General features: G+C 46.0%; 2 protein-coding genes, 5 long non-coding RNA genes and 1 pseudogene across 14 annotated transcripts, besides 16 other annotated features; 3 read left to right on the top strand and 5 right to left on the bottom strand.

Moving 5' to 3' along the window:
* Positions 1 to 381: 381 nt before the first annotated feature.
* On the bottom strand, positions 382 to 48,538 carry LOC105375220 (uncharacterized). Its single transcript, XR_001745154.2, has 3 exons — positions 48,050 to 48,538; positions 4,413 to 4,525; positions 382 to 997 (listed from the first exon to the last, which is right to left on the bottom strand). It is a non-coding gene; the product is annotated as an uncharacterized LOC105375220 (long non-coding RNA).
* Positions 18,408 to 18,909: an enhancer, noted in NCBI's record as "H3K4me1 hESC enhancer chr7:30766987-30767488 (GRCh37/hg19 assembly coordinates)". NCBI's record gives its function as "activates a minimal SCP1, AML or CMV promoter by ChIP-STARR-seq in naive H9 embryonic stem cells {active_cell/tissue: H9 hESC(naive)}" and the evidence as "EXISTENCE:reporter gene assay evidence [ECO:0000049][PMID:30033119]".
* Positions 18,993 to 31,112, top strand: LOC105375219 (uncharacterized). Its single transcript, XR_927156.3, has 4 exons — positions 18,993 to 19,100; positions 25,412 to 25,613; positions 26,356 to 26,446; positions 28,164 to 31,112. It is a non-coding gene; the product is annotated as an uncharacterized LOC105375219 (long non-coding RNA).
* Positions 38,341 to 38,841: an enhancer, noted in NCBI's record as "H3K4me1 hESC enhancer chr7:30747055-30747555 (GRCh37/hg19 assembly coordinates)". NCBI's record gives its function as "activates a minimal SCP1, AML or CMV promoter by ChIP-STARR-seq in primed H9 embryonic stem cells {active_cell/tissue: H9 hESC(primed)}" and the evidence as "EXISTENCE:reporter gene assay evidence [ECO:0000049][PMID:30033119]".
* CRHR2 (corticotropin releasing hormone receptor 2) lies at positions 46,177 to 94,338 on the top strand. 7 transcript variants are annotated; one of them, NM_001202481.1, is made up of 14 exons: positions 46,177 to 46,336; positions 56,996 to 57,089; positions 59,665 to 59,891; positions 64,240 to 64,365; positions 78,967 to 79,052; positions 80,641 to 80,750; positions 81,093 to 81,210; positions 83,433 to 83,586; positions 84,064 to 84,124; positions 85,635 to 85,707; positions 90,268 to 90,353; positions 90,565 to 90,700; positions 91,200 to 91,241; positions 92,680 to 94,337. In NM_001202481.1, exons 3-14 carry the CDS (start codon positions 59,831 to 59,833, stop codon positions 92,818 to 92,820), a joined length of 1,194 nt encoding a protein of 397 aa, NP_001189410.1. In that variant the 5' UTR covers positions 46,177 to 46,336; positions 56,996 to 57,089; positions 59,665 to 59,830; the 3' UTR covers positions 92,821 to 94,337. The 7 variants fall into 7 exon arrangements, with proteins under 7 accessions (NP_001189410.1, NP_001189404.1, NP_001189412.1 ...); NM_001202475.1 differs by lacking the exon at positions 59,665 to 59,891; NM_001202483.2 differs by lacking the exons at positions 46,177 to 46,336; positions 56,996 to 57,089; positions 59,665 to 59,891 and adding exons at positions 63,824 to 64,102; positions 91,472 to 91,582 and having other exon boundaries at positions 92,680 to 94,338.
* Positions 57,434 to 57,944: an enhancer, noted in NCBI's record as "H3K4me1 hESC enhancer chr7:30727952-30728462 (GRCh37/hg19 assembly coordinates)". NCBI's record gives its function as "activates a minimal SCP1, AML or CMV promoter by ChIP-STARR-seq in naive H9 embryonic stem cells {active_cell/tissue: H9 hESC(naive)}" and the evidence as "EXISTENCE:reporter gene assay evidence [ECO:0000049][PMID:30033119]".
* LOC124901608 (uncharacterized) lies at positions 59,509 to 63,661 on the bottom strand. The gene is made up of 2 exons (XR_007060275.1): positions 63,207 to 63,661; positions 59,509 to 60,563 (listed from the first exon to the last, which is right to left on the bottom strand). It is a non-coding gene; the product is annotated as an uncharacterized LOC124901608 (long non-coding RNA).
* Positions 63,753 to 63,802: a silencer, noted in NCBI's record as "silent region_18070". NCBI's record gives its function as "represses an Ori minimal core promoter by ATAC-STARR-seq in GM12878 lymphoblastoid cells {active_cell/tissue: GM12878}" and the evidence as "EXISTENCE:reporter gene assay evidence [ECO:0000049][PMID:35858748]".
* Positions 74,140 to 74,340: a silencer, noted in NCBI's record as "peak6463 fragment used in MPRA reporter construct". NCBI's record gives its function as "represses an SCP1 promoter by STARR-seq MPRAs in K562 erythroleukemia cells {active_cell/tissue: K562}" and the evidence as "EXISTENCE:reporter gene assay evidence [ECO:0000049][PMID:32103011]".
* Positions 83,600 to 84,142: an enhancer, noted in NCBI's record as "H3K4me1 hESC enhancer chr7:30701754-30702296 (GRCh37/hg19 assembly coordinates)". NCBI's record gives its function as "activates a minimal SCP1, AML or CMV promoter by ChIP-STARR-seq in naive H9 embryonic stem cells {active_cell/tissue: H9 hESC(naive)}" and the evidence as "EXISTENCE:reporter gene assay evidence [ECO:0000049][PMID:30033119]".
* On the bottom strand, positions 86,239 to 103,964 carry LOC124901609 (uncharacterized). Its single transcript, XR_007060276.1, has 2 exons — positions 103,444 to 103,964; positions 86,239 to 91,962 (listed from the first exon to the last, which is right to left on the bottom strand). It is a non-coding gene; the product is annotated as an uncharacterized LOC124901609 (long non-coding RNA).
* Positions 90,352 to 91,551: an enhancer, noted in NCBI's record as "MED14-independent group 3 enhancer chr7:30694345-30695544 (GRCh37/hg19 assembly coordinates)". NCBI's record gives its function as "activates an origin of replication core promoter dependent on BRD2, BRD4, P300/CBP and CDK7 cofactors, and independent of MED14, by STARR-seq in HCT116 cells {active_cell/tissue: HCT116}" and the evidence as "EXISTENCE:reporter gene assay evidence [ECO:0000049][PMID:35650434]".
* Positions 92,400 to 93,389: an enhancer, noted in NCBI's record as "H3K27ac-H3K4me1 hESC enhancer chr7:30692507-30693496 (GRCh37/hg19 assembly coordinates)". NCBI's record gives its function as "activates a minimal SCP1, AML or CMV promoter by ChIP-STARR-seq in naive H9 embryonic stem cells {active_cell/tissue: H9 hESC(naive)}" and the evidence as "EXISTENCE:reporter gene assay evidence [ECO:0000049][PMID:30033119]".
* Positions 103,778 to 104,473: an enhancer, noted in NCBI's record as "NANOG-H3K27ac-H3K4me1 hESC enhancer chr7:30681423-30682118 (GRCh37/hg19 assembly coordinates)". NCBI's record gives its function as "activates a minimal SCP1, AML or CMV promoter by ChIP-STARR-seq in primed H9 embryonic stem cells {active_cell/tissue: H9 hESC(primed)}" and the evidence as "EXISTENCE:reporter gene assay evidence [ECO:0000049][PMID:30033119]".
* Positions 112,247 to 151,545, bottom strand: GARS1 (glycyl-tRNA synthetase 1). 2 transcript variants are annotated; one of them, NM_001316772.1, is made up of 17 exons: positions 151,137 to 151,545; positions 147,383 to 147,484; positions 146,231 to 146,333; positions 145,080 to 145,221; positions 143,158 to 143,246; positions 142,708 to 142,784; positions 136,550 to 136,695; positions 134,035 to 134,184; positions 130,222 to 130,384; positions 129,002 to 129,166; positions 124,780 to 124,887; positions 123,818 to 123,963; positions 119,961 to 120,046; positions 117,611 to 117,720; positions 114,739 to 114,832; positions 113,843 to 114,033; positions 112,247 to 112,545 (listed from the first exon to the last, which is right to left on the bottom strand). In NM_001316772.1, the coding sequence occupies exons 1-17, from the start codon at positions 151,194 to 151,196 to the stop codon at positions 112,420 to 112,422; spliced, it is 2,058 nt and encodes a 685-aa protein (NP_001303701.1). In that variant the 5' UTR covers positions 151,197 to 151,545; the 3' UTR covers positions 112,247 to 112,419. The 2 variants fall into 2 exon arrangements, with proteins under 2 accessions (NP_001303701.1, NP_002038.2); NM_002047.4 differs by having other exon boundaries at positions 151,137 to 151,402.
* Positions 150,106 to 150,719: an enhancer, noted in NCBI's record as "NANOG-H3K27ac-H3K4me1 hESC enhancer chr7:30635177-30635790 (GRCh37/hg19 assembly coordinates)". NCBI's record gives its function as "activates a minimal SCP1, AML or CMV promoter by ChIP-STARR-seq in primed H9 embryonic stem cells {active_cell/tissue: H9 hESC(primed)}" and the evidence as "EXISTENCE:reporter gene assay evidence [ECO:0000049][PMID:30033119]".
* Positions 150,111 to 150,210: a silencer, noted in NCBI's record as "silent region_18069". NCBI's record gives its function as "represses an Ori minimal core promoter by ATAC-STARR-seq in GM12878 lymphoblastoid cells {active_cell/tissue: GM12878}" and the evidence as "EXISTENCE:reporter gene assay evidence [ECO:0000049][PMID:35858748]".
* Positions 150,720 to 151,333: an enhancer, noted in NCBI's record as "NANOG-H3K27ac-H3K4me1 hESC enhancer chr7:30634563-30635176 (GRCh37/hg19 assembly coordinates)". NCBI's record gives its function as "activates a minimal SCP1, AML or CMV promoter by ChIP-STARR-seq in primed H9 embryonic stem cells {active_cell/tissue: H9 hESC(primed)}" and the evidence as "EXISTENCE:reporter gene assay evidence [ECO:0000049][PMID:30033119]".
* Positions 151,334 to 151,947: an enhancer, noted in NCBI's record as "NANOG-H3K27ac-H3K4me1 hESC enhancer chr7:30633949-30634562 (GRCh37/hg19 assembly coordinates)". NCBI's record gives its function as "activates a minimal SCP1, AML or CMV promoter by ChIP-STARR-seq in naive and primed H9 embryonic stem cells {active_cell/tissue: H9 hESC(naive and primed)}" and the evidence as "EXISTENCE:reporter gene assay evidence [ECO:0000049][PMID:30033119]".
* Positions 151,354 to 151,703: an enhancer, noted in NCBI's record as "active region_25816". NCBI's record gives its function as "activates an Ori minimal core promoter by ATAC-STARR-seq in GM12878 lymphoblastoid cells {active_cell/tissue: GM12878}" and the evidence as "EXISTENCE:reporter gene assay evidence [ECO:0000049][PMID:35858748]".
* GARS1-DT (GARS1 divergent transcript) lies at positions 168,501 to 197,923 on the top strand. The gene is made up of 7 exons (NR_038889.1): positions 168,501 to 168,631; positions 169,570 to 169,716; positions 177,291 to 177,447; positions 182,282 to 182,549; positions 184,152 to 184,814; positions 194,101 to 194,180; positions 195,499 to 197,923. It is a non-coding gene; the product is annotated as a GARS1 divergent transcript (long non-coding RNA).
* Positions 181,652 to 181,701: an enhancer, noted in NCBI's record as "active region_25815". NCBI's record gives its function as "activates an Ori minimal core promoter by ATAC-STARR-seq in GM12878 lymphoblastoid cells {active_cell/tissue: GM12878}" and the evidence as "EXISTENCE:reporter gene assay evidence [ECO:0000049][PMID:35858748]".
* Positions 197,090 to 197,591: an enhancer, noted in NCBI's record as "OCT4-NANOG-H3K27ac hESC enhancer chr7:30588305-30588806 (GRCh37/hg19 assembly coordinates)". NCBI's record gives its function as "activates a minimal SCP1, AML or CMV promoter by ChIP-STARR-seq in naive H9 embryonic stem cells {active_cell/tissue: H9 hESC(naive)}" and the evidence as "EXISTENCE:reporter gene assay evidence [ECO:0000049][PMID:30033119]".
* TRPC6P10 (TRPC6 pseudogene 10) lies at positions 201,849 to 202,227 on the bottom strand (annotated as a pseudogene).

Below are 207,513 nucleotides of genomic sequence, written 5' to 3'. Positions count from 1 at the left end.
TACTTGTACTCATTTGTGTGTCTGTGGGCATGCATGTGTGCACATGCACGCGTGTGGGTGGGTGGGTTTGTGTGTGGTGTGTAGTAAATTCTTTGCAATTTTATCACATGTTCTGTTCATGAATGGCAACACTTTATAAATGGTTTGTCCAAACATATGGACCCTGGCTAAGTTTACTTCTGCACTAGTCAAAAAAAGAGATTAATTAAGCAAGTAAATAAAGTAAACAGAATTAAAGGCAGCAGAGAATAGTGAATCAAGTTAAGGACAAGCTGCTTATTTATTTATTTATTTATTCTTTTTTAGAGAGACGTGTGGTCTTGCTGTGTTGCCCAGGCTGGTCTCCTGGTCTCAAACTCCTGGGCTCAAGCAGTTCTCCCACCTCAGCCTCCAAAAGTGCTGGGATTGCAGGCATGAGCCACCATGCCCAGCCAGGACAAGCCTGTTTTCAAGAGCAAGCTCACTGACCTTCATCAGTGAAATCTTAGCCATCTTTAGATCCTGTTTCCTCCCCCAAGGGGCCTTTCCACTCTGATTCTTGTTTTCCCACCAAACTCCAAGAGTGAAACATCCTTGAAATATTGCAGACCCTTGATCTCTCTTTGCCTCTGTCTTTGTCTCCGTTTGTCTCTTTGCCTGTCTGTCTCTCTCATTCTGTGTCTGTGTCCCTCTGTGTAAGTCTCTCCCTCCCTGCCTCCAGCAGCCCCTACACTCAAAACACCATGTCGAAGCAGGAACCCGTGAGACCTGGCCCTGGTGATCCTGTTGCGTTCTTATGATTTTGGTAATGTATCAAGCAGATAAACTCCAGCCAGAAAAGCTCACACTGTGTCTCTGGCTTCATCTGTGAGGAATCTGAGCACCTCCCTGAGAGGCAGGCGCTGGTTCCAGGAGGCTGTGAAACTCCTGGTGGGAAAGGCTGGAAGGGCAGGGGTGTACCTACCATGACTGAAGAGTGGGAAGGCACCGAGGGGTCCTCAGCCAGTTGGAGGGCAACCTGTATACAGGAGGAAAAGACTGTGAGAAAGAGCTCCACCCCCGGGACTACTTACTGACCTACTACGCCTTCGACTCAGCACTGTGACCAAAAATGAAATCCTGAAATCTAACCTGGAAACCCTCTTTCAAAGCTTCTCTTCAGGTGAATGGCTGGTCTCCACTTTGGGGGCAGTACAGGGTTACAGCTGACAGCAAGACCTGCAGGTTGGAGGCAAGCGGCCCCATCCTCTGGCCACTGCTCACCAAAGATGCTGCAAAGTCAGCCCAGTCAAGCTCTATGAACCCATGAGGGCCTCTGCCAGGTGGCAGCTCAATGGGGTCTGAGCACGGGCCGTGGAGGCCAAGGAGCTGGGCATGAGTCTCTGCCAGTGGGCCTCAGTTTCTTCACCTATAAAATGGGAGAAGCTTGGGGCTCACAGGCTCATGCTGAGGGAAAATTAGAGAACAGACATAATGAACACACTGCCGGCTGTCTCTCTGTCTCTGCCAGCCTCCCCTGCAGACAGTCCATAAAGCCAGGCTTTGTAGCCTTTCTGGGCTCTTGAATCCCTCTGAAAATCTGATGAAAGTTCTGATACACACACACACACAAACACACACAAATTTTCTACACAAAACTGACAGAGTTCATGGATATCCAAAGGCAAACCACATAGCTTAGTTTACAAATCCCTGCCCTCGGGTATCAGAATGGGGTGAGCCAGTAGAGACTATCACCAAGTCCTTCAGTGCACACAAGGGGAGACTGAGGCTCAGGTAAGAGAGCAGGGAGAGAGGAGGCCAGCCCAGGTAAGGTCAAACAGCCAGTCAGTAGTAATAGCAAGAACTACAGCTCAGATGATTTAGGGCCGCCATGCACAGTTGGGCAGGGTGTGCACTGCAAACTGTAGGAGTTGCCAGAGCGAGGTGGGGCACTGTGGGTGGTGGGATGGTGGGAAAGGGCCTCTCCGAGGAGCACTCCAAGTGGTGTCCCAGCGAAGGAAGGGAGAAAAGGCATAAAGACCCGAGGAAAGGGAGTGTCAGGCAGCATGAGCAGCAAGGGCAAAGGCCCAGTGGTGGCGGGGAGCCGCCCGTGTGTCGAGGACAGTGAAAAGGGTGCTGTGCGAGGGGTGGAGTGAGGAGGAGAGTTAGGTGTCAGGGAGGCGGAGACCACATCCTGTGGGGCCTTGAGGGCCACGGTAAGGAGGGAGGATGGTGCCGTGGATCTCCCAGGCACTGGAGAAGAGAATGGCATGATAGCCTCTACATTTCTTAAAGAACTGTTCATCATGCTAGGCCTTGGGAGGCGAGGGCAGCATTGGGCAGAGCAGCAGCAGGTGCTGGCATCCTCCAGGGAAGAGCCAACAGCAGGAGGCCTGCAGGGGCTGGAGGTGGCTGGAGTTTGGAATCACTCTGCAGGCGGAGCCAACAGGATTTGCTGATGGTTTGGATGTAAGAGAGAGAGAAGAGTCAAGGGCAACTCCAAGGTTTTTGGCCACAGCCACAAGAAGGATGGAGTTGCCAGTATTAGGAGGGAAATGACAAGGAAGGAGCAGGTATGGCAGCAGATGTTGACTTCTCAGCCTGGGCAATGTGTTGGAGTCACCTGCCTGACACTGAAGTGGAGATACCCACGGAGGAGCCCCTGGTTGTGCATGTCTGGGCCTCCCAGAGACTCCAGGGCTGGAGCCTGACCTGGGAGTCATCCGTGGACGGCTGAGGCCATCAAGTGGCTAAGTGTGGATGGGGAGGAGATGCTGTGTTCTAAGGCTAGGGAGTGGAGGAGGGTGTTCAGGGAGACAGAAAAAGGGAGAACCACGAGGGTGAAGTGCCTCAAGAAGCCAAGTAAAGAGTGTGTTTCAAGAAGCAGGGAGTTCCGGCATGGCTGAACCTAAAGATGTTACGCTAAGTGAAATGAACCAAACAGGGAAGGACAAATACTGTAGGCTCCCCATACATGAAACGTCTAGAATAGGCAAATCCAGAAACAGAAAGTAGATTGGAGGTTACCAGGGGCTGCCAGGAGGGAGAATGGGGAATGGGGAGTTACTGTTTAATGAGTACAGGGTTTACATATGGAATGATGCAAAAATGTTGGAAAGACAGTTGGTGACGGGCGCACAACTGTGTGAGCGCAATTAATGTCACGGAACCATACACTTTGATCAAAATGGCCAATTTTGTAATATAGTTTACTACTTAATGAAATTAATAATGTAATATACCAAAAACTATTCAATTGTTTAAAAGAAAGAGGCGCAGGAGGAGGGGAAGGGGAGTTATCGAATCCACTGTCACCTACAGCTGTGTAGACGTGAGCAAGTCTATGCCTCAGTTTCTTCATCTGTATAATGAGGAAAATAATAATCTCGCTCAAAGAGTTGCTGAACAGGATAAGTCACAGGCTTTGCCCAGAGGGTGGTGGTGAGGGCTGAGGGGCTGCTATCACAATCATTATGTCATCTCTGTGACCCTCCTCCATAGAAGCAGGTGGCATGAGAAGGAGAACCAGCTTTGCTGGACAGTCACGTGGTTGCTGAAGTGCGATATGACCAAGCTGCATCCACTGGGGTCAATCCAGGTGTCCCCTGAAGAGTGCCTGTCCTGATGTGGACATGTACTGGGCAGCCCTGCAGAGGCTGGCCAGCCTGCTGAAAGCAGATGGGAACCTGGTCACCATGGCTGCCCTGCACTCCCACTATATGGTAGGCTCCAAGAAGTTCTTTGGGCTCCACCCAGAGAAGGAGACGGTGGAGAAGGCCATGCAGGAGGCTGGCTGCCAGGTGCAGAGGTGTGCCCCATCAGCTGCTCTGAGACATGCTCCATCAACGACGGCATCTGCTTTGTGGCTGCCTGCAAGGGCCCCAGTGTCTGAGGCCAGCCTGGCAGAAGAGGGCCTGACCGAGAGGGGAAGTCATGACCAGAGCATCTACAGTCTTGCCCCACAGCTCCCCCTAAAAGCAGGTCAGGTCTCAGCCCTACCTCTTCATTCCTGTTACCTGGTCCCAAGGTCACAAGTGAAAAGCAAGGGTTCCCCCAGCACCCCGCCTAGGGGTCTGTCCCTTACACTACCCCATACCAAAGATCATGAACAAAAAGTGACTTAGCTGGATACTATCTTTGTTTGGATTCCCATAGAAGCAGACTCTAAGACAAGGATTTCAGTGCTGATAGTTGATTTGGAGGGAGATCCCAGGAAACATCAATTAGGACGTGGGAAGGAAAGCAGAGCAGGCAGCCAAACAGGGTGTCATCAAACCCTTACCGCTGTGGGCAATTGGAACGCCGTTGTGCTGGGGGCTCTGGGGCCAGCGTAGAGCACATGGCTCGGAGTTATCCCACCCCGGGAGCTGCAACACTTGCCCACCGACTCCTGTCATCATGACAGAGGGCTGCTCCTGAGGGGCGTTAATTCCCCAGCATGTCCAACTCACCTGTATTTGGACAGTGCAGCCCAAGAGAGAAGCCTCGAGTGAAGACTCACAGGTGCTGGCTGTGGGAAGTTCAGCCAGCATGCTGAGGGAATGGGAAGAGGCAGCAAGAGCATCTGCAACAGACATGAAATGTCCTGTTGGCTGGGGTGTGGGACAGGTCCTGGGGAGGCTGGTTTTTCCACCAGAGGAACAGGATCTCAGGTTCTTAAAGTGGAAAGGCACCTGTGAGAGCTAGAAGACCTCTAGGCCAAGCTCCTGTTCCTGCAGGTGGGGAAGCCGAGGTCTGGGAGGGGAGGGGACTGGCCCCACCCAGAGTGCTAAGTGGTCAGTGGCAGGGGCAGCATTGGAGCCTGGGCTCTGTCCAGGTTACGACGGATCTGGTGGTGATGGAGCCTCAGGAAATGGTCGGCTGAGGCTGACCAGCAGGGCAGAGCCGGGACTCAGGCTGTCCATCCATATGGTCGAGAACCTGGGGCCTCTGACCTCTGGGAAGGCCTGGGGCCACGTCCCTAGAAGGACCTTCACAAGGTCGTACATCTCTTCTTACTCAAACAGCCAGCTCAGTTCCAGCCAGCTCTTAGCACTGGGTTTCCTCATTTTCCCTGGGATGTAGGAAGGGCATCAGCATTTCTCCAACCAGGCCAGGCCTACATGAAGCCCCCAACTACTTTCCAAAATGTGGCATGACCCCTCACAGGTCTTTCAACTCCCAGTGTCCCCAACCCCAGTCCGTTCTCCCCAGAGAAACCTTCCAAAGCCGGTGCAGGCCAGGCTGTATCCTGCTTTACACCATGCCCCGCGGGGATAAGGGCCCAGCCCAGCAACAGTGCATGAGGCCCTGCACACCCTGGCTGCTGCCTCAGGGCCGGTACACACCAAGAGGGCTCCCGGAACCAGTCCAGCAACCTCCTACCTGCAAGTCCTTGCAACACAGAACTCCTCCCCTCCTCTCTAGCCCATGCCCCACCTCTGAACAGACTCCAGCAAGTGGTACAGGAAAGAGCTGTGATGGGGAGAAGGGTTGAGCCAGCACCCCAGGCACATTTGCCATCCTGCTGCTGAAGCTCAGTGCTTTTCAAACTGCCTCCATCATGTTTTTGGGGTCCCTGAGCCTTATATCAGAGGACAATGACGAGTCTTCGTCCATCCACCATAAGCAACAGACTTTCATCCCTGGGTCCTGGATCTGCTGGAGACGGGGGCAATGCCAGGTGGCAATGGCTTCCATGGCCACCAGAGGGCAGTGCAGGGCAGGAAGCAGCAGGCGGAGGCTGGAAAGGAGATTCTGTGTGGATCCTCCTTGGGAGAGAAAGGTCCATTTCCTGCCACCTTTTGATTCATGGAGGTTCTGCCAGGCCTAACCAGGCAGAGGAACCATGAGCCGGCCCACCGGGAGGAACCTGGAACCCTTTCGACAGGCAGGGCCGCTAAGAAGCTTGGACCCACCTGGCTCGTGGTCCTGGACACTGTATTTCAGCTGGGGACCAGGAGGCAAGGTTTTCCAAACTAATGTGCCTGTGCATCACCTGGAGATCTTGCTAAACTTTGAATTCTGATCCGGTACATCTGAGCCAGTAGGGCTGAGATTCTGTATTCCCAACAAGCTCCCAAGTGACGCTGACATTGCTGGTCCAGGGACCACGCTTTGAGTAGCAAGGAATAATAGAAAGGAATGCATCTTAAAATCTGAATTTTCCCTGAAATAATGAGGTTCCTGGGCACATCCTAGAGTTGGCACCTAATTTCTCCAGCTTTTCTCTCCAGGTGAGAGAGGGAGGAAGACCTACCTGGGCACTCTACCCAGAAAATATCCCCACTCCTTCTCTTACCCTGGCGTGGTGGGCTTTCTTCCCTTTGGTCTTTGAAGGTCTTCCCTGCCAGCTAGAACTTCCCAGGGCAAGGACTAAGGATGCCCTCTCAGATTCTTCACCTTGGCAGTTCCCTGTCTTGGCCTGGCAGGCAGTAGGGGCCTGGTGGGGGGGCTTGCAGCTGCTTGTGTGAAGAACCAGCTGGCTCTTTACGGCTGAGTTTTCTAGGACTGCCCAGAACCCTCCCACATTGCCTGCCCTCCTCCAGGCTCCCACCAGGCACATGGGAATGGGGATGGGGGTAGTTAGAGGGGTTGCAGGTTTCCAACTTGAGGCCCAAAGATGCAAAGTTACTTCTACAATGTCATTCACCTTCAATATCGCCAGCTGTAGTCAGTCAAAGGTTGGGTGGTGCCAGGGCAGGGGTTTTCACCCTGGATATGCATTAGACTTACCTAGGCAGCTGTAAAAGTCCTGAATCCTTGGCCTTACCCCAGACCAATTAGATCAGAAATTCTTGGAGATGCCACCCAGGCATCAGCACCTTGTAAAGCTCCCCTGGTGATTCAAATGTATGGAAGATTGAGAACTGCTGGCCTGGGCTGGTGCTTCTCAAACTGTACTGAGCTCACGAATTACTTGGGAGTCTGTCAAAATGCAGATTCTGAATCTGCAGATCTGAGGGGGGCAAATAATTTGCATTTCTGAAATGTCCCTAGGGATGCTGATGTTGCTGATCCAAGACCCATTCTGGGTACCAAGGGAACAGAGCACAAAGTACTTCCTTTCCACCTACCCCCAGCCCAGGCTTCACACTGTTAGTAAAGCAGGACTGTATGATAAGGTGTCTGAGTGTAGACCGATGATCCCTGATGTCCTAGATCCTTCAGGGCCTAGGCTCCTGAATGATTCGAAAAGGTCTTCTGAACCATGACGGAGCCATCTGTGCTGCCTCTATTGATATGTCATTGGGAGCATCCAAGAATCACTCACTCCTTCTAGAAGTTCATCTATAGAGCAGCTCTGTATTTCAGACCTACTTGCTGTCCTCTCCCCACCACTACAGTATCCAGCTGCCTCTACTGGCCTAGCCCGAGGACCCTCAAACTGAGCAGGTCCAAAGGCACACTGCCCATCTCCTGGTCCCCCAGCCTTGCTTCTCCTCCCCTCTCCCCAGCCCAGCAAGGACACTCCTGTGCAACCCTTATCCATGCCAGACACATGACTGCCACCCTAGCCTCTTCCTCTGTCACCGTTGGTCTGCACCACCAGCTTCCCCAGGCCTTGACATTACCTCCTAAACAGCTCTCAAATCCACCTAGTGGCCCTCATCGCCCCGCCACTGCCCTGATTCTGGTTCTATTATCTCGCCTCAGCACCTACCCCACCTCCAGGTTCTTGCTGTGTAAAGGGTGGTCCAAGGAGCAGCAGCAGCAGCATCACCAGGGAACTTATTAGAAATGCAGCATCTCGGGTCCCAGCCCAGACCTGCTGAATCTGATCTGCATTTTAACAAGCTCTCCAGGTGATTCATACATACATTAAAGTCTGAGAAGCACTGATCTAGAAATAGAGAGATGATGACAGGAAACAAGAAGGGAAAGAGAAAGCAGAAGAGAAGGGAGGTCCTTTTTAGCAGCCTCCATTCCTGGCTCCCTCCTCATATTCCACATCTCAGCTCAAAAGGTACCTATCCCTACTCTTACCACATAGAGTAGATGTTTCCCCCTCTCTTTCTCCATTCACTATCACATCACCCATTTATTTCCTTCATCTCACATGTTATTCTATTTTCTGTCTCTCAGTGACATAGAAATTCTGAGGCAGGAAACTGCTCTCCCTTGTTTGTGGTTGTGTCTAGTGCCTAGCACATGGTACATGTTGAATAAATAAATTGAATATGTGAAACTTATTATAGACTTCTGCTGCTGCAAACTTCACCTTTTGAACTAAGCAGTTTCTGAAGCCATCTAGTCCAATAGCTTTGTTTTATTCTTTATATCGCAAATGGGCCATGATGTAACAACTTGATGCTTTAAGCAGAACATCAAGACTTCAAAAAGCAAGCATGTACCAGAATGGGATCGATTGCAAAAACGACCACAGATTCTTCCCTTTCCAGTGGGCACAAGTCTTTGCAATATGACTTTGCCTCTTCTTCCATTAGGAGGTAGAGCTATTTCTCTCCACCATCTCCCTGTTCCTAATCTGGACTTGACCACATGACTTGTTTTGGCCATTAGCAAAAGTGATGCAAGCAGAGGTTTGAAAAGTGCTTACACACTGGAGCTTGTCCCCTCTCTTCCTTCTTGGTATTTACCCAAAGAAGTTGAAAACTCATGTCCACACAAAAATTCATGCACAAATGTCTATAGCATCTGTATTTATGAATTGATACAACCTGGAAGCAACCAGGATATCTGGGACTGCCCAGATAAATGCATAACTATAGTGCATCCAGACAATGGGTTATTTTTCAGGACTTAAAAAAACGATGAGCTATCAAGCCATGAAAAGACACAGAGGAAACAAACTTTCTTAATTGAAAGAAGTTGATCTGAAAAGGCTGCTTACTCTATGATTCCAACTATATGACATTCTGGAAAAGGTAGAACTATGGAGACAGTAAAAGATTAGTAGTTACCAGGGGTTTGGGGGAAGGAGGAATGATCAGGTGGAGCACAGAGGATTTTTATTTTTAGGTTAGTGAAACTATCCTATATGACACCACAATGGTGGATATGTGACATTATACATTTGTCCAAACCCATAGAATGAACAACACCAAGAGTGGACCCTAGTGTAGACAATGGAGTTTGGGTCATAATGATGTGTCAACATAGGTTAATTGATTATAACAAATGTACCACTCTGGTGGGGGATGTGAATAGTTGGGGGTGGGGACAGGGAACATATGAGGAATCTCTGAACTTTCCACTCAGTGTTGCTGTGAACCTAAAACTGCTCTAAAAAACAAAGTCTATTAAAAAATAAGCGCTTTCACAGTGGGACTTGTTCCCTTCCTTGCGGCTCTTAGGAACCCTGTGGCCCTCAGCGTATTAGTCCATTCTCACGCTGCTAATAAAGACATACCTGAGAATGGGTAATTTATAAAGAAAAGAAGTTTAATTGACTCACAGTTCAGTATGGCTAGGGAGGCCTCAGGAAACTTACAATCATGGCAGGAGGGGAAGTAAACACGTCCTTCTTCACATGATGGCAGCAAGGCGAAGTGCTGAGCAAAAGGGGGAAAAGCCCCTTATAAAACCATCAGATCTTGTGAGAACTCAGTATCACAAGAACAGCATGAGGGTAGCTGCTCCCATGATTCAAATACCTCCCACCAGTCCCTCCCACGACCTGTGGGGATTATGAAAACCACAATTCAAGACGAGATTTGGGTGGGGACACAGCCAAACCATATCACCCAGCATGTGGGAAAGCCCAGACTGGCCTGCTGGACACTGAGGGCTGTGCCATGCCATTGCCCCAGCCAACATCAAGTCACTGCCAGACATGTGAATGAGGGCATTGCAGACCCCCAGCCCCAGCCAAGATGCCAGCTGAGTGCAGAGAGTAGCCCAACCAGCCCTGACCGCTGTGCTGTCCTGACCGCAGCATGGCCCAGCCAACCCACAGCATCCTGAGAAATCATAAATGTACTAAGCCTCTATTTTGAGGTGAGTTGTCACTACACAAAAATAACTGAAATACAGATAGCTTTTTCAGATAAGGACAGCAGATTGAGCACATTTGAGCCTCGTCCTTCCTAAAACCCCACTAAATGGACAATAAGTAGAGTATTTAAAAGCAATAAACTGGTAATGACAAGTGGGAGAGGAGACAACAGCAACACAATGTTGGAAGCTGGGGAGCAGGTTGATGAGCAGGTACCTTAACTTACCAGGCCAGGGCAAGCTGCATCGTAAGCTTGCCATGGTGGAAGTTGGTAAGCAACTTGACTTCCTCTAGGAAGGTTGCGAGAATGGACTGGCTACTTCTGGAAAGGGTGAGGGTGGGCTGAAGGTGGGCTCCCAGCAGGTGGACTGTTGAATGCTTTGTAGGAAGAAGTTCTCATGCCCTGCCTGTCAGCCCATAGCAGCTGGTGCTCCTTGCCCCACCACACCCAGGACCAAAATCCTGTTCCTTAGGGAAGGCAAAACAAAGGGTGTCTTCGCCAAGGGCCACCAGACACAGTTGACGCTGGAAGCACTGTTCTTGACATAAGAGGATTAGCTGAAGATTTATATGCTGGATATCAACATCATCCGGTGCCCCAGCCTTCTTCCCTCTCACTCTACTCTCTGGTGGACTCTAGGTGTCCTATCCTTACACAGGAGACCAGAAAAGTCTTTTCTAGATAATATAACCAGCACTAGGCCAGGTGCAGTGGTTCATGCCTGTAATCCCAGCACTTTGGGAGGCTGAAGCACTGGGATTACAGGCATGAACCACTGCACGTGGCCCAGGCTGTTCTCAAACTCGTTTTCTCTGCTATTGGACTTTCATCACGTGTATGGCGATCCTCAGCTGCCTGCTCATATTTGCAGTGGGGCACTACGGAGATTAGAAGCTCAGTACTCACTGGGGGTCCAGTCTGGCCCTAGAGCCCTGATGTCGATTTCTCAGATCATTTCTCCTGGGCTGATCAAATTCTTTGGGTTTTGTTTGTTTGCTTGTTTTTGGTTTTGTTTTTGTTTTTTTAAGAGAGACAGTGTCTCGCTCTGTCACCCAGGCTGAAGTGCAGTGGCACCATCATAGCTTACTGTAACCTTGAACTCCTGGGCTCAAACAATCCTCCTGCCTCAGCCTCCTGAGTAGCTGAGACCACAGACACGCACCACCACACCCAGATAATTTTCTTTTTCTTTCTTTTTCCTTTTTTTTTTTTTTGGTAGAGTTGGGGGTCTCACAATGTTGCCCAGGCTGGCCTCAAACTCCTGGCCTGAAACAAGACAAAGGCAACCTGGAAGAAACAGATTGTGCAGGGAGGAGAAAACTTTCTGTAAAGGATCATCAGTGTGCTCTGGGAGATAGAAGATGTTTAATGCATGAAACAAGAACAGGATACACAAACCTGGCTGCTGGTGCTAGCTCTTCCTCCCTGCCTGTCTCGCTCTCCCTGCTCCCTCATTCCTGCTTCCTTGCCTCCTGGGGGCAACCCCCAAACCATCATCTCTCCCCAAGCTCTGGTCTCAGGTTCTGCTCTCAGGGAAGCTGCAGCAGGAGAGCTTGCATTCTGCCGGCATCCCCCTGGGCCAGAGGGCCGTGAGCGTTAAGGTCTTGATAGGCCCAGGAGTTGAGGCAGCAGAGGGAGCTAGGAGAGGGAGGAGCAGGCCCTGCTTGTGTCACTGGGGGTGTTTACACAAAATGCTGCACCAGTGAGCGTCTCTCTCAGCCATTGTCCAGCAAATGCTCACTGACCTCAGTGCTCCTGCTCCAGAAAGGGCCCCTGGAGACCCCGCCACCTGTCCTTCCCATCGCTAGAGCACAGGGGACAGTGGAGACGCAATGTCAAAGACATCCCTGCCTGGGTTTCAACCCTGACCCTGATGCTCAGCTCTGATCCTGGGCAAGTTACCTAACCTCTCTTAGCCTCTATTTAGTCACATGCAAAACAAGGGTAATGGGGGAGATGAAATGAGTTCATATGAAGCATGCAGCACCAGGCCTGGCCCAAGGTAAGCGCTATGCAGTGTTAGCTGTCGGTGTGAGGCTTTTCCCCTAAATCCGGCACACATTCAGTGAGCTCAGAGGAGGAGCCCCCACCCTGGGGGGGGAATCTTGTGATCACACTGGCTCCATCAGAGCGGGGCTGGAAGGTGGGCTAGAGGAAGCCCCGAGGAGGTCAGGGGGACTGGGGAGCCCCCAAGAGGTCAGCGGATCCCTGAGGGATCCCTGAGAAGGTCAGTGGGGTGTGGGGAGCCCATCTGGAGGCAAGGGGAGGGCACAGAGCTTGACCCTGAAGAAGGAAGGCAAGGTGAGCATTGGAGGTTTCCAGAAAAGCATGACCACAAGGAAGGAGGGCAAGTGCCTGGGGTATGAGGGTGAGGAGACCAGCTGGGGCACAGGCTTCATGGGGCATAACAGGAGCGGAATCAGGGACATGAGAGGTGGCAGAGCCAGCCAGTGGAGTGGACTGGATGGGCCGGCGGGCGAGCCGTCCTCTGATGGGCATGGATGGGCCAGCGGGTGGCGGGCATGGATAGGCTGGCAGGTGAACTGTCCTGTGGTGGGCAGCATCGTGCAGGCGGTGTGGGATCCTGCTTCATGACTGCCCTCGTCACAGCAGCCACTGACTTCCCTGGGGATGCACACAGCATGTGCGAGATGGAGCCTGGCACCTGCTCCCCAGCCCACTTGCCAAAAACCGGAGAAGAGTGTATGCTCTGGGAATGACTGAATTTGGAATCCAGACTGGGAGGGTCAAATACTGCATGAATATTTCCAGAGTCCAAGAATCCAACATGCATGTTCACTGAAGCTGAGTGTTCTAAAGACCTCCAGAAGACAGAGGTGTTCAAAGCCAAACAGATTCTCCCAGATCTGGCCAGGCTGCGAGGCCACTGGGCCCCTGGATGGTGCTAGGTGGGTCCTGCACCCCGGCTCAGTGGGCACAGTCAACAGGGGCAGTCAGGGAGGCCCCAGGCTCCCTATGGCCCAGACCACATGCACTGTTGGAGGGTCTGAGCGAAGGACAGGGGTGGTGAAGATGCGCCCAGAACCCCTGCCTAGTGCAGCCGGGAAGGCCATGACCTCCTGCCCAGCTTGCTCTCCCAGCAGATGGGAACCACCTCCCAACAGAAACCAAAGTTGGGATATCTGAGGGGTCGGGAGGTCTCTCAAGGCAGGGTGATGAGGGCTGAGCACAAGGAAGGACAACAGAGTTGCCCCACGTGGCAGGGCTGCCTGGGGAGCCAGCAGAGCATGTAAAGGGAGTGAGTTCCCCACTACTATGGGGTGTGCAAGCAGAGGCTGAGTGGGCTCCTGCTGGGATGGTGAAGCAGGGCTCCCACAGCCCAGCACCCAGTGAGACGCTGGTCTACAGGAGATCACTTCTGGTCCTCCTTTTAGGCCTGAGGAGCTCGACACCTGTGCAGAGGGTGGCAACGTGGCCTGGGTGTGGCTGGTTGCCTCTGGCAGGAGGCACAGCCAGGAGAAGCACCAGGAGAGACCGGAGGAGCACAGCCACTCGGAGCGTCCTTGAGGGCTCCTGTAGAGGCCCGTGTGGGCTGGGGACGGGCTTCCACAGGCAGAGCGGTGACAGCCAAGGAGCTGGGGGCTGGAAAAGGCGGCAGTGGGGAGGAACTGATGTCCTGGCATAGGCACTTCTGTGATCAAAGGTGGCGGGACGTGGGCAGGAGTGGCGTGCACAGCTTTAGGAAGGCAGGGCAGCTGGTGAGATGAGCTACAGTGACAAGAGCTGGAGAAGTACATGGGCCACCCAGCACTGTGGGAGGCCGAGGTGAGTGGATCACCTGAGGACAGGAGTTCAAGATCAGCCTGGGCAACATGGCGAAACCCCGTCTCTACTCAAAATAAAAATAAAATAAAATAAATAAAAAAAAATAGCCAGGTGTGGCACATGCCTATAGTCCCACCTACTCAGGAGGCTGAGGCAGGAGAATCACTCGAACCCTGGAGGCGGAGGTTGCAGTGAGCCGTGAGCTGAGATTGTGCCACCGCACTCCAGCCTGGATGACAGAGCAAGACTCTCTATCTGTCTCAAAAGAAAGAAAAGGAAAGAAGGAAAGAGGAAGGAAGGAAGGAAGGAAGGAAGGAAAGAGAGAGAGAGAAAGAAAGAAAGAAAGAAAGAAAGAAAGAAAGAAAGAAAGAAAGAAAGAAAGAAAGAAAGAAAGAAAGAAAAAGAAAAAAAAGAAGTGCATGGGGTCAGAGTTAGCAGAGCCTCCCCTGCCAGGGCTCCTGGTGTTCCTTCACTGGGAAAGAGGCGGAGATGACTTTCTGTGTTTTTGGAGAAGGGTGGAGCATGTTCTTGGGAAGGTGGATGATTTTTTTTAAATAAATATATATCGATTTTTTTTAACCACTGCAATTGGGGTCTTGCAGTGGGGGACATAGTGTGCACTGAACTCCTCGATGGAAGACTTTCTCATGGAGGTGGCAGCAGTAGGCCTGAGCTTGAGTGGGCAGGCAAGATGTGAGCAGCATCAGGAAGGCAGGACGGGAGCGTGCCTGGGTGGAGAGGACACCCCCTCAAAATACCTAGGGTGGCAGATGCTGACCATCTGCTGAAGAGTTCAGCATGGCTGTGACCGACGGGCCACGTGGCTGTAGACAGAGCGAGCACACATCCTGTAATTAAGCAAGCCATCCATTTCCCGCTGTTAGACTGCAAACTGACTACCCGACGCATTGAGAAGAAAGCAATGTGTTTTTTTCTTTGTAATGATAACTTCCAGATCCCAAGAACAGTGTCAGCTGTCCATTCTGCTAGCCAGCAAAATACCTGCTCCGCCTCTCCCCTGGGGTCCTATGCCCATTTTAGACCGCAAAAGGCATAACTGCTTGCTTTTCCTTCAGTACTGCAAAGGAAGTCATCTTTTCTACCGCGGCAGCAAAGGCAGAAAGCTTCTGAAAACCCAGTCAGAGAGGCCAGCCATTCGGCTTTCAGACAGCCAGATAAGCCCCTCGCTCCTGCCTTGCCGTGGGGGAATGACAGTAGAAAGGTGTGCTGGGAACCCCAAAGTCGTGGGGAGGGAGGGCACCCAGAGTGGAGCCTGCCCACTGCCTCAACTTCCCAACAGCTGGCAAAAAGGGGGAGGGGTCCCCATGCAGACAGAAACTTGAGGACCAGGGAGTCAGCTGCCCAATTCATGGATGGGAAGACTGAGGCTCAGAGAGGGAGGGAGCAGCCCGCGGGTTTGAAGCTTGGTGGTTACCATGTGCAGCAGAGTCTTGGCCTGCAGTTGGGACACCTGGATTCTAGACCCAGCCACATCTCTCATCAGCTGTGTGGCCTTGGGTGAGCTCACATGCCCTCCATGGGTTAAGTGGTTGCAGGAAGATGTTGCCCAGGATCTCCTCCAAGGATTGCAGACCTCTCAGCCCTGCTTCTCCTCTCCATCTCAGCCCCTCTTGCACAAGAAAGGCTTTCATCTCAAGGCTTTGGGCAGGAGAGGTGGACGAGCATCAGCAGTGTGGTGCCACCATGGCTGTGCAAATGTTGGCAGGAGGGCCAGGTACCGAGGGCTGCAGCTATGTTGTCAGCAAGTCCCGACTACTTTCCTCGCCTCAATTTCCCCAGTCACACCAAAGAAGCAAAAGAGGCAGGAAGCTAGAAAAAGCCCAGGCTTAGTCAGAAACAAAGTGCCAAGTTGGAGGCAGGATTTTAGCCATTTTCAGCTCGGCTGTCCCCAGCAGTTCCTCCTGGCCCTACTATTCGCTTCTTCTGGGTCCTGCTCCTTCCTTTGCTTGCTTCTCAGCTCCACTCTATTTCCAGGGGCAGGTTTGCAGAGGAGAAGTCACCTCACCCGCACTGAGGTCCCTCTGCTGAGATAGACATACACCTTTCCTAAGCCATGCGATCCATAAAACAAGGCTGTGAGGTGCTGTATTTTATGCTCTTGTTTGGCATTTAATTATTTGGAAGAGTTTGTCTAGTTTGTCTAATAAGTACACAAGGGCAGAGACTGTCTATGTTTGATGCTGTATCCCCAATGCCTAGCACAGTGCCTGCTGAGTGATTACAACTATCCCTATTTTACAGATGTGAAAGCTGAGGCTCAGAAAGGTTAAGGAATCTGCCTAGGGCCACACAGTAAGCAAGGCGCAGGCTGAGTTTCCATCCTAGCTGTGCCCAGCTGCAAAGCAGGGTGGGTGGATGGGTGAGTGCAGTTGGTTCATGTGCTCAGTAACCAGGTGGGCTCTGTGCACCAGGGTGAAGGAACCAGAGAGGTGCTCCCAGAGTTTGCGTAACCCCATGGACAGACAGACAGACAGACAGACAGAACTGGGCTTGAATCCTGGCTCTGGTGTGCAGGCATCATGGCTGAGCTTTCAGTTTCTGCATGTATAAACTGGGTGATCCTAAGAGCACCCCCTTAGGTTGGGTAAGGATTAGATGAGGGGCTATGGGGAAAAGTGTGTTCTGGGCCCTAGCCTGCAGGGATCTCAGCAAGAACTGCCTCTCATTCCTAGGATTGTCCTTGGTCTGAGGAAAGACCTCGGGGGCAGACATGGTGCTGGCAGACATGGTGCTGGCATGGTGCTAGGAAAATTTCCTCCCACTTCTAGGAACTCCCCTCTGCTGCTGCCATGATTAGGAGAGGTGACCTTTCAGAAAGGCATCCTGTGGTTTTATTTTTTAATTTTTGAGACAAGGTCTCTCTCTGTTGCCCAGGCTGGAGGGCAGTGATATGATCTCGGCTCACTGCAGCCTCAGCCTCCTGAGTGGCTGGGACTACAGGTGCATGCCACCACACCTGGCTAATTTTTGCATTTTTAAAGTAGAATCGGGGTTTCGCCATGTTAGCCAGGCTGGTCTCAAACTCCTGACTTCAAGTGATCCGCCTGTCTCTGCCTCTCAAAGTGCTGGGATTAGAGACTTGTGCCACTGGGCCCGGCCTGTGCTTTTAGCATAAGGGACTTTGCTGCAGGACAGAGCCTAAAGGTCTAGCACACCCTTGCAGCTCTTCCATCGCCTGCCCTCCATGGCGTCCCCCTGAACCCCGAATGCCCTGCTTGCAGTCCCACTCTTCTGCCCTCCCCAGACTTCCCTCCTCTTCCTCCTCCTGTAGCTGGTCCCCACCAGTACTTCAATACCAGTCCCCATCCTGTCCATCCCAGGAGTACTCCCTGAGCCCAGCCCTTAGGTACCCACTGCACTCACAGCTATAGCAATACTTAATCCATGCATACATTCATGCAATAACTATTTATTGAGCAGCTACTGTTTGCAGACTGTGAACAAAGGCAACAAAACAGACAAAATTCCTGCCTTCTAACTAAGGCTTTACCTGCTACACAGGGCAAAAGAAGAAAACCAAGAAATAACTGAAGGTATGTATTAGAAGATGATAAGTTAGGAAAAATAAAGCAGGGAGTGAAGGGGATGCAGTTGAGAGATACGGTTTGCAATTTTAAATAATGCGAGTCTTGCATCCAGTTCCCTAGAAGCAGAGCCTGAGATGAGGATCTGGGCACGTGATGTATGGAGGGAAGTGAGGAAGCGAGGAAGCAGGGCAGAACAGGGGGCAGCAGAGCAGGGACTGGAGTCAGTTTCATTCTGGTCCCACGGGGAGCCCCAGGACATGGATTGCATGCACTCAGTCCCCACTTGAAGCCTGTGCAACCCTGAGTCTGTGAGCCCGTGGTTGTGAGCTGCCCAGAGGTGGAAGTGTTACAGGAAAGGGGTCCCAATCCAGACCCTGATCCAGATCCAAAAGAGGGTTCTTGGATCTGATGCAAGCAAGAATTCAGGGCAAGTCCATAAAGTAAAGTAAAAGCAAGTTTTTTAAGAAAGGAAAAAAATAAAAGAATGACTATTCCATAGACAGAGAAGAACTGAGGGCTGCTGGTTGCTCATTTTTATGGTTATTTCTTGATGATATGCTAAACAAGGGGTGGATCATTCATGCCTCCCATTTTTAGACCATATAGGGTAACTTCCTGACATTGTCATAACATTCATAAACTGTCATGGCGCTGGTGGGAGTGTAGCAATGAGGACGACCAGGGGTCACTCTCTTGGCCATCTTGGTTTTAGAGGGTTTTAGCCGGCTTCTTTACTGCAACCTGTTTTATCAGCAAGATCTTTATGACCTGTATCTTGAGCCAACCTCCTGTCTCATCCTATGACTTAGAATGCCTTAACCATCTGGGAATGCAGCCCAGTAGGTTTCAGCCTCATTTTACCGAGCTCCTATTCAAGATGGAGTTGCTCTGGTTCACACACCTCTGACAGAAGGGGGAAGGTAGAGGAATCTCTTAGGCAAGACAGCTTTCATTCTGCAAGGGCAATGCTATGGTGCCTTCTGGGCGGAGGGAGCAGCTGGGGCACAGGCCCTGAGATGGGAGAGCACCCGGCAAGTTCCAGGAACAGCAAGGAGGTTGGTGCCATGGAAGGAGAGTGAAAGAGGGAGAGGGTGGCAGGAGTTCATGGGTGTGGAGAGCCTTGTGGGCCACTGTAAGGCCCATGGTTCTTGCTGTGAGTGAGGTGGGAGCCATTGAAGGCACTTGAGCAGAGGAGTGACCTGATCTGACTTATCCTTCAAGGCTGGCTAAAGGCGGCAAGTGTGGAAGCTGCTCCCCCAGGGGATCCTGCTCCTCTGCATGGCATCTGCCTGCTGACCCCTGGCCCCCCACTGACCTACACCTAGGACTGTGTGCAGCAGTACTTCCTAATGCTTTATTGCTTGAGGCAAGAGGCAGGGGTTGCAAAGAGAAGGGGGGGGATGAGGCAGCAGTCAGGGGTGGGAGGAAGTGGTTAGGATCAGCCTGGGTCCTGGACGATTTACAGGGCATGTTATTGTGAATAGCAGTCAGAACAGGACTCACTGGAGAATCAAAATCACCCTTAGTCCCAGGCCTCAGCTCAGAGGGCTTTGAAAATAATGCCCCGAATAACTAAAAAGAGACAGTGCTCTCCTCCCTCCTCCTGCCTCCAGAGGGATATTCATCTGCAAATAAATGGAAACCAAATCTAGCAATTTGCATGACTCAAGCTATCAGTGTAAGCTGCCAGGATCTTTGCAGAAGATGCCTGTGGACTGTCGTGTGGTTATACAAATGTGCTGCTCTGAGGTGCCGCCCTGTGTGGCATCTTCTATCTTCTGGCTGCAGAGGCTCTCCCTGCTGTGTGCTCAACAACCTTTGAACCCTAAGTGCTGTCCATGCAGATGAGGCAAAGGGAATTTCCCAGGTAACAAGGTCCCCATCCTTCACTAAGAGGCACACCTCTGTTGGTGGTCGGGGGCTGTCTATACGGGTCACTCAGTAGTTCTCAAGCTCCTCTGACTTGCTGAGTGGTGACGGGAAAGCCCTTTACCTCGTGGAGCCTCAGTTTACCATTTAGGGGAACAGAAAGAGGTTTTCGCTGATCTACACAGCAGGAAGAGGTGCTGGCATTGAATGGATTGATGTGACAGGGCTTCAGCAGGAAAAAAAAATGGCTATGCAAATTTAAGGTGGAATTGCATCATGCAACCTAAAATATCAACAGACACCAGGCTGTTGCTTCTGGGTAGCTGGCAAACCATCTGAAGTCCCACATTTCTTGCCACTCAGCAGCCATTTTTTCTCCGGGAGATGGGGCCATTTTGGTGGGACCAGGAGTCCTGGCCCCAGAAGAGCCTTGAAGAAGCTATGGGGTCCAGGCCCCCACCTTCAAACAGGACCCTGTGGCCTCTGCCCCCACCTGCTGGTGACAGTGGCACTGGCCCAATCACCGCCTACACCATGGCTAGGACACCTTTTACATGAAAGAGGCCAGGGAAACTCTTGGGGCCTAGAAGGCCAAGGGGGAGGTTTCCAAGTTCTCAACCCCTACAGGCTCTCCAGGGGATGGTGGCAGAATAACTACTCTGGGGCCTGCAGCCTCACTTGCTGAACATCACTGCACCCCGGCAGGGCACGGTGGCTCACACTTGTAATCTCAGCACTTTGGGAAGCCAAGGCAGGGAGATCATCTGAGGTCAGGAGTTTGAGACCAACCTGGCCAACATGGAGAAACCCCATCTCTACTAAAACACAAAATTAGCTAGGTGTGGTGTCGCGCACCTGTAATCCCAGCTACTCGGGAGGCTGAGGCAGGAGAATCACTTGAACCCGGGAGGCAGAGGTTGCAGTGAACCGAGATCATGCCACTGCACTCCAGCCTGGGTGACAGAGTGGGACTCAGTCTCAAAAAAAAAATCACTGCACCCCATGTTGTCCTGAAAGAGGCTCAGAGAGGAGTCATAATTCTCAATCTCTCTCTCTCTCTCCCTCAGACACACACACACACACACACACACACACACACACGCACACACACACACACACACACACGGAAGAAGTCCCATTCTTCCCTCACAGCTCTGGGCTCCAGCCACCTTGCCCCGTGTGTCTTCACACATAGAGCTCTCCATCCCGGAGAGGCTGTGACCTCCCCAGTCCCGCAGCCAAAACCAATTACCGGCTCCCAATTAATCAACCCTTTAGGAGACAATGGACTCTGGCAGACCCCGGCCTGCCTGGAAGCATAAAAGCATGCTGGTTTAGATGTTCTGAGCCAGGAGGCTGCAGAGGCCGATTTATCCCCTTTGTGTCTGCTTAAAGGAACAGAACTCTCTAGAATTCCGTACCACCTGCCGGCTCCTAGGGAGCTGGAATCTGATCAGACGAAGTTGCTCTGCAGCTACCTGTCCAGAAGAGCATTGCCTGGGCAAACCTTTCTTTTAGGTTCTTGTTGGAGGTATTGGCAGGCTACAGTAGTAACTGCTGTCAATTATAAAGCACCTCCTATGTTCTAGGTACTTGCTTTTCATTATCCATTAATCCCCACTTGAGTCAGGTGCCATTATCCTGATTTTTAACGAAGGCAATGAAAAGTTGGTGAAGTAAAGAAATTTGCTGAAGCTCATTGCTGGGGTGTAGCCTGCCCCTACACCACCCACTAGAATGCAGCCTGCAGGTATTGGTTTCCTGGTACTGCTGTAACAAAGCACCACAGACCAGGGTGCTTAAACAGCAGAGATTTATTCTCTCACAGTCGCGGAGGCCAGAAGTCCAAAATCAAGGTGCCGACAGAGCCATGCTCCCTCCAAAAGCTCCAGAGGAGGATCCAGGTTCTGGCAGCTCCTGGCATCCCATGGCTTGTGACAGCCTAATTCCAACCTCTGCCTGCGTCTCCATGCATCCTTCCCCGCTGTGTGTCTGTGTCTTCTGTCTCTCATAAGGACACTCATTATTGGAAGGAGGACCCATCCTAGTAATCCAGGTTGGTCTCAAGATCTGTTCCTTAATTACATCTACAAAGACGCTGTATCCAAACAGGGTCCCACTGTGAGGCTGCAGGGAAGGGGCATCACTTTTCAACCCATGACACTCTACAGGGTGAAGTTTTTGTTTTTGTTCACTCATATATTCTAGGACACCAGAGCAGTGCCAGATTCATCAAACATGTTCAATAGATCGTTCCTGAATGGGTGAATGAATCATGACAAAACTGAGCTTCAAAACCTGGCTTGCCAGCCTCCAAAACCTCTTACGTGAGGCTTCCTCCATTTCTTAGGCTCCTAGGCTTCAACAACTCCTCATCGTTACTTTTAAACACCACTTGTTTTCTGAAGCTAATCATGAGGAAACATCAGACAATTCTGAATGGAGGGACACCCTACCAAATAACAAGAGTGGCAAGGTCATGAGAGACAAGGGAAGGCTGAGGAACCACCCCCAATTAAAGGAGAACAAAGAAATAGGACCCGTAAACACAACACCTGATCCTGGAGGGGATCCTGGACAGGGAAAACACAACTGGAAAGGACTTTATTGGGACCACTGGCAAAACCTGAATATGGACCATGTGGCTTAGCTAATAGTACTATGTCAGGGTTCTAGTTCCTGACTGTGATCACCGTACTGTGGTTATGTAAAAGAATGTCCTTGTTTTTAGGAAATGCACATAGAAGTAGGAAGTATTTAAGGCATAATGTACATATATGTGTATGCATGGCTGTGAATATTGTTGTGTATATATTTATACATATACACAGGGCAATGATGATAACACAAAGATGGCAAAATGGCAACAATTGATGAATCTGAGTGAAGGGTAGATGGGAGTTCCTTGTACATTTCTTGCAACTCTTCTGACATTTGAAATTACTTTTTTTTTAAATAATATAAAACTTAAGTCACACACGAACATGCAACAAAATTTACAAGGCAGAAAGGATCCCTAGGCACCCGAAGGCAACCACCACTGTTGCCAGCCTTTCAGGTGTCCTTGGGTGTCCTTGCACTCTTTCCTCTCCTATCGGCTGGAACTTGCCTTCTGACACCCAGTATTAAGCCCTCAGTAGAAGCAGCAGGGGAGGGAGGGGAGCAGCGGAGGGAGGGGAGCAGGGGGTGGAGGGAGCAGCTCTTGAAGGGAAGAGGGAAAGTCCTGTGCTCAACCCTGCCCCAAGGGAGCTGATGAGGCTGCTGCTTTTGTTCTGGGACTCAGGGGCACTGGGTAGGCAGGAGGTAGCCCCTTCCCTGGTTCCCAGGCCCCGGTTCTGGGTCCTGCCCACCCCTCCAGCCCCTGCCCTCATTGCCTCTCCATGCATCCAGCCACTGCCCAGGGTACCAGTGAGGTTCCCCATCAGTGGTCCTCAACTTGGGAGGGCATAGCCCTCTCCAGGGAGGTATTTTCCATTATCAAAATGCCAATGGAGTGCTACTGGCGTTTAGGGGTCAGGACAAGAAATGTGGAAAGTTCCAAATTACTTGTGAGCATTTGAGCCTGCCACCATCCCTAAAGGATGGATCTGACCCAAGTTGATGGAAAAGAAGCTGAGCCCCATCTCCTCCCCCCACCATAAAGCCTTCCATGGCTCCCCATTGCTTTTATAATTCCAAACTTCTCAATGCAGCGGGTCAAGCACCGCAGCCCAGTGGTCTCTGGATTCACCATGCTTGTCCTCATTGTTGGATCTTTGTATGCACTCTTCCCTCAGCTTAGGACTCCTGGCTGCCCCCAAGCCTACAGGTGGGAAATATGGAATGTATCTGGGGAGAGTTCAGTTGAGAACAGATTGAAAATGAGGCAGGATGAAAAGATGGGTTCAGATGAAGGCAATGGGTCTAGCTAGAGGGGCTTAAATGATGTTCTGAAACAGAAAGAAGAGGATCGGGGCCATGGTTGATGGTCTTGGCTTCTAGGAGGGGTGAGGTTCTTCCTGTTCAAAGCCACACAGGCCTCGACCCTTCTTAGAGTCTCAGTCCTCCCTGCCCTGTCTGGTCCTAGGACTAAAGCCAGACTGTTTATTTCCACCTGCACCCATTTTCTCCTTCCCCTCTGCTTCCCTTGTCCTTCCCAGGAGGCTGAAGTGGGCAGATGAGCTCATTCACTACCTCAGAGGTGAGTGACTGATAGGTCTGGGCCCCCAAAGCTGAGCAGGTCACAAGCAGAGAATGCTGGCCTCTGATACCATCATGGCCTTGAGACAGGACCCCCTGCCCTCAGCTCCAAAGGAGTGCAGGCAACCACCTCAATTCCAGACTGGGGCTTCCCCTAGGGTGGTAAGCACCAGGGAAGGCAATATAGGCAGTCAAGCTATAGATAGCATAAGCCCCATTCCACAGAGGACCCTGGCTCAGGGCTCCCCAGCAGCAAGTAAGTGGCAGAGCAGAAACTAGAGGAAGGGGAAGTAGTGAGGAAATGTGATATCTTGGTTTGGATTCCCCAAAAGCAGATCCTGAAACAAGGATCCAAGGTTATATTTTGGATATCCCCACAATAAATAGTGTTGTCCCTCTGAGTAAGTAGAGCTTCCTCCTGCCAGGGAATGCTGAGGGCCAGTGTAGGACACGTGCCTTCCAGTTATCTCACCTGAGGGGCGAGGGAGTGGAGGTAGTTATACATCATTGCCTGCCAGTCATAGATTGAAGGCTGCTCCAGAAACCTTTAAATCTCCAGCCCTTGGCCTGACATGCTTGTGGGGTGGAGACTCTGGCTGTCAGGATAAGTCTTTAGGCAAAGAGTTGCAAATGTTTACAGCACAACAAGGGAAGGGCCCAGGGAGATGTAGGTGGCTACTTCAGCCTCTGCTGCAGGGAGGTAGATGGCAACAGAAGGGAAAACTGTCCAGAGCATTTTCCAGTCTTCTGGTGGATTTCTGATGATGGTATTAAGCCCTCAAGTTTTCCCACTTTTCAGATGATAGCACCATCCAGGCTCACATCCAGCAGACAGTCTTCCAGCCTCAAGAAAGTTTGTTTGAGGCAGGAGAGAAACAGCCCTGGTGGCCTCTGACCCTGGAGTGGTGTTTCCCCAAGAATGAGGCTGTTTTGAGACAGGGTGGTCCTACACTTGAGACTGGAGAGGCAGACCCCAGGCTGACCTGTCACTCTGGTGGCTCCCGGTTCCGTTCCTCCAACATACTAGTGGAACTCATGCCTAGTTTATAGAAAACCCCAAGACCCAGGATGTTGAAGCTGAAGGGCCCTTAACCCAGCCCCAACTGCAGAGATGGAGGGATGAGGACAAGAGAGCAAAGGGGGCATTTCCAGGGTCCCACAGTCAGTCAGAGCCATTGTGTATGGTTTTGCAAGTCGTCAACTAACAGGACAATAATGTCTCTGCAGCCAGTCACAGGAAACTGTAACACAAGTCAGAGTGTCAAGTGAGAGAAAGACCAGCTAAATGGATGAATGTATTCATTTCTGATTGCTGTTGTAACAAATCACCATGAACTTAATGGCTTAAACCCACAAATGTATTCTCTCACCACTCTAACAATCAGATGTCCAAAATGGGTTTGATGGAGCTAAAATCAAGGTGTCAGCAGGGCTGCAATCCTTCTGGAGGTTCTAGGGGACAAACTGCTTCCTTGGCTTTTCCAGCCTGTAGAATCTGCTTGCATTCCTTGCCTCATGGCCCCTTCCTGCATCAAAGCCAGCAACACTGCCCCAAGTCTTTCCCACACTGCCGTCTCTCTGCTTCTCATTCTCCTGCCCCCTCTTCTACTTGTAAGTATTCTTGTGATTACAATGGGTCCATCTGGATAATCCAGGATAATCACCCCATCTCAAGTCAGCTGATTAGTAACTGCTGTGGTTTAAATGTGTCTTCTCCAAAAATTCATGTGTTAAAGCTTAATCCCCATGGTGGTGATATTGGGAGAGGGAGATGGGGCCTTTTGGACAGTGATTCAGTCATAGATTCGTGCCTTGTAAAAGGGCTGGAGGAAACTAGCTTAAGCCCTTTGCTTCTCTGCCATGGGAGCACTCAGGGTATGTCTCCTCCAGAGGACACAGCAACAAGGCACCATCTTAGAAGCAGAGACTGGGCTTCTGGCAGAGACAGTGAACCAGCCTGTGCCTTGATCTTAGACTTCCAACCTCCAGAACTGTACGAAATAAATGTCTGTCCTTTACAAGTTATCCAGTCTCAGGTATTTTGTTACAGCAGTACACACAGACTAAGACTGAAATCTTAATTGCATGTGAACCTTAATTTCCCTTTGCCATGTGACCTAATGTTCACAGGTTCTGGGATTAGGATGTGGACCTCTTCAGGAACCATTCTTCTGCCTATCACAATGGATGCCCAGAGGCCTAAGAGATTGTTTTCGAGCAGAGGAGAGATGACAGAACCCAGACCAGCCCAGAGAAGAAGGACAAGCAGAAGGGATGGGCAAGGAAAGACAAACAACATGGCCTGATTCAGAGACACTGGCTGAGCGAGCAGGTATGCCCTGCCCGAGGAAGTGTGGGTGTGTTTGCTTGTGTGTGTCCCATCTGTCTGTATATCTCTGTATGTGTGCACACACGCATACATGCCCGTGTGTGTGCATGCATGCATAATCCTTCCTTACCCTTCCAACTGTCTCATATCAGACTTCTCCAAGGAGGTAAAATGTGAGCAGGACTTTAAAGGCAGGGCAGGGCAGTGAGCTGGGCTCTATCATCCTGTCCCCAGTAAGCAGGCCTCAACTTTGGCTGGAGGCCATCCCTACTCCCTCCCAGGTCTCACCTCTGCCTAGGTGAGCAGCTCCATAGCCACACAGGCTCTGGGCAGGGCTGAGCTATCCAGGCAGGGATGGAGGTAGAGGGTGGAAATGAAATTTCTTACCACACCAGGCCTGGTTCCTACAGCACTGAGCTCACACAAAAGGAAGGGCAAGCTCATGGTGTCCCACACTAAGGGCAGACCTCCCACCTGGTCTCCAGAAGGAGGCTGAGGCACGTATGCAGCCAGGGTTCTCCTGAGACCCCACATCCAGGTAGCAGGAACAGCACGCAGGCAGGGCTCCCCTGCCGCGAATAAGCAGTCCCCATAGCCAGGAAACATCAGAGTGGACTGAAAACTACAAGACGAAGCCCTCCTGAAGACAGAGAGGCTGAGGCCCAGAGAGGTCACAGGGCTAGGTAGGATAGAGCTGGGGTGGAATCTGAAGTTCCTCTTCAGTTTCTTCTTCCCTCCTTTACAGGATAAGAAAATAACAACAGGGAACAGATGAGGACCCCTGGTCCAGCATGGTCTGAGTACATAGGAAACCTCAATGAATGCTAAATAGTTGGGTGAGTTGATGCATGAATAGATACAGAGAGGGAGGGAGGGAGGGAGAAATGGAGGAAAGGAAGAGTAAATGGATGGATGGATGGATGGATGGATGGATGGATGGATGAATGGATGGATGGATGAATGATGGATGGATGGATGGATGGATGGATGGATGGATGGATGAATGGATGCATGAATGATGGATGGATGGATGATGGATGAACGGATGGATGGATGGATGGATGGATGATGGATGGATGGTGTAGGGAAGAGAAAGAGAGATCAGACTGTTACCGTGTCTATGAAGAAAGGGAAGACATAAGAAGCTCCATTTTGACCTGTACCTTGAACAATTGCTTTGCCCTGAGATGCTGTTAATCTGTAACTTTGCCCCAACCTCTTTGCCCCAACCTTGAGCTCACAAAAACATATGTTGCGTGGAATCAAGGTTTAAGGGATCTACAGCTGTGCAGGATGTGACTTGTTAACAAAATGTTTACAAAGAGTATGCTTCATAAAAGTCATCGCCATTCTCAAGTCTTGATAAATCAGGGGCACAGTGCACTGCAGAAAGCCACAGGGAACTCTGCCCTGGAAAGCCGGGTATTGTCCAAGGTTTCTCCCCATGTGATAGTCTGAAATATGGCCTCGTGGGATGAGAAAGACCTGACCGTCCCCCAGCCCGACACCTGTAAAGGGTCTGTGCTGAGGTGGATTAGTAAAAGAGGAAAGCCTCTTGCAGTTGAGATAGAGGAAGGCCACTGTCTCCTGCCTGCCCCTGGGAACTGAATGTCTTGGTATAAAACCCCATTATACATTTGTTCAATTCTGAGATAGGAGAAAAACCACCCTATGGAGGGAGGTGAGACATGTTGGCAGCAATGCTGCTTTGTTATTCTTTACTCCACTGAGATGTTTGGGTGGAGAGAAACATAAATCTGGCCTACGTGCACATCCAGGCATAGTACCTCCCCTTGAACTTAATTATGACACAGATTCTTTTGCTCACATGTTTTCTTGCTGACCTTCTCCCTATTATCGCCCTGCTTTCCTACTGCATTCCTCTTGCTGAGATAGTGAAAATAATAATCAATAAAAACTGAGGGAACTCAGAGACTCGTGCAGGTCCTTGGTATGCTGAGTGCCAGTCTCCTGGACCCGCTGTTGTTTCTCTATACTTTGTCTCTGTGTCTCATTTCTTTTCTCAGTCTCTCATCCCACCTGACGAGATATACCCACAGGTGTGGAGGGGCAGGCCACCCCTTCATCTGCCGCCCAACATGGGTGCCTTTCTCTAGGGTGAAGGTACGCTAAGAACGTGAGCATTGAGGACAGCCAAGGAGAGATTCCCGAGTATGTCTATGGTCAGCCTTGTGGTAAGCTTGTGTGCTTGGAGGTACCCAGGGTAACAATGGGGCAAACTGAAAGTAAATATGCCTCTTATCTCAGCTTCATTAAAATTCTCTCAGGAAGAGGGGGAGTTAAAACTTCTACAGAAAATCTAATTATGCTATTTCAAACAATAGAACAATTCTGCCCATGGTTTCCAGAACAGGGAACTTCAGATCTAAAAGATTGGGAAAAAATTGGCAAAGAGGTTGGGGCAAAGTTACAGATTAACAGCATCTCAGGGCAAAGCAATTGTTCAGGGTACAAGTCAAAATGGAGTTTCTTATGTCTTCCCTTTCTACATAGACACAGTAACAATCTGATCTCTCTTTCTTTTCCCTACAGATGGATGAATAGATGGGCACTCATCTACAGGATTCTGATACAGTCATGGCATGCACCACATTGTCTCATCTTGGGACTAAACATCCCAGTATGACAGCTAGGAAGGATTCAATTAATCCCTATTCATTAATTCAAGGCAGCATAAGAGATGATCCAGGGTGTGGCTTCAGGAGTCAGGCTGCCTGAATTCAAATTCCTATTCCAAGATTTCCTAGCTGTTCTACCTTGGGAAAGTTGCTATATCTCCCTGAGTCTCAATTTCTCCATTTGCAAAGCAGAAATAATGAGAGTACCAACACATAGCGTGGTTGTGAGAATTAGATTATTTATATTAAGTGCTTAACACAGTGCTTGGTGGATAGAGAAAACTAAAAATAATATTAATTATTATTATAAATTACTATTAATTTCATGGTTGCTTACCGTGTCCTTTTCTTTATTATTAATAATAAGATAACAGAGATACTGCCCAGTAACCCAATTTCCTTCAGTGTTAGAGTCAATGGCCTTACAATGGCCCACAGGGCCCTGCATGACCTTGCTTCATGTCTTGTCTGGCCCTGCCTTCCATCTCCCTCCCTCTTTTCCTCTCTGCTCTTGCCACACTGTGCTTCAAACATGCCAGGCATGCTCCTGCTCAGGCTCTTGGCAGCCGCTCCCTACCAGGCTCATCCTCCAGAGGGCCTCATGACCCACTCCCTCACCTCCTTCAAGTCTTTGTTCTGATATCCCCTTCTCAGTGAGGTCTTCCCCCGCCCCTTTTAAATTGCCCATTCTGCCCTATCCCTGGCACTCTAATCTCCCTTCCTGCCTTAACTTTATCCCCATGGCACCTACCAAGATGTGACTCACCATGCACTTAACTTAGTCATCTTGTTTATTGTCAACTTCCCATAGCAGAATCTCAGATCTATGAGGGCAGTGAGTTATAGCTCTTCTGTTTCCCAGTGCTACAGCAGTGCCTGCGCAGAGTAGGCATTCAATAAATAGTTGTTGAATGAATAAATGATATATTGTGAGGATATTCCAGGCCTTGCTGCCTATGTCCAAAATCCCTAATCAAAGTTGAAAGGAGGCAGACATCCAAATGGAAGTGGAAACAGTTCTCAGAAACCTAGAGAGGCATCATGAAGGAGGTGGCCTTTTCCTTGAGTCTTAGAGGGTGTCCTTAGGTAGAGCTGGGGGTGGGGGACATTCCAGGCTATGGCTGACATCCGCCAAGGCCCTGCAAAGAGGAAGCGTCAGATGATGTGCAGCACAGGGGTCCCTTAAAACAGGCCAACCCTTGTTTCAGGGAGAAAGCTTAGAAAGTGGTACAGGTGACTGTAGTGCCATGAGCTAGGTTTTTGCACAGACTGTAGGGGAGAGTGCCAGGTCAGAGGCAGCCCTGGAAAATCTCATCCCAGCCAGGCAGGCAGACCCAGAGAGGTGCAGCTAGCCTTTCCATCAGCGTGGCAGCAAGAAGGATGGCCTACACTGAGCAGATGCAGAAGTGAGCTTTCCTGCCTGCCCCTTTCTGCACTGAGCCTCAGAACCTCCAGCCCACACTGGAGCTAGAGTGAAGGCACTCAGTTGGGGTGAGTGAAGCCCTTCCTCTAGAAGAGTTACACTCAAAATGGACCCACCTCTTCCACATGGCAGGATGCTGCCCCCTCCAAGCAGGGCACAAAGGAGGCTGCCAAGAAGGCAGAGGCCTGGCCTGGCAGACCCAGCTCTGCTCAGCCCCCACAGATCTGAGCTTGACAAGGGCTGCAGGAAGAAGAAGGGCAGGGCCCTGTGAGTGCTCAGCCTGCACTGAGCCTTCACTCTGGGGTGAGATGGAGGACCCACATTCAGAACCTAGCTTTGCCGCTTAGCTGTGCTGGGCAATACCTTTGAAGTCTCTCAGCCTCACTTTCCTCATCTAGAACAACTGGACCAGGCTGGGTCAATCTGGGGTTTGGAAGTGGGATTCAGAAAAACATTCAGAAACTTGAAAACTGGGGGGCTCAGGGTGCTGTTCTGGGGAAACCTATGGAGTCCATGGACATGAAAAAGCACAGAAAGCTGGTTCACAGGGAGAGGAGGAGGACGCCTGAGGGAGACCAGGGTGCCCTCAGGGAGGCGAGGGAGGTGCAGCCTGGGTTACTGATGGCTCTTCCCAATCCACGGCTGCATTTCCAGCCCGGGGTTACCTGAGACACCCCATGTCCTTATAATGCATTCTCCTTTTTTTCTCAATTTGCTTAGAAAAGATTTCAAGTGTGTTTCCATGTGGGGTAGGGCCCACGTGCTCTTTTACAAAGGGCCCTTGCTACTCCTCTGCTAAAGAGGTGGAAACTATTTCCCCTCCACCCGTCCTGTTGCTGGTTTGCAATGAATGAAGCATCAATGACATTCTGGGCATTCCTGGTCCAGGTATCAAGAAGACCTGGCAGCTTCCACTTTTGCACTCTTGGAGGAGCCAGCTGCCATGTAAAAAGTGTCACTTCCCTGAAACCACTATGCTGTGAGGAAGCCTGAGCTAACCCACTTGGAGAGACCACATAGAGAGAGTTGTCCCTGGCTAGTCCAGCCATCCCAGCCCAGTTTCCAGACAGTAAATGAAGAACCCTTCTTGAATGTTCCAACCCCAGCAGACAACTCATGGAACTGTCCATTTGAAACTGGCCCAATTTTCCCATAGAACTGAAGCTTGAGAAACTTACATTTGTCTTATGAGTTCCTTTCTCAGGAAATCGACCATCAGGCCTCCCAGACAGGATCAAGAAACTGATACATTCCAGATCACCTTATCCAGACAATGAGAGGCCAGACCTCTCGTCTGACCATCTGTTGCCTGTTCACTAGCTCCTCTTCCTTCCCTGCTCTACAAACTCCTAACTTTGGTCAGCGAGAAAGTCAGATTTGAGACTTGTCTCCCATCTTCTGGTGGATGTCACCCATAATAAAGCCTTTCTTTCCTGGCAATACTTGGTGTCTCAGTGATTGGCTTTCTGCGCAGCAAGCAACCTAGGCTGAACCCCTGACATTCGGTAACACGTTGACAGCTGAGCTGCCCCCATTGAGCCCTCCTCAAATTGCAGAAACATGAGCAAATATCTTATTTTTTTTTTACCACTACATCTTGGGGTAGTTTGTTATGCGGCAATAAATAATTGAAGCAAGTTGTAGTCAAAAACACTATAATCCTCACTATGCACATCTATTGGGCTCCTGAGTTCAGACAGTGACAGTTCTGATAGTGAGGGACATCCAGTTAGGAGGTGAGGTGAGGGCCCCAGCCTGGTCTCTGGCTGTGCCACTCTGTCATTCTATGTGTCAGAAATGTCTTCCTCACCTGCACCCCAGCCTGCTCCCATGAACATCCCTCCTGGACTAGGTCAGTGATCTGGAACCTCACAGACAACCTGCCCAGAGCCACACCACTCTTCTCCTCCCTTACCAGTGTCTTTACTAAGCACCTAATTTATTCCACAAGCAGTTCCTCTACCAACGGCCAATATGAAAATATGCTCTACCTCATGAGTAAGCAGAGACATGCCAATTAAAGCAAGAATGAGATTCACCTTCCTGCTTATCAGATTGGCAAAATGAAGATTGAGGGTTGTTATAGACTGGGGTGGGACATATTGGGGGCCTCAGGTGCTGGGAGGCAAGCAATTTGAAGGGTGGTTTAGCAGCATTATTGAAATACAAAGTGTGCATAGCCTCCAATTCAGCAATTCCACTTCTGAGTTTACAACTTGGAGAAATATTTACATATGTTACACAAGGGGGCACATGAAAAATGTTCTCTGCAGCAGAGTTCATCACTGTGAAACTGAAAATGTACCACACCTCCACTAATAAGGGCATGTATCCTTGCTCTGGTACAAAAGGCAGCTGTTAACATAAATGGTATTTTATGCCATATTTATGCCATAACATAGGTAACATATAGATGACACACATGTGATATACAGCACAAAACTACTGGCTTGGAAAGTTCTCTAAGACACATTGCGGAGTGAAAAGAGCATCCATAAAGTATATTTGTGTAAACACCCTCACAAAAAATGGAAATACAAAAATTCAAATGTAAATGCAAAATTTTAAGTGTGGAAAGAAACTCAGGAAACTGATAAGAAGTCTTCTCAGGGGAGGCAGATGGTATTGGGAGGGCCAAGGGGGACATTTGTCTTATTTCTATTTTTTAATAATGATAATGTATTTATGTATTTCTTATGTTATTAAAAATAATTCTTGAAGTAAGTATTTATGAGTGTCCATGGAGCTTCCAAGATAGTGGGGGCAGCTGAGAAGAGTCCAGGCTGGGGAGAGAGCAAGGGCTGGAGAGCAAGACTTCGGGGGCTATAGGAGCACAGGGCTGGGAGATTACCGAGGGCTGGCGCAGTTAGGGAAGGCAGCCTGGAGGAGAACCATCCCCCCAACAAAATGCTGGTGGGAGCTGAGTAGCTGATGAGGAGGACCTGTACAAGCCTAAGCAGGGTGCTTTGCTGCTGGGGAGCTGCATAGGGAGCCTCTGGCTCAGACAGGAAATGGGATTGGGCAACCTTGGAGAGTTTGCCCTGCCCCTAGCCGCCCCCATGCTCTGATTGCTTGGGTTGCTCTGCCTGTGAAGCTAGGTAGCCAGGACCAGGACAGCAGGGATGCAGGACTTGATGGGTCACCATTGCTCACGGCTCAGGAGCGCACAAACACACACACAAACACACACACACACACACATGACTTATTCTGCCCCCAGAAAGACTTTATGCTCGTCCTCATAACATCCAACCATTTTGGCACCCATCCATCCATTGACTCCTCCAATGATGATTGAGAACTTGCTATGTGCCTACTTGCTATGGGCCTAGTGCTGTGCCTCAGCCACTAGCCCTCCTTTGGAGGCCCAGGTCACTACAGATGGAAGGACCCTAAGGATTCATCTAGTCCAAACTTCACCCATTTTATAGATAAGAACACGGCCGTGACTTACTCATAGGAAGCAGGGCCAGAACCAGGACTAGTCAGGTGTCAGGTAAATCCCCTTACTCCCTGCACCTATCCTTTCTACCTACATCTTTCCTTCAACTCTGTATCCCAGACCCACATCACACCTGCATGCAGAGAGAACTCAAAAATATTTGGTTCAACAAATGATTCAGTAAATGAATGAGTGAGTTATGAATAAGTAAAAAATAGGTAATGCTGGATTTCTCATCAGAGAGAAGAAAGAAGAAAGAGATCGTCTTCAGGGATATGAAGAGATTTCCGCCCTGCTCTTCAGGCTGAATCTTGGGTGGCACACTTGTATAGGGAGGAGAAAGGTTCTGGGCAGCTGGAGGGCATGTTTGTGCTTCAGTTCTAGATGTTCACTGGATCAGTATGTGCACATCTCTGCCTGTCAGGCCAGACCCACAGCAATGCTGGGAGACAGGAACTTAGTCCAGGGCAATAGTTCTCAAATGCCAGCTTGCATTAGAATAAACTTGAGGACTTTTAAAACACAGATTGCTGCTCCCCCACCCCCAGAACTTCTGATTCAGTGACTCTGAGGTAGGCCCTAGAGTTTGCATTTCTAGCATGTTCCCGGGTGATGCCGCTGCTGCTGATCTGGGATGGCAGAATTTCTCAATCCTGGCTGCACAGTGGAATCACCTGGATAGCCCTGACCCCAGCAGGTGCTCAGCCTGCATCCTTGACCGACTGCCTCAGAATCTCTGGAGAAGAGACCTAGACGGCAGAGCTTCTCAAACCTCACCTAAGGTGAAGGGCCAGAATTTTCTTTCATTACTGTCAATCAATGGTGGATGAATATTTCTGAGAAATACAACAAAAACAGATCTTCAGAAAAAAATGAAACAAACCATAAAGATCTACAAAATGTATGTTCACATTGTACTTATTAGATTCAGCAAACACAAAACTACTCTATCACTTGCCATAAAAGTTTCTAAACACTTACTCTCAATTTCTGTACTTCTTGAAGGCTAGTGGCCAAAATTTCACAAGTTGGCAGCATCTAGGATCATCCTCTTTTGAGTAGTCCTAGGTTAGAACTTCTGTAATCTCAGAGCCGGTCACAAGTCAAAGATGACCAACAGCTTAACCTAGCTTTCTCTGGGGGAGTAATCTCTTGCCTCTCTATCTATATCTACAGCCTCAAATCTACATGGGCATCAAATCCTCTTCCCTGTATCTATGGGGTTTGTCTTTATAAGGGCCAGAGTTGGGGGATTTTCTGAAATATTTTACAAAACACTGGCCAGGTACAGTAGCTCAAACCTGTAATCCCAACACTTTGGGAGGCCGAGGTAGGTGGATCACTTGAGGCCAGGAGTTCAAGACCAGCCTGGCCAACATGGTAAAACCCCATCTCCACTAAAAATATAAAAATTAGTCAGGCATGGTGGTTCATGCCTCTAGTCCCAGATATTTGGGTGCCTGAAGCATGAGAATCACTTGAACCTGTGAGGCGGAGGTTGCAGTGAGCCAAGATCGCATCACTGCACTCCAGCCTGAGTGACGAGCAAGATTCTGTCTCAAAAAATAAAAAGTAAAAACACTGCAATGCAGAAAATCACTGGCAGAAGGCTTGCTTAGAGAGGTACTCTTTTGTTGTAGTTAGATTCCTAGTTGGGAAGTTAGCAGTTCTGGGTTCTGGTTTTAAATCTACCACTAACTAGCTAAGATACAAATCATATTTCTCAGGGTGTCATGCATCCTCCCTGAGAACTGGGTAGAAAAGCATCTCTGGTTCCTGCAATGTCATCACCATGGTTCTAATGATTAGAAACACATATTACCCATGGGATCAGTCATCAATGACCAGGAAGAAAATCATGGTGAGAACTTCTCAGAAAGAATCCCCTGGTTGGCTGGGTGTGGTGGCTCACGCCTGTAATCCCAGCACTTTGGGAGGCCGAGGTGGACGCATCACCAGAGGTCGGGAGTTCGAGACCAGCCTGACTAACATGGAGAAACCCTGTCTCTACTAAAAATACAAAATTAGCCAGGCATGGTGGCGCATGCCTGTAGTCCCACTCAGGAGGTTGAGGCAGGAAAATCATTTGAACCTGGGAGGCAGAGGTTGCAGTGAGCCAAGATTGCGCCATTGCACTCCAGCCTGGGCAATGAGAATGAAATTCCATCTCAAAAAATAATAATTAAAAAAAAAAAAGAATTCCCTGGTTAACTAGTCACATGGCTTAGAGGTTATTAAACTGATGGCTGCTGTCCCTCCCTAGCAGTGTATGCTGGTGACTCAGCGCCAAACGTGCCAACTTGAGCTGTGATTTCTTTTCCCAAAGGCAGTATGTTGATTCTCTGACCTTTGAATCTTTTATTTGGTCACAGCCATGGATAAAGAAATGAACCTGGAGAAGCAGCGTAGCCTCTTCCCTAGAGGGACTTAAGTCCCAGCTCTGACAGGGACCAACTGTAGAAGCCTGAGCAAGCCCTTCCCCTCTCTGGGCCTCACTTTGCACATCTAAAATGAGGGGAATTAAGCTAGATGTTCTCTAAAGTTACTTGCAAAATTCTCTATTTTTGTATACAGTATTAATTTGCCAACTCTTGCTAGATTTTCATCAACAGTGCAAATATCTGTAAAAGATCAAAGTCACTTCTGGTGCCAATCATCAGGAGCAGGGTGGCCAGGGTGACCTCTTCCATCCAAGCCATATTTTGCTTTCACTCTTCCACTTGAAGCCTGTCACAGTAGCAGCTAGTCTTTGACTGAGGGTGTACGATGGGCCAGGCGCTGATTTAACCACTGGGCCTAGATTCATACATGTAGTTCCCCATGATCCAAAGAGGTAGGTACCATGAAAGGTACTATTGTCAGCTCCACTTTACAAAGGGAATTGTGAGCCAGAGAACGGAAGTCACTCACCCAAGGTCACACAGCTAGAGCACAGCAGACAGAATTCTCACCAGGCAATCTGGCTTTAGTCAATTCCTATTGAGCTCCTATTATGTGCATATAATAAAAGACACTGCAAAGAATCAATATTTGGGGACAACTGTGATGGTATTTATGCCATGTTCAAAACTAATTTCCCCTTCTTCCTGAGAAGCTGGGGGAAATTCAGGACAACTTGAATTTCCTTTGTCAATATTCTATATACCTGCCAACGAGAACATTAGCAGATTGTGCAAGGAGGCATGGTTCTCCACACAAATACTTTCTATTATTGCTGAATCAATAGCTCTGGTGCTCAGTTTGAGAGAACTATATTTCTGAAATAAAGAGAAAGAAAATTTTACTCAGAAATTCCAATTCTGCCTTCACAAACAGCCTCCCGGTAAGAGCAGTGGAGGCGCGGGTAGTTGATGGCTAGATGGGCTCTGAAATTCAGCAGGAGGACCAGGGGCGGGGGATGGGTGAGTGATACTCTCATAGCAAGCCCTGGGAAAACAAGAGAGGTATTTCTAAGGACCTGCAGGCGCTGCGTGGCCCTTCCCACAGAAGGGCACCATAGCACAGTAGTTAAGAGCATGGACTCCTGACCCAGACTGCTGGGTCAACTCCTAGATCCACTGCTTATTATTAGAGCTGTGACCTTGGGCCCATGACCTCAGCTCTCTGTGCTTCAGTTTCTTCATCCCTAAAACACAGGTAACAATATGGTTTTATATAGGGATTATATACATTTATAGGGTATATCTGAAAGGATTAGAATTATGCCTACCAGGGACCAAGGCTATGTATGCATTAGCTGTTATTAATACAGTTTCAGGTAACTCACCAAGCCCTGTATTTGGAAATGCAGAAGTCAAGGGTTTAGATGGGTGTGGGATTTAACTTTCCCATTAAATATGCTTCCTTCTAAGAATAGCATTGTGATGGCCTTCCCAGAGCGTGAAGCAATGGGAATGAGTTTCTTTCCCTTTTTTCTACCACCCAATCGTTTCCATCCTTTGATTCCCCTGGGATCCTTTGCCACAGGTTCCAGCCCCTGTGACCTCCCATCCCTCTTGCACAATCTCGCAGCCTCCAGCTCACACCCAGCCTAGGCTGTTCCCTGACTGTGGGTAAGTCAGCCTCCCAAGAATGAGGCTGGATTTTTCCTCTGCTTCTCTTCCTCCCCCCATCTCATCTTCATGGATGGGCCTGGGTCTCCTCTTCCCATATTTCCTGATCAGAGCTGGCACACAGCTGGGCCCACAGAAGAAATCAGAGTCCAGGAGTTCGAGACCAGCCTGGGCAACATAGAGAGACCCCTTATCTACCAAAAAAAAAAAAAAAAAAACCTGGGCACAGTTGGTCCCAGCTACTTGGGAGGCTGAGGTGGGAGAATTGCTTGATCCTGGGAAGTGGAGGCTGCAGTGATCTATGATTATGCCACTGCACTTCAGCCTGGGAACAAGAGCAAGACCCTGTCTCAAAAAAAAATAAAAAAAAAAAAAGAAGAAGCTGGGACTCTGACTGGAGGGGGCCATGAGAACATGAGCTCCCTGGAACACATACATGCCCATGGAGGTCACTGAACCCCCTCAGGGAGGCAGGATAGCGTGCTCACAGCAACTTGAGTTAAATCTCAAAGGACAGCTGTCACCACATGGTAAGAGATATGGATGAGGGAGGCCAAGGAGAATGCAGCCCTCACACAGTAGGAACACGGCTTTCCTCCTTTCCCCAGACGGAAGGCAGGGCAAACAGTGGCTTCGGTGTTGTTCTGTTTCACTCCTTTCTTTGGGCTTCAATTAGTTAAACATCTCCCCTTGCTTCTGGCTTATTTCTAGCCTTCAGCATTATTGATAACTTCGGTGTATCTTGGGAAGGTGGGAGGGGTGAGCCAGGAGGTGCTAGTTGCAGCTATCATACTTCCACGTCCCCTACTTCGCATTTTTTCAGGGCTTTGTCTAATTCCAGGAATAACTGAGGGCTGTGGAGAAGAGATCAGAGTGGAAGAAAGTGGATCCCACCCTTCTCTACTGACAGCCTAGCTCAGACTACTCACCGGCAGGCTATGATGATGATCAGAGTGTCTGCCTGAGAGGCCATCAGCCCCAGCCCAGGGAGTAGCCGAGCAGAGACCAGGGAACCCCTGGCAGGGAGGCTGGATCCGTAAGAACGTAAACATGACCCAGGGGCAATGTAAGGCAGCTCAGCCATGGAGACGATTCCATTTCACAGATGAGAAACTTGAGGTCCAGACGATGAATCCCTTTTCTCCAAGGGCTCACAGCCAGTAAGTCTTACAGCCAGACCGGAATCCTCCCTCCCAGTTCAGGCTCCAGGCCAAGTGAACTAGGCAGAGGACAAACCTTGCAGGCCGCTGGCTTCACTCTCACACTACCCCACCCAGCCCCACCAGCCACCAGGAGAGCACTCTGAAGTCAATGTGGCATTCGGCTCTGGTTTCCTCTGGCTCTCTCCTTTGTCCTCCCATGGCCCAAGGGGAGGACAGCTGTTCTGGACACAGGTGACTCCATTACAAAAGGCCACCTCCTCACCTTGCCAGTCTGATGCCACTGGCCGGTGGTCTTGTCCCTGCATTCAGGTGGAAATGCCCCCAAGCTGCCCAGCCACTGGGCCTGACATTTGCCCAGTGAAGGGCTGAGTCCAGGATCTGCCAATCCCGTCGACCACTCACCTTTTATTGACCTGCTGTCTCAGGCTCTTGCCCTCTGGGGAGCCCCAAGCTCAAGGCCCCACAACATCACCCTGCCGTAGAGGCAGCGTGGCCCAGAACAAGAGGAAGAGACATGTGTCATTGATTTGTCTCACTGAGCAGGCAGAAAAAGGTTGGGGAGAGGGCCAGCTAAGTGGCTGGGGAAGAAGCCTTCCTGGGGGTGGCCTTCCTGAAAATGCCAGGTCCCAGGCCTCATGGGGCCTTGGTTTCTCCACCTGTGAGATGGAAGCATGAATCGAGTGACTGTCAAGGTCCCTTCTGGCTGCAGTGTTCTCTGGATAGCAGCATCTGGACCAGGACTCAGGCCACCATCACGTCCCTGCAGAGTCTGCTGCCTGATCTCCCTGCCCCTGGGCGTGTCCCAGCCAAGCCATCCTCCACCCTATTCTTCCCACGTTCCAGCCCTTGTCACTCCCATGGTGGAAACCTCCAAAGTCTGCCTTACCCAGCCCACATGCCCCAGGCCTGCGCTCTGCCCACGGCCCTGCCTCACCCTAGTAGTCCCCCTTTTATGGACTGAATGTTTGTGTACCACTCCCCCACCCCAAAGCCAAATGATGAAATCCTAAGCCCCATTGTGATGGTCTTAGGAAATGTGACCTCTGAGAGGTGACTAGTCAGGAGGGCAGACCCTTCATGATGGGATTCTTGTCCTCATATAAAGGGACAGGAGAGCTTGCTCTGTCTCCATCCTGTAAGGCTATGAGGAGAAGATGGCCATCTGGAGGCCAGGAAGTAGTTCCACACCAGACACCACCTGCCAGCACCTTGATCTTGCACTTCCCAGCCTCCAGAACTGTGAGAAATAAAGTCCTATTTTTTATAAGCCGCTGAGTCTATGGTATTGTTCCGCAGCCCAAACTGGCTAAGACATCCCCTCAGGCACCCATCTATGACAGATGCCACCCATACAAACCACATGCTGGTCCGTGGGCCTGCCTTGTTCTCGCTCATTTGCTGTTGACACCTCCAGCCTCACCCAGCTGAGGTCCCCTCATTCCTTAAGCTGCCTTCCCTGGCCCCACTGGCGGGGTGCACGGGTTGGTGATGCTTACTCCTCCCCCCATAGGCCTTGCCTGTTTACTTATTATCTCCCCCACCAAGCTGGGGCAACCACTGTGTCTTCTCTCCCTGCCTCCTGCACTTAATAGTTGCTCAATAAATAAAATTGTGTGAAGTTCAAATCAAACACTGTCTTCTGCCTTCCGGCCCAGTGTTCTTGTAGGGGTCCAGGAAAGTCAGGCATAGGTAATGGCATCCAGAACCTGCCCACTGTGTGACCCTGCCATTGACCACTCCACGCCCCTTGCCCTGAGGCTCCCAGGGTCCTCCCTGTCCATTTGTTCACTTGACATCTAATAACCTACTTTGTTCTAAGCACCCATGGTCAGGCATCGCACAGGGTCTTGCACATAGTAGGCCTTCAGTGTTTGTTGACTTTGAAACAAAATAACAATAACGGCAACCTCTCACATTTCTAGGCAGAGTTTGTCCACACAGGTCCTCACTTGGTCCTCACAATGGCCACCCACGACAGGTATTATTTTGTTTTACAGGCAGGAGAACCGAGGGGGAAAGAGTGGAGAGAGCAAGTTAGGCATCTCGTGAGCCACAAAAGACGCTGGAGCAGGGGCAGGGACAGGCCCCGCGGGGTTGGAGCCCAGACCCTGGCACAGGCCAAGCCCTCCAGGGCAGCCTCAGCCTCCCTGCGCCAGCTGGGATCCCCTCCATGGGTTTCTGCCCAGGACAGCCCATGGCGCCTGCTCCTGGAAGGAGCCTGCACATGGGACAGGGCACAGCTGTGAAACCACAGACAGGACAGAGCCAGGCCTGATGCCACTGGGCACCGGAGCCTGCACTATTCCGGAAAACACGGGCTCCACAGCTCTTCTCGGGCACAAAGTTCAGGGCTCGTTCATGAGCAGGTAGAAGCTCCACCAGAGCTGACTTAATCTCTATTAATCAAACGTGACCTGTTTTTCTTTAGAGACCAGTGACAACAGAACTGCATCGTCACTCCTGCTCTGCCCTGGCCTTCCTGAACCAGGATTTGGGAGGCAAAAAAGAGAGTGGAATCAAAGTAACATCCCATGGAACCCATGGGGTAAAAATGAAAATTAAAACTGACCCAAATCAATGTCTGTTCTTTCAACAATGCTGTAAAATTGTGTTCTGAAATTGCATGGCAAGAGCAGAGTCTGCAGCCTGAGGCTAAATTGGTGTGACCGCAGCTAAATTAAGGAGACAGCATTAGAAACCTGGGGAATGTCACCTGGCCACAAGGTTGGGGTGGAGCCGGGAGCTCCCTCTGCGGGACCCAAGGCACCTCGTCTCCTATGGCACTGGGTCTGAGCAGTCTTAGTCACAGGCAGAGATGTGGTCTGTGTGGTGGCCCCAAATGCAGGGCAGAGGTCCGTTTCTCGACAGGTGCCGGCTTTCCTTAGACTCCTCCTTGGACTGAGAGGACCAGCTCATCCCTTCCTGCCTGGGCTGCTGCATTCGCCCACACTGACTTCTTCACTCCAGACTTGCCACCTCCAACCCAAGACTACCCTGCTGCCTGAGCAAACCTTCTAAAATGCAGACCCTCCCCTACCCCTCCCCTGCTTGGGGACACATGTGTCCCTAAGTCCTCCAGCCCTTCAAAGTCACCGTTTCCTTTCACAACTACATACAATGACCGAGCCACCCCATCCTATCAGATTTACAGAAGGTCTAGGCTCCCTGCAACAGTGCTGGCTCCCAGGCAGGTGGGTGGGGTGTCTTACATTTTCCTGGTCACTTTTTACTCTAAAGTCTACTCCTGTTCAATTCCTGAACACTTCTGTGTTGGTCAGAATTCCAGGGGTAGTGAGCAACAGAAACAAACTTTAAACATAAAGGAAGGTTTATTAGAAAGCTCCCTTACTGGAGGCAGGGGCAAGGCTAGCCTCAGGTCCAACTGGAGTTGAGGCCTTAAAGGCTACCAGGCCCTTCTTTCCTCCTCTCTTCTCTGCCCATGCTCTTGGCTTGGCTCTCAATGAAGCCGCTACACTTGGCATCTCTGGTTCTTCATGAGAAAGGAATAGGCTCTCTCTTTGGAACAAAGTTTAAAAATTCCAGCTGAGCAAGATGGCTCATACCTGTAATCCCAGCACTTTGGGAGGCCAAGATGGGAGGATCGCTTGAGCCCAGGAGTTCGAGACCAGCCTAGGTAACATAATGAGACTCTGTGTCTACAAAAACCATTTTAAAAATTAGCTGGGCATGGTGGCCCATGCCTGTAGTTCCAGCTACTCAGGAGGCTGAGGTGTGAAGATCACTTGATCCTGGAAGGTAGAGGCTATAGTGAGCCATGATCATGCCACTGTACTCCAGCCTAGGTGACAGCATAAGACCCGGTCTCAAAAAATAAAAATAAAAATCCCAGAGGAGGGCTATGATTGGGTAATTTCAGATCAGCTGTCCATTCCTGTACCAACCAACCATGGTCAGCGGGGTGAGACACTCTCATTGTCCAGCTTGGTGAATAGCATTTGGCCAATCCACAGTGGCTGGCTGCTAGCCTGATCACGTGGCTGGAAAAGAGCATGCCTGTTCTTTGCTCCCAAGGGAACAAAATCCGTTCTTAGGAGGCAGAACCATCTGATATGAGAATGGTCTGTGGCCCTCCAAAGAGGCAAGTACATGACACATATACAGTATGTCTGTGGTATTAAAATTTCATGGTAGGAGGGAAGGCAATTAGGAAAATAAATATCTAAAAAGCCTCCTTGTAAATAATAATGGGAAAAAAAAGGCTGAGCAGCGTTGGAGTAGAGGATGGAGCATTTCTCAGAAGGACAGTACCATCTTGGGACAAAACAAAGAAATGTCCAGTTCAGCTCCCGCTTCCTGCAACCTCTCACCTCTCCTAACCCTGTATCCAACATGCCCCAGCACCTCCTCCTTCACTGCTGGCACAGGCTGTTGTGTATTGTAGACTTTTCTGAAGATGAGGCATAACATTCATTGACAATTCACCACCATAGGGAAGCTCCTGGTTCATCCATGCTTGGACCTGGCCTGTGCCAGTCCGTGTCTCCTCTTCTTTTTCCTCCTCCTTTCTAGAGCCCAGCTCCTAGCCCTTCTACACTGTCTCCATCTTGGAATGCCATGCTCAATCTAGTCATTTCAATAGCTTTGCTTTACAAAGCTAGTTAGGTCTCTTTCCACACACTTCTCTTTTAGATCATGCTGAGTTTGTCTTTCATCACCAAAAAGGCCCATGAAGGCATTTTCAAAAACATAAAGCCTCCTTTCCACACTGAATCTACCCTTAGTAACACAAAGCTTATAAACGAGCAGGTTGTTATTAACCTGCTCAGATCACGTTGCTAGGCAAGGTTTATTCTACCACCAGCAGCCTCAGAAAGTGAAAGGCTGTCTAGAGGAAACCCTGCAGGCTCAAGTTTTTTGTTTTTTTATTGTCGTTGTTTGTTGTTAACACCTTCCATTTAGAGGGATCAAGTCCAGACAGACTTCTTTGACCATTTAGGCTCCCTTAGATGGGGTTCCCCAAAGGTGAGGATTCCTGTGCAGGGATGTGTAAAGAAAATGTTCCCAGGAGCGACTGGTAAGAGACGAGGCAAGGCAGGACGGAGAATGGAAAAGATCCCAGGCAGAGTCCCGGCCTCTGCCTGGTTCCACAAGGAGTTCTAGAATGTCCATTACACTTCAGAGTTCCTTCCACCTCCAGGCAAAGGAACACCAATCACTCAATGCTAAGGATGCCCTTAGGGGGTTGGGAGGATATAAATTCCTGGGTACTTTGTGCAAAAAGTGGTTCTCATTGCCCCAGGAGAGTTCTAAGAAAGTTCTAGGTTGTGAAAAGGGACCTATTTAGAAGCACAAGGAAAGCCAGGGGAATGGCACTGACATGGATTGAATCTGTGTGCCCCCACCCCCCAGATTCCCAAGTTGAAGCTTTAACCCTTGATGTGATGCTATTTGGGAGGTAATTAGGGTTTAGGGTTAGGTGAGGTCATGAGGGCAGAATCCCCATGATGGAATTAGTGCCTTTAGAAGAAGAGGAAGAGACAAGAGTCCAACATCTCTGCCATGTGAGGAAACAGCAAGAAGGTGCCACCTACAGACCCAAGAGAGGGCCCTCATCAGAACCTGACCATGCTGGCACCCTGATCTTGGATATCACCGCCTCCAGAATAGAGAGAAATCAATGTCTGTTGTTAAGGCCACCCAGGGTATGGTACTCTGCTACAGCAGCCCAAGCTAAGACAGGCACCCAGAACACCCCCCCAAGAGAGGAACCTGGGCTAAGCACCACAGTGCCTACTGCTACCCGGACCCTCCTAAAGCTGCAGAGAATCTGGCTTCCCTCCAGCTTGCCCCACCCAGCCAGGCTCCCAGCTGCATGAGACCTTGCTCCCTGCTTCTGCTCAGGAGACTTCCCCATTTGCAGTAAGGGTCTCCCATTCCTCCATCTGCTTAAACCCTTCAAGGTGCTCCTGCAGTACCTTCCCAGGAAGTGCCCTCTCACTCCCCTGAGCTGGCCCAGCACCTGTGCCATGTCCCACCTCCCATCAGTTATGGATGCCAGGTCTCATGGGTTCCCCATGCCTCTCCTTCCCATGTCCCTGCACACTCTGAGGCTGGCCTCTGCTCTTGGTGCCTGCTATTAGGCTGGCCCCTGGAGACCTACAGCTGAAGGCTGCTGAAGGGAACTGTCCCAGCCATCTTTCAGAGTCTGCCCAGCTCTCAAAGTCCTTCCCAGCTTATGATGTTTTGTAGGAGGTATCCACCTTCTACAAGGAGCCCTCTCTGACCAAGCCCATCTGGCTGGGTCCGGGAAAGCCAAATCCTGCCCCAGGACTTGGGATAGGGTTTTCACCCTGCCACCTTCAAATAAATGAGGAATCCGATCAATTCTTCCTCCATTTTTCCTATAAAGATTTCCCTGTACCACTGAGACTAAGCTCTGTACAAAATAGGAGGGAAGGGAGAAGAAAAAACAAGGAGAGGAAGGTTGGGGCACATCCACATTCATCCTTATCCTCCCAGAGCTTGGAGAACAGTCCACACCAGCGAGGCAGAGCTTCAGACTCAGACCTGTGAGATTTCACAGGAGAGGGAGGTGGGACCTGGAACAGCCAGGAAGGCTGCCTGGAGGAAGGGGCTGAGGGTGGGGAGGAAGCACTCAAGGACAGAAAAGTGTCCCATGTCTTAGATAGGGAGACCGGAAGGAGCACAGAGTGTCTGAGTTACTTAAATCGGGACTGAGTTTTCCAAGGTCTCTCTCCACCATGCCTGCATCTCCAGGAGAAAGTTTGGTGCCCCACTAATCACATTCCTCACATGCTTTCCCCTCAGATCCTAACAACAAGCAAGGTGCAACTGTGGCTTAAGCTTTTAAACCCCCTGCACCAGGCCCACCTGTCAGGAACAGCTCCTAAGGAGGCTTCTGAGGCTCTGGAAGAACAGACCTCACCTCATGAGCCCTGACCCAGCCCCAGGTTGAACCTGTCCCCGCCAAGAACAGCACTGCTCAGCCACCTGATATCAGGATCCCTAACCATTTCCTGAAATGGAACCTGGGCCCCATACAGACAGACACCTGGGCCCCATCCCAAGCTACTTCATTGGAATCTCTGGGTGAGCCCTGCCATGGCTGTATTTGCTGTCGGTTGGGTTTTTTTTTTTTTTTTTTGAAAGCATTTTATTTTGATAGAATTTCAAACGTACAGAAAAGTTGGAAGAATGATCCAAAGCATATCCATATACCCCTTTTCCAGATTTACCAACAATTTACATTTTGCCCCATCTGCTCTCTTGTTCTATCTATGTATCTATCTGAGTTTATTTCTGAACCATTTGAAAGTATGTTGGAAACATGGTGCCCCTTTAATCCTAAATGTGTATTTTCCAAGAATGAGAACATTCTCTTACCTACCCACAGTACAGTATCAGAATCAGCAGATGTAGCATTGATACAGTACTATCTAACCCAGCATCCACACTCCCATCTCAGTCATCCCAGTAGGCATTAGCACCTGTTAAAAGCTCCTCAGATAGGTGTTAGGCAGTGCTGGTTCAGCTGAGACCCAGGGCAGCCCAACCCTGTGCTGAAGCAGGGACCACAGCCTAGGCCCCTCCTGCCTGTCTCAATTCCTCTCTCCCACCTGGGGAGCTACAGCCCCGGGCAATGCTGGCAGCCGATAGAAGGCATTAACCCCTTCTCTGCAGGCTGGATGGAGAGCATAGCCCCTTGGCTGGCTGGGTAGCAGCAGCTGTCTGGGACCAGCTATAAATAACCTGGAGGCTGTGGGCTGTGGGGCGGGGTCACCACTGCCCTGTGGAAGAAGTGGGTGGAGAATACCTCCTCATGCCCAAGGCCTTACCTTGGCCTCCCCTCCAGGGCCGGGTGGGGTGGGGCTGGCCAGGGTGTGACCACCGTGCTGGGCAGCAGGCTCCAGTCCCTAACCCCCAGCCACTACTGGCATGAGGGGTCCCTCAGGGCCCCCAGGCCTCCTCTACGTCCCACACCTCCTCCTCTGCCTGCTCTGCCTCCTCCCACCGCCGCTCCAATACGTAAGTGCAGGGAGTGGGAGTCCACGAGGTGGGGCGCCAGGAGCACGGAGCTCCCAGCTCTCATGACTAGGGGCGGGGGTCTCAGGGCCTGGTGGCTGGGCTGGATCGGGGATCCTTGTGTCTGATGATGAATTGGAGATCCCGTGCCTGGGTGAGGGGGTCTCAGGGCCTGGTGGCTGGGCTGGATCGGGGATCCTTGTGTCTGATGATGAATTGGAGATCCCGTGCCTGGGTGAGGGGGCAGGGGAAGGGAAGATGAAACTGTGAGGCTGGCCAGGATGAGACTGGGAGACCCCTGTGGATAAGCAGAGGGTTCTGGGGTGACATCCTAGCATCCAGAACTTGACTACCTCAGGGTCCAAGATTCCCTGTCTCCTATCCATTCTCTCCCCACCCCCATGACCCCCCTCCATCTCTCCTGCAAGATCCTTGACTTCTTTCCCCAGCCCACCCCTAGTTCTGACCCTTACCCCCAGGGACCCGCAGAGAGCCACCTCCTGCCCCTGCTGCCTTGTCTCCATCCTTCCTCTCAGTGCCTGGAATCAGGCAGCCCCCAGTACCAGATGAGCGATGGGGACAGAGTGGGCTCTGGGAGAACCAGCCTCTCCAAGGGTTTCTCAAGACTCAGAGCTTCATCCAGCCACACCCCGTGCCTTTGTCCAGAGTCAGGGGCCACCGATGGAAGGTGGGGAGAAGGGACACAGAGCGACCATCAAAAGAGAGCTGAAGAAGTAGGGGAGAGGCTGGTGGGAGTGGTCCACCTCCAGCCTTCTCCCCATTTTACAGATGGGGAAACTGAGGCTCAGAGTGGTAGGGTGACCTGTCCTAGGCCTCACAATCTGGAAAGTAGTGCCTGTGGAAGCTAAGAGGCTTGTCGCTGTCCTGACTCTGCCACAGACCAGCTTTGGGGACCATTCTCTGGGGCTTAGTGTCCCTATACGTATAAGGAGGATAATACATTCAACAGTAATTCAACAGATAATTGCCTACAAAACCAATCCAGATCCCTGCTTTGCTGCTTAATGTGTGACCTTGGACAGGTTACTCAAATCCTCAGTTTCCTCATCAGTAAAATGAGGATCACAACGGTGCTTACTGAACAAGCTTGTTGTGAGGAACATTGAGGTAATACAAGTAAAGCAAGCAGCATCATGCTTGGTGTGGTGTGAGCACGCAGTGAATGCCAGCTATGCTTTTGTGCCAGCCGCCACAGATACAGCATGAGGACATGAGGGTCCCTGCCTTCCTGGGGGCCTGGCCAGGTGGAGGAGAGAGGTGGGAGGCAGGTAGTATGCTGAGCTGTGGTCAGTGTCCGATAGGCAGATGGCCCCCAGACCTGCTGAGTCCTTTGAGTGACTTTGCAGACTGCAATTGGGATGGGTGAAGGTTGTACAGGGGGCTCACCATCCACCCCTCTGCCCCCAAGACATCTTGGGCTTTGAGCTCTCTTGCCCTCTCCCACTTGTTTTCCAGATAGGTGCCTTCCAGGAGATCCAAGTGTTGGGGCAAGGGTTGCCCCTCAGCCCGTCCCTCTGGGGTCCATGCTGCCAGCCGCCCAAGCTGGTTAGACGGAGGAAGCTTCTGCTGGCTGCTCCAGAGGTGCCCTAGGATTCTCAGGGCAACACTGTGGTCTCAGCGTCCCTTGAGGTCATCCCAGGCCCTGCGCCTAGCTCTCCTGCGGATCCCGGAGTGGGATAGAGACCAGTTACTTACCCACAGCCACTCAGCATGTAAGCAGCTGGAGAGCACTTAAACCTCGGCCTTTCTGACGCCAAAGCCCAGCCTTCCTCTCACGGGGCCTTCATGGCAATGGGACTTTTTCCCGGGTCCTGAGACGATGAGACCTGGAGCAGGCAGTCGGGAGGGAAGGCAGCCCAGGAGAGCCCAGCCTTGGAGGCTTCTCAGTTATTCATCCAGTGTTTAAGGAGGACTGCCCATGGGGAGGATCCAGGGTCTGAACGCTCATCTGGTTCCTGTTCTTGTGGTGTTTATAGCCCAGAAGCGGGTGTGGCAGGAAAGAAAGGAGTCTGTGTTTACAAGTTCCAGTAAATGGGCTCAGAAGAAGCATGTGTAGGTGTGAGGGCCCTTGACAGGATGGGGGAGCCTGGTGGGAGGTGGGCAGCATAGCAGAGTTGGAGATGGGTAGTCCAAGGGAAGGGATAGGGGAGCAGGTTGGGGGTAAGGCCCCAGGGCCCCAACCCTGAAAAGACATTATGTGGGAGACTGCAGAGCTGTATGGGTCCTGGTGGGATCTGAGGACATGGGGAGCTCTCTGAGCAGGGGAGGTGCCTGGTCTGATCTGCAATTGTAAGGGTTCCAGCTGGTGCTTTTGAGTGAAGAGGATGCCCTGGCCCAGGGCACACTGAGAGCCTGGAGGAACCCACCCAGCCTTGACCCTGGTGCTCCCTATTCCCCGTGGAGGCCTTCGGGAAGCTGGTCCGGAGGCAGGTGGTAATCTAGCAGCTGTTAAGTGGTGTTAGGCGCCTTACTCAAACACCGGGAAGGTGGGACCACTTATTTACAGACAGGAAACAAGTTTAAAGAGGCTCAGCAATGCCACTTGCCTCCCACTCTGTGAAGATCACAGGAGCCTCTCAGCCCCTGCTGACTAAGTCCAGCTCCTTGGAGCTTTGGACAGCGAGACACCCCCCAGGGTCTCAGGATGGTGCCTCTGTGACCTCTTGCCCCAGGTCCTGGCTTCTGGTGGGCCCATCTGCCCCAAGAAGGCTCAACAAAGAGAACAGAACACAGAGAAGTCCCTGGCAGTCCCTGGACCCTCCCTGACCTGTCCGGCTCACACCAAAGACCGAGTCCACAGTGTCCCCTAACATACACACACTGAGGGTCTGCAGAGCCGGGGCTCCAGGGCCATTTGCCAGCAGCTAATGCATTGAATGACTTTTCCCAAAAATTCAACTCCCTTCTGAGCGTTTTCTAGCCTCACTAGCTAATTTAGTCTCTAGTTTTGCCATTTTGTTGGTGTTTCAGTATTTTTTTTTTAAATCTGTCTGAGGGCAATGGCTACTTAATTCTGTATTCCTCCTAAATCTCAAATTTGCAGCACTTTAAGAATTATGGGACTACTCTTTATCTTCTTAGCTGTCATATTCTACTTCATTTAATTTAAACCATTTTATCTACAGCTAGTTTATCTACAGTCACTTCTTCCAAAATTCTAACTTTTTAAATTTTAATTTTAATTATTTTATTTTATTTTTTTGAGATGGAGTCTCACTCTGTTGCCCAGGCTGGAGTGCAGTGGCACAATCTCGGCTCACTGCAACCTCTGCCTCCTGGGTTCAAGCGATTCTCCTGCCTCAGCCTCCTGAGTAGCCAGGACTATAGGCGCCTGCCAACATACCCAGCTAATTTTTTTTTGTACTTTTAGTAGAGATTGGGTTTCACCATGTTGGCCAGGATGGTCTCGATCTCCTGACCTCATGATCCACCCACCTCGGCCTCCCAAAGTGCTGGGATTACAGGTGTGAACCACCGCGCCTGGCCTTAATTTTTATTTTTAATTTTTGTGGGTACATAGTAGGTATATATATTTGTGGGATACATGAGATATTTTGATACAGGCATGCAATGTGTAGAAAATCACATCATGTAAAATGGGGTATCCATCCCCTCAAGAATTTATCCTTTGTGTTACAGACAATCTAATTATACTTTTAGTTATTTTTAAATGTACAATTAAATTATTGACTACAGTCACCCTGTTGTACTATGAAATACTACGTCGTATTCATTCTATTTTTTTTTGGTACCTGTTAGCCCATCCCCTACTACCCTTCCCAGCCTCCGGTAACCATTCTTCCACTCTCTATCTCCATGCGATTGTTTTGAATTTTAAATCCCACAAGTAAGTGATAACATGCGATGTTTGTCTTTCTCAACATTCTAATTTTTAGTCATTGCAAACCCATGGGGGACAGATTATTCAATAAGCTTATTTTATTTTACTTAGCAGCCCTACAGGGCCTATCATGGGCACTGATGCACCTCACCTATTTTTACCTTCATACCAACGCCCTGAGTTAAAACCATCCTCTCCCCATTTTGCAGATGAGGAAGTGAGGTGAGCTCACGTGCCCAGGGCCGCTCAGCTGGTATGTGGCAGGACCAGGATTCCGGCCCACAGCCTGACTCCAGATTCCTTTCCTTTAACAAAATTTTAATTTTAATGTTATTTAATTTTAATGTCAAGTTATTTTTAGGACATTCGGACAGACTCCAAAACAAATCAGAAGAGATGTGACTTTTATGCAAACTGGACATTAGATGTGTTGATAATTAAGGAGATAGCTTTAGGCCAAGTGGCCTGCTACGGGACCTCCTGCTGGCCAGTTCCTGCCCCTATGTTGGGCCAAGTCACCTCTCCCTCCCCTCCCCTTCCCCCTCCTACTCCAGTCAGTGTTCAGGGCCCAGGGCTCGGCACAGGTGAGACAAGCAGGACTGAGGGGAGAGGGATTCATGGGCGTTCAGAGAGAAGAGAGAACAGCAGAATGAGGAGAGGCCTAAAGCCTCCCGGGGGAGCTGGAGGGGAACTGGGAAGGAAGAGTGGGGCATCCTAGGAAGACGAACTTGGCCGAGCACAGACTCAGGAACAAGAAAGCCGCTGGGAGCTGCCCAGGAGGCCAAGGGGATTCTCACTCAACATCCAACACCCTACAAGTTAGAACTGAGTATCTAAAGTCTCCTCTTCCAAGGAGCCTGCCTGAACACACCAGAAAACAATGACCCACTTCCCTCATCTGACACCCCACCCCTCGCCCGCCCCTCGGCCAGTCTCAGCTCCCATTTCTGCCCCCTATGTCTGTGCAGGGCCTGACTGCCTCGTCCTCCCCCTCCTTCCTCATGTCCACCTTCCTCCCCTCTTCCCCCTCCTCCCCGTTCCTGTATCCTTCCTTCCTCCCCCACCTCCTCCCCTTTCTCTTCCCAGTCTCCTCCACCTCCTTCCCCCATACTCCTCTTCCTCCCCTTCCTTCCTTCTCTCCTCCCCATTCTCCCCCTCTCCCTTTTCTGACCCCTTCTTCTCTCCTCATCATCCCCTCTCCTCCCTGCTCCTCCTTCCTCCTTTCTTCCCTTCCCTTTTCCTACTCCTCTGCACTCCTCCTCCCCTCTTTTCCAGTCTTCTCCTCCAAGCCTTCTCCTTCTCTTCCCTCTCCTCTTGCTCCTTCCTCTAACTCTGTGCTCCCTAAGGGGCAGGGCCTGAGCTCAGGCTCAATGAAATCCACTGAATGAAAGCAAACATGGGGTGGAATGCTGCCCCTCCCAGCTGAGTCCTTCTCTGACCTTGGGAAGCAGAGGGAGAAAGCAGGGAGGGAGCTCACCCCATTCCCCTCCGGTCCCTGGCAGCCTGGGCCCAGGACACATGGTCCTGTAAATCTCCCCAGCTTATACCATGGGCTAAATTTAGACAGAAGCTTTGTCGCCAGGCCCTGGAGGGAACACTAGACTGGGCCAGACCCCCAGGTTCCAGGGAGGCGATACCTTTGAGGCCTGTCGGGGCCCCGGGCACAGGTTCTGTTTGGATAGGACCCAAGGTGGAAGAAGAGCAGCTGGAGTCTTGGCTCTCATTCCTGCATCCTTCCCCAGCCAGGGCCTCTCCTTTGCCTCTTCTAAGGTGAGGGCCTCCCATGCCAGGCACTGAGAGGCGGGAACCAGGACCTGGGCCCTCACACAGGCTAGGCTCAGAGCAAAGTTCAGAGAGAAGGAAATATAACAAGCAGGAAAAGCCCACAACCTGGTCTCCCGGGATTAGGGGTGGGGATGTAGCTCTACCTGGCTGAGGGGGCCATGGTTTCATTAATCCATCCAAGCAGTCAGTCAGTTGACAAACATTTATTGAGCACCTGCTGTGTGCCAGGCTCTGAACTGGGGACTGGGGACACAGATGTGGACCCTGTGCTCCCACAGCCTACAGTCAGTCTCATGGGCTGGGGTGTGCATGGTGGAGAGCTCTCTGCCCTAGAACAGCCAAGAGCTAATCAGCACAGGTGTCCAAGACGTTCCCCTCAGAAGAAAGAAAAATGGAAACAGGAAAACATTCCATTTCTTCTCTACACTCTTACACACCTCTGACACCAAAAGTGTGGATTTTCTGCCCCAAGCAATTCTCCACTTCTCTGGGGACCCCAACTGGGTGTCCTCCAATTCAATTCAATTCTGATGCTATCTTCCTGGAGTTGGCATCAGCCTCCACAGGTAAAGCCTCAGTCCCACAAGACTGCCCCCAATTCAGATGCCAGTCGCAAGACAGGGCTTCTCATTCTCCCAACCGACAGGCTATATAAATCAAGAGTTCCCATGACCCTCTCTTTGGGTTCAATAGTGTGCTATAACATTTTGCAAAACTCAAGGAAACATTTCTATTTACAGGTTTATTTTAAAGTCTATCACAAAGGATATAGCTGAACAGCCAGATGGAGAGGCACACAGGCCAAGCTGTGGGGAGGGCGCAGAGCACCGTGCCCTCACTGGATGCCACCCTCCCCGCACCACCAGGTGGTCACCAACCAGAAGCCCCCAATCCCACCTTTGAGGGGTTTCACGGAGGCTCCATTACAGAGGCATATTAACCCAATCTCCAGCCCGTCTCCCTTCCCCAAGGTGTAGGAAGGTGCTGAAAGCTCCAACCTTCTAACCATGGCTTGGTCTCTCTGGTAACCAGCTGCATTTGGCAGCCCACCAAGAGTCACCTCATTAGAACTAACGACACTCCTGTCACCCAGGAAATTCCAAAGGTTTTAGGGATTCTGTGTCAGGAACTGGGGGCTAAGACCTAATATTTATAATTCCTCATCTCTCTTGTGCAAGGTCCTGCCCACTGGCTGGGTCTGCCTCCCGTGACCCAGGTGTCTGCCTCCAAGGCCCCTGTTCCTCTGTGGCAAGAGAGGGGCTTCTCACCTGAGCGGCCTCCTGAGCCCCACAGCCACCCAGTCTGGGGCTGGGGCCCTCTCAGCATCCGTGACCCACAGGTCTTCACTTCCTCACCCAGGATCAGCTCTTCCCATGGGAACCTGACCAAGCCATAACCTACCAACTGACTGGGCTTGAATCTTGCCTCTGCCCCTTACCTGAAGTGGGACCTTTGGTGGGTGACTTCGCTTCCCTGGGCCTCAGCAGCCTCATCTGTGAAATGGGGTTATTTGCAGCTACCTCAGAGACTGCCGTGAGGATTCAATCCGCTGTCTTCTGTAGGGCATTTAGAGGCAGGTCTAGCACTAGAGTAAGTGCTGACTTCACGTGAAAGAAGCCTCCCCTTCCTGCCTGTCTCCCCTCTTCTTCTCTTGGCACCTCCATACCAGATGGTGCAGTTTCCTGTGTGGGCCCTGGGCTCGCCTGCCTCTGAGGGTTTGCTTTCTCAGCTTCTACCTGGGTCACTTTCTCCTCTTCTTACTGCTGTTCCTATGGCCCAAGTCCTTCCATCCTTTTAGATTCCGCTCCAATGTCCAGTTCGCCGAACGGCCTTCGGTTTCCTCAATGAGCATTCACTGAGCACCGCTGAGGGGCGAGCTCAGTGAGGGAGATGGAGGCTGCACCTTCAGGGGCCCATTGTCCGAGGGAAAGCTGCTGAGGGCAAACGGAGTCCCACACTGACTGGAGAGCTGGGGAAGGGGGGCACAGGGTTTCCAGGAAGCTTTTCTGGGCAGGAAGAGCTTGAGCTGGGCCTTGGGAGTCCCGATGAGGGGACTCGACCTCCCATCACTGAGCTCTCTAACTAGCCCCCTCCTAAAGTCCTTGCCAAGAGTCACCATTCAGCGTGCGCATTCTACGTGCCAGGCTCTTGACCTACAGTAATTTGTTGAATGCACACAAAATCCTGTGGGATTTGTATTATCCCCATTTTAAAGATGAGGAGATCAAGGCTCAGAGAACTTAAGTGGCTTGCCAAGGCCACACAGCTAAGCCCAGCATCCCCAGAACTCTGCACACTGGGATGTGTGCACTCTACCCACTCTGACAGCTCTTCTCAAGTCCTTGGAATGGGATTATCCAAGATATGTCTGTCCCTGACTTTCCTGGACCATGTGTTTTCTGAGGACAGCAGCCTCTCTTTCCTCCTCCTCCCTGCCCACCCATCACCACCACCACTAGGGGCTCTGCCCAAAATTGACACCTGCATGGTAGATTACGACTTCGGACTGAGTCAAATCCACCCAAACAAGCCCCTTGAAGAGAATGAGTATCTTTGGCTGTGTCAGCTTTTGGGGCCAGCAGAGAAGTTATAGGAGATGAAGCCAGGATCTGGGATTACTCCAAAAATTACTTCTGATATGCCTGTACCAAATTTTGCCCAGACCCAAAGAGCAAGCATCAGTTGCAGAGTATGGTAACCCTGTGCCCACTCCCCACAAAGTGCTTGCTCAGCCAGAAGATGGCCACAGCCTGAGACCACAGAATCCAAGGCAAGGACCATCCCACATTGCCTGAGTCCTGGGGGAGGATGCCCTGACCCCATCATGGGTTCAAAGCATGTGTCAGAAACCCCGGTAAAGTCAAACAGGAGATCACCTCAGTGATGGGGCTACAAATGTCACAGCTCAGGGGCTTTGAGAGAAGGCACTAACATCTGAGATGGAATGGCTGCATCTGCCTAAGGGCGCACCGTGGACACTGCATGCCTCTGGGTTGCCCGTACCCTGACCTCCAGAGGCTGGGATTCACTGGGAACCCTCCCACAGAGGGCATTACTAGCTGCTTCTCAAACAAGGGCGATGGGCGCCATAAAGAGGGTGATGGGTCAGACCTAGAGCCCTCACTGTCCCCAGACCCAGCCAAAAGTATGGCCTGAGAATTCTTCCTGGAAGGTCTCAGTGTCTGGAGTGTTCCCTCCCCTCCCCAGCCCCCCAACCCCTGGCAGTGGCTCACGGGGTCAGCAAGGTCTTCCTGATGCCCGAGAAGCTGGAGCTGAGGAACTCTCAGCAGCTCCCTTGATATGTGGACAGCAAGACCATGGCCCCCAGTGTTTGTCCTGCAGGCCAAGAGGCCAGAACTCCTGGCTGACAGCTCAGGAGGCCCCCACAGTGCCGAGACACACACACAACACACACACCTGCTCCCCTGCATTTCCCTCTCTACCTCACTTCGTGGGGTGGGAGTTTGGCAGAACACAGGTGCAGTGAGTGCCTCCAAGTGGTGTCTGCCTCACCCTAGGCTTCCGGGAGGGGTGCAGGGGGCAGCACTCTCCTGTCTGAGCAGGTGGGGTCATTCATTAGAAGCTCCAGGCTGACGTGGTGAGGGCTGAGCATGCAGCTTCCAGTCCCAGCACAGGAAATGGACTGAGCCCAATGTGGAGAACGTGATGTTTGAGGGCTTTTGGGCTCTGGCCCCTGGGGACATCCTGGGGCAAACATTGACCCAGCTGCCAGGAAGAGTACATCTGACAGGCAGCAGGAAGAGAAGGGGCTGCACACTGATGGAGCAGTGTCTTCTGGAATCCCAGAATCAGGAATCTCAGGGTTGGGAGGGGCACAAAAGTCACACACGTGTGTGCATGTACTCACACACACACACGCTGACCATAGAGCAAGAAAAGGAGTGGTCTTGGGAGGAATGGGGCCAAGCGTTAGAATTTAGAGTGAATTGCTCTCGTTCAGTCATACACCATGCATTTTCCAGCCTCTCTGCCTTTGCACATGCTGTGCTCTCTAACTAGAATGCCCTTCCTGGCCTGATCAGCTTGGCAAGCTCCTACTCACCCTTCAAAACCCACATTAGCATGACCTCTTCTGTGATGCTACCCCTGCCCTCCTCAGTAAATCGTACATGCCGTAAAACTGTACATCCTATCCATCTTTCCCACCAGAAGATGGTCCCTTCACGGGTGCACATGCCCACATCTACTTTATCCGTGCACATCCAGCACCCACTCTGATGATTTTTTAGGAGACGGGATCCTGGGTGCTTTTCTATCTTTTGGATGGAATTGCCATTATTGCAACAATCACATATCTTCCCTAGTGAGTGCCTAAGCTGGCCCTATGGTCCCTTCTTTTGTCCCTACTCATCTTTCTGGGTGCCCCAAAATGCTACCTCTCCCAATAAGCCTTCCCTGTCTTCCTGAATCCAGGTTAGGCACTTCTCTCACGTATTAACCTAATGCTCTTCGTTGCAAGTGCCTGCTTACCTGTGTGACAGGGAAACAAAGTTAAATCATGCATTTGCCTCCTCTTCCTTCTGCACTTTCTAAGTCTAGAGGATCCCTACCTGGCCTGGGACTACCTGAAGGACACCCATCAGTTCCCCCAGCCAGGGCCTGACACACAGTAGGTGTTCTGCAAATATTTGTTGGTTGAATGAACAACTAATGGAACCCACCCCCCACCCAGCTTTGCTGACAGAAGGACACAAGCCCCATGACAGTGACACATCCCAGCCTGAGGAGGAGACAGCCTTGGGGGCTGAGGGATGGACAGAGCAGACCCCTGCCTAGGAGGCAACACTGCATTGGGCCACTTCTGAGGCCTTTCTTCGGTCCAGCCCAGGCCAGACTGCTGCTGCTCCATGTGGCCATGGGCATCTCCCTCCTTGTTCTCCCTCTCTGTACTAAGAGGAGTAAGGGATGAGTGATAGGATAGGATGGGGGCAGACAGGCACTGTCAATGGCTAGCCTGGGCCTGATCTTTGACCCTCATCCTTGCTGTCCCCTAGGCAGCCGGGCAGAGCCAGATGCCCAAAGACCAGCCCCTGTGGGCACTTCTGGAGCAGTACTGCCACACCATCATGACCCTCACCAACCTCTCAGGTAGGTACCCTCTGCCACCACCCTGCAGCAGCCCCTGGAGATGTGGGTGGGCCCTGCGGGAGGAAGAGGCTTTCCTGGGGCCAGCCCAGGCTCAGCAGGGTGGTGGGTGGGGTGCTGGTTTCCAGTCCTGGTTTGATTTCTGCCTTGCTGAGGGCCCTTACGCAGGCCCTTCCCCATTCTAGGCTCAGGCTTGCCACTGATAATGAAGGGCTTGGCTGGGAGGCCACTCCCCATTCCCAGCTCCCACGATGGAAGTCAGCTGGGCTGGCATTCAGGAGTCCAAGAAGGGGATGACCCCTCAGCTTTCCAACTCCAGGGAAACTGGCAGAAGGTGGTAAACATTCTCTGGTTGCCGTGGCTACAGGTGTGACTTCCTGGTAAGGACTTGCAAAGCAGCAGCCCGGCCCTGAGTTCTGGCCCCTCAGAGGTTTCCAGTGGCTGATTCACAGGGTCAGGGCCAGCCACTGCAGAGCTGCACAGAGCCCTGGATTCTGCTGGGTTCCAGAGAGATGTCTCCAGTGTCCCACCCTGTATCCTGGCCTTCCCAGGTCTGCATCCACAGGATGGGAGTGGGGGTGACCCTTGCTCGGGCCTGGGGCCACTGCCAGGGCACAAGGAGACAAGGGTGCTGGCCAGCACCCAGACCCAGCCTACAGGCACTGCCCAAGCCAGGCGTCAAAGAGAAAGTCTTGCTGCCTGTTCTCCTTCCACTGGGGCAGTCAATAGCTCCGGTGTTGGGATCAGGTAGATCCAAGTCTGGATCCTAGCTCTTCCACCCAGCGGCCTCGCCCAGCCCCTGGAAACTCACCTAACCCATCTGTATTAGTGTCCTGGGGCCACTGGAACAAAGCACCACAGACTGGGGGCTTGAGCAGAAGCTGATTTCATCACCATTCTGGAGGCTGGTAGGCCAAGATCAAGCTGTGGGCAGGGTTGGTTCCTCCTGAGGCCTCCCTACTTGGCTTGCAGATGGCCATCTTTCTCCCTATGTCTTCATATGGTCTCTCCTCTGCATGTCTGTGTCCCAATCTCTTCTTCTTCTAAGAACACCAGTCCTATTGGATTAAAGCCCGCTTACCTTACTTTACTTTAATCACCTCATCGAAGACCCTAAATCCAAACAAGGCCACATTCTGAGGTACTGGGAGTTAGGACTTCAACATACAAATTTTGGAGCAACACAGTTCAGCCTGTGACACCATCTGAAGCTAGTTTCCTCATCTGTTTAGCAATGGATCTAAGTCCACCTCGGAGGCTCACAGTGAAGGCTGAATGAGAGCCCACGGGGACACCTAGCACAGGCCATGCCAGCATCAGACAGGAAATGGAGGCCCCTCCCTTCAGGAAAGCCCAACCTTCCCTCACCCTCAGAGGCAGCGTGGGTTTGTCAGCAGACCCATAGCCTTCTCCCTGCCTTCCTCTGCCCTCCCTCCAGCAGGTGGCACAGACCCTTCCCTGTCTCCCTTGGCGGATGGTCCCCGCTCTGAGTGCAGCGGATAGGGTCCCAGCTTCTCCAAACATACAGCCTTGCCTGTTCAGCTTCTAACAGCATTCATCCATTTGCAAAAGGGATCCACATGATTTCTATAAAATTGGGCACAAAAAAATTTAACTCAAAGGAGAAGATGATAAGTACTCATTCTCCCACAACCCAGGAATTTTTATAATGCCTCATATCCCTCAAGAATTTATGCATTCATAGAGCCTCATGTTCAATTGTTTTTTTATTTTCTTTTTCTTTTCTTTTTTTTTTAATGGGATAATAGTGTGTCCATAGTTTCGTCGCCTGCTTTTTCCTCTTATAACTCAGAGTGAACATTTCCCCATGTCATTAAATATTCAACCACCGCATCGCTTGTGACGCTGCCTAGCAGCCACTCTGGGGATGCATCACCCCACATGAACCATGACCGGATGGTGGATGTAGAGGCTGCTAGGGAGCCCCTCGAGCTTCAGGAATCATTTCTCAAGTCCCCAAATTGATAATGACCTTCTTTTCAGTGTCCACTGCTTGGGGAAATGCATCATGTCTAACGCAGAGTTCAAAACCAAGTAAAACCAAACACTATATCTTTTAGATGTACATACCTGTGAGAAAACTGAAAAAAAATATGAGCCAGAGAATGACAAATGCAATAGTCAAGGGAATGTTCCCTCTGGGGAAGGAGAATAGAAATAAATAGATAAGTGACTGGTAATGATGTAGTTTCCAATTGGGTGGTAGGCTTATTATATTGTCTACTACATACAATAAAAAGACTAAATAAAATAAAGACTAAAAAATAAAGTTAAGCCATGCATGGGCTAATGCACAGACTAATAATGACAAAGGGTCACGAATCTATGATCAATTCAATTGTATGCCCCTGAAAAAGGCAACGCATGCAAAATCACAGAGCAATTATGACTTCAGGCAGGGTTTAAATAGATTATTTCTATTTTATTCATCACAGAGGCAGCTACATATATTTGAAAAATATTAGGGCATATATTATGAGGCATATTATTTATCCTATCCATAGATGATATAAAAATCCAAATGGACTATTTATTTATTTTTTATTATTTTTTGTAGGCTGGTCTTGAATTCCTGTGCTCAAGCAATCTGCCTACCTTGGCTTCCCCAAGTGCTGAGATTATGGGTGTGAGCCACTGCACCTGGCCAAGAATCCGAATGGATTCAAAGATACCTTGAAATAATTCCTCAATGCAACACACACACATATGCCAGGGTTGGTCAAATGGGAAGAGAGCCTTGGCCTGAAGACAGGGACCTGGGCTTTCCTCAGCTCTTCTGCCAAGGTATCTGTCCTTTCTTAGTGACTCACTGGGCTGAAGTCTAGAGCATTCCAATGGGTGCTGGGGATGGGTTAGTGAACCAGGACCAGCCCTGCCCTTGGGGAGGCATGGGCTGGTAGATGAGACAATGAATAAAAAGCAACCTGGATGTGACATAGGCCAGCACCCAGCAGATGGGGTCACCAAGGAGCTGCATGTCTGAAGGATGAGTGTGGAGCTGTAAGGCCATTTCCAGTGCAGAAATACAAACAAGGAACAGAGATAGCGAATGGTTTCTGGTAGTGACACATTGTTCTGGAGGGCCTTTCAAATGAAGCAGGAGGGTGAGGATGGGGGACGATGATCATGAAGAACCTTCTTTGCAATACCAAAGATGGTTCCCAGGAATGACATGTTGTTCTGGAGGGCCTTTCAAATGGAGCAGAAGGGTGAGGATGAGGGATAGATGATTACGAAGGACCTTCTTTGCAATACCAAAGAGGTGGTCTCCATCTCAAGGGCAATGGGTTGGCGGCACTCCTATGAGGAAGAGTGACAGGATCGTAATTATAAAACATCGTTTTATCTGCCATGAGGAGACAGGGAGCCCATTTGGGCTGCTGCAGAGATGAGGATGGCCTGGGAGAAGTAAGGGAGGGAAACCTCTTTTGCTTGTCTGGGAATCCTATTGTCCATCTGTAAAACAAGAATGTGGGATTGGATGTCACTGAGAGTCCTTTCTGTCCCCACAGCTTAGTCCCATGGTTTGACATGAAGACACCAGGCCAATTCCTCTGTCCTGCAGTGGAGTAGGATAGGGTGAGGAGGGGGTGCCTGGCCTGGGACCCCTGTCTCCAGTGCTACAGGGCAAAAGTGCAGCACCTTCAGGCCCCTCTGGAACCTCTGTGCCCTCAGCAACCCCGTCGTAATTCCCAGGAAACACCACGACTATTCCAGCTGTGCCTGAATAGACTCCCTCTCTATGTAGTCTAACCAAGGACAGTCCCTTAGAGAAGCAAAGATGCATCCTGTCCCTTTAAATCCTGTTTTCCAGCTGACATTTGAGTGGTAGGGGATGAATTAGAGAGAGAATGTGTGTGCATGGTGAAGATGCATAACTGTGGCTCTGTGTGTGATTCTGTTGTGCCTACATGCCTGTTTGATGCCATGTATTAGGCTTTGCAAGTGTGTCTGAGCTGGCCTGGAACTGTCCACTGCTGCTGCAGCTGACATCAGAGGTGGGCCATGGGATGGGATGCAGGGCACCAGAGGCACCTGCCTTACTCTGCTGCTCATGGTACACAGGGGTCTTCCAAAGTACCTGTCACACTTCCCTGAACCTATTTGCCAACCTGTCCCCAACAGCTTGGGGACACACAAACTGTTCCAAATACTTATCCCCTAATTCCTGGCCTCCAGCTGGGATGGGGCTGGCCTGCAGCGCTGGGAACCCATCACTATCCCAAAGCCTCTAATCTACCTCTGCTTCTTTAGTTAGCAAAAATGCCCCTGTCTTTGTTTGTTTGTACTTGGATTTAGTAAAATTGAGGGAATTTTGGGGCTCTTCCCAATTTCTTCCTCATTTGCCTGTTTGCAGACACTAAAGTGAGCTGTAAAATCAATTTGTTCCCAAACTGCTACCTTTTCTAGTTTTCCCTCTGTCACATCTCGAATGACAACTGTGCCTATAATAATAAGATCCATGAAGAAATGGCCCCACATCCAGGGGACCTCGGGTCTGTGGGTCTGTGGGTATGTGCTCAGACCCCAACTGCTCATTCAGGATGCAGAACAGCCTTTGACTCTGCCACTGAAATGGTCACTTCCCAGAAGAATCTTTGGTATGTGAGCTCTCCCAGTTAAGAGCAATCCAGTTCACCCAGGCCAACCCTCTGTTCTGCAGAAATCTGCATGAGATGAGAAGTCCCTGGCCTCTGGTCATTGGGAGCACACCACCTCTTGACATAGCTGCATCTATAGGTGCTTTAGGCACCACCTAGGTGGTGGCTGCAGTAATGAACAAGGATAATAACTTAAGCTTGGCTTAGGATTTCTCCCTTCCTCTGTGCTGCACCGTGCTGTGTGAAGGGCTATCCCTTGTATATGAGGGACACTATTGCCCTGTGAATACATGGGCTGACCTGGCCAGCCACCCTCTGGCCTGTGTGGGACCCTGGGTAACAGGGCTCAGTCTAGGAGCGGAGGGTAGGACTCTGCCTAGGTCCTCCCCTGCTCCTGGCACTGGATAATATGAAGACCAAGGAACCTCTACCTCTGCAGCTGCCCAGAGCTGAGCCTGGGCTCTCACTGTCCATTCAGGAGGCAGAGGGTAGACCTGGCTGGCTGCTCAGCATCTTGTTCCTGCCAGTCAGCAGGCCCTGGAGAGATTCCAGGGCTCAGCCCTGGTCTTAGTGTGGTCTCACTCGCTCTGCCTGGGCAGTGACAGCACCATTAATATGGAGGCTGGTGAGAGCGGAGCACACAAAAGCAGCCTGCCTGCTGCTTTGCCTCTCTCTGCCCAGGGCATGGTGCTAGTTCATGGTGGTTTCAGCCTTTCCTAGCAGCTTAGGTTTATGTGGAGGATGGCAGGGGAACAGGACTGGTTTCTGAGACTAGGTTCCAGCTCTCCTTGCCCTCTAAAGATAGAAACAAACAACACACAACACACATGTATGTCTTCCCCAGACTCTCCGTCTCATAACTCAGAACCAGAGAGTCTCAGAGCTGAGAGGGGCCTCGGGGAAGATTTCACTGATGGAGAAAGCTCCAGAAGAGAGGGCAAGCATCCTGCCTGGGGTACCATGGCAGGGAGAGCAGAGTCAGAGGCTGGACCAAAATGCAGCCTGAGTGGAAGCATGCCTTACCCCAGGCCCTGCTTCCCGAGCCCAATGCCCCACTCAGCTGGCAGACACAGCAGGCCCGCCCTGGGCACTCTGAGGGTGCAGCCACAGCAGATCACCAAGGAGGCATTCTGGGCCAGGGTGGGGTGGGGGGCCTGGGCAAGTTCTCTGGGGAGGTTTCCAGCTCCTCCACACCTGCTGTGGGGCCTGATTCTCCCCGCCCCTGCCCCGCTACTGGTGTGGAAACCAGGGTCAGGTGAAGCCCTGCCCAAGCCTTGAGGAAGAGAGACACATTCTCACTTCTTCCTTTATTCTTTCTGGTGCCCAAGGCACTAACAACTGGGTGTATAAAGCCTTCCAGATAATTTCAGCCAATTTCTCCCCTAGACTTACTCCATCTGATTAAATGGCCACCCAGTCACTCAAGCAGGAGACCTGATGTTATCCCTGCCTCTGGGCTCCTACTTAAAACCAGCCACCCACTCCAGTTCCTCCTCACCAGGTCTGGCTGCCCCTCCGAAATCTCTCTCCATTCCAGCTTCCACGGTCTGATCCAAGGACTTCAACCCACTCAGGCCACTTGATCTCATTAGACTCATGGGTGTCTCCCTGCTTCCCTCCAGGCCTCCTCGATACATTTCCTTCCCAGAGGCTATGGAGGCTTTTGGAGGATGCAGATCTGCCCATGGGCTCTCCGTCTCTGCCTCCCTCCAGTGTCCTCGCTCAGGGAGGGGAAGCTCAGGCGGAAAGCTGCCGAACTTTGGGTTGCGGCTGTCCCTCGATTAGCAGAGCTGCGGTGTTCTCCTCGGGCAGGCGGGCAGGTGGGCGCGCTTTGCTGCCCCCTGCAGCTCGGGGGCCTGCGATCCCCGCACAGAGCATTCCGTCACCCCAGGCCCACGCTCTCCAGCCCACCGCCCTCCTCTGGACGCCGCGAGTGGAAGAGAGCTGCGAACTGAGAAGCCGTACTTTGGGCAGGGTGGAGGGCCCGGGGGCTGGAGACTGAGCCCCTCCGAGAGGAGCCGCCCGGCCCCGCCCCCCGGCGCAGCCATTGGCCGCGGCGGAGCGGCTGTACCCGCAGCTCCGTGCACTCGGCGGCTCCTCTCCGGGAAGGTCCCCACTTGACAGCTCTGGGCGACCGGAGGTGGCGCCCAAAGGCTGCCCGGGAGATCGGGGCTGGGCTGGCGGGGGCCAGGACCCCGCGCCCTCTCGGCCGCTCACTCTCGCGTCCACTCCCTCGCAGTCACGCCGGGCGCGCACTCCCACTCCCTCTCCGCACGCGGCTGCGGGACGCGATGGACGCGGCACTGCTCCACAGCCTGCTGGAGGCCAACTGCAGCCTGGCGCTGGCTGAAGAGCTGCTCTTGGACGGCTGGGGGCCACCCCTGGACCCCGAGGGTAGGCGGGAGGCGAGCGGTCGGAGGCTGCGCGGGCTCCTTCTCTCGCGCGCTGGGTGCGCCCCTGACCCCGCGCTCCGAGAGCCCCGCGTCCCTGCGGGCCCCTCTGAGCCCTACTGCGCTCTCTCCCGCCGCCAGGTCCCTACTCCTACTGCAACACGACCTTGGACCAGATCGGAACGTGCTGGCCCCGCAGCGCTGCCGGAGCCCTCGTGGAGAGGCCGTGCCCCGAGTACTTCAACGGCGTCAAGTACAACACGACCCGTGAGTGCCCCCGGCCCTCGCTGCCTGCTCTACACCGGCCTCCTGAGAAGGCGGTTTAGGGAGTAAAGAGGATTCCGGACCCAGCGGTACAAAGCTGCTGACGGCCGCGGTACCGCGGACCGCGGGCGTTAAGGACCCCTTACAGTGTTGGGGGCGCGCCTTCTGCTTCTACCCCCAATACAGCGTCTAATCTCAGTAAGCCAGTGATTTGCCCACAATTCCCGTGCTCCATGCGGTGACAGCCCAAAAAGGGGAGAAGGAAATACTTCCTCCTCTTGGAGTGTAAACCTCCTTCCCTCATTGTAGGTTCCCGTTGCCTGAAGTTCCCCATTAGGGCTTCATTGTTTAGACAATGCTTCCCCTGCCCAGGAGGGGGACCTATCCCAGGAGGGCGGATATGCTAAGTCCCAAATCCCCCAGAGTGAGTGCAGTGACCAGACCCTACTACCAGAGGGGAGGAGGAGGGTAGGAGGCAGGAGGGCTGGGGCGAGCGCATGTTTCGTGGGGAGGACATGCAGGCGTAGGTTCTGCTAAGCCAGAGGGTGCGGGGTGTTGCATCTTCCCTAATCCGAGGTCCCAGGACTGACCTGCTGGGCTGAGTCAGGGGCTGTGGGCAGCATTATTCCTGCGCCCCCATAATGAGTGGTGTCTGAATCAGCACCCCAACACCATCTCTCAAGGAGAACAACCTGTGCCTGCCTTCCTCCTGGCAAATCATGGACTGGCTTGAGGCTCTGGGGAAAAGGGCAGTAGAGGTTGCTGGAGTTACACAGCCTCCAGGTGGGGTCGTTCAGTGTGGGTTCTGGGTGTGTGCGTGTGGGTAGGTGCCTGTCTGTGCCCTGTGGAACATGGGATGGGAGCCAGGTGTGTGGTCTGCGGGAGGCTGTGGGGGCAGCAATCACTGCCCCACCTAGAACCCCCCTGATATCTCCAGCCGGACCCCAGTTGTCAAGCACGCTGAGACCCTATCTGGATTGTTTGTCTGAAGCCTCTCATCCTGGAAACATCCTCAGAGTGTCTGTGTCTGATTGGTAGCCCAGCTCCACCTCCACCACACATACACACACACACACACACACACACACACACACACACAAGCTTTCAGAAGCTGAGGCTGAGGGCTTTGCCATGAGAGATGGTTAGAAGGCAAGAGAGATGTACCTGCACCTGATGCCAAGCCGCACTCTCCTGGCTGCACCAGCTGAGGGCTCTGGTGGGCCCAGGGAGCACATGCTTCCCATCCATGATTAAAACAGATCTCCCTAGAAGGAAGTAAGATCCCCAAGCTAGGAGGTGTGCAAGCAGAAGGAATGATTTCCCTGTGCCTTCCTAGTCCTGACCTTATAAAACTGTATTTTTAGGATTCCGTGAGCTGTGTGGGGTGGGGCAATGGAGATCAGCATGCCTGATTCAGACTGGGCCCGGAGATTAAGGGCCATCCAGGGTAAAGTGGGGTGATGGAGCATCTCAGCCCACAGCCTGTGAACCTCAGGGAGCTCTGCTTTCGTTCTTACCCCAGCCTGGGCTATGCCTTGTTCTCCCCGACCAGCCTGGGGGCCCCCCCTTCCCAGGGCCTGGGTCTCTTCTTCATAGCCAAGCTGAGTACAGTAATACTCAGTCAATTTGTGGAATACCCACTATGTGCCAGCCACTGCACAGGCACTGTATTGAGGCTCTCACTCACAATTGCAACAGACAAAAAGAACAGAATGATGAATGCCCTAATTAGGGGGGAAGCACAAGGTCTATGGGATTGGGGTGTGGGGGCGGGGTGACAAGGAAGACTTCCCAAAGGTGCTGCAGACAGCACATATCAGGCCATTCATATCAATTAAGTCTAATGAGAAGCTGATAAAAGGTTGGGGCACCACCCAGGCTGGTAAAAGTAGGGCCAATTAGCCCCTGGTATCTAATGAACAATTTTCTTCATTTAGACCAAAGTGCTGCCTGCACTGCAACTGCTGGAGAATGAGAGGAGCTTGTGGAGGGTGGGGAGCACTTACCACTAACCAGCACCTGGGGTGTGAGGTCAGCCTAGGTGGGAAGAGCAGAGGCTGCTAATGGCTGTGGAAATGCATGATTGATTTCCCTCCTCCCCTTTCTTCACATCAGTGCTGCTTCCTGCTTCTCTGTTTGCCTTTTCCTTGGGATCCTTCCTTTAAAAAGAATGACAGAGGGAGAAACCTCCACGAGAAGCCTAGGGGAAGAACAGGAGCGTTCAGGCTCCACTTCCTGCCCCAATTTTGTTATGCTATAGCCAAACCCGCATTGAAGCCTCATTCCTTAGAGAGCAGGAATCGCCCGGGTGGGGATAGCAGTTTAGATATTAGTCTCTGCGATTTTTCAACTCAGCTGAGCACAGAGAATCTGCCACAAAGCTAAGTGTTGATCATTTTCCAGGTGCCAGCTACCACTGAGAGAGCTTTGTATCCATATCTCAGGCATCCATAATCCCACTCGCCCACACTCCCTCTGAGATACATACTGCTTTTATGCCCATATTGCAGGCAAGAACACTGAGTCTCAGACACATGAAGTAACTTATTGAAAGTCCTAATCAGCTCCTATGCACCAGTGCAGGCAGGTGAATCCACAGCCCTCGCTATTAACCATGGGGCAGTACTCCCTCCACAAGAGGCATTCGGTTTGCGAGGAGAGCTTAGAGGTTTGGAAAGAAGACTCATACCTCCGGCCTGGAGGATCAGGGAGGACTTAGCCCTCTGAGCTGGACTTCTGGGGACAGGTTGGATTTTAGCAGGTGAGTGTAATAGGCACAGGAGAGGCCCTCTAGGCTGAGGGGACTGAGCAAAGGCAAGGAGACAGGCTGGGCTTTGTGCCTTGGGAGGAGTGTGTTGTATGGAGAACAGGGAGTAGGAGAAAGAAACAATGAGGCTGGGGAGGGGCATGGAGGTCAGGTGATGCAGGGCATTCTACAGGGCTTCACCATCTGGAGAGGGAGCCTGGGTGAGCTTGTGAGCAGAGAAGCTCAATTTTGGGAGCACACTGTCCTCTGGAGGGAAAGGAGAAGTAAGGGGATTTCTGCACAGACCCAGGTAGACCGCAGGCTGTAAGAGCAAATGAGGTTGAAGACGCCAGCAACCTTGGGCATTTGAAATTGACAAGATATGGTGAGAGATGGCAAGGTAAAGGTTGGGCACACAGGAAACAGCTGAGCACAGTTGGGGATGTGTTGACTTTGAGGAGCTGGAGGGACAGCTGAGTGGAGATGTTCAGGAAGCAGCTGGTTGGGTGGGGGAAAAGCTCAAGAGAGCACCAAGAGTGGAGATAAGGCGTTTAGAAGTCCTCAGGATGTGGGGTTAGCAAATAGCTACAGTGTGTGAGTTTGGGAGGCTGGGTCAGAGCCTTGAGCCATCTTACCCAGAGTTATTTCCAGATGCAGCAGGGCCAAGGGAAGGGAAGGGACTAGCGCATGGCCACACATGTTAGTCAGTGGCAGAGCCAAGTTAAGCACACGAGTCTCCTTGGGTGTTCTCTACACAACCTGTGCTGGCGCTTCAGTGGCTGAGCTTCCACATGTTTGTACTGTGGTTTAACTCATTTAATCCTTGCACCATCGAGTGACAGAGACATGGCATTATCCTCATTTTACACATGGGGAAACTGAGGTGTGGAGCAATGAAGTCACTTGTAACAGAACAAGGATTCAAACCCAGGTTCTGCTGCCTTTCAAAAAGCAACTCTGCTAGGTTAAGCAGAGAAGAAATTTTTTAAAAAGATATTGGGGAGCTTATGGAATCACTGAGTGGGCTAGAGAACCAGATTTGGGGCCCCAAGCCAAGAACACAGGGCAGAGCTGGCCCTGTGAGGGGACCTCCCTCTCCCTGAAAGGCCCTGCCAACACCACCAGCCCTGGCCACCACTAGTGGCATGATCAAAGATCACTGCAATCTCAAACTCCTGTGCCCAAGCAATCCTCCTGCCTCAGCCTCCCGAGTAGCTGAGACTGCAGGCACATGCCACCACACCTGGCTAATTTTTAAATTTTTTGTAGAGTTGGGATCTTGCCATTTTGCCAGAGCTGGTCTTGAACTCCCAGACTCAAGCGATCCTCCTGTCTCTGGCTCCCAAAGTGCTGGGAGTATAGGCGTGAGCCACTGCACCTGGCCAACCTGGAGTCTTAAGCTTCCTGCAGTTATCTCTGGAGAGGCTTTCTCCCTGTCTCCATCTGGGGGCCTCCAGTTCACTAATTCCCTCGGGTAGGTGCATCTGATGGGTGGGGGAATATGTGGAGCCCCAAATCCCATGCCAAAGCTCTGGCTACAAGGGATCCTGGGAAGTAAGGATCTGGCATTTTAGCTCTAGGCGGGGAGGTAGCCTCGGTCTTACCCCAGGATTCTCCGAACCCAGGTTCAAATCCTGGGTGGCTAGAAACAATCCTAAATGTCCATATACAATTTAATTGGGGCAAGTCTCATCCCTTTTGTGGGCCTGTCTCCCTGTCTGTAGGCCGAAAGGAAGTGGATTAGCATGGAAGTGGTTTGGCCAGAAGTGGGGCACTTATATTCCATTTTCCTCCCACCTCTCCCCATTCCACACGGACTCCTCTGAGCCCATCTCTGTGTGTACATCTCTGTCTCTGTGTCTCTCTCATTGTCTCCCTGTCTGTTTCTGATTTTCTCTATGTGTGGTTCTGTTTCTGGGTGTATGTTTCTGTCTTTCTCAGATTCTCTCATTTTCTACCTCTCTCTCTCTTTCTCCATCTCTCCCTACTGCCTTCTTCATCCCCCGACTCCATCTCCAAACCCACTGTCTCCCCACTCCCATCCCTCCTTCTATCTGCCCTCCTCCTGCACCTCATCTTGCCTGTCCCTACGGTCCTTTTGGCTGCAAAGGAGGGTCTTGCCACCTCCCTCCTGGCCATGGTCCATTTTCCTTCTGTGGAACCACTAAGTGCAGCTTGGCTGAGCCTCAGCCTCCTTGACCTCAAGCTCCGCAATGTCCTACTGGGAATGGCTGGGGTCATCTGTACTGAGGCATCTGCCAGGACAGGGGAAGAAGGGGCATCCCATCTAACCTAGCCACATGGGGAGGTTAGGGGTCCCCACTTCCCAGAACCCCATTCTAGAGACATGCTTAAGCACTGATTGTGTTACAATGGAAACACATAAGCTGAGTGGTCTCCAGCCAGAGGGGTCTCTCCCATTGGGTCTGCCTGCTTATGCAGGAATCCCTTCTTCAGCCCTAAGAGTCAGAGGTGATAAGAAAGGCTGAGACCTGCCCTCAGGAAGCCCCAGGCTGCTTATCAAGGAGGCTTGTGCAAATCAACAGTCAGAGATCGGGAAGAGGGGCTTGGTGGACACTGGGACATTCCTGGGAGGCTTTCTGGAGGGAGTGGGGGTAAACTTTAAAGGTCTTGGAGCAGTTGGGATGCCACATTTGTTAAGGACAGGCGCAGTGCAGGGGTGCAAGCCTCAGGAGGACCCCAGATAGACCCTGCCCTCTGGGTTGAAGAAGTAGAAGCTGTAAATCCGGAAACTCAGGTCTGCATTCTCAGACTCCAGCGAGACCTGATCCCCCCTGACTCTATTCCATTCTCCAAGGGCCACAAGTTACTCCATGTGTGAGAACAACTTCCCTGCTGGGAGAGAGGGAAGGTGGGACAGGCATGGCCATCACAGAGGTTTAGCTAAGAAAAGAAGGAAGGAAGAGAAATAGAGCAGAAGTGGATGCCCTTGTGGCCATCCAGACACCCCAGAGCTGCCCGGCTGCAGAGCGCTCTATGTTCCGAGTCCAGCCTTCCCCTCCCCACTTAAGGGTAGGAAATGACTGGCCAGGAGAGGGAAACACAGCTGCTCAGAGTTCTACAGCAAGTCTGGGCCCTGATAGGCCTCTGCTGGCTCTGGGAACTCCTGGCTTCTGCTCTAGCTTCTACCCACCTCTGCATGCATCTTGATCTTTCCTGTCTCCTGCTCTCCCCAGGAATCCTCCAGCCACCTGATCGTCTTGCTCAGGCTCACCCCTTATTGGGGTTCTGAGTATTTTACCCTTTCCCCCAGAAAGAATTGAGGAGCCTAGAGACAAGCTTTTCAAAGATGCATAAGACCTGAGCCTGCCTTCCAGGGGCTCCTGTTCTAGGAAGAGTGACAGACAGGCAGACTCTCAAAGAGAACTTTTTGATATAGGCTCCCAAGTAAAATAGCACAGTGAAGACAGTCAGAGCACATGGAAGGGAGTTATTCCAAGAGTAAGGGAAAGTAAATTTGGAAGACTTCATGGAGGAAGTGTTGTTGAACAGTGCCTTGAAAAATTGAGCTAATGATGTGTCAGATGGAAGGGAGGGTGGGAGCGGAAGTGGAAGAGGAGGGAGGGAAGAATAAGCCAGATCATGGAGGCCTCAAATGTTGGACCAGGGCATGGGCCTCGATTCTGCTGGCTTTAGAGACAGCGGCTGCTTGTCCGTAGCCCTATGGCACAGGACCAGAATACTCTGGAAGGATACTGCTTTTCAAAATGTGCCATCTAAATCTCAATCAAGGGCTGGCTGGGGACCTGGGCCTTGGCCCTTTCCTCTCCTCCCACCTGCTCCTTAAGTCAGAGGTCCCAGCATCCTTCCCTGTGCACTCCTTACCACCAGTGCCACAGCAGAGCCTGGAGCCCTGAAGACGGGCTGAAGGAGGAGCCCCATCTCAGTGATCCTCAGGGAGCTCCCCACAGGGCTTCTTGGCTGGGCCCCAGGTACAGGCATTTGGGCCCCTCTGACTGCCCACCCTCACCAGGTGCTTCAGAGTCAGGCAGGCGGTCCCTTTCACACACAGCACCTGCCAGGAGAGCAGCTGGGGCAAGGGAGAGTGGGAGGAACCTGGGCTCAGATTTAGCAGGGCTGGATCTAAGTCCTGGGTTTGCCATGACTCACTGAGGGACTGGCAGGCCCTCCTTGTCCAAGTCCCAGTTTTCTTATCTGTGTGAAGGGGACAGAGAACATGCTGACCTCGTGGGGCCATGGCACACAGGGGAGATGATGCTGCTTGGGGCTCCCTGTAGACAGCTAAGGCATTGTCAGCAAGGGGAGGGGAGTTGAAGGTGGCCTGGGGCCTGGAAGGAGGGGCCATCATGTCCTTGGGTAGGGGAAATCCTGCTCACACCAAGAATGGCTATCCTCATTCTGGGGTGGTGGTCTCCTGCTATCTCTGAGAGCCCCCAGAACTCTGTGGCTTCTGGGGATGTCCTGGGAGGGAGGATTCTGTCTATCTAGATTGAGAAGGTCTGGTACCTAAAAGCCTGTAGAGAAAGGCAGCCCCTTGCCCCCCTGGAGGGATGCTGCTGGCATCCTGCCAGCCAGCTGTCTTCTCCCTGCATTACTTCATAGGAACTAGGAACTGAGAGCCAGATCTAATCCCGGCCATCCTACTGACTGCTTTTCTCCCTTTGGGCAGGTGGTCTCCCCTCTTCAGACCTCAGTTCATCTGCACCAGGTGGGTGGAGGGCTTGATGAGTTCTAGTGATGTTTCTCAGTTCCAAGGCAGCTTCTGCCACAGGGGTCCTGTGTTGGTCCCCTCCCCACTTTCCTCCACAGGCTGGCGTCATGGCGACGAGCCCACTGAGTGTTGCTAGGATGGCTGGAAGGAGGGAGCCCTGTACAGTAGAGGCGGGAGCATGAGGTAGGGGCCTCCTCCCACTGCCCCTCTCTGGGGAGGGCAGAGCTTACACAGTGAGCTGGGTTCCACTCCCCCTTCCCTTTTTCATAGACCCAGTATGGTCTCCATTAAACTGCTCAGTGCCTCTATGACTCAGTTTCCCCACTGTCTCCTGTAAGTGTGCTTACAGGTCCTGCTTAAGGATGGCAGGGCACCATGAGTGAAAAGTCCTGTGGAAATAGGGAGTTGAGGGTCTCTGAAGGTCCAGAACAGGCAGTCGAGGCTCAGAGAGCTGTGTCCATATAACACTAAGAAATGGAATCCAAGTTCCCTGGCCTGAATCCCAGACAGCACCAGCAAAGGGCCCTGGGGATGCCTTTCCCACCCAGTGGCTGGGGTTGGCAATATTAGACTCCCAAACTCAATCTAGCACTTCTACGTCAGTCTGGGTCTGAGCTTGGGTGAACATCACCAGCTGCCTGTTCCCCTCTGACCACCAATTTGCTGTGATCGGATCAAGACAGAAATATGCCAGGTGGGCCTCAAAGTTGGTCAGTCCTCCTTAACCTGCAGTGGCCTCCAAGCAATGCAGGATGCTGACTCAAGGAGATGCACCTCGTTTGGGAAGCTCAGGAAAACCATGCTGTTAGTACTAGGACTGTACGTCTGACCACCCCAGCTCTGTCCACCTTCCCCAAAAGTCTCTTAACTGGGGATGAAAAGCAATCCACTCCAGGAAGTGGAGGCCAAGCTGGGAGGAGACATTGATTGAGAGGTTTTTCCCACAGAAAGCAAGAAAGATGGCCAGGCATGGTGGCTCATGCCTGCAATCCCAACATTTTGGGAGGCTGAGGCAGGAGGATCACTTGAGGCCAGGAGTTTGAGACCAGCCAAAACCACATAGTGAGACCCCGTTTCTACAAAACAAACAAAAAAATAACAAATGATCATGGCATGGTGGCACATGCCTGTAGTCCCATTACTCAGGAGGCTGAGGCAGGAGGATCACTTGAGTATAGGAGTTCAAGGCTGCAGTGAGCTAAGATCACACCACTGCCCCCCAACCTGGGTGACAGAGTGAGACCCCATCTCAAAAAAAAAAAAAGTAGGTAAGAAAGGTGACTCAAAGTCATGGTCAAAGATTTCTCAACTAGGCCCCAGGCCAGACAAGAAGATGGCTGGATCTGGAGTGGCCCAACTACAGGCAGTAAAGGGAACTGAGGGTGGGATATCTGGCCCCTAAGGTATTCTCTTCTGAGGATCTGGACACCAAGTGGTAATGACACTGAAGAGGTGGCATAACTGGCTGCATCTGCTGAAACACAGGGTCACAGGGAGAGTCTGTCTCTCCTAGGTACACCAACTCCAGGGTCTCCCGTGAGGAAGCGTGTCCCAAGGGAGAGAGATCTTCTGCCTCTTCATGGTTGAGTGACCCCAGATGTGTCAGTTTCTCTCTTCTGGTCCCACCAGACCAAATGCAGAAGTTGTCTTCCTTCCTAATTCCCAAGGAGATGCCTGATAACTCAGTTTCCAACTTGCTTCCCTTGGAACAGTCAAAGCTTTCATGCCAGGAACCTGGAGAATGCTGCCCACAGGTTTGCTGTTTGAGACTGACACCCCTCCCCCATGTGGGGTTGGACTGCAATGTCTGCAGTTTTGGCAGCTGGGTCAGCCTACCCATGGTGTCTTTGTGTGAGACCTTGCTTCCTCCTGCATGTATGTGTGACTGTTTTGTATTTGCCATGCATCTTGGTGAAGCATGGGCATACAAGGTGGCAGACTGTCCTCCTGGCCCACTCTGAGCCTCCTACCTTCAATGAGTTCCCAAGTAACCTAGGAAACAGCATCAGCTTTGGTCCATCCTGAGATCCTGTGTGCTCAGCTCTGTGCAGTGCTTAAGAAAAGGCCAGAGATGACAGCAACCCAGGACATGCCTTTAGAGGCTCTCAGCCTTGTACAAAATAAGGTAAACTTCTGCTCCAGAGAACCTGGGCTGGTTAGGAAAGTACAACACCTTTATAGGGGTCAGTGAAAGATCAATCCCAGCCTAGCATGAGCCAGGCAGTCACAAGCAGCTGGACCCTTGGGGAGCTGGAACAGTCATGGAAACTACCTGGAGGAGCTGGGGCTGGAGCTGGGCCTTGAAAAGGGGCATGAATTAGCTTGACCTCAATGGGCTGGGCCCATGGCCAAGGTCGGAATATCGGGTGGGAAGGCTGGTTCTTAGGAGCTCTCCGAGGTCCCCAACCTTAGAGATAGGCAGGGATGAAGAATGGAGTTGTGCTGTCCGCGGTGCTGAAAGTTCCGATCCCATGTAGTGACTTCATTCCTTCTGTAAATATTGCTTCTGGCCCTCCCCACCTCAATGTCATCACCTTCTCTCCCTCACCACCACTACTACTACTAGTACTACCTCTTCTTCTTCTCCTCCTCCTCCTCCTCTTCATCCTCCTTCTTCTTCTATCATCATCATCATTATCATCATCATCATCATCATCATCATCATCATCATCATCACAGGGTCTCACTCTGTCACCCAGGCTGGAGTGCAGTGGCACAATCTCAGCTCACCACAACCTCTGCCTCCCAGGCTCAAGCAATTCTCTCACTTCAGCCTTCTGAGTAGCTGAGACTACAGGCGCACACCACCACGCCTGGCTATTTTTTTTTTTTTTTTTTTTTTTGAGAGATGGGGTTTCATCATGTTGCTCAGGCTAGTTTCAAACTCTTGGGCTCAAGCAATTCACCTGCCTTGGTCTCCCAAAATGTTGGGATTACAGGCATGAGCCACCATATCCAGCCTCTCCCTCACTTCCTGTCCTTTTCTTTGCAAATAGCCAATGACCCCATTGTTGTGCCTTACCACAGTCCCATTAACTCTTTTCCCCATGCCTACCCCTGTCCCTTGTACTCCTTCCCCCAAAACTACCACCAAAAGTAGTCCCTCATGGTCCCTGTCTCCTATGGTCCATGTCTTTCCAGAAGGTATCAGAGATAGAAGTGCCAACCATTTGATGGTGATGTCAGGATGCTTGGAGTTGTCACAATAGCTTGAGGGTGCTAACTGGCATTTAGTAGACTGGGGAGTCTCACATAACATATAATTGATCCACCTGAGATGCCAATAACATCATAGAGAATCAATTTACTGTAATATTTCTAAGAGGCAAAACTGAGACCAAGAGGGAAGGGGCTTAGTCATGGTCACCTAGCTATCTAGAGACAAAACTACAGCTAGAATATAGGGTCTCATGTCCCAGCCAGGCTTCAGGACCACCCCAGGTAACTGCCTGAACCAGGAACTCTTTGCAAAGTGTCAGCATCTGAAACGGGGAGAGCCCATTGTAATGGGGGTTTTTGGCAGGCCTGGGCCACTCTGGGCATGGAAACCAGGCCTCCCAGACTACAGAGTCCTGCAAGAGAAGACCCTGCCTGCATCATTCAGACCCTAATGCCCCTGGAAGCCCACACTCCACATCATCAGCACTGATCCTCAGCAGGGGCACCTGTGTTGCTATGGTAATGGGCACCCACCTCTCTGCATCCAGCCCCACAATTCTAGCCTTGCCATCAGCCCTCAGAGTGTGTGCCCATCCGTCTACGTTTCCCACGGGGTGGATGAGATTCTTTCTGTCTTACTCCCTCCTGTCCGAGGCTGTGCCTGAGGGCCCAGTGCCCTCATTGGCCACAGCAGACAGCTCCCCTGAAGAGTGGGGCACATCTATCCTCCAGTCCTTTGATACCCAGTGTCTGTAACCAGAAGCTCATCTGCAGGCAGGGCTGGGCTGCCAGAGAGGGAAGTCCCCTCCCGCTTCTGCATCCCACCTGCTTTCCCAGGGGTCAGCAGGTCTGAGTCAATTCTGTTCAGCCGACATTTCCTCAATGGCTCTGTCCTGAGGGAGATATGGTGGCTCCAATATGGCTTCTACTTACTTGTCTATCCCCAAGGAGCTCAAGTCCAGTAGCAAAGAAAAGAAGGATTAGGTCCAAAGAGATGAAGTTCATAGTGAATTATGGCAAATGCACTAAAACAGAATTTGTATTTTTCAAACTATGGATTGTGACACAAGAGTGGACTGTGGAGTCAATTTAGTGGGTCATGATCAGTGTGTGTGAAATGAATAGAAGACATTAGAATAGGCTGGAAAGGAAAATAGTACAGCTGGATTCTGTGTTTGTGTGTGTGTGTGTGTACTGGATTATAACATAAAATGTATGTGTTATTGTGGTTCAAGGGCAATAAAGTGGAAAAACTACGTTACAAGAGAAGGGAAGGGATAGAGGAGGAAACAAAGAAAGGACTGCTTCAGACCTAAGGGTGTCGGGGATGGCTCCATGCAGGAGGCGGCATTTGAGTGTGGGGTTAAAGATGGGTAGGAGTTCATCCGTGAGCAGTGGGTAAGAAGGAGGAGGTGCTTTAAGTGGTGGATCCACACAAAGAGGGTATGTGCCAAACCTATGTGTGCCAATGCCAGTGGCCATGTAGAATGCTGGAGATGGGTCAGGACAGTTAGGCTGGGACCTGGGTGTCAAGGGCCTTGACTATCATGCTAAGAAATTGGACTTTATTCTTGAGCACAATAAAGAGCCACTGATGGCTTTAAGCAGAAATCAACATGGTCAAGGTGGCAAGAAAAGAAGCAGGGAGGCAAGAGGAGAGGAGGCTGTTGTAGCAGCCCAGGCAAGAAGACTAGAGAGCAGATGGAGGGATGGGCAGGAGGGGAGTTGACTCTGGAAAAAGAAAAGGAGGAGACAGAATCCATGGAACTTGGGACCCCATGGGCATTGGTGTGAGGGAGAGGAAAGGTCTCTGATTTGCAGCATTTCTATCCTGACCCCCTCCCACCTGCAAGCCCACCCCATGATCAGTGCCACCATGAGATATCATATTCGGGAAACAAGTATTCCAAGGCCCTGTCCTCAGGGAGCCCCCACATTGATCAGAGTGACCAGACTCACTCACCTAGACAGCTCCAGGCTGGTCATGGGGCAAGGGCTGGAGTGTGGGGCTCAGGCGGTCAGGACTGGAGGTGCTCAGGAGAGAGAGAGCTATAGAGTAGAAGCAATCAAGGAGGTCTTCCTGAAGGAAGGGGCCTAGCACTGAGCTTCAGGAAAGCTGGATAATATCTATGAACATATAGAAGATAAATTTTTCTGCCCTTTGAAGCACAGGCAGGATCCTGGTCTGCCTCACCTCACATAGACTGTTCAGAGGCACCGTAAACCCCCATCAGGGAGGGACTGTTCATTTCACAAAAGAACTTACCCTCCTTACATACTTTTGCTTTTTTAGTTCAGTGACATCACTATCACTGACCCTCACGAGTTGAGGTAACCTTTCTCTTTCATGAGCACGAATGTTGGTAAGGAAAGATAGTGCTAGGTATCAAATTAGATCCCACCTGGGGAGTTGGGCGCCATGGCTAGGGGTGGGGAGCAGGCTTCCTCTTCCTGAGAGTCAGAATCAGCATCAGACCAGGGCATTCCCTGACTCACTTGGCAGGGGGATGGCAGGGCCCTGCCAGGGATGGGCCTTGGCCCAGGAGGAAGGAATAGGCCAGTCACGTCCCTGGGTTTGAAGAATGGATGAGCTCCAGGCACCAAACTAAAAAACAATTAAGCTAATAGAATCTTCCCCATTGATTTTGCTCTTCGGCAAGTGCTCCTTCCCAATTCCATTGCTTCCAACTCATCGGGCTCAACGGAAGTGGGTTTTTAAGTAACTTAATTATTTCAGAACACACTGCTTCCAAAAACAACCTAAGGTTCCCCCTCCAGCTCTGCAACTCTGTGCTCTGCAAGCTATTTATTTTAATTAGCTTTACATTGTACATCTAACATATGCTAGAAAGAAAAATTCACAGACAACTGCCCATTAGTCAGAGAGCTGAACCCTGGTACAAATCACCCCCAAACAATGGAACGTTCAGCATTTGTAACCCACCCGGTAGGTCAGAAACACACTAGTGATGAAGGCCAAGCAGAGGCAGGCTTCGAGAGCTCCGGGCCTTCTCAGGTGGGAGGGCTTCCTCCTGATTGGAGCTGGTGTATGGAGGGGGTGGCTTAGGAGCCAGACCTTGACAGTTGGAGCTGAGATAGAGAGAAAGGCAAATGTGAGCATTTTTTAACTTTCCTACCTTCCCCCTTGACAAAACCTGCACTTTTGTGCACAGGACATTGCTGCTTGAAATGTCTTTTCACACTTAAATCATGTTCCAACTTAAATACAGAGGCTGGTTCTTGAACATTTAGAAACATCTCGTGGTAGCCTCCCAGGCAGCAGCAGCCCGAGGGCGGTGGCCCAGCCCTGAGTCCCCAGCATTCACTCATTCCTGTTTGCCACTACTTGATATGGCCTAAAGGTTAAGAACAGAAGACCCGAAGCCACAACTTCTGAGTTTGAATCCTCTTGTCATCTTTGTATCCTTGGCCAGTAGCTTAATCTCTTTATGCCTCAGTTTCCTCCTCTTTGAAATGGGTTCATATTAATGCCTCCTTCATGGGATGGTTGTGGAGATTGAATTGACATGTATATCCATAGCAGTTAGAAGAGGAAGTGGTACATGGGAAACATATGCTATATAAATGGTAGCTATTATAAAAATGGAAGTGCTGATATTGGTGAAGTATGGACCTCATAAATATAAAACAATTGAGACAAGGATGTAAATTATGTGGCATGCTGAAAGCAGTGAATCTTCAGGCACAACCCACTCCTCACAGTTGGATTCAGTTTTGAAGCAAATGAACAAAATGAAAGTGTACAAAATGCTAGTCAAAGATTGTGTCTAAAATGGGTTTTAGCATGCCTTTAGCTATTTTGTAAGATGAGCCTTTTGTGCTATTTTCACATAAGTGACTTACATGTAAACTTTCAGATGCACATTGTATTTGCTGCCCTAGGAGAGCTGAGGTGCGTACACCTTATCCTGTGGGCACCAGGGAGCCAGGGAGGGTTCTTGAGGAGGGGAGTGACCTGACTCTTGGCAGTTGGCATTTTTTGTAGGGAATGCCTATCGAGAATGCTTGGAGAATGGGACGTGGGCCTCAAAGATCAACTACTCACAGTGTGAGCCCATTTTGGATGACAAGGTGAGTGGCCCTCACCTGCTGTGACCCCAGGCCTCACACAGGTATTTGGACTCAGGTTGAGCAGAGAAGATCCCAAGGGGGGCAGACCAGTCCTTTTGTCACCCAGTCACTCCCTTCTGTACCTCCTGCCCCTGCCCCCAGTGTCCTGCCCTGTGCTTAGTGACACTGTAGGGGAGTAGAGAAGGGGGACATGGAGTCCTACCTTCAAGAGAGCTTGGGCTGCTAGAGGACAAAGCCAAGGTGGCATGTGACACAAAAAGGGAATAACCGTGTAATCAATGCTCCTAACATCTTAGGGGTTGTGTGACTGCACACCTTCCTCTCCCTCTGGGCCTCAGTTTCCCCATCTGGCATTCTGATTCTGTGACTCCACATGGAAACAAATGCAGCCCCCCAAGGGCTGTCCCCATGAGAAGCTGGGTCCTGCTCTGCCTCTCTGGAGCCCTGCTCCAGCTCTCGCTCTGGAATTCAATTCAGTGCTGCTGAGGCACCGAACTCCTCTCCTTGAGGCTACGCCTCATTCCTGACCTGAAAGGATACATCTCAGCTCCATCCCCTCCTCATTACCCAGCATAGTCCTCAGTGGGGCTGGGACTTTGCCCCAGATGAAGTCCAAATTGAGAGGGAAAAACATTCACCCGCCCTGAGAAAGTGATTCTGCAAAATGTGAGCCACAGGGGTTCTGCAGGGAGGCCACTCAATGGGCAGGGGGGCCTCCAGCCCTTGGTCCTCACCTCCACTCTCTCTGCCCCTCCAGCAGTGGAGAATCAACACAGGGGTTGGGTAGGGTGGAGGGGTGGCTCTCCCTGGCAGGAAGGAGTATTTCATCACTAACTTTGTTTCAAATTGCCAACACTTGGTGATAATTAAAAGTCAACTGACTTTTATTCAGTTTGAATAGAATTTCTAAATTCTCTATAGACAGTGCACCCCCTCGTGTGGTCTCCAGGGCAGACTAATCTCAATGCACCCCACCCCAGGCCTCCCATAGGCCATTGCTTCTTAGGTAGGATGGCAGGTTGGCCCCATTGTATAGACATCAAAACTGAGGTCCAGAAATAAAAATCGACTCACCCTCAGTCACTCAGCCAGCTGGGATCCGGGCTGAGACTAAACTCAGGAGAAGCATTCTAGAGCCTAGAATTTTAAAAAAGAATCTGTACCCATACCTCTCAAAATGTGCCCCCAAAAATGCATGTTGGTGCCAGGCACAGTGGCACTTGTCTGTAGTCCCAGCTACTTCAGAGGCTGAGGTGGGAGGATTGCTTCAGGCCTGCAGATCAAGGCTGCGGTGCACTGTGATCACACCTGTGAATAGCCACTGGACCCCAGCTTGGGCAACAGAGTGATACCCCATCTCTAAAAAAATAAAAATAAATGCATGTTGGAAGGCCTGACCACAGCCATTTATAACAACAAGAGCCACCCAGGGCCAACAGGAACGAACCCTAAGAGCCAGGCACGGCAATGACACCTGGAGCACTTCTGCCCCCAAGGTCAGGACACAGAGGTGGCCACGGCTGGAATACCCAGCCCCACCCCCACGTGCCCATGCCTCCATCTGCCCTGCCCATGTCTGTCTGTCCAGCAGAGGAAGTATGACCTGCACTACCGCATCGCCCTTGTCGTCAACTACCTGGGCCACTGCGTATCTGTGGCAGCCCTGGTGGCCGCCTTCCTGCTTTTCCTGGCCCTGCGGTGAGTCTGCCCTTCCGCCTTGCTTTCTCCTCATCCCTCCCCCTACAGCACCCCCTTCACCTCTCCCAGACATTCTCACCTCCATTCTGGGGCCCAGCAGATAAAAGGGCCCGTGGAGAAAGTGGGGTTTGGGTGGGGTGCCAGGGCATGAATCACCAGCAGGCATGTGGGGTGCAGAGTGGGAGCTGGACTCAGAGGCCCAACTGTGGCCACCATGGGTGGGAAGTGGCTCCTAGTGCAGCCCTGCCCTCATCCCAGGCTGAGTCTCTACCTGGCCTCAGGGGGAACCCAGTCCCAGTTGACCCCTGAACCTGGCTGACCCCTGACCTGCACCTCCCACAGGAGCATTCGCTGTCTGCGGAATGTGATTCACTGGAACCTCATCACCACCTTTATCCTGCGAAATGTCATGTGGTTCCTGCTGCAGCTCGTTGACCATGAAGTGCACGAGAGCAATGAGGTCATTGCTCGGGGAGACTCGGGGCTATACCTGGGGGGCTCTGGGCTCCGGGGGCACCCATCTGTCTGTCTGGTCTCTGCTTGGACCCCTCCTTTGTCAGGAAGCTCACTACCTGCTAAAGCAGCCCTCTTCTTCTTGAGCAGCTTTTACTCTTACAAGCTCTTCCTAATGTTGAACTTCTGCAACTCCACCCCATTCTTGCCCCCACTCTGAGAACAGATCCCCTCTGCTCTCTCCAGGCTCTGAGACAGACCCCTTGGAGATTTGCACACAGAGACTGATGTTCACCAGTCCCTGCTACTCTCAGCTGGTGACAACTGACTTTCTGGCTGCTCCTTGGCTGACCCATGGCCAGAATGCTGTCATCTGGGCTGTGGCTCAGGTGCAAAACCAGACCTGAGCTCACCTCCACCCTAGCCATTGTCCCAACAGAGCTGGGCTGGGAGGAGCAGGAAGCTGCCAGGCTGGGAGCTTCACAAAGCTGACTCTAGACACATTTATCCTAGTCCACTCCTCATCTTGTGGATTCAGGTGCCCTCAAAGACCCCTTTGAGAAAAGGAAGCTAGAACTAACCTCTGTTGAGCTTTCTCTCACTTAATCCTAATGAGACCAGCAGGGATCATTTTCCCCATTACATAGACATGGAAACTGAGACTCACAGAGGTTAAGTGACTCGCCAAGGTCACATGCAGTGATGATACCTCTACATAAGGGGCTATCCCACATGCTAACTGTCCACTCTGGATTTCTGTCCATTGCTGTGTACTGTGTCCAAGCTATTGTAAAACTGTAGACTAGTCTTGGGCCATCACAGAGCCCTGTGGCACACCGACAGAGACTTCTCAGTACATTTCCTTTGGGTGGCCTGTGCCTGAGCAGACACCAGCCTGGTGTGATCCTTAACATGGTCCCACATAGAACACTGCCTCAGAATCAAACAGGTTCACTCGAGTTGAGGGTGCCTTCTAGCTCCAACGTGGGCTTGTGCTAATAGAACATCATCAACCCTGGATGAAAAGTAGGGTTGGGAGGAGGGGCTTGGTAGCTTCCCACCTCAGCAGGACTTTCTCAGAAAAAAGGAGACAGCCAGCCACAGGGACTGTGCAGGGAAGCCCAGAAGCAGCCAACAGCTCAGCACAGGAGGGTTATCTGAGAACTGGGGCTGTCAGAGCCAGACAGAGAGGATGGGCTGTGTGCAGAAGCAGAGCCCCTGACGCACAGCTCCCCGGACCTTGAGCTGGCTCCATCATTCCCCATGTCCCAGCCTTGGCTCTCAGGGTGCCCTGGGGATGAGCCTGTGGGGAAGATGACCAGGTGGGGTCTGTTGAGAGGAGCTCTGGCCTGGAAGCCCAATGTCTAGACCCTGGCCCTGCCATGGCCCACTGCGTGGCTCTAAAGGGGCAGGGTCTTCCCCTCCCTGCCTCCTTTGGGAAGGTAGCCTTGGTGCCTGGGGAAGGGTGGCCTTGCTCAGAGGGACAGGGACACATTCCCCTCTGCTGGGAAGGCACGGAACCACAGCAGGCACAACCACAGCCACAACACAGCTACCCTCATGCCTGTCTTTGCCATCCTCTATCTCCTTCAACCACCCTGGAAGGCAGGGTTACTTTTTGAGGTTCAGAGAGGTGCAGTGACTTGCCGGGGGCCGTGTACTTTGCAAGTCTCCCTCCAGAGCTAGTAATAATTGTGCCAAGTCCAGAAGTTCCCAAACCCAGAGTCTTTGGAGAATCCCCTCCCTGGCCGCAGCCCCACTTCATACACCCTTGACTCACTTTACTCACTTTTATTTTTTCATTTTTTTCTAAATGAAATTCCATATCCCATCCCCAAAAGGAAGCAGGTCTGACTTGCTATGGATTGAAAATGACTCAAAAAAACTAAAATGAAAACACAACAAGATGGTTGAATTCCAGCCTCTGCCTACAGAAAGCTCAGAGCCAGACTCTTGCTCTCTTTACTAGAATGAAAAATTAGAAAGAGTTAGAGAGAAGTTAAAAAAAACACGTTGGCCCCAGTGGAGAATGGCACCTTAACTTAATCTGAAAGTGTGAAAGAGCACTGGAGAAGGATGAAGCTTTTCAGAGTGAGGTTCGCTGGTATTTGATGGCATGTCCACGAACCCCCTTTGGGGAGCCCTGTGTCTTGTTGCCCTGCCTGGGGATGGGTATGTCCTACCTGGGCCCCAAGCTGCCTCCTGACAGCCTCTCTGCCCTGCACACAGGTCTGGTGCCGCTGCATCACCACCATCTTCAACTACTTCGTGGTGACCAACTTCTTCTGGATGTTTGTGGAAGGCTGCTACCTGCACACGGCCATTGTCATGACCTACTCCACTGAGCGCCTGCGCAAGTGCCTCTTCCTCTTCATCGGATGGTGTGAGGGTCCCAGGGGCAGCAGGGCCTAGTTGGGGGGAGGACTTCTCACCAGGCCATTTCCCTTCGTCTTGGGTCCAAGGACCAGAGCCTGGCCCTGCCCTCCACCCCCAGCGCAGTCCGGTGGATGCAGCTACTTCCCTCCATGCTGGTGAGGAACAAGCAAAGGATCTCTCCAAAGGATATTCCTCAAATAGCTCTTCTCCCCCTGCCAGGAAGGACCTGTCCAAAGGCCTTTGTCTCTGGCTCAGAAACTGGCTGGCTCTACTTCTCTATCACAAAATCACGCAGCCCTGCTTGGAGAGAGGGGCAGGGGCATGGGCCAGGTGTTGAGGGACAGGGCACCCCTGGGGTTGTGGGTGGCCTGCTGTTGGAAGAGTAAAAACATGATCCTAGCCCTGTTGTGGTACCCCACGGTATGTCCTACAAGAAAGTCCCTGTCCATCTGTCCCCTGCAGCCCAAGTCTTTCCTTCTTTCAGGCATCCCCTTCCCCATCATCGTCGCCTGGGCCATCGGCAAGCTCTACTATGAGAATGAACAGTAAGTGGATGGGCCAGCCATGGGGGGTCATGGGGAAGGGAATGGGGGTGTTAGGACAGGTCAGCCTTGGGCTCTGGCCAAGCCGTGGAGCAGGAATTGTAGCCACACCTAGACAGATCCACGTTCCTGTTGTCCTTAAATTGAAAAAAATAGTCCTGCACTCAGAGGTACTCACATGGTAGGGCTCAAGGAACTTTGCTGAATTAAGTTAGGAATTGTGGTTCCTTGAAGTGCCCCCCGACCCAACGCATGACCCCTTTGGTCTTTGTAAGGCCTCCTCAGACTTGGATGTGGCAGCTCTGGCCCGGGGTATGTGGAAGGGGCCAAGGCCGCACATGACATCCAGAGCTGTCCATGAGCATTTAAAGAGTCCATGAGCATTTAACAGAGCTTGTTTTTTTTTCTGAAGTCTCAGTCTCTGCCTGGGTGCAGTGTCCCATCCTGAGGTTCTCCCTATGCCAGAGGCTGTAATATGCTGAGCCACAGCCCAAATGACAGCAACTCTGGCCATGGGTCAGCCAAGGAGCAGCCAGAAAGTCAGGTGTCACCAGCTGAGAGCAGCGGGGACCAGGGAACATTAGCCTGTATGCAAATCTCCAAGGGGTCTGTCTCAGAGCCTGGAGAGAGCAGAGGGGATCTGTTCTCAGAGTGGGGGCAAGAATGGAGTAGAGTTCCAGGAGCTCAACATTAGGAAGAGCTTGTAAGAGTAAAAGCTGCCCAAGAAGAGGGCTGCCTTGGTAGGTGGTGAGCTTCCTGTCAAAGGAGGGCTCCAAGCAGAGGCCAGAAACCCTGGGAGACAGGGAGAATCCTATCTGAGGCAGGTCTGCACTGGATGACCTCCAAGATTTCAGAGGAATGAGTTCCCCAAAGTTGATGGCCCCTCCCTGTGGTCCAGTAGTTGCTGGCCGACCCAGACCCTAAAGCATTTCCCCTGACCAGCATCCCCGGAGAATGAATTATGCCTCTGGCAGCCAGTGAGGCCAGCCAGGCAGCAGCTCCCCTCACTGGGTGCACAAGCATTGGCTCAAAGACGCAAAATCCCAGGCTGGAGGTAGGAAGGCTCCACTTCCACATCTGCTGCTTTGTGTGGCCGAGTGAGTGCCTGGCACACGGAACAGCGGGTTTCAAGCAATATGGGAACAGGTGGCCTAAGGCAATTGGCCCTGGGCCAGCAAGGGGGAGCCCAGCTCTCCCTTTATTCCTGTGCCTCCTGCATGCCCAGTCCTATGCCTAGCAGTCTGCAATGGGGCAGGTAAAAGAGGAGGAGAAAGAGACCCATGGCCTGTCCTCAGTCGGGCTGGGGAGATCAGACCCACCATGTAGAGCAAAAGACAGCCTGGTGGGTAAGGGTGGTCAGTGGAGCTGGTATTTCCACCAAGGCTTTCTGGGAAGGGGCAGTCCTGGAGATTGGGTCTCAGGAAGGGTAAAGCTGGAGGACCCTGGGCCCAAGTCTGTGGGGGTCCCCCAGTTCCAGCTCAGGAGGCCCCCTACAGCCACCCCATCTTCACAGGTGCTGGTTTGGCAAGGAGCCTGGCGACCTGGTGGACTACATCTACCAAGGCCCCATCATTCTCGTGCTCCTGGTAAGCCCTCAGCGGTGGCTGGGATGGGGCTGGGTGCCAAGAGGACAGAAGAGGGCCCACCCAGGCAGAGACGCTGGGAAAGATGTGGCATGGGCAGCCCTGCGCACACACTCTATATGCCACCCCCGTACCCTGTCCATGCCACCCTGTGCCCCAGCACCACCCGGCCTTCCCTTCCTCATGCTCGATGCCCTGGCGCAGCCCTGCACCACTCTGCTGACCTCAGGGCTCTTTCTCTGGGAGGAGAAAGGATCTGATGGGTAGACTTCCTGTGCCCTCCCGGTCTGACACTGTACAATGCTGAGAAAGCCAGGTGAGCAGGCAGCTGGTGACAAGAGAAGAGTGTGCGGGCTTCTGTTCATTCCAGACCTACGTTCCCCTCAGCCCCCAGTGACCCTCTCCAGGTCCAGCCCACCACCCCCAGCCTGAAGCGGTGAATACCGGGATGCAGCATAATGAGGAATTGTTCCTTGTCCAGCTCCCTGCCCTTTGCCAAATGTATTTGCATCTAAGGTATAATTGCCACACATCTTTAATCCACAATGAGCTTTAATTAAGAGAGAGTTCAAGTAGAGGCTGCATTCTGCAAAAGGAACCCATTATATATCATACCTTTAAAAAAAAGAGAGAGAGATAAAGAAAGAAAGACATACAAAAAAGCCCCGTAAGAAATTGGCATTTACGTAAGACTTATTTCAGGCTCAGTAATTTCAGGCTCCTGTATGTACCAGCTTCCTTAAAGGGCCACAGTTCCTTCTGGGAGACTCAGCGAGAGTGCCATCTCCTCCTGCACACAGAAGGTGCCTGGTGGGGCTTTCTTTTGTCTACCTTGGAGACAATTATTATTTATCTCTTTTATTTTCTTACTCTCCTTTTTCTGTGACTTCGGGTTTCATTTGACCTCCATCTTTGGAGTGTCCTTGATATATGTGAACTGATGAAGACTAGGAAGGTTTTTCACCCACTGCTGGAAATTCCACCGTCAGGGCTTGGTTCGCTTCAGAGGCAGAAGCCAGGTTTTGTCAGCAGCTAGTAGGATTGTCCTTGGACTCCCAGCTGCAGTGAGTCACTCACCCCTCAGTGTGTATGGAAACCCCATGAGATCCTTTCCCTCCCAACCAGCTGCCAAGGGCCATCCTGGAGGAATAAGGCTTTTGATGAGCCTGGAACTGAGCCAAGGAAGGCTGGCCTGGATGGGGGACCAATGGTGGCAAAGAGTAAGCCCCAACTGTAAAGATGTTGGAAGGGTGGTGAGGAAATGCCAAGAGAAAGGGAGGCGAGGAACGCAAGAGCTCAGTGTCAAGACCCAGCTCCATGCTTCCTCTTCCAGACCCATTCTCTGGCTCCACCCCTGCGTCTGTGCTCACGAGCCCTTTCCTTCTTTCCTTTGGGCCCAGCTCTTTGCACCAACAGGGGCTTCCACATTCCAAGCTGAGCCCTTCCAGAAGCTCTATCTACATTATTTCCAACCCTTGCATGCTCAAGTCCTAAAAGAAGTAGGGTTATGCTCTCCATTTTACAGAGGAAGAAGCTGAGAGAGATGAAGTGGCTTGCCCAAGGTCACCACTAATAGCTAGCAGAGCAGAGGCTCAAAGGCAGGTCTCCTGCTTTGTCCCCACCATCTGCCTGTTGTCCTCGAGGTTGGACACGTGTTTGGTGTTCCTGCCATCCCTACACTCCCCAGCAGCTCACAGCTGCATTTCTGCTGCTAAGAGACACTCACTTATTTCTGGTTCTGAGAAGTGAATCAGGTGGTTGAATTTGCAGGAAGCCTGACTTCTTGCTGGTGTTGTCATTGTTGGTGTCATGGGAAAGGATTGGCAGTCACTAGGCCAGACACAGGTCTTAGTGGTCTCTGTGACTATTTCAGCCCATGCTGATCTTCTAAGGCAAGCTCTGTGGTTAGGCCCCTCGGGGGCAGACAAGGAAGCAGGAGCTCATGAGGTTAAGCAACTTACCCAAGGCCACACAACTGCAAATTGGAACAGTCAAAATTTGAGCCATGAGACTAGGACTTGGTGCTTCAGTTCATTTGGGAGGGGGGCCTCATCTTCAGTTCTTAGCCCATCTGCCATTTCTCCAGGTCTTTTTGACACCTTAGGAAAGATGTCATCTCCCCCACCCCCAACCCCTCCAGGCCCCCAGCTAGGCCACAAGCCCTCTGCAAGCAGGGGCTGTGACTGCCTGTCCACTTCGCCATCGCTGATGCCTGGCTCAGAGCCTGACACATGGTCCATTGATTCATTGAATGAATGAACAATTAAATAAAACCAGAAACAGGCTGAACGAGGGCAGGGTACAATAGACAGTTCTTACTAAAGAACTGGAGTGTGTTTTTAGCAGGGAGGTAGAGTCCAAGAATGGAAAGCCGGAGAGCTCAGTGTGGGCAGGGTGACCAGAAGGCTCCCTGGAGAGAGAGGAAGGTACCTGTGGTGGTGTGAAGGGGGAGGCTGGGAAACAGGCTCAAAGGAAAGAAGGATTTTCAGGTTACATAGACCCAAGCTGAGATGAGTGGGGCCACATAACTAAATGTCTGCCAAGTGTAAGGATGGAGACAAGGCCTTGGTTGCTAGGTAGATGAATGGATAGACGGATGGGCCAGTGGATGGGCAGATAAAAGAGTAGGTGGATAACTGAATGGATTGGTTATTGGGTAGGTAGATGGATGGGTAGATGGATGGGTACGTGGATGGATAGATAAAACAGTAGGTGGATAATTGAATGAATTGGTTGTTGGGTAGATGGATGGATGGATGGAAGGAAGGAAGGATGAATGGATGAATGGCTGGATGGATGGATGGATGGACGGATGGATAAAAGTAGGTGGGTAAATGAATGAACTGGTTGGTAGGTAAGTGGATAGATGGATAGATGAATAAAGTGGGTGGATAATTGAATTGATTAGTGGGTTGATGGATGTTGGAAGATTAATATTGAATTCAAGAAAATGTGGCAGAAATGAGAATATATTTTGATTCCAACAGTTTCTACTCTCAGGGAAGTCCGGAAGAATCAGAAAAGGTCAAATACTTTGTATTACTTGTATGAGAAAATTAGGATTCACTTATATGTTAAGGTGACTTGTGTCCCATGATCCAGGGGAATATGCCAGAGACCCAGGAGCTGGAAATTAGGTGAGCCCTAGGAGAAAGCTGGGGGTATCAGGTCATGGCAGCCCCGCTGAAGGCTTTCCATCCCCAGCCCTCCCTGGGACCCCCAGGCCATACCACTATGTGGTAAGAGAGCAGTAGACAGTGGCTGAGGTGGGGTGTGAGCTCTCCCTGCCCCTAGGGCTACCCGAAAGCTTGTGGGGAGCATCCAGAGGCTACAGGTTGACAGTCTCAGGATATCTGTCTGTATCCTGTGTCCCTCCTCTCCCAGCCAGGATTCAGAACTTGGGAGGGTTAGAAGGGCCCAGCCCAAGCTTAAGAAGCAATGGATTTTCTTGACAGAGTGTCAGAGGTGTGTGTGTGTGTGTGTGTGTGTGTGAGTGGGTGTGTGCACACGAGCCAGCAGACACCCCTGGGCTAACATGTGTCTCCCTCTGGCCCACGAGCACTTTGTCAGGAAACAGCCCCACTGTGTCAGGCCGACACACACTCCCTTGCCTGCCTGCCTGCCTATGCTCGGAGGCAGGTGAAGAGAAACGCAGATGTGCCCGGGCCCCAGATCCATGCTCACACATGCACACGCTCTGTGAGGCAAACACACTTGCACAAGTGCTTAAAGGATAGACCCACAGACCCACACTGCAGCTCCCAGGGGACAACACAGTCATAGTCACAGCCAATACAGATGAACAGACACTCGCAGGCCCATGGGGACCCACACCCAGCAGGGAGCAGCTGGGGAGCCACACAGGCCAGTTCCAGGGCCAGGTGCTGGGTGGGGAGGCTCTGGTGCTGAGGGAAAACTCAGAATGAAGATAAATGAGGCCCTTCCTGGGGCCTCAGAGCCAGCCCCACAGCCCATCCATCTTCCCTGTCTAGGGTGCCTACGAAGGCTCTGGAGTTCCTGGGCACAGGGGTGGGATGCTGGCAGATTAATCACTCATTCGGCAACTGAGTTCTTAATCCCTCCATCTGGCCTTGTCCGCCCCACCATGGCAGTGCTGTCCTCAGTCAGAAGGACCTCAGGCCGACCTAGAGCCAGTGACAGTGCAAGGGACTCAGAGAGCCCCGCAGTCAACAAGTAGGGACCCCGTGGCAGTGAGGGGAAGGGGGCTCCCATAGGGTCCCTATACTGGGGAGAGGGTTGGGGGCTTTCTCAGCCTCAGAGGGCATGCCCCGTGCTCTCGGTCACGACCCACAGAGGCTGCCACCTTTCCTCCTCAGTCCTGGGCTGGAGACACAGGCCCTGGAAAATGGGGCTGTCTCCCCATCCTGGCGAGGGAGGAGCACAGGCCTTGGGATGCTGGCAGGTGCTAGGGGGACAGGTAGGATAGGTGTGTGCGTGGGACATCGGTTTCCAGGGGTCTGCGGGGAAGGGGGCTGCCTCTCGGCTCATCTCAAACACGTGCTCCTTCCTTTTCCCTCTTTCCCATGCCCGCCCTCCCTCCAGATCAATTTCGTATTTCTGTTCAACATCGTCAGGATCCTAATGACAAAGTTACGCGCGTCCACCACATCCGAGACAATCCAGTACAGGTATGTGAGGGGGTCCCTTGACCCCACAATGGGGACAGGAGGAGGTCATCGGGCCGTCCCCCTGCTTCCTGGCAGAGCCCTCTGCCCCAGGCCTCACCCAGGGAGCTCGCTCAAGCTCCCGGAAGAAACACCACCACTGTCTCCCGCCGCCCACTGGGTGAGGCCCTGCCTGCCGCATGGGCTCAGACCTGTGTCCACCTCTCGCCCCCAGGAAGGCAGTGAAGGCCACCCTGGTGCTCCTGCCCCTCCTGGGCATCACCTACATGCTCTTCTTCGTCAATCCCGGGGAGGACGACCTGTCACAGATCATGTTCATCTATTTCAACTCCTTCCTGCAGTCGTTCCAGGTGGGGCCTGTGACCAGATGGGGGCCCCACAGTGAGCTTTCCTGAGGCTGCTCTGGCAGCCATGCCCTCACTAAGGGGGTCCCGTGGGACTGGCACACCCATGGCTCAGTTACATCCACAGAGTTAGAAGCCCGTACATGCTCAGCCTGAGCCTGGCCAGTTATCCCCATCCCAGCCTGGGTCTTCATCCTACCAGCCCGCACCTACTGTCCCAGCACCTGTTCTGAGGATGCAGGCAGCCCAACCAAATGCCCTGGGACAGGTCACACAATATTGAGGAGACCGGAGTCTGCCTGGCTCCAGGCCTGTGACCACTGCTCACTCAGAGTGGACCGTGGAATATCTGCACCCTGAGGCTAGGACCCCACCCAGCTCTGACTCCAGGGGTTCCTGGGTCAAATTGTCCCCCCCCCACCATCTTGTCCCCAGTGCCACCCCACCAGGCAGAACAGCTCCGCAGGTAGGTCACTGACCACTCCCTCCTTTCCCTCCTTTCCAGGGTTTCTTCGTGTCTGTCTTCTACTGCTTCTTCAATGGAGAGGTATGAAGCTGGGCCCTCGGGGTGGCCTGGGATATCCAGGTCCTCAGACCCCACTCCAGGGCAGCTCCATTGGTGCTGCCCGGCCTTGCTGGAGTGCCAGGGAGAGGAAGCCTTGAGATACCACCCGGCCTTAGGGGAACAGGAATCCTTCTCACAGGGGCTGGAGCCAGTTTAGAAGGTCAACTATGCAGCCCCGAAATAACATGCCAGCACCCCACATGTGCACTCAGAGCTGGGTGAGCAAGGAAGCCCAGGCCGCAGGGCCTCATGGAAGAGAGAAGCCAGAGCAGAGGTGGTGACAGAAGGAAGCTTCCAGAAAGAGATGTGTGCCAAGCAATCAGGTCTGTATGGACTCAGGGAGCAGAAGAGAGACCAGCACATTCCCCCGCTACCTGCCACAGAAAAGCCCACACACCAAGAGCAGGCTCTGGGGAGTCAGGCGGCCGTGAAGCTTGGCATGTGCAAGCCAATCATGAGGCCCAAAGCCCCAGTGCAGCTGACGCAGGGAAGAAGCGCACTCGTACCTGGGCTGGGGTGGATGAGGACATGGAGCAAAGAGCAGACACAGCCCCTAGGGCCTGGGAGCTTCCGAACACTCCAGAGGAATACACTTGCCTGTCTCTGCACAGGGCACTGGCGAGGTGTCTATGCAGGCCTGTGTCTCTGTGGATGATAGCACATTCCACTTGCAAAGTCCATCAGCAGAGACGGGTCCTGTGGGCTGGATGAGAAGAAGAGAGGGGGCCAGTAAGGCAAACAAACAAGGGATGTTTATGGAGCATTTATTCTGTTCGAACCATGTGCAAGCTAGGATGTGAGAGACACCATCCAATTTCCAAAAAAATTCAATTACCAAACAAATGAAGCTTAAATGGCACCGGGTAGAGCCAACTTTAGAAATGACCAAGACAGAGAGCTTTCCCTTTCAGGCAGTAAATGCCATGGTTAGTCAGGCAGGGGAGTCTAGCAGGAGGTAGAGAAGGTGGAGGGGTGCAGAGGGGACGGTCTTCAGGAGGGAGGAGGAGGCGCACCAGGTGTGTGAGCTGGGCGCACACCACCAACGCCCTGCAAGGAGCAGGGGCCCAAGAAGGCTGAGGGGGCCAAGTCTCCAAGCTGCGCTCTCTGGTCCCAAGATGCTAATTTTGAGGTGGCAGAGTGAGTCAGGGAAGGGAAGGCAGTGTGTCCAGAGGAAACTGGATGATCTGGGAGGACAGTGTGGAGTAAAGGAGGTGTGGAGTCAAGCTTCTCCAGGAAAAGGATAAGGAAGAGGCCCCTGGAGAGAGGCAACAGCATCAGGGAAGGACCTGTTTTGGAAGCAGACAGTTCCTTGTCATGAGGGTGGCAGTCGACCCATGAGAGCAGAAAGCAGAGGAGGGGATGGTCCCAGAAGCCCAGGGTTGGTCCCTGGGAGCCAGCTGAGCCTCTGCCTTCCCCACAGGTGCGCTCAGCCGTGAGGAAGAGGTGGCACCGCTGGCAGGACCATCACTCCCTTCGAGTCCCCATGGCCCGGGCCATGTCCATCCCTACATCACCCACACGGATCAGCTTCCACAGCATCAAGCAGACGGCCGCTGTGTGACCCCTCGGTCGCCCACCTGCACAGCTCCCCTGTCCTCCTCCACCTTCTTCCTCTGGGTTCTCTGTGCTGGGCAGGCTCTCGTGGGGCAGGAGATGGGAGGGGAGAGACCAGCTCTCCAGCCTGGCAGGAAAGAGGGGGTGCGGCAGCCAAGGGGGACTGCAAGGGACAGGGATGAGTGGGGGCCACCAGGCTCAGCGCAAGAGGAAGCAGAGGGAATTCACAGGACCCCCTGAGAAGAGCCAGTCAGATGTCTGCAGGCATTTGCCCATCCCAGCCTCTCTGGCCAGGGCCTTACTGGGCCCAGAGCAGAGAAGGACCTGTCCAACACACACAGCTATTTATAGTAGCAGACACAGGGCTCCCCTGCCCTACTCATGGAGCCAGCAGCCAGGCAATGGTGTGGCCCTGCACTGGCCCTTGGCCTCCACACTCAGTGGTGCCCCTGCAGTTGGGTGGGGTACGCCAGCAAAGGATCAGTTTGGCTGCCTTATCCCAGGGGCTGTCACCTAGAGAGGCTCACTTGTACCCCACCCTTGTTCCTGTGTCCCCTCCCCAGCCATCCTCCCGCCTTGGGGGCTCCATGAAGGATGCAGGCTTCCAGGCCTGGCTTCCTCTCTTGGGAGACCCCTTCTCTGCCTAGTCCACAGATTAGGCAATCAAGGAAGACGCCATCAGGGAAGCCACATCCTTAGTCAACCAGTTGCATCGTGCGGGGCAAAATGAGGAGCAGAGGCATGGAGGAGGGAGGCGTGGGATGGGAATAGCAGAAACCAACCATGTCTTCAGTGATTGAAACTCATACCCCATTGCCCTTTGCCCTCCAGTCTCCCCTTCAGAAACATCTCTGCTCTCTGTGAAATAAACCATGCCTCTTGGAAGTGGCCTCCCCTCAGGTCAAGTCACCCAGGCACCCGAAGAGTGGTGTGGGCCAAGGATCGTGGCTGGGTCTGAGGGGGCCACATCCATCTTCCTTAGTGGGCTCGGGCCCTGGCCTCGGGCCAGTTCTCTCTCTCTCTGACCTCTGGTAGGTTTGGAGTCTTTATGGTCAAAGCACCTGCAGGCGGGTCTGTCCCTTATCACTCCAACCAGGCTAATACCTGGCCCCAGCCCCCAACCAAGGGCAGCTTGATTCAGCCTGGAGGAGGTGTGCAGCTCATCCAGCAAGCCAGGGCCTGTCCCAAAGGCCAAGGCTCTGGAATCTGGTGGGCAGGGTAGACATGGCCCCTCAGTTGACCACCAGGGCAGCTTCCAGGCTTGGCTTCCGTCCCTGTGTCCCTGCAGCGGAGCCGCAGGAGTCAGGGAGAGAGAAGCATCAGGCCATTTCTTCCAAAAGAAACCAATGCTCTAGGTACCCCCTACAAAAATAAGTTTTGAAAAATCATGTATCCCGTCTTGCACATTTTTAAGTTGACATGTAGTATTTTTTACTTAAGTTTTAAATCCTTCAAAGGTGTGATTTCTGCCATTTTGTAAATATTTACATTTTTAAATAAAACTGCTGCAACAATTTAAAATACATCAAATGAATTCTGATCACCATGGTGATTTAACACCCACCCTCATCTATTTTAAAAACACCTGACCCAGCTCTCCTTCTTCTTCTTTTTTTTTTTTTTTTTTTTGAGACAGGGTCTCACTCTGTCATCCAGGCTAGGGTGCAGTGGCAAGATCTCAGTTCACTGCAACCTCCACTTCCCAGGCTCAGGTGATCTTCCCAACCCAGCCTCCCGAATAGCTGGGACTACAGGCACGCACCACCATGCTGGGCTAATTTTTGTATTTTTTTGTAGAGACAGGGTCTGGTCATGTTGCTCAGGCTGGCCAGCTCCGCTTTAATTGTGGGAAATGTTACATTGTTTCTTTCCTCTTTAATGTGTAGCTTCATTCCATTGCCCTATAGAATTTTATACTAATGCATTACTTTTATGGCTGAAAGTGTTTTATTGCTCACTTTGTCATACTTCTCTGCCACACAATATATGTATGAATGAAAATTAAAATATTTCATTTTCTATGACCAAAGTTTCAAGGGATTTTAAAATAATCTTCTGGGTTGAATTATTACAATTATTTTTTGATACAAAATACAGTAAGCCACTGATTAAAACAACATAGATACCTAAAGTTTTTATAAGTAACTAGTTAAACCTAAAAAGGAAAATGTATTGAAAACACAGCTTAATGAAATGGATAGGAAGTTAATGGCTCATGAATCTACAGGTGAATATTTATTGCTAGAATAAATCAGGACTCAGCATCAATTCTTTTCTTTTTTAATGTTTTATTGTTTATAGTGGGGTGTGCTGAGAAGCCTTTTCAATTCAGTAGATGATCTGGCACTCCAGATAGTCAATTCTCTATACTCTTGCTGAGATGTACAGTCAAAACTGCATAGTGATCTGTCACCAAAAATGACCTATCAGCTGGCTGTTTAATTAAGTGTCCTTTCAATTTGGCTGAAAAAGATGAACTGAACGTTATCTGACTTGCAGTAGGCTTTGGGCGCCCATGTCATCAGCTCATTCCATTTTTCACCACCAGCTGTGTGGGAATGCACTGCAGGTTAAGTGTGAGCCCTGCTTCTCTTGTCAAGAGGGCAGGGAGGTTGGGGCACCCTGATTTTATTTTCTCAAGTGACAGAACTCAGAACTCAGGGTATCTTAGAAAGTCTTACTGCATACCCAGTGGCAGCATGATGGCCGCATCCATTAGCATCATCAGGGCTCTTGTAGAACAAGGAGCCGCAAATGGTTTGGCCCCCAAGAGGCCACTTGGAGATTTCTGTGGCCAGATGAGGCTGTGAACAAGTGCTTATCGGAGCAGACGCTGCAGAGCCTGGCACCAAGTCCCAGGCATTCATCACTGCTTCTTAATGCAGCCCCCGGCTCATTACGCCAACTGTCCTTTGCTCCCTGGAGGGACCAAGGGCCTGTGATCCCTGCTGGGAGGCCAGGCCTGCCAAGGCCAACACCAGGAAGAGCATCAAAGTTGCTAACCTTTGTTCAGCAGGCACTTCGATATGCTCTCTCTCCAGTTCAGAGGAGGCTCCTCCTTGATCCAACCCCAGCCCTGAATCCCTCATTACTCCGTCTCCTGGTTGTGGCTCCCACTGAGCTCTATCCTTAAAATGCCACCAGAGCCATTAGGCCATCTCTCTGGGTCCCTACTTGTTAAGCTCGTTAGGCACCTGTTCCTTAAGCCAAGCCAGTCCTCATTAGCATCTGCTTCGGCGCTGGCAGCACCTCGTGGAGCTGGCCTTCCTGGAAAGTGGCCTCATTAGCAGACTCTCCTTCTCCGTAGCAGGCAAGTTCCAGCACCCAGATCCTGGAGGCCCTTAGGGTCCCTGTTTAACCCTTTCACCCACCCTGATTTACACAACTGGGGAAGACCTGAACCAGCCACAGGTCCTCACACCAGCCTCTTGGCCCCACTCCAAGAGAGAGTAACAGGCAGAGCCCTGACCCCAGCACAGCTCCAAGTCCCTGGGTCATCATCAAAGTGCGGCTAGAAAGTACCTGCTGGGGTACAAGCTGGTAAATGACACACGGCGGCAGGAGTGGCGAGTGGTGGAACATCTGTGGGGCAGGAGGTGAATGGCAGGGACGGCATTTCTCTCCCAGTCCCCTGCTGGGAGTGCCCATGGTGGAGGTGCTACCTGAGGGCCTGAAGCCTCAAGACCTGTGAGGGATGGCACTCGCAGAAAGTCCCTTCAGCATATAGACTTCCCTAGAGATGGAGGCCGACATTCCCGCGGCCACAGAGAGGGAGGCCCAGATGGAAATGACACAAGGGCAGGGACACAGAAAGACTTGTAGGAACACACGCACAGACCCAGAGAGGGAGGCGCACGCACCTTCCTCCATCATTTCCCATTCACAGAACACCAGGGTGTGCCAGATATGGAAGTAACAGAAAGACAAGTTTCCTGTTTCAAGAAACTCATAATCTGGTTGAGAACAGCACAAGGAAAAGGCAGGCAAAAGACACATCGGCTCCTGCAGCCTGCGCCTGCCCCCAGCCCCCTGCCCTGTCCATCTCCTAGTCCATGCCCACAGTGGCCCCAAGCCAGCTGGCTTCTAGGCACAAGGACCTCAGCTGCCCTCCCCACTTCTTTCCCCTTCACCCCCATGCAGGCCCGGATCTCCAGATGCCCCAAAAACAGAATAGGGAAAGAGGCCCAACTGTGCCGCTTGTGCTTTCCCCAGCATCTTCAGAAGCCCTGGGCAGGTGGGGGACGTGTGCTGATGCAGCTGGACGGGAAGGGAGCTGTCCTATGAGGGACAGGTGAAGGGACTAGAAAATGGCACGCTCAGGAGAACAAAGTATCCCCTGCACACGTCATGGGTCATGGAGGCAGGCCTAGGGCTGGGAGGCCCAATGGGAGTTCTTCCCTAGAGTGACATTTCAGCCAGGGTCGGGGAGGGTTTGGTGGTAAACAGCTGTGCCTCAGGTGGAACAAGTGGCTGGGGTGGCCGAGAGCATAGGAGGGGCTTGAAGCAGGGGGACCCCTTCAGCCAGGGAGCCCGGCCCCCTGTTCTGAGAGCACACCTGGAAGCAACCGGGTGGCATGTTGCACAGCAGGCTTCAGAAGTCATACTTGGTGGGGTCTAGGAATCCACACGCTTCACAGGCCCCCGGGTGATTCTGACAGCTGGGGTGTGGGCCAGCAAAAAAAGACACATCCCTTGTCTCTTCTTTCCAACACACACACGTGCTGTAGAAAGCAACAGCGACGCCAGGAGTGGTGGCTCATGCCTGTAATCCCAGCACTTTGGGAGGCCATGGTGGGCAGATCACCTGAGGTCAGGAGTTCGAGACCAGCCTGGTCAACATGGTGAAACCACCCCATATCTACTAAAAATACAAAAATTAGCCAGGTATGGTGGCACGTGTCTATAATCTCAGGTATTTGGGAGGCTAAGGCAAGAGAATCGCTTGAACCCGGGAAGCAGAGGTTGCAGTGAGCTGAGATCACACCACTGCACTCCAGCCTAGGTGACAGGGTGAGGTTCAGTCTCAAAAAAAAAAAAAGAAAGAAAACATGTGAATCTACTCATCAATATGCCCAGGATGGCTTCCAGGCTCTGCCTCGAAGGTGCCGTTAATTTTCCTGAGGGGGCTGTGCCACTTAGACATGTTAATTAGCAGGAGGAATGGGCAGAGGGCATCACTGCCCTGTGTTGACTGAGTTTCTGCCAGATTTTCCTCTTAGGTATTTGTTTGTTTAGGCCTCGGGGCCCTCCCATACAGCGCTGCAGCAGGCCTCCCTCGTCACAGAACCATCACCCGGCAAAACCTATGCATTAGTCAGAAATGTCCCCTCTAGGGGCTCCTTCAGCAGTCTCCACAGACTCCACTGCTGGGCTGGTCATTCCAGGGGGCATGTGCTGTTTCTTAGGCCCACAGCAAGAGTTCTGCACTCAGGAGAAACCCTAGAAACATTCATTAAATAAACCAGCCTTTCCTATTTGTCCCACCCAGAGCTGGTTAACCCACAAGAATGACCAAAGGCACAAAGAAGTCCCAGAGATCTATTGGCTTTGCACAGCGGGAGAAATCTGTCTGTGGCTCCATACCCTACCCTTACCAGAGCCCAGAGGCCAGTCCCAGACAGAGGGCATCACCTCTTCTCTACTTCACATGAGTGACAGCAGATGGGAGCCGGAGGGCCTCTATCACACCCTGCAGACTCTCCTGCAGCTGTCTCCAGATTAACCTCACCCCAAGGGGCCCCAGGCCTCAATGGCTCTCGACTTCCCACTGGCATTGGACGCAGGCTGCTCTTCAGCAGTTCTCTAAGCTGGGATGAGACATGGTTTGCCCCCGTTAGTCCAGGATGATTCCTGTGACCTCATGTAATTAATAGCATACCTTTCACTCTCACGAATCCTGGTCTGAACAATGAATTATATGATCACCCTACTTAAACCCCATATTTGTCTGCATACACAGCAGGGGCCACAGACGCTACTTGGATAAATGAATGATGAAAGCCAGATCCATAGGAAATTCTGAACGTTAGCTACCGCACTTTGGAAGGAGAACCTGAGTAGAAAGGATTTTCTGAGGTGATGTCCTGAGTTCCATCTCAGTGTCTGCTTGGTGGACAAGTGATTGAGCAGGGGCAAGTAGTTTATGATTCCGGTTCCAGAAAAAAACTGTCCTCAGCTTCTGCTGTGAATATGATGAAGTAATTAATTGTGCTTCTTAATTAGCTCTGTAGAGTGCCAAGTAAGGCCCCCTCTAGCTCTCTAAGGCCCAACCATGATAAACAATCCAGCATCACGAATCCCCACAGAGGCCCTTCCACCCAGGAAGGTGGAGAAATTCTAAGACTCGTCATTTCTTCCTTCAACCCCAGTTCCAGTCTGGTGTTCTCTGGGGAAGGCCAGTGGGGGGCCCATGAGCGATCATGCAGCCACCTGTTTTCCCTGTGCTTCCTGCTCGGCCCAAATGCTGTACCTGCAATTACAAGGGAATCCGTACTCCCTCTGGCCATTCAGGGACTTTCCACGTGTGCTCTATGGAGGCCCCCAATTCCTAAGCAAATTAACACCTCAGCCTGGTGTCTCCAGATCCATCTCATCCTTCAGCTTGAAAGATTCTGGGCCACCCCCCTCCCCCTTCATTGCAGACTTGAATGTGAAGATCTTTGCATCTGAAGAAATGAGGTGCCAATGCTGGTGGGGTTCCCCATAAAGGAGCTCAATCTGGAAAGAGGCCCCCATGACCTGCAATCAGACCTGGACTTCATTTGGGCAGCTGACCCCTTGGAGATGGGATAGATCCATTCCCCTAGAAAAACACAGTTGGGTATAAATAGAGCAATGACACCTCCACAGAAATCCTTGAAGGAACTACAGACCCAAGTTTATAAACCCCTAACATCAAGATAAAACTAAAACACTCTAATTTAGCTAGCAAGAATTCCCTAAGTTGGTGGTGCTTAGGCCTGGCTGTGTTTTAGATGCCCCACCCCAGGCCCTGAAACACATCTTGGGAGGCACGGACCCACATGTGAACAGGCTGCAGGAGTGCTCACGAGGCCCTGCGCTCGCCGTGTGTCCCACAGGACCCACCTCACCACTGCACGGGGCGACGTCACCTTTCTAGGCCCAGGGCCAAGCCTCCTCCATGGCCACCCTCACTGTATGTGAGGTTAGGCCTCACCGTCAGGTCGTAAAGGGCTCGAAGGCAGGGCCACATCTGGTCCAACCCCGAAATGCCAATACCAGTTACCCAGTGATACTGTTCCTTTCAGGGTGCCTTGACCAGCCCAGGAACTCTTGTCCCTAAAAGACCTTGAAGTCTTATAGTTTCTCTGCATGGAACCTCTTCTCAGAGTCCACCAGTGTTATAAAGATTTTTAAATTTACTTTTATTTTAGTGATAATCTTTAAAAATGCTTACCAGTTACCTCTTTTTTTGGTGTCAAATGGAAGATGGTCTTAGGGTAAATATACAACATTAGCTAAAGTTTCTCAACATGAGGACTCCGAGTGTACTACAGAGGCTTTTGATGTCTTGTTTCCTTCAAAAAGGGCACCACTCTATTAAGTTTGGAAACCTGCCTTCGTGCCCAACCATTCAGTGGCTGCAGGCCTTTTGCAGAGTACAGACGTGGGGCTTGAGCCAAGGGGTGAGTTGTGTGTGAGTAGCCATTTCTAACTAAGCCAATTTTTATACCAAAATACAGAATGTAGAGCTGCCCTGCAGGGAAAGATTCATTTGTTCATTAAGTCATTCATATATTTACTGAGGACTTACTAAGTGCTAGGCACTTCCCTAGGCAATGAGGATACAGCCAAGAACAAAACAGACCCAAATCCTTGTCCTCATGGAACTTACATTCTAATGTGGAGACCAAAAATTAAACAAAATAAAAAAGTAAAATACGTTTAAAGTGTTTAGTACTCAAGAGGAAAAAGAAAACAAGGAAGGCGATATGAAAGGGATGTGTCTGAATGTGGGGGTTGTGGCGCACATTGAAACTTCAGATGAAGCAGCTGAGGAAGGCCTCACTGAGGCAACTGCTGAATGACATCCCGAGATGAGGGAGTGGTTGTGGGAACCCTATCTTTGGAGGAAGCACTGCAGGCAGACAGAATATAACTGAGTACCAAGGTCCTGTCCTGGGCATGCTGGGCCACTGGAAAAGGGCCAGCATGGGGGTGGTTGGCACGGGGGTGGCGTAGATCTACGCTATTCTTGCAGGACAAGAAAAGCTGGACCAGCGAGGTGGCTCATACCTGTAATCACAGCACTTTGAGAGGCCGAGGTGGTGGATCACCTGAGGTCAGGAGTTCAAGACCAGCCTGGCCAACATGGTGAAACCCCGTCTCTACTAAAAACACAAAAATTAGCCAGGCACAGTGGCAGGCACCTGTAATCCCAGCTACTCGGGAGGTTGAGGCAGGAGAATCGCTTGAACCTGGGAGACGGAGGTTGCAGTGAGCTGAGATGGCGCCATTGCACTCCAGCCTGGGCGATAGAGCAAGACTCCATCTGAAAGAAAGAAAAAGAAAGAAAGAGAAGGAAAGGAAAGGGGAAAGGAAAAAGGAAAGGAAAGGTAAGGAAGGCCACTGAGTTTTGAGGACCAATGCAGTCTGGTGCCAGGTGGAAAACTGCTGATGAAGGGGCAAGGGCACGAACAGGGAGTTCAGGCAAGTCTTTTGCAGTAAACCAGATGGGTGATGATGGCAGCTTGCCCCAAGCTGGTGGCCACGAAGGTGGTGACAAGTAGGCCCAATTCTGATATAGAGTGCAGGTGGAGTTGACAGGCTGGACAAAAAAATGGAAAATCTGGGCTCAAGTTTTTTTTAAAAAACAAAAGACTTTCTAAAGCTTGCCAGTGGGTTTTTTCTTTCCCACAATTTCACTGTACTTAATCTCTCTATCAATTAGTTCACACTTAGATGCAGAACAGTGAGTTTTGATGAGCCCAAAAAGCTTTCAATTTGCCTAAATTGTTTTCGTTAGCATAACTGCTTTTGTGCTAATTATTGGTGATTGAGTTTTAAGACCCAGCAAACGCAGGCATAGGCTGGCAAATTCTATGCAGGCTCACTTGTGCACTAAGTCTTGCACATTAAAAAAAGGAGTGCAGAGAGCTTTGGCTCCCAAAGAGAGAAGGGCTCTCTCTTCCTAGCCTCAAGTTCCTGAAACTATCATTAAGTTCAGACACTAGAAGAGTCAGGACAAGAAGCCAGCTTACTTTATTTCTGGCCCAGAGCTCACAGCACCCCTCTGCTCTTTGGCACCACTACCCTCATCCAGCAAGAATAAGGTTCCCTAAAATTCCCCGGGAAAACAGAAATCCTACTGCTCACTTCCCCACTCTCACATCTACTTCTCTAACTGTCTCACTGGATACAATGTCCTACACATTCATATTCTCAGAGGAAACCCCTTTTGAGAGAGCAATGGGTCCAGCCTTTCACACAGCTAGAAAGTTCACAAGGTGCAACAGTGGTAGTGGTGCTTCTCCTAAGAGACTTAATATACTGATGCCCAGGCTCCACCCTCAACTCATTAAATTGGTTTAAGGAGGAGCCCAGACATGAGTTTTTTTTTAAAGCTCAAGTTACTTTAATGTGCAGCCAGGGTTGAGAACCACTGCCCCAACATCTTTTACTGAGGCAACAAATTTTCAAAGGTGTGTCCTTCAACACGAAAGGAAGATAGCCCATCCAGCAAGAGGGGGGCATGTTGCCAGCAAAAGTGAAGGGGCTCTTAGCCAAGAGGGCGAAGCTGCAGGCTGCGCCTCTCAGGCAACCCCTGGTGATACTCCCAAATCACATCCCAATTTCTAGAGGAGACAGTCCTCCAGATATCCACACAGCCTTAACTAAATTACTGCTTAGAGGCAGCTCAATAACCAAGAATTATTGAACAGGCAACAACAGGCGAACATTGAGGCACAGCAAAATTAGTCATCCACTTACTTACTGAATCTTCAACTAAATTTCACTTTGGTGTTGGCCAAATGCCACAAACACCTGCCTTAAACATTGTCAGACTATCAGCAAAGATGCCGGTGCAAGCAATGCTCTCAAAGCCTCTCCATCCTAGCCCAGCCCAAGAGATACAGATAATAGTTTTCCTTTGGGAAAGAAGGTTCATTTCAGGGCAACTATAACCAGAGATAATTTGGATTTATCTCTAGGGCATCCAGCCCTCTCAAGGAATAGACTCCACTGACTAAGACAGTTGCTGCCATTACCCTGCAATTACACTGGTTAAGGGAGTAGTAAATAAAGGTCTAGAATGAATCTACTTCATGTGACTTCTAATGAAAAAAACGATTTTGCAAGTTCTTATCACAAAGAACTTGAGACGTCTGACATCTTTAGTACCAGCTCATGAAAACAGTAAGATTATTTCCATGTTCTTTAGACTTGGTGATGAATTCCTTTTCTGGAACACCATCTATATCCACCATTTTGCTATTATGAGCTGTTGGGCAATATTAAGGTGGTGGACTCCTGCAGAAGCCAGGCAGATAGCCTCTCTGAAGTAACTCCACATTGCATTTGACTGAATGCCTGAATTCCAACCTAAGTATTAAAAATCTAATTCCTGTGTTCTTACATAACAGTCCATGGAAATTAGTTAGAATCTGACCTTCCTGGAGGAGCCAAGATGGCCGAATAGGAACAGCTCCGGTCTACAGCTCCCAGCGTGAGCGACGCAGAAGACGGTGATTTCTGCATTTCCATCTGAGGTACCGGGTTCATCTCACTAGGGAGCGCCAGACAGTGGGCGCAGGTCAGTGGGTGCACGCACCGTGCGCGAGCCGAAGCAGGGCGAGGCATTGCCTCACTTGGGAAGCGCAAGGGGTCAGGGAGTTCCCTTTCCGAGTCAAAGAAAGGGGTGACGGACGGCACCTGGAAAATCGGGTCACTCCCACCCGAATACTGCGCTTTTCCGACGGGCTTAAAAAACGGCGCACCAGGAGACTATATCCCGCACCTGGCTCGGAGGGTCCTACGCCCACGGAATCTCGCTGATTGCTAGCACAGCAGTCTGAGATCAAACTGCAAGGCGGCAGCGAGGCTGGGGGAGGGGCGCCCGCCATTGCCCAGGCTTGATTAGGTAAACAAAGCAGCTGGGAAGCTCGAACTGGGTGGAGCCCACCACAGGTCAAGGAGGCCTGCCTGCCTCTGTAGGCTCCACCTCTGGGGGCAGGGCACAAACAAAAAGACAGCAGTAACCTCTGCAGACTTAAATGTCCCTGTCTGACAGCTTTGAAGAGAGCAGTGGTTCTCCCAGCACGCAGCTGGAGATCTGAGAACGGGCAGACTGCCTCCTCAAGTGGGTCCCTGACCCCTGACCCCCGAGCAGTCTAACTGGGAGGCACCCCCCAGCAGGGGCACACTGACACCTCACACGGCAGGGTATTCCAACAGACCTGCAGCTGAGGGTCCTGTCTGTTAGAAGGAAAACTAATAAACAGAAAGGACATCCACACCAAAAACCCATCTGTACATCACCATCATCAAAGACCAAAAGTAGATAAAACCACAAAGATGGGGAAAAAACAGAACAGAAAAACTGGAAACCCTAAAATGCAGAGTGCCTCTCCTCCTCCAAAGGAACGCAGTTCCTCACCAGCAACTGAACAAAGCTGGATGGAGAATGACTTTGACGAGCTGAGAGAAGAAGGCTTCAGATGATCAAATTACTCTGAGCTACGGGAGGACATTCAAACCAAAGGCAAAGAAGTTGAAAACTTTGAAAACAATTTAGAAGAATGTATAACTAGAATAACCAATACAGAGAAGTGCTTAAAGGAGCTGATGGAGCTGAAAACCAAGGCTCGAGAACTACGTGAAGAATGCAGAAGCCTCAGGAGCCAATGCGATCAACTGGAAGAAAGGGTATCAGCGATGGAAGATGAAATGAATGAAATGAAGCGAGAAGGGAAGTTTAGAGAAAAAAGAATAAAAAGAAACGAGCAAAGCCTCCAAGAAATATGGGACTATGTGAAAAGACCAAATCTATGTCTGATTGGTGTACCTGAAAGTGATGGGGAGAATGGAACCAAGTTGGAAAACACTCTGCAGGATATTATCCAGGAGAACTTCCCCAATCTAGCAAGGCAGGCCAACGTTCAGATTCAGGAAATACAGAGAACGCCACAAAGATACTCCTCGAGAAGAGCAACTCCAAGACGCATAATTGTCAGATTCACCAAAGTTGAAATGAAGGAAAAAATGTTAAGGGCAGCCAGAGAGAAAGGTTGGGTTACCCTCAAAGGGAAGCCCATCAGACTAACAGCAGATCTCTCGGCAGAAACCCTACAAGCCAGAAGAGAGTGGGGGCCAATATTCAACATTCTTAAAGAAAAGAATTTTCAACCCAGAATTTCATATCCAGCCAAACTAAGCTTCATAAGCGAAGGAGAAATAAAATACTTTACAGACAAGCAAATGCTGAGAGATTTTGTCACCACCAGGCCTGCCCTAAAAGAGCTCCTGAAGGAAGCGCTAAACATGGAAAGGAACAACCGGTACCAGCCGCTGCAAAATCATGCCAAAATGTAAAGACCATCGAGACTAGGAAGAAACTGCATCAACTAATGAGCAAAATCACCAGCTAACATCATAATGACAGGATCAAATTCACACATAACAATATTAACTTTAAATGTAAATGGACTAAATGCTCCAATTAAAAGACACAGACTGGCAAATTGGATAAAGACTCAAGACCCATCAGTGTGCTGTATTCAGGAAACCCATCTCACGTGCAGAGACACACATAGGCTCAAAATAAAAGGATGGAGGAAGATCTACCAAGCAAATGGAAAACAAAAAAAGGCAGGGGTTGCAATCCTAGTCTCTGATAAAACAGACTTTAAACCAACAAAGATCAAAAGAGACAAAGAAGGCCATTACATAATGGTAAAGGGATCAATTCAACAAGAAGAGCTAACTATCGTAAATATATATGCACCCAATACAGGAGCACCCAGATTCATAAAGCAAGTCCTGAGTGACCTACAAAGAGACTTAGACTCCCACACATTAATAATGGGAGACTTTAACACCCCACTGTCAACATTAGACAGATCAATGAGACAGAAAGTCAACAAGGATACCCAGGAATTGAACTCAGCTCTGCACCAAGCAGACCTAATAGACATCTACAGAACTCTCCACCCCAAATCAACAGAATATACATTTTTTTCAGCACCACACCACACCTATTCCAAAATTGACCACATACTTGGAAGTAAAGCTCTCCTCAGCAAATGTAAAAGAACAGAAATTATAACAAACTATCTCTCAGACCACAGTGCAATCAAACTAGAACTCAGGATTAAGAATCTCACTCAAAACCGCTCAACTGCATGGAAACTGAACAACCTGTTCCTGAATGACTACTGGGTACATAACGAAATGAAGGCAGAAATAAAGATGTTCTTTGAAACCAATGAGAACAAAGACACAACATACCAGAATCTCTGGGACGCATTCAAAGCAGTGTGTAGAGGGAAATTTATAGCACTAAATGTCCACAAGAGAAAGCAGGAAAGATCCAAAATTGACACCCTAACATCACAATTAAAAGAACTAGAAAAGCAAGAGCAAACACATTCAAAAGCTAGCAGAAGGCAAGAAATAACTAAGATCAGAGCAGAACTGAAGGAAATAGAGACACAAAAAACCCTTCAAAAAATTAATGAATCCAGGAGCTGGTTTTTTGAAAGGATCAACAAAACTGATAGACCGCTAGCAAGACTAATAAAGAAAAAAAGAGAAGAATCTAATAGACGCAATAAAAAATGATAAAGGGGATATCACCACCGATCCCACAGAAATACAAACTACGATCAGAGAATAGTACAAACACCTCTACGCAAATAAACTAGAAAATCTAGAAGAAATGGATAAATTCCTCGACACATACACTCTCCCACGACTAAACCAGGAAGAAGTTGAATCTCTGAATAGACCAATAACAGGATCTGAAATTGTGGCAATAATCAATAGCTTACCAACCAAAAAGAGTCCAGGACCAGATGGATTCACAGCTGAATTCTACCAGAGGTACAAGGAGGAACTGGTACCATTCCTTCTGAAACTATTCCAATCAATAGAAAAAGAGGGAATCGTCCCTAACTCATTTTATGAGGCCAACATCATTCTGATACCAAAGCCAGGCAGAGACACAACAAAAAAAGAGGATTTTAGACCAATATCCTTGATGAACATTGATGCAAAAATCCTCAATAAAATACTGGCAGACCGAATCCAGCAGCACATCAAAAAGCTTATCCACCATGATCAAGTGGGCTTCATCCCTGGGATGCAAGGCTGGTTCAATATACGCAAATCAATAAATGTAATCCAGCATATAAACAGAGCCAAAGACAAAAACCACATGATTATCTCAATAGATGCAGAAAAAGCCTTTGACAAAATTCAACAACCCTTCATGCTAAAAACTCTCAATAAATTAGGTATTGATAGGACGTATTTCAAAATAATAAGAGCTATCTATGACAAACCCACAGCCAATATCATACTGAATGGGCAAAAACTGGAAGCATTCCCTTTGAAAACTGGCACAAGACAGGGATGCCCTCTCTCACCACTCCTATTCAACATAGTGTTGGAAGTTCTGGCCAGGGCAATTAGGCAGGAGAAGGAAATACAGGGTATTCAATTAGGAAAAGAGGAAGTCAAATTGTCCCTGTTTGCAGACGACATGATTGTATATCTAGAAAACCCCGTTGTCTCAGCCCAAAATCTCCTTAAGCTGATAAGCAACTTCAGCAAAGTCTCAGGATACAAAATCAATGTATAAAAATCACAAGCATTCTTATACACCAAACAACAGACAAACAGAGAGCCAAATCATGAGTGAACTCCCATTCACAATTGCTTCAAAGAGAATAAAATACCTAGGAATCCAACTTACAAGGGATGTGAAGGACCTCTTCAAGGAGAACTACAAACCACTGCTCAAGGAAATAAAAGAGGATACAAACAAATGGAAGAACATTCCATGCTCATGGGTAGGAAGAATCAATATCGTGAAAATGGCCATACTGCCCAAGGTAATTTACAGATTCAATGCCATCCCCATCAAGCTACCAATGACTTTCTTCACAGAATTGGAAAAAACTACTTTAAAGTTCATATGGAACCAAAAAAGAGCCCGCATCGCCAAGGCAATCCTAAGCCAAAAGAACAAAGCTGGAGGCATCACGCTACCTGACTTCAAACTATACTACAAGGCTACAGTAACCAAAACAGCATGGTACTGGTACCAAAACAGAGATATAGATCAATGGAACAGAACAGAGCCCTCAGAAATAACGCCGCATATCTACAACTATCTGATCTTTGACAAACCTGAGAAAAACAAGCAATGGGGAAAGGATTCCCTATTTAATAAATGGTGCTGGGAAAACTGGCTAGCCATATGTAGAAAGCTGAAACTGGATCCCTTCCTTACACCTTATACAAAAATCAATTCAAGATGGATTAAAGACTTAAACGTTAGACCTAAAACCATAAAAACCCTAGAAGAAAACCTAGGCATTACCATTCAGGACATAGGCATGGGCAAGGACTTCATGTCTAAAACACCAAAAGCAATGGCAACAAAAGACAAAATTGACAAATGGGATCTAATTAAATTAAAGAGCTTCTGCATAGCAAAAGAAACTACCATCAGAGTGAACAGGCAACCTACAACATGGGAGAAAATTTTCGCAACCTACTCATCTGACAAAGGGCTAATATCCAGAATCTACAATGAACTCAAACAAATTTACAAGAAAAAAACAAACAACCCCATCAAAAAGTGGGCGAAGGACATGAACAGACACTTCTCAAAAGAAGACATTTATGCAGCCAAAAAACACATGAAAAAATGCTCATCATCACTGGCCATCAGAGAAATGCAAATCAAAACCACAATGAGATACCATCTCACACCAGTTAGAATGGCAATCATGAAAAAGTCAGGAAACAACAGGTGCTGGAGAGGATGTGGAGAAATAGGAACACTTTTACACTGTTGGTGGGACTGTAAACTAGTTCAACCATTGTGGAAGTCAGTGTGGCGATTCCTCAGGGATCTAGAACTGGAAATACCATTTGACCCAGCCATCCCATTACTGGGTATATACCCAAAGGACTATAAATCATGCTGCTATAAAGACACATGCACATGTATGTTTATTGCGGCATTATTCACAATAGCAAAGACTTGGAACCAACCCAAATGTCCAACAATGATAGACTGGATTAAGAAAATGTGGCACATATACACCATGGAATACTATGCAGCCATAAAAAATGATGAGTTCATGTCCTTTGTAGGGACATGGATGAAATTGGAAAACATCATTCTCAGTAAACTATTGCAAGAACAAAAAACCAAACACCGCATATTCTCACTCATAGGTGGGAATTGAACAATGAGAACAGATGGACACAGGAAGGGGAATATCACACTGGAGACTGTTGTGGGGTGGGGGGAGGGGGGAGGTATAGCATTGGGAGATATACCTAATGCTAGATGACGAGTTAGTGGGTGCAGTGCACCAGCATGGCACACGTATACGTATGTAACTAACCTGCACAATGTGCACATGTACCCTAAAACTTAAAGTATAATTAAAAAAAAAAAAGAAAATTTTCAGGAAAAAAGCATGAGAGTTATTATAAAGGTGTTAATTTCCTCATATACATAATAAATGAATACCGTGATTCTATATATTTTCCCTGATGGCTAATCTAAAAAGATTAAATTCTTAAATAATAGTTAAAAGCAGAAAAATAGAAAATATCTAATTGTATGTTTTTGTATTAGATGCTGATCATACTTTAATTCTATAATTCAAAATAGTATCAACCCATTTCTAAAATGACACTCTGTAAAATAATTTAAAGTGTTAATTATATGAGAAAATTACACATACATGTCTTCTTTAAACTTTTTTAAGTGGCTTTGTTTTCATTAGACTGTATTATTTGTAATCAGTATAGTTTAGTAAAGTTATTTTGAAAATAAAGATAATTTTTGTTATCCTTTGTTTTTCTCACGTTTAATGTCAGTCTTCCAAAGAAAAATAAAATTTGGCACTAAGCACAAGAAAAAAAAAAAAAAGAATCTGACCTTCCCCCATCATTTTTGGGAGAAGTAATAAACAGGAGTAACTTCTCCAAGATACAATGCTATTTATCTCACTCTTGTTAAGCCCACAGTCCGGTACGTACAGGTATATAAATAATTTAAAAGGCCTCAAAGAGCATTAAGCCAGAAAGACCCATGCTTTAAATACACATTGGGCTTGAACAGAAGAGGTGTGTGCGTATGCATACGCAAACTCGTGGGTAAAGAGTCTCTTCATTTAGAAAACAGCACTTCAACTGCTTGTTCTTAAAATCAAGCAAACATGGTACAGACAGAACCAGAGAGCTCTGCTGCCGGCCCGTCTCCCTCACTCAGGTATCACTTTAGAGACCTGCTTTAGAGCAGGTGATCCAGGAGAAATCACGCATTGCTACCCAGGGGAAGGAACAAAAGAGGGCTTGCAGATTCAATATCCAGCCTCTACCTCATGACAAATGTATTTGCCAATGAAAAGGGAAGTGAGGCTTGGTTCCAATCCCTTTCTGATCCAAAGTATTAGGCTGGTGCAAAAGTAATTATGGTTTTTGTCATTACTTTATTTATTTATTTTTTTGAGATGGAGTCTCGCTCTGTGCCCAGACTGGAGTGCAGTGGCACAATCTCAGCTAACTGAAACCTCCGCCTCCCGGGTTCAAGTGATTCTCCTGCCTCAGCCTCCCATGTAGCTGGGAGTACAGGAACGTGCCACCACACCCGGCCGATTTTTGTATTTTTAGTAGACGGGGTTTCACTGTGTTGGCCAGGCTGGTCTCGAACTCCTGACCTCAAATGATCCGCCCGCCTTGGCCTCCCAAAGTGCTGGGATTACAGGCATGAGCCACCGCGCCCAGCCTGTCATTACTTTTAATGGCAAAAACCGCAACTACTTTGGCACCAACCTGATGATAGGTAACTCTCACTATGTATTTAATGTATCTTTCCCTATTAATGAGCTTAAACCAATGTCTGAGGCTGTGGTGACTGTTTGACTATGGAGGTACCTGCTGTAAAAGCAGCAAATAAATGCAGTTAGGGCAGCCCCCTGCCAATGTAAAGCTGCTAGAACATATGCCCAGTTAAAAGCTATATTATATGGAATTCGAAGTGAGAGAAATCCCTAGAAAATGAAAACTCAGTTTATTTAAAATCTGGCTCCTTCTAATTTAATAATGAATGCTCATAAAAGCAGAGACGGAAGAGAAATATGCTTCAGTATAAGGCTTTCCTCCCAAAGAGGTTTGTTCAAAAAAGAAGTCTGTTCAAAAATTCGAGACTCATCCAAAGACTATTTATGGAAGACCTACTATGTACAGCACTGCGGTAGGCACCACTGGAGATGAGATACAAATGAGGGAAATCCCTGGGAGATTCCTACTTTACATCTAAGAAATCACAACTTCAATTGTTCTTCATACTAGAAACAAAAGGGCACACTGGAGATCACCACTCCTCTATCCAATACTGCAGGGGAGGAAGTGGGCACACTAGATAAGGTCATAGCTCTGCAAATAAACAGCTGCTCAAATTCACACAACCTGGAATTTTTCCCTTACAAATAAGCACAGCGTTCTGAGTTTTCTATACAAAAACATAAAAGAAGTAAAGTACCTTAAAACCTGAGCCAAAAACTGCTAGGCTAGAATCAAGACACTGCGATGGTCAGGAATTGCTAAATCAGACGAGAGAGATGGGTTCCCCTAGCATCAAGAGCTTAATGATTTCCAGGCTACCAGTGGAGCTGAGTGCAAGCATGCCTTAAGATAGAAGGCAAATATGGCAAGGCCCTCCCCTCCTGGAGAATCTGCAAACAGTGGGGTTAGCAGCCCTAAAGCACCACTCCTGCCACCCCATCCTCACCTCAGGCTTTTCCAGAAGTCATTTCACCTGCTTGGAGACTGCTGTCACAGTACCTGCACACTGCGTCATTTTCTCAGAATAAGATAAAGAATAGAAAAGGTAAATCAATAGACAGAAAGTAGAGGAGTGGTTGCCTGGGCTGAGGTTAGAATGGGAGTGAGGTAAATGAGCATGAGACTTATTTTGGAGTGATGAAAATGTTCTAAAATTGGTTTGTGGTGGTGGTTGCACAACTCTGTAAATATACTAAACATCATTGAACTGTACACTTAAGACAGGCTATTTTTATGGTATGTAAATTATACCCCAATAAAGCTGTTAATTTTTTAAAAAGTGTTAACTGTGTTTAACATTAAGCCATGAGCATGTCTACCCAAACGTGGGAGAAACAGCCTTGCTGAAAATGTAAAAACACAAGCAAATAGATCACAAGTTTGTTCAGGATTCCTTCAACTTTAATTGTGGGGGTAAAATCAGGCAGCCACTGAAGATAAAATACGGTCCCTGGGAGTAATCACAATGCTGTTTTCTTTTGTAAAGTGGACATAAGAGTAGTTTTTTTTTTTTTTTATTAGCGCAAGTGGTCAAAAGTTGTCAAAATTGTCCTCATTCCTCGATTGTCTCTTTTTTACCAGTCTCTTGCCCTTCAAACAGAGGATACCTGGCCTCCACATCAGCCCATGTGATGTTGCCATTGGCTAGGTCTTGGACTATGCTGGGCAGCTCAGAGATCTAGAGACAAGGAAAGAGAAGCCAAGTATCAACCAACTTGTTCAGATTTTTAAGAAGAAGATTCATCCTGAACTCAGGAAACCTTACACAGAGCCAAACAATGTCATGCCAGGCATGGGTTCATGCTCTTCTAGCCCAAAACGCCCACCAGTTCCCCCAGACAACTCAATTCTGCCACAAAGCCTTTCCTAACTTTTCTAAATCTCCATGTCCCTTGAAGTTACTTCATGTGTATTAAATTTAACTATTAGAACAAACAGGACTCAGTCAAGTAACTCGTGTGAGGGAATTACATAAGACTGGCAAACTGGAGAGCTCTGACCAAGGCTACTGTTCCTCAGCCAAAACCAAACACTGGCTGCCACACAGCAATGGTTCTCAAACTTGAGTGCACGTCAGAATCATCTGGAGGTCTTGCTAAAACTAAGAAAGTTCTGCCTGCCCCCTCTGCCTCTCCACCCCCAGTTTATGATGCAGTAGGTCTGGGGTGGAGGTTTTGCTTATCTCATACATTTCCAGGGGATACTGATGCTGCTGGTCTAGGGACCACACTTTTGAGAACCACACCCAGATGGGGACACAGCTCCAGAGTAGCCAGATGGTCTCTAAAAAGTCAAGCTAGAAATTCACGACTTCTGGATTAGACTATAAACTCCTTCAGAAAAAAAAGCAGTCTTTTGCTTCTGTTTTCCCTATTACTTCTGTATCAAGCTAAGCACAGAACAGGCACTTGATGTATGTGCTCAAAGGTGATAAATTAGGCAGGCAGATGTCAATTAAAGCAGCTACTCTTTCCTTTCCCTTACCACTCATCCTTCTCCTTCTGTGCTTCTACCATCTCCATTACTGCCTTCCTATTGACCAAAACTACTGAAACATGATTCACTGTTTTGAATATATGAACACGGAAAAGCTTATACATACACATGTATACGCGTCTGTAAAAATAAAACATTAAAATGTCTAACCCTCCAAAGCCTACCAATAAAACTATGGCAACAAATTCTTAGGATCATATTTCTCTTGCCCAATAAACAAACAAGTATAAAAGCAAACTGCTGGAGAATAAGCCTGGAGCAACACAAATGTTTATAAAATATTAGAGAAGTGCTAATGGATATTTTCATAATTAAACCGGGGGACTTGAGAATCTGGGCTCTGTCTGATACAAGCCGTTCATTAAAATTAAAAAGAAAAAAAAAGGAAAGGGAGCATAAACACATCAAAATCCAACACAAATCAGTAAGAAGCAGTACACATTTCTAAGGCTAAAAATGCCAAAGAGAAGGCCAGATACCTCTGCTCTTATCTGCCGCATTGAGTCACGGTCCCTCAGAGTTGCAGTGTGGGGGGTCTTGTTCACTGTGTCAAAGTCAATGGTGACACCAAAAGCCACGCCAATCTCATCAGTCCTGGCATAGCGCCTTCCGATTGACCCAGAGGAATCGTCTACTTTGTGAGATACTCCATGCCTGGTCAGGGCTTCCGCTATCCAAAATAAACAAAGTAAATTAAAAATAAAACAATGGAGTTAAGCCCAGTGTTATCTAACTACTGTCTTACAAGCTCAGGAGACTTATAAATGGGACCAAGACAAGAAAGCAACAAGTTGAGTTGCAAGAGAAAGAAATATCCCTAAAGTTTAATAAATCCCTTGCGGGAATCCAAATCTTCACTCATACCTCCATCTGATACAGCTATAGGGGGAACAAATATGGGACCAAGAGCCAAGGCCAGAAGGTGAGTCCTGACTCCACCACCTCTATTTTTATGGCTCTAAGCAGGTCAATGGACTCTCCCCATTTCCCAGCTCTGAAATAAGTGGATGTGCCAGATGACCACCAGGATTCCTTTCAGGGCTGTGGATTCTGTGGCTGTAGATCCATTATGGTTGCTACACTCCACTCAGGTTCCCTCGATGAACTTGGCACCAAGGTCAGTATGAGAAGTAAATAATTTTTAAATCTGACTCTTGGGTCCTACCTTGCCTCACTCAAATGCCAGAATAAAACATCTGAGCAAGCATATCCTCTCGCTTAGAAATAAGAGTACAGGCTAAAATCATGTACTCTTTATAAAATCATTTATATTCTTTATTCAGTCTATATTTTTATTGAAATAAATGATACATTTCCTAAAATTCAGTCTCCTTGATGGTGTTCCCATGGAGTTTACCCAATTGAATTTGCTTACATAATTCCTTGACAAATGGCATGAACTCCTGGTTTTGGCTCAGTGGGAGGACGGAACATTTGAATGGAGCAACTACAGCAGGGAAACTGAAGAACTGGATGATTTAAAAAGAAAAAAATCCAAATATGTTAATTTGTAAATATCTAAATGCTAATATCCCAAACCAAAAGAGGTTAATATTCAGCAAGTGTTCAAGCATAACGTCATTACCAAAATGCCAGAAAACATGACATGAAAAGCAGTATGGCAAAAGAGAAGCAGAACCAGCATCAGAAACACCTGGTTTCAGCTCCGAATTTAGGCCAAGTCATGAACTCTTTCTGAACCTTAGTTTCTCCACCTAAAAAGCAGGTCTCTACCACCTGCTCTGCTTGCTTCACAAGCCCGTTACTAAAAAAGTCAAATGATGTGAAAGCATTCTGAAAGCTACTGTATATAAAAGACGGTAATTTTTTGGTTCCACATAAAAGACTTTCTGTGGAGACTACCTAAATATTCAAACAAGTGGCAGTGACCCAAACCAAAGCCCATTCTGTCTTTTAAGAGAAAAACCTATGAACCTCAGTGACCAAGTGAAACAGAAAAGTTTAATTAGCTCACAAACATATGTCCAAAAGAAATAGTACAAAACAAAAAAAGATGTTCCATATACCTACACTAAAAAGTACAGCCTTCTTAAACTGCCCTGAAATAGTTTCTGAGTAACTCAGAAATCAAAGAAAGCAAAAATAAGGCTGGACACAGTGGCTCATGCCTGTAATCCCAGCACTTTGGGAGGCTGAGGCAGAAGAATTGCTTGACCCCAGGAATTCAAGACCAGCCAGGGCAACATGGCAAGACCCCATCTCTACAAAAACTAAAAAATTAGCTGGGCATTGTGAGGCGCACCTGTGGTCCCAGCTACTTGGGAGGCTGAAGCAGGAGGATTGCTTGAGCCCAGAAGTTTGAGGCTGTAGTCAGCTGAGATTGTGCCACTGCACTCCAGCTGAGCAACAAAGCGAGACCAAAAAAAAAAAAAAAAAAAGGCGAAAATAAAAATATTCTGTGGAAGGCAAACCAATCAACCACTTTAGGTTGGAAATGGGAACTGAAGGCAGTTCTTAATACTTGTACAAAAGGTTCACTTGAAGGCAAAAACACAGAATAAATTTGTCCCATAAAAATAATGAATGACACAGGTTCCAGTTTAGCCTCTCACCCAAAGTTCAATTAACCTTTATTGCCAAGCAATGAATATCCCACTCTAAGTAAGGCCTGTATTCCACCAATATGGCTGCTCACATCACAGAAGGTTCAGAATTCTATTCCCTTCCTCCATCTTGTGATATTTCTATTTAATATAAGAGAGTAACAGGGACCTGCCTTTATAGAAAAATAATTTTTAAAATTTCACTAGCAATGTTTTTATACCAAATTTATAGGCAAATGGATTGAGGAACTAGGTGCTAATAATTTAGAAACATTTTTGGCTTCCCACAGCCTAATCAAATTTCTCTTCATGATGGGAATTCATGCAATTCATAAAACACTGTGACTAATTTATTCTTGTTTAGCCCTTACGAAATTTCTATTAAAGCTCTAGTTATATTAATATTGTTAGATTCAAAGGAACAGCTAAAAGATTTTCTAAAACCTTTTTATTAGAAAAATAAGCAGACAAAGCTTGAAGCAGACTTGACATCTAAAAAGAACACATGCAGTTATGTTTGTCATCATTTCTCAAAAAGAACCAAGCCTTATGTTTGCGCACCTGGGGCCTAGCCCAGGTTCTTACAATCTGTTGAATGAATAGGGCTGCTCCTTCAAGGTTGGGAAATGAAGATGCAACTTTAGGGCAGAGAGTACCATACTAACTTTATTAGCTATGTATTACAATAGTGTGTCAGACTAAAGTACTGGTGCCGAGAACTCACTAGTTCATTCTTTGAGGTTAAATGTCCTAGAAAGAACCACACGGTTGATGTCTAACATTACGTACACTCAAGCTTTAGAATGGCCAAGTGGATGACGCTGTTTCTTTCAATTAACCTGACATATACAACCTCTCCTTTCTAGCCATTCTTCTGGTTGGCTTTCCTAGTAATCTGCCCAGGAGTGTAACTTCTGCAGGCAGAGGTGAGGTAAAAATGGTGAAGTAAGGCAAGGAGATAAAGAGGAAGAAGGCAAGGAGCAGTGATTCAGAAGCATCAGACCGAAAAGAAAATTTGTGGGAGCTGATGAAGACTTCTTATAAACTTCTATCTTCAGCAATACTTGAATGCTAGGAAAGGCTATACCCCAGACAACTATTATCCCATTTATGATCTGTCAAGCTTTCACAGTGAAATCACTCAGGATTCTTATTTTTTTTAAAAAAACCCCAGATCCCTGGGTCTCAGACCTAGTGAATCAGCATCTCCAGAGTAGAACCTAGGAATTCACATCTTTACCCCAAAAGTACCCCAGACAATTTCATGCAGTTTGAGAGGGTTCCCTTTGATACTTTACCAGAGTACAGATACAGCTTAGTGGTCTGGCTAAATTCTAGGAGTTATCTCATCCTTCCCAATTTTCTGAAACACAGCATATCCAGAAAGTACCATTCCTTCCATTGACATAATATAGATTGTTCCCCAAAGTAATAGGTTCAGTCTAAGAATAGAGAGCACCAGGCAACTAAAACAATAGCTTCTAGAATAACCTAAAGCTCAAATAAGATAACACAGGAAACTGGTTTGTCTATACATACTTAAGCAAAGATGAGTGTTAATAGCACTAGATTATAGTAATAACTAATTGACCATTCTAGAGTCTTATTAATGTACTTCACAATGTAATTCAGAAAATTTTTATTTTCTGACACTATAACAGCACACTGTACACAACAACTTACTGTTCTCTGTTCATCTCCTTCTCGTACATGGAATGTATGTTCAAATACCGTATACATGATCCTACCCAGGCCGAAGGAAGGTTCAATTACATTCGGAACAACTTCTTCCACTGAAAAAGAGATAGAAATTCAATAACATTCTCTCAAATACCACATAATGCATTTCAGATTCTCTCTAAACAATTCACCAGCTGCGGTGGCTCACACCTGTAATCCCAGCATTTTGGGAGGCTGAGGTAGGTGGATCATCTGAGGTCAGGAGTTCGAGACCAGCCTGACCAACATGGTGAAACCCCGTCTCTACTAAAAATACAAAAATTAACTGGGTATGGTGGCAGGTGCGTGTAATCCCAGCTACTCCGGAGGCTGAGGCAGGAGAATTGCTTGAACCCAGGAGGCGGAGGTTGCAGTGAACCAAGATCGTGCCATTGCACTCCAGCCTGGAAGGCAAGGGCGAGACTTCATCTCAAAAAAAAAAAAAGAAAAGAAAAGAAAAAAATTCTTAGCACTAAAAATATCTCTATTCTAGATGGATTTTTATCTCTGTATATCAGAACAAAGAAACTAGAACATACCTAAAAACTATTTGCTGATAGGAAACATGCCTTTGAAGAGAAAGCTGGAGTGAAAAAACCTTTCACCAAATTCTGTTTATACTGTGTAAAAATGAAACCTGAGGTACTAGAATATTCCTTCACCAGTCAGCAAACTACGAATAGCAGCAGCTACACTTTATCTCTATTACCTGCCTCGGCTACCCAGAAAGCATAAAAAATCTAAGGCTTTTAATAAGATTTTGCTAGAATTTAAAATCTAACACAGCTGGCAAAATTCACAAAAACAATTCCTACATGCAAAAAGTATTACATGGTTTGTATTTGTTTAACTTTTTAGCTTGTTATCTTGATAAGAACTTGTTCAGAACCAAATTACTGGCATTGTATCACCAAGGTTCTGGGGTCAGGACGCCCTTAGGGGAGAGTTTGCTCAAAGAACAGCACTCCATCAAAGACATCTTACAGGGGCTCACAGCTCTTCATGTGGGTAAGACAACACCCGTGGTATACACAGGAAATATACTGATAATTATTACTTATTATGTGGAAAGGAAGAAGCACTGCTAAGCAATGTCCAGGTCTAAGATAACTGGTCATAACTTTGGAAGAGTTTATGTTTTTTGGGAAATGAGATCATTGGTACCAAAACTCACACACATATGGGAAAAGAGAGCCTGTTTGTCTATGATAAAGAGTTAATACTTTAGAAACATGATCAAGGCATTTTCCTCCCATCCTTCTGTGGTATCTGAGTAATGGTGATGTGCAGCTCTGAACCAGCTGCCAGGATCATGGCTATAAAGCCCCAGACTGTGACGGAAAAGCCCCAGAGTGTGATGGAGAAGCCCCCGCTTACTCCTAACACTGCTCACTGAAGCCTGGCTACAAGACAAGCCAAGAACAAAAGGAAAGGTATGCTCACTCTTTCCACTGGCAGTAGCTTCTCAAACACCCATTACTACTCCGTTTCCAGGAATTTCAATTCAGCCACAAATAAACTTCAGCATCCTTCATACGTGCTCCAAATTACTCATTGCCTAATTCACAGAATTTGTTCTACAAAAAAACATCTTCTTAACTTTTAAAAAAGCATGCAACATCACTGGTCTAAATTACTTTTTTTTTTTTTTTTGAGACGGAGTCTTGCACTGTCGCCCAGGCTGGAGTGCAATGGCGTGATCTCGGCTCACTCCAACCTCCACCTCCCGGGTTCAAGGGATTCTCCTGCCTCAGCCTCCCGAGTAGCTGGGATTACACGTGCGTGTCTCCATGCCTAGCTAATTTTTGTATTTTTAGTAGAGACGGGGTTTCACCATGTTGGCCAGGTTGATCTTGAACTCCTGACCTCGTGATCTACCCGCCTTGGCCTCCCAAAGTGCTGGGATTACAGGCGTAAGCCACCACGCCCGGCCCCTAAATGACTTTTTAACAAGTTATTTTGCCAAAGAAGACAGGGAATGAGGGCCAGGCGTGGTCACTCATGCCTGTAATCTCAGCACTTTGGGACGCGAAGGCAGGTGGACTGCTTGAGCCTAGGAGTTCAAGATCAGCCTGGGCAACATGGCAAAAACCTCATCTCTACAAAAAATACAAAAATTAGTTGGATATGGTAGCCTGCACCTGTAGTCCCAGCTAATTCGGAGGCTGAGACAGGAGGGAGGAACGCTTGAGCCGGGGAGGCAGAGGTTGTGCCACTGCACTCCAGCCTGGGTGACAGAGCAAGACCCTGTCTCAAACAACAACAAAAGCTTTAAGGAGCAGTGACTTTTTGTTTATTATTTTTACAAATTTACCATATAGTGTTTTCTGGAATCTCTTCACATTGATCATGTCTTTTGTTAACTGAAATGTTTTCCCTTCAGTTTCAATTGTGAATTCCCTACGAAGAAACAAAACACATTTTGTATTAGTTCAAACAGGCACCCTGTGCCTTAATTTAAAGGAATTTTGTAGATTGCTAAGTTGTTTTTTCTTTTTATAACTTGATCAACTCTCCAGATATAATAAGTGATGTCAAATTTAAATTATTTCATAAGAAACACCAAATTAAGCATTAGTCTAACAATGGCACCAAAAAGTACTCTGAGGACATACACCAAATTTTGACTAGTTTTATAAAACTCCACAAGTGACTTAATGACAAATTCCTTTGGTTTTGAATCAAGGTAAAACCAAAAACAACTTTTTGAAAATTCAGTTTTAGAATAATAACAACTTTGTCAGAAATAGGCCTGCTGGTAAAAACACAAGGGTTCTCATTACTGTCCCAACAAATGTACAAATGAACCAGCATGCCATCTTACAGAAGTAATTTTACAATCCAATACCCACACTATTTTCAAAATAAATTTGGACATTTGTGTTGATGAAGATCAGTTTAAAAGAAGTTTAATGTTTCTGTTTCATATGGCAATATAAAATATTATCCCCCTCAAAATCACTGGCTGCCATGTATTTGTGTCCTGAGATATGCCCATTCAGTTTCAGGTTATAAGAATTCATCTTTATAAAGAGCTTCATGTAATACCTGTATTTCAGCTTAGGAGGTATTTCCTCACATTTTGAATATCCATTTGGATTTCTCCTCCCTCCCAAGCAATTCAGTGCTAGGATAGAGAGCCCTCATGTGGTTGTCTCAGAAGCTGGATAGTTGGCATATGTTATAACTGTATTTTGCTAGTTTCCACCTGTGATAATCTCATGCCTCATCTGACTGGTGTTCACTGAATTCTTCCGTTTTTACTATTCTGTCTGAAGTCTGTGTGTGCATGCATTCAAGGTTCCATTACATACACAGTGTCACATGCATTCTCTCTGTGAGCACAGTCTAAGTGTATCATAGTTAACAGCTATAAAAGAGTTGCAATTGGGTCAGGCGAGGTGGCTCACACCTGTAATCCCAGCACTTTGGGAGGTCAAGGTAGGTGGATCACCTGAGGTCAGGAGTTCAAGACCAGCCTGGTCAACAAGGTGAAACCCCGTCTCTACTAAAAATACAAAAAATTAGCTAGGCGTGGTGGTGCACACCTGTAGTCCCAGCTACTCGGGAGGCTGAGGCAGGAGAATTGCTTGAACCTGGGAAGCAGAGGTTGCAGTGAGCTGAGATCACGCCACTGCACTCCAGCCTAGGTGACAGAGTGAGACTCCATCTCAAAAAAAAAAGAGTTGTAATTGACAAGGAGACAGCCATTATTTGAGAATAATTAATAAAGCAAACTGTGTTTATGGATAATGATATTTAACTAGTAATATAACTTAGTCCATTTTAATGGGATTTGATATTGTTTTAGTATAAATAGATGTTAATTCTGGAAGACGAGAAATGTTTTTAAATTTTTCTGAAACAGGTATCTTCAACTTGCAAGAGTTCATCTTTGTCCCATCTGTTCTTTGTTCCTTTTCCTTTTCTCCCATCTTCTTGTGGAATATTTTTTCTTATTCTACTTTATCTCCACTATTGGTTTATTAGTTACACCCCTTTTTTGTGTGTGTTTTTTTTCCAGGTGATTGCTCTAGAGTTCATTCTATCCATTTTTTAACTTATCATAGTTTATCTTCAAGTAATATTACACCATTTCACATATAATGTATACACCTCACAAGAGTATATTCCCAATTCTTTGCTCCCACCCTTTGTGCTACTGATAGCATACATTTTACTTCCATGTTATAAATTCCATATTACTTTAAATACTCCATTATCTTTTAAAGAAATTAAGAGATGACAGAGAAAATGCCATTTCTATTTACCCACATATTTATCATTTCTAGATCTCTCAAGTCCTCTGGGTACATCTAAACTTTCATACTTCTGCCTGAAGAAGTGCCTTTAACAATTCTCATAGTGGAGGTCTGCTGGCAATGCACTCTCAGAGCCCCGGATTGTCTAAAACAGAGGTGTTCAATCTTTTGGCTTCCCTGGGCCACACTAGAAAGAACTGTCTCGGACTGCACATAAAATACACTAACACTAACCACAGCTGATGAGCTAAGAAAAAAAAAATGCAAAAAAACCTCATAATGTTTTTTGAAAGTTTACGAATTTGTGTTGGGCAGCATCAAAAGCCATCCTGGGCCACATGCAGCCTGCAGGCCGCAGGTTGAACAAGCTTGGTCTTAAAGTACTTCCTCTTCATTTTTGAAAGATATTTTTGCTGGGTGTAGGAATTTTGTCTTAAAGCACTTTAAAAGATTTCATTCCATTATATTGTGATCCGCGCAGTTTTTGATATGAATTCTAATCATTCTTATCTTTGTTTGCTTTTATGTGATGAGTCTTTTTCCCCACTAGCTGCTTTAAAGGTTCTTCTCTTCATCCCTGGTTTTTAGCTATTTGATTCTCACGGGTCTTCATGTGGTCATCTTCGTGTTTATCCTGCTTGGGGCTAAGCTTCTTGAATCTGTAGTTTTAGCGTTTTCATCAAATTTGTAAATTTTCTAGCTACTGTATAATATTTTTTCTATACACCCTCTCTAGGACTCTCAATTACACATGCATTAGACTGCCTGATATTGTCCCACTGGACATCTTTTTCCCAGTCTCATTTTTTTCTATGCTTCATTTTGGATAGTTGCTATGTCTTTAAGTTCAATGACCTTTCTTCTGTAATGTTTAATCTACTGTTAATCCCATCCAGTGACATTTTCATTTGAGATATTGCCTCTAAATGTTTCATGTTGTTTATATATATAAAAAACATGTGTTTATATCCATATTACACATATATTTTTCCATTTCTCACCTCACATGTTAATGTTTTCCTTTACACCCTTGAGTACATGAAGCATATTTATAATAAGTGCTTTAACATCCTTATGTACTTACTGCATCATGTTTGTTTTTTCTGGGTGTTTCTTTTGACTGACTTTACTTCTCATTTTCCTGCTTTTTCATATATATAATAATTTTTATTGTTTGCTGGATATTGTAAGTTTTACACTGTTCAGTGCTGGATTTTGTTGTATTTCTTTAAAGGCTTTTCTCTATTTTTTTTTTTTGTTTTTTTTTTTTTGAGACGGAGTCTCACTCTGTTGCCCAGGCTGGAGTGCAGTGGCACGATGGTGGCTCACTGCAAGCTCCGCCTCCCAGGTTCACGCCATTCTCCTGCCTCAGCCTCCTGAGTAGCTGGGACTACAGGCGCCCGCCACCATGCCCGGACAATTTTTTTGTATTTTTAGTAGAGACGGGGTTTCACTGTGTTAGCCAGGATGGTCTCGATCTCCTGACCTCGTGATCTGCCCACCTCAGCCTCCCAAAGTGCTGGGATTACAGCCATGAGCCACTGTGCCCGGCCTTCTCTATTGTTTATATTCATGCTTAAACAATTACAGAGAGTATTCTAAACCTCCAAAAAGGAGAGAGAAGTGACCTGAGAGATAGTAGATGTAGTTTCTAACCCTTCCTTCCTCAGCCTGGCTGGACAAGTCTCTTTGTTTAAGACAGTTACTAGGAAAAAAAAAAAGTATATTCTATTTCAAATCTTTTTTCAGGCTATAATGCCAAAATCTCGGCAAAGACAGTCTTTTAAATGCAGCCAAGATACAGTACTTACCTGCAAAAAATCTTAAGAAATTAATCTCATCCTTTCAGAACCTGGCAGATGACACAACTGACTGGAGCCCATGGAAGAGTAAACATCTGATATCTTACCCTTTCTCATTCAGCAGCATCTCCATTTCTGTAATGTAGCACTCATCACAAATGGCAAGATACTCCATCACCAGTTTTGCATCCTTCTTATATGCCTTACCAATTGCTCCCTTACTGGGTTCAAACTGAACAACATTGACTGTTTTGTATGAAGTAGTCAAGGAATCCAAAACTACAGCACTGCCTCAGTATTTCAGAAAATGAGCCTGAGAACAATCAATCATCAACTTAAAACCATGCCAGCTCTCTATCAGTACTCCAGATCCTGTTTATGCTGATTTTAAGGCAAGATGAAACACCTGTCCACAAAATCATTCAGACAACTCTCATCCAAAATTAACACCATCAATAGAAACTTTTCCAGTTACAGTGAGAAAAAAGAGATATTATCTAATCAGCAATGACCCAACCCATAGCATAAGAACTTCTGATAAGTATTTCTAAAATGCTCAAAACAAGATCTATTTCCTGTCACTGACCTACCCCTAAGAAATCAGCTCATAACTTCACTGCCTACTAAAGAAAGAAAATTTCTATTTTGCTGATTTTCAGACCAAGTGAGCTAAATTATTATTTCAGCTACTATCAAATGGCACTCATCTTTTAATGGAAAAAGCTTTCACCAGGTACCCTTTATTTAAAGAGCACGTAGGTAGGTGCAGGTGTGAAGTGCGTTTTGGAAACAGCTGAGAAAAACTATTAACGTTCTGAAAGATATTCAGAGCATTTTTCTAAATATGCTTCTTTTAAAGGCCAAACATTGAGTGGGCACACGTCAGACTACAAGTACAGAGAATAGGAAAGGAACAAAGGGATAGGTAAAATAATAGGTTTAAACAAGCGTTACTACAGTGTCTAAAACATCTCCATTTATCCATAGAACAAGGTAAAGACTTGGACTTATTCATTAGCAAGATGTTCACATGTGAATCCTGAGTTTTTGGAGTGACCAGAAAGGATATGGGTTCTTTCAGAGGTTTCTCAGCTACAAGTGGGACTTTGGTGGCTCGTGCATGACAGGAGAGGTCATAACAGGAACGATCAGCACATCCAACAATCTCAATCCAACCCTAAAAAGATATAATCAATAAAAACATTACTTACTTATTATTACTTATATTGGGTTCATTCACAAATGCATGCAGATTATAAACCTTTCATATATTCAATGATAATTCGATGATATAATCTTCATTCAAATTTCATAAATATTTGAAATGGGAATAGCCTCATATATCAGGCAGCTAATAAGCCTATAAAATATAATTCACACTGATCTGGGTGTGATGGCTCATGCCTGTAATCCCAGGTACTTGGGACGCTGAGGTGGAAGGATCACTTGAGGCCAGGAGTTTGAGACCAATCTGGGCAACACAGTGAGACCCTATCTTAAAAAAAAAAAAAAAAAGAAAGAAAAAAATATATAATTCACACTGTACACAAAGTAGTCTTCCTTTCTGGATGGATTTATATTGTTATACTGAGTCTGTGGGGTAAACTAACATATTCTGGAATTTAATTATGGAAATTAAATGTGAACCTAGACAAAGCCTGTAAATTTGGTTCAAATTTGTGAACAGAAATCAAAATGAATTTGGCAGAAACCACTATTCTTTAGATGAAGTACCTAGTGTTCTCACAACTTGATATCAGATGGCTGACTAAACACATACTTCAGCTGGCCATAAATGTGGGCATTTGGATTCAATTCACTTTCTTCACTGAACAAAAGAAAACTCAGTATAAGAGTGGGTAAAGTTCAGGTCACACAATAAAATTATATAAGAGCATTATGATCACATTGATGCCAGGTTCCCTTTCTTATAAATACACACATAAGATACTTTTAAAAAGCAAAATTTAAATTATTTTCAAAGAACCTGCAATGAATTGAATGCTTGTGTCCTTGACAAAATTCGTATATTGAAATCCTAACTCCCAATGTGATGGTATTAGGAGGAGGTGCCTTTGGGAGGTGATTAGGTCATGAGGATGGAGCCCTAATCACTGGAATTTGGGACCCCAGAGAGCTCTCTTGCCCTCTTTCACCATGTGAGGATACAACAAGAAGTTGGCAGTATGCGACTGAGAATGGGGCCCTCACAAGGATCAGACGATGCTGGCACCCTGATCTCTCAATTCCAGCCTCCAGAACGGTGAGAAATCAATGTCCATTGTTTATAAGCCACTCTGTATGTGGTGCTTTCTTATAGAAACCCCAACTATGACAAACTCTTAAGAACCCGTTATTTCAATAAGAACAAGAGTTTGTAAAGAGCTTATTTTGGTAGATACCTAGTTAGTCCTTCTCAAGAAGATTCATTTTTTTTTTTTGCCCTTGATCCAAAGAGTTTGGGGAAATTCAACCATCAAAACTACTAAGCTTGGCCAGACACAGTGGTTCGTGTCTCTAATCCCAGCACTTTGGGAGGCTAAGGCGGGTGGATCACCTGAGGTCAGAAGTTCAAGACCAGCCTGGCTAACACGGAGAAATCCTGTCTTCATGAAAATACAAAAATTAGCTGGGTGCAGTGCCATGTATCTGTAATCCCAGCTATTTGGGAGGCCGAGGCAGGAGAATCGCTTGAACCCAGGAGGCAGAGGCTGCAGTGAGCTGAGAGTGCACCACTGCACTCCAGCCTGGGTGACAGAGTAAGACTCTGTCTCAAAAAAAAAAAAAAAAAAAGAAAAAAAGAAAAAACTACTAAGCTTTCCAAGCACATGTTATCACATGGGGTGTCTGTAATAAAGCAAGCAAATATAAAACTCATATGAGCTCAGAAACTCCAACACAAAACAACAACAAAAGGAATTAAAGAACAAAGCCTAAAAACATGTAACCTGGCAATCTGACATTCCCTATACATGTCGACTGGTTAAGTATACTTATGTTCTTAACCATATAGTTTGGTGGTTATAATTTACTGCAGATGTCAACTAACATTTATGTACTGAAAGGTAAAATTACAAAAACGTGCCTGAGAATAACAACATTGGGATAGTGGTTACTTCTCTGGATGGAAAGAGAATTGGTGTGGCATTAACTGCAACGGTAAATTTTTTTATTAAAAAAATATATAAAGTACACAAAAAGTATTAAACTCTCTAAGGGAGTTCTCCCCTCTCCTTAAGAGCCTCTGGGACTCTGGAGCTTCTTGTTTCATTTAGCCCTGTTTTCCAGTGACTTTCCATTTTCTGATCCCTAACCCTCACAATGGCACTTAGATAAGGACGAGCAGGCATCCAGTGGGGTTTATAAAGCAGTACAGCATAACTGTTAAGAGCATGAGTCTGGTGTCAGACAGCCAGGTTTATATCCCAGCCTCACCACTCACTGGCTGTGAGACTTAAGCAAATTACTTAACTGAGACAGCAAGAACAACATCTGGTTTAATCTGAAATCAGAATCAGAGCAAACTAAGAGAAGGAGCTGGGTATGAAACAAAAAGAAAAGTAATAATCTTTTCTCATACAAAAGGAAAAACATTTTATTGGTTTGATCTGAAAATAAAAAGAAGTCCCAGAAAATCTAAAAAGTGTAAAGAAATTAATGATCACCCATAATCCTAAAAATAATTACTATTATCATTTTGACATATGTCAAGCAAGCTTGCTAAGAAAATCCTAACAGATTACAGTAATTCTTTCTAATTCCACAAGGGAAAAAGAATATATTAAAAACAACATCATTAATAGCCATTTATAAACATATGCATATTATTATGCATTTATGCATGCATGTGTTAGAACACGTAGAAAAATCATCTAGAGAAGGCAGACATACCCAAGACCATGGAGCTAAGCATGATCTTTTTTCGTCTGTTTGTTTGAGACAGGGCCTCACTCTGTCACCCAGGCTTGAGTTCAGTGGTGCAATCATGGCTCACTACAGCCTCAACCTCCCGGGCTCATGTGATCTTCCCACCTCAGCCTCCCAAGTAGCTGAAACTACAGGGGCGTGCTATCACACCTGGCTAATTTTTGTATTTTTTGTAGAGACAGGGTCTTGCTATGTTGCCCAGGCTGGTCTCAAATTTCTGAGCTCAAGCAATCTTCCCACCTCGGCCTCCCAAAGTGCTAGGATTACAAGCATGAGCCACCACACCCAGCCAGTTTGGACATTTTTTAAAAGCTGTTTTTTACAAGCTGTAAAAAACAACAAAGTTATGTGACAGAGACTCATAAAGCTAAAAATATTTACCATCTGGTCCTTTATAGAAAATGTTTGCTCAATACAGAGAAGAGACATAAAACACCTGGGGAGAGGCATATAACTGGAAGTTTAATTTTCTACATAATAGTCTTCAGAATTATTTTTTCCTTTTTGTTTTAAAAAAAGTAGTCATTACTTTTTAAAATATGACTAATTTTGATTTTTAATTTTTAAAAATCCATAAAAAGAAAGCCATTCTGAAAAGTAAAAACTGAACCAAGGGTATACTGGAACCAGTGACCCCTGGACTAAAGTCTCTTTCTATGTAGGCGAGGAAGCCTCTCTAACACCCAATAAGAGAAATGCCAAAAGACTCTCAGCCTTGTTTTAGATGCCACATTTCCTCCTGCCACCAATATAGACAGCATCTCCTATATGCAAATGCCTTTCGTCCCTCCGCTTCAATACTGATGTTCATGTTTGGTGGTGGAGGCTGGAGGGGTGACAGGGCACAGGGGCAGGAGGGTACCTGGAGATCGTCTGTGAATTTTGAGTTAAATACATAACATTTGAGGAAGGTAGTTCTTAAGCCAGAGATCAGAATCAACTAGTATATTCCCCAAAGCTACTACATAGCTCATTGAGCTAAGAGCACTATGACTTTCTTTATTCAACCTCTCCACCATTTCCAATGTTTGCTGGGACTCTTGCCAGGAAGGAGAGGCCAATGTGTCTTAGATCCACTCCAGGATATTGCCAGTAATGCTGCCAATACACTGTACAGCAGTGTACACATCCGCACTGTCCCATCATACACTAACTCTGTCTCTCAGCTATCTAAGACTACAACGAGCTCCTTAGGACACTTATAAAAAGGCAGGAGGCAACTGCTTTTTCTGTTTTGCTCAGGAAAAGATCTCTTTTCTTTTCCCTTTGTTCCTCTGTGACATAAAGTGCACAAAAATTCATTTGGTACCTGTGCTTCTAAGTTAACAATGTGAAAATCACATGGTAAACAGCACTCCACTTACGTAGGATGTTTTGGATTCTGCATCCCAACAGTCACAGGCATAATGGGCCATCTCATTCTCCATGTGCTGCCGGAAGCGGAGTTTATCTGGAGATATTCCAACCTTCGTGAGGTAGAGGTAGATGCGGCCAATGAAATAGCCTAATACTGTGTTATTAATCACACCCTAAACCAACCAATAAGCAAGCATGGAGGAAGAAAAGAAAACACACATTAATACTCTTCAAAGCCAAGATATCGGTTTCCATTGACTCACTCTACTGAAAAATATTTGACACCCAACACAAACTATTTTATCTTGCTTTCAAAACAATTTCAAATACTCAGAATGAGATCTTGGTTATTTTTTAATGGGTTAATGTCAAGATGATGATAATGGAGTTATTCAAAATCTGTCCAACATACTTACTGGGTCAGCAAAAATTCAGCCCAGTACCTCATACCTCTAAATCTACAGTACTAAAAACAATATTCATAATTGACACTAAAGAATGGCAAAGACATTCCCCTCTGAATTAACCAAAGTAATGACACGTTGAGGGGATTTTAATGTATCCTTACCCACTGAAATTTGTGAACCCCGTAGAGTACACGTAATCATTTTAGTGTTTGCAAGGACCTTAGAAAACATCTAGCCCCATCTCCATACACTGCAGAGGTCTTCTCTGCAAAGTGGCTGACAAGCTATCGTCCAACCTTGCCAGGAGTATTTTCAGGGCCAGGAAGCTCACTGCTCCCTGAGGCAACTCATTCCACTAGTGGACAGCAGCTACTGTTGGCAAGTTTTCACGCACTCACTTCTCCAGGCAAATATTTACAAAGTGCTTATATGCAAGGCCTTATTCCACTGCTATGGGTAATACAGAAGAGTCTGAAACCCAGATGGCTTGCTTTCTGTGGGTCCAATGCTGTCTCCCCCAAAGTAGTACATACTGTTGAGTCAGATTGGTGAGGCACAATGCAAACCAAGATCTATTTTCCAAGTGCTCTGCTAAACATTTTTTTTCATGCTAGCCCCAAGGCCCACAAATTGAGATGTTCAGGTGATTTTTCTCTTACTATAATAATACTGTATAACAAATTCTGTACAAAACCAAGTACTGTAAAAAAGCAAATGACTGCCAAAATAAAATATCTTGTCACCCAGAACACATAGAATTTGCTAATTGCTGCAAACCCTGAACAGGCACAATCTAAGTTAAGTTACCTCCAGAATCCTACCTGTTCAACAGCATCTCCCAGGCGCATTTTCCGAGCGGACTGTCCGCTGACCTGGGCTTTTGCTGAATACAAATAAAGGTGAAGGTCTGCCACATTCTGGAACTTGGGGTGGTCTTTCTCACTGGGATCTACAAAGTGCTCAATTTCTGCCATTGTGAATTCTCTGAAAGCAAAAACGTAAGCGATAAACCTGCATATTTAACTACAAAAAACAAACAAACAAAAAACAAGGCCTCTATTTTCAACTGCATTCTAGTGATAAAGGCTCCATACTATAGTGGTCTTTTTCACTAAACAGAAAGTTGGTTTCCTAAGGGAATGGCCAAAAAAATTTTGAATTAAATTTGTCTGGGTAGTTGTTATTTTTATTTTTTTGATGTATTATATTTGTACAAATTTATGGGGTACATGTGAAGGTTATTTTTAAACACATTAATGAAAATTTTATTACTCACTATTTAAAATAAACATGATCTAACTTCTCTGAAGTATTAATTCCTTCCCTCCAGCTACATCCAAAAAGATTATTACTTTTAACTGAAAATAACTTGTTAAAGGCAGATTAATATAGTTTTTTAAATTAGGAAAACATACGCAAAAATCACATGAAAAATAAGAAATAAGATATTGAATAGTGACATGCAGATAAAATGGTTTTCCTTAAAGCATTAGCAAGTCTTTATAAGTATACACTAAATGAAGTTTCTTCATCCCATTTCAAAGAATGGGAAATTAAAAGCGAAATGAAATGGTTCTTTAGCTTTCATAGCAGTTTGATTTCTTCTTTTTTACTGCTACAAAAAAGTAAATGACTGATAATGGCATCATACAGTTGGTTTCTTTGGAGCAAGAGCTTCTTAAATAAAGTGTTATTCAAGGCAAAGGATATAAGGCATGAATTGAACAAGCTAACATCAAGCTAATTACCTAACGATGAAGTGCACATAGTAATGGTTTCCCAAAGAGATTTCTCTGAATGCAATTTAGTAGCTATTTGCGGGAGAAGTGTTTCAAGTTAATTTTATGAGTCAAAATCAATCTCTCTTCTTTCAAGAAAAATCACATTTTCTGGTGTGCTTCCATGATTATCTCAGATGTTTTACGAGTAATGTAAAATTGCTTAAATGGATCCTAAAAATACATGAAATACACTGCAAAAGAGGTTTAATTTTTTTTTTTTTTTTTTTGAGACGGAGTCTCGCTCGCCCAGGCTGGAGTGCAGTGGCGCGATCTCGGCTCACTGCAAGCTCCGCCTCCCGGGTTCACGCCATTCTCCTGCCTCAGCCTCCCGAGTAGCTGGGACTACAGGCGCCCGCCACCACGCCCGGCTAATTTTTTGTATTTTTAGTAGAGGCAGGGTTTCACTGTGTTAGCCAGGATGGCCTCAATCTCCTGAACCTCATGATCCGCCCGCCTCTGCCTCCCAAAGTGCTGGGATTACAGGCGTGAGCCACTGCGCCCGGCCAAGAGGTTTAATTTTTAAATTTTATTTTTTAATAGTGTCTCTTATTTGGTCCTGCTGCACCTATGTTTTAGTTGTCTTTCAACAACTAGGAAACATCTTCTGTGCCCATATAAATGTGAGAGAAACAAACATGGTGTTTGTCCTCACATAGCTTATAATTGGGCTGACAGCAACTGAACATCTACAATGTGGGACAGGATAAATTACGGGCCCTGCCTAGAATCTCCAAAATGCTGCTGCCAAAGTCTTTCCATCTGTTCTGTCACAAATCTCAGCACTGTGTCTATAGTTAATGATTCACTGTATACCTGAAATCCGCTCAAAGAGTAGATGTTAAGTAGATCTCACCACTAAAAAAAAAAAAAGTAACTATGTGAGGTGATAATTATGTTAATTAGCTTGACTGTGGTAATCATTTCACAATGTATAAGCATATCAAAGCACCACACTGTGTGACTTGAAATCATACAAATCATACAAAATTTACTCATCAATAATCTCAGCTCATAGATAGGAGGCAGGAATCATCAGAATTCTGAGTAACTGTATCTCAGTTCAGCAACTGTACCTGAAACTGTAGAGAACTAAAATACACACAGGCTAGGAAGACAGATAAGTCAATCAAAATAAAATAAAATTTTAGAAAAATCTTCATATGAACAATCTAATACCTCTAAACTAACAAAAGGACAAAAGGAAATACAGCTATGCAAAGATTAATCACCAGAGAACTCTGCCATCAAGAAGAATCAGAACACTAAATAAACCAATCCTAGTCCTACCATGGAACAAAAGCCAGGAGGATGCTGACTCATGAAAAAACTAGTGGACTTCTGGTCAGGAACTTGCAAGGGACATAACAAAACTAGCCAGAATTCAGACATGACACTTTGAAGTGAAAATGACCAAAGAATCCACTGTTGAGAAGCCCCAGAGCCTTTCTACCAGTTAACCCCTGGGATCACTCCCAAGTTCCAAGCTGGTTTCCCTACTCACCACTTTTTTACTGCACAGGCCCCAGACACTGCCTTACTTCTCAGTCCTTCTCAATAATCTTCCCATAGCTACTCTGTGTAAACCCTCTTCGTAACACTGGCTTCAGACAAGGTCAGCCTTACGCAGCTTCCTCAGTTTGGGAAGGCATACTTGCTAGATATTGAAACGGTGAAAAACAAAAAAACAAAAACACTCAGACACTGGGAAATAAAACAAAGACTCAAATCTGACAAATTTGTCATTGCCATCATACCTGGCTAAAGTTTCTGATGACCTCCTCTTTTTACATGAAAGCTCAGAGGGGTCATTCCCCCAACTTTCTCTAAGTTGGGCACATTCTTTCCTCTGTAAGTCCCTCCTTCCTAAACCGTAAACCTGTAGGGCCTAGAGATACAGTTTGCGCAGAACATAGGCATCTTCTCCCAGATGGCATCATGGGAACTAACAAGATGAGGCAGGTGCTGTGGATGCTTTGATCCAGAGTCAGTGACTGGGCTATGTTATGACCCAAGTCTGTAATTACAGTGAGTAAGAAGAGAAGACAGGAAATGGGTGGGCGCTGGGGCTGGGAAAACACTTTGGGGCCTTAGAAAGTTATGTTTAGCTACACCTCGTATTTTATATGGAATGTATTACTCTAAGAGATGATACCAGGAATAACGTATAGAAATCACAAAAAACTTAAGTCATAAACAGCTGAGTCATAATAAATTTCTAAAGAAATATAGAACTCACCAGCCCCAATATGCCTTCCCACACATCCCTGGATAGATCAGACAAAAGTAGGCTATTTGAATAGAGGCCAAGTGAGTGATGAGGGTAAGCTTGCTTGCTGGCCTTTCTGTCATATAGGCCCCCCAAATACCTGGACGGAGGTTGTTTCCAGAACTCCAGTTGGTTACTGATACATCCTCACCCCAACTTCAGCAATGTTGTCTGCCCTAGATATCTAGAACAATCCTCCTGCCACAACTTTCACCCTACCCCCACCCGACCCCACCCTTTTATACACATCACCATTGCCAGTATTGCCTTGGTTTAGACAATCAAGATATTACCATCCTCAAAATATACGATGAACAAGGAAAAAGGTAATTTTGGAGCAGGTGAGACTCTTAAGACAGTCTCCACCCTCCTTCCTTTCCCTTCAAGTTCACTTTTGTCACTCAAAACTGCCTGTCATCCTGGAGATTACATTTAGAGATTCCAAATGTAAAACATGATTTTTGGAGAAAACAAAAATAAATTCATAATCAGGATTATGAAGCAGAATTGCTTCAAAACAGCAAGCTTTCATTTTCAATGCAATGCCAAGGTCATTCACTAATTTGTAAGAGTAACCTGAGCAGTACCTGACTCTGATCAGTCCAGATCGAGGGGAGATCTCATTTCTAAAAGAATTTCCAATCTGGGCAGCAGCAAAAGGCAACTTTCCTTGGTTGAACTCCAAAAGTCGTTTGAAATTCAAGAAAATCCCCTGTGCAGTTTCTGGTCTCAAGTACCTATAAATTTAAGTAAGTCAGTCTGTTACAAAGAAAGAAATTATGTTTTCCAACAATCCTGAAATTCTAGATACAAATCCTAAAAGTCCTAAATATACCATTTTCACAACAAAGTTGAACAGGCCCTAAAATGAAGTTTTAGAAATATTTTCCTCGGTAGCAAACATTTTCATAGCACGTATTAGAAAATGTATTAAGTAATTAGTGTGGCAGTACTACTTTGGCAATGCCATTTCATTTAATTACACCAGTGAGTCAAAACCCCACTTCTCAAAAAGCAGAAATAAAAATAAATTTAAAAACACCACCTCAGGCCGCGCGCAGTCGCTCACACCTGTAATCCCAGCACTTTGGGAGGCTGAAGTGGGCGGATCACCTGAGGTTGGGAGTTCGAGATCAGCCTGACCAACATGGAGAAACCCTGTCTCTACTAAAAACACAAAATTAGCCAGGCGTGGTGGCACATGCCTGTAATCCCAGCTACTCAGGAGGCTGAGGCAAGAGAATCGCTTGAACCTGGGAGGCAGAGGTTGCAGTGAGCCGAGATCACGCCATTGCACTCCAGCCTGGGCAACAAGAGCGAAACTCCATCTCAAAACAAACAAACAAAAAACACCACCTCTCCCATAGTGCCCCTTAAACCCCTGATGTCTTCTAAGTCATCATGTACATGGAGGCAGATGACAATCTTAGGTCCTTTGGAAAATAATACCCATGCCTATGTTTAGCCCTGTTAACCCACATATTAAAACTTAACTGAGGGGCTAAAAAGAAATCAGTATAGGCTCACATTTAACATCAGCACTCACTTATCACTATCACCTCACCAAGCCAGGTAATTTTCAATGTTTTTCAAATCATTTTATTATCTGCAGTATTTTATATTTTCAACCAGAGGCTTCCGCATTTCTCTGTATTTTAAAGATATAGTCAAGCAAATACACTACTATAACCACTGCCCTCTCAATTTCCTAGAAGATATTCTGTGCAAAACATCCACTAAGGAAACGCTCCCAATGGCCTACTTCAGAATAAGTATTTTACTAAAATAACTTTAAAACCAAGGGCTAAAAACCCTAAAATTGTACCCTCTTCTTACTTAACAGACCAACTCTTTTGATTTTTATGGCCCTTTCCAGATTTCATCCAAATGTAAGTAAAGTTTATACATATATTTACAGTTAGTATGTATAAAATCATGTATTACCTATTTTATACTTCCCATTTTCTAAATAATGGCACAAATTTCTCACATTTAATAGTGACAGAATATTATCCCAAACTAATCCACTTTACCATAATTTGTTTAACCACTCTCAAATTACTGAATAGGTTATTTCTACTTTCAATTTATATACTTCTTCTAAGTATAATTTCCTTTCCTTCTGAATTATTTCCTTAGATCAATTCCCAGAAATGGAATGTCTGGGTCACAGGTTATGTCTCATTTTATGACTCTGTACATATGGCCAAAATGAAAGGCTTGCCACTGGCCTCTTTCCATGAAATATTCCAAATCAACCTGATGTCTCATTAGAATAATTAACTGCAACACATTTTGTCACAATTAATTTTTCTTATTCTTCAGTCCCTACTCTGGGAAACACGATCTATCTAGCTCATGTAGGAAAAACTTACTCTCTTACCCTATCATAGAAAAATATCTAAAGCTATGAAATGGAACACTGGCTAAGTCTGTTAAACAGTGGACAAGGAATCAGAAGATAAAGATTCCAATTCTGAATCATACTGTAAACTAACCAGATATTCTTTATCCATGAAAACCACATCTTTCAAATCAACAGGCTATACCTATGCTGTCCAATATGGTAGGACACCAGGCAGATGTCTATTTAAATTTCAATTAAGATGAAATAAATTTTAAAATTCAGTGCCTCAGAAGAACTGGACCCATTATGAGTGCTCAAGAGCCAAATGTGGCTGGTAGCTAATCATACTGGACAACACACATTACAGAACATTTCCATCACTGCAGAAAGTTCCGTTGGACAGTAGCATGCTAAACTAAATGGTTTCTAAAATATCCTTCAGCAATAAGTTCAACGGCTTTTAAAACCATTCTTCAACTGTCCCTTCTACCCTATGCAGCTATAACTAGAAGATATAGTGATCAGAGACTTTATTTTATGCCAAAAAAATACATATATGCCAAAAAAGAAATTATATTCAGAAAGAATTTTTTAAAAGATTTATTTCTGCCATTATTTCTCCATAATACATTCATCTGTACTTCTGTATATCACTTTTTAAAAATTTTTCCTTCATAACATTGATATTTACCTTTTAATATAAGCAATTTTAAAAACTTCATTACATAAACAGGTAAACAATAAGTGATACATACCCAGGCATGTTTCCTCCAGGCCCAATGAAAGTCTTGAACATTAAGTTAAAAGACACTGGAGGGGATAGATCATTTCCAGTAATGGGAGATTTTACATTATAGTTCACAAAAAGATCCGCAAGTTCTTGCTGTCCATAGTTATCAAGCTAAAAGACATATAAAGAAATTAGTGTAAAAGACAGAGAAAACAAGGCATAAGATATAAAGTATTATATATAACCCTAGCCATCCACTGCTACAATCACACAAAATTCAGGAACATCACAATTAACCTAACCTTCAGGACACCCACATTAAAACCATAACCAATTTATTCACTTTCCATTTATCAAGAGAGAAAAAAATATCCTTCTGGGACCTAAAACTCATATAGTCACTGTTTCAAAGTGAAAGATAAAGCAAAATACCTCTTATTCAATTATAATAGTTATTGGTTGGCAAGAATCTGAAATTACCTAAATAAGTTTTCAAAGCTGAATTTTACTACTCTGAACATATTTAAGGTGCATTTCTGCATTTCTCTGTATTTTAAAGATCCAGTCAAGCAAATATACTATTAATAGCCACCACCCTCTCCTCAATGGAGTAATTAAATGTGCATTGAACTTTCCTTTCCCATTAGATATTAAGCGCCTAGAAGACAGAAGCTGTATCTTATTCACCTCAGCATTTTCCAGTGTATTGCACATTCTATACATTGATCATCAGTGCCAAATCCTGTAAAATGATGTATGCCCTCCAATTTAAGAATTTCAAGTGACTATGACAAACCATCTAATAGTAAGCAGTATTTAAAACTTAAAAGTTTCCTAACAGAAACAAAATAATTCAGTAAATCAATTAATGGCCATAATAACTGAAGCTTCGAGTTCAGAAAGACCTTGGCGTATCTCCCAACTCTACACCACTTATGGGTTGTGTGACTAAAGATTAAGTTCTTACCTAACCTCTCTAAGAACAGGGGAGAACAGCTTCTACCTTGCTATGCAGGAATATGATGAAGATTAAACAAAACATGTAAAGTATTTAGCACAGGCAGGACCTGGTACATAATAACTACTCAATAAAGAGCAATTATATTTGCTACCCTCATAAATCCAATGGTATTTCCACTCCATAAAAAGGCAACCCACTCACACTAACAACATGTTCCAGATTTGAATGTGCAATTTAAAATATTAAGCCTTCTAGACTCTATTTCTACAGAATTTCTAGGAGGAATCCACAAAATAACATTATACAATTACCCAAGAGGCTGGATCAATGAGGAAACTGTTCCAGTGAACTTCAAGACACGGGTACCATAAATATAAGCTGGTCCTACTAGAGTAGAAAGTTAAAGAGCCTGAGGAACATCTATTTCCCAGGTAATTCAAGAATATATAGTGTTTTCCAATAAAAGGCATAATTTAAAAAGAAATCAGGAGGAAAAAGATTCTGCCAATACAGATAGAAAGCAAAACCCCTGGGAAAGGGAATCTGGCAATATCTAACATTACTATATTTGTATTTATCCTTTGTCCCATTTCTAGGCATCTATCCCAAAGACACAATAGCAAAAACATGAAAAGATATAAGCACAAGATTATTCAATGCAGCATTATCTGTAATGTTAAAGATGGGAAATAACCTAAATGTCCAGCAGTGGACAACTGGTTATGTAAAATATATCCACACAATGCCCAATTATGTAGCTATAAAATGGAAGGAGGCAATCTCTATATACTATGAGGGACCAATCTCTGAAATATTTTGTTATGTGAAGAAAACCACAATGGAGAAAAGTGTGTATGGAATGCAACCATTTATCTAGAAAGGAGGGCATACAAATATCTATATGTCTTTGTTTATATTCTATTTTTTTAAAAAAGGAAGTTGTTTTAAGTTAAAAACTGCTCAGGAAGCAGGGAAGCAGAAGGACGGAAGGTAAAGGGAAGAGAAAGATAGTAGACTAAATATACCTTGTTTTTTAGATTTGCCTTTAGAGGTATAAAAAATGCTTTATATGATTATAAAACAAATTTTAACTTTTTTATTATACTTTAAGTTCTAGTGTACATGTGCACAACATGCAGGTTTGATACATAAGTATACATGTGCCATGTTGGTTTGCTGCACCCATCAACTCGTCATTTACATTAGGTATTTCTCCTAATGCTATCCCTCCCCCAGCCTCCCACCCCCCGACAGGCCCAGGTGTATGATGTTCCCCACCCTGTGTCCATGTGTTCTCATTGTTCAATTCCCACCTATGAGTGAGAACATGCAGTGTTTGGTTTTCTGTCCTTGTCAGAGTTTGCTGAGAATAATTGTTTCCAGCTTCATCCATGTCCCTACAAAGGACATGAACTCATCCTTTTTTATGAATGCATAGTATTCCATGGTATATATGTGCCACATTTTCTTAATCCAGTCTATCATTGATGGACATTTGGGTTGGTTCCAAGTCTTTGCTATTGTGCTATATGATTATAAAACAAATTTTTAAAAAGGAAACCCTGAATACTGAAAATAAAATGAAATATATGGACTAACTGCATATCTAGCTGATGGCATAACCACACAGAGAGAATGACTCCAAGTGACTTTAAATACAGTTATCAGACTGTAAGACTACACAGTGCTGGCATATCCCTAAAGAAAAGAACAATAAAAGTGTTTTTAACTGTTTTCAACATTCATATTGCTGATGGTGGTGTTGGTATTGTCATTCTGAGACTGTTAACGTATACAGTGGGAGATAAGGCACATCAATCATTATGTTTTGTTGCTGAGAACTGCGATTTTTGGTAAGGGTAAAGGAGAGAGATTTAAGATTAATATAGTAAAAACCCTATAAACCTAACTTTAAGTTAACTATTAAGTATCTATATTAACTCATGAAAAGTTTATCTTTTAAAAAATATCAACTTCCTAGCTCAGATCACTGACAAGGTTTATAATTAGTGATCAATACCATCCCCACTAATAAGTACCAAGTACCAGGGCTCCTTGGAGAAATGTCTGATTCCAAGTCTGGGACAGGAAATGTATAAGATGAGATGGCAATATCTTGTCATATTAAAGGAAGTTTTCAGAGACTACAAGGGCTGTGTCAAAAGGACTCAGCAGAGAACTCCTAGTCACCAAAGACTGGACAATTTAACCACCAATAAGATAACTGCAACTGACTGAATATCAAATATTTGAATCTAAAGTTCACAACAGTAGGAGGAAAAAACGAAAAGGCAGGCAGGAACTCGTGCATTTCTGAAGGATGTTAGGGAACCAACTAATGGAAAACAGGTTTAAAAAGACAAGGGGTGGGAGAATGGATGAAGCACTTATTCTCACCTTTCTTTACAAATCGTGTCTCAGTTAAATCAAATAGTTGATAGAAAGTTTTTTCATATAGAAATAGTCTAGCTAAAAAAAAAAAAAAAAAAGAATAACAATGACAAAAATCACCATTTTGAAATCCCCTCATCAGTTAATGCATCTAAACAATGGACATCAATGGCCACAGCCCACAGAAGAGCTAACCAGGTACTATGTAGCTCTGGACAGAAGTCCATAACACCACTTAACCAAATGTCTCGCCAAAAATACCTGGTCAAGCTTCTAAATCTAATAGAGAAAAAGATGAACATGTGTAACCTCACTACAATAACGTAATTAGCCAAATCCAGACAGTAGAAAACAGTAAGGAACAAATGACTCAGCTTCTTGAAAAAAATTTTAATGAAAATGCGGGGAGGGAAAAGGGAATGAAGGAAGGCCATACAGATTGGAAGAGATATAAGAAACATATCAACCTATCACAAAGTATAGACTTTATCTGGATCCCAATTCAAATTTTAAAAACTGGAAACATTTAAGACAGCCTAGAAAACATGAACACTGATCAAATATTTGATGATATTAAATTATTAACATTTCCCAAGGTAAGAGGATTGAAAAGGATTTTTTAAATCCTTTATTTTTAAAGGATTTTTCTCTTTTAGAGATAGATAATGAAAAATTTACAGGTATAATAAAATAATGTTTGAGATCTGCTTCAAAAAAATTCAGGCTGGGCACCATGGCTCACATGTGTAATCCTAGCACTTTGGGAGGCCCAGACAGGAGGATTCTTGAGCTCAGGAGGTCCTGGCTGCAGTGAGCCATGTTCGTGCCCCTCCACTCCAGCCTGGGCTACAGAGTGGGGCTCTGTCCCCACCCTACCACACACAAAGAATTAGGGGAAAGAAGTCAGGAAAGTGAGAGGGGAATAGATACAAAAAAATCTAACAGTGAAGCAGGGTGATAGGTACATAATTGTTTATTATGTTTTTATTTAACATATAAAATTTTGTATGTTTTGAATTTTTCATAAACAAGTTAAAAATGGTTTTTAAAACTGGAACATCCAGAGATGGGCCACAAAAACAGACAGAGAAGAGAAACAAAAGAATTCGTTCTGAGCTGTTAAATCCACATAATAGGAGTAGAGGTCTTCCTACCACAGAAGGTGAATCAGGGCCTTTTAAAGAAACAATGATGCTTCATAAAGCTGAAAAGGAGTCAGACACTAAGGTGCAGAAAACGCTACTCTGTGCTTAAGCAACAGATGGGCTTTCAGCCAGTGAATCCACCAGGGCCATTTCTGAGTGCTACACCATTTCCCATGGGTCCCTTACTTTTCATTGAAGATTATATTGACAGCTGTACATGCATCTGATATGGCAAGTCAAAAAACAAATTGCTCTCCTAGAACACAGATCTGAAATAAGAGAGAAGGCCAATGCTCAAACAATAAATTGACTTGTCAAATCAACTAGTTACTTCCCAACTCTGACAACGTACTTGGAAATGAATAATACTGTTAAGATCAAAAACATATACACAAAACCTCAGTAAATCTAAAATTCTGAATGGAAAATTTTAGGGATACTTAGAGGCATTTTCCATTTTTTCTAATAAAGGGCATGCCTTTGGATAAGAAAATGAGATGAACGTGTGGCTTCAACAGTATCAAAATGTAAGAAATAATTTTCTAAACCATGAGTAATTACTAAAACAATGAGCTTCAAGCAAGGGATAAAATTACACTCCACAAGTATCAAAATAAATCAGCAGATGATTCAACAGCCAAATTAAGAAAGTTTTCAATGTAAATGAAGAAGGAGAAATTATTTTAGCTATGTTGGAAAGTTAACTATCACAGAGAAAAAAAGCATGCTAAAAAAAAAATTAGGACAACAGTGGAAAAGTATCCAGTAATTCCCATGAAAAACAACATATTAGGGAGTTCTATATTCAGGCAGAGAGAGAGAGAGAGATCGGTGTAAAGAAAATAGGTATAATCACAGTATTGGTTTTTTGTTTTTTGCCCAAGGAAGTAAATAAAATTTAAGAGGTGAGCCTCAGTAGACCTCATGACTAAACATGGTGTTGGAGAAATGTACTTTGCCTAAACGGAATAGCCAACAGATGAGGTGAGACACCAGCAACATATATACATGAGCACATGCATCTTCCCAGGGAGACGTGCAGTTTTGATCACATTCTTAGGGTGGTCTGTGACCCAACAAAAGGATAAGAACTACTTCTAATATAGAAAGTATTCCTGCAATTGGTAAAAGGTCAGAATAAATTATCTCTGTGGTCTCTTTTTTGTCTTCTCTAAAATTTGTCAGCTTAAATATTATACAAATTATAAAACTTTAGGCCTATAGGCAAACTGAGAAAAGCAAGGACAGAAAAGTCAGGACCTGCTCATGAGGTTCTAAGAATAATAGCATGAAATCAGGGTCCAAGCAGAGGCAGATCAAGTAGCCAGTGAGAAAGTGCTCATCAAGTTATCTGCCCCGAAGTCTCCACACCAGTGCTGAACACTACCCATCATCAGTCACTCCTGTGGTTTTAGCTATTAAATCCAGAAAAGTAGTTTCCAAGGTCAGACAAATTGAATGCCTATTAACACGGACTTGTTAGTTTGGGCTGAAATAAAGGGTTAGTCACAAAAGAGAGAAGAAAATAAAAATGCAAAAAAAGAGACGCTATACAGGACAGAATTAACCTCTGCTTCATTACAATGTGGCCAGGGTCAGCATAATGGGAAATGCAACAGTCATTAAACACTGAAAGAAGGACAGCGACCACCTAGGTTACTCTGATAACATCTCTAGAGTACTCACCTGGGCCAAAACACTTTCCATTTCTGATTTCTTTTCGACAGAACACTTCTTATCAGACATCAATTTCTGTAAATGAGCTGTAAGAACAGTGTTGACATATATCAATCAATGGGAAAAAGGACAATGCACTTTTCAGTTTCAATGCTAGACAATTAAAAAGTAAATCCAAGCATAAAGTTCTTAATTTACATGAATCCCACAGTTGATTTTACAACAGCAGTCATGGTATTGTCTTGATTCATTTGCTAATTAGAAAAATTATCTGTATATAACTAATTATCTACATATAACTTTTTTAAAAAATAAAGGACTTGATCTATATACTTAAGATCTGTGCACTTTGCTCTTTGAATGTTATGCCTCAATAAAAAATTTAATGAAAGACATCTGAGAGAAAGTTTAAACCTTTTATTTTGATCAATCCTACCTGAAGGAGATGAAGAACCTCACCTTTTAATAGATGGTCAGCACGAAAACATTCTCCATTTTTTACGTCTTTCACCATGAAGTCAGCAAATTTGTCTACATGGCCAGAGGTCCTAAATTAACAAATGCCAACCCAATTTGTCATTCTCATACAAATTACACATAGATATTACCTTATAAGATAATTCCCCATCAATATTTATATCCATCTCAAAGATGGAAGCTCCCATATCTATAGTAATGATGTATCCATGACAGTAATGGATGCCAGAGAAAATTCTTCCTCAAATCTATTTCTCACCCTCTCCCACATTCTTCCTTCCCATAAGAAAGAAGACATTAACTAGACAATAAAAAGACAATTCTTTTCTACAAGTTGTCATAAAGTCTGTACTATTCTTCAGGATCAATTAATCCATGCCTATGCCATTATTATTAGTGATCTAAGCAAAGGCCAAAATCACTGGGAATTTGACTAGTTAAGAATTCATGGCAGCTCAGTATAGACATTGAACCTTAAGGGAAGTGTTTTCTGCCACTGAAACCTGTACTGACATTGGTATTATCTCTACAAAGTTCCTATTGGTGGAACAAGTAGCTAAAATGATAGGTAGTCCTGATCTTATAGAGCCATCATTCAGAATTCCTCCTCTTCATTGGCTGAAATTATTAAGAGAACCTAACGGATGCCAATAGTAAAAATTAGCTCTCCACCAGTCAACCTTAAATGAATAATGACGAGTTACAAAATGGCAAGAATTCCTCTTTCAGGCCGGGCGCAGTGGCTCACGCCTGTAATCCCAGCACTTTGGGAGGCCGAGGCAGGCGGATCACGAGGTCAGGAGATCGAGACCATGGTGAAACCCCGTCTCTACTAAAAATACAAAAAAATTAGCCAGGCACGGTGGCAGGTGCCTGTAGTCCCAGCTGCTCTGGAGGCTGAGGCAAGAGAATGGCGTGAACCCGAGAGGCGGAGCTTGCAGTGAGCAGAGATCGCCCCACTGCACTCCAGCCTGGGGGACAGAGCGAGACTCCATCTCAAAAAATAAATAAATAAATAAAAGAATTCCTTTCAGTTTCACATTCTGAAATTCTGCCCTACTTTGGGAGGCCGAGGCGGGCGGATCACGAGGTCAGGAGATCGAGACCACCCTGGCTAACATGGTGAAACCCCGTCTGTACTAAAAATACAAAAAAAAAATTAGCCAGACGTGGTGGTGGGTGCCTGTAGTCCCAGCTACTTGGGAGGCTGAGGCAGGAGAATGGCGTGAACCTGGGAGGCAGAGCTTGCAGTGAGCCGAGATCAAGCCACTGCATTCCAGCTTGGGCGACAGAGCAAGACTCCATCTCACACACACAAAAAAAGGAAATTCTGCCCTACTTTCAATAACGTTGGTAGGAATAATCTAAGTTTCTGCATTGAAACTTTAAAACAAATAGTATTTAACTGAAAATCTCTACAAGTATACCTTTGCTCAGAACTTGTATTAAGGAAATAATCAAGGATATACCCAAAAATCCATCTATCAAGATATTCGGTGCAGTCAAAAATGAGAAACACTTTAATGCTTTCAATATGGCACAAACTAACATATTATGGCACTTCCATAAAACAGAATACTATGCTATCATTAAAAATGCTTTAGATGAATAGTTAATGATATGAGTATATGTTCATCAATATTACATGAAAATAAGCAGTGTACTGCTAACACTGAAATACATAGGGACGTACAGAAAAAACAGGAAGGACAAACACAATCATCTTAACATAGCTATCTGTGAGCAGAAGGTATACATTTCTTTGCTTTTCCATATTTTTCAGATTTTCTACATGAAATGAGTAGTTCTTTATAATCAGGAAGTTATTTAGATAAGTATATTAAATAATTTAATAAGTTATTTTATTTAAAGTAGGATACCCCCACTCCAAAGTAAGATCTCACTTTAAAACTGGCTCAGGGGTGAGCATGGTGCAATCGATCTCCAGGATCTGTTCCTCTTGGATAAAGTGCTGCCTCCAGGTCTGAATAATATTGTTCTTCAAAGCACAGCCAACTGGCCCAAAGTCATACAGACCACTAACACCTATAGAATATGAGAGGAAAACACATACTTTACCTTGTTACTCTGAACAAATGAAGGCAAGGAGACATGAGAAACTGATACCTATACTCCCTAAAAGTGTATTCAAGTCAACAATGCAAATCCCTCAATACTGAAGAACCTTACTTTCAGCTAGCTGATGGAAGTAAAATAAAAAAGCTCTTACGCCATTTACTAATTCTATATTTGTAATTTCAAGTAGGACTAGCCCAAAATCTACAACAAAAGTTCCCCCTTAGAGAACAGAATGAAAAAGCAGATTACAGTTTTCTGCCGTAAAAATTACAAAATAATTTCTCACCACATCTGATAACAATGATCTATAATTTTAGCATCCAATTCTCTAATTTTTTCCTGGGTATTTGAGGCACTATTTAACCTCAAAAGGGTAAACATTTACAGATCCACTTAGCCAAACTCAAGTCAACTTTCAGTGGCAAAGTACTATATGTCTAATGTTGTTGTAATAATCCGTTGACTATGAAAAATATAGTTTTACATTTCATCAGTGAATTGTATTTGCCTATATACCTTCATATGGCATTCACAGTGATTTATCTACATCCCTGGGAAGAATGTTTTCTCCTGGCAGATGACCATAAAGAATAATCTAAGGACTGTTTTATCACTGCCCCTGTGTGAAGGGGCATAGTATAGTTAGCCAGTACTACAATGGCCCTCTGTTACTCTTCAGTCTCCATTGCATTTTAAAAAGAGTACATGAGTACACAGACACATCAAATACATACATGGGCCTCCAACAATTCCCTACATCCTAATCAAAAAAAGTGCTGTCCAGGAATAAATGCAGTGGAGAAAAATAACAGGTATCACACCAAATGGTGACTCCAAGCAAACAAAAGCAAAACATCCATCCTCTGCTTTGTGGCCTGATACAAGTGGATACCAACAGGCAAGCCATGTTCTTGATTTAAGTATAATATTAGAGCCACTAACAACACAATAGTTCTTTTTGTCATTAATCCCTTACCTCCATAAATAGCAAAAGCTTGATCATAGAAAAACCTCCTCTTCAGGGTATCTTCCATTTTTGCTCGGTCTACAATATCATCTTTGGGCTGTAACGCCAGCTCCTGTTAGAGATTAAATAAAAAGTGAGTGAGTGGAGGGGTGGGTGGGAATCTGAACTTATATATCTGAATTTAGTTTATTCCTCACCAGAATTAAATATAAAATTTATCAAACAGACAAGATTTTGATAGGTTAAAAACAATAGAAGCCATAGGTCTTTTTTTCCCTTTGAGTAATATAAAAGATATCTTTACTTAATCATTTAGGAAAATATATGATCATTTCCAAGATTACAAGACTAAGCTTGACCAGGTGCGGTGGCTCACACCTGTAATCCCAGTACTTTGGGAGGCCGAAGTGGGTGGATCACCTGAGGTCAGGAGTTCAAGCCCAGCCTGGCCAACATGGCAAAACACTGTCTCTACTAAAAATACAAAAATTAGCTGGGCTTGGTGGTGGGCACCTGTAATCCCAGCTACTTGGGAGGCTGAGGCAGGAGAATCACTTGAACCCGGGAGGCAGAGGTTGCAGTGAGCTGAGATCGCACCATTGCACTCCAGCCTGGGCAACAGGGCGAGACTCCATCTCAAAAAAAAAACAAGACTAAGTTTACTTTGATGTAGATACTGATAAGCAATATAAAGCAATATTTGAATTGTCAGTGGATTGCTATAGCAAAATGGTTACTTTAAAACCCCAAAACAACTTAAGTTTGGTGATGGGAGATCTATTGTTTGAAAGGTCTGGGAGCAGGTATCAAATAAACAGACCTTTTCCTTAAAACAAACAAACAAACAAAAATCATTATTTTCAGGCATAAGAGAAGTCGTAAAGAAGAGCACAATCCTTTCCATGGAAATTCATATAGCGTATTGAGTCCAGCATTTGCAGGGTCAGGAAGGCTTTATTAAAAAGTTGACATTTTGAGTTGCATTTTGAAAGGATGAGGAGTCTACCAGGTAGAGGGAAAGGAGAAGGCGGCATTATGGATAAACAGATAAACCAAATGATACTTGTTCAGAAACTTTTCTAGGTCTCTCCCATCCAAAGAAATTAAAGATGAACAATCCTATACCTACTTATGTTCCTATTTTAGCATCCCAGGACTCACCTTTGCTTCCAGAACCCTCTTGCGGGCTTTGAGCTCAGCCACTGCTTTGTCTACGTCTACTTGGGGTGCTTTATCTTCTTTGAGTTTTCGCACAAGATCTCCCTAGCCAAGAAAGAGAATTTATATTCAGGATTGGTTTCAGAAGTTAAGAAATGTTAGGAATGTGTTTTTAAGCGTGCCTTTTAAAAAGTCTATGTAAGAATGATGCAATTCAGGCCAAGCGTGGTGGCTCACGCCTGTAATACCAGCACTTTGAAAGGCCCTCCTCACCATCTGAGATCAGGAGTTTCAGACCATCCTGGCCAACATGGTGATACACCATCGCTACTGAAAATACAAAAATTAGCCGGCCGTGGTGGTGGGCACCTGTAATCCCAGCCACTTGGGAGGCTGAGGCAGGAGAATCACTTGAACCCGGAAGGCGGAGGTTGCACTGAGCTAAGATCATGCTACTACACTCCAGCCTGGGTGACAAAGTGAGACTCCGTCTCAAAATGAAAAAAAAAAAAAAAAAAAAAAAGAATGATGCAATTCAAATGTTTATTATGTGAGTGATCATTATGAATCAAGGTCTCTGCCCTCTTCATTTAATAATCTAGAAGAACACACGGGCAAGTTAACAAATAACTGCTCACATGGTGAATTTTTTCCTTTGGGTATAGAGGGGTGAAAAAGGAGGAGACAAAAGCATTGATTAAAAAGTAGGAAAGAGCAAGATTTGTACTGAGAACACAGAAGAACCAATAAATTGACCACCTTCTTAAATCTCTCTCCTCTCGCTTACAAAAAAAAATAAAAACATTATTCAGTTTTCCTCCCACTTCTCTGACCATTCTTCTCAGTCACTGCTGGCTCATCTTCCTTTGCCTTTCTCTTTACAGTTGGAATTTTTTCCTTGCTAATATTTCTGAATTATTTTATTAACTTCCAACAACTTATACTAATTCCATATTTATAGTAATATGGTGGAATAGGTCATCTGAGTAAACAAACAAAATATTACCTATATAGGATGAAAAACTTTCAGCTGAGTAATTAAAGTTGTTAAATTGATATAGCCCTTGGGCACCCAACAGAGTTTCTAATTTCAGTGATCCATTTCCATACAATATGTGCTTCATTTTCACACTGTGTGATTGTTTTTGGTAGTCTCTTGTTCTTTGCTCATGTTTTTGAGTACTTCTTTTATTTTAAAAATTATCTTAAGCATTTTAAAAATATGTGATTATTCTAATACTTTTGGAGGATCTAATTCTATTATCATTTCCCCTAAGTCTCACTCAAGGTGGCTTGTTTCCTCATGGGTTTTTAAATTTTGAGTTTGGCACTTACTATTTTGGTAACCTTAATCTGTGAAAAATCCTAAAAGACCAATGTGGAAAGTCTGCTTCTTTTGTAATATGACGTTCTGGGTAAAGTATATGAAGAAAGACATATGTAGGTGGAAAAGGAAAAATAATTTTAAAAGCCGTTTCGGATAATTGTGGATATTCTTTGATACTACCTCAAAACTCTGACAAGTGGTAGCTTCTTCAAGGTTATTTCTAACTCAGAAACTATAGCAATGAATTTTTTGTACTGTCAGAATAAATCTATTAATGTATCTTAAGCTTTGAATGGCTCTTTCACCAATACCTGATTTCATAACATCATGCATTGGTCACCTGGAAAACACTGGTTCACTGAGTTACGCAGATTATCCAAATACTATCAAAAAAAAATCCACGTTTGTTAATATCACCACTCATCTCATCACAGATATCTTTAAGGACTGTGAAGCTGCCAAGCTCACAGCAAAAGATACGAGTCTTCCCAAATTCTAAAATTTCCCCAAAGTTTGAATTTTATTATTGGCCACAAATACTAACCGTTGTTTTCTTAAAGTGACAAACTCACTTCATTCATTTTCCAGATTAACAAATTTCTATGAAACATGTGCTACTAACAAGACCAGTCATTAAGTAAAAATCCCACTCCGGAAAGGTTTTCAATTGCACTTCACAATGGAGTTATCCAAAATGGATAGGGGTGACAGTGTGTCTCATTTCCCCATATACAAAAAATGGGTAAAATTAGATCATCTTTAAATTATTTTTCAGCTGACATAGGACTCAGTAATTCACACAATTAACTAACTGATATATGTGTGTTCTTGGAAAATTAGAAAAAAATATCCAAACTAACTTAAATCAACTAACTCGTATATTCGGAAAATATCTTAAAGTACAAAACAATAATCAAGACAACATAAACAATACACAAGACAGTAGTTAGTAGCATCGGAAAGCTGCCGCGATCAAAGTTTACTTTAGTTAACTAGATCCTGTCTTAACTACCGATGGATGATTTTCACTGCAGTTCCAGGCTAACGTGGCAGAGGGAGGGGTTTGGGTGTGGTGGTTTTTTTTTTTCTCCAAATTAGTTGTATGCTTCCTTCTAAAGGGAAGGATATTTTTTAAAATGGCAAGTTAAGAAAAGACAAAGGAACCACACCTAATTTTATTTGTGGAGTGGAAGGTGGGTGGAGGGAGACAGAATATGCAATCGGTGTTCTGACACCAATCATGAAGAAAAAAGTTAAGCCCGTGGTGATATTTCAAAATGAAAGGCTATTTATTAAAATCGGTCAGGCTCAAACCAGCGAAGAGGACAGATGGCAAAGTGGCTGAATTTGCGGCAGCTATGCCCCAATGAATTATTTCCGAGATAGGGTTCCACCCTCTGTAGCTAAGGCAAATTATTGCATCAGGCGCCCATGCAGGAGAAACCCGTTTGGTGTTTACTACTAAGTCATGATCTCCGGGGTCCTACTGCAAGCTCTGGCTCTCCCTAATTGCATATGGGAATCATCTGAAATAATCTTTTCCTTGATATCTCTAAATTCTAAACTCTATGGCAGTGCCCTAGGAAAAGGAGGTCTATATTAAATCACCAAGTCCTTCAGCCCATGAAACCTTCCCTCACCTTCGGGAAAATCAAATGTCAAAATATTCCATACTAAGGATGGCTGACTTCACTCCGCAACACTTAGTTTCCCAGGTTTACGATCTGAGGGCTCACTGGTTCCAAACGGCCTTTTCAGAAGCCAGAAAAGATGACAAGAGCAAAGGATGATGAGTTCACAGCATTAATAGAAAAGTTCGACACCTCCCCACATCCACATTTCAATTCTATTTTCTCAGCCAATCATTCCGCTAAACTAAGCACTGAATGAAGGAAGATGTTAAGGGGGAAACACTATCAAAGCATCCTAAAGATTAAAGGGCCTGGCCGTAAGACGAAAGAACCGGCAGTTTTTCGGCTCATCATTGACCACTGAAAGAATTAGGAGGCTTTCCACCCAGGGTGCACAAAGAGTACAGCAGAGCCTGGAAAACTGAAGTTAAGGTTATTCAGTTAGGAGGCGAGGACAACCAAAGGGTCACAGATCCCAGCCCCACTGGAAATAGAGGAGACGCGGGCTGTGACAGAATGGGGAAGGGAGAACGGAGCCGGAGAGGGACGCAGGAAGTCGGAGGGGTTCCAGGGAGTCATCCAAAAAGAGAGGAGGACGGAGGTCCGCGGGAGAGGAGGTGGCTGACGCACGGGGGACTTGGGACCAAAGTGGGGGAGGCGAAGAAGACGCCAGAGGATGAAGGGAAAGAAAGGGGTAACCGAAGAGGAGGACAGTTCCCCGGGGAGGAGGGAAGGATGACCAGAAGAAGGCCCTGGGAGGAGAGCCGGAGGCTTAGCGGAGAGCGCAAAACACCGGTACCTGCTGGCGCACTGCTAGCCTCAGAGGTGCCAGCACCTCCTCAGCCCCCGCGCCGTCCATGCTGCTCCGGGAGGCGGCGGCGGGCAAGGAGATCGGGGGGCAGGAGGCCGCGCTGAGGGACCGGCGGAGCAGGAGCGAGGGTCGGGCTAAGAGCCGGGGCGGCAGCAGCAGCAGCAGAGCGGCGCGAGCACCTCTAAGCAGCACTGGACGCGGAGAGGGCATGAGCCTGCGGCCCTGGGCTGTCCAGAGAGGGTGGCGACGGAAGCGGCGCGCGCCGCCCGGCTCGGAGCATGATGAAATCGCCGCGTAAACGACGCGGCGCGCGTGCTGCCGCACATTCACCACCGCGTGACGCGGCGCCGGGTCGCCGCCGCAGATTCGACACAAAACCCGGAAGGACCCCGCCGAAGGTTTTCTCCGGTTCGGGAGAGAGGTAGGTAGGGTTGCGAGCGAACAGATTTGCACAGAAGTGCGTCAAGCCACCCCAGCAGGGTGGATGTTCAGGGACACAGCTCTGAGCGAGACCTGCAGGCCGAGACACACGAGAACCTTCAAAGCATAGGTTTTTATACGAGTGACACCCCGGCCGACCTACTTGAACGGACACTTCTGTTTCTGTTCTTTCGCGCCCTGCGCCTTAAAAGGGTCGCAAAACATCAAATCAGATAGGGATCTTAGACTTCTGTTGCTCAAGTGCAGATGTTCCCCAGATAAGGAAATAGGCCCAGAGAGGTTAATGATTTGCCCAGAGTCACACATTCTTGGTCCGCCGATGTCAAGACAAAAGCTGGCGAACGGGGGAGGAGGAGTGAGGGGATAGAGTCACCCCAGGCTTTCTGGAGAAGGTAAATTCCAATCTGCCCTTGCGGGGCGAGCAGGATTTGAACCGGCAGAGATGAGGAAAGGCAAGAGGTGCCTGATAAGTCTTTCTGCTTGGCATAGCCTCAGTCTATCTGCCTCCTGTGGTTAGGCCCCAGCTGACCAACCACCCAGAGATGGCTTCCCCCCGCCCCACACACCCAGTTCCTCCTGCCCAAAGGGTGGAGGGCCTAGAAAAGCTGGGTTCCCCCTCCAGGAAAGGAAGAGAAAAATGATGTGTTGGTTATAAAAACAGCATTGCGCACACCTGCAAAAATGGCTAAAATGAAAATGATGGAAAATGCCAAGTGACCCTCTGAGACTCCCCTACACTGCTCAGGGGAGTGTTAACTGGTGCAGCCAGCCACTTGGGAGCTCTTCGGCAGTATGCACGTACGTCTCCCTGTGACCCACAATCCCACCCCAGGAGTGTGCAGGAGTAGACGGGCTCAGTATAATGAAGTCTCCTTTCCTAATGGTGTGAAAGTCCATGTTATTTCTCTTCCCGTTCCAGTGTGCAGTTCTGGAGAAGTACTTACAATTCAACATGAGCAGGGTGGGTTGCTTAAGAACCTTCTGCAATATTGAACAATTATATTTTTAAACACTTTTATTTCAAGATTTGATATTAATTATAATTTATTTGGCTTTTATTTTACTAGGCAATTTTGAATTTATTTTAATATCTTTAAATGTGAAAAATCATTTTAAGTTTTACTTTTATTTTTATTTAGATTTTTATTAAAATGTTGAAATTCTATATCCTTTGAATAAAACTATTTTATTTCTAAAAAATTCCTTAGATCAATAATGTCTCATCCATTTTCATGTTAGGACAGTCCTGAAAGGACTCCAAATCCGTTCTTCCCTCCTCCCCGACCAATTCATCCTCCCCACTGCTGCTTCAGTCATTCTTTCTTTCTTTTTTCTTTTTCTTTTTTTTTCCAGACGGAGTCTCGCTCTTTCACCCAGGCTGGAGTGCAGTGGCGTGATCTTGGCTCACTGCAACCTCCGCCTCCCGGGTTCAGGCGATTCTCCTGCCTCAGCCTCCTGAGTAGCTGGGATTACAGGCGTGCGCCACCACACCCAGCTAATTTTTTTATTTTTAGTAGAGACGAGGTTTCACCATGTTGGTCATGCTGGTCTCGAACTCCTGACCTCGTGATCCGCCCGCCTCAGCCTTCCAAAGTGCTGGGATTACAGGTGTGAGCCACTGCACTCGGCCCAGTCATTATTTCTGAAAGGCAAATCTGACTGTGTCCCTTCTCTTCTCAGGACACTTCAGTAGGCTCTTCATGGCCCTTGGAAGAATTTCCCAAACAGTTTTCTTTTGAAAACTGTGTCTGCACAATAATGATAATAGTTTATGTTTGTTGAGCACTCACTATGTACCAGTTAGTTCTAATTTATCTCATGGAATTTATTCACCAATTTAGTGAGATAGGTTCTATAGTTATTCAGAATTTTCACATGTGGGATTCAAGGGACTGAGATATCAAACAGCTTGTCCATGGTCACACAACTAAGTGAGTGTTGGGCCAGAATGTGAGCTGGGGGCAGAGGCAGATTTTCTACATAGCTAATGAAGCTTCAAGTGAGTTTAGCCCCTTTCTCTGTTGGGCTCTTTAAGTGCCCTGCAAGAGGCCCTAGTATTGTGTATGTATGATCATATATTTTTCTTGCTTTATTAAAGTTCATTTCTTTGAGGGAAATAAATTTTGCATACATTAAAATGAACAAAAATGTATAGTTCAATGGGTTTCGACAAAGCAATATCCTTTTGTAACCCCAACACCAAGCAAGATAAAGAACATTTTCCCCTGACTCCACAAAGTTCCCTTGCATGTCATCCCGGTCATCCCACCCTCCACAACCAGGCGATCACTATTCTCATTTATTTTCCTCTTAGATCTAGACTGTTGTATAAATGAAATAATGTAATATGTACTCTGTGTCTGATGTCTTTAATTGACCATAATGTGTGAGAGATTAATCCATATTGTTTCACATATCAGAAACTTGCCCTTTTTTGCTCTGAAGTATCCCATTGTGTGAATATACTATAATTTATTAATTTATTCACTAGTTGATAGACATTTGGGTTGTTTCATATTGTAGACCATTATGAATAATGCTGCTGTGAACATTCTCATACATCTTTTTTTGTAGCTATATGTTTTCATTTCTCTTGGGTAAATATCTAGGTGCGGAATTACTGAGTCAAACAATAGATGCATATTTAATTTTATTAGATTGTCACAAGTTTTTCCAATGTGGTCGTATTATTTTATGTTCTTAAGAGCAATATATAAGAGTTCTAGTTGCTCCACATCCTTGTTAACATTTGATGTTGCCGGCCTTCCAGATTTTAGCTATTCTAATAGTTGTATCTCATTGTGACTTGTATGCATTTTCCTGGTGATTAATAGAGTTGATTGTGTTTTCATGTGCTTAGTGGTCATTTGTACCTCTTCTTTTGTGAAACATCCACATTTTTTGTCTTTGCTTTTTAATATTGAATTATAGGAGATTTAGATATGCTGGATACAGTCCTTTGCTAGGTACATGTTTCATAAATATTTTCTTCCAGTCTGTGGCTTGCCTGTTTGTTAATGATGGTTTTGATAAGCAGAAATTTTTAATTTTGATGAAGTCTAATTTATCAATTTGTTTTTTTTCTGGGTTCTAAAAAATCTTTGCCTACTCTCAGATATTCACCCATATTTTTGTCCAAAATTTTAGTAGTTTTATGTTTAGGTCTATGATGCATCTTGAATTAACTTTTGTGTATAGTTTTAGGTAAGAGTCAAAGTTCATTCTTCCCATATAGATATCCAGTTGCTACAGCATCATTTGTTGGAAAAAAGTAGGGCTTACAAAAAATTACTGCCATTGATCAGCTCTAGTGCCTTTGTCAAAAATAAGTTCACCATATAAGGTGGACCTATATCTGGGGTCTCTATTCTGTTCTAATGATCCATTTATCTATCAATCTTTATGCTAGTATCACACTTCCTTGATGACTATTGCTTGAGGATAATTCCTGAAGTCAAATAATGTATATTGTCTACCCTTTCTTCTTTTTCAAAATTGTTTTTCTATTCCAGGTTCTTTCTATTTCTATATAAATTTTAGAATTGACTTATCAACTTTGTAAAAATACCTGCTGGAATTGTGAACCTGTAGTTTAATTTGGGGAGAATTCATAGTTTAAAGCACTGAATGCATTTTGATAAATATATTCCTAAGTATTTTATTCTTTGAGTCTTGTGAATGTTATTTTATTTTCCATTGATTTGCTGTTAATGTAGAGAAATATAATTGATTTTGTATAGTGACATTGAGACTTTCACTTATTAGTGCTATTATTTGTTTTGTAGGGGCGGGGGTTGTAGATTCCTTAGGATTTTCTTTTTTTTTTGAGACGGAGTCTCGCTCTGTCGCCCAGGCCGGACTGCGGACTGCAGTGGCGCAATCTCGGCTCACTGCAAGCTCCGCTTCCCGGGTTCACGCCATTCTCCTGCCTCAGCCTCCCGAGTAGCTGGGACTACAGGCGCCCGCCACCGCGCCCGGCTAATTTTTTGTATTTTTAGTAGAGACGGGGTTTCACCTTGTTAGCCAGGATGGTCTCGATCTCCTGACCTCATGATCCACCCGCCTCGGCCTCCCAAAGTGCTGGGATTACAGGCGTGAGCCACCGCGCCCGGCCGATTCCTTAGGATTTTCTGTATTAATATGCATATACTTTGTAAATAGAATCAGTTTTACTTCTTTCTTTCCAATATTTATGCCTTTTTCTTTTACTTGTGTGGTTGCGTAGTCTAGGTCATCTTGCACAATATTGAATAGAAGCAGTGAATGAACATCTTGCCTTGTTCCTGATATTAGAGGGAAAAGTGTTCAATGTTTCTCCATTTAGTGTAATGCTAACAAATTCAACTTGGTTTTGTCTTTCTTATATTCTGCTGGATTTTATTTACTAACATCTTGATAAAGATTTTTGCCTGTATGTTCATGAAAAATGAACATACAGGCAATCAGTGTATTGTTTTCTTTTCTTGTATCTTTGCCAGGTTTTGGCCTGGCTTTATAAAATCAGAGTTTCTTTCTTCTCTATTTTCTGAAATTTCAATATTTGTAAGATTGTTATCATTTCTTCCATAACCATTTGATAGAATTCACCAGTGAATTCTGGAGTTTTCTTTGTGGAAAAGTTTTTTTGCAGTTGCAGAGCCATCCATGCTTTCTATTTCATCTTTTGCCACTTTTGGTAAGTTTTGTTTTTCAGGGAATCTGGCCATTTCATATAAGTTATCAGATTTATTGTTTTAAAGTTGTTCATAATATTCCAGTAGTATTATTTGAATATATGTATAAGATCTGGAATGAAATCTCCTCTTTCATTCCTGATACCAGTAATTAGTTTTTTTCTCTCCCTCTCTTTTCTTGATTAGTCTTGCTAAAAGCTTACCAATTTTATCAATTTTGTTAAACATAAAAGTTTTGGGTTTGTTAATGTTCTCTATTATTTTGTCTATTTTCTATTCCATTGATTTCCACTTTTATCTTTATAATGTTTTCCTTTTTACTTACTCTGGGTTTAATTTGCTCTTCTTTTTTAGCTTCTCAATATGAAAATTTATAAGCCTTTCTTCTAAGACAAACATTTGAAATTATAGATTTCCTTCTACTTACTGCTTTAGTTAAATCCACAAATTTTTGATACATTGTTTTCATTTTCATTTAGTTCAAAGTACTTTCTAATTTTCTTTATGATTTCTTCTTTGACTTACTCCTTGTCGAGAAAAGTGTTATTTAATTTCCAAATATTTAGGGCTTTTTAACATATCCTATTATTTTAATTGTTGCTTTCTAGTTTAATTCCTGTGTGATCTGAGAAAGCCTTTTGAAATTTATTGACTTGTTTATGACTCAACATATGGTATATCTTGGCGAACACTCCATGTGTACTTAAAAATTGTGTATTATCCAGTTATCGTATGTAGTGTTTTATACATGTCAATTAGACCAAGGTGGTTGATAGTGTTGTTCAGATCTTCTGTATTACTTCAACCCAAATAACAGACAGAGGGAGATTCTCCAGAGATATTGAGTTTATTTGAGATGTGCAGGGGACTTGCAAATCCAGGATATAGGGCTCTTGGGACCATAGGCATAACTGAAGAGGCTGAGGCAAGGGGAAGCTTTTAAAGGCAACAGGGAGAAGGACACATAATTTGCCTTGAAACAGAGAATATTGGTTACAGGGGCTTATCACAGGAGTTGAAGCCAGTTCATTAGTGAAGACAGTGTGTCAGGCAGGTGTTGTTGTACATCTGGCTAGCTATCATTGTGATTCATGTAGCAGTTTGGGAAGTCTTTGACAAAAGTTCTTCTTACAGGCATGGGTGGGTAAGAGCTCTTCAGAGAGTCTTTGTAATCGTGTTCTTATCATAGATATGTGTGCAACACCCCCCCACACACCGCCCTGCTTCTCAGCCTCCCAGCCTTATTTATTTATTTTTGTTAGAGTTTGACATAAGTAATTCCACTTAGATTCTGACAACTTTCATGATCATTACTAATTTTTTATCTAGTTCTATCAGTAACTAAGAGAAGAAGTTAAAGTATCTAACCACGACTGTGGATTTGTCTATTTCTCCCTTTAGTTCTTTCACGTTTGCTTTATGTATTTTGAATTTGTTATGAGGCATGTACACATTTATAATTGTTATATCTTACTGGCAAATGGCATTTTTTTTATTATGAAATATTCTTCTTCATCTCAAAATATACTTTTTATCTTATAATATATTTAGCCTAACATTAATATAGCCACTCCAACTTTTTTATGATTAGTGCCAATAGTCAGTGAGGACCTGTGGCCTCCTGCCAACAGCCATGGGGTTGAGCTATGCAGGAGGTAGATTTTTCAGCCCCAGTCCAGCCTTCAGATGACTGCAGCCCCAGATGACATCTCAAATCTAACCTTATGAAAGACCCTGATCCAGAACTTGCCAGCTAAACTTCTTCCATATTTTTGACTTTCAAAAACATTGAGACAATAAATATTTGTTGTTTTTTAAGCTGCTAGTTTTAGAGTAATTTGTTACATAACAGTAGATAACTAATACAGGAATCTTCCCTGAACTGAGTATACAATTCCTTTTCTTGAGAAGTGAAGTCCCTTCAAGGTGCCTCTTGGGGCTTTGACAGTGAGTGTCACAGCAGTGAGGTAGTATCCTCCCTGAATCTTCTGTGCCATATAAGAGCCCTGGTACCTGTCATATAGTCATTTAATCAACATTTACCCCTTGAGAAGCTGAGAGTTCCAAAGTGATATGGTTTGGCTGTGTCCTCACCCAAATCTCATCTTGAATTCCCATATGTTGTGGAAGGGACCCAGTGGGAGGTAATTGAATCATGGGGCCAGGTCTTTCCTGTGTTGTTCTCATGATAGTGAATAAGTCTCACGAGATATGATGGTTATTATAAGGGGGAGTTTTCCTGCACAAGCTCTCTTTGCCTGCTGCCATCCATGTAAGATGTGACTTGCTCCTCCTTGCCTTCCGCCATAATTGTGAGGCTTCCCCAGCCACGTGGAACTGTAAGTCCAATTAAACCTCTTTCTTTTGTAAATTGCCCACTCCTGGGTATGTCTTTATTAGCAGCATGAAAACAGACTCATACACAAGGCTTGATTTTTTTAGTCTTATTTCCTTAGGCTCACGCAGCCCTAGCAGGAGCCAACACAGGTAGGTGCACTGAAGATCAAGCCTCAGAATGCAGGATGAGTCAGCCCAGCCTGTGGACCAGATGATCTGGCCTCATTAATCCTCTCTCATTGACTCTCCTTTCTGGCCTGTGACCCATTAATAATGTTTTGCCCCAACTTCCAGCCTCCCTTAGCAAAGATTTGTTTCAGCCTCTGTCGTCCAAAAACGAGGAGGTGAGGTCCCTCGAATTCTGTGGGACAGTGTCAATAGCTGAAGCAGTGCAATTTGTTGTAAGATTTAATTCTCTTTTGATTTTGCTGGTACAGAAGCATCAGGAGGGAAGAGGTTTGTTTCTCTTCCCTCCCTCCTTGATTCCCAGGGCATAGGTAAGGGAAAACTTTATCTTCTAATCTGTTAAAGTAGGGTTGGGTCGGGGGTAGGCATTCAGGGGCTTGGAGAGTGAGAAGCAGAAGTGGCCAGAGTGACAAGATTTTCTCTGAGGTGAAAGCCTGCAGAACCAAGGCCTGTGGATGCCAGAATAAATGGAGATGTGTTCACTGACTGTGACAGTGCCAGGGTCTCAGGGAGAAATGGTCTTGTGTTGCTCTGGCGGAGATTGGGTCCTAGCGATGGGATTCTGAACCTTTGAAAGGACTCCTGTGTTCCAGCTTGACACTGAGTGACCAAACTTTTGGCTTTTTTTTTTTTTTTTTTTTTGAGACGGAGTTTTGCTCTTGTTGCCCAGGCTGGAGTGCAATGGCACAATCTCAGCTCACCACAACCTCCCCCTCCCGGGTTCAAGTGATTCTCCTGCCTCAGCATCACTAGTAGCTGGAATTACAGGCACCTGCCACCATGCCTACAAAAATACCATGTATTTTTAGTAGAGACGGGGTTTCTCCATGTTGATCAGGCTGGTCTCGATCTCCCAACCTCAGGTGATCTGCCTGCCTCGGCCTCCCAAAGTGCTGGGATTACAGGTGTGAGCCAGCGCGCCCAGCCAACTTGTACTATTTCTAAGCTAATACAAGTCCATTTCACATAGATAACACATTACATTTCTACAGAAATCATTGTATTAAGCCTACTGAAATGCATCTTGCTGTTTTTTGAACTAAAGACCCATGTATAAGTGATAGTTCTTTCATATCAGTACATGAATCTGAGGAGACCCTAATTTTCAGTGGCCACAGGTCCTTAATCTGCTGTGCTTTTCCCTGGCAGTGCTCAACAGCTGGGAGCTGCCCCATGGAAAGGGACTACTGGCCTAATCCCAGACTGGGGTTTGACTAAAAGGTTGCGCCAGGAGGACAAAAGGGCAAGAGAGTAAGACCACCAGCAAGAGAATGACCAAAATGATAGACTTGGGCCATATTTTGGGCTAATTGTGCCCCCCAAAATATATATGTTGAAGCCCTAACCCCCAATGTATCAGTAGTTGGAGATGGGGCCTTTTGGGGGGTAATTAGGTTTAGATGAAGTTACAAAATAGAGCCCTCATGCTGGGATTAGTGCTCCTATAAGACATCAGGAAGTTTGCTCTCTCTTTCTGTCGTGTGAGGATACAGTGAGAAGGCAGCCATCTGCAAGCTAGGAAGAGGGCCCATGCCAGAACCTGACCATGCTGGCACTCTGATTTTGGATTTCTAGTCTCTAGAACTGTGAATAAGTACGTTTCTATTGCGTAAGCCACCCAGTCTATGGTATTTTATTATGGCAGCCTGAGCTGACTAATATAGGCTTCTAGATTGGAAGGGGAAGGAAGTAAAGAGAGAGAATTGATAGGGATAAAGAAGAGGCATCAAGAGACTTGGGGTATCTGCTACTGAAGACATCAGCTCTCTATGACAAAACAGCACAGCATGTTTGGAGTAAGAGAAAGCTGAAGTCTCAACAAACAAATAGATTCTTAATGTTCTATACCACCGGACAAACTGCAGCCCTTTTATACATATGGAGTACTTTCTGGGCCAGTCCTGTGGCCCCTTTCAAATGTATGGTGTTGAAACGTAGTAAGTTTATGTTTTTAAGGTCTGCCCCTCCCTTCTTGCATTATATCATAAACTCTTCTCTTTTTTTTTTTTTTTGAGACGGAGTCCCGCTCTGTCACGCAGGCTGCCAGGCTGGCGTACAGTGGCGCAATCTCAGCTCGCTGCAACCTCCACCTCCTGGGTTCAAGCGATTTTCTTGCCTCTGCCTCCTGAGTAGCTGGGATTACTGGCACACACCACCATGCACAGGTAATTTTTTTATATTTTTTAATAGAGACAGGGTGTTGGCCAGGCTGGTCTTGAAATCCTGACTTCAGTGATCTGCCCGTCTTGGCTTCCCGAAGTGCTGTGATTACAGCCATGAGCCACCGTGCCCGGCCAACTCTTCTCAGTTCTAAGTGTCCTAACACCCTTCATCTCCTGCTGACTGCAAGGCAGTTCTCAGGGAGGAGCCTGGATTGTGTCCATGTATAAAGAAAGACTCTGCTGCTGATGTGCAAAGGAATGTGGATGTGATAGTTTCCAGCCTGAAAGTCCCCCTCTTTTCATCTCCGCAGTATAGTTCTTAGAAACAACAAGCCTTGCTTTTACAGTGAGTCCATATCTAAAACTTTATCTGAACCCAAAATACCTGAGATAGGTCTCAGTCAATTTAGAGAGTTAATTTTGCTAAGATTAAGCATGTATCCAAGACAGCTTCAGGAGGTCTTGACAACGTGACAACATGTGTCCAAGGTGGTTGGGGCACAACTTGGTTTTATACATTTTAGGGAGATATGAGACATCAATCAATATATGTAAGATGTACATCAGTTTCGTCTGGAAAGATGGGACAACATGAAGCAGGGAGGGGGCTCCCTGGTGACAGGTACATTTGCATTCTTTTGAGTTTCTAATTAGCCTTTCACTGATACATACCTATGACCTGGGTTTCCAGGTCATAGGTACGACTGCATTCTTTTGAGTTTCTAATTAACCTTTCACTGAATACATAACTTACAGGAATAGTCACTTATGCCTTAGTCTGGCTTAGTGAAACAATAGGGAAAAGGAAGCAATTAGATATGCATTTATCTCACATGAGCAAAAGGATGACTTTGAGTTCTGTCTGTCTTTTGTCTACAGGGAATTTTCTTGTGGGCAAATTGTGAGGGAGGTATGTAGCTTTTTTATCTTTGTTGCTATCTTGTTTAGGAGTACAATGGGACGCAGGTTTGCCCCACAGTTCCCAGCTTGGCTTTTCCCTTTGGCTTAGTAATTTTGGAGTCCTGAGATTTATTTTCCTCTCACATCTCCCCGTTTTTCTTTTTAAAATCTTTCAGAGACAGCATTTTAGAAGAAAACAAGTCTCTGGTCTCAGGCTTTGTCTGATCTCTCATGGCTAGGATAGTTTATTCCTAGATGGATAAGTACCACGTTATTTGGAAAGCTCATTTTTAGTAGGTTATGAAGTCTCATGTCCTTTGAAGAGAAAATAGGGGGAGGAAGGAAGAAAAACAACAACAAACAAACAAAATGAAGAAGAATCCTGGAAAATCAATATAGGCCGTATTACTCTGAAGTCCATGTCAGTAGGCAGGTATGAAAGTGGTTTATGTGTGTAAATAGGTTGCTATTATTTTCTTCTGAAGTTTACATTGTCTAGCTTCAGTCTGTAGGGCTTTAAGAAAGACTGCTTAATTTTAAGTGATTTCAAATCAGGAAAAATGGGGTGGGGGGAAGTAAACGAAAGAAGAAAAAAATTGAAAACATTATTTTGGAGACTTGTAGCCAGGAAAAATTTTTGAATTCAATCTAAATTGTAGAAAATAAAAAAAACTGAAAAACATTAGGCAAGACTAGAATCTAATAACAGGTGTACTATAGTTTATGTTGAAATATAATTTTCCTCTCTCCAGTCTCATTTTCACTAAAGACAAGTCATAGGACAAATTCATTTGCAAAATAAGTTGTAGTCTTATTATACTTGGCTGGAGTATTTGCATAAAGTCAGAAGAATAATTATTTGCTATATAGGCTCCTCTTTTTTTTTAATTGGCTTTGCTAGAACTTTATTCCACTAAGAATCTCAGATTTAACTTTAATGCATTAAGCCTGGCCTGTGCCTGCAAATCCTTGCGTTAGTTGAGTGAATTCCTCACTTCAAGGTCCCAAGAAAACTTGGGGCTCCTGGGCCTGTCAGAAAGTGACATTCTTTACTCACTACAGGTCACCCTGTTCCGGGACTGTGCAGACAAGGTATGAGACCAGGTTTCTCAAGGAGTTTTTATTGGCTCTAAAGTCAACTTTCATTCTTTAAAGGAGTCTGTTTGTATCTGAAAGCATCCTATTCCAGTCAAAACCTTGGTAAAATAACCAGTGTCTCCAATTGTGCCCTGTTACAAAGGAACATTCTTGAGAAAGAATCTTTCTCAGAGGAAAGATTCTTATTGCATGTATGCAAATAACTATATTGCCATAAGTTAAGAATACTCACAACTAGTTTCTAAATTTTGGAGAAATCAGGTAGAGAGAAATATGCTCCAAATTTTGTTTACAGAAATATACTTTACTCCATTGTTAAAAGCTATAAATAGCTCAAAAGAAAAGTTTTCTTGGCTCTGAAAAACAAAGGGTCAGCAATGTTTTAGGCAAAAAGTCATAAAAGGACTATTTCAGTTTTCTATTAGTTCAGTCCATGCAGTTAACTTCTTTTCTGCTTGATATTCATGAACATTTCAGCTCTCCACTGGAGTCTTGGAAGTTTTTCCTCTATTCTAGTGTCACAGTCTCCAAAGTTATTAGAAGCCTGCATTCAAGAGCACCTGTCAGAGTCCCACAGCTGATTATAAAACCACCTTTTGAATAGGATAAAAGTAAAACAACTGTGGATAACAAAAGTCTTAGAACAGTCATAAAGACACAATTGACAAAGATATTTGGTTACTTCTGTGGCATACAACAATTTTACATAATTATAATTACCACAATTACATAATAATAATAATTACCACTGATAACATATGCCAAGTCATATCAGAATCACAGGAATTTCATACAATTCTCAAACATATACCAATAACATATGTGCATAAATATAATCCAAAGAAGATTAAACATTGTTTTATACTTGACAATACTTCCTGTATGATTTTATTATATCAAATAAACCAAATATGTCTCTTTTGGACTTCAGGGGACTAATATCAAAAAATTAATGAGGACCAAAGTTAGAATTTGATTGTCGAAGGTTTGTCAAACATAAAAAGTTTAAAACACTTAATATCACAAAGTAGGATCACAGGTCATTGTAAAGTCATTCATTTAGACAAAGCGATAACTCAAAGATTTTTTTTAAGGCGAAAACCTTTATTCTTTGAGAGGAGACTTCATTTCCCAAACAATAAGCCTTAATAAAGACAGGATGAGGCCAATTAAACTTGTTCTCCAAAATTTTATAAACAGCCTATAATATTAAATAGTTTAATCATCTTGACCATAAGATGTAATTTCCATAAGCCTTTTTTATAACCTTTTATTAAGGAGTGGGTTAACGCTCCAAGAAAACCTTGTTAATCTGACTCAGAGGCCCATATGCTAGTCTTGCATCAGTGCCTTCGACATTAATGGTTAATTTATAGAGAAACTAAACTTATTTTATCTCTCAAAATTGACCCTTACAATGTCACACACCCATGTCTTCCATGATAGTTCCTGGGTCTTGAGGAGTTGAATAGTTTTAATTTCTGGCCCTGTGTCTCATGAACACAGTTTATTTTGATTGGTATCTTCTACAGGGTCTGAAGATAAAGCTTTAACTGCTGTCAGTGTTTAAGATTTAGCCGGACTTGGCATCCTTTTTAGACCCAGGAGTCTAAACCCTGTAACTTGATGGCACAAGGACTTTAAAAGCACATACAGAAAGTTACACAGATGTAATAACCTTAATGAAAAATAGTTTTTCTTTTAATCTCAGTTTTTTCTAAGCAGACCAAAACTTAGTAATAATGACATAGGAATTATTTCAATATAAAGTGTAAAATCTGTTTGTTAGGCCAGTTACCCAAAAGCAAAAGCAAAGAGCTTCTGCACTGCGACTGCTGTTCCCTGTGGAGAATCCATTTAGATTAACTGCAAGTCAAAACTAATTAAAGAGATACTTGAATTAGTTATGAGAGGTGAAGCCAGCTGGGCTTCTGGGTCGGGTGGGGACTTGGAGAACTTTTCTGTCTAGCTAAAGGATTGTAAACACACCAATCAGCGCTCTGTGTCTACCTAAAGGTTTGTAAATGCACCAATCAGCACTCTGTAAAAACGCACCAATCAGCGCTCTGTGTCTAGCTAAAAGTTTGTAAGCACAACAATCAGCACTCGTAAAAACACACCAATCAGTGCTCTGCATCTAGCTAAAGGTTTGTAAACACACCAATCAGCACTCTGTAAAAACGCACCAATCAGCGCTCTGTGTCTAGCTAAAAGTTTGTAAGCACAACAATCAGCACTAGTAAAAACACACCAATCAGTGCTCTGCGTCTAGCTAAAGGTTTGTAAACAGACCAATCAGCACTCTGTAAAAACGCACCAATCAGCGCTCTGTGTCTAGCTAAAGGTTTGTAAATGCACCAATCAGCACTCTAAAAATGGACCAATCAGCACTCTGTAAAGTGGACCAATCAGCGCTCTGTAGAATGGACCGATCAGCAGGGCATGGGCAGGGCCAAATAAGGGAGTAAAAGCTCGCCACCCAAACCAGCAGCTGCAACTGGCTGAGGTCCTCTTCCACACTGTGGAAGCTTTGTTCTTTTGCTCTTCACAATAAATCTTGCTGCTGCTCACGCTTTGGGTCTGCACTACCTTTATGAGCTGTAACACTCATTGCAAAGGTCTGCGGCTTCACTCCTGAAGTCAGCAAGACCACGAACCCACCAGAAGTAAGAAACTCTGGACACATCTGAACATCTGAAGGAACAAACTCCAGACATACCATCTTTAAGAATTGTAACACTCACCACGAGGGTCTGCGGCTTCATTCTTGAAGTCAGTGAGACCAAGAACCCATAGGCAGGAACCAATTCTGGACACAGTTAGACATAGGAAGAGTGTTTCCTGGGTCGTAAGTGAAAATTTTTTATTTCATAGAACAATTTAAAGCCAAAAGCACAGAATATTATGTTGGAAGGAAACATTTCCTTTAGACCTTTAAGAGAAAACATTTTTAGCATCAGACCACAACAGAACCCGAAAAAAAAGAAGCTTACAGAAGCTGAAAATGAGTTGAAGAATAGAGTGATTATTTCAGGCACTTTAAAAGGGGAGAAAAAGCTGAAAACAGTGAGATGCAATACAAGTTGAAATTTACTTAAAAAATTATAATGTCTTTTATCAATTTTAATTTTATTAAGAATGAAGCAATACTTCAAGAAAATTCCATTGTTCTAACCAATTTTTTTTTTTTTTTTTTGTGTGTGACAGAGTCTCACTCTGTCACCCAAGCTGGAGTGCAGTGGTACAATCTCAGCTCACTGCAAACTCCGCCTCCTGGGTTCAAGCAACTCTCTGCCTCAGCCTCCCGAGTAGCTGGGATTACAGGCGTCTGCCACCACGCCTGGCTAATTTTTGTATTTTTAGTAGAGACGGGGTTTCACCATCTTGGCCAGGCTGGTCTTGAACCTGTGACCATGTGAGCCACCTGCCTTGGCCTCCCAAAGTGCTAAGATTCTTCAGTATATAAATGGTTTTTAGAAAATACCAAAACCCAATTCCTAGAAAGACCATTAAAAATAATTTCCCTTTAATTATAGACAACTTGATTATCTAAAAGCTTTTTTTTCCATAAATCCGCTTATGATTTACTCCAGACCATTCATGACATGCTTGTGAGGTAGAAGAATAGGGTCTGGAGGCAGGGAATCTAAGGCCAATTTGCCCTGACTTCCTAGAACTGAATCACAAGGAAAACCCCACCTCTCCACACCCAAGTAACAAAAGTATCAGAGGCTACTGTCTTTGCACTGCCTCACAGATAAAAATGGAAAGTACCTCTGATTGGTCCCCTCCCACAACCAATCAGACTTGTCGTGGGCCACTCCTTCACTTACATAGGGTATAACCAAGTAACCAATGGAAAACTTCTAGAGGGTATTTAAACTCCAGGAAATTCTGTAACCGGCCTCTTGAGCTCCTTGCTGGAGCCCAATCCCAGTCTGTGGAGTGTACTTTCATTTAAATAAATCTGTGCGTTCTTTGCTTCATTCTTTCATTGCTTGGTTTGTGCATTTTGTCCAGTTCCTTGTTCAAAATGCCAAGAACCTGGATGACTCATAGTCAAGACCCTCCACCAGTAACATATATTGGCGAGCCAGCCAGGAGGTAAGCCCAAAGTTTGGGATTTATTTTTCTTCTCTTGATTTCCCTTTTCCTCTCTGCTCCTTACAGGGGAACTCTTTTCTCTGTCTCTTTTTCCCTTTCCAGCTTGGAACCCTCGGTGGACAGTGCCTAAGCACAGAGGCAACCACAGGTTTCTAACAGGGCCACTCTCTGGTGAAACTGAAAGGTTTCTGTGTGAAAGTGCCTGACCACCACTGCCCAATTCAGGTGAGGGACCTGAGTCCTTTTCCTTTTTTCAGTCTTTCAGTGGCCGTTTCCTAGTAGCTTCTTGGTAATTGAGGGAAACTGGCCGGGACCACTCTCTACTGTTACCTGAAGGCCAAGGAGTGAACCTGGGATAGCTCTCCTGCCCAGAAGGCGGAAGGACTCTTTTGTATCTTTTTGAGTTATAGTCCCTGATCCCTACCTGTGATGCAATTGGCAGCAGAAGCTCGTCCAGGGTGAACTCACACACATTTCAGGCGACTTAAACCCTCTTTCTTAAGCTAAATTCTCCCATAAAGTTGGCCTGTAAGGACAAAAGATAATATCTCTTAGATATTTTGACCTCCCTTCTCCTACTGAATCTATTGACTGGCTGAGGACCTTTGGGACCCACAAGCTTTAGAACACATTCTACATCTTGGACCTCCACTTAAGGGAGCTTGGTGGTCATTGCTTTGGCATCAGTTTGCTTGCCCTGAACCCCGTAGAAATTCTATATATCTTTTATATACCCAATATAAACCCAATCTTTTATATAACCTCTGCACCATTTCTTCATGGGGAATATCCCACTAGCCTTGGTACCGTTAACTCTGCAGTGTTCGGGAACCTCCTTAGTCTTGCAAGGAATGCAGGAAGATATGGCCTATCTAAATTGGTAGGAAGCTAGAAGCTGAGACCTTCATCCAGGGACAAGAGAAAAGCTCATATTAGGCCATTGCCTCTGGAGGGAAAACATACAAAGCAACACTGGTGCCCACCTAAGGTCAGAGATGTCTGACACTTTTAGACTGGACCTCAAAGGGGGATGCCTAGGGGATCCAACTCCAGACCTCAGCCTCTCCAAAGGGGATGCCCTAGGCAAAGGTTCTCAGGTCTAGTACTAAGGCCTCCTTAGAATTGTCTCTCTCTTGCAGACCACTACAGGAAACACTCCATTTATTCCACCTGACTTCCCACTTGGCTGCATCCTCAACCATTGAAATGAATTTGACCCTGATAATCTAAGGAGGAAACATTTGATATTCTTTTGCAATAATACTTGGCCCCAGTATTGTTTGGAATCTGGAGTTTGCTGTTGAATGGGAAAGCAGGATGACGTTGCATGTATCCAGGCTTTGGTGCTGCTGTCCTAAGAAGGGTCAGGCCTAGTCAGCATATGGTGCTCTCCTTTGGTGCTATTTGGCTCCAGTGTCTTTGGAGTCTGAGGAGGTTTGGCCTTTAAAAATCAAACTGCCACCGGAACTGCTTTAAAAATGTTTGGTTCACAGCCTTCACTGGATTACCTATTGGAGCAAACAAAGTGTAACCATGTAAAACCTGTGAGCTTGTATTGATATCTCATGGCTAGAGTTCCAAGGTAAAAGCTATTGGATCTTCGTTTGTGTGTGTGTATACATGTCTAGATGTGTTTATTTGTATGTACACTTATTGTTATATGTTGTGTCAACCAAATCAGCTTATAAATAAAAAAGCACTCATAAATTAAATAAATAAGTCCAAGCAATTTTCAAGTTCATGTGACTTAAGTAAATCTTCATTAAATAGCTGGCTTTAAAATTATTGGTAAAATGAAAATAGAAATATCTTCAGAATTGTCAGCATACATTTTTGTCTGGGTTTTATATTTGTCTTTGCTAGAAATGTTGAAGTGTCAGCATTTGGCATAGAAGATTATAAAGCTATTAACCCAGCCAAAACAAAATGGCCTTAGTTTATGTGGCTTCTTTGACAAATGAGACTAATTTAATATTGTTAGCTAAATCTTCTGGGTTATTGGCAAAAACACCTATGTATTTAACTGTGAGGTTCTTATTTAGGTGAACACATAATGTTCATTGGCTATTAAAAATGGTTAACAAATAAATAACTAACTTTAAATGATGGTGTCTAATATCTCAGTTTTCAGAAGTAATCTAGATAAACTGTTAAAAATGAAAGACTTAAGTACATGTAAATGGGATGAATGATTAGGTAAATTTTGTGTAATTTAAAATCTTAAAAGTATTTTTGATGCCCATTGGATATCTCAGTCATTTCCAATTAAGAAAGGGTTATGATAGGGAGGAATATGTTTCCAAAAATTGTGGAATTATTCTCATCTATAAAATGCTAATATCTGATAGTTTAGGATTTTTTGCTTCCTAAGGTTTCACTAAAATTTAAGGTTACTAAGATGATATGGTTTGGCTTTGCATCCCCACCCAAATCTCTTCTTATAACTCCCATAATTACCGTGTGTTGTGGGGAGGGATCCAGTGGGTGAGAGATGATTGAATTATGCTGTTCTCATGATAGCGAATGGGTCTCATGAGATCTGATGGTTTTGAAAATGGGAGTTGCCCTGCACAAGCTCTCCTTTTGCCTGCTGCCATCCACATAAGATGTGATTTGCTCTTCCTTGCCTTCCACCATGATTGTGAGGCCTTCCCAGCATGTGGAAATGTAAGTCCAATAAACCTCTTTCTTTTGTAAATTGCCCAGTCTTAAGTATGTCTTTATCAGCAGCATGAAAACAGACTAATACATAAGGATATGAATTATAGTTAATATATAATTCTGTATACAAAATATGCCAAAAAATGTGTTATTGGTGAGAAAGAATTATTTTGTGTAGTTTGGAGGTTATCTGAAAGTTAATTCAAATTATGGACTTTAAAAAAAAGAGTTATTTATGAAACAAGGTAGTAAGGAACCAGTAAGTAGGGGAGAGATGTGAAGAAAGTTATATATATGAAGATATGTTTTTGTGAGGGAAGATTGTAGAGATGGTGGCTTTGTAGGAGAAAAGATCTTGTACGATAAATTCTTGTCCTAACGTAAAATGACTGGTTGTTTAAAAAGAAAGATGTTTAGGAAAACTCAGAAAGTCCAAGCATTTTGTAGATGGTCTGGGTAAGTTATGAAAAGAATTCATGTAAGAAAAGGATAATGTACCTTTGGTAAAAAGCATGGGAATGTGGATTTCTTGCCTAAGTTTAGAGGGTGAAAGGATGGTTTTAAGTGAGATAGGAATAATCTAAAAGGTTTGAACAAGTTGTGGAAGGCTTATGAAAAATTAATTGTAAAAGAGATTCTGTGTGTGAACATATTGGCTAAAGTTAAAGGGGAAGACTGGCAATTAGACTTCACCCATATGCCAGTGTGCAAAGTATACAAGTTTTTGGTAGTAGTAATAGATACTTTTACTGGCTGGGTTGAAGCTTGCTCTATGAGAACAAAGAAGGCTCATGAAGTTGCTAAGCTTCTTTTAAAGGAAATAAATCCCCTAGTTTGGGTTACCCCAAAGCCTCTAAAGTGATAAAGACCCATCTTTTAGAACTCAAGGGGCTGCTAAGGCTCTCAGAATCAAAAATTATTTACATGGGAAAGTAGAAAGGGCTAATCAAGCTCTTAAAATGGGTGTTAGCTAAGCTATGTTAGAAAACATCAGAAATTTGGGTCAGCTTATTGCCTGTAGCCCTCTTAAGAACCCTTAATTCTCCTAGAGCAAAAATTAATATGAGCTCATATGAAATGTTATACAGAAGGCCATTTTTTTTTGAGATGGAGTTTTGCTCTTGTCACCCAGGCTGGAGTGCAATGGCACAGTCTTGGCTCACTGCAACCTCTGCCTCCCTGGTTCAAGCAATTCTCCTGCCTCAGCCTCCTGAGTAGCTGGGATTACAGGCATGTGCCACCATGCCTGACTAGTTTTTGTATTTTTAGTAGAGACAGGGTTTCATCATGTTGGCCAGGCTGGTCTTGACCTCCTGACCTCAGGTGATTCGCCTGCCTCAACCTCCCAAAATGCTGGGATTACAGGCATGAACCACCGCTCCTGGCTGGCCATTTTTAAATAATGATCTAATTACTGATCCAGAAACAGCCAGTTTAGTAACATGCGTAATTAACCTGGGACAATTTCAGCAGGCTTTACAAAAGTTTAGAACTCAAAGACTCCCCACACCAGGAACTAACCAGCAACCCAAAATCAGGCCAGGAGATAAAGTACTTGTTAAAACATGGAAGGAGGGATCACCTGCTGAACAATTACAACCCAAATGGAAGGGACTATTTTCAGTGGTACTGGCCATGCCTTCTCCAGTCAAAGTACTGGGAATAGTTAGTTGGATATGTCTTTCCAGGGTCCAGCCTGCAATAACTGAAGCCCCCAGACCTGGAACCTGAAGATCCCATCAGCCACTAAACCTGTGAACCTGTAGAAGACCTGAAGTACCTGTTTAAAAGGCAGCCAAAAGATAAGTAAATTCCTATCAACTTTCCTTGGTGTCCTTCTTGTATATTTACTGTAAGCTGGATATAATAGTAGCCATTTTTATATTTTTACAATTTAATTGCTTTCTTCCAAATGGATTGAATCACTTCTTTTAAAGTGTTTTAATTAATTTTTATCTATAGAACAAAATAACAAATAAGTATTTTTTTTTTATACCATAATGGTCACCCACAGCCTGTGTATACTAAGACCATGCATACTGATAATCAGCTTTATTTTACAAAAGAGTTTCGCTTTACCCCTCTGGTAATTAATGGATTCTGGGTATTTATTAAAAACTTTAACACAAAGACTGTTAAATACCACCAGTCCAGCTTTGGCAAGGCACTGTTGGCTTTGTTTATCTCCATCATCATCCAAACAGACTACCAATCCTGATCCCAGCCCAATCTTGGGCCCTTGAAAAAATAACTTAACATCCTAACTACAAGGGAGAAACTCCTTTCAAATTAATGAACCTGGCTGACTTATATAGCCTTAAAATTATGGAAATGACAAGGGTTACAATGTCAGAATGAGCAGTAAACCTTCCCCAGTCCTATCAGAGCAAACTTTCTGGGGTTGCATCCCCTCAGAAACCCATTTGGGGCCCAATCTCAATGCACATATCAGTGCGCAAAGCACTAAAATTCCAGGCAACACTTTGTATTGAGAGAAGCCAAAATTTTGGTCCCGCCCTGGGACATCTAAAGTCACCAATGTAACTACACCATACAGATTAAACCCTCACATGATCATGTAAGCTATGCAGTTACCCAAGCTGCATCATTTAGAAAACCTGTACAGTTTTTATGGAAACCATCCCTAGTCAAGGACACTTTAAATATATAGTCTAAATACCGTTAAGGTAGGCCCACTAGCTGTGTTCACATTTTCCCTTGGCCACCTTACCAGGGACTTTAATAACTTGGGAAAGTGAAAACAACAAGCTAACCCACATGTTCACCATAGAAAACAATTTTGTCTTGAAAAACAAGGACTCTTTTTCCCGTGTGGGACCAGTTCCTACTTATGTTTTACCAGCCAATTGGACTGGAACCTATACAGTTGTTTATTTAGCCCCCGAAATTAATATAGCTCCCAACAACCAATCCTTCATTATACTTTTAACTGCAACCACCAGACACAAATGAGCCATCCAACTGATACCACTTTCGGTAGAGCTAGGAATAACAGCAGGAGTAGGAATGAGAGTTAGCAGCCTTGCAGTTTCCCTATCCTATTACCAATGCTTGTCCAAGGATTTTATGGAAAGCTTAGGTGACATTGCCCAAAAGTATCATCACCTTACAAAATCAGATAGAGTCTTTGGCAGTGGTGGCTTTGTAAAATAGAAGGGGACTGGATCTCCTAAATGCTGAAGAAGGTGGCTTATGTCTTTTTCCTAGAGGAAGAATGCTGTTTTTATGTCAACCAAACAGGATTAGTAAGGGATGCCACCCAAAAACTAGCCGATTGGTACCATAAGATATGACAACAGCTGTCTGAGTCATGGGGCGCCTAGTCAAAATGCTAATTTGGGGCTCACATCTCCTTCCTCTGGCCAGTCCACTATTAATTATTATACTTGCCTTGGCTTTTGGATCATGTTTGTTAAATCTTTTAACCAGATTTATTTCTTCTTGCCTAGAGACCATTATGATAATGCAGCAGGGCCACCAGTCAGTTTCAGATAATGATGTCAACCCCGGCCACCAAGAAGTAACCTTGTCTCCACTAGACAGAGCAGGGTGAGAGTTCTGTAATCCCCAGTAGGTAGGGACTGTGCCCCAAGTCAGCATGAAGTAGTTATGGAAGAAAGACCATGGGTCCCTCTGCCTCCCAGAAAGATTTATGGGGATCACATCTCTCAGGGGAAAATGAGGCAGGAGAATAGGGTCTGGAGACAGGGAACCTAAAGCTGATTTGTGCTGAGTTTCTAGGATTGAATGAAAAGGAAAACCCCACCTCTCCACACCCAAGTAACAAAAGGATCAGAGGCTACTCCCTTTGCACTGCATTGCAGATAAAAAATGGAAAGTACCTCAGATTGGTCCCCTCCCACAACCAATCAGACTGGCCATGGGCTACTCCTTCGTTTACATAGGGTGTAACCAAGTAACCAATGGGAAACCTCTAGCGGGTATGTAAACCCCAGAAAATTCTGTAACCAGTGCTCTTGAGCTGCTTGCTGGAGCCTACTCCCACTTTGTGAAGTGTACTTTCATTTCAATAAATTTGTGCTTTCATTGCTTCATTCCTTCGTTGCTTTGTGTGTTTTGTCCAATTCTTTGTTCAAAACACCAAGAACCTGGATGACTCATAGTCAAGATCCTCTACCAGTAACACTTGAACTTTCTGGTTTGTCCTGAACATCCCTCTTTCTTAAACAACCAGTCGTTTTATTCTAGGCCAAAATTTTACCATACAAGAATATTTCTCATATACAATTATCTTCCTTCTAACTTTTCTTGCCAGAAATACCTTTTATAACTTTCTTTACATTGCTTTTATTTAACGATTACTTTTACCTTGTTTCATAAGTTTTAAATAGCCTTGAATTAGATAAAAAATTATTTTCCTTTAAATAAGAACACATTTCTTTTTTTAGAAAAATATTTTTCTGTAATTTTTTTTTTTTCTTGAGACAGAGTCTTGCTCTGTCACCCAGGCTGGAGTGCAGTGGCACAATCTTGGCTCACTGCAAGTTCTGCCTCCCGGGTTCACGCCATCCTCCTGCCTCAGCCTCCAGGGTAGCTGGGACTAGAGGTGCACACCACCACGCCTGGCTAATTTTTTGTATTTTTAGTAGAGACGGGGTTTCACTGTGTTAGCCAGGATGATCTCGATCTCCTGACTATGATCTGTCTGCCTCAGCCTCCCAAAGTGCTGGGATTACAGGTGTGAGCCACTGCACCTGGCCTAATATTTTAAATTGGAAATGACCCAGATGTTTAATGAGTACCTATTATTTAACTTAATATAATTTTAGATTCTAAATTATATAACAAGTTTAATCACAAGCATTTATTCCATTACATTTACCTAATTAATTTTTTTAATAGTTTACTCAGATTACTTTTGAAAACTGAGAGTTATCATTGAAAGTTATTTCCCAGTTAATCATTTTTATAGACTGCGAATTTCAGGTTTTCCTAAGTAAGAAACTTAAGGTTAGATAAATGGTTTCTTTTTTTTTTTTTTTGCCAATAACTTAGGATTTAGCTGTTTTCATTAACTAAACAATATTAAATGCCTTATTTATGAAATTTTACATAGAGATAATTTTCCTTTGGGCTGCATTCATTGTTTTATAACCCTCATGCCAAATTTTGGCATCTAGCAGAGATAAATATGAAACCACTGTTCCAATAAATTTAAACAATAGTGTATGTTGACAATTCTGAAGCCATTCTAATTCTAATTTTATTTCATGACTACTTTCAAAACCAGCTTATTTATTAAAGATATACTTAAGTCACATGAACTTGAAAAGACATTTGGCTTAAAATCTCTATTTTCTCTGATACAGTATTTGATTTAAAGCCCCTTTTTTTCTTTAAGCCAATTAATTAGAGCACTTTTACATGTTTCTAGTAGTGAAACATCATATACATGACACATAAATACATAGATGTATTATACATGCAGATAGAAGTAGAGCTTATCATTTCACAAGACCTCTTTTTTTCCTCCAGTTCTAGACTTCTAATTTCTTGATCTTATTACCCTAGGCAGTTGTCAGCTAAGATAACCCTAAATTTGCATATTAAAGGAACTCTTAGATGAAAAAAATCAGATAGTGAAATTTACATCTCAAGGTACAGAGAGAAAGAGTCTGGTGCTAGTGTTTCCAGAATTTATTCCTTCTGGTGGGTTCTTGGTCTCTCTGACTTCAAGAAAGAAGCCTCGGACCTTGCAGTGAGTGTTACAGCTCTTAAAGGTGGCGTGTCCAGGGTTGTTTGTTCCTTCTGGTGGGTTTGTGGTCTCACTTCAGGAATGAAGCTGCAGACCCTCATGGTGAGTGTTACAGCAATTAAAGGTAGTGTGGACCCAAAGAGTGAGCAGCAGCAAGATTTATTATGAAGAGCGAAAGAACAAAGCTTCCACAGCATGGAAAGGGACCTGAGCGGGTTGATGCTGCTGGCTGTGGTGACCAGCTTTTATTCCCTTATTCGTCCCCACCCACGTCCTGGTGATTGGTCCATTTTACAGAGCACTGATTGGTCCATTTCACAGAGTGCTGATTGGTGCATTTTACAGAGTGCTGATTGGCGCATTTACAATCCTTTAGCTAGACACAGAGTGCTGATTGGTGCATTTTTACAGAGTGCTGATTGGTGCATTTACAATCCTTTAGCCACAGAGTGCTGATTGGTGCATTTACAATCCTTTAGCTAGACACAGAGCACTGATTGGTGCATTGTTATAGAGTGCTGCTTGGTGCATTTACAATCCTTTAGCTAGACACAGAGCACTGATTGGTGCATTGTTATAGAGTGCTGCTTGGTGCATTTACAATCCTTTAGCTAGACACAGAGCGCTGATTGGTGCGTTTTTACAGAGTGCTGATTGGTATATTTACAATCCTTTAGCTAGACACAGAGCACTGATTGGTGTGTTTATAATCCTCTAGCTAGACAGAAAAGTTCCCCAAGTCCCCACTCGACCCAGGAAGTCCAGCTGGTTTCACCTCTCACTAGTAGGAGGAGATTAAAAACGAATGCCAAATCAAACATAAAATTATAGAAATCTATCATAGGATTATATTAGAAGACTGACTTTATTTATATAAGTAGTTCTAAATTTAGTCTGCCTTTTAACTGGATCTCTGAGCTCTGGGCAGAGCCCACACTGAATTCCGGGTCTCCAAAAAGAGAATTATTATGAGGCTAAGACCATGTGATGGTTTTATGAGTGCACTCTCCTTTTTTTTTTTTTTTTAACAAAAATGTTTCTCTAAGTGTCTGAACTACTCTCTTCCTAACTTTAAACACCCAACAGTAACCTCTGTTGTTACTCTTTGACTAAAATAATTATTTTAGTTAAAAAAAAAAAAAAAAGAAGAAAGAAAGAAACCAGGTAACACTATACAAAAGGAAGCAGTGTAAGATCTGAGACGAAATTTTCTCTTTTACACTCTTTGAGTTCCATAAGGAGAAACAGAGGTTGCTCCCCAAAAGGGAGTCTAGTGCCTTCTCTGTTTTCTTTAAGGAATCCCAGGGTGTTAGAAACTATTTTAGATTCCTCATGCAGCACAGGGTAGCAAGAGAAAGAAGAGGCAGCAGAAGTAAAATGAAGAAAACAGAATTTGGTTGACGGAGAAGAAAAAAACTTTTGCTCAAAAAGTTGAAGGAGAGAAATAAAAAAGGCCTTAACTACACACACACACACACACACACACACACACCTTGGATGTTAGCTTTTATTTAAGCTTTTAGCCACTAAGCTCCTTAAAAAAAATACCTTCAAATCTCATTACTGTATTTTAGCTAGTACAAACTGCTGATATTTCAAAAGTAATGCAAATACCAAACCAGAAAGGGCTTGATTTAGGAACCAAACTTAGGCAGTCATGATGAAAATAAGGACAGAATCTTAGTTTCCAAACTGCAGTGCTGGGGGACAACCATTGCTCTTTCAGTTTGGCCTGGTTAGCAAAAGATGGCCTTGTTATGTAAATAAAGCCCCTAAGGTAGTCAAAATCAAAAAAAATTTTTTTTTCCTTTTGCTAGCTGTTTTTTTCTTTTTTCTTTTTCAGTTGCAGGAATTTAGCCAATTCAGAGGTCTTGTTCTCCATAATTTGGAATTTTCCTTCGGATTTGATCAAGTTGGATAGAGTTGGTCAAACCCAATGGGAAAAAGATGAAAACAACAAGAAACAGAAACAAACAGCAACAACAACAACAACAAAAACAGTTAAGTGAAACAAACAAACAATCACACAATTTATGTGGTCACTGAGTGCTCTAATAGTAAGGAGAAATTAAGACCAGCTGGCTGTTAGTCTTAACTCTAGCCAAGACAAAACTCCAATTCAGCTACTTACCTAGTAATGAGTCTCAGGCTGAAGTCTGCTCTCTCCCATCCTAGAAGCAGGAAAAAACTGAAACTCATCTTCCCTGCTGGAAACGAGCTCAAACTCCAGAAAGGAGTTACCTGCCTTCCATCATCATGGACGCAGGAAAATTTGCCTTCCTTGTTGGAAGCAAGTAAAACTCCAAAAAAGGAGTTGCACAGCAAAATAAACTTCAGATCTCAACAAATTTGGGGAGATCAGGGATTCTCTGGGGGTGGGGTGGCTCCCAGGCCTCAGCCAATTGTCCTATTGGTTTCAGCCATAAAGACAGCTCAGGCTGCTACCACGCACTGATAGGAGATTTGTCAAAGATCGAGGCATCTTCACTCAGAATCCCTCTGTGATTACCAATTGTGAACACAAAATATCTGATATGGGTCTCAGTCAATTTAGAAAGTTTATTTTGCCAAGGTTAAGGACACATCCATGACATAGCCTCAGGAGGTTCTGTTGACGTGTGCAAGGTGGTTGGGGCACAGCTTGGTTTTACACATTTTAGGGAGACATGAGATATCAATCAATATATGTTAAGACATATATCAGGTGGTCCAAAAAGGTGGGATGACTGGAAACAGGGAGGGGGCTTCCAGGTGATAGGTAGATAAGAGAAAAACAGTTGCATTCTTTTGAGTTTCTAATAAGCCTTTCACTGAATACACAATTTACAGGACTAATCACTTAAGCCTTAGCCTGGCTCAGTGAAACAACAGGGCAAAGGAAGCAATCAGCTATGCATTTGTCTCACGTGAGCAGAGGGATGACTTTGAGTTCTGTCTAGCTATCTTGTTTAGGAATATAATGAGAGGCAGGTTTGCGTGCAGTTTCCAGATTGACTTTTCCCTTTGGCTTAGTGACTTTGAGGTCCCAAGATTTATTTTCCTTTAACATTTACAAGGAGAAGTGAAGAAATAAGTAAATTAGAGAGCTAGAAGGATGGAAGTTTACAGTTAGAGAGAGTGGGATGTTGAAGGTAATACTGGTTGCATATTTCTTATCCAAAATGCTTGGGACCAGAAGTGTTTCAGATTTCAGATGTTTTCAGATTTTGGAATATTTGCATTATACAGGTTCAGCACCCCTAATCTGAAAACGTGAAATCCAAAATTCTCCAATGATTGTTTCCTTTGAGCATCACAATGGTGCTCAAAAGGTTTTGGATTTTAGAGCATTTCAAATTTCAGATTTTCAGATTAGGGATAATAAACCTATATCTCAGAAACGGTACATTTCTGAATAATGACAAATTGTCATTATTTGCCATGAGAATTGTCATTAATGTGGGTGGAGATGGGGATGATTGTAGGTCAAGAGACTGAAGCAATAGGGTAGGCTTGGGTGTTAGTACGGCCCTTCATGGGAATGTGTTGATGTCATCCAGGGTCACGGGAGGCTTCTGAGTGGGAAGGAAGCTGAGAGCCTATGATTACGGTCTTCACTGATGAAGGCAGACAGTAGGAGGTTGGCAGATGGTGGGCACTGACTAGACTGGAAGTGCCAAGAACTTCAGTGGAGCAAGGTTTTACCCAAGACACAGAGGTTGTGGTCTAGAGCAGCCCAGGGATGAAGGATCACCCATTGGAGAGGACTGTGGGGAAAGCAGAGTCCTGGGAGATGAACCAAGCATCAGTTGAGGCTGGAACAGTTAAAATGTATACATCAAATTCTCTCCAAGGACACTGTACCCTTGGCTGAAAATTCCCTCCTTAGTCTACTTCCCATCCCAAATTCTACCCATCCACACTGTGGCATCCTAGGTCTCTCTAGCAGCTGAACAGGCAGGCCTCTGTAACAACTGTTTCAGCGCTGACTGAGTGGTTAAGTTAAATATTAAAAGTTGAAAGAGCCAGTAACCTTATACAAAGGCTGGAATAGAACAAAAGCCCACCACAAGTTTTTGCCTAAGTCTTTCCTGTGCCTTGAACCATGACAAGAGGAGGAAGGAATTCTTAACCAGACCCATTTAGGATTAAGTAAGTTTTTATTGGCTGGGTACGGTGGCTCACACCTATAATCTCAGCACTTTGGGAGGCTGAGGCAGGCAGATCACCTGAGGTCAGGAGTTTGAGACCAGCCTCCTGGCCAACATGGTGAAACTCTGTCTCTACTAAAAGTACCAAAATGAGCCAAGCATGGTGGCGGGAGCCTGTAGTCCCAACTACTCAGGAGGCTGGGGCAGGAGAATCGCTTGAACCCAGAAAGCGGAGGTTGCAGTGACCTGGGATCACACCACTGCACTTCAGCCTGGGCAACAGAGTGAGACTCCATCTCAAAAAAAAAAAAAAAGAAAAGAAAAGTTTTTACTGGGGGTCTGAAGACACAAGTTTTATTGGAGGTCTAAATGAACTCCTCAAACCTCCGTGATTTAGCAGGAGATGTGATAAGGGTAATCACCCCAGCACTTGGACCCATCTAGATTCAATACATTTACTGAGGCTCCAGAAGAAGGTCTTCACACCTTAGTTATGGATTAGAAGAAGTTAATCACTTACGTCTTTAGATGAATGCACACTTACATGTAGACATATGGCTTAGAAGGTATATAAACCCTGGAAAGCTTTGTAATTTTGAGTTAGTCTGGTGATATATTCCAGGCCTTCTCCCTGTACCCGGTTACAAAAATAAACTTCCTTCCTTCCCAGTTCAACTGCATCTTGTTATTGGGCCGCGAGAATCAGCAGCCTGACCCTCGGCTTGGACCAGGAACAACATGGTCTGAGAGAGCTCATCCCATGTTCCAAAGGGAGATTAAATGACAAATTAAGATACCCCAATAATAAAATGCCAACAATAAGATGCCCTACAGTGTAATAGAAACAATGTACCATTATGAAATTCCCAGTAGGAAATGAAAGCTCAAAGACTAAATTCACTTGCCATTTCAAGATAAAAAGAAAATTTCAGGTCCAAACTTTTTTCCTGCCTCAATTTCATATTCTGATCAGGCTCAGCCAGAGGATGTCTCAGTATTTAGACAGAGTGGAGGTTCCTGCGGCACCATCCTGGAGAGGTGTAACATTCTTTGGGTGGAAAAGGTGAACTCTGCTCTCATATGCTATCTACTTAAAGAGTCTGGAATTAATAGGGCACCAAAGATGATCACAGCTCTGTCTCCACATCCACCAAATTTAGAAACCAAATCTGATAACTAAGTCATTTATCAGAGACTCAGTGGTACCCAAGTGAGGAAGGGCCACTGGAGACAATCTTGTTTTTTTCACCGGGGCTGGAGTGCAGTGGCGCGATCTCGGCTCACTGCAAGCCCCGCCTCCCGGGTTCACGCCATTCTCCTGCCTCAGCCTCCCGAGTAGCCCGGACTATAGGGGCCTGCCACCATGTCCAGCTAATTTTTTGTATTTTTAGTAGAGACGAGGTTTCACCGTGTTAGCCAGGATGGTCTCGATTTCCTGACTTCATGATCCACCTGCCTCGGCCTCCCAAAGTGCTGGGATTACAGGCTTTAGCTACGGCGCCCGGCCATTCCCCTCCCTTTTCTGCTAGGCTCACTGAACTATTAACGAGCAAAAAGTAAACTTCCCTTTTCTTTGAGTTATTATACATTTGGGGTCTATTTGTTAGAGCAATGCGCTTGCCCTACTATACTCTCCCTGGGCCTTGTATGATGAAATTGGTAACAGCCACAAAAACTGCATCTGGGACACAGAAGGTGGTAGAGGGGAAAATAATCTGACTGACAAAGATTCTGTTTATAGGTGACTTTTTAGGATTGTGGAGTTAGGCAAAGCTGGGATCACTCACACAGCCTGATAGGGGATTTTCCTACGTGGGTGGGCTGACCTGGTGGTCCTGGTTACACTGCCCACCAGCCTTCTGGTGTCTCTACTAGGAGTAAGGTGCCTTCTCTTTCTCCTCCAGGACCCCACACCTCCAGACCCTGCTGAGGGAGGGCCACCCATTTCTAGTCCCAGCTCCTACTCTAACTATCTGTGTGACCTTAAACAAGGCCTTTCCCCTCTCTGGCCTCAGTATCCGCCTCTGAATAATGGGGCTGGGCCTGCCGACCTTCTGGCCCTTTTCTGCTCTGTGAGTTTGTGAACTTGTGATAGGGAGACAGGAGTCCTAGGAAGGAAATGGAACTGGTGATAGGGAGACAAGAGTCCTAGGAAGGAAATGGAACTTGTGATAGGGAGACAAGAGTCCTAGGAAATGGAAGGAGAGCACGTTTCACTCTGTCCAGCAGAGGGCAGCAGCTACCCACAAATCAACAGCTGAGCAAGGCCAGGGCTGTGTGGGAGCTATGCACAGGTTCTGCCTCCAGAAGCCTTCAGTGCCTGCCTCTGAGCCAGAGGGTTCCAAGCAGAAGAGGTCCCGCCCCCGGAGAGGGACCTCAGAGAGGTCCTCCAAGCCCCTCTCAGCTCTTACTTACGGCATCCCAGATGCCCTATTCCTCTTCTGCAGAGAGAAGGTGGTTCAGCCACTAAATGGTGCTGGGACCTCGCAGTTTGGTGGGAAGGAGGAAGCTTACTCAAGCAAGGAATATGAGACAGGCAAAAACCCACGCATAAGCCAAAAGCCCCTCCAAAGCGAGGTGTTGTTCCAGGCTGACAAGTGTCCAGCAGGGTGGACTTCAGACTCCCTGTTAGGAACTGAATTGTGTCCCCCAAAAAGAGAAAGTCACCCCAGGGTATGACCTAATTCAGGAAAGGTCATTGCAGATGCATTTAATTAAATGAAGATGAGCTCATGCTGGAGTAGGGTGGACTCTGAACCCAGTGGGACAAGCGTCCTTATTAAGAAGAGGGAAATCTGGACACACACAGAGCAGAGACCGCCGTGTGAAGATGGAGGCAGAGATCGGAGAGATGCTGCCACACGCCACAAATGCCTGGGGCTCCCAGAAACTACACGGAGCCTCCCCCAGCGGCTTCAGCAGGAGCATGGCTCGGCCAACACTTTGATCTTGGTCTTCCAGCCTCCAGAACGGTGAGTCGGTGAGTTTCTGTGGTTTAGGCCCCCCAGTTGTGGTTGTTTCTTACGGCAGCCCCAAGAAACCAATACACTCCCCCGTCCACTTTCCACGGCAGAGTTTGGGCGTCACTGAATCCCACCTCCACAGCAGGTTTTGCTTGGACTGCACAGTATTTATTGATGCTGCTGTTGGTTTTAATTTCTAATGTGTGTGCCTGTAGCTGTACCACTCCTCCTGATGACTCACCTGGCTCCTGCGGGCATCTGAGATGTGGTTTCTGCTCCACACTTCCTGGGGGAGCAGAGGAACTCCTCAGCCTCCTCTCAAACTTCTCTCAGGTTGTGCTGTTCACTCCCTCCCCAGGCTTCCGGTCCACACGGACAGCTCTGACCCCGAGAAGATTCTTTGTCTTAGACAAACATCTGCCTCCCTGTAACTTCGGTTCACCGATACTTGCTCTGCACTCCAGGGCCATACAGAACCCCTCTGCTCCCTCTGCCCTTAGCCATTGGCTCCTAGGAGACACTAGCTTGTCCGGCCGTCGCTTTAAACTGTCTAGTTCCAACTCCCTCAGAACTTCCTCAGTGATGCAGTTTCCTGACGGTCATATTGCCTGGATAAGCTCCAGTATGTTCAACTCCCTCTGTGGTTCAGCAACCAGGACTAAACAGGATTCACCTGATGCACATTCTAACCAGAGTCAAGAGGGCAGAAGCATCGCCTCCTGCGTTCCAAGCTCAATATCTCAATTGTAATCCCCACATGTCAAGGGAGGGGCTTGGTGGGAGGTGATTGGATCATGGGGGTGGTTTGCCCCATGCTGTTCTCATAATAGTGAGGGGTTTCTCACGAGATCTGATGGTTTTATAAGGGGCTCTTTCCCCTTTGTGCACCCTCTCTCTTTCCTGCTTCCTTGTGAAGAAGGTACTTGCTTCTCTTTCTCCTGCCAAAGCATGACCTTATAATTGTAAGTTTCCGGAGGCCTCCCCAGCCATGCGGAACTGTGAGTCAATGAAACCTCTTTCTTTTATAAGTGACCCAGTCTTGGGTATTTCTTTATAGCAGTGTGAAAATGGACTAACACAGATATTTGGCAGGCATCCAGTAGTCTTCGATAAACACAACCACCATCTAGTGGCCAGAACAGCCTTATCGGACCCCACTGTCTGCAATGAAAAGCTGTTCCTTTCCTCATCCTTTACAGGGCCAAGCACCCAGCATCCTGGGACAGTGGCCCCGTGTGCCCAGCTTTGAGGATGAGCTCATGCCTGGTTGCTCTGGGTGGAGAGAGGGAAGAGTTGAATCAACATCCATATGTATAAATCTCCTTTTGTGCATTTAGAATCACGTCCTTAGAATAAATTGCGATCAGTGGCATTACTGAAGCAAATTGTATCAAAAATGCAAAAAAGACCCATTTTTCCAAATTGTTTTCTAACAAGGAAGTCATATTGTTTGCTTTTTGATACTGTTCTTTAGAAAACGATGCATGAGAGTTTTACATTTCATATAGTGTGTTCTATTTATTTTATACTTTGCAATTTCTGTAATTTTTAAGCACTGTTCTTCCCATACTAGAGGCTCTGCTCTAACTATTCAACTTTTGTTTGTCCTAGTTTTCCTAAAATTCCCTTTTCCACTGGTGTGTGGTGCAAGATGAGGCACATTTTCCATGGATGGTGAACAGAGGGAGGAGCCTTTTGATCACAACCAGGTCACCCCACTTCTAAGCCACTGTGCCTCCAGCCCCACAAGACTAAGGAGAGAGAGCGCAGCGTGGTGGAGAGTGAGCTGTGCTGGGACCATTGTTTCCGTAACCTCGTTTTCTGTGTCCAGCTGACACACCTTCAAAGTGGCATCAGGTCCTAAACTGTAGCTTGCAATGTGCCTGTTTCCAGAAACCAAGGTGAAAGTGCTTTTAGACAGTGTTCCCATGCAAGAGTCCCTTCCCAGCTTTTTTCTGGAAATGCATGTTTCTCTGAACTCTGAGTCCCAAGAAAAATCACTTGAGACACCAAGAAAATGGGGGAAGTGCTAAAATTGTGTGGGAATTCAAGCTTAACAATAAACATCAAGACATTTTTGATAAAAATGAATCCACTGACATCGGGGAGGAGCAAGAGAACAGCACGCTGACACTGGGTCAGAGGCTAAGACCGACATTTCTGGGAACCACTCCCGGAAGGGCACAGAGGAGACGCTTTCAGCCTCTCATCAGCCAGCCTGGCCTGTAGCTGCTGCACGTTATGAGTGTGTTCCTGGCATGACTGCTTCTAACAGTGAGTTTTCTGGCAAATCAAATAAATACTAATAAGTCTGTATGCACATTATACTTTATACAAATCCTATGAGTGATGTTCCAGAAATAACAAGTTTTGAAGGCAAAATAAGTCCTTAAATTGGCAACTTTGACACATAATTCCATGTAGTAGTTAATCTTGCTAGAAGATCCCAATGTTGTTATTCTAATACAATCTGATAATGTTCACTGGCATTTTCCACTGTTGGCATCTTTACTATAGCCTACAGTTGTTTGTTTGTTTATTTGAGATGGAGTCTTGCTCTGTTGCCTAGGCTAGAGTGCAGTGGCGTGATCTTGGCTCACTGCAACCTCCCCCTCCCAGGTTCAAGCAGTTCTCCTGCCTCGGCCTCCCTAGAAGCTGGGATTACAGGCACGTGCTACCACGCCCAGCTAATTTTTGTATTTTTGGTAGAGACGTGGTTTCATCATATTGGCCAGGCTGGTCTTGAACTCCTGACCTCAGGTGATCAGCCTGTCTCGGCCTCCCACACACAGTGCTGGGGTTACAGGTGTGAGCCACGATTCCTGGCTGCCTACAGTTCTTTGTAAAGCAGACAAAATAGTTTCATTTTTTAAAGAAATGAACATATATGAGGCAACCTGTACCTAACTTAGGAGTTCAGAAATTCCCTGGACTGCCTATACATTTTGGTTTCTCATTCCTAATTCCCAAAGATTAAAATCTGTCAGGAATTTGGAAACATTGAATCACAGGCCAAAATAGGACCATGTCTCCATTCATTCATTCATTCAACAATTATTTATTGAGCGCATGCTATTTTTCAGGCACTGTGCCACATATTGAGAATAGAGTAGTGAGTAAGACAAAGTCATCACTTTAGGGAGTTTATATTTTAGAGGAGAGAAAGACAAATGAAAGTGTTTAGGCTGGGCATGGTGGCTCACACCTGTAATCCCAGCACTTTGGGAGGTCAAGGCAGGTGGATCACCTGAGCTCAGGAGTTCAAGACCAGCCTGGGCAACAATCCCATCTCTAACAAAAACATAAAAAATTAACCAGGTGTGGTAGCACATGCCTGTGGTCTCAGCAACTTGGGAGGCTGAGGTGGAAGGATCTCTTGAGCCTGGGAGGCAGAGGTTGCAGTGAGCTGAGGTTGTGACACTGGACTTCAACCTGAGTGACAGATCCCATCTCAAAAACAACCCTGGGCCGGGTGTGGTGGCTCACACCTGTAATCCCAGCACTTTGGGAGGCCGAGGCAGGAAGATCTTGAGGTCAGGAGATTGAGACCATCCTGGCTAACATGGTGAAACCCCGTCTCTACTAAAAATACAAAAAATTAGCTGGGCATGGTGGCGGTTGCCTATAGTCCCAACTACTCGGGAGGCTGAGGCTGGAGAATTGCTTGAACCCGGGAGGCAGAAGTAGCAGTGAGCCGAGATTGCACCGCTGCACTCCAGCCTGGGCAACAGAGTGAGACTCCATCTCAAAAGAAAAAAAAAAAAAAAACTCAGAACTATTTAATACAATGTACTGGCAAGCGGTGATGAGCACTATGGAAACGTGAAGCAATGTTTGAGTGCAGCGAGTGAAGCGGTGCTGTTTTGTTTGTGATTGTCATGAGGACCCCTCAGAAGAGCAGAGAGCTGAATGCAGTGAGCATAGAACCTTACTGAGGCCTGGGCAAGGCTCTTCCAGACAGCAAACTGCCCTGAGGCAGGACTGTGTTTGGCGTGTCCTGGAAACAGGAAAGAAGCCAGGGCCTCTGGAATGTGGTGAAGGAGAGGGAAAAGTAGTAAATGAGGCTGGAGAGAGAGGCAGGGGCCAGAACATACAGGGCTGTGTAAGTCACATTGAGTTCTTTAGATTTTCCTGTAAGTGTGGATGGGAAGCAGTTGGAGGGTTTTGAGGAGGGGTGGTGTGATCTGACCCGCATTTTAGAATCATCCCGTTGGCTGAAGTGTGGAGGAAAAAAGCAGGGGGCAGAAGTAGAGGTGAGGGGCAGCCAGTTAGGAGGCTACAGGAGTAGCCCAGACCAGACAGGAGGGTGGCTCGGCCCTCAGAGATCTTGGTGGGGCAGATTAGAGAGTGATCAAGTTAGAGCTAACAGGACTTTTTTTTTTAGACTGGGTCTCGCTTGTTGCCCAGGCTGTAGTGCACTGGTGCAATCATGGCTCACTGCAGCCTTGACCTCCTGGATCAAGGTATCCTCCCACCTCTCAGCCTCCCAAGCAGCTGGGACTATGGGTGCATGCCACCACACCCAGCTAATTTTTGTATTTATGGAGATATGGGTCTCACCATGTTACCCAGGCTGGTCTTGAACTTCTGGGCTCAAGCCTTCTGCCTGCCCTGGCCTTCCAAAGCATTGGAATTACAGGCCTGAGCCACTGTGCTAGGCCAGAGCCAACAGGACTTACTGAGAAATTATCTGAGAGAGAGGGGTCAAGGAAGACTCCCCCTGTTCAACCAAGCAACGAGGTGAATGGTGCTGCTGCTTCCTGAGATGGGGAAGACTGTAGAGGAAACAAACCAGGAACGACAAATCAGTAATTTAGCTTTGAATACATTAGGTTTGAGATGGCTAGTCTGTACCCAAACAGACCACACTGTGGCATCTGGGCAGCAGGATCTGCAGAATCCAGCAGGATGGATGCTGATGCCAAGCTGAGTAGACAGTTGGGTCTGTGAGTCTAAAGCTCAGGGAAGACCTCAGGGTCTGGGATACAAATCTGGAGATCATCACCCTGTCCATGAAAGCCAAGGGAATGATGGAAGATACTATGAGAAAAAGTGAAGAGAGGAAAGAGAAGAGGTCCATGGAAGGAGACCTGGGAGAATCCAACCTTCGATTAGATCAGGAAGAGGAGAAGAATCCAGTAAAAAACTCTGAGAAGTCTCTGGGAAGGAAGTCTTCCTTCCTTCCCCTGTACCAGGAGAGGTGCTATCCCAGAAATTAGTAAAGAAACAGTTTTTGATGGGGAGAACAGGATCACCTTTGTCAACTGCTGCTGCGAGACTTGGAAAAATAAGGACTGGGAAGAGAGCAATAGAAACTTTGAAAGCCATTGGTTATCTTGATAAGAGTTGTTTCTGTGGGGGTGGTGAGAACTGGAGCCTGACTGGATGGGTTCAAGAGAGAATGGGGAGTTCTAGCCAAGAAGGCTGATGAGGATGAGTCAAATTAAAAATGTTTTCTTTTTATGAGTCCTCTCATATTTACTGATACAACTGATATATTGGGTCTCCATTCTGCCACATTACTTTATATTGATCATGTATTGTATCTGCTATGCAATTGTATTGCATGTATCTGCATGGCAATTGTATTGCCATGCAATGTATTTTTTTTTACTTTAAAAATTATATTTATAAAGGTTTGTAATTTTATTCCAGTGGTTATTTTATATGTACACTTTTTAAAATGCTCTTAATTTTTTTTTTAAGACAGGGTCTTGCTCTTTGCCCAGGCTGGAGTATAATGGCATGATCCTGGCTCATCAAAGCCTTGGCCTCCTGGGCTCAGTAAGTCCTCCCACCTCAGCCACCTGAGTAGCTGGGACTACAGTCATGTGCCACCACAACAAGCTAATTTTTTTGTATTTTTTGTAGAAATGGTGTCTCCCTGTGTTGCCCAGGATGGTCTCAGTCAGGCGATCCAGCGCACAAGCAATCCTCTCACCTCAGCCTCCCTTGGCTCTTACTCTTATTTTCTTGTTTAAGCTTTTACTATCTGGTTTATAAATACTGCAGTATTCTTCATCTCCCATCCATTGCTCATACAACAATCTAGGGGCATATTCCGTTTTTCTCTATTTCCCTTGTCCCATTTTTGAGTTGCACTATTTCCTTATCATCTCTTATCAGCTGAAGCTCATTCTCTAGTATACCGTCAGAAAACTTTTTATTTTTTGCAAGGGGCCAGATAGTAAATATGTTCAGTTTTGCAGGCATGCAATCTCTGCCACAGCTCTACCATTGTAGAGTATAAGCAGCCATAGACAATATGTAAACAAATGGGTATGGCTGTCTTCCAATAAAACTTTATTTGCAAAAACAGGTGGTGGGCCAGATTTGGCCTATAGGCTAAAGCCCTGTCTTAGAGTAGCAGCAGATAAGGAGACAGAAAAACTGTACAGGAGGTGAGAGAAAACTGGCAGGAGAGCTAGGGGGATATTGACAAAAGAGGAGCCCTTTAAATCTTCCAGGGGTAGAAAAAATGAAATTCTTTGATGTTACTCAATAGTTTACCTGCTCGGAAGGAGGAAAAGTGTCTCTTCCATCTCAGAGTTGGCTCAGCATCCATCCTGCTGGATTCTGCAGATCCTGCTGGCCAGATGCCACAGTGTGGTCAGCTGAAAGTGATTTGCTCATCCTGAAAACAGCAGGTATAGAAAGCGCTCTTTCAGCGCCATGGCAACCAGATCGTGTTTTTCTAAAAAAGGATCAGATCAGCGGGTGTGTCCCTCCAGGCATTGATCCATTAATATGCACTGAGCTCATTTCAGAGCCAGGCCCTGGGCTGAGTGCTTGGAATACAAAGATGCAAAAGGCTAAGTCCTTGTTTTTAAGGAGCTCATAGACTGGAGGAGGAGGCAGACATTTACAGTAAACAGTGTAATCACACGTCATCAAAGGAAGGGACACACAAAGGGCTGGGTGGGGAGCATCTCCTCCTCTTTGGGAGAAACTGACCTGGAGACCTAAGGTTGAGCTGAATTTTGGAGAATCAGTCAGAGTTGGTCAAGAGGACAAACTGGGATGGGTCAAGGAAAATGGAGAAGCTTGAGAGCTGTGGCAGCTCCGTGAAATGGCAAGTATGGCCAGAGGATGGCATCTCCAGGGTGCCGGAGATGGCCATGGAGAGGCACCGAGGCCAGGCCATGCCGGGCCTCTGCTGCCTCTGCTGTCACCAAGGTCAACCACAACCTAGTGCCCAAGCCAGTGGCATTTTCCAGCCTACTTTTACTCATCCCTTCTTTTAGAAAATGCTGCCTTGACAGTCTGATTTTCATGGTATCATGATCCGCTATCTCCTGATGTGTCCTCTGTACATCCAGCTGCTCTTTCTCACTCTCTTATTTGTGCTCTCACTTCCTTAAATTTTAACCTTCTTCTCGTGCTGCACTTTCTCCAGGTATATGAGAAACCTCTCCATTTTTCACTTTCATCTGTATTGCTCTTTGCCTGTTGGCCTCAATTTCTCCCACCACAAGATGAGCCCCTAAACGTATCTAAGAATGTGGCCTCAAGAACCCCAGTGTGGCAATCCCAGTGAAAAGCCTTTTCCCAGTACTCATCTTTCCATCCTGGGGAAGGCATGGGATTGCTTTTGGTTGGTTGTGTACCTACCCTGGCACACAGCACTATTATCAGAGTGATGGGCCAATACAATATATGGTGAGGGAAATGAGGTTCCATGATTGGCCCCATCAGTCACAAGGATGGAAAGGCAGTTTCCTAAGACAGATGTATCAGGCAGGAGAGAGGAGCTATACAATGTCAACAGGGAAAGTGTAATATAAATAATCATGAACTAATAATAGAGGGTTAGCCACTAAGGGATAAAAAGAAGTCTAAAGGTTACAGAAACAGGTGAATGGATAAACAAAATGAAATGTTATTCTGCCATAAAATGGAATGAAATTCTGATACATGCTACCCCATGGATAAACCTTGAAGACATTATGCAAAATGAAATAAGCCAGACTCAAAAGGGCAAATATTATATGGTGCCACTTATACAATGTACCATGAATAGTCAATCCATAAAGACAGAAAGCGGAATGGAGGTTTTCAGGAGCTGGAGGAAGGGGAGAATGGGAAGTTATTGTTTAATGGGTGATACGGTTTGGCTCTGGGTCCCCACCCAAATCTCATCTCAAATTGTAATCCCATGTCAAGGGAGGGACCTGGTGGGAGATGATTGGATCATGGAGGTGATTCTTGTGATAGTGAGTGAGTTCTCATGAGATTCGATGGTTTAAAAGTATGTGGCTCCCTTCTGTCTCTCTTTTTCTCTCTCTCCTGCCACTTTGTGAAGAGATCTGCCTTGCTTACCTTCACCTTCCACCATGAGAGTGTTTCCCAAGGCTTCCCCAGGCACACAGAATTGTGAATCAATCAAACCTCTTTTCTTCATAAATTACCCAGTCTCAGGTAGTATCTTTATAGCAGCGTGAGAACAGACTATTACAATGGGTATAGAGTTTCACCTTGGACTGATAGAAAAGTTTTGGAAATAGATAGTGGTGATGGCTGCAAAACATTGTGAATGTATCTAATGTCACTGAATTGTACACTTAAAAGTGGTTAAAATGATAAATGTTATGTATGTTTTACCACAAAAAAAAAAAAAATACAGGCCAGCCTGGCCAACATGGTGAAACCCTGTCTCTACTAAAAATACAAAAATGAGCTGGGTGTGGTGGCACATGCCTGTGATCCCAGCTACTCTGGAGGCTGAGGCAGGAAAATCGCTTGAACCTGAGAGGTGGAGGTTGGAGTGAGCCGAGATCGTGCCACTGCACCCCAGCCTGGGCAATAGAGTGAGATTCCATCTCAAAAACAACAAACAAACAAACAAACAAAGAAAAAACAGGAATCGTGGATATAGGGGCAGGCACTAGGTCTAGGGCTGAAGCAGAGAACCCAAGGAAGGAACCAACTTGGAAAAAGGTCTCCGCAGGAATGAGACTCAGATGCCATTGGAGATGGTGTGGCTAGAGCCCGCAGGATGGCAGAGAAGTTTGTTGTAGTGCTTGAGGCCGGGCTGGCATGCAAGAAACCCATGCACCGGTGGGGGCAGCAGGGTGGGGGCTGACAACACTCACTGAGAAGCTGCCCTCTGAGGTGCAGGCATTCACTAGGACTTCACCCGTGGTATGTTACTGAAACTCCGGGGAGCCAACTGCTGGAGCATTTATGAGACACACTATGCCACCATCCGGGGCTTCAGCAGCGTTTGGTGAAAACCTGCCTGTGGGGTTGCTGTTGAATTTGCTGGAGAGCTGACTGAGGTGCTAGCAGAACTCCTCAGGAAATCACCAGGAGGAGCATCCCTGGGTGCCCCATGCACCAGTCAAGAGCAGGAGCAAGAGGAAAGGAAGGTAGCCTCTTCTTCCTGCAGTGTCTCTCCAGAGCCCTCCATTGACAGCACTTAATATCGTGCTAGCAGGCAAAGAAATGTTTACAGGATTCATCTCCAGTATCACAAAGGAGGATAACGAAGAGTGGATTTGGAATTCAGAGGCTCTAAAGTGATAACTGTCACAGCCCACCCCTTTGGCTACTCAGTTTCCATATGCACCCTCCTACACATACCTGAACTTCTATATGACAACGAACAAAATACAGCTATCCTTCTTACCAGGGAAAATATTCCTACCCTTTCTCCCAAATGAGAAGATACTCGTGCCAACAACAATTTTATCTATCTCTGGCTATATTCATTACTCGAATTTGATCACAGTCCCTCTAAATATTCTGTTACCAAAAGACCAAATTGTAAAGCTAACCTCCAACAACTTGTATATAAACTGATAAAGGGAAGAAGGAGAGAGAGATAAAATGGATGGCATTTTCCCATCACCCATCTATCAGTGGGAAAGAACTCTGGGGAAGTGCTCTTGAGGAAGTATCTTTGGGAAGAATCCCTGATTGGCCCTACTTGGGTCATGTGTGTTGGAATCTGTGAAAGTCGGGAATTTTGCCCATCTTACAAGCTAGTAAGCCTGTTATGGTTTCATGGATGCTGGCAGATGACATGAGACTGGATCAGAGACAAAGGACTACACTACTCATGGCAGAACAAGTTGCACGAGGTTTGTGTTAGTTAGCATTGGTTTTCCTTGTCCCCAAGTCCCACAGGGGTGATGTGGAGGGGCCCAGGTGGTTACTGTACACGCAGTGTGTTTGTACTGCAGCTAAGGAACACTGAGCTTGGGAACATACAATTTAATAGTAAGTGGTGAGCAAGTCTGCCCTTTGTCTGGGGCAGGGGGATATTGCTTTGTCAAGGCTGTCTACTGCAAACACAACCCTGAGAAATATCCCAAGCAAGGAACAGTCAGGACCTTGCATTCTTGTCATCCCCAGCAAGAGCATGCAGAGACAATCAGAGCCTGTGGCAAATTGCCTGTCACAAAAATCCACCACAAGGCCTGACAGATCCTTGGCCAAATTCACATTTTCCCATGAGTATGCTACCTCATCAGCTGCTCTGATTAGTCTGACCAACAGAGGGACCAAATCTGTTTAATTTGATTCCTATCACATTTAAAATTAAGGCTGCTATTGACAGGACTTCAAGCAATACAGTGCAGCAAGTCTGCCATATTGATCTCACCCATGTCCCCAGGGTCCCGGGCTCAACCAACTGTCTAAAAGTTCTGGGGGCAAGGGAGACCAGTCATTCCTATTTCAGATAGCTAGGATAAAATCTAATATCAGTCTAGTATTCATTATGACCCACTCATGGGAGTTTAGATTCACTGATATCATTGCCAGTGACTACAGGAGGCAATGTAGGGAGCAAAGACCCTCATCCCTGATGGAAGGACATTCATGGCCTCTCCCTTTCAAAGAGACAATCCAAAGGGGAGCAGGTCACTCTAGTTTGGAATTTGTTGTTAAATTTGATTTGAATCATCATTGCATTGGTTTGGTTAGGTAAGATGGTTAAATTTTACGTGTCAACTTGGCTGGGTCATGAGACTAAGATATTTGGTCAAACATTACTCTGGATGTTTCTGTGAGGGTGTTTTTGGATGAGATTAACATTTAAATCATTGGACTTTGAGTAAAGCAGATGACTCTACCTAATGTGGATGGTCCTCAACCAATCAATTGGAGGCCTAAATAGAACAAAAGACTGACCTCTTCCAGGCAAGAAGGAATTCTGCCAGCACATGAACTTTGCACTTGAACTGAAACAGTGGCTCTCCTGGGTCTCCAGCCTGCCAGCCCCCACCCTGCAGATTTTGGACTTGCCAGCCTCCATAATCATGGCAGCCCATTCCTTAAAATAAATCTCACTCTCTCTCTTCCTCTAGAATATACATACATATATATATATATATACACACACACACGCACACACATATAATATTATATATATTTTATATGCACACACAAAATAACAGATAGATAGATATCGTATTAGTTCTGTTTTTTTGGAGAACCCTGACTAGTCCTAGTTGCCTTTCTTTTCTTTTTCCACTTTTCTTCTGAGCTCATGTTCCACCTTCTGATATCTTAACATCATTTCCCTGAGCTCACTTTATCCTTTTCCTTCTTAAAGGCGACCATTTCATTAAGTTTTTAAGTGCCTGGTAATTGCTTGGTTATGACCGGTGTCTGCTCCATGGCAGCCTCTTCCTGGTGAGTATTCCACATCTGCCATTGGTTTTTCCTATCCCTTTCCTACATTTGCAGAGATCCTGCATGTCTTCCTTTTTGATGACTCATCTTTGAACAAGTGGAATTTTTTTTTTTTTTTTTTTTTGAGACGGAGTCTCACTCTGTCGCCAGGCAGGAGTGCAGTGGCGCAATCTTGGTGCACTGCAACCTCCGCCTCCCGGGTTCCAGTGATTCTCCTGCCTCAGCCTCCCAAGTAGCTGGGACTACAGGTGCCCGCCACCATGCCCAGCTAATTTTTTGTATTTTTAGTAGAGACGGGGTTTCACCATGTTGGCCAGGATGGTCTTGATCTCTTGACCTCGTGATCCACCTGCCTCAGCCTCCCAAAGTGCTGGGATTACAGGCGTGAGCCACCACACCCGGCCAAACAAGTGGAATTTTTCCTGGACCAGCTCTTTGCTGGTCATGTGGGAGGAGTTGGGGCTGTGTTCCAAGTCAGCTGGAATTTTTCTTATAACCCAGGATTTTACATGTGAGCTTGATCAGCCTTTACTTCTCAGCTTAAGCAGGTCTGGGCATGTTTGGCAACCTGGCCTGCATAATGAAGATTTCCATAATTTGGTGTTCATCTATTTATTCAGTTTTTGCCCGAATGATGAAGGAGGAAGTTTACATCTTGCTCCCTGGGGACAGGCAGAGACAGTGTGTGCACTTCCATCCTACAGGGACCAGATCTGAACAGTCTGGAGAGAGGAGCTGTGGTGGCAGCAGACAGATCTCTGCTTCAGGGGCCAGGTGTCTAGGTGAGACGCCACAGCGCGGCAGAGAGAACAGAGGCTTCTCTGCATGCCTGCCAGGGAATTGGCACCATGTCAACAGAAATCTTAGGTTACAGGAACAGGAACCAGCCCTGACTGACGTGTGCAAGCCCGGAGCTTTCCTTTCTCCTTGCACTTCCCACATGTTCCCCACATAACCAGCAACCACAGAGCCACCCCCTGCCACCCAACAACTCCCTCCTGAGCTAGAAACTTGTAAGACTCAGCTAGGAGTCTGAATGGTTGGATATCTAAAGCAAAGAATAATCTAGTTTGTAACATGGGACCAAAGGAAGAACTGAATATCCACAATCTGTGTAAAAAGAGGCCACTTTGGAGATTTCTATGCCTCTCAGGGGCTCTATCTCAGGATGGCTCAGCTGTAATTATCTTTGGATTCCCATACAGATCCAACTTCCCTGGAAAGAGAAAGTCTCATGTTTGTTAATAATATGAGGAAAGAATTAAAATATATCAGCTGCTATGGGCTAATGTCATTTATTTTGACTTTTCTTTTGTAGAAGAAATGCTGAGGCAGTGTCACGCTGGTGTCTGTCCTCCTTACAGAATGCCTGAACAGTTCCATTGACTCAAAGTGAAGATCAAAAGAACCAAATGACAGCAATAGCCAAGTGTAATCATCAGTAACCCTGTGTTCTATCCACAGGTAAAAAACAATCATCCTCTTCATTATGGGTTTCAATTTTAAATGTAATACATTTTTAGAAATGCCTATTTCCTTTTATAATCTCTTTATATAATCTAGGTTATTCTGGCTCTTAGGTCTTCATTTAGCTACTGAAAAGATTTGATCTCAAATCAATGATCTAACCACCCATGACCATCTCCCACCTCTCTCCCCGTACACCCCCCAGCATGAATTCTGGGAACTCAGGTAAAATGCTTTCTGGAAACCTGCCTGTATTAGTCTGTTGTCAAGCTGCTAATAAACACATACCCGAAACTGGGTAGTTTATAAAGGAAAGAGGTTTCCTTTATAGTTCCACATGGCTTGGGAGGCCTCACAATCATGGTGGAAGGCGAATGAGAAGCAAAGTCACATCTTGCATGGCAGCAGGGAAGAGAGAGTTTGTGTAGGGGAACACCCCTTTAAAAAACCATCAGATCTTGTGACACTCATTCACTGTCACGAGAACAGCACGGGAAAGACCCGCCCCCATGATTCAATTACCTCCCATGACACAAGGGAAGTATAGGAGCTACAATTCACAATGAGATCTGGGTGGGGACACAGACAAACCATGTCACCGCCTAAAACCAACTCAATAGTCTAAGGAATTTGACTGGGGAGAATCTGGAGAGGATTTAATTAATTTGGCAAAAGGATTAGCAATTGAATCTAAGTGAGAAAAGAGAATTCTTGGAGGAAAAAAAGATGTTTAGTTACACTGAGAAATTAAAACCTGAAGTAATTGCCTTTGAGATTTTTTTCAGGAAATGAGTATTGATTGCCTACTGTGTGTCAAATTATGTGTTTCATGTCAAAGACTCCAAAGTAGATAAGATATAGGCCCAGCCTTGGGGAGCTCATTGAGTCACAGAGAAAGTTTGAATGTTTCAGAGGAATCATCAAGAACAGGGGATCAGCAATCTATTATATTTTAATTGCGTCTTTTCATGATTATAAAAGCAATGCATGCGTGCTGAAGAGAATTTGGAAAAACAAAGAAGAAATTAAAAATCGTCTCTGATCCTGCCACCAGAAATAACCACTGTTAGCAATTGTATCACTTCTGTAGGTCTACATGGTTATCATAATAAGCTCTAGTATTGATTACATGCATCTCATGTACCAGAGATTATGCTAGACTCTCATTTAATCTGTACATTAGCCCTATGAAGTAGGGACCATCATTCTCCTCATTTTACAGATGAGGAAACAGAGGCTTGGAGAGGTTACTCTGCCTAAAGTCTCATAGCTAGCGAGTGGCAGAGATTGGACTCACCCAAGCTTTGTCTTATTCTCAAGCTCTCAACCAACCCGGTGGTGAGAAGAGCCAGCAGCAAAGCCTGTCATCTTTGTCTTCTTTTTTTTTCTAACCTCAAATCAGGGAGAAAATGCCCTTTGTCATTAGAAGGGCAAGGCAATTCTGAAGACAGCCCAGTTGGCTTGTCTCCGATTTGGCTTTCAGGGGCCTGTCTGATACCTATGGAGAGACGAGGGCTGAACAAGCTGTACTCTCAAAACAAAACAAAGCAAAACAAAACTTTAGTCTCTTTAGGGACTCTCTGATAGTAATGCAGAGGGAGAAAGGCTTTCTTTGTCTCACTGGGAGGAAGGTTCCCTACGGAAATTGAAGGCAGTGCCTGTTGACATAGCGCTGCCACCTGGTGGAAATAATGGTGTAGGACATCATGTCCAGCACCACTAGCGCTGAGACACTCCCTGGGAAGAGAAATGTTTGGAGAGAAATTTGCAAGAAGTTGGAAGTCTCGCAGTAGCAGGTAGGAACAAGAATTATAACTGCTACTGTGACCCCCTAAGGCTCCTCACATCCTCTTAAGGCTTGGAGAAACTCACACTATGTATATTTTCCTGTATTTTTGAAAAATGTTTTCCTTTATGCTTTGTTGTAATGAAATTACCTCTGATGGTCACATACCTTAAATATTTAGTATATATATGAATACTAAATGTCCATTTTCAGGAGTTAGTTTACCTGCATCTAAAATCAGGAATAGGTCACAGAGTAACTGAGCAAAAAGTGCTGTTAGGTTTGTGCATTTCACCCTTTGCCTGGGATGAGAGGACCTCAATCATCTTGGTACTAATGACAGGAAAAGTGCCCTCCTATCCATGTGTATCGGCTACGTGACTCAAGTCTCCTTATTTCCTTTTCTAGCATAACAAGGGGTTGTTACTGTTGTTTTACATCTGTGTTAATGAGATAAATAAGTTTAAAATAAAAAGATGTGTACCAGGCAGATGGAAAGGTGAACCATGAAGTTTTTGCCATCTGGATCTTCTGTCAAAGACAGATGAAAAATTCTGCCCAGGGTGTATGCTGAAGAACACAAATACTTAATCTGGAGTTCAAGTATGGGCTTCAAGGAGTCTATACACCCCTGAAATTTTGGGACAGATGGAATGTGTCTGAAGTATATTCATTTTTCTGGGAGGAAGCTCCAGAGTTTTCATCAGCTTCTGAAAATAGTGCATGCCCAAAGAGAAGGTTCAAAATCATTGCCTGGGGCCTTTCAGAGGGTCCTTCTAATCATGGTGTTCCCTAATGTTAATCAACACCACAAGCACTATTATTATTAAAAGTAATTGGGTCAGGTGTGGTGGCTCATGCCTATAATCCCAGTACTTTGGAAAGCTGAGGGAGGTGGATTGGTTGAGTCCAGGAATTCCAGACCAGCCTGGCCAACATTAGCTGGGTGTGAAGGCACACATCTATAGTCCCAGCTACTCAGGAGGCTGAGGTGGGAGTATCTTCTGAGCCCAGGAGGTGGAGGCTGCAGTGAGTTGAGATCATGCCTCTGGCACTCCAGCCTGGGCAACAGAGCAGGACCCTGTTTCAATAATGATAATAGTAATCATCATCATCATCATCATGATGTCGCAAGCTGATTTGAAATAACTTATTTTTATATAAGCACTTGGATTTACATAGGCTTGACTGAGGAATTACACTAGTGATTAAGGGTTCAACCTGGACACTGGTAAGGTAGACCAAGCCACATGAACCCCTGCCATTGGCAGGCCAGCAGCCAGTCCATCCTTCCTCCTTTGGACCCGTGGACTGTACTCAAAATCAGTAGAGGCTCTGTCAGAAGGTCCTGGGAAACAAGACCTGTCCATGGTTTCTTTACCTGAAAGTAAAAATGTTTGATGATATAATTTTTAAGTTCCTTTGAATCATTAAAGCTCACTGATTTAGGAGAATGGCTTTTACAATTTTTCAGCTTTAAACTCCCTCCTAAGTTTCTGAAGATCCTCTTGGGCCACTTCATGGATCTGATTTAAATCTAAAGTCCTAGGGGTTTCAAGGAGCACAGTTTGGAATCTACCATCCCGGGACATTCATTATATTAGTCTGTTTTCATGCTGCTGATAAAGACATACCCAAGACTGGGCAATTTACAAAAGAAAGAGATTTAATTGGACTTACAGTCCCACGTGTTGTTCCCTTTTTGCTGACATTACCCTGTCTGAAGTCCTCTACCCAGGGAAGCCACAAGGCACTGTTCTGGGTGGAGGTGGGTGTGGTGTCCACTGCGCCATACCCACCAGGACCTGAGGTGGAAGCTGGCCAGACACTGGTGCTCTGCTGGCATTTGGGCTGCAGATTTGGGGCAGGTAATGGGCATGGAGAGAACAGAGCCAAAAGCAGCACAGGAAGATGTGGCCATTCTGGTCTGAGAGAGGCATGGGAAATGACGGTTGGTGGCAGAAGCGTTTTCTAAACTTAGGCTCGTGAACAGCTTTCAAGTCCAGCTCTTGTCCAGATGTTGTCTTATACCACATGCTCATGGCAACCAGACCACCTCTGATTTTTTTGCAACCAGGTGCCTAACACAGCACATCAGTCAGGATCTGGCAGGAAGCAGGTGACATTCACACAAGGTAACTGACGAAAGCTGCTTTTGTTTTTTGCTTTTGGAGGAAGATGTTGAGAACACCTCCATTTATTAAATTAGCTATAGTAAGTGTAGTTTACATATTAAGGAGAGATTAATGATAGGATTTATACAGATGTGACAGGTTTAGGGAATGACCCCACTCAGCTGTCCCCCTTTCTATGAGACCATGCCTCTGCCTTCTCCCAACTCCATTCCAGCCCAGATGGCCTTCCTTTGTCCTTCTGTGGGGTGGAGATGGGAATGGTTCTCAGTTCCAGCTAGAATCAATTCAACTGGGGAAGCTTCAAAATACGTCAGTGCCTGGGCCCCGCCCCCAGCATTTCTAATTTAATGGGGCTCAGGTGGGGCCTGGGCAGTGGTGCTGTGTAAAAGCTCTCAGTTGATTCCAACACGCCCAGACCAATTCATTGACACTCTCTGGGGTAGAGGGCCTGGGCACTGGTACTTTTTCAAATTTCTCCAGTGCAGCCAGAACCAAGAAGCTCTGTTTTCTTTCCAAATCTATTGTCTGTTGGGGTGATCAGACCCAACACCAGGTCATGGGGGTGACAAAGTCTGGTGGAGTCAAAGGATTGAGAAATAGGTTTGAAAGAGAAAGGTGGGACACCAGGGGGCCATCGCCATTGTGGAGGCTGTGAAGGCCCTGAGCTCTGGGAGCCCATGCTATTTATTGGCAGTCCAACAAAGAAACATGTGGTGAGAATGTGGAGGTCAAAAGGACATGTTGCATTAAGCACATGATTTACAGCTGTGATGGTTTAGCGTTTATATGGAACATGTTTTGCTACTTGAGATAATGGGAGTAGGAGCCTAGGAAGGCTAGAAGCAAGGAGCCAGCAAGGCTAGACACATTCCAGAGGACATTATGTCAGATATGCAAGCCCTGCCTCAGTTTCTCCCAACACTCAGCTTTTTCCTAACATGCCCCCCTTCTCTTTTTTGTAAAAGAGAAAGTATTATTACTAGCTATCATTAGCAAGGTGATTGCAGGCTGTGCAGCCCTTAATTGCCGGTTGGTGATCCAGCTTCATTTTTCTTAGCCCTTATTCAAACCGGAGTCACTCTGGTTTGAGTGCTTCCCACATATCTCCGCTTTCCCTTTTACAGGACCCTTAATCCTAGGGGTTGCAGAAGGATGAAGGTCCATCTTCTGTAACTTCTTCATGCTGAATAGGGGTGATGATACTCCTGCCTAACTATTAGGGTTTCTGTATTCAGGGTAGAGAGGAGCTCAGCCAGAAAGCATTGGTCTGTTAAGCATCAAGACTCCGGTCGGTCCTCGTTCCATCTTCTCATTCAGATTCAGCTGGCTCATGGCTCGTACTGGGGAACCCAGTCCATGCTTAGGATCCATGGGTCCCTCCAGTCTCCCATTCCATGGTCGTACACGTCTTGAGGGCATCCACATGGTTCGTTCATCTCCTGCAAAAACACAAGCATACCCTCACCCCCACATTAGTAAATCTACTGAAACAGAAGCAAAAACTGTTGTGGCTGTAGCTGGGAGGCCACTGATATTGAGAAACAGGCCCTTCCAACAGAAGGCACCAGGAAAGCAAATCAAGGCTTAAAAGCAATCCTTAAACCTTCAATTTGCACTGTACAGGTGGGTCCACTAGATGCTGTGGCTCATGACAGATCTTCAGATGTTTGGTGAGGACCCACACAGGCACCTGATCATCACCTGGAGAGACACAAACAAATCCTCTTCCTCATATTAAAGAATGGAATTCTTGTGCATCAGCAAAGACCACAGACACCAATGCATCTGCCCTTTAAGTTTAAAGGACCAAAGAGTCCTATTGGAGAAAAAAGAAAAAGCATTTTTATCCTTACCTTCCCCCGCTCTATTCCTTTTATATTTGCCCTTTGAGCCATAGCTAATTTCCATAATTCAGAATGTTCTCGTCTGTCCCTGCAAATCTCTGCTAGTCTTTGCTAGCCTCTACTTTTGTACCTCTTTAGGGCACTGACCTTATATTGCTAGTCTTTGCTTTTGTACCTCTTTAGGGCACTGATTTTATATTGCTAGTCTTCATCTATCCCTATCTGTCCCTGTGGTACCTGTGAGTTCCTGCAAGTCTCTGTCTCTATCTCTATCTCTATTTATCTCTATCTATCTATATCTCTATCTATCTCTATCTCTATTTATCTCTATATTTATCTCCTTTAGCTGTACTTACTTATCTCTACTTAGACTTACTTATCTCTACTTACTTACTTGTCTCTACTTATCTCTACTTACTTATCTCTGCATCTTTCCTGGAAACCTTTTCTATGACCCTGAGTAGAGCTCAGAAATCCACCCTTTAAGCTTCACCAAGAGAAAAACAGGGACACTGGACCCTGCACCAGATTGAAGGGAACAGGAAGTGCTCTCCCCGCCCCAAAGCAGGAAAACAAGAGTTTGGCCCTTGCAAATTTCCACTCCACATCAGCGTCATCCTCAATTTCCTGGAACATTATAGCAATGAATTTGTGGTTATAGCTGATGACCACTGATTTCACTTCAGAAAGTCCAAATATAGCCCAGAACAGTGTCTTAAAACTCTGTTGTGAAGGCTTCATTTTGTTTTGCACCAATGTAGTAGGAGTAGACGTTGAACATTCCCATCATAAAGGCCACAAATACCACAATGAACACATTCCTTGTGTGCTGATTAAATCGTTTTTCTGTAGCAGAGGTAGGTTAACCATGAAACTGAAGCGTGATGACTTCACTTGCCCTATGCAAAGCAGCCCATGATTTATTTTTTCTGGGGACTACTGACAACCAGTCCTGTGTGTCAACCGGTAAGCATCCAACAGCAGGTCTACTGTACAAATAGGTCTTTTGTCAGACACTTGATTAACCCAATATATAGCCTTTCCTGTTGGATTAGTGCTACCAAAGCCTCCAGTTCTTTTCACTGTACTGCTTCCCAGCTTTATGTCAACAACTGAGCAATTCTTTCTCCTAGGGAAGCAGACCACGGAGTTGAAGAACTAATAACTAATTGAATTTCTCCAGTATAATCAGAACCAATCATTCCCATATGCACAGTTACATCTCTAGGTCTTTCTTTTTATTATTATTATACTTTAAGTTCTAGGGTGCATGTGCACAACGTGCAGGTTTGTTACGTATGTATACATGTGCCATGTGGGTGTGCTGCACCCATTAACTCGTCATTTACATTAGGTATATCTCCTAATGCTATCTCTCTCCGCTCCCGCCACCCCACTACAGGCCCCAGTGTGTGATGTTCCACTTCCTGTGTCCAAGTGTTCTCATTGTTCAATTCCCACCTATGAGTGAGAACATGCGTGTTTGGTTTTCTGTCCTTGCGATAGTTTGCTGAGAATGATGGTTTCCAGCTTCATCCATGTCCCTACAAAGGACATAAACTTATCCCTTTTTATGGCTGCATAGTATTCCATGGTGTATATGTGCCACATTTTCTTAATCCAGTCTATCATTGATGGACATTTGGGTTGGTTCCAAGTATTTGCTATTGTGAATAGTGCCACAATAAACATAAGTGTGCATGTGTCTTTACAGCAGCATGATTTATAATCCCTTGGTTATATACCCAGTAATGGGATGGCTGGGTCAAATGGTATTTCTAGCTCTAGATCCTTGAGGAATTGCCACACTGTCTTCCACAATGGTTGAACTAGTTTACAGTCCCACCAACAGTGTAATAAAAGTGTTCCTATTTCTCCACATCCTCTCCAGCACCTGTTGTTTCCTGACTTTTTAATGATCGCCATTCTAACTGGTGTGAGATGGTATCTCATTGTGGTTTGGATTTGCATTTGTCTGATGGCCAGCGATGATGAGCATTTTTTCATGTGTCTGTTGGCTGCGTAAATGTCTTCTTTTGAGAGGTGTCCATTCATATCCTTTGCCCACTTTTTGATGGGGTTGTTTGATTTTTTTCTTGTAAATTTTGTTTAAGTTCTTTGTAGATTCTGGATATTAGCCCTTTGTCAGATGGGTAGATTGTAAAGATTTTCTCCCACTCTGTAGGTTACCTGCTCACTCTGATGGCAGTTTCTTTTGCTGTGCTGAAGCTCTTTAGTTTAATTAGATCCCATTTGTCAATTTTGGCTTTTGTTGCCATTGCTTTTGGTGTTTTAGTCATGAAGTTCTTGCCCATGCCTGTGTCCTGAATGGTATTGTCTAGGTTTTCTTCTAGAGTTTTTATGGTTTTAGGTCTAAAATTTAAGTCTTTAATCCATCCTGAATTAATTTTTGTGTAAGGTGTAAGGAAGGGATCAAGTTTCAGCATTCTACATATGGCTAGCCAGTTTTCCCAGCACCATTTATTAAATAGGGAATCCTTTCCCCATTTCTTGTTTTTGTCAGGTTTGTCAAAGATCAGATTGTTGTAGATGTGTGGCATTATTTCTGAGGGCTCTGTTCTGTTCCATTGGTCCATGTCTCTGTTTTGGTACCAGTACCATGCTGTTTTGGTTACTGTAGCCTTGTAGCATAGTTTGAAGTCAGGTAGCATGATGCCTCCAGCTTTGTTCTTTTGGCTTAGGATTGTCTTGGCAATGTGGGTTCTTTTTTGGTTCCATATGAACTTTAAAGTAGTTTTTTCCAATTCTGTGAAGAAAGTCATTGGTAGCTTGATGGGGATGGCATTGAATCTATAAATTACCTTGGGCAGTATGGCCATTTTCACGATATTGATTCTTCCTATCCATGAGCATGGAATGTTCTTCCATTTGTTTGTGTCGTCTTTTATTTCATTGAGCAGTGGTTTGTAGTTCTCCTTGAAGAGGTCCTTCACATCCCTTGCAAGTTGTATTCCTAGGTATTTTATTTGCTTTGAAGCCATTGTGAATGGGAGTTCACTCAAGATTTGGCTCTCTGTCTGTTACTGGTATATAGGAATGCTTGTGATTTTTGCACATTGATTTTGTATCCTGAGACTTTGCTGAAGTTGCTTATCAACTTAAGGAGATTTTGGGCTGAGACGATGGGGTTTTCTAAATATACAATCTTGTCATCTGCAAACAGGGACAATTTGACTTCCTCTTTTCCTAATTGAATACCCTTTATTTCTTTCTCCTGCCTGATTGCCCTGGCCAGAACTTCCAACACTATGTTGAATAGGAATGGTGATAGAGGGCATCCCTGTCTTGTGCCAGTTTTCAAAGGGAATGCTTCCAGTTTTTGCCCATTCAGTATGATATTGGGTGTGGGTTTGTCATAAATAGCTTTTATTATTTTGAGATACGTCCCATCAATACCTAGTTTATTGAGAGTTTTTAGCATGAAGGTTGTTGAATTTTGTCAAAGGCCTTTTCTGCATCTATTGAGATAATCATGTGGTTTTTGTCTCTGGTTCTGCTTATATGCTGGATTACGTTTATTGATTTGCATATGTTGCACCAGCCTTGAATCCCAGGGATGAAGCCAACTTGATTGTGGTGGATAAGCTTTTTGATGTGCTGCTGGATTCGGTTTGCCAGTATTTTATTGAGGATTTTTGCACTGATGTTCATCAGGGATGTTGGTCTAAAATTCTCTTTTTTTGTTTGTCTCTCTGCCAGACTTTGGTATCAGGATGATGCTGACCTCATAAAATGAGTTAGAGAGGATTCCCACTTTTTCTATTGATTGGAATAGTTTCAGAAGGAATGGTACCAGCTCCTCTTTGTACCTCTGGTAGAATTCGGCTGTGAATCCATCTGGTCCTGGACTTTTTTTGGTTGGTAGGCTATAAACTATTGCCTCAATTTCAGAGCCTGTTATTGGTCTATTCAGGGATTCAACTTCTTCCTGGTTTAGTCTTGGCAGGGTGTATGTGTTGAGGAATTTATTCATTTCTTCTAGATTTTCCAGTTTATTTGCATAGAGGTGTTTATAGTATTCTCTGATGGTAGTTTGTATTTCTGTGGGATAGGTGGTGATATCCCCTTTATCATTTTTTATTGTGCCTATTTGATTCTTCTCTCTTTTCTTCTTTATTAGTCTTGCTAGCAGTCTATCAATTTTGTTGATCTTTTCAAAAAACCAGCTCCTGAATTCATTGATTTTTTTGAAGGGTTTTTTATGTCTCTATCTCCTTCAGTTCTGCTCTAATCTTAGTTACTTCTTGCCTTCTGCTAGCTTTTGAATGTGTTTGCTCTTGCTTCTCTAGTTCTTTTAATTGTAATATTAGGGTGTCAATTTTAGATCTTTCCTCCTTTCTCTTGTGGACATTTAGCGCTATAAACTTCCCTCTACACACTGCTTTAAATATATCCCAGAGATTCTGGTATGTTGTGTCTTTGTTCTCGTTGGTTTCAAAGAACATCTTTATTTCTGCCTTCATTTCGTTGTGTATCCAGTAATTACGCAGGAGCAGGTTGTTCAGTTTCCATGTAGTTGAGCGGTTTTGAGTGATTTCTTAGTCCTGAGTTCCAGTTTGATTGCACTGTGGTCTGACAGACAGTTTGTTATATAATTTCTCTTCTTTTACATTTGTTGAGGAGTGCTTTACTTCCAACCATGTGGTTAATTTTGGAATAAGTGTGACGCGGTGATGACAAGAATGTATATTCTGTTGATTTGGGGTACAGAGTTCTGTAGATGTCTATTAGGTCCACTTGGTGCAGAGGTGAGTTCAATTCCTGGATATCCTTGTTAACTTTCGGCCTCATCGATCTGTCTAATGTTGACAGTGGGGTATTAAAGTCTCCCATTATTATTGTGTGGGAGTCTAAGTCTCTTTGTAGGTCTCTATGGGCTTGCTTTATGAATCTGGGTGCTCCTGTATTGGGTGCATATATATTTAGGATAGTTAGCTCTTCTTGTTGAATTGATCCCTTTTCCATTATGTAATGGCCTTCTTTTCTCTTTTGATCTTTGTTTGTTTAAAGTCTGTTTTATCACACTAGGATTGCAACCCCTGCTTTTTTTGTTTTCCATTTACTTGGTAGATCTTTCTCCAAACCTTTATTTTGAGCCTATGTGTGTCTCTGCACGTGAGATCCTGAATACAGCACACTGATGGGTCTTGGCTCTTTATCCAATTTGCCAGTTTGTGTCTTTTAATTGGAGCATTTAGTCCATTTACGTTCAAGGTTAATATTGTTATGTGTGAATTTGATCCTGTCATTATGATGTTAGCTGGTTATTTTGCTTATTAGTTGATGCAGTTTCTTCCTAGCATCGATGGTCTTTACAATTTTGCATGTTTTTGCAGTGGCTGGTACCAGTTGTTCCTTTCCATGTTTAGTGCTTCCTTCAGGAGCTCTTGTAAGGCAGGCCTGGTGGTGACAAAATCTCTCAGCATTTGTTTGTCTGTAAAGGACTTTATTTCTCCTTCATGTATGAAGCTTAATTTGGCTGGATATGAAATTCTGGGTTGAAAATTCTTTTCTTTAAGAATGTTGAATATTGGCCCCCTCTCTCTTCTGGCTTGTAGAGTTTCTGCCAAGAGATCCGCTATTAGTTTGATGGACTTCCCTTTGTGGGTATGCCGACCTTTCTCTCTGGCTGCCCTTAACATTTTTTCCTTCATTTCAACTTTGGTGAATCTGACAATTATGTGTTTTGGAGTTGCTCTTCTTGAGGAGTATCTTTGTGGCATTCTCTGTATTTCCTGAATTTGAATGTTGGCCTGCCTTGCTAGGTTGGGGAAGTTCTCCTGGATAATATCCTGAACAGTGTTTTCCAACTTGGTTCCATTCGCCCTGTCACTTTCAGGTACACCAATCAGACATAGATTTGGTCTTTTCACATAGTCCCATATTTCTTGGAGGCCTTGTTCATTTCTTTTTACTCTTTTTTTTTTTTCTAAACTCTTCTCACTTCATTTCATTCATTTGATCTTCAATCACTGATACCCTTTCTTCTGCTTGATTGAATTGGCTACTGAAGCTTGTGCATGCGTCACGTAGTTCTCATGCCATGGTTTTCAGCTCCATCAGGTCATTTAAGGTCTTCT

Source organism: Homo sapiens, chromosome 7 (genome assembly GCF_000001405.40).
Source record: "Homo sapiens chromosome 7, GRCh38.p14 Primary Assembly".
Taxonomy (NCBI): domain Eukaryota; kingdom Metazoa; phylum Chordata; class Mammalia; order Primates; family Hominidae; genus Homo; species Homo sapiens.
This window is presented reverse-complemented; position numbering and strand designations above follow the sequence as displayed.

Bases quoted from the DNA above. Each gene is read 5' to 3' on its own strand.
- GARS1 (NM_002047.4), bottom strand. From the start codon at position 151,358: ATGCCCTCTCCGCGTCCAGTGCTGCTTAGAGGTGCTCGCGCCGCTCTG. The intron at 143,247-145,079 runs GTGAGATCTTAC...TTGTTAATTTAG, and splicing joins ACCCCTGAGCCAGTTTTAAA to GACCTCTGGCCATGTAGACA. The intron at 112,546-113,842 runs GTATCTGGCCTT...CCTTGTCTCTAG, and splicing joins TGCGGCAGATAAGAGCAGAG to ATCTCTGAGCTGCCCAGCAT.
- CRHR2 (NM_001202475.1), top strand. From the start codon at position 46,247: ATGAGGGGTCCCTCAGGGCCCCCAGGCCTCCTCTACGTCCCACACCTC. The intron at 80,751-81,092 runs GTGAGTCTGCCC...CACCTCCCACAG, and splicing joins CTGCTTTTCCTGGCCCTGCG to GAGCATTCGCTGTCTGCGGA. The intron at 90,354-90,564 runs GTATGTGAGGGG...TCTCGCCCCCAG, and splicing joins TCCGAGACAATCCAGTACAG to GAAGGCAGTGAAGGCCACCC.